Consider the following 288,358-nt stretch of genomic DNA (forward strand, 5'->3'; position numbering starts at 1 on the left):
TTTAGGAGGAAAGAAAAAGCCACTGTGACTTTTATGAAATCAATGTACCTGGGAAATGAAAAAAAATCTATGGTGGGGAAACAACTTCTTACTTGGTTGACTGTGAGAAAAATACAAAGCAACAAAGACAACAAAGTTCAGTTACTCAGCTTCAAGAGAATAAAAATTGTTTTTATATATTTGAAGGCAACTAAAATACAACAAAAATGAAAATTATTCTGAGGGATTCCAGTAATAGTTTAATAGTGGGAGATAGCATTATTTTCAAAGGTAAAGAATAAAAAAAAAATAGTCCTAAAGACCTACTTTTAAGAAGTTTATAATCACACTCATAAAAAATAATTAGGCAAACTATATTACTCTTATTTTGAAAAGAATTTTATTATTTCATTATGGACTACAAAAGGATAATGGAAACTTGGGTATTTTGAAGACTGGGCACTAAAAAATAATAACAAATTTCACAAAAGAGGAATTCAAATGGCTAGTGATTTATGAAAATGTCCTCAACAGCATCAGTAATTGGGGAAATTCAAGTTAAAACCATAATGAGATACTACTCCACACCCACCAGGCTGACAAAACTGAAAAGGCCTGACAATACCAAGTGTTATGAGGTGTGAAGCAATGGGACTCATACATGGCTAGTGTGAGTGTATCACTTTGGAAGACAATGTGCCATTATTCATTCAAGTTATGATACACACTCCCAATTATAGGCCAAACAGACACTGATACAGATTTGACAGAATACATATATATCTGAGTAAAGTTTAGTACAGCATTTCTAACAACCCTAAATTGAATAACTCAGATGTCCATCAATAATAGAATGGCTAAACAAACTGTCATATATTGCTATAACATAACACTGTGATATGTAGCAATTAAAATGACCAAATTACAGTTGTATGAACAGCATATGGATTAGAACAATGTTGAACAAATATGGTGAGCACAACAGATTACATATTATATTGTTCTATTTACATAGAGTTCAAGAGAAAGGACAAAAATAAACAATATATTGTTTAGAGATATATGCCTGTGATAAAACAATAAAGAAAAGCAAGGAAATGATTATCACAAAGTTAGAATAATGGCTACCTCTAGGAGGGAGGAAGACTTGTGTTCAAAGGGTCATGGGGTACTGGGGTGCTGGCAATACTCCATTTCTTGACCCAGTTGATTGCTTACCCTGTGACTTCTTTTATAATTACTCATTATATTATACAATTGCCTTATACATTTAAAGTATACTTCAAAATAAAATGCTCAAAGTATTTCATATATTACAAATGGCATTTCTAGAAAGAAAAAGAAATAGATGATTTAGCTTATGCAGTCTTTGACAGTAGAAATCAATGATGTGGGATAATAAAACACTGATTAGTTTTTCATAAGAGCTCACTTTCAAGAGTAGGAGGTGTGAACCCTACACAAATATCCTTTTGTTATACTTTAACATAGTATGCAGATCTTTATCATAAATTGATGAACCAGGGAAAGAACTCTGTTACCTGAAACTTTGTATTTTTTTTTTTTTTTTTAATTAGCTATCTGTTTTCTCCTCTGGCTTAACAGGCAATATAAGGAACTAAAGAGATGCAGAGCAAGTTGGAAATGGATGAACTTCCTCCTCTCCAGTGGCCAGTTCCAGCTGTTTCCTTCTCTTTTCAGGCTGGTGGTGGGGTGGGTGGTTCTTGTCCAGTAAGATTACTGCAGCTGCTACTTTATAAGTAGAAAGCTTAGGGTTCTCCTCAGTGCCAAATTCTCTACCTCAGTACTAAGGTTAGAAGGTAGAACCCCTGACAGTGCAAATAGACAAGGCCTTTGAAAAACCCACGTGGTGCACATTTTTCTGGAAGTGTCATCTATTGGGTTGCAAAGCTCTAATGTTTACACGCTTTCCATTCAAAGCCCACAAAACTTAAACTATGAGGTATTCAGCTTTACAAAATTCCCTTAAATCTGTGTTTTACTCCTTTAATTTCTACCATTCCACTGCTGCAAGAGAGGAAGAGGGGCAAAACCAAGAAATATTTATTTTGCAACCCTATGAGGCCATCATTTACTTATCTGATTCCCTGAGAGTCTTATTTGGAAAAGCATAGCATGGGGACTGGGTTGTGCAAAGACAGTCAAATGCAGGGTAATTAAGGTGACATATTTAACCTAACTCTTGAGCAGTAGGGTCAGGTGCAACTTTTTGAGTCTTTCTCTGTGTTTGTGGCAACTTCTTCCTCCCCCCCTTTCCACCTTTTCTGGCAGAATTTTAATAAAAAATTAGTCCTTGGGCCCTGAAAGGTGGTGCACCCCTGTAATCCCTGCTGCTAGGAAGGCTGAGGCAGGAGGATCACAAGTTCAAAGTCAGCCTCAGCAATTTAGTGAGGCTATAAGCAACTTAGCAAGACTCTGTCTCCTGGGGATGTGGCTCAGTGGTTAAGAGGCTCTTGGTTCAATCCCCAGTACCAAAAACAAAACAAAACAAAACAACAACAACAACAACACCACCACCACCACCACCAAAGATCTTGGATTTACCCATTTAGAAATTTCCTTGGTCTACTGTTCGTATATGATGATGGCAGTAGTGGCAGAAACTCTGGGCTTCCCAAATTTGTCTATAATACACTTGCTCCTAGCCAGATGGAAAGACTTGTAATATATATCACAGCTGCTTCTAGTGGAGGTGAGGTGTGCCAGGGTTCAGCCAGAGCTGTGGAATCTTTCCTTTCATCATTGCTGATGCTTTAACTCCTTCTTACTACTCAGCAGGACAAGTTCGAGATAGAGTTCTGAGGATTCTGGTTCTTTTATCTTAAATTTTCTTTTCCTTGGGAACTACACTTTAAATTTCCCAAGTTTTTAACCAAGTTTACTGATCAGCATAATATCTGCAGGATAAGATGCATTATAGTAGTAATATTTATTTCACAAAGGAAACATCGTTTGACTCTGATCTGAAACTCAGGGCAAAATTTTTTAATGACGGTAAGGACACTGATGAACAACCAAGACCAGCTCTCCAAAAGTTCCTAACCCGGAGCAAGAATGATTCTTAAAAGTGAGACACTATTAAATTCTCCCCTTGCAAAAGTACAAAATCCCTCAACAGTCTCCCGGACCTTTCAATCCTCCTCTCCCCAGCCCCAGCAATTTGCTTCCTTTTTCACTGAAGATTCAAGTGGCGACACTATACTCAAGCCGCGTCCCAGTTTCCTTTCCTGGCTGGAGCGGGAAGGGGAGGGGAAGGAAGGGATGGGGAAGAATGTGTTACAGTTCTCATCTCTACAAGGCACTGCAGTTTACAAAGCGCTTGCACTTCCATCATTTCCTCTGAGCTCCGCGAGTGCCACTCGAGAGAGGCATTCATTCATTCATCCCACTTTTGCTCGACCTGACCACACGTTATCCGGTACTAGGTCTCACTCCACGCTACGGGAAAGGGTGGGGCGCTCGCTCGCTGGAGCAGGTGCTAGGATCGGGCTGCAGGACAACTTCTCACGACCAGTTCGTTTTTTTCAGGGACCGTCTGGAAATGCCTCACCTTCGGATGCTGCGCGCGGGAGTCTGGCCGCGCGGCCTGGGCCTCCTCTTTGCTCCCAAAGGAGCAGTCCCCACCTGCCCTGCAGGAAACCGCTACAGAGCAGGCTCTCCCCGCCGCCCTCGGGTCAGGGGTAAGATCAGGCAGCAGCTTAGGCTCGACTGGGCTCCTCCCCTTCCTCTCCTCAGTTCTGACGCGGTCGTAGAGGCGGTGGCGGCCGCGGCGGAGGCAGCAGCGAGTCCCGCGGCCCGAGGCGCACCCACCCGCTCGCGGATCCTTGACTTCCTCTTCCCTCCAAGCGTCATCAGAGCGCGCCAGAGTCGCCCAGGGCGGGGTAGTAAGAGAAGGGGAAAAAAAAAGGCCCGCGGTGGAAGCCTCAGAGCGGAAAGAAAAGGGCGGGGGAAGGAGAGCTGTTGCTAGGTGACTTGCGTCATCAGTAGGCGCCGCTCTCCTCCCGCCCCTCTCTCTGGAGTGAGGCGAGAGCCCCGCACAGAGCGAGCGAGACAGCGAGCTGAGCTCCGGGCGCTACCGCCACCGCCGCCGAGAGAGTGAGAGCGAGGGAGCATCCAAGAGACCCAGCCCCCGTACACTGGCCGCCGTCAAGACCTCCGCCCCAACCTGGGCCAGCGGGAGCCGCGGCCACCCTTCTCTCCCCCCCTCACCTTCCCGGCCGGCAGCAGCGGCTGCACACGCCGGAGCGGGAGCCAGAGCCGGAGCCGGAGCCGGAGCCGGAGCCGGCGGCTAGGGGGCAGGGAGGCGGCTACCGCGGGCCGGGACTGACTGAGTAGCTGCTCCGCAGTGAGAGGACGCTGAGGAGGGGCTGGAATTTCTGCCTCGTCCCGGGGCGTGGGGAGAAGGACCCCCAAGGTGTAGGGAGGGGGGTCCCATCCGCAGCGACACATGCGGGAGCCGGGAGCGGGGGCGGCGCCGAGCGGAGCCGGCCGGGTCCCCTGCCTCGCCGCCGCCTCGGCCACCCTCCCGGGGCCGTAGCATCTCGCCCGGGTGTGTATGAGCCGGGGCCCCAAGCTCAGCAGCCACCCCCCGCCCGGGGGGGCGGGGACCCCAATGTGAAGCGGCGGCTGGGGTGGCGGGGAGAGCAGGACCGGCGCCGCCGTCCCTTCCTTACAGTCCCCCTCCCCTCAGCCCCCTCGGGGGTCTTCTCCCTTGGCCAGTCGCCGGCCCCCCGGCTCCTCGGCAGGACTCCGGGAGTTCTAAGAGCCCCCTCCCCCGCCCCAGCCCCGAGGGCGGCGGGGCCGGGGGGGACCCGGGGGGCCGGCCGCAGCCTCCGCCCAGAGGAAACTTTACAAAAACAAAATTGTGACTGTCCCGGGACAAGTGGCCCTGGACGGGCTGAAGCCACAGCCTGAAGAGACCCAGGAAGAGGAAAAGAGGAGGTGAGCGGGGCCGCCGCCTCCTGCTCTTCCCCGGTAGCGCGGAAGAGACCCGAGTGGCCGCCTGGTTGAGCGACACTAGCACCGCTTCTTCCTCAGTTGCGCGACGGAGCCTTCCGCAGCTGCTGCCTCAGTCAGAAGGAGGAAGGGAACCAACCCACTTTCTCAGCGCCACGGCTCCTCTCTAAAGCGTGAGTGGCTGGGGAGAGGGAAATGAGGGCTAGAAAGTGGGGGCCTCCCGGCGCTTGGTTCTGGAGTTTCGCTGATGTTTTGCAGGAGGGCTGGGAGTGTATAGATGACAAGGTTTATAGCCCTTCATTTCTCAGCAGAGAGAAGGTGTATGTAGTTCTGGGTTTTGTAACCTTTTAACTTGCAGGAGTTGTGCAAGTATACAGGTTGCGCTTAGAGAAGTTCTTATCTCCAGAGTGGATACTTGCACCTTTCTAGCCAGTAATTGGCAAAAGGAAATAGAGGAAGCCCGAGCCTATGTGCACACAAAGGACATCTCTGTAATATACCTTTTCCTGGTACGATGGCTGTGATACAGCAGCTAGGGCAGCGCCGCAGTTTTTGTTTCTGGGAAACTCTCATGGATTTCCCAGTGAGAACCACTTACTCAGTGGAACCCTGAAAGGAAAATTTCTTGCCTTTCTTTGAGTCTTCGCGAAAGGAAGACTGATTATCGTTTTAGTACCTGTTGGTACAGGAGGTTGTTTCCTTCTCATTTCCTGAGTTCAATTCCTGTGTGCAAAGAGGACACTAACAAATTTCTCTTGCTAAGAAAATTCGGAGTTCTTATGAATCACCTTACTTGGGAGGGACACCTATTGCATTAACTGTTTCATAAAAGTTGTAACATTTTCCCCTTTACTCAAATGCTTTAAAAAAAAAAAACTTGGGAGAATGGCTTTATCTTTAGTCTCCATCATTTTAGGAGAAACTATGGACACTTCATTCTATCAAGAATGACTTTTTCCTTGTATTATTTTAAGTTGAAGTTCTAGAACCAGTGACTTGTATTTCAGGTATATTTTCAGAATGTCAAAAGGTGCATAAAATAATTAACATTTCATATATTTATGTGGACCTTAAAAATTAAACTTGTAGTGGAATTTTATATGGCATAGACAGTACTAAACTAAGAATTCTGGTCCATCTGCTCAACAAACTGTGGGCTCCTCTCTGAAGAGATGCTTTCTGTGTAGGAATGAATGAATGTAAATAGATAAATAGATAGGGGTTACCTATCCTAATTTCTTCATTCAGGATTGTGATTAAAGATTTAAAACTTTCTCAAACTTAATATTTGATCCTATATTTTTCCTCTTTTGAAGTAATGAGTTCTGCGAGTTTATTAGCTTCTGAATTATGGAATTATTCATATACTTATCTCAAATCAGTCCTCTATAAAATTCCAAGACACATTCAGAGTTTGTGTTTTGAGAAATGCTAGAACAAGTCTATCTTTTCCTGGTATTATAGATTTTAATTATTTCTCTTTACTGTCATCTTGCCCAACTCTTTCTGTTCTAGGCTAATTTCTTCCATTTCTTTGACCACTTTGCCCTCCTCTGGAACTTTACCAGTTTTTCCTTAAGATGCCTTGTTCTTATGCTTTTTACAAGGAACTTTAAATTCTTTTATGTTAAATGGGAACTGACCTGAAAAAATTGAACAGTGGATGTAAGGTTAGATTTAGAATCAAACAAATATTTTTGGGTCTGTTACTTTATTTTGTGACCTTGAGAAAGTTATGTATCCATTTTCCATAATGATGATGAAGAGCCATCTAGTCTTGCATAGGCTGCTTTTTGGGAAGGAGTGGAAGATGAACCCCAAACTGCTTACTAACAGTAGGACCTACTTTTATAAATTGGTTACAAATTAAGGTGAGGTTTTATTGCATATTTGTGTAAAACTGATAAAGTATTACAGTGTTTGTCTTTGAGGTGCTTTTACTCATGAGTGACAGAGGCAATCAAATACAAATGCACAAAACTTAGAAATATGAGAATGGACAATATAATTAAGGCCACTATATGCCAGATACCATGTTTAGTATCTTATATCTGTGAATGTATTTGTACAGTTTTCATGAAGAAAATGTTAGTTTTGAACTACACAAAACTAATTGGAGTGTCTGAGTCAAATCTGGGAAGGTCTCTTTCAGGAAGAAATGTGCATGTGGAGACAAGATAAGGCTTTTGGACTTGGAAGGTATAAGGAGGGACAGATGTAGATATAAAGACCTTAGCTTGCTGGTAATACCTCCAGAGGGAGATTGTTGATTAGGGTTAAGGTGAATTCATGTTTGTGTAGGTGCATGGTTACAATGCAAAGAAGCAGTTGAGGGCAGTGTTCCTGAGAGGGTAGTTTCAGATGGTTGAGGAGAAATTACATTTTAGGCCAAAGGCAGCGTATCGTGCCTGGATTAGGATTTTGTTTTTCTAGGAAATGAACATTTTTATGCCATGGTTATGATGGCGCTATGCAGAAGGAGTGAAAAAGATGTATCCAGTGTCAGTATGGTGCTAGTGGTTTTTTATAAGAAAAGAATTTGGAAACAGGGCAGTTGACTTTGTTTTGGATGTTAAATTTTGGGTTAAGAGTTAGATACTGATATAATTTCAAGACAGCGAAATAGTTTAACAGGTCATAATGCTGATAGTGTGGAGATGGGAATAATTTTCAAAGCATTTAGGTTTCTGAGAGTGCTAATGGAAAGTAAAGAGCTGAAAAATGGGTGTTTTAATTTGTGGGGTGGTGGTGGGGATCTGTGTTCAGAGTAAGCAAAGACAATGAGAACTGAGAATGGAGGAGTCTATCTCTAAAAGAGATGTTTTAAAAGTAGATGAGTTGTAGTTGAAAAGAGGACCAGTCTTTAAATACACGACTATCAGTTTAGTCCCAAGGTATATGATTCTATATTTTTGAAGCAGCTACAAGTTTTTAGTAGATTATGTAGGTCCCTTGAGATTGAGTTCAGAAGAATATATAGGATTTCATAGTTAAGGAACTTAGAAAAAAAAGGACTGATTTGTTTCTTCAAATTTGTGTTTTGAAAGTTTCCCCTGCATTATTATTAATCTTAACTTTGCTCTGACTACCATGAAGTGGGGCTAAAAATAGCTGACAGGGAAGGCTGCTTCCCTTGCTTGGAGTTGGTGTGCGTCTTTGTGTCCCATACAATGGAGGGGATATCCCTGTGTTGGCACAGCAATGCTGAAATTTTTTTATAACCTTTTTATAAAAAAACAAACAACTTGGCACTTAAAAATATTCAGACTTCTTTGTGGTTAACATTTGGTGTTGACTTTACCAAAGATTAAGGATTGTGAGTAGAAATATATACTCAAAACTTTCTTGTATTTCTTAGTTTTGAATTCAGCACCTTCCTGGAGCCTCTTTGGCTTCTTTGGAGAGTATCGATTGGCAGGACCCTCTTGAGAAGAAATATTTATGCAGGGACCTATGGCTAAAATGATTCTAGGGTAAGGGTGTAGGGGTTGGAATATATGCTACCTGTTCCTCTCTCCATTCTCTACTTTTCATAGCATTACATATGCAGATGAAGCTGTGCTGAGGTGGATTTTAAAAGGCTGTCTCTTTTCCCCATCCTTTCCTTTCCTTCCAGTCCTTCCTTTCCTTCCCTCCCTTCCTTTTTGGTGTTCTGGGGAGAGAGAGAGAGAGAGAGAGAGAGAGAGAGAGAGTGTGTGTGTGTGTGTGTTTGTGTGTGTGTGTGTGTGTGTGTTAAACCCAGGACCTTGCCACATGCGAGGCGAATGCTGTGCCACTGAATTACCTCCCAGCCCTTTTAAAAAATTTTATTTGGAGACTGGGTCTTTTTTAGTTGCCCAGGCAATCAGTCTTCAAACCTGAGATCCTCCTGCTTTACCCTCCCCATATACTTGGGTTATAGGTGTGGGCCCTGAACGCTGCAAAAGATAGCCTTTCATGGTGAAGCTGATTTACTAATAAACACATTGGGAAAGGTAGGACTCTGATAGTAGAGTAACAGTTTCCATATACTTTGCCTTGGCAACTTTGGGATTAAAAGAGATGACTTAGAGAACCTCAAAGGCTTTGTCTTAGCACCAGATGACCCCAAAGTCTATGTGTAGGAGAGCATCAGCCTGTCTCATTGTACTTTTAGAGATGGTTCTTAGAGAAGTCTTGTGATTCTTCTGACATTGTGTAGAAGAAGGGTTGGCAGACTTTTTCTTTGCAAAGGACCAGTTAATATTTTAGGTTTTATGGGTCACTCTGTCATAATTCTCAGCTCTGTAGCAAGAAAGCAGCCATAGACAATATGGAAGTGAATGTGTGACTATGCTCCGATGAAATCTCATACATAAAAACAAGAAGTAGATTGGATTTGGCCTGTAGGTCTTACTTTACAGACCTTGGTATAGATGACTTCCAAATCTACCAACATAACATATGAGCTATGAGCTTTACACTACAGAGCTGGAACTGGCTATTTTAGGAGATCTCTATTTTCTAGATTAGATATCTTCCTGGTTGTCTTATTCTGCGTAAAGCATAGAGTCTACTGTTCAAAGTATGGTTGTCTTCCTAATGATGAAAACTACGAACTGAGGAACAGGGGTGATGCCATCTATAATAGGGATTCAGCTAAAAAAGTAGGGTCCTTCTGCATTGTATTCAAAGATGCTATAATTGGCCTATAATGATATACTGGTTTTGTATCATGGCCAAAGGTTATCTGTGAAGAAGCTTATGGGCATATCTTGAAAGGTTCTGAAAATAAATTGTAAAGCATTTACTTTGAATATAAAATTAAAAGCATTTATGGTTGGGTTGAATCAGACAAAAATATTAGTCAAATTATAAGAACATTAACGTTTAAAACTTCTATCTCTTAGAGTCTTAATCTCTTGGCATGACTAATTCACTGTGTGAAATTATTGGCTCCACGGTTATTTTTGCTTTGTTAATTTCAAGTATTATTATGTCTTAACAAGTCACTTAAATCATTTAAACGTGTACTTTAAACAGCTTTGCTTATATTCTTAAGGATGAAGGTATCTTAAATGTATTGTATAGAAAGGACAATTCACTTTGTTTAATTTTTACATTATAGCTAATGCAAAAACATCTGTTTCATTTATCAACAAATACCCATATTGGGTGATGGTATATTTACTCTGGTTTCATAACTCTAAGGATTCCTCTGTTTAATGCAAGGAAGGAGACTACTGTTGCAATAGAGATTTCTTTTTAGTTAGTTTAAAATCTTTTATTTTATAGTAGTGTAGTCATCCATCTGTATCTGTGGGGAATTAATTCCAAGACGCCTGTGGATACTAAAATCTGAGGATATTCAAGTTCCCTTATATAAAGAATTAGTATTTGTATATAACTGTAAACGTCCTTCTGCTTATTTTATTTTTTGGTACCAAGGATTGAACCCAGGGACACTTACCCACTGAGCCACATCCTCTGCCCTTTTTATTTTTTGAGACAGGGTCTCAAAAAAATTGCTTAGAGCCTCACTAATTTGCTAAGGTTGACTTTGAATTTGCAGTCCTCCTGCCTCAACCTCCTGAGCTGCATTCTTCTGTATACTTGAAATAATTTCTGGATTACTCATAATACTCATTACAGTACAAATGCTATGTAAATAATTGTTTTACTGTATTATGTAGGGAATAAGAAGAAAAAGAAGATCTGTATACCTTCAGTACACATGCCTTTTTTTCTTCAGATATTTTTCATCTGCATGTAGTCATATCAGCAGATGTGGAACTCACAGATAGGGAGGGCCAAGGTCTACTTGGTACTTCAATTTCCTTTCTTTCCTTTAAAAAGCAAAAGAGTCACTGTAAAGTTGGTTTCCTGTTCTTTTGGTGAAAATTATTATCTTGTTCTTTTAAAAATTTTTAAAGTTTTGTTTGTTTTTCAAGTGATTTTTATTATTTTCTCAAGCTATGGATGGCTGGCAACTTAAAAGACACAAAATGTTCATCTCTTATCTGCACATATTCCAAATTGAAATACTTTATTTTGGTGATACTTTTAGTAGACCAGGGGAAAATGGATGGTGTATTAATTTTTTTTCCTGGCAGCAGAATTGTTATTATATAATAGATGAGTAAAGTTGCTTTCAAATAATGAACTCTAGATATTAAATCCTATTGTGAGTCCTTTTTTTTCCATTAAGTAAAAACCAGTCTGTCTTATGCCTTAATGAACTTTTAGGTTTTTATTACTTTTTGATGATACTCATTGATACTTTGATATCTTTCACATCATGTTTAAATGGAGTGTTATTTCCTAAATATATATGACATTTCCTGAATACTGTTGGGTATATATATTACATTTTTACACACAAATATATTTAAAATTTCATCCTGTTACACCTTCAGAATTGTGAACTATTTGAAGGAACATCTATGGTTTTCACTGGCACTTAACCTGAATCTTGAAATGACAACCTAATGGTATAACAAATTTTTCTAAAATGTTTCCTTAAAAATTTTGAGTAACATATGATTTCTATAAAACAGTAAGTTAATACAAGAATATATGAAAACCCATGCAGGTAGTTGAAAAACAAAAATGTACAGGAGACTTTATTGCTTGAGTATATTATTTTTTGCTCTTTCCCTATCAGACCTGAAGGACAGCTAGTGGATCAGTCAGATATTGTTCAGTTTCTGTTATTATTCTGTGTTGCCTCTGCCCTTTCTTTCTAACTGAAATACAGCTACTGGAAATCTGGGAGGCTCTCTAAAGGTGGTAGCATTTTTTTCCTCTTTATTGTGTGTGTGTATGTATGTGTCTGTATCTAGTGTATGTGCTGGATGCTTCTCTCTGTATGACTGCTCTGGAATTTATGAATATTTTTTGGCTCTTTTATTACACAGTGTCTTGAATGAGTCCATTAATATATAATGACAGTTTCATATATGAAATCTCAAGGCAAATTATGGGCTTATTTTTGGAAGAATGCATGGAGTTTATCAGTCTTTTAAGATGGTATGTTTTTAGGGCAGTGTAAGGGATTATATACCTTTGCATGATGTATTCATCTCAGCTTTGTGTTGCTGTGACCAAAATACCTGAGAAGAACAAATTAGAGGAAGAAGAGTTTATTTTGTCTCATTGTTTGGGAGGTTTAGTCTGTGGTCCACTGACTTCATTACTTTGGGCCTGAGGGGAGGCAGGGGTCGAAGGACACTGTGGAGAAAAGCTGCTCACCTCAGGCCACCAGGAAGCAGAAAGAGAGGGAAGTGGCTGCAGGGAAGATGCATCCTTGTGACCCACCTCCTTCAGCCACGCCCTGCATGTCTACAGTTACCACTCAGCTCATTCAAACTAGGATGGACTCATTAGGTTACAACTCTCATAATCTGGTGATTTTACCTCTGCACATTCCTGTGTTAACACAGGAGCTTTTGGACAACACCTCATATCCAAACTTTAACACATGGCATACTCTAGGAGAGGCTTCATAAAAAATAATGCTTATAACTACCGAGTGGTTAAAAACATGCATACCTGGAGCCACCAACAGGTTGCTAGTTCATGTCTCAATTACCTTTATAAAATACATTCATATTTTCGAGGCAGAAGACAAGCTACTGACCTTTCTGATACTGGTTTCAGCACTTGTTGATGGGGAAAGCAAGTCCTTCACAAAATTGTTACTAGGATTAAATCAGATAGTATAGAAACAATATGCAAAGTCCAATTCTTGGCATAAAGTGTAAGAGTCATAAATGTTAATATATTAAAGTTTGATGTGAATTGAAGGATAAAGTCATACTTCATATTGCTCAACATTTAAATTTAACACTTGAATTTGACAGTGATATTGAAGTAATTCTGTAGTGTTTTCAAAAGTATCTAGAACAAGTATATAATTAATATTTTTGTTAAAAGTCTTAAAAACTAGAGAAATGACAGAATGGTTGTGTCTTCATAGAAAAGAAACACTGATTTGAACAAAACGGAACTTTGAGTTCATTTCCAAAGACCTCAGTTGTGCAGGGGCCAGGAAAGAGTAATTTTTAATAATTAGTGATTATTTTTGGTAGTGACTCTGATTTCAGTTGTCCATTTGGAAATATCCCTATATTTGTCTTTCAGCTCTTTTAATTGTCCATCTCTTTAACCTTTGAAAATAAAAAGCTTTAAAAAATTGTGAAATAGAATAGGATTTTTATCTGTATCATTTGTTTTTCAAATTAGGATTGACAGTTTTATTTAGGTGATCATTGTTTATTTAATTTTAGTTTTCGTTTTTCATAAAATGATTAGTAGTTTATGTTTTTAAACATTCCCTGTCTTTGCTTAGTTTTTTCCTTCAAACCTGGTACAATCAATATTTTATAGGCCTAGATATAGGAATAATTGCTTCTTGATGGTTTCTGTATTTGGAAGGTATTTCTGTTTTGAGAACAGTGTGGCTATGCCTTCATAGTCTGTTTTATTTAATAGAACTGTATATGTAAGATAAGTATTTAAAAATAAAGAAACAATTCAAATCTAGTTTTTAGCATTGATTATCTTTCTTCTTCTCCTTTTAAAGCAGGTTGGTGTAAATGTAGAAACTAGGTTGGTTTATCTGGTAGTGAATCTCTGGATAAGTGCTTAATTTAATGAATATTCTAGTTTTTCAAAAAATTTCATATTTTATGTATTTTTTTCATTTGTCACAATTAAAGTTAGGTGTCTAGGGATCTTTCCATTTCAGAGATTTTTTTTTTAAAAAAGTATTTTATAATCATGAACAGATTATTGACTAGATGGAAAAGCATATGCTTGATTTCTTGTTTATTTATTATGTATGTAATATCAGAAAGTTATATAACTAAATATATGGGTCATCAGTTTTCTTTTGCATGTTTGGTGGTCTCTTAACTGACTACACTTGTGAATTTGGTAATACAAACTTTAGAATGCTGAGATAATAAGTGGGGGGCCTTTTTTTTTATCATGTATTACCTGGGTAGAATTTTTTCATTAGAGAAATATAAAATTATACTATATATAGAAATTTTGAGTAGGAAATATAAAATTTCAAATTTTTTATAAAGGCCATCCAATAGAAGAGGATCGATGGAATGGTGCAAGGGAGGGGAGAGACTCTGAGGAAAAGAGGGAGGGATGAAGAGGCTGATAACCAGGGAGAATGGCTCTGGAAGTTTTGAGGTCACTCTTAGTCAGAGGTCACACCCTGTTATTTCTTTGGGTTGTGGACATGGGGTGTTACTACTTGTTATCTACTACCCTTTGAAATGTTGATTATATGATTGATTCTTGTTCTTAGCTTTTCAACATCTGGATTCTTTGAAACATTGAACTTTTAATCTGTATGGGATAATCGCTGTATTCTAGGGTGGGAAAATTTCCATTGTACTGATCTGAGAAGGGGTGAACAAAGGGTTTTTGATTTACAGTGGAGTTTCTGTTTTGTTTTGTTTTCTTTATTTCTTGTTGGCCATATTTCCCTTCTCTGCCTAAAAGGGATGCTTCTAATTCTATTATGGGACATGGCAAGCTTTGGAGTTGATGGATTCAGGTTCTACCTCCACTGCTTTGTGACCTTGGACAAGTTATTTATTCTATGTGTGTTTCCTATAAAACTGGGAGGATAATAATAGTACCTACCTCCCTCATAGGGTAATTAAGAGGATTGAGTGAGATAATGCAGTAAGTCTTAAATGAAAAGATTAAATGAAAAGCACAATGACTGGCTTAGCGCTTTTTAAATGGTAGCTGCAGTAATAATAAGGAAATATTGTAGTATTAAGTTACTGTTATTTCTGTAATATTGTTGGTATTGTTTTCTTTTCTTTTTTTGTTTTTGTGATCTTTGCTCCTGAATGTGTCCCTATTTTGAATGCTGCCTTAATTCAGCAGAACATATTTACTGAACACTTACTCTACCAGCATTGATCTGAGTGAACAGAACATAAAACTACCTGCTTGCTTGAAACTTACTTGCTGGTTAGAGGAAACAATACACAAAACAAGTCAAAATAGATGATCTGCTTTAGCTTATGAAATTTGGTTGTTGGATTTTGTATGTCAAAGTTGCCTTTAATCAACTCTACTAGTCTATATCTTTAACTCTTTTTCCTTTGTTTCTGTTGCTGTGCTTTAGTGTGGTTGGTGTGGGGAGTACCCTAAAAATGCATAGTGCTTACATAGGCCTCATTGTCTAAATTGCAGTTCCATCCTAATTTTAAGGCAGCCTTATGGTCCCCACCTCCTTGACTTACTACTTACATTGGCTGTCTCAAAACTTTCCTTTTAGTCCACAAAACTTGTGTTCATTGTTCCTAGAAAGGTTCCCCAGCTTCTCACCTTCGGCTCATCTTTTTTTATTTATTTTTTATTTTTTTAAGTGTGTATTTGATTTAAAGAGGGGAGATTCTAAAAACTCTTAAAAGGTGTATTCCCTGATGAATCTAGTTGTATACTTTTCCCATTTTGTGTTTCCTTCCCTCTGAGTATTATTAACAGATATTTACCCTTCTTAATCTCCTTAAAATGCATTTAATTTAAATTGGGAACCTGTTTAGATTGGGGATCATTTTGCTCTTTTGAGGCTGAGTTTTCTCACTTGAAGAAAATAAAAAGATAATACCTGTCTCCCAGGAATGTTGTGAGATTTCAAAGAGATAATGCATGAAAAAGGTTCTGCAGCCAGATCCTTAACAGATAGTAGTTTTCTTTTCTTTGAACCACTTTAGTGCTGTGCGGTCAGTGCTTTAGAGAATGCTTGATAATTTATCCTGAGTTGAGTTTTTTTAATTTCACTTCCACTCTGAATAGTTTTAGTTTTTACTTTCAGATAAGATTTGAATATTACTTTTGGAGTATTACATGAAAAGTGCTGAGATGTTAGTGAGAATTGGCAGAACAATGATTAGGACCAGGAACCCAAACCACCATTATGTGGATTAAAATACAGGTTACCACAGTTTACTTGTTGTATGATCTTTGGCAAGCTGTTTTCTCTGCCTCAGTTTATCTCTAAGATGGGCAAAATAAATAATATCTACCTCATGTATATTATATTAAGATTAAGTGAAATAAAAAATGAGAAGCACAGAATGGTGCCTGGCACATAATAATCTATACCTATCTTGGCAATGTTTAGAGATGTTTTTGATTGTTTCCATTAGGGGAAGGGGAGGGAGAAAGGGAAGGATACTACTGGTAGTGAGTAGAGGTCAGTTATGAACAATGTATATAGGACAATACCCCAAAGAATTATCTCATCCAAAATGTCAGTAGTGCCAAGGTTGGGAAACCCTGTTCTGCAGTTAACTCTGTTTCTCATTTGGATGCCTTCTTATTGTAAAAGGTTTACCAATTAGATTCTGTATGAATGCTGATTACTGGTAAAGATAAGTCACAGACTTAGATGGGCCATATTTAACATTCATTCTTAAAGACAGCTATATAGGAAAATGACTATATGTAGTTTTTAAAGCATATAATTCAGTTACTTTAAAAGTAATTTAAAAAGGTTAACCTTTTTTAGAAACTAGGAAAGAGTTCCACATGGATTTTACTAATTTAATTTGTGTGTGTGTGTTTGTGTGTGTGTGTGTGTGTGTGTGTGTGTGTTGGGGTGGTTCTGGGGATTGAACCCAGGGCTTATGTAAGTACCCTACCATTGAGCTATAGCCCTGTTCTTGATTTAATTTTTTAATGGCAAACTATTCTTATAAAAAGTATATCAAGAATAGAGGACTGTGAAATGTGAATGTCAGAATGTGTATTTATAAAATTAAAGGTATACGGAAGGGAAAAGCAGATAGGAAGGTTAATGGGATGATGTATCAGGGGAACTTTGGATGATGTCTGATCTCTTTCTCTTCCCATGTGTTTTATTACTCACCCATTGAAGACATTTTTACTTAGGAACTTGTTTTTTTTTTTTTTTTAATCTGCTATTTCCTTTTTTTCTCAATGTTAAATTGAACCTTGTTATTCCCTGTCCATTTCAGAAGTCTCTCAATTGATTTCCTTGTTTCTCTCCTTTCTCTGCATTTCCAAAAGTAATGACTCTTTGCTGGTGTCCTTTCTAGTCCTTAGGCAATCTGCTAGTCAAACCTCCTTCCACTAGTCCTTTGTTTCTGGGAGAAAGTTGAGCCCTAGTGCCCTAAGGCTATAATTGGACCTACTAAAGTTTCTACTATTCTGGTATTATGTGGAGAATTGGGGAAATAGTCATTCATAGGATTTTCTGATTTTGGTGATTCACATGACTTACTTCATTTGTATCTAAACTGTGTTTTCCATTTATATTAACACACATATACTTTATTTTATGTTAATTTGTATATATATATATATATCTATATATATTGTCATCCTTCAGTATCTGTGGGAGATTGCTTTCATTGGATACCAAAGTCTGTAGATGTTTAAGTCTTTCATGTAAAATGTTGCAATATTAGCATATAATCCATATATACCTTTCTGAATACTTTCAGATATCTCTGGATTACTTATAGCTAATACAATGTAAAAGTTAGGTAAATAATGGTTATACCATATTCAGGAGTAGGGACAAGAAGAAAAACTTTGTACATGTTCAGTAGAGAAGCAGCAGTTCTTTTATTTTGAACTTCTTGTTTTTTTGTTGGTAGTGGGAATTGAACCTAGGGGTGTGCTCTACCACTGAGCCACCACCAGCCATTTTTGTTTTATTTTGAGAGGGTCCTGCTAAGTTACCCAGGATGACTTTGCACTTGTGATCCTTCTGACTGAACCTTGTGTTGCTGGGATTGCAAGCACTTGCCAAAATGCCTGGTCTTATTTAGAATATTTTGGATCGTAGTTGGTTTACAACTGAGGATTAGAACCTGTAGATGTGGAATCCACTGATTTGGAGGGCCAAGTGTATTGTTCATGTATGTTTCTCTGTGTGCCTTACTGTTTCTTCTGCTTAGAATTTTCCTGTCCTCTGGGAAGCATTTAACTCTTAATACCCTACTTAAATATCATCTCCTCAAGGAAGTGTGTTCTGATGATTAAGTAGGGTGTTATTTTTCCCCTAGTTACTCAGTAGTGTCTCTGATGTTTATAATGCCTAACATTGTTATTTGTATTTTTCTCTTTTACTGGTCTAGTTCTTTGAGGGAAAGGTCATGTCTTATCTATCCTTTCAGCAAATACCTCTTCCCCAAGATGGCTAACATTCCCACCCATAGAAGGCACATGTTCCGTGAACAAATAAATGGAAGAGAACAAAGCAGAAGCTTTTATAATAAACTCTACAGAGGGGACATTATCTTGTCATCTTGGCTTCCAGGTGCTTACAGTAGTGTCCATAGGTGTTCCCAAATATTTATTGAATGAATTAGAAGCAGATTTCAGTAGTTGATCATTCTCATATGAATTCTTTTCCTCCTGCATTTCTAGAAAACATTCTAGGAGTATGACAGATATTTTGGTACATCTGCTGCTTTAAGTTGACCTTCTTTTTCTTGTTTTAGTAGTGAGATTTGTGATCCAATAAATATGTCCTGAAAGATGATTTTGGCTGATTTCTTTTTCATGGGCACATGCTGGTATTTTCTTGGAAAGAAGAATGTGTAGTATCAGTCTTACATCATTAGGAGCTGTGTTAGTCAGCTTTTCATTGCTGTGACCAAAATACCTTACAAGAACAACTTAGAAGAAAAGTTTATTTTAGTTTCACTGTTTCAGAGATTTAGTCCAAAATTGACTGGCTCCATTGCTGTGGGCCAGAGATGGGGAAGCACGTTATGGCAGTAGTGTGTGGTGGAGTAAAGCTGCTTAGTTCATGGGAAACCATATAATCTCCAAAGCATGCCCTCAGTGATCAGTGTATCCAGCAGGTCCCACATGCCTATAGTTACAACCCAGTAATCTTAAAATTGTTTCCAACAAGTGGATTAATTCACTAATTAGGTTACCACTCTCGTGATAAAATCATTTCACCTTTTGCATTAACACAGGAGCTTTTGGGGAACAGCTCATATCCAAACCATAACTGGAGCTATCATTAAGTAAAAGTGTTTGTTGACTTGGTGTTTGTTATGTTAAAAAAAAAAAAAGAAACAAAAAAGTTCTTTTTCTTCTTTCCCATGTTTTGTATAGAACTATTCTTGGTTTATTTGTAGATGTCTTACATTTAGTCAATGATTTGGACATCTGTGCACTATTATTTTTGAGGAGATTGATTGATTGGAACTAGGGAGTGAATCTAGGGATGCTCTACCACTAAGCAACATCCACGCCCTCGCCCCTAATTTTTTGAGAGAGGTTCTCACTAAGTTGTAGAAGTTGGCCTTGAATTTGTAATCCTCCTTCCTTAGCCTCCTGAGTAGCTGGGATTACAGGTGTGTGTCACGACCCCTGGCTTATTAAGAGATTTAAAATAATTTTCATCATTTTGTTACCTTAAAAAGATCTAAGCTTGGATATTAGCTTTGAAAAAATGTATCGTAAAAGTTTTTTCTTTTTTCTTGGTTGTATTTTAAATACTGTATTTGTAAACTATTGTATACTTTTGATCTTTGCCTGTAGGCTCTTTAGTGTCCTGTGACATTATCTACTACCGGTTACTTTTCTTACAAGTCATTGTTAATGATGCACCATTTTAGAAATAAATTGTATCAACATTTGAAAACTTAATATGTGGAAGACACTGTTCTGGGTCCTTTGTATGTATTAATTTATTCCCTCCTTACAATAGTTCTGTGAGGTAAGTGTTGAATATCGTATTTTGTAGATGAAGGTTTGGCAAAGGGAAGTTAAACATGCTCAAGGTTCCACCTTTAGTTTATAGTGGAACTGGGATTGTATCCTGGCAGTCTGGCTCTAGAGTCTGGACCTTAATCACTATTCCATACTATCTTTGTCAGTTTATTTTTTATGTTATTTATAGAACAGTGCAGGCACACAATAGGAGCTATAGAAGTGCTGGGTATTTTCAGCAACATTTAATTATATATAAGGTTGGCAGAGCATGTAATAGTATTTTTGATTTATTAATTTATTCTTACTATTAATTAAGCTCCACATTTTATTTGTATTTCTACTTTAAAAAATAGCTGAGTTCATTGGCTTTTTAGATTGTCCAATATTATATAGCCCTGCTAGCTTTCAAAATTAGCTTTTCTCACTATTTGTCCAACTTTATTTCCATTCCCTTAGAAATGTGGTTAAGAACTGAGGCAGGTAGTCTGTCTTTCTTTCCCTTCTTTGTCTCTGTCATTGGTTTAGAAAGGCAGAAACAACTTACCAAGTTTATAATATTATTTGTGTATCTGGTGTGTGGAAGAAATACATTCTTATAAAATTATAAAGTCTTTTTATAAAGTGTAAATTTTTTTTTGGTACTATGGATTGAACCTAGGGGCACTCGGCCCTGAGCCATATCCCCAGTCCTATTTTGTATTTTATTTAGAGACAGGGTCTCATTGAGTTGCTTAGCACCTTACTGTTGATGAGGCTCTGTTTGAATTTGTGATCCTCCTGTCTCAGCCTCCTGAGCCGCTGGGATTACAGATGTGCACCACTGTGCCTCGCATAAACTGTAATGTTTTGAGAGTAGTATTACTTTATTATACTGACTTGGGAAATTGAATTGATCATTTACAATAATGAGAAATATTGGAAATTGTTTTAATGATAAATATTAGTAGTGTTTAAAAGAAATAATGTAAGCCCTATTTGCTCAAATCTAAGAAGTCATCTGTATTAGTTTTCTATTGTTGCATAGAAAATGACAGCATCCACTAATCAGAGAAAACATTCGGCCTTTAGTTTTTCAATCCCAAAAAACTAGAGGCTGAATGTTTTCTCTGATTAGTGGATGCTGATCTATGATGGCGGGGACATGGAAGAATGGAGGATCTTTGGGAGGGTAGGGAGAACTTATGAGGGTAGGAATCGAATGAAATGGACATTATTACCCTAGGTACATGCATGATTGTACAAATGATGCTTCTTTACACCATGTACAACTAGAGAATTGGAATATTGTGCTCTGTGTATGATGAATTGAAATGCAGTCTGCTGTCATGAACAACTAAGTAGAACAAATTAAAAAAATAATAAAAAATGAAGAAAATGAACTTGGTTAAAAAAAAAGAAGTTCTGTGCAAAGGTAGCATATCCCAAGAGAACTGCTGTCAGCATTATTAAAGATCATTTTACTCTTAAAAAAAATGACAGCAAATTTAGCTAAAGCTTATCTCGTAGTTTCTGTTAGGATTCTGGGCATGGTTTAGCTGAGTCCTTCCTCAGGGTCTTACCAGATTGAACTCAAGGTATCAGCTGGGTTGTTGTCTCTTCTGACGCTCTGGGTTCTCTTCCAGGCTCACTGGTCTTTGGTAGAATCCAGTTCCTTCTGGTCCTAATGTTTGTGTCCCGGTTTTCTTGGTAGGTGTCAGACAGTGACCACTCTGAGCTTCTTATATTCTTGCCTTGTGGCCCTCAACGGTACAGAAATCAGTAAAAGTTAAGGTGATATAAACTATCATGGCCAAATTTGTATGTGCACAGGGAATTGCATCTGGTTTGTGATTGCCATAGGGCAGACGGCAGTTGACAAGCACCATTGCCTTTTTTGTTTGTTTGTTTGTTTATTCCCTGCTTATTTTCAGTCAACTTTTTTGAGATATAATTTATATACAATAAACTTCATCTGTTTAAAGTGTATGATTTGATGAGTTTTGGCAGTTGTTTGTGCCTGTGAAACCACTACCACATTTGAGACATTTTCATCATCCCCAAAGGACTCCCTTATGCCTCTTCCCAGTTCATTCCTCCTTTTAGGATTGAACTGTTGACAATCACTGATCTTCTTCTTCTTTTTTTATAATAATAAATTAGTTTTTATTTTTCTAGTATTTAAACTGTGAGAAAAAAAAAAGAAGATGGAGATAGGCTAGTCTTTATTTTTGTGTGTTCCTCTGATTTCTTTCGTTCCTAGAGAAAGTTTATTAGGGCTTTCTTTCAGTGTTTGGGTAAATGCTTCTCCTTGAGGTTTTCTGAACACAATTCTTGGGTATTCTTGACTTCGGTTGGCTCTCTTGACCCATGTATTGCTTGTATGCCTACCTCATTCATTTTTATACTTTATATCAAGGACTGTAAACAGGTAATTTTCAGCTAGAAATTCTAAAATCAGAAAAATTTCAAAGTGTTAACTATTTGAGACTTTTCACTTGTCACTGAAAATCACCACACCCCCTGAAAATCTCAAATGTACTCATCTCAGTTTTGCTTGTTATGAATTTATATAGCAGTATAAATTTTAGGAAACATGAAAGATGTTACTCAGTCACTGCTTATTGTTGTTAATGCTTGTTTCATGCAGCTTAGTGTGTATATTGTTTTCCAGGGCATGAAATACTCTGGGAAATTTTCCTGGAGGATGATAAGAAGGGAACAAAGGTCTCAAGTAAAGTTCTCAAAAGCTCTTTTAACTGACATCCCAAATAACATTGTCCAACAGGAATGGAATGCATGCGTGTAGCTCAATTTAAATTTCCTAGTAGCTCATTAAAATAAAAAAGAAACAGGTGACATTGCTCTTAATATATTTTATTTAATATGGTATATCCAAGTATCATTTCAATGTGAAATCAAATGTAAACTATTAAACTTATTTGAGATATTTAAAAATTTTAATACCAAATCTTTGAAATTGTGTATATTTTATACTTATAGAACATCTCAGTTTGAGTATAGTTGTATTTGAAGTACTCAACTACCAATAGCTATTATATTAGTGCAGATATAGATTATGAACTATCTTTTGTTCTCTTAAAGACCAAGACATGTTAATTCCACAAGAAAATTGACTTTAACAAATGTTTGACTCTGAGGTTAGGGCATGTCTCAGAATGTTTCTACGGTTGAGATACAATTTTTTTTTTTTTTTTTTTTTTTTTGGTACCAGGGATTGAACTCGGGAGCTTAACTACTGAACCACATCCCCAGACCTTTTAAGATTTTATTTAGAGACAGGGTCTTGCTAAGTTGCTTAAGGACTCAATAAATTGCTGAGTCTGGCTTTGAACTCACAATCCTCCTGCCTCAGCCTCCAGAGCTGCTGGGATTACAGGCTTTCACTACTGTGCCTGGCAAGGTTTTTAATTTTGTAAAGGTAAATTCATTTTTATATATTTTCATTATACAAGTAATGTCATTGTTGAAGAATTGGAAAAGTCTGCAAAAGAGACTACAAATTGTCTTTGCTTCCTCAATTCCAAGATAATTACTGGTAAACTTCGGTGAATTTTTTCTTTGTAAATGTTTCATCTAAATCAAAGAAAAAACATTACTTTTTAGTCTTAATTCCTTCTTCTTCATTTACATTCAGACATTTATTAAGTGTCATTGGCAATTTTGAACTCTTTGCTTATTGAATTTATGCATTCTTTTTTCACAGACTGTATCATCCAATAAGGCTTTTTGCAAGTGAAGCACAGTAATCTGACGGTGTTCCCTAGCAATAGGAAACATGATAATATTTATGTACTCATTATTAAACCAGTATAGTTGATTTCTGTTTTTTCTGTCTATAACTTTTTACATATGCCTCAACTATTTTTGTTACTGAGATCTACTTTGCATAACAGGAAATGTATCTTTCTGAAGTATATAATTTAATGGTTTTAACGTATGCACAAAGTTGTACAATTTCACCACTAGTTTTAGAACATTTTATCATCCCAAAAAGAAACCCATTGTCCATCAGTGGATCACTCCCTCCTTCTCCATCCTCACCAGCATCTGGAATCAATAAGTTACTTTATGTCTCTACAGACTTACTTATTCTGGACATTTCATATAAATGGAATAATATAATATATGGCTTTTTGTGTTTGGTTTCTTTCGTATACCATTTTTTTAAGGTTCTTTAGCATTAGTTTATTTCTTTTACTATAAAGAAATACCTACCTCAAGCTACTTTTTAAGGAAAAGAGGTTTATTTAGTTCATAGTTCTTGAGGCTCAAGAGTATGGCTCTGGCATCAGTGTGGCTGTGGTAAAGGCTTTAAGATGGATGGCATGATAGTGGAAGTAGCACATGTGAAGATTCCCAGTCCCTGCCTCTTAAAGGTTCTACACCACTTCCCAATCCTGCCATCTTGGTGCTAAGCTTCCTAACCTTTGAATCTTTGGATGACAAACTCAAACCATATCCAAACCGTAGCACAGTACCTCATTCTTTTTCAGGGCTGAATAGGATTCCATTGTATGGAGATATACCACATTTTCTTTCTACGTTCATCACTTGATGGATTTTTGTGTTGTTTCCTACACTTTTTGGCTATTCTGAATAATTCCCAGCTTTTGAAATCACCTTTATTCTCAAGAACATTACTTTATCATATCATCCTCTATTTTTGTCAAAACTTTCACTATTTCCCTATTGTCAATATAACATAATAATTAGTTTATATTTGAAGTTTGAAAATAGCCTCCAGCTACTTTCAAATCCACTCTTATTTTCTACTGCATTTTTCTTTATTATCTATAAACTATGTGCTATATATGAATTATAGATTATGTAGACAATATAGATAAATTTGTCAATTGATTTCATATGATCTAAATTTTTTAAAATGAAGTTTTACATTGACAAACCAAGGAATTTACATAGTCTGGAGAATTTGAGAAAGGCAGGTATGAGAACAGAGTAAAGAAAAAACATAGTAAAACAATTTTTTTTGCATTTGTTTATAATGTCAAATAGAGAAATAGTCATTTTCATATAATGTGAAAATTTACAAATAAATAAAAAATGAAATTATTTGAATCAGTTTTTAATATACAGAGGCATTTATTTAAATAGTTCATTTTCCTAGTAGTTTGTTTTTATTGAAGCTTCAGTTTTTTTCCCCTTTAACCAGATGGAATCAGTCTTTTTTTCCTTTTGACATGTCTGTATAGTAAAAGTGAAATATTTATAAATACTTCCAAAATATTTCCAGAATGCCTTATATATATATATATATACACACACACACACACACACACACACACACGTGCGCGCGCGCGCACACACACACACACAGATACAAATAGAGTATGTAGCACCACATAATGATTAGGACCCCCATCTCTTTTAAGTGACGTGCCATTATAGTGATATTTTCTTACATATTACAGAAAAGAGAGCATAGTATACTTTTTAGTTTCTTATTTCACTCTATGGCTTAGAGATCTTTTAATGTTAGTACATGTAAGACTTTCTCATTTTTTTAATATTATCTATTCCATGGTGATGGACATGCCATTGATTTTGAAACTAGTCTCCTAACTAGTGTTTATTGACACTGAGGATTGAACCCAGGTATCTTAATCACTGAACCACATCCTCAGCCCTTTTTTTATATTTCATTTAGAGACATGGTCTATCTAAATTGCTTAGGGTCTTGCTAAGTTGCTGAGGCTGGACTAACAATCCTCCTGCCTTGGCCTCCTAAAATGCTGGGATTTTAGGCGTGCGCCACTGCACCCAGTGGAACTAGTTTCCTATTGATGGACATTTTAGGTTGTTTACAGTCCTGCTCTAATTTAGTACTGCAGCAAATATGTTTGCATATACGTAATTTTTATGTATGCCAATATTTCTGCAGGATAATTTCCCAAAAGGGAAATTGACATGTCAAAAGATCTACTGGGGTTATAGGGTGCACACCTGTAGTCTTAGCTACTTCAGTGGCCAACGCAAGAGGATTGCCTGAACTTAAGAGTTTGAGACTAGCTTGGGCAACATAGTGAGAACCCCAAATCAAAAAAGGAAAAACAAAACAAAACGAAACAAAAAAAAACACATACTTTTGAAGCATAGAAAAAGAGATGAAGGAATGTGAGTGGGAAAGGGAAACCATGGGATCTTTTTTGACCTTGTTTATAGATGGAAGAAAATGAAGATAAATAATTGTCTGTTGGTTATGCAGCTAGCACCACCAGCAGAATATGGGGTGGGGTTTGGGATGCTAACCTAGTATTCCTGATTTTTAAATAAGTGCTTGTCCTTTCTGTTATATCCATATTGCATCTGATAAGCAAAGGGGGTGAGAGGTCCTATGACCTTTTTGGAGAGAAGTTTAGAATTCTACACTTCATTTTCCAGTTGAGTATTTTAAGAGGCTTTATATTCTGAAGCCTCTAAATGTGCTTTTCAGTTTTCAGAAGATCTGCTTCTGATACTAAAAAGTATCATGAAGTATCAGTAAATAAAATATTACAGGATGGATTTGAGTTAAGTACTTTGAGATCTCAGAATTTTTAATAAATTTATCAAAGGCAGTATTTCAAATTCGTGTGGAAAAATGAATGATATTATACATTGCAAAATTTTTTGACCATTTGGAAAAACTGCATGATTACTGTTTACATAAAAAATTGAAAAATTAAAATTTATGTTTAATATAGAAGGGCTTTGTGAGGTGAGCCTTTTTACTAAATAGACTGAATTCAGTGTGTACAATCATGAAGGTTTCATTTTTTTCTCCCTAGTCACTGTCTTTTGAATTTTTCTTCATTATCCCATAACATCATCTTGGGTTAATTACGTAGTATGTTTTTAATTAAAGAACAATCTAATTCTGCCCCTTGACCTATTTTAGGCTTCACTTGTGGCTGGAGGAACCTTTTTGCTTGTTATGAACACAGGTAAAAAAAAATATTTTTCATAACATGAAAAAAATTGGTAATACCTTCTGTTTTTGAATGTGCGGGAATTGTTCTCAAATTATTGTTGGGAGTTACTTTATGCAGCCATTTTAGAATGTAGTTTGATGGTATCTATTAAAATAAAACGTATATGCCTTTGAAATGGAAGTTAAATCCCCAGGAATTTAGTGCTACAGAAAGGCTCATGCATGGTTACTTGAATGGTGAATCCTTTGGTAATGAAAGTTCTGTTCTGAGTGGAATTCAGCAGTAAAACTTTGTCCTGTTTATTGACAAGTGTTCTTAAGCACATTTGTTATTCTAATTCTTCCACCAAAATGGTGACATATATTATAACTTACCTATACATGTTTAGATTGTTTCTAGTTTTTCTTTTGATAAATATAAAAAATGTTGTAGTGAACATCTTTGTATATATGTTAGCCATTCCTGAATGCTGAGGATCTCTCTCCGCCCCCTCCATTTCTGTGTTTCTCTATGTCTCTCTTTCCCCTCCCTCCCTTCCTTCTTTTCCTTCCTTATACCAGGGATTGAACCCAGGGGCACTTTACCACTGAGCCACATCCCAGCCCTTTTTATTTTTTGTTTAGAGACAGAGTCTCACTGAGTTTCTTAGGGCCTTGCTAAGTTCCTGAGGCTGGCTTTGAACTCATGATCCTCCTGCCTCAGCGCCTGGCTGAGGAGGATATTTCTTAATAACTGTATTTAGTAAAGTCATTTTTCTTCCATATATTAAGCGACCCAGGATAACTCAAGTTTATATCACAGCCCAGTTGCCTAAACTGGGGTGCAACTTATAAGTCCTTTGATCCACCTGAGGAGGAGGTTCTGCAGTTTGGGCCTCTGGGAGCTATTTTATAGCAGCAACCTCTATCACAATCTTCGCCATCCTCTAGGGTGGAATTGGTTTTTTTTTTTTTTTTTTTTTTTAAGTTGTAGATGGACAGATATCTTTATTTTGTTTATTTATTTTATATGGTGCTGAGGATTGAACCCAGGGCTCCGCATGTGCTAGGCAAGCGCTCTACCGCTGAGCTACAACCTCATCCTGGGATTCGTGTTTTAAATGGGACAACCTAGCCGCACACTGTGGCACATGCTTGTAATCCCATGAGCTCGAGAGGCTGAGGTAGGCGGATCGTGAGATCAAAACCAACCTCAGCAAAAGCAAGGTGCTAAGCAACTCAGTGAGACCTGTCTCTAAATTAAATACAAAATAGGGCTGGGGATGTGAGTTCAATCCCCATACCAAAAAAAAAAAAAGGACAACCCATTGAGTGATGGTCCTCTCATTCCTAATCTCCCTCTTCCATTGTGATGACATTGTGTCATAATTGTGTATATTTACTGATTTAAAAGGCAGCTTCAGTCATGTATATGTGGCATAATTTGGCATGAACATACTTTATATATAGAGTTATGAAAAATTGTGCTGTGAATGGATAATTATGAATGTAATGCATTCCACTATTGTCATCTATGAAAGAAATAAATAAAAAAATAAAACTCTTCACGGTTTAATGTAAAAAAAAAGGCAACTTCAACATTCATTAAGGGAGTAGTACTGCTTCCAGTTGTGAACTACTATTATAAAAATTTTGGCAGGAATTATATAAAAGATTATTTGTGATTTTTTTCTTGACTTTCCCTAACCTTCATCCTTTTAGCAGGAAACAATGATAGTTTAATTCCACGTAACCTTAATATCTACTCTAAAACATGTAATTTTGGTTTTTATCACCACAAAGTCTGGTTCAGCAGTAGTTTTTTCACAGATGCACTAATAATTTGATATCATATAAAAAGAATACTATTCTAATGAGCCAGCCTTGTTTTATTTGATTGGTAGTTTTACTTTTTTTTTATAGACTCATAAAAACGGTAAAAGTAGTACAAAGAGTAAACTCCCATAAACCTGTCACCAAGCTCCCCAAATGTTAACATCTTGCACAATGACAGTACAATTATCAAAATCAAGAAATTAATATTGATGCAATACTGTTAACTCCAGGCTTTTTTTTTTTTTTTTTTTAAGATTTCTCCATCTGTCTTGCTAATGTCCTGTTCTCTGGTGCAGGACTATATCACTTGCATCTTGCCTTTTAGGTATGACTCCTTAATTTTCCTTAATCTGAAACAATTCTACAGTCTTTCTTTGTTTTTCATGACTATTATACTTTTTAAAAAATATATATTTTTAGTTGTTGATAGGCCTTTATTTATTTACATGTGGTGCTAGAATCGAACCCAGTGCCTCTCACATGCCAGGCAAGTGCGCTACTGCTGAGCCCCAGCCCCATGACTATTACATTTTTGTAGAGCATTGGTCAGTAATTTTGTAGCATGCTCCCCATTAGGTTTGTATGGAGTTTCAAAGTTTGTGAATCTTGTTGGGAAGCACATGATTCTTATTTGTCCAACTCTCGGTGTTATTAACCTTATTCCTTTGGTTATTAGGTTTGTCCACTGTAGTTGCTCTTAGCTATGTTATTAATACACATCCTGTGAGAAGGCACTTTGACAAAGTTAATTATCTTCTTCTCATATTTTTTTTTAAATATTTTTTAGTTGTAGATGGACACAATATCTTATTTATTTTTATGTGATGCTGAGGATCGAACCTAGTACCTCATGCATGTGAGATGAGTCCTCTACCGCTTAGCTACAGCCCCATCCCTTCTTCTCATATTTTTACCTCTTAATTTTAAATTTCATTGATAATTCTTAAATGAATATTATTTTGTTTTTTTGCCTGGTGATTTTTTATTTGATTGTTTTTTTTTTTTGTACTTATTGGTTGGCATTCTCCTGTAAGGAAGAATTTTCTGTTAGTAGGTATGTATTTAATTTTTTATGAGTATCAAAATAGACTCACAATTTTTTTCTGCTTATATCGGATGCAGTTAGATTCATATTCTGTGGGTTTTATCTGTTAATATTTTTTTGGTGCCCTGTTTATCCCAAGTTTGGCCTTTAGAAGTCTCTTAAAGGAGGCTCCTGGTCATTTTGTCACAACTCCATTATTTCTTGAGGACTTACTTTCTAGCAACTCAAAGATGTTCCAAACTCCTTGCTCTAGCTTTGAAATCAGCCATTTCACTAAGAAATAGTGGTTCATTTTACTGGAGATTGGAGGCCCTCCTGTTGTGTTTGTATCTAACCTTCTCTTAAAAAATGTTCATCTTAGCTGGCAGTGGTGGCCTGTATCTGTCATCCCAGCAACTCTGGAGGCTGAAGTAGAAAGATATTCAAGGGCAACTTGGTGAGACCCTGTTTCAAAATAAAAAGGGATGGGGATGTAGCTCAGTCGTAGAGTACCTCTGGGTTTGAATCTCTAAAACGGAGGGGGAAAAAAAAAGAAAACAAAAAAGAAAAAAAGTTTGTCTTAAAACCACTTTAGATGATCTGGACACATAATCCTATGGAACAGAAATTAGTTTGTAGCCAATAATTCTTTTTGTAGTGGACTCTGTATTTCCCAGCATATTCTTTTTGTACCAGTTAATCCTGGAGGATTTTTTCACAAGTTACATTGTGTCATATATGTTGATATTTTTCAATTTAAAAAGTTTTCCAAGATCTTCCTTCTAATGTTACCTGTATAAAAAATGTTTATATGGTTCACTCACATGTGGGAGGTGGGTTGGCCATCTGTCCAGAATTTTTTGTTTAGACTTTACAATATTGACAATATTGATTTTAATCCTTTTCTGCTTATTTAATTTCTAAAACATGCAGTTGCTCTTAATATACCTTATATTCCAATATCATAGTATAGTATAGTATAATATAATATAATATCATATAATATAATATAATATAATAATATACCTTAGATCTCTGTCATAAACTGCAACTTCCAGTTTTCAGTTTCTAAGGGGTTGGAAAAGAGAAAAATCGCGGAGCACTGTTTCTGACCCATCAGTTCCTAGTTTGTCTTCACAAAGTTGATTCATACTGTCCATTAATTTATTTTGATTTTTACTGCAAAATACCCTTATTGGTGATTCTCAAAAATGATCCCCTACCATTAAGTAGCATTAACCTTCTCATCATCTTTCTTTTTTACAAAGCTCAGATAAAGCTAAAAGAAAGTACAAATTTTTCAAATTTTGGATCTAGTGATTTTTGATATTGTTAGAAAGGTTTTCCATATGAGAGGGAGTTGTTTGTTGGCTTAATTGAAGTTTCTTTCACTTTTTGCAAAGTATCTTTTGTAGTATTTCTTATAATTACTATCTCTTTGGAAATATGTTTTCCCACTTCCATTCTTCTCTCCTTCGTTCCCTTCTCTTCCTAGAATCCTAGCTGTTTTGCAGCTAATCAGAGTTATAAGCCCAGATCTGCTAAAAAATCATCTAAATATGTTTGTTGGATATTGAACATTTAATTCTAACATCAGATAACTAATTTTGTTGTTTTTCTCTTGACAAGAGTATAAACTTATAAAATTGTGTATTTTTGAATATACTGCTTAATGTTGCTCACTTTATTATTACAATTTTTTTTACACATAAGAAACAGCTTTTAATTTTGTTTTGCCACAGCTAATTGTAATTTTCATTCATTGTAAAATTTGTGACATCCCTCTTCTAGTCTCTCTGCTTTATTGTTCTAGCAGTGATATTAGTTTCTATGTCTTTGCATGGATATAATACTCTCTTTTTAATTTTAAAAATGTATCAATTCTTCTTTATTTTTTTGTCCATTCATTTTAAAAGTACAAAAAGCATTTCTAAATTATATACAAAAGATACTGAAATTAAAAGAAATTGAAAAATATTTCAATTTAGTTATCAACTATGATTTGAGTAGGTATCATTGCAACTTGTCATTTGTTAAAAAAAAAAAATCTTCTAGTAAATGCATTACACCATTACACTGAGTTGAAAAAAATTCATTCCAACTGAGTGGGTTAATGGCTACTGACAAGATCAGTATTATTTTTGTGTAATACTAGAAATTACAGTAGTCTGACATAAACAATATAATATGTAGTGCAGTGGTTACAATGAAAAATATAGTACCATCAAAACAATAAAACATTTTTTGGGCTGGGGTTGTGGTTCGGTGGTGGAGTGCTTGCCTCGCACATGTTCGATCCTCAGCACCACATAAAAATAAATAAATAAGGTTAATTAAAAAAAATTTTTAGTAGACATTTTATGTACTTATGTTTTTAAATTTAGATTGGTGATAATTAAAGAAAAAGTTCAGTTCCTGAAAACCCAGGAATAATCTCACTAAATGGCTCTTGGTTCTTTCATGAATAAAAAAATGTTTTACCTAGACTTATACAGCCTCATCAGGTTTATAACAAATCTTGTTTTTTGAAATGTGATGCTGGGGATTGAACCCAGTGCCTCACACATGTTAGGCAAGCGCTCTATCACTGAGCCACAACCCCAGCCCTGTAACAAATCTTTATAGATTAGCAAATTCATTTTCTTTCTTTCTTTTTTTTTTTAGCAAATTCATTTTCATTTGACATGGATTGTGGAAAGATTATCAATAGAACACAAATGTTTAAAATTCTGAGTTAGATAAGAATATAGTCTTTTGTTGTCTATCTCAACTTTTCTATGGTTTTAAAGCTAGACGTGTGTATATCTCAATTAGTTATAACACCAGCCCTTTTTTTCTTTACTGCTTCGCTGTTACTCTTTGAGTAAGCTAGGCAGTAAATGCTCCATGTTTCTAATTGCACAGAAATATGCAAATGTAATTGCTAGAGTTTATTACATTCTCATTCATGACCTGTGAATATAAAGAAATAGATGTCTAAAGACTTGTTTTAAAAATCAGAAGAATAAACTGGGTATGGTGGTGCATGCCTATAATCCTAGAGATTTGGGAGGTTGAGACAGGAGAATTGCAAGTTTGAGACCAACCTCAGCAACTTAGCCAGGCCCTAAGCAACTTAATGAGACTCTGTCTCAAAATCATAAATGAGTCTGGGGATGTGGCTCAATGTTAAGTTTCCCTGGTTTTAATTCCATACCCCCCACCCCTAAAATCAGAAGAATAAGTCCATTAATAAAGAAGAAGAGAAGTTTCTCTTGAGAGAATATGTCCACTAGTTTGTTTCCCAAGTACACTTTGTGAAGTAGTCACTAGAGAAAGTTCTTTGAAGAAAGGTTCTGTGATAAAGTTGAAGAAACACTTTATATTTTAATACTGGCCTATGAAGATTCATGATGCACAAATGCACATTAATATGTTAAAGTTTCTGAGACATTTTTTGAGAAAGAAATTTGGTAAAACTTGTTTGTCCTGCATTTCACACACTTCTTGCACAATGGAATTGTTTTCATTCAAACTTGTCTGTGGTAAGAAATGCTGCCCTCTAGAGGTATAAATTTAATTGTTCTTAAATTTGAGTACCAAAATGCTGTCTCATTGTAGTGTGTAAAAGTTGTGAAGATTAATATTAATACTAAGTACATGGTAACAAGATAACCAAATAGAAAATTTTTTTACATTTATTTTATTTTTTATGTATTTATTTTTATGTGGTTCTAAGGATCGAACCCAGTGCCTCACATGTGCTAGGTGAGTGCTCTATCATTGAGCCACTACCCCAGCCCCCAAATAGGAAAATATTAATTGCCTAATTTTAAGAAAATTTGGAAAAACAGAATAGCAGTGTGCAAATACCCACATTTTAAATTAGACTTGTTATATTTGTGGCTACTGATTATCTTTTGAATAAATTTTATGGAAATTATATGGAAAATTATGGACATGTAATACTGCATCTCTAAACTCCATTAGTGTCTCTTGTCAGCAGAGAAACAAACTAAAAAAGCCAATTTCAGTGGAAGTATTTTCTCCCACCTACAGACAGCAGCAGTCCTATTGCTTTTCATAAGTGCTGGCTCTGTCCTTAAAGTGTTTCCCACTATGTTGGCAACTGAAGTGTCTTCTGGACCCCTAGACAGAGAATACTGGAGAAGGAAAAGGGAAAGTGGGTAAATGGTCACAGGGATTAAGCACCCTTCTTTGAAGATTCATAACAATCTTGCTTAATACAGTTACTATTCAAGGAAAAAGTCAGTTTCATTATACCCCTTTCCTCAATCACTATTTCCAGACCTATTTGAGCTGGATTAAATCATGTTGTACCAACATATAGTCAAACTGGTAAGAAAAGGTTTATATTTAATTAAAAGATTTCTGCTGTCGTATCAGCAAAAACATCAGGAAAATGTGTAGAAGTTGTTTCTGACAATGAGTTGGGGGGAGGGAAGAGAGGGGAGGGAGGGAAGAGAGGGGGGGGAGGGAGGGAAGAGAGGGGAGGGAGGGAGGGAGGGAGGGAGGGAGAGAGAGAGAGAGAGAGAGAGAGAGAGAGAGAGAGAGAGAGAGAGAGAGAAAGTGATTTTCTTTTTGGGCTGCTGGAGGTGGAACCCAGGGCTGCACATGGTGCTAGGGAAGCACTCTACCGCTCAGCTACATCTCCAGCATGCTTTGTATTTGGGTGAATATACTGACATGGTATGATTGCAAAAGAGTGAATTTGTGTTCTAGCTCAAGTAGCCAGGAGTGGTTCCAGTTGTTTGCTTCTTTTATTTCAGATTTGGCTTATACTAAATGAAGTTGAATACATAAAACCTCCTGGTGTAATCTAAAAGAATAAGTCAAAAAATCAAGGGAAATGAGATTGATGGAGGGTATTTATCTCTGTGACCATTTACCCACCTTCCCTTTTCCTTCTCCAGTATTCTCTACAAATGGTCCAGAAGACACTTCATTTGCCAAGGTACTATGAAAAGCAGTAGGAATGCTGCTGTCTGTAGGTAGGAAGAGATACTTCCATTAAAATTGTCTTGTTTGTTTCAGGAAGGGATGGTGGAATTCTAGGGTGACGCTAAGTTCTCTAGGCAAAATGGGCATCATTTCCATAAGGTAATGTGATAGCCATGATGATCAGAGATGCGTTAACCTGAGTCTTCCATTTGACTGTGGTTAAATGATTGGGGGATCCCTAAATTTAAAATAGTTAAGGTCCTACCTGATCTGTATAAACAAAAAAGACTTTAGGTCTCCCAAGTGAAGGCTTGCACTCAACTACAGTAAGAATGAGTTGTAATATTTCACACTGCTCTTAGATCTGAGTTAGATCTGTAGAATCTATTAAACGCTATTTTATGTAGCCCCCAGCCCTCCATTTTTCATTCCTATTCCTCTTTGCAGTTCAGTATATAGGTTATAGAAAAAAACAGAAAGGGAACATCACTTGGAGATTTTGATAAGGAGCTGTGTGCAATAACTAATGAGACTGATTCTCATTTTCCTATGAGAAACACAGAAGGTTTTGTTTGTACAAGTCTTGGTTATTTGCCATGCCTGAAAATCTTACTTGGAGCTTGAAGTTTGGAATGAGTGTATATGTTCCTTGATAACAAAGACTTGGTCTGTATTTATGTCTTCTCATTTCAAATAACCTCTCAGTTTGGGGAAATATGTATGTTAGGGGTTCAGTAGAAGTCAGAACTCAGTTTCCTGGTATTACTTGGAGCTAGGACCTAGGCATGTGTTCTGGGTGTTATTGGTTAGATACATCTATGTAAGACATGTATTCTGAAGAGAGAAATGAAAAGTAACACCTCTTGTCTGGAATTGCTTCCTAGTGTGGATGTGGGGTGGTGAGGCATTGAACTTTATAGAGGTACCAGTGAGACTTAACTGCGCTTGGCTCAGCTCTCAATTGATTTCAAAAGTGTGATCAATTTAGTGGAGACACTGAGGTATTTTTCCTGACTGCACACCCCTAAGTTGATTCTTTAGGTTTTTGAGGAGAGTTTCGTTTCAATTATCTAATATATTTTAATAAAATATTAATTTTTTACTGAAACCACCTTAAATAGGTTCTGTTGTTTGCAACTTTGAACCCTGATGAGTCTACTAATTTTGCAGATTTTTTATAGTCAAAGTATTTTAATTTTCTAATATGATCAAAAAAATTTTTTTCCTTCCCAGAGGTCTACATTTCTTTGTTGCCATTTTTTCTTTAGATAGAACTCCTTTTTTTTTTTTTTTTTTTGTACCTTTTGAATTTCTTTCCTGGTCTTCACTGATCAGTTTGAGCACTCTGTTGTGAAATCTTTCTTGTACCATGTCCGCAGCCTGATGGGTTCTTTTCTTCCACTGGATTCCAGTAGCACTTGTTGAGGTGTTAAGTGCTAGTTTTTTTCTTTCTGTGTGTATCTTAGCTTTCATACTAGATGATAAGCTCTCTGTGAACTGGTAATTTCACTTTCTCTGTCCTTTACATTATCCTGCAGTATGTCTTGCACCTATTAGATTCAAGATTAAGCTGAGGCTCACAGTGATGCCAGGCTGAATCAGCTGAGATAATAAACTTGTTAGACTTGCTTTAGCTTGGTGTTACTGAAAAAATTAGTCTGTAAGACCCAATTTCCTCCTTCCTCAAGGAATCTGAAACTTGCCTCTTAGTTTACTATCAGTGGGTGGTAATATCTTCTGAATAACTGTTTTCATAATGTTTTTTTGTTTTTGTTTTTTCCCTTTGACCAAAGCCTATTTCTCCTATTTCCTAGTTCCTTCCATTGTACCCTCTGGAATTGCTGATCATCTTCAGCAAGATTATTGTTTTTAGTGTCTCTTAAATTTGTGTATAAATAATGAATAATAATTTTTAAAAAAGTACAAAAACTAATGTAACAGACACCTTGGTATCCAATCACAAAGTCAAATAGATGTTAATCTTTGGCCTTATTTGCTTTTCGCTTTTCTCTTCTTTTGAAGTTCTCCCTTCCCTATATTTTCCTTCCTCCTTCAGAGGTATCCAGTGGTCATTTGTCTGTTATTTTATATGTATAAAAACATTCATGTAAAACATGACTTGAACATTTTTTTTATTACACCTTGTTTTCTAGATTATTCATTTTGACACATGTAGGTTTAGTTCATCCTTTATAACTGCTGTTTACTTTTCCATGTTGAGTAAAGATCAATTTCATGCTGAGAGATAATTAGGTTTTATCTTTTGGCAAATAATATTGTAATGCTTGTCCATGAGTACTTAGTCAATGTGTAGTTTGAACTAGGATAGATCCCTGAAGATAGAATTGCTGGATCACAGGATCTATGTACTACTTTATGTATTTCAGGTATTGCTAAGTCTGGTCTATCATGGAGGATACTACTTGATTCCCACCAGCATGTTTACCTGCATCTTTATCAATATTTAATTTTATGTAGCTAATAATTTTTTTCCTGTCTGGAAGATGAGAAATGGGATTTCATTGGTTTTGTTTTTGTTACTTTGATTTCTAATAAAGTTGAACATCTTTACATGGTTTTTGTCAGTTTGGTTTTCTATTCTGAGCATGTTTCTTTGTGTTCTCTACTGTTTTTCTACTTTTTTTTTCTGTTGGATTTTGACTTTTGTATTGGTTTGTGACAGTTCTTTTTATAATCTGGATATTAATGATTTTGGAAATATGCATTGCTTTTTAAAATCTGTATTGTTATTTAAGAGTTTATATGTAGAGTATTTTGTACCATAGTTTTATTTAATTTGTCTGCTTTGATGTAATTACCAGTTATGCTGATTATAACAGTTTTAATATGTTTGCTATTTAATAAGGTGAATCCTCTCTTGTAATGAAACCCTTAGGTCAGCTTGTCAAATTTCACCTCTTTCCCCAAAGAAAATCCAGCACAAAACAAACCCAAGTCCTATTGGGGTTGTGATTGGAATGTTACTGAATTTAGGGGAGATAGATATCATCTTTATACTGGATAACTATCATCTGTCTTTCTTTTTTTTTTTTTTTTTTAAAGAGAGAGTGAGAGAGGGGAGAGAGAGAGAGAGAGAATTTTTAATATTTATTTTTTAGTTCTCTGCGGACACAACATCTTTGTTGGTATGTGGTGCTGAGGATCGAACCCAGGCCGCACGCATGCCAGGCAAGCGCGCTACCACCTGAGCCACATCCCCAGCCCTCATCTGTCTTTCTATTTAGGTATGTCTTTCAATATAATTGTTTAGTTTTCTTCGTGGAGCTCTTTTTTATATTTACTTTTATTTTTATTACAAATAGTGAATTTTTATAAAAATGCAATTTGTGACTGGTGATTATAAACCAATTAGTGTGAGGAGAAATTGCTATTTGTGTATTGATTTTATATCTAGCAACCTTGCTGAACTTGAATTCTAATGATAGATTCTTTTGGGTGTCCTATGTAGATACTAATCATGTAATCAGTAAATAATGTTTTTTTTTTGCTCCCCAAGCCTGTGCCTTTTTTTCTCATGTCATTGACTTGTCTAGGACTCCCTTAGTAAAATCAGTATCTTCTTGGATCTTGGCTATATGCACATGGTAATGTGAGAAGGAGGGAGAATGATCTGAATTTCTGGCTAAAATTCCCATATTCAATCCTTGCGTGAGCTAAAGGCTAAATATGAAGGTTCTTACTAGCCACTCATTATAGGGGAGAAACATTTCTTTTTTTTTTTTTTTTTCTGTGTTACTGGCACTTAAAAGATTTCTCTTTCATGGTAGCTGAAAGATTCATTTAAAAGAATGATTTTGACATCTTTTCTGAATGAAGTTTCTGTGGAAATTCTTTTTAGGTCATCTAATCTGTTATATTGTTGATATATTGGAAATGTGGTCATTTATATGTTTTTTAAAATTGAAATCTTTATTGTTTTTGGAGACCCTCCATATCCTGAACCCTTCTTGCCCTGGTTTTGATGTCTTAGAATTTTCTATAACTTACTGGTTTAGGAGAACAACCTTAGATGTCTTAAAACTTCAGTTTTTTTTTTTGGTAGTAGTATCATCATATCTTACCTTGTAGGTTATTATAAGAATTAAATAAGTCTTCACCTCCTGTTATCTGTTATCTACTGGCTTTCTGGTAGATTTTGCTTTATTCTGGGAAGACAACCAGTATATTGGTCATAATATCCTTGTACATTCCAGATCCTACAATAATTCTCAATAATATCAGCATTTATAGGGCTGACTCCCCAACATCCCTAGTCTTATTTCCCTGTTCTCTCCAATCAGTGATTTTTCTCCTTCAGTCTACCCTGTTAACTCTCATGGGAATTAGGGTGTTAATAACTGGTCTACATAGTAAATAATTAATAAATATAAATACCTTGGATCCTTCAAGGTTGCTTCATTAGCTATTCCCATTAGTCTTCTTCCAGTCATCAGCTTTCTCTATTTTTTCATTTCTTGTTTACTAAGAGTCTTGACTATTTCTTATCCATATACTCACCTCCCCTCACTTGTATTTGTCCCATTTGACTGGCAAAGATTCCTTTTCTGAATTAACACAATTATCTGATTCCTTCAGTCCTATACTACCTGAATGCTTCAATAGAAAATCCCCAAACAGGGAGATATATAAACCACAGTTGGTTACTAATATTACTTGTTGGCTGGTTCCCTCATCTTCGCTGTGACTGTTTCAATCATTCACTTTCTTCAGACCTCTTTTTGTGCAGAAGACTTTTCCTATTTCTTCCCAGTGAAAATGGTGATAACCAGTGGGACTCCTTAGTTGCCCACTACCTGTCCTACCTTTTCTTCTTTCTTATTAAAAATAGAGGTAGTATTGCTTTCTATTAAAGTCTTTTTCCCTCCCTCTTGGGTATGTTACATTGTTGATTGTCTCCTCCTTTTTTTTTTTTTTGTATATTCAGCATTTACTCTCATCAGTAATTAAGCATTCTCCATTCCCACTATTTTAAAAACAAAAACAAAACAAAACAATAAGGCTTTCGTGGTATTACTATTTGTTCTCTTTACTAGCCAGATGGTTGGAAACATTGTTTGTTTCCTCTTTTTCTTTGACTCACCTCTTCAATTATTTAATTCTACCAGAATATTATTTGCTAATGATACCAGTAACTTCTGTGTCAATAACATTAAATGGATATTTTTAGACTTGTTCTTATTTTGCCTCTCTACTAGTGTGCTAGGGCTACCATAAAATACCACAGACCAGGTGGCTAAGAAAACAAACATTTATTTTCTCATAATTCTGGAGTTTGGAAGTCTAAGATCAAGGTGTTTATATGGGTAGTTTCTTGTGAGGCCTCTCCTTGGTTTGCAGGAGGTGATATCTTCTCTTTGTCTCCTCACATGGTCTTTTCTGAGTGGGCCTTTTTTTGTGTCTGGATTTCCTTTTATAAGGACACATGTCAGATTGGATTATGGCCTAGGTGATGAATTTATTCACCTTTTTAAAGGCTCAGTTTTCAAATACAGTTATGTTCTAAGGTCCTGGGAATTAGGGCTTCATTGTGTGAATTTTGGGGGCAGGCAGTCAGACACCTAACAACCTCCTAGCAGATTTTAGCATTATTGAAAACCTTTACTTCACACCTTTTGGTTTTTATTCTGCCTCTCTGACCTGTTACTCCTAAGCCTCTCTCTCTTTTTTTTTTTTTTTAACCAGTTTCTCTTATGCTTAGTCATTAAAAATAGAAATTTCTTGAGTCATGGTCCTAGGCTGCTTGCGTTGATTTCCAGTTCTGAAGGAATTACATATTTGTTGTTCAGCACTGACTGATCCGAGATCTGGATCTATCTTATGACTCCACCAGCTATCCCAGAGGTAGCTCAAACAAAATTAATCCAAACCCCCATCCTGGCATTTGACCCTTAGTCTACATTCTCAGCCTTATCTCATGCTACACTCCTTTTTACTCTTTGCTATATAGTTAAGCTGGCCTCTTAAGCCAAACATAATGTGTTTTTTTTTTTGCTCCAGAACATTTGCTTTTGTTGTTTTCTGTGTCGTTGATAACTCCTTATCCGTCATGTAAAAAACTACCAATTTTTAATATGTACCAAAGATACGAATATTAGTCATTAGGGAAATACAAATTGAAACTATAAGAATAATCACTAAAATAGCCAGAACAGCTAAAAATTAGAACAGCAACAACAAATTTTCCATGCCAATACCTAACACTCTCATAAATTGCTGGTATGAGTATAAAATGGTAAAGCCTCTCTGGAAAAACCTCTGGCAGTTTCTTAAGTATACATCTACCTTGGATCCAGACTTTCTATTCCTAGGTGTTTTCCCAGGAGAAATGAAAACATGTTCTCAAAAAGCTTTTTAAAAGAATGTTTACAGTAGATTTCTTTATAATGGCTAACAACTGGAATCGACCCAGATGTCTAATAGTAAGCTAATGGATAAAAATTTTTGGTGTAGTCATACTGTGAAATGCTACTCAGTAATAAAAAGGAGCTACTGATGTACACAAAATGATGTAGCAAATGCAGGAGAACACAGTGCTGTATGGCTCCATTTATATTAAGCTGTAAAACAGGCAAAGATAGTCTATGATTAAAAAAATAAGAATAGTGAACAATTATTGCCTTTTTGTTGTGGAGAATGCTGATGTTTAGCTGGGAAGGGGCATTAAAGAGTTTCCTGAAGTGACGGGAGTGTTCAATATCTGACAGGTATGGATTACTTTAACTTTGTTAAAATTGTACAGTTAAGAGGTATGTATTGCAGAGTATACAGATTTTATCTTAAAATTATAAGAATAATTGAGTTGTAGCAGGAAGTGGGTGAAATAAATTAAACAAAAATTGCAGAATGGTTGATGGTTGCTGAAGTTGTGTGATGGGTACAGAAGCATTTATTCTGTTTATGTTTGAAATTTTCCACATGAAATGATTTTTTAAACCAGAAAGTTGTAAGGCACATAAATAGCACCTGTGTTCTCACCATCAGAATAATAAAAACCCTTCCCAGTGTAATTCTCTTTTCTTGTGGACCACACTCTGCCCTATTCACCACTGTCCCGAATCTCTCTTCACTTTAAATCTCTATTGTGAGTCCAGAGGTCACTTCCATTGGGGAAGGCCTTTCTTGTCTCCAAATACTCACTAGGTTTAGGTACCCTTGGTATGACCTTTCATAGTTTTCATCATAATCATTACTTATTTGTCGAGCCACTGAATATTAATTGCTTTGATTGAGTTTTCAGAGAGCAGAGTATGACTAGTGTTGCTGTCTTGGTGCCTAAAATAATGAACTTATTGAATGATTGTGTTGGTGTAGGTTTTCCAATTAAAGATATCAAAATTGAAGAGTAATTCTATTATTGTTGACTTTTATTTTTGTGTCTGTATGTTAAAAAGGTTTTGGATTTCTGATTTTATTGATAACATACAATAAAAGAGCATTAATACTGTTTGTTAGATCTGGGAACTATGTCTGAAAGGCCTGTCAAATTATTCCCAGTGCTCTTGAGCTTTCTTATATTATCTTCATTTTTAGAAGTCATTTGACGAAAAGACCCTTTTCTTATTTACAAAGATTACTTGAAACACTTCCTTTTCTCATGTATTTTCTTTTGTATTTCTCCTTTGCCTATTAGTTTTGGTGTTTATCAGGAAAATTATCTTTAAGGGCTTGTATTTTTAGTTTTTTGTACTAATGAACAAAAAAAATGTTAAAAATTTAAACCTAGTATTTGGAACCATTATTTTTATGTATTAATTGATTTTTCTTTTTGAATGGTACTAAGCTTAGAAAATGGTAAATTCAAGTTAGTAGTACAGAATGAATGTATAGTTATACTGAGATATGGAGTATGAATCATATTTGAAAATCTAGCACTCATGTACTTTATTTTTTTTATAGTATTGGGGCTTGAACCCAGGGTTCCTCTCATGCTAGGCAAATGCTTACTACTGAGTTACATCCCTTGCCCTCATTTACGTTTGAGGTACTTGAATTTCCAACAGCTGTAGATATTCTGAAGTTTTTGAAAATAGGAGTTTTTTTTATTTATTTACTTCACACATGGTCTTTCTAAGAAACAGATCTGAACACTATATATCTCTTCTTATGACCTTTTAATGACTGCCCATTGCCTAGAATGAAGCCCAAATTTAGAGCAACACAAACTTGGCCCTTCATGAACTGACAGACATTTCCTAATAATTCTTTATATGCATAATATATATTGTTAGTTCTTTATATGCATAATATATATTGTTAGATTAGTTAACAGTCTGAATATACCATGTGTGGTGTTTGATCCATCTGCCTTTGTATATATGCCATTCAGTTCACCTAACCTTTATTTAGCTTCAAAAGTCTCTTCATGGAAGGTTTTATAAAAATCCTGTGTAAACTCAACTAATTATATCCTTCAGACTATTATATTTAGTAGTTAACAATGCAATAAACTATGTTACAGCAATTTTTCTTTTTTTTATATCTTAATCTAATTTATTTATTTTTATGTGGTGCTGAGGATCGAACCCAGTGCTTCACACGTGCTAGGCGAGTACTCTACCACTGAGCCATGGCCTGAGCCCCATACATTACAGCAATTTTTCAAGCTGTCCATTTTACTTCCTAAATTGAGTTGCTTGGGGGCAGGAGTGGTATATTAAGGTTTGTAGTATCTTTATGCCTTGCTCACTGTAGTTGATCAATTAGTGCTAATGAGATAAATGAACATTCATGCTTTTCATTTTGAGAATATGAACTAAAGGGTTGTTTCTTTAGTTGCTTAATAGAAAATGGCACATTTCTACACAGATTGACTCAATAGAAAAATAGAAGAGAATAATTAAATAAAATAAAAATAGCTTTATCTATGAATATTTTTCTGTAGTTGGAATATGTTATTAAATTAGAAAGTTGAATTTTTGAATGATAATGTTGTAGTTGTTAAAGTAAATGGCATGCAGGAAAACTTCATATGGCAAAAAAAAAGTTCATATGGCAAAAACGGGAAAATTGCAAAGTTAGAGTCTATGAGGTTTCTGATGTTTCATAGGCTAACAAAAGGTTGCTTTATCAGCAGCATTAATGAACGAATTGCTTTATTGGCTGAGGCATACTGGCAGCTTTGTCGGTCCAAAGAGCTAAGAGTTCTTATTTCAATTCATGATTATGTTAGAGTAGTGAAGTGAAAGCAGTTGACCTTCTCTTAAACAGAAAATAGAAAGTTTTCACAAATAGATTAAAGCATTTTTCGAGATGTAATGAAGATCTAAATTAAATTACTACCAAATCACTTAAAAATTTATGAGTTTCATATCTTTTTGTGTATCAATCTATTAATTGGTATTTAAAGTAATAACTTTAATAGGACAGTTTTGTAAAGTTAGGTCAGTGTGATTGATAAAACTGAATTAGGATTGGCAAGCTTTCAGTTCTCCAAATGTGTTAAACATTAAGAGGAGTACAAGATACAGAAATTATTAAACTAGAGAAGGTGTAATTTTCCAAATTATTTTATTTAACAAATTTTTCTTTTTTAGTTGTAGATGGACATAATATTTTTTATTTTTATTTATTTGTTTTTTGTGTGATGTTCTACTACTGAGCTACAACACCAGCCCCCAACTTATTTTTTATTGAAGTAAATGAAATTCATTTTGCTTATTAAAATCATTTTGGAAATGCTGATTTGTGTCTGTTGATTTACACCAGAGATTAAAGTAGAGGGAGTCACTGGGGACCTTCATCTAAATTGATACTCTTCGAAATGATAGTTTTTAAACACCAGAACTTGTAGAGCTAGATACTTTATCCCTAAGAATTATATAGCAACAATATGTTTACAATTAAAAAAAATTTTAGTTGTAGATGGATCCAATGCCTTTATCTTATTCATTTATTTTTATGTGGTGCTGAGGATTAAATCCAGTGCCTCACTTGTAGTAGGCAAGTGCTTTACCACTGAGCTACAATTGTAGTCCCTATATTTATAATTTTAAAGTGATGAAAATACTAAATGTAGTAAAATACAAGGAAGATTATTTGATGTTTATGTATCCATACAGCCTAAATGAACAAATATTAACATTTTGCTGTCATTCTTTCAGAATACTTTTAATAAATATGAAAGAATGTGAGATTAATACTGATGTCTTCTTTTTTTTTTTTTTTTTTTGGGTATTAGGGATTGAACGGAGGGGCACTCACTGGACCACTGAGCCACATCCTGAGACCTGTTTTGAATTTTTTCTTTTTTAAACTGTCTCACTGAGTTGCTTAACACCTTGCTTTTGCTGAGGTTGGCTTTGAACTTGCGATCCTCCTATCTCAGCTTCCCATGCCGTGATGGTGGGATTACAGGTGTGTGCCACCGCTCCTGATCTAATCTCATTCTTTTACCTCTCTTCCCAAAGGTATGCAGAAGGTATCCTAAGTTTTTCATACTTTAATGCACATGTTTGTATAGAAATCAATAGTATTGATTTGGCTTTAAATCAGTAGTAAATTGTTTACATACTTCTGTAATTTGCTTTATTTATTCTATTCATTTCAAGATTTGATACTGATATTTGTATGTGCTTAAGGTTTGTTTATTTTAACTTCTATATTATTATTCTGTATGATTAATTTGTTCCATTGTTTATCATAAGTTTGATTACTTGGTTAAGGTGGTGCTACGTGATTTTTCTTTTGTAAAAGTGTCTTTTTTTTCTCATTGTAATTAATTATTAATCAGTGTAGAAGTGCCTTGAGAGTGAACAAATACTGTTTCTCAACAACCTTTCTTTTACCCAGTTATTTTAATATCTATTGTTGATTTTTGCCTGAATCGTTGATTAGGTTGATGCTTGCAAAATGTTGATTTTTCAGTTCTGTTATTCTTTCCACATTTATTAGCTAGCATTCTTCTATAAGGGAGAGTTTCTACTATGCTTTCTTTATAACCACTGTGGACTCTTGGATTTTTCTTTTATTCATTGGGTCAGGCTCCATTTTTTAAATTTAGTTTTTGGATGCTCACATTGCTAAAATTTACTCAGTGGGAGCTCATTCAGTCTGATTTCTATGTCTTTTTGAACATGTCCTATCAATTTTAGTACTTATTTGCTTTCTCGTACACAAAATGTTCTCTCCTGACTTTACGCTTTTCTTGCCACAGAGATGGTATTGGCTGTTTCATTCATCGAGGACCTCAGTTCCTCTTAGTGTGGAACGGTATTTGCAAGCATCATCATGGCATGGATGAGTTCTGTATTACTGTGTGTCCTGGCTTCTTAGTAGTTCTTTCCATTGGATAGAGCAAGGAAATATACTTGAAAAAGCTGATAATATTTATAATTCTAATCTAGCATCACAGGGATTCTTTTGTTGTTTTCCTGCTTATTATTTATGTCTTTTCCCATATTGAGGATTCTGGTTACCAATAACATTAATATACTATACTAAGTTTATTCATTTCCTCTGTCCTGTAATATAAGGGATATAAGTGAATAATTACACCAACCCTGCTGCCAACAATAAATGCAATAAGTAAAAAAAGTTTGTTTCTAGAACTGACTATATACCTTTGCTAAGCATGCTATGCTCATAAGTTGTTTCAATTGTAATTTTTATGTTACCGTTTTGATAAACATGTATTTTTATTTGTATTCAGTTTTATTCCTCCCATTAATGTATTTAAAATTTTTTGAGTGTAGTAAAACAGTGACACAGTTAAAAGTCAAAACTGTATAAAAAGGCAAACTCAAGTCTCCCTCCCATTCTATCTCTTTCTTTTATTTCCACCCATTCTATAGATAGAATGTTCATTAGTTTCTGGTTTAGCCTTCTTATGTGTGTGTTCATTTGTTCGTTTCTTCCTTTCACGGTGCTGGAGGTTGAACCCTTGGCTTTCTACATGCTGTATAGATAACCAGTTCATTAGTTTCTGGTTTAGCCTTCTTATGTGTGTATTCATTTGTTTGTTTCTTCCTTTCACGGTGCTGGAGGTTGAACCCTTGGCTTTCTACATGCTAGGCAAGTGTTTCTACCACTGAGCTTCATCCCCAGCCCTAAGTTTTCTTTTTGCAAAAATAATCATATTTTGTATGTACATGCATTTATATTTGTACATATTATTCAACTCCACTTTTATACAGCTGGAACATACTACATGTACATATTCTTTGACATCTTTTATAATACATCTTGGGTATATTTATACCAGAGCATAACGGTTTCAGCATTCTAGTTTATAGCTCTGTAAGGAAGTGTTACAGTTCATCAGACTAGTATTTAAAAAATTATTTTTGGGGCTGGGGATGTGGCTCAAGCGGTAGCACGCTCGCCTGGCATGCGTGTGGCCTGGGTTCGATCCTCAGCACCACATACAAATAAAGATATGTGTCCACCGAAAAAAAACTAAAAAAAAACTAAAAAAAAAAAAAAATTAAAATTCTCTCTCTCTCTCTCTCTCTCTCTCTCTCTCTCTCTCTCAAAAAAAAATATTTTTGGATAGGTGAGTAGTTTCTGATTATTTTTATGTTACTAAAAAATGCCAAATAAATTTCTGTACATCTGTTCTCACATTGTTAGAGCTGTAACTTCAGAGCAAAGTACTAGGAGTGGGATTGCTGTGTTCAAGGTTAAGTTAACATATAGTTTCGCAGATAAGTAAGTATTGCTGATTTCCCTTCCATAGGCATTGTTTTGTTTTGCATTCCTGTCTGGAATTAAGCGAATGCCTGCTTCTCCATAGACTTTCCAATGAGGTGTGTGGTCAGTCTTTTGTATCTTTTTCAATGCAAGGGATAAATTCTTAGTGAAATTTAAAATTTGCATTTCTGAATGTACCTGAGCATGTACTTATTGAGTTCTAGAAAAACATTCTTCCCCCAAATTCCAAAAAGCTCCAAAAGCTTCTGAGCTACACAGTTACAGAAATGACTCCACTTCTCAGTACCAATTTCTATTTTAGTCAGCTTTTTTTACTGTTGTGACTGAAAGACCTGATAAGACCAATTTTAAGGAGGAAACATTTATTTGAGGGCTCACAGTTTAGGGATCTCAGTCTATAGATTGCCGGCTCCATTCCCTAGGGCTCTAGGTCAGGCAGACCATCATGAAGGAGGAGTGTGGCAGAAGGAAGCAGCTCACCTGATGGTCAGGAAGCAGAGTGCTTTTGCTTCCAAGTCTCTAAGGAATGGCTCATCCAAATCATTCCACTGTTTATCAGAAGTATTGCTGTCTCAGGACTGCCATCTTTAATTCTGCCATACTTCAGGGCCTCCTTTTGTCTTCTTCAGTAGCCAGTGATGTTATCTGCTGTCTCAAACATCTGATCCCAGTATTTTCCTACTGAATGTCAGACTGTCACTTTCTGGATATTATTTTATTTGCATTTCTCATCAGGCTTCATTTTCCTTTTCTTTGCTGCTTAGTCTCTGTTTGATTCTTAAATACTTGATCTACGGAATTTTATTTCCTTCCCCACCTTATGATTAACTTGGATTTTGTAGTGACCTGTTAGTTACACTGTAGTTTATAGATGGTTTATTTGCTGTCTGTGTTGAAGCTGCCTGTTTTTGGCAAACGGGGTATGTATAGAAAGACTTGAATTTATATGGGCCTACTGTTGTCTAACAGAAACCCAGAATACAATCACTTGATTTTTAACTTTTTTAATCCCTTTTTTAAAAATCTTTTAAAATTTGTATTTGGACACAATACCTTTATTTTATTTACTTATTTATTTTATGTGATGCTGAATATTGAACCCAGCGTCTCTACCGCTGAGCCACAACTTCAGCCCTGTTTTATCCTTTTTAATAGAGAAGCTTAAGGTTTTGATGACAATTACAACGGCTTTTTCCTTATTTCTTTGTTGTTTAGAATAAAGCTTTCTTTATGTTTCATGAGGTTAACTATATTGTCTTTTTAAAAGTTTTAATTTTGATTTCCATGTTCAGAGTAAAAAAAATTATACTTAGAATATCTTATCTGGAATATAATGACACATAATAAATAGTTCCTTTTTCATATATGAAAAAAGATCATGAGTGTCATATTGTAAAATAGATCTTTTTCAGATCTATAGGAGTGGTTTAATAAATGGGTTAAACAGTAAACCTCTTCAGATGGTTCTCTGATAATGAGCGGTTCAAGGCATCTAAATTGAGGTTGTGTTTTTATGTATCTTTGCTTATAGAGAAAGGGTCTTCATTCTAACTTTGCTCTGAAATTGTATGTGATGGACTGGTGTGAGGCAGGGAATTACCACTGATAACATAATATATCCTAATCTAGATCCCATTCCACTCTAAGGAAAAGAAAAGAAGGATCAGAAAATGTTATACTTGAAGTGCATATACAAATGTCTCATTTACACCTGGGAACTTGGTTTAAATAATTTTAGTTGTTTGTTTTGATGTTATGCTTATTTTTAATATCTGTATTTTAGAAGGAGATTGGTAAAACTGAATGTTCATTGAATATTTTCCATATGAAAATAGTTGATAGAGGAATTGTAGGAGTAGAGACTTTAAAAGACTACAGAACTGTGCAGTCAAGATTTTTTCCCCTGGCTATATTCTCAAATATTTACATTTGTACAACTTTCTAGTTATATAATAGGGTTATCTAATGGAAAAGTTTGGAATCTGCTCTATATTTCTCTTAAAGACATAAACTTACCATGACATGGATATATATATTGACATGTGTTTTTTCTTCTTTAGGGCTAAAGTTTCAGTTCTGACACCTCAGGAAAATTTTCTCATGTATATGTAGATTTTCGTCATTTGTAAAGCTATTCTTAAAGGTAGTAAAAAGGATCTTAATAATCAAAAATTGTAAAATGAACACTAAAAAGAATGAAACAGTAATTTAAAAAGATTATTTCTTTTAATTATGAAGGAAGACACCAGAATTATTTAGCAATTATCATAAATGTCCACTGTTGTCATATTTAATATTTAAAAGATCACATACTATTTTCAGTTCCCAATGTAAAAGCTGATATTTTGACAAAAATATTAGAACTTTGGTCTTCATGTTGGCTATTTTAGTTGTGTGCTCTTTGTTGTTGCAGGTTAAGTGGAGGTGTAGGGGGACGGGTCCCATGTGGTGGGATAGAGTTATGTTTATAACTTTTACCCCCCTACCCCCCCTTTTTTTGGTAGTTGTGGTTTGTTTTGTTTTGCTATAAGTACTAAACTGGAATGTTGTGAGAAGTATCGTCTTAAGGTATGTTGGCTCTTCATATGCCTCTGTGAATACTTTCTCAGTTTCTCAGTGTCTAGGATACCTCCCAGAAGTTAGTCCGGAGTGTACTTATAAAGGGCAAGACTTATTTATACATCAGCTTGTAATGCCTAAAAAGCCTTCCTTATCCTAAGGTATATTAGTAGCACAACTTTGTCTTTCTTTTTCTAGATCTTTAGAATTTTGATTTTTTAAAATTGTTATTACTATGCTTAATTTAACCAGAATCCATGGTTTCTTTTTTCCATTTGTTTAGTTGGGCTTTATTTTTTTTTTTACATTAATCTGGTATCCAGAGGAATATCTCCATCTGAGCATTTTAATATTAAAAAAATTTGGGCTGGGGATGTGGCTCAAACGGTAGCGCACTTGCCTGGCATGCGTGCAGCCCGGGTTCTATCCTCAGCACCACATACAAACAAAGATGTTGTGTCTGCCGATAACTAAAAAATAAATATTTAAAAAATTCTCTCTCTCTCTCTCTCTTTCTCTCTCTCTCACTCACTCTATCTTTAAAAAAAAAATTTTACGTTTGCCAGTAGATTTATTTTATGTGTATCTTTATTTTTCATTTTGTGTAATCTATTTTTATTATAAGAAAGAATCCTCTATAGAGCAGTAGTGATGCAAAATAGAGTCCAGAAAGAGTGCAAATAATTAAATAGTGAAAAGGAAATTGTACACACACTCACACACACATGCACACACACATGTACACACACATACACACAGCAAGAGTCTATTTTGTTTTTTGACATAAAGAACCATATATCTAATAAGAGAAATAGATTCAAATACATTAAAATGGAACAAACTTCTGAGAGAAGAAACATGATAAAGAGCTTCCACAAATTAACAAAAATTAGAAAATGGGTTATGAATAAAGACAACTCAAAGAATACATATGAATCCTATTATAGTATACAGGGATGCACAAAGAAGTATGTATGTTAATTGTAGCATTAATTTGCATAAAGAGAAAGTTAAAAGAAGTATGACTGTCCAAGAGTAGGGATATAGTTAAGTGCATTGTACATCCATAATTTAGAGAATGAACACACTGATTAAAAAGAATAAGGTTTTTGTGTTGTGTTTGTTTTGTGTTGGCAAATCTTCAAATTATATTATTAATGAAAACATAGGGTGATCGGTAAAATGTGGTCTTATTTACTCAACATAGTAGCTCTATTGTTTATGGTATTTCTGAAACCATTTCATATATTGTATAAGATAAGGAATTTAATCTTTTAATATACTAGGAATCAAAGTTTTCTTTTAAGAGAATAAAGACAAATATAGGAAAAAAAGGCACCAAGAAAAATCTTCAACTATCAAATTAATTGAAAGTATGAATATTTGTATCCATCTATCCATCTTCCCTAATTCTGTCTACCAGAAAAGTTTAAAAGTGTGAACAGTCTCAGTAGTAACAGTTACACTCAGTATCCACATGTTGATCTTTAAGTACTATTCCCCAGTGAAAGGATCCAAGATTTACAGAAAAATAGATAATTGTAGTTCTTGTGGCCACACAGGAAGCAAGAAAACAATGAAGTGCTCAAAAATAGATGGATTACAGTGTAAGAACCAACCCAAAGGAATTCCCACTGGTCAAATCTGGAATAACCTGAGCTTCAGTAAGGAATGAGTACAATTGATAATGGAATTGAAAAAACAATCCTTGATTCCAGAATAACAAAAAAGAAAACCCTTCTCTGTAGATTTGAGAAGCAATGTAAAACTAAAAAAGTATTAACTCCAAAGAAATAATCTAGTCAGAAACATCAAAGGATGCCAAAACCTTAGGGTGAAAAACTATTGGGAACAGGATATTTACACATAATGCTTAATTATCATCCCACTAATCTTTTGTTATTACAAAAGGGAAAAAAATGCTTTTACAATAGAGTCTATAAGGTTCTTACTTGAAACAAGTCATCAGCTCTTCCAGTGGCACAACCTGAATACCACATTCTTATGATGTAATGTAGAATGAAGTAACCTTTACAGTATTCTTGCCCAACGTGTTTATTCTGAATCCATTTAGATTTCCAAACTTATCTGTTGTTTCTGGGAAATACAGGGAATTGTCAAATCATACTCTGAGAAACAATGAGTCAAGTCTAGGATGTGTGGGACATTCTGTTAAGAAAACTGTGTATCAATGTCTTAATAAAAACAAATCTTTGTATAGGACTATTTTAGGGTGGGAGAGACCAAAGAGATGTAAAATCCAAATGTAAGGCATACATTTTGATTTGCTCTTGGATTTACTTGGATTTAAAGAAAAAAAGATATGTTAGGGGATAGTTGAGAAAACTTGAATGCATTAAATATTCAAGTTTTCTCAACTATCCCCTAAGATATCTTAAAATACAACTTAAAAATTATCTTTCTTTTCCTTCCTTCCCTCCTTTCTTCCTTCTTTCCTTTCTTTTGGTTAGTTGTCTTATCCAGCAGTTTATTACATTTGTTAATAGGCTGTTTTAAAAGATACGTTTCACTCTTAAAGTAATCTGTGATAAAATTAGTATATATAAAACATATATTTGTTATTTACATTTCTAAGCAGCACATTTCAGTTCATGAAAGATTATGCATAACTGTCTTCTAAAGTAGCTTGCTTAAAAGGACACCCACCGTCACCAGTACCACATTCTAGTATATTTAATAGCTATATAACCAGATTTACTACTACTTTGTTTATTGTTTATTAGGTTACTGCTTTTAAGCCTTATTTTAGACCTTTAATTAGAGAATAGCAGTGACTAGGTTAACTACATTATTGTGAGGTTTTTATCTTGGAGAGCATTCTATTCCTTTAATTTTCTTTTTCCAACTTAAAGTACGTGTTCAACAGCAGCAACAACAAAAACAATCCAGTTGTTGTCTTCAGAAAATGGCTAACAAACACATAATGAGGCACAGCAACATTAGCCATTAGGGAAGTAGAAATCAAAACCACCATGAGAGATCACTTGGCTATTATAAAATACATGGAAAATAACAAGTGTTGGTGAGTATGCAGAGAAAATTGGAACGTTCATGCCTTGCTGATGGGAACATAGAAAAATTATATCTACTATGTAAAAAGGTTTGCCACTTTAATGACCAAATCATTTTGAAATTATACTTATAAATGTGTTCCTAAAATAATTGAAAGCAGAAATTCAGGCCAGTGTTCATAGCAGCATATTCACAATAATCAAAAGATGGAAATAACCCAAATATCTATGAACAAATGAAAAATAAATGTGGCATATAAAAACAGTGGAATATTATTCAGCCTTAAAAAGAAATGGAATTTTATTACATGCTGCAACACAGAGGAACTTTGAAAACATTATGCTAAGTGAAATAAACTAGATAGAAAAGAACAAATGATGATGGTATATAGTATTTATATCTAGAGTATAAGTACTCTAGGTACTTATGTGAGGTATCTAAAGTAAGCACATTTATAAAGCCAGAGAATAGAGTTTACCAGGGGCAGGAGAAGAATGGGAAGTAATTGCTTAATGGGATAGTTTCTTTTTGGAATGATGAAAAAATTTTGGAAACAAATAGTGGTGATAGTTGTACAACATTGTGCTTGTATTTATTTAATGCCACTGAGTTGTATACTTAAAATACTTTTTAAAAAAGTACTGTTGTTGTTTTTCTTTTTTTTAATGTTACTTGTGAAAAATCTTTCCAGTGCACTGGAAAAACTTTACTTTGCTGATTTCTTGCTCTTTCTTTGAATCTGTATTAAAAGTCTTATGTGCCTCATGATGCATGTCTGTAATCCTAGCATTTCAGGAGGCTGAGAAAGGAGGACTGCAAATTCAAAATCAGCCTTGGCAACTTAGGGAGGCCCTAAGGACTTCATGAGACCCTATCTCAAAATTAAAAGGGGAAAAAAAAAAAAAGGTCGGGGGATGTGGCTCAGTGGTTTAAGTACCGCTAGGTTCAATTATTTCTGGCATTCCTCCCATTCCCTGTCCAAAAGAAAAGTCTTAGGCGCTTGGAAATGTTATAGCTGTATAAATGAAAAATAATATTAGGAATGATTTTTAATCGAATACATTAGAGGGAAAAATCTTATGTAGTCATTCTTTCTATTTCATGTTATGTTACACAAAGTTAGATATTTGAATTTGTAGATTAAAAAGAAAAACTTTGTCCTTTTAGTCCTATAGAAACAAGTCAAATTTGAAAAGGTTGTTTGTTTCTTAAGTTGTAGACATAATACGAGATCAACAAGACAAGTAATATAACACAGTAGATTCTTACTGACCTGATCAACTTTAAGAATACCCTAAAGAAGTAAAAGTATAAGCAAAACTGGGCAATGCTGTGATGACATTTCAGAAATTCAAAATATAAATATATAGTGGTTGAGTGTTGGGGGCCTTATTTTATTTTCTTATTTTCATTTATTCTAGTTTAATATCTCTCCTTTCAAGTACTTTTATTGTATCTTTTTTTCGATCATTAACTGTAGTTGCATTGAGGCATTTTCATTTGGTTCTGTAAGGTTTACAGTGTACATGATATTTATTTATTTATTTTTATGTGGTGCTGAGGATCAAACCCAGGGCCTCACATGCGCTAGGCAAGGGCTACACCGCTCTACCTCAGCCCCCACCACCATATGATGTATTCAGAGAGGGTAAAGGGAAAAGGGAAACAGCGAGCATCACTGGTGACAGAGGTGATAATTCTGGTGACTGATAATATTCTTCCAAATAACCTTTTTTTGGAATCTTTTTTCAATATTGATTGTATGCATTTTATTTGGAATTTAGAGTTCCATTGGTAAGAACTGTGAAGAGTCTTGAGATTTTTGCACTTTTTTTGCAAGCTTAATAAATGTCTCAGCCATTGTTAATGGATGCTGGTAGAAGACATGGGCCTCCCGAGTTGAAACTGAAGGATAATTTGTTATTTACAGCAAGTGATAGCAGTGGCTAAGAGTACATATTAGCTGTTTTGGGGCCAGTTTCCTGTGCCCCAGTTCCCATATAGCAGTGTGAGTAGAGTCATAGGACTCATTGTACATTGCGTAACAGGAGAGGAATCCTTGGCTTGAGAACCTGAATGGTTTATAAAAGGAGGTAAGAATGCTGTTCTTTGCTGTAGAGAGAAATGCTGTCTCTTCTTTCAAGGTTGTTTACTAGGAAAATATCCTAAGAGTGCAGAGCACAAGTCAATGAGTTTCTTACTTCAAAGAGGTTCAGAAACTTTGGAGTATCACAGAGAATTATTTCCTAATGGTATTTTCTACTCATTTCTATATTGTCTTCTGGCAATATTCCCTATGAGTACACAGTTCTGATTTGTCTGTCTTAGGATAGTGAAGTACCAAATTGTTTGCTTTATTATTATTTAGAGTTCTTACTTGATTCTGGGTAAAGTATTTTGTCAGAAATGTGATTGCAAATATATTTTTTTCAGCCTGTGATCTGTCTTTTCACTTTAGGTCTCTTTAACAAAGCTAACATTTCTAATTTTAAAGAAGCTATTAATTTTTTTCTCTTATGAATTGTTTTACAAACTTTGCCTTACTGCATATTGTAGATTTTTCCTTTGTTTTCTTAGGCATTTTATTATTTTATGTTTCACATTTAGATTTGTGATCTGCCTTACATTTCTATTTGTGTAAGTCATGAGGTAGAGTTCAAATTCATTATATTTGTTTATGGATATCCAGTTGTTTTAACACTCTTTCTTGAAAATACTATCATCCCTCATTTAATTACCTTTGTACTTTGGTCAAAAATCTTTGACCAATACTTTGGTCAAAACTTTGTAAGTATCTATTTCTGGATTAATTCTGTTTATTGAACTACTGTCTGTTGTTTCGCTTAATATATCATTGTCTTGAATAATTTAGCTTTCTGGTTATTACTGAAATTAGTGTTAATTTCCCTAATTTTTCTTTTTGTAAATTGTTTTGAATATTCTATTCCCTTTGTTTTTCCATGTAAATTTAAAAATCAGCTTGTTGATAATTAAAAAATAATTAGTTCTTTGTATCCACAGGCCCCTCCCCCCATCTGTGGATATAACCAATTGCATATCAAAAATATTTAGAAGAAAAATTAGTCTGTACTGAACCATATACAAAATTTTCTCATGTCATTATTCCCTAAACAATACCGAATCACAACTTTTTATACTGTATTGGGCATTAAAAGTAATGGAAAGCTAATGGTGCTTCGAATACTGTACTATTTATGAGAGAGCCGAGCATCTGTGGATTTTGGTATCCATTGGGGTTGCACCTGGAACCAGACCCCTCTCTCTATTTCCCTTTTACAGAGGGTTGACTATGTTCCTCTTGCATTTTTCATTGGGTTTTATTCTACATATCAGTCTGAAGAGAACTGATATTGTAACAATAGATAGCCTTTCAATCTCTGAATCTATTTCTCCATTTTTTTGGTCTTTGATTATTATCATTAGTTTAATAGTTTTTAGCCTACAAATTCTAAACATATTTTATAGATATATACATAAGTATTTCTTTATTTTTGATCTACTGTAGCTTCTACTGCATTTAAATTTTTCCCCACATTTTTTATTATTGCAGTATAGTTGTATGTATCAATGGAATTTGTTGTTACATATTCATGCATGCATACATAAAAATTTTTGATGTACCAACTCATTGTTAGTATATAAAAATATAATGAATTTTATTGTATCTCATGACCTGTCAAAACTGTATATTAGTTTTACGACTTTTTTCTTTGGATTTTCTTTGTAGGTTATCATGACTTGGAATAAAGAAATTTTTAAATTTTATTCCTACTTTCCTGAGTATTTTAAATCAGGAATGGATGTTGGATTTTTGTCTAATGTCTCTTCTGCAGCTTGAAATGTAGTTTTCTTATTTAAGTTGTTAATGCAATCTATTACGTTGTTTGATTTTCAAATGTTGAACCAGCTGTGTATTCCTTTGTTAAACCGTACTTGGCTATGAGATATTTATTATTCATTTTCTATATTGTTGAATTAGATTTGCTTATATTTTGTTGAGGGTTTTTGTATATGTTCATAGGGATTATTGTCTGTTGTTTACTTATAATATCATGTCTCCCTTTGCTATTTTGAGTTGAGAACTATTCTCTTTTCTATTTTTGGAGAGTATGTTTAATTGATATTTTTTTCCTGAATGTTTTGTAGCATTTGCCGTGAAACCATTGGAGCATATTTCTTTTTTGAAATGTTTTTAACTACAAATTTGTTTTCATATATGTATATATGTGTCTAAAATAGGATAATTTATATATATACACATATATGACAATTCATATTATCTGACTTTTCTTAAGTGTTAGCAGTTTGTATCTTTCAGGATGAAATGATTTACTTCATATTTTGTAGTCATAAAGTATTCCTTGATTATTAATGTTTCTAAGGTCTTCAGTGATATTTCTGCTTTCAGTCCTCATGTTGACGATTTGTCTTATTTTACGCTCTTGTTTTATGAGTTGGTTAGTCTGCCTAGAAGGTTTTCTATCAAGTTTATTTAGATACAGTTTTAAGGTTTGTGGAAATGTCAAGAGAAAACATGAGAGCATAACTCGTATCAATGTAAAGAACTAGCTTTTGTATTTATTTTTTCTTTTCTTTCTTTCTTCCTTCCTTTATTTCTTTCTCCCTCCCTCCCCCCTCTCTTTCTTCTTGTAGTTCCGCCTTAATCCGTTGATTTCTACTCTTTATTATTGCCTTCCTACTGCTTGTTTTGAGTTTGCATTGGTCTCGTACACTTTCTTAAGGTGGGCACTTAACTGATTTGGTGCTATTTTTCTTTTCCTTTTTTAACATAGGCATTTAAGGCTATTAATTTCCCTCTAAGAACTGCTGAGACTGCATCTTATATATTACTGTAATTTGTAATTGTTTTCTTCAGTTAGTTCAAAATATTTTCTAATTTCCCTTGAGACTTTTTTGATTTACAGGTTGTTTAGATGTGTTGTTGAATTCCCATATTTCATATTTTTCAGTTAATTTTCTGTCACTCATTTTTAGCTTAATTCCATTGTAAGCAGATAATATATTTTGTATTATTTCAATTCTTTTAAATGAGTTAAGGCTTATTTTATTTAGGTGAATGTTTTATATGTACTTGGAGAGAATGTCTATTATATGGTTGGAATAATTTGTTTTTGAATGGAAAGAGAAAATTTTTTAATTTTCTTATAAGACTAGACCTTATATCCTAATTGCTTTGTTGCCAGTGGGGTAATTTTTAAGGGTACTTGGATTTAGAATGCAGTAATCTGTTGCTTAATGACGGATATGTTTTGAAATATCCAGCAGTAGCAGGTTTCATTGTTGTGCGAATGTGATAGTGTGTACTTCACAAACCTAGATGTTAGAGGTCAGTCATTGAATTTGGCCTCTTGGTACAAACATAAAATACACAAGGCTGCTACTAGCATGGCAGCACAGTAAGGTTTGTTTACACCAACATTACCACAAACCTAAGTAATGTGTTGTGCTACACCACTAAGACTGCTACAGTGTTATTAGGCATTAGGAATTTCTTAGCTCTCTGATGATCTTGTGAGACCACCTTTATACATATGATCTCTTCTTGACCAAAACATTTTAATGCAGGGCATAATATTATTTGGTTCTGTGGTTGCCTTTTACTAACTATTATTTCAAATAAATTTCTATAGGCTCTTCATCCCTCTGCTGTGTTTGTTAAATAGTAAAGATGGATTTGATTTTGTAGAACTCTTCTGTTCTTTAGAACAGTATGTGTTGAATTTTTTTTTTTTTAAGAGAGAGTGAGAGAGGGAAGAGAGAGAGAGAGAGAATTTTTAATATTTATTTTTTAGTTCTCGGCGGACACAACATCTTTGTTGGTATGTGGTGCTGAGGATCGAACCCGGGCCGCACGCATGCGAGGCGAGCGCGCTACCGCTTGAGCCACATCCCCAGCCCCAGTATGTGTTGAATTTTGTAGTACAGGATTTAAGAGTTAATATGTTTACTCAGTTTTGTTTTTTGTTAATTTAATTTGAATAGTGTAATCTTAAGAGATTATGTGAGATATTAGGACTCCATAAAGATTTAATTTATTACAGAACCTGTTAATATCAAGGTGGACAGCAGTTTATGTTTCTAGATAAAGGTCATTTTTGGGGGGGAAGGGGATTAGAACTCATCCAGTATTTTATTGTAGTAAATTAGTGATCAGCTGGGGCTTGAATTAATTTAAGGAATATGAATGTGGCAGAAGATGTAAATCACAGACTTTTGAAAATTTGCAATTGGTGAGAACTGTGAGGAATTTAGATATAGTTTTAAGGTTTGTGGAAGTGTCAGAGAAAACATGAGAGCAAAACTCTTATGAATGTAATTATATAGAAATGCAGATAACTTATGTTGATTTTGTTGTTGTTGTTACTGTTCGGACAATTGGAACAAATCAGATATTTTTTAAAAGTACCATGAGTTTACTTTTTAATTTGCTGGAGTGTCTATGAGAAAGTTGAGGAATTCCTTTCAAATTGAGGTACTGTGTAAGCATTCCTTTGCGGTTTTATAGCAATCAAGCCAGATGCTTGGGGATAAACACCAAATGCTGTGCCTTCTTTGTTAAAGAAATAGAAATGCTGCATGTGTTTTTTTTTTAAAGTGAAAATTTACATCTTTTACAAAAATTTGTTATGGCATGAGATTTTTAAAAGACATTTGAAGGATATAAGATAATGAAATTCAATTCTGTGTAAGATAGAAGTAAACCATTGGTTTGGTTGTACTGGATTGATTTATGAAATTTTGTAAGTAGACTAAATCAAATGGGTGATGGGTAATTTGAGAAGCAGTTTTTAATGTTTGTCCCAGGTAATTCAAGATCCGATCTCCATGAAACTGTAATATGTCCCTCTTATCCACAGGGAAAACATTCCAGGACCTCCAGTGGATATGTGAAAGCTCAGATAGTACTGAATTCTCTATATTGTTTTTTTTTTCCCCTAAAAGTTAAGAATTTTCACCTTTTTACATAAAGGAAGCACTTTATGGCTTTACTATGGTATACCTGAATTGCCAGTACCACTACTTTAGGGTTTGCTTCCATTATTAAGTAAAATAAGGTGTTATTTGGAAATAAGCATGGGGATACCAGTTCTTTGGTCCATCTGATAAATGAAATGGCTGCTTAGTGATTAATGGGCAGAAGTGTACACAGGATGGATACTCTGGAAAGAGGGATGATTCACATTTCAGGAAGAATGGGGTTTGAGATTTCATCACCCATCTCAATGACTTGCAATTTAAAAATTATAAATTTTTAGGGGCTGGGATTGTGGCTCAGCTGCATAGCGCTCGCCTAGCACTGGTGGGGCCTGGGTTCGATCCTCAGCACCACATAAAAATTAAAAAAAATTACAAATTATTAATTTCTGGAGTTTTCCATTTAATATTTTTAGTGGCCAGAACTCTTGATGAGTTGGACTCCCTTCTTTTATATTTTTTACCAGTGTAGCTTCAAAAAACTTAAAATTGAAAACAACAAAAAATAGTAGTCTCTTAAGAAAATAAATTATGAACACCAAAGATGCTAGATTTAAATTCTTTTTATTATTAATTTAAAAAAGTTTAACACATAAAAAGTGTAAATATTTATGGGATATCATGTAATATTTTGATACATGTATGTGTATATATTATATAATGTTCAAATCAGGTAAGCATATCTACCTTTTCAAACATTTACTGTTTCTTTGTGGTGGAAGCATTCAAAATATTTTTTAAACTTTTTTGAGAATAACAGTACATTCTGTTGTTAACTTTACCTGCCTGTGCAGTAGGACATCAGAATTTATTTCTGTAAACTGTAACATAATACCTGTTAAAGATGCTAGGTTTTAAAATAGTATTTATGTGATCATAATTCATAAACAGTCTTCATTAGATTTATTGCTTGATGAACAGGGTGTAATCATTGAATTCATTGTGGTTCTTTTGTTTTAGGGGAAGATTGCTTTGCTTACATCCTTTTAGTCTTCTCTGGTATTTTTATTATTATTAGAAATCATAAAATTAGGTAATTTCTCTTAATAAACCCATATCTGATTCTGTGGACTATTTAGATATGGGATGGGACCTGTTGTCTTGACTTCATTTAGTCACTCTTGACTTCAAAGTGGACTTTAAACCATGAACCATGATCCTAGTCCTTCTAGTCTTTTTTTTTTTAATTAAAAAAATTTTTTTATTTTAAAGAAATACATTCTCTGGGGAAGTTTCCTTTACATTCAGTAAGTTGGTTCTTCTCTTTTAGGAAGATAAGACAAACTTCTCATAAAGAAGGGATTTCCCCCTTTTTGTTCTTGAGTACCTTTAGTACTTGTTCAAAGATTGCCCATGTTGGTTACTTTATTTTATTTGTGGTAAAAACAAATCTTTTAGAAAGTTAAGAACCTTAAAGAAGCATGTTTCATGCTTGGATGGGATTTGGAGTTAGACTGATTAAAAAAAAAATTAGTTTGGCAGTGGTTTTCCTTTTGTTCACTGTGTCTCAGGACTAACTGGATTGCTGGCCTTTTTTTATTCAGGAACTTGACGATTTCTGGCTGTTGCATGTTAGGAAAGGAGCTCTCTATCAAGCTAGATTCATATAGATAACAAACCCCAAGACTCAGGAAAGTTCTTGCAAGGTTTTGATACCAAATGAGGTTTGACCCCATGAAGGGGTGCTAATCTGAAGGGAAACCTAAATTCCTAGCCTCTGGGAATTATTAAGAGAATTGACCTTTCCGGCCTTTAGGCCACCCTCCTCTCCTTCCTTTTGTTATAGACTCAACAAAAACAACAAAAAATATCTGTCAGCCAAAGACAAACAGGTTGTTGTAATAAGTCACAAATCCTTATTTAAATCTAATAAAAGATTAATCAAATTACTTAATTTAGACAAAAGAATAGAAGTTTGTTAGATTAAATAGAAATAGTGATTAGGTCAGTATAATTGAAAAGGTAGATAAGAAGAAATGGAACTTTTTATGTTTTTTATATAGGTACCATTGTAAATATCAACAAAAATTTTATGTTTATAAGAAGACTTATTTGCAAGGCTTTTTATTTTTCAATAGATGTAGAACACTTCTTGAAAAGGTATGGTTTAAAAGAAATCTAAGTCTTCATTTTTTTTTTTTTTTAAACTAGTCAAAGAACTCCATTAACCTTTGTTTCAAGCATTATTACCAGGCTTTTTCCAACTTAATTAGCTGCATAGAATAAACGGTATAAACGAAAGCTGAAAAGAAGTGCAGTGTTCAAGGGGCTTGGGCTTAAAAATGTTAGAGATCTAGATTTTATCAGATTCATAAACAATTTTAAAAAACAGTTGTAGTATAAAATAGCAGCTTCCAGTAACTTCTTCAAGTTTTATTGGTCTTCTGAAGTTGACTCTAATCAGTTTACCTCATTTTTAGAATCTCATTAAAATTCTATACAAGATCTGAAACTTCCTCCCCGCCCCCGCCCCTCCTCCTCTCCAGTAGCAAGTAGTGCTCTTCCATCCATAGATTGTTGGGGCAGTGCTTCAGTCAGTCTCTTTAATTCAGTCAGACTGTCTGCACCAAGCTGGTTTAAGATGTTGGGTAGCAATTCTGACAGCTACTTTTATCTTTGCATGGCCTGTGATATGAAGGTGTTTTCTGCCAGAGATGCCTGAACTTGAAGGTTATTAAAGTGGATCATTGTTCCTTGGTTTGTAAACATATTCACCTCTTTCATACCAGAGAGGATACTGTTTACCCTTAACTTCTTTAAAGACAACTGAAGCTTTTTTATTTTTATTATTTTTCTATTTAATCTTGGTTCAATGAACCACCTTCCTTCTGCAAGCAGTTCCTTTCCAACCAGTGTGTACTTGTGCCAGCAGTTTGGCAAATTTTTCCTGGCTCATGATAACTTCTTTAATCTTGTCAGAGTAAAAATGGGGGTCACCTGGAATACCAAGGTTGTTGCTCAGGGGTGTCATAGGTAGACCACCTAAGATTAGGCACACAAGTAGGGGCTCAAGGTGGCAAATGAAGGAGACTGGAAGCAATCAAAAAGTCTTAGATTGGGGCTGGGGATGTGGCTCAAGCGGTAGCGCGCTCGCCTGGCATGCGTGTGGCCCGGGTTCGATCCTCAGCACCACATACCAACAAAGATGTTGTGTTCGCCGAGAACTAAAAAATAAATATTAAAATTCTCTCTCTCTCTAAAAAAACAAAACAAAACAAAACAAAACAAAACAAAAAAACAAAAAACCAAAAAACAAAGAAACAACATAAAAAAAAGTCTTAGATTTTCTAAACAATAGTGTCTAGTAAGTTTGCTTTAATAAGTTTTTATGAATGCCTGGCTTGGCTATGTGGTTGCTTTTGAAATCAGTGTTCAAGCTAGCTATTAATGATTTAAAAATATTTGTGCAAAATCACGTATCTATAAATTTAACTTGAGTTTGTTTAGGACAAGCATTAGAAAAATAGTTTTCTGTATTATTACAGGTGAATATCTCCAGTTGGAAAATATGAAATCTGAAATGCTGGAGTATTTGGATTTTGGATTTTGGGGTTAGGAATGTTCATGTGGTAAAGTTAATGCAGATACTTCACAATCTGAAAAACTATGAAATCTGAAATGCTCCTGATCCCAAGCATTTCAGATAGGGGACAACTCAACCAGTGATAGAAAATCATAAGGAATCCTTTGCTGGCAAAATTTATATTTGCATTGAAACTGCTTTTAAACATTCTAGTATAAAATGACCAGCCGTATTTAAATTTCCTTTGTGTAATCAATAGAAATAAATTGGAATACATTGTTAAGAAATTTTGAGATTTTCGAATTAGTGAGTTACATATTATTAGTATGATGGCCTAGAATTATTGAGAAGTAATTTTTGGTCTTTTTTTAATTTTAAAGACATTGAAGCATTATATGCATACAGAAAAGTATAAGTGAACTTTTCTATGTTGACGTGCTTTTACAAAGTGAACACAATTTTTTAACCCCAACCCAGATCAAGGTATCAACTTCTCAGAAGTCTCCTTGTGTCCTGTCCCAGTCAATAATTCCTTCACAAGAAAGGTAATTAATTACTCTTCCTACTTTATAAACAGAGATATGTTTGGTTTATTGTTGAATTTTATAAGAATAGATCAGATAGTATGTGTTTTTTTTTTTTTCTTTGCACTGGCTTCTTTGACACTGAGTTTTTGACATGTGGCATTTTCACTGTAGTTTAGGATTCCATTGTATGAATATACTGTTTTTATTTCTCCATCCTAATGCTGTTAGATGTTTGGATTATATACAGTTTTGGGCTCTTAAAATAATGCTGATGTGATAATTCTTGAACATATCTTTTTGTGGGCATGTATAACTAGGCGTGGTATTGCTTGATCTTTAGGAATTATATTTTCAGTCTCAGTAGATACTTCCCAACATTCTCTGTTTGATCCATTTTACATTTCTGCTCTAGTTTATGAGAATGTGAGTTGCTGCATATTGTTGCTTACAGTTGTTATTGTCGGGGTTTTAGATAAAAAAAAATTGTGGGTGATAGTATATATCATTGTGAGGTTAATCTGTATTTTTCTAATGTATTTTTCTAATGATCAGTAATATTTAGCATTTTTTCTCATGATCTTGTTTTTGAAGTTTTGTTTGATCTTTTGGGTATCTTAATAATGTTTGTGTTTTTGTTCTTTTCTTTATTGTGGCATTTGGGATTGAATCCAGGGCCTTATGCTAAGCAAGCAACCTTTATGCTATATCCCCAGCCCTTGAGTGGTCTTTTTCTTGTTGATTTTAAACTGTCATAATATGTTTTGGATGAGTCCTTTGTTGGACCTATATATTGCTAATATTTCATCCTACTCTGTAGGTTGTATTTTTATTTTTTAAAAAGATACTTCCTAGTTGTAATGAAATCCAGTTTGTTTTTCTGTGTCCTGTTTAAGAAATCCTTGCCCAGCTCAAAGTTGTGACAGTGTTCTCTTGTCATCGTTTAGCAGCTTTACAATTTTATGTTTAGCTCTCTTTTTCTTTTCCCTTTGTCCATGGTCTGTGGATAGATGTTGATTTGATAGATTCTGGTTTTAGCAGAAGTAGTCATAGGAAATCTATCAGGCTTACTCAAGAAAACATTTTTATTTTTATATGTGGTACTGCAGTTTCTAGTAATGTAACATTTTCTATTAAGATCGATGATTGTTATTCTGGTGATTCTTTAAAAGGAAATTTTAAACAGATTTTTTTCCTGACTCTGAAAGAGGCAGTTTTATTTCATAACATTATGTTCTGCCTTACTTGCTGTGTTTTGTTTTTGAGGAGACATAATGGTGGTTTAAAAACATTGGGATGTGCAGTCAAATGCAGCTGCTATATTTAAGCAGATGACTTAGTCTATAAGGAATGAAGTGTTTAGAAAAAAGTCTGTACAAGTTTTTTTTCAGTTCAGAGTAAAGTGTTTGGCAAACACTTAGAGTTCCATAAATATTTTGTAGTACCTTTATTCTTAAATTTTGATTAATTTGACTTGAGACTTGATTGAAAAGATTCATATTCAAAGTTTATTATGAAATTATTTACAGCTAACTTTTATAATAGTAAATTCATTTGCCACTTTACATGTTTCTTTTTATTATGGACAAGGTATTTTGTTTACCTATTAACATAGAATGGATTTTAAAATGCTTCCTCATTTTGATCTTTTGATAAAATCACAATGAGTTTATAAAATATTTTATCATTTCATTGGCTCTGCTTTGTAGAACTTATTGTTACATTTAGGTGTTACTTAAAAGGTGTTGCTAGGTACCAGAATATGACAGTGTGTATTCAGTGTTAGAAAGAATTGAACATATGACTGATACTCTAAGAAGTTATTAGTATACTGTTCCCTTGATCTTTTAATTATTTGTCTTATTTGTGATAGAGCTCATTCTTTCTGTGTTCTGTTCTAGTAAATGCTGCCAGTGTCTTGATAATCAGCTTTTCCATATGTTGCATATGAAATTTAAATTATTTTTAAGATTATGAAAAGTTTGTATATAAAAATTTTATTATATGCTCAAGTTTCAGCATATGCTTTGGGTTTTATAGTGTTATACATAAAGAAATAACCCTAATATTAAATGGAATTCTTGGGTAGATTTTACAGAGTAGGTATAATTCTGAAGTTGAAAAAATATTTCTCACTTATTTATTTATTTTTTTATTTAGGGAATTTCTACCATCAGCAAGATTTTTAAAAGGCTATCTAAGTAGTTGGTAAGTATTGAACTCCATGTTATACACTTTGAATTTTAGTTAAATTTATGCACGCAATATAAGGACATTTACAATAACCAGTGTTAAATTACAATTATAAATTATATTGCTTTTAATTTTTAACTGGGTTCTAGAATTTTTTTCTCTATGCCTTTTCTGATCTGCTTCTGATTCTTTCTACATGTTGTATCCAGAACATTCTTTTGGTGTGCAGCCTAAATATTAGGAAGTCCTGAAAAGAAATAGTTCTAGTGGGTAAGGAGTGGTAACACTTTATGAATGAAACAGGATTTTCCCTTCTTGGGATTTTGTAGTAGTTCTCCTTTAGTTGCCAAAACTAGTATGGATTTTTTCTTTTGCCATCCATTGTTTTGTTTATTAGGTCCCATTTGCTGCAGTGTACCAACCATTAATGTTCTCAGGCCTTATGCTGTTTCCTGTCTAGATTATCCCAATTTCTTTGTTCCAGGATTGAAATATGAAAAATTTTATGGGCCTATAGTAAAGCATCTCATAAATTTAGGATTTTATTAGATAAAGCTTTTACTACTTAATTTTTTACTAAAGATTGGTTAATCTTAGCATGTTTTATTTAAACTAAAAGTGTTTTAGATTTATGTGCTATGATGATTATATAGACACAATAATGCGTTAGTTAATCTTGATAGATTTTAAAGTGATGAAATATATTTCAAAGATAGGAAGAAAGTGCTGAGACATTGGATAATATTGTGTCATAGTTTGAGGTTGTTTTTAATATAGTCAAAAGATTTTTAGAGATAAATAGGTTTATTTGATTAGCTAAAGGAGATTATAATTGTATGTATATAAAGAAATATTTAAGGATAAGTATTGGTTTCTTTTATTAATGTGTTTGCAGTAATGCATATTTGACCAAATATTGTTTCTAAAACCAATTATTCAACAATTACACTATTATGTTTACTATGTATTTATAAAATAAGTGTAACATTTTTAGGAGCAAATGATGTTGTAAATTGTTAAGCAGATTTCTACTACTTTAAAATGTAGTAACTGATTTCTGGGCACATATTAAGTATAAAAATGACTTATTGTCATTTTTCCCTATTGATGCTTATATTTCAGTTAGAGGAAATCAATTGTCTTTGTATTACATATACTTATGACTCACATTTCATTTTTGCAACTTTATTAATTTTGAGTGACTTTTTTTTTTGAGATTCAGTTCACATGCTAGAAAATTCTTCCCTGAGTATACAATTCAGTGATAGTTTAGTATATTCAGACTTGTAGGATCATTACTACTACATAAGCTTAGGATGTTGTCATCACTCTTGTCATGTCCTCACACCTTCACACCTCCACACCTCCCAGCCCTAGGTAGCACTTAGTAGACTTTCTGTTTTTATGAACATTTTATAAAGATAGCATCATAAAATATTTATCCTTTGGTGTCTGGCTCCTTTCACTTAGCAAAATATTTTCAGTTTGTAGTATGTATCAGTATTTCATTCATTTTTATGACTGAATAATATTCCATTATATATATATATATATATATATATATATATATATATATATATATATATCACATTTTGTTTATCTATTCATCAGTCGATGTATTGACTATTAGGAATACTTCTTCTGTGAATATACTTGTGTAAGTTTTTGTATGGATATGTTTTCATTTCTTTTGTGAACATATTACAAGGGAGGTTTTATTAAAAAAAAAAAAACAGCTACAATGTGAAAAAACTTAAGCAAAATCAGCTATTGCATACCATAAAGGAGACATTGTTTACAGTTTGAGTTCAGACAAACCTAATATAACAATACAAAACAGATACCAAATAGCCCTTTGATCTATGTAAATGGGGTGGATTTCTCCAAGTAATGGTATTATGATTTTTTGAGTGTTTGAGGAACTGTCAAAATGACTGTGCCATTTTATTCTCCCACCAAGTATGTGTGAAGAATGTTCTAGTTCCTCCACATCCTTATAGTCGTCTATTACATTTTAGTCATCCTAGTTGGTGAGAAGTAGTATCTCTGTGGTTTTAATTTTCTTTTCGATGACTTTCTTTTGTGTGGTAGGCATCATTTCATGTGCTTTTGACCATTTGTTTGCCTTCTTTGGAGAAATATCTGTTCAAATCTTCACCAGTTAAAACTGGGTTGTCTTTTTAAATGTTGAATTATAAATGTTCTTTATATGTTATAAATACTAGACCCTGACCAGATCTGTGATTTGCAGTATTCCCCCCTATTCTGTGGATTATCTCTTTACTTTCTTGATGGTGTCATGAAGTCCAGAAGTTTTAAATTTTGATTAAGTTCAGTTTATCTGTTTTTTTCTTTTGTTTCTTGTACTTTTGGTGTCATATTACAAATTTATTTTTAAATAAATATTCATTGACAGTCTAGATCTATGACAAGGGTTTAATTATCATAGGACTAAAAAAACACGGGCGTTTTCTGTGTTTGACAGCGAAAGCCCAAAGGAAGCAATTATTCTTGTATTTGTGCTTCAATTCCTCAGCTAATTGTATTCAGCAAAACCTTATGTTTGATCCCATGTGTTACAGTGAAAATATTATTTGTGTGTGATTTGTTTATTAATATTAGTATTGTGAATTTATGTTTAGTTTTTTGGTCTGGAGAAAGGAAGGGTCTTTTTAAATAATTTATCACAGTAATTCTAACATTTGATTTCATATCTTAATCATTACCTTTTAAGTTTAAGTTCTTTTTATCTTTTATGTGAAGAGGGAATAGATATTTAGAATTTTATTGATTTTAATTTTGTGCAGATTATGTGTAGGCAAAAGTATTTTGAATTTTTGTAATTCTAGCTATGGAGTAAATAAAAATTTCCTCTGAATTATTAAGTATGTATCTTTTTTTTTTTTTTTTTTTTTTTTTGGTACTGGGGATTGAACTCAGGGTCACATAATCATTGAGCCACATCCCCAACCCTTTTTATTTTTTTATTTTGAGATAGGGTCTCGCTAAGGTGCTCAGGGCCTTGTTAAGTAGCTGAGGCTGGCCTTGAAATATTGGATCCTCCTGCCTCAGCCTCTGAGATGCTTGGATTAGTGTGTAACACTGCAACCAGCTTAAGCACATATCTTTAACATTTTTATAAGACCAGTTTAATTTCTTATTCTGATTATTATGTGACTTCTGCTCTTGAATGAGAAATGAACCACATGAGATTTGTTTTTGCCTCTTTTTTTGACTGAGTACATTTTTCAACTTGCATGTGGATTGGGTGGCCAAAAATTGGTTTGAGATATCAGAAGACAGAACATGGGGCTGACAGAACAGTTAAACTTTAGTAGAGAGAAACCCTGAAAGCAAGATAATATCAGAGGAAATGAGCCATACATCTGAGTATCATTTCTACCCAGTTATGTGGCTGACCACCAAATTATGAAGGGGCTGAAATATCCTCTAGGGTTTTTGCTACCCAACCCCTTAAAATTTCACTCTTAATAGAGCTATTTTAGAATGGAATTCCCTGTGTGTCCAACTATATGATTCTCTGAAAGTAGAGATGGGACTGTGGTAGCAATCCAGCATAGTATGATTATGTTCTCATTTTTAGTTAAGTAAATGGTTGTGTATGACATGATTTGCCCAATACAATATTGTGTACTGAGAAATGTCTGTCTTGCCTGGAGTTCAGATGTGTTCACTTCTTAATAGTGTCTCTGTGCTATGATGGATCATGGACAGCTGATCCATTCTTTTTAGTCACCTAAGTGGATATATATCGTCTACCTCTGGAGTTCAGAATGTCAAAATTTGGCAAGTGAAAATTTTGATTAGATTGTCTCCCAGAGGGCGAAAATAGTTGTGCCAGTAAAGTTTATTTTTGAGCCCTTTGTCAGTCTACTTAGAAATATGAATATTTTAAATATCAAATTATTGATAATTTCCTGAACATTTGCTCTCTTTTCTTATAGGCATGGAGAGGGTAGGGGTAGAGGGGAAAAAATCCCACTGGAAACTGAGTACCATTCAATTTCATCTTGCATCTGGGAATCCTAAATTCTACAGTATAATTTTATCTTTTAAGTGTATTTTAGATTCTTTAATTAATTTGTCTCCAGATTGTTTATTAGGATTCTACTGTAAAAATAGGCTTCAGATTTTATTTTCTCTACCTCATATTCATCTTCTAAGTTTTTAATTTAAACACATTTAGGTTTATTGAGATATAATTAATGCATAATTTGATGACTTATTTATGTGCACATGAAACCATCATTAAATTTAAGGTAGTAAGTGTGTACATTAACCTTGAAAGCCTTTTTGTAACTTTGTAATGTCCCCCTTTCTCCCTTCCCAGGCAACCCTTAACTTGCTTTCTGTCACTATAAATTATTTTTCTACAATGTTATATAAGTAGAATCAGATAATGGGTCTCAAGTCTGGCTTATTTCCTCCTGCTTAATAAATCTGAGATTCATTCATATTTTTTTACATGGACTATTAATACTTTATTTTTGTTGGGTATTCCTTTTTTTTTTTAACCTTTTTTCATTTACCTTTTGCTAAATTGGGTTGTTTACCGTTTTTGGCTGTTACGGATAAAGAGGCCCCAAACATTTATGTGCAGTTGTTATGTAGACATATGTTTTTATTTCTCCTGAGAGGAATGGCAGAGTAATACAGTAGGTGTATGTTTTCCTTTATAGGAAATCTCCAAACTTTTCAAAGTGGTTGTATCTTACTGCTAACAGTGTATTACTGCTAGCATCTAGTCATTCAGCATCCTCAGAACATTTGTTGTGGTCAGTTATTTTAATTTTACTTGTTTTAGTGGTTAGGTAATGACATCCCATTGGGGCATTATTCTCATTTTCCTAATGAATAATGATGTTGCACATTGCTGCTTATGTGTATTTGCTATTCCTGTATCTTCTTTTGTTGAAACATTTTCTCAGATGTTAAAAAATTTTTTGGGGGGTTGTCACTGAGGTGCGAGAGTACTTAATATAGTCTAGATATAAGCCCTTTGAACATCTATTTGCAAGTTTTTCTGAGTTTATGGCTAGCTTTTTTATTTTTTAAACAATGTCTTAAGTTCAAAAGTCTTTTATTGTTTTCCTGAAGAACAGTCTATACTTTTACTTTTGTCTTTTGTGCTTTTAGTATTGTATTTTGGTAAACTGAAAGATGTCCACCTTCTAATTTCCAAAAACTGTGTATTTTATCTTACATGGCTGAAGGAACTCTGCATACATGATTAAATTAAGGACTTGAGGCGGGGAGGTTATCCTGGATTATTCAAGCAAGCCAGTGTAATCAGAGAGTCCTCATAAGTGAGTGAAAAGGTCAAGGCAGACAAGAGATGGGAGACTAATGCACAGGCTGGAATGATGTGCTTTTGAAGGGGGAAGAAGGGACCAAGAGAACTAAGGAATTCAGATAGCTTTCTAAGCAGTAACCAGAGCAAGGAAAGAGATGAACTTTGAGCTTCTGGAAAGAATACTGGCTGCTAATACCTTGATTTTGGTTCAGTCAAACTGATTTTGAATATTTGGTCTTAAGAACAGTGTAAGATAATAAATTTGCTATTCCATGCTACCAAATTTGTGGTAATTTGTTACAGCAGCCATAGAAAGCTAATTTTAGATTTTGGTACCTATATGTGGAGCACTGCTGTAACAAATGCCTAAAAATGTGGAGTGGCTTTGAAATTGGGGAATGGGTTTTGAGGAACATGAAAGAGAAAGCCTAGATTGCTTTGCATTTACTATTGGTAGAAAAACAGATGTTAAAGGTTTTGCTTGTGAGCCCTCAGAAGAGAGAGAGAAGCATGTAGAGAAAAACCATACCATTCTAGAGGATGGTGAAATCATCAAAGAACACTGTTGGAGGAAACATGGATGTTAAAGACCCTGATGATGAGGACCCAGAAGAAAGTCAGAAGCATGGTCAAGAAATTTCATATATTTTTTTTTAGAGAACACCCAAATCCTCATAAACAGAATGATTGTGGAAGTGTGAATGTTAAAAGCCACTGTTGAGAGCTCCCAAGGAAATGAGGAATATGTTAGTGGAAACTGGAGTTAAGGAGTTCCTTGTTAGATACAAAAAGCTTACCTAAATTCTATAGTTTATACTAGCTTTATTCTGTCTTATGTTGGTATGGTAACAATCGCTTGTGTATAAATTTGTTGTTCTATCTGTACTTGCATAAAGTAGTTTTAATTAGTGTGATGGTTATATTTTTACATAAATTACACTAATGTTTCAATAACATTTTTTGAGCAAACATCTTAGGTAGACTGCATATATTTATTCTTGAAATACCTTTATCACTAAAGAAAGACATTTTGTAGCTTTCTTTTGTGTGAACAGATATGTAAAAAAGTAATTTGCTTTAAAATTCTGGATTTCCCTTTTCATTTAAGTATTTTGATTTTATAATTAAAATGATTATTTTGCAAAAATACATACATTAGTTTCATTTAGCTTATTATTGAAGAAAATTATTTGGAATTTTGAGGTGTATTTTTAGAATAAGTTTAAATGGTTATGTTTGTTAATGTGTACTATTTATTAGTGGATGTTAATTTTTTCTTCTGGATTCTAGATTTTGTTTTCTTGGTTTTTGGAAGGAGATATGTAAAAGTAATAATTACTATATTTTGAATCATTATTAAGTTGAAATTCAGTGCTGAAATTTAATGTAAAATTTAATGCTATTTAGTGTGGACTTCCTAAATATTATAGTTCCCTCTTCTGTCTTTTCTGAGCTACTGCACCATGTTAATTTTTTCAGATTTTTTTTTCAACAAGTGTTTCAAAATTACTGGTAGACTTAAATTTTTATTTCTCTGGAGTTAGAATTCCTGTGTTTGTTAATTATATTTCTGATGAGGTTAGAATTTGGAGTTTAATTATCAAAAGTTATTTGTAGGAAATATGGGAGATTGGGCTACAAGATAATGACACAAAACCACATGGACAGTTACATAATTTGAGCAACTAAAATGATTTTTGAAAGTCAGTGACATGGGGGAAAAGAGGACCAATTGAGTTGCTTTTAAGATTTAAGATATATAGTAGCCTTATGCAAAGAGGGATTCTCCTTTGAATTCTGTTTAGATTAAGTTAGGTAGAAAAGACATTTTTGAGACATTCTGGAAAAGTTAAAAAATATTGACTTATTAGTTAAGATCGTGGAAGTACAGTTAATTTGTTGTGTGTGTAGGGTGATTTTGTGAGTATGAAAGGCTCTGGCCAAATTAAAGATCCGTAAGGATGTATGAGGGCGAGAATGGTATTGACATGATGCCTGGGATTTGGTTTAAAATACCTTAAAAAAGAATCAAAGATAAAGCAGTACTGGCACTATTTTGAATAAGTGTTGATCATAGGTGATAAGTGTGTAAATAGGGGTTCATTATACTCTCTTCTTGCAGATATTTGAAATTTTTCCTTTAAAAAATTCAAATTTTTATTTACTGACAACACATGTTTTTGCTGGCATTACTCTCAATATTTAAAAAATGTTCTTAAAATAAAAAAAATATTTACATTTCGATTAAGGAAATGAGACTTCCCAGTCATTTCTTTCTTCCTCCTGTATTTTTTTCTTCTTGGCAGTTGGCACCATCTGCTGTAGTAAATATTTGTTTTGTTTGTTATGTATCTTCTCCCCTGGAAATAAGTTCAGTGAAGCCAAAAGGGTTTTTTGTCTCTCTTGCATGTTGCTACATCTTCATTAGTCATACCTGCTTAGCACATGGGAGATACTTAAATATTTGAAGAATGAATGAATGAATGAATGAATGGGACTCATAAGTCTAGAGAAGACTTGGGGTTTGGCCAAGGAGAGGACCAAAGAGAGTCTGTTTGTGAATTAACAGATTCTCTTAATTTTGGTTATCTACTACTTTAAAAAAAATAGATGGTAGCACTTTTGTTAAATACATCTGATAATAATTGGGCTCATGTATTGAAAATGACAGCGAAAATTAAAAAACATTTTATATTTGATATCCTAAAATGAGTATTACTTTTTTAATAACAAATGTAAGCCTTGATTTAAGAAAAAATGTGTGCAAACGTTTCTAATGAATCTCAATTTGTTTTGGTCTCAGGACACCTTTAAACTCTTAAAAACTACTGAAAACCCTAAGGAGCTCTTTAAAATTGTGGGTTATATCTTTTAATATTTACCTTATTGTAAAATAAAAATAAAAAGTTTAAAATGTATTGATTTATTAAATTCATTGAAAAATAACATCCAATTACATGTTCATACAATTAACATGTCTTTTGGGGAAAATTACTATATTTTCCTGAAAGAAACAGAAAAAAAAATTAATGAAAAGAATGGCATTCTTTTTCATTTCTGCAAATGAAAAAGTCTAGCTTAGTGGAAGACATTTGTATTCTCATTTGCCTCTGTGTTCAAACAGGTTGGATATTACATGCCATGTAGTCCGAGTAAAACTTTACTTTATATATACTCGTAAAATAGATGGAGACTAAAAACATAAGTGATATCTCAGTATTGTAAAAATATTTTTGATCTCATAGAGTCCATATAAGAGTCATAGGAACCCACAAGTCCACATTTTGAGAATTGTTGGAGTCTTCTCTCAAAGGGTACTATATATAACAACATATGGTTATTTTTAAATGAAAGAATAATTGTTTTTTTAAATACAATAATATCAGATAAGTTTTTGACATTTAGAATTACTTGCAGTTAAGGGAGAAAGTATCTTTGAAATGCCATTAAGCTTATTGAAGAAGTAGCATGATACTTAATTAATTGTCATTAATGAACAAATATTAATGTCTCCTCTACTTTTTAAACATATCTATGGCTAAATTTAAATACTGCTTTTTTGGTAAGCAATATTATGCTGCTTTTTGGGTAATTTTTAATGGTTAATCCTTGTTGGTTTGCTTACTATCTAAATAGAGAATCAGTAGTACATTAGATTAGCTGACATGGAAGGAAAATTATAAATGAAGAAAATAGCTGTTATTGCTTATAAGCTAATTTGGTTAAAAATAATCTGAGAGACAAGGAATATTGGTGGGGGTGACAAGGAAGATAAAGCATTGCAAGTCGAGATATTTCAGAAGCATTCTCTTCTTTTGGATATTTTATTTCATGGTTTCGTTCAGAAACAGTAGTGATGCTGAGGAGGTAGTAAAATAACTTATTTTCATTAAGAGGAGTATGCGTTTGGTAGAGTTGTTTAATTGGTACTTGTCTGTTAATATTAGACAATGATTTATTTATAGGCTTCTGCTGATTATAAAATTCATAAAAATCTCAAGCTATTAAGGGCATGTTGTGCATTCATTGGCAATATAAATTGTGTCAGATTTTAATACTTGGTACTTATTTTTACATTAGTATGATGTATTAATTTTTTCATTACCTCTTTCAGCTTCCCCATGTCACACATTTGCTAAAGTAATGCATCAGCAGCAATAGGACCTTTTTCTCTAACATGTCTAACATGCACCTGAGATTATCTAGAGCAGAGTGATAGCTAGATTTTAGAAGTTCTTTTGTTAAATCATATAAGAAACTTAAACTGATAGTACTTCATGTTTTCCATATAAAGTGCTCTTTCGATGAATAGTTTGTATAGCAGCAGCACAGCAAAGGCAGACTTCTTGGCAATACCAGCACAATTGCATCTGCAGATGAGGCTTTAAAATTCTGTGCAGCAGACAGTACCTCCAGCAGGCGAGTAAAAGGTTACTGCATTATTTTGCTTGTTTGTTTCCATAGACCTTATCTACAAAAGTTTTTTTTTTTTTTAAATCAGTGTGAAGTGCATGCCTATTTTTTTAGATATTCTGGAAGAATTGATTTAAGTATAACATGAATATCAAAAGGGCAGTACAAGGTGAAGGCAGAGGCAATATTGGCTCTTTTAGCTTTAAACCAGGGAAGAAATTGAATACAATACATACACAAATGAGGAAGCTTTCAATGCCACAGAAAATATGAAGTTTTAAAAATATATATTTTAAATGGAGATGTTTTATTACACTCAGTTTCTTGACCATCTTTTCCCAAAAAGGTGTTGTTAACAAGGATTGGCAAGTCACAGGTCTGTGACTGTTTATTAAGTTATAATTATTTGAAGTATGATTATTTGAGATGGTGAAGTATTTATAGTAATGTGATATTCCTTGTTGTGGGTTATAATTACATGATGTAAATAATTATATTATTGGGAAAGGTAGAATGCTTAAATATAAAAGATACTAGAAAATGGCTAACATTCTTAATACTATTTCTTATGTTTTTGAGTGGTTTGTGGTATTAAAAAAATCTAATGAAATGCAAATAACCAAATGAGAAGATTCAATAATCAAAACAGATTCTTGATGCCTTTTTACTTATTATTAATAACCTATCTAGATAGCCACATGTCTTTTTCTTCTTATTAAAACTCTTTTAACATTTATGATAGCAGGGGCTTCCTTGGACTATCTTGCTGTTTATTTTTATCATTATCTGCACTGTTATTTTTCTATAGGATTGTATTTCTCATTACTTCTCAAGTCTAAGCACAGTATTCAGAAGGATTTTTTTACTCTGCATCTTATTCAACCACCCTCCTGCCCTTTCCCACCAACCCTTAAAGATGAGCTACTTTGTGTAGCTACTACCTAAAATTTGTTTGCTAAGAAAATACTTAGGTTTATGTTTCTGTTTCTTACTCAATTTTATATTAAATAATAAGATTGAAAAAAATTCTGTAAATTAATCTATAGTATAGAAATAAAATCAGTTGATTTTTCTTACTGTGAGTATTTGGCAGGCTTCTTGAATTGTAGAGTCATAAAAGGTCAGCAGTTCTGATTGGTAAGTTAAAGAATCCGTTCAGTAATTTGCTCCCTGTTGTTTCTCAAAGCAATGCTGCAGCAGTTCTTTTCCAGATATTGAGCGGTTCTTGAACGGTGTGTGTGGGGACAGCAAGGGGTGGGGCTCATTCTTGTTGGTTGTTGAAATAGTGTGCATTTACAAAGGGAACAGGTTGGATAGGCTGAGCTGAAGGAGTAGGCAAACAGATCTAAACTGATGGAAGACAGAAATAGTGGTTAGTATAATTTTTAGGATGTCTTACCTTGAGTTTGTTCCTTTGTTAAGTACTTGGGCTTTAATATAAAACAGTTTGAAATATTAAAGCACCTTACCTTATGTCTGAAGAGTAGCCAGGAGTGTTCTGTTTCTAATATCCAGTTTTTCTTGGCGATGAGTTTGTGGCTGGTATCATCTGTGGGGAAGCTGTTGTTTTATTCTTTTTTAGCAGTGTTTCTTTTAGCCGGAGAGCTGCAGAATGAGGCAGTTAGCCAATTTTGAGTATATACGGGACATTACCAGTTCTGATTTTTTAAGTCAAATTCTCATCTAATGAGCAAGCCAATGTGTGGCTGTGGCTGCAGCATTATTTCTTCTTTAATGAAGAGGTTGAGCCGTTCGACCTGCTGCTCCGATCTTTTCTCTTGTAGCCATACATCAGACCAGTTGCAGAGATTATCCATCGAATGTCCCAGACAACCAAAGGTAACTACATAGATTTATTTCAAATAAAAATATACAATTAAAATGGCTGCATTATAACTAGGGCCAAATTATTAAAAAGAAAAGACCAATTAAAGATGTTCTTAGCAGTTTTCTTGACCTTGCAGTAGCTATCCAATATCATTTTGTCATCATCAGATTGTGTAGCAATGGAAATGCACTGCAGTAATTGATTTTGTAATAGGATCAGGTGATTTACTAGCTGCACTGACAACCACTTGCTTGCTTGCTCTGAGCTGTGGAGCACTCTAATGGATGTTGTGATTGCAGCCTGGAGTTGATCTGAGACTGCTGGTCACTTAAAGCAGCAGCAGCATTTATTTTTGAAATGAGAAAAATTAAATATTTTTCTCTTATTTTCTTTTTTGCTTTAAGTTTTGGATAACCACAATAATTTCATAATTAATTTGAGTATCCTCATGAAATTTTAGAAATTGCATGTTATTTCACTCATCAATTCATAAAAAGTTAATTGGTATGATTAACCTTGAATAGAATAAAACATCGTCTCTCTGTTTCCTATTTCTAGCTTAGCATCAACATGTGTATCAACATACTCTGGTCTTGACATCAGAGCACTGTCTTAAGATTTAAGAATTTATGTTTAAATATCCTGTGTTATCTAAGTGACGTAGAATATCCTTAACATTTATAGATTTCATCAGTTTCAAACTCTTAACTATAATTATAATGTTGGAATTATGATAAATTCTTGATCTAGCAAATTGTGCTAGAAAATTGTTTCGTATCCTTTTTTGGTCTTTTGCTCTCAGTGATTTCATGGATACAAGAATATTAAGAAATCTGAGGTGTATCATTTCTTTTTTTTTTTTAAAGAGAGAGAGAGAGCGAGCGAGAGAGAGAGAATTTTTTTTAACTATTTTTGTTTTAGTTATCGGCGGACATAACATCTTTGTTTTTTTTGTATGTGGTGCTGAGGATCGAACCCGGGCCGCACGCATTCCAGGCGAGCGCGCTACCGCTTGAGCCACATCCCCAGCCCAAGGTGTATCATTTCTAAAGGATACTGACGAAAACATTAGTAGCCATTTTAAAGTAATGTTTAAGGATATAGCAAATTCAAAGCAATATGTAGGGTAATGTAATATCAAAATTATAAAATTTAAAGTGATTAATTTTGGGGGGGACATTTCTTATTTTCCATAGAATTGAAGATTTCATAAGAAGAATGGTATTAATCATGGTCTTTGGCAATTTTATTAACATGAACAACCTTTTAGGGAGCAAAACCTTCGGGCTGCCAAACATTTTAAGACTAGTTCCTCAACATTTTAGGTTAAAATATACACAATGTCTTTGTTGGTTTAGATCATAACATTTTATTTCTGTATTTAGGAACAGAGAGGTAGATACAAAATCTTGCAAGAAGTTGTAGGGATGGGAAACTCCAAGAAATCATGCAGCTCTGGTCTGGAAACCTGTTTTTGGTACCTACGGCTAAGCCACCTGGGAAAATCATAAAGTTATTATATTTTATTAATGTTTTTGTTTTTATCTTTCATGCTTTTTGAACAACTTATTAATTACAAATGTAGAAGTATAGGATTAACTGTGTCTGTAGAATAGAATTACTGTTGTAGAAAGAAGTAAGATTCAGGTGCTAAGACCTTACCTACAATAAACTGCATTAGGAAAGCAAATGTCATCTCTTCCCTTTCCTCCTTCCCACACAACACCTCTACCTCTCTGACTAATATATATTAAAAATGTTTTGTACAGACCAGACACATACAAATATGGGCTTCTCTGTCATTCCCTATTTATGTTCTTACCATAGGATACTCTTTCCTAACCATGTGCAAAAACAAAATAACTAAAATTAGTAATTTGCCATGATAGAATCAAGCATAACATTGTCATTATATTAGAATCAAGCCACCACGTGAAGAGGGTGTCTTTCCTTTTCTGATGTAATCAAATCCTTGGCCTTAATATTTCTTGAAAGATGAAAATATTACTGCTATTGTTCTACACATTTTCCTGAATTTATATACTTTAAAAATTAATTGAAGAAGATGGTAAAGTAATTTAAACTGGAATTTGTAATTGTTTATTATTTAATAGGCAACTTTTTATCCCCCTCCACAATCCTCCATAAAACTTCTGTGACCATTGATAATAGGAACATAAAAATGTTAATATCATTTTGAGATTTGATCAAGGGTACATTTCCTTTATGTAAAAGTAATGGGATATTCACAAATTAATTATTGATATGTTTCACTGGAGTGGTTGGAGTGATCTACCTTGGCGTATTGTTTATTTTTTTGCCATGAATTGAGCAAATAGGAAGAAAGAAAATACCAGTATATGTTGATTACTTTTTTTTTTTAAAAGAATGATTATAAAAGACGATGTTATGATTGCTCTCTAATTAGACAGTATTTCATGTAAACTGAGTAGTAAACTTTTTGAAGTTCCTGCCCCAGTGGAGCTACCTTTTCTAAAGAGCCCCGAATCAAGCATTTAAAGGCTTAGATTGAATTAGGCTCTGCCACTAATCTGCTTGATGATCTTGATCAAATTATGAATGAACATTTTAAAGTATCCTAAACAGACTTTTAAAATGACCATTAGGGAGAAATTAGTTTACCCTTACCAGTGTGAGGTAGTTACAATAGTTGACCTGGAAGATATAGAAGTTGGAATTAAGTGAAAGGCTGAGATTTCTTAAAGAATCAGGTTGTAGATGATGTTTATGTCTCCTTTTAATCTTTCATATCTTTTGGGGGATGCAAGGATGCATAGTTTGCAAAAAGTGTTGGGGTGTGTGTGTGTGTGTGTGTGTGTGTTTTCTCTGCTGGGGAATGATCTCAGGGCCTAGCACATTTAGACAAGCGTTGTACCCTTGAGATATACACCCAGCTCTTGTTTTACCTTTTATGATATTTGGTAGTCAAAAATAGAATAGTTATCCTAGAAATTGTCTTAGTGGTTAAAAGAACAGACCTGGGATTAAATTCTGACATTGGTACTTGTTCATGTGACAGTGTTCTAAGACAATTTTATTAAAGTGTTTATTCAGTACCTAGCATGTTTTTAAGTAATCATTTTTCTAAAAAACGGTAGGCTATTGTTATCAAAACTCTGTGTATGTTTATTAGATAAGCTATGTATAGTCCCCTTTGTTGCTGAGCCAAAGAGTCTTGTGGGTTGGTTGAATTAGGTGCTTTAGCAGTGCTGGTCTTGTAATAATAATAACTTCTTTATTGAACTCTTACTTTGGACCAGGTGCTCTACTAAGCATTTCTGTGTTAATTATCGTGTTCATGAGAAAGATACTCTTAATTATTATTTTTAAAGGTGAGGACATTGAGACTTGAGAAGATTTTGCTAGGGAATAGCAGAACCAGTAATAAAACTTATATTTTAAAATGCTTTTTACTCCCCAAATTGTGGGTAGACTGCTGTACTTGGTGTACTTTTCCAAGTATTTGCACTTTTAGTTAAGCTGTGACTGTAGAAATGAAGCAAAATGCTGGTCTGAAGACATACAGTTACCTAATTTTGTATTTTGAATAAGAAGTAAGTTCACTTCTTACTCAGCAGTAATTTATCTGTAATAGTTACTCATGTAAATGAAGCATGCATTTACTCTAGAGTAGTTTTTCTCAAAGTGTGGTTCATAGGTCACTTACATCTGTATCACTCAGGGTGATGGTTAAAAGTACAAATTTACATCATGATCCATTGACAGAATCACTTGAATGGGATCCCGGGTTCTTCATTTTTAAATAAACTCCCTTCATGGTTCTTATGTATTCCAGTTTGAGAACCATTGGTATTGATAATGTGTTCCTGGTTCACCTATATGCACATTGTCCATCAGCTTTTCTTTCCTTAAGAATTCAAGGATAATTTTTAACAATCCTTCAGATTGTTAAAAACATGTAGTCATGTGAACGAATAAGCAGTCTCATATACTAATGATTAAATGTGAACTAGTTATTCTGTGCTAGTGATTTTAGGAACATGTTTATGTAGTATTAAAAGTATTCATAAACCTCGACTCAGTAACCCTACCTTTAGGGATTTATCCTAAGGAAATAACCAGAGATCCACAGGAAAATTGAGGCACAGGCATGTTCATACCAGTATCAATTATAATAGTGAAAACTGGAAACAATTCAGTTTCAAACATCAGAGAAACAGTAACATTATTTATTATATTCATTTGTTTGGACTACCACCCAGCCTTAAAACATCATATTGGGAAGATTATTACATACATAATAAAATGCTTATGACGGATATAAAAATCTCAAAGGAAGAAAGTAAAATTGTGATAATACTATATGCACTCAGTACATATAGAGTTAGGTTAAAACTAAAATTAAATGAAATTGTCATTTTTGTAGGCCAGAAATGGTTGAATGCCAGCATTTTCATTATAATACAGCACTAGCTTTTTTTTTTTTTTTTTTTTTAAGTTGTAGGTGGACACAGTGCCTTTATTTTATTTTTATGTGGTGCTGAGGATTGAACTCAGTGCCTCAGGCATGCTAGGTGAGCGCTTTATCCCTGAGCCACAACTCTGCGCGCCCTGGCACCAGCTTTAAAAGTTTGTATTCGTATTGTTGAGGAAAAGACCGGAAGGAAATACAACAAATTTATAAGGTAATTATCTCTGCATGGTGAGATTGTAGATAATTTAAAAATAATTCTTTACATGTTTTTATTTTCAAATTTTCTAAGTCTTAGATTTGACCCTTGTAATGAGGCAAAATAAATTTCTAACAAAAACAGTTATTGAAAACAGTTGGAAAGCTTCTGTGACAGCCCCAAGTAAAATTTTGGTAATCCTTTTAAGGAAGCATAAAAACCTCTCTGTTACTGATTTTTCTTAACTTTTTTTTTTATTTGATAATGAGTATATTTATGTATATTGAACATATACACCTGTGTTAGACAGTTTTCTGTTGCTGTAACAATTACCTGAGGTAAACAATCTAAAAACAGGAAAGTTTATTTTGATTTTTGGTTTCAGTTCATTGTTGACCCTGTAGCAAAATAGTATATCATGGCAGGGGAGTACACAGATGGCAGGCAAAGGGAGGAGGGGCCAAGGTTCCAGTATTCCCTTGAGTGCACTTTCCAATGACTTAATTTCCTTTCTCTAGGCCCCACCTACTGAAGGTTCCACCACTTCCCAACAGCACCACAGGCTAGCAATCAAGCTCAGTTACTTGGGAGGCTAATGCAGAAGGATCATAAATTGAAGGCCAGTCTGGAAAACTTAGCAAGAACTCACAGAAGTCTTTTATTGCTGAGTAATATTCCATTGTGTGTGTGCGTGTGTGTGTGTGTGTGTGTGTGTGTGTGTATATATGCATGCCACAGTTTATCTTTATTCATTCATCTATTGAAGGGCATCTGGGATGGTTCCAAAGTTTAGCTATTGTGAATTGAGCTGCTTTAAACATTGATGTGGCTGTACAACTGTAGTATGCTGGTTTTAAGTCCTTTGGGTATAGACTGAGGAGTGGGATAGCTGGGTCAAATGGTGGTTCCACTGAAAGTTTTCTAAGGAATCTCCATACTGCAGATTGGTGCAGCCAATCTGGATTTACCTTGATGATAAAGTATTTACCTTGGGTTCAAACCCCAGTCTCACCAAAAAAGAAAGGGATGGGGAGTGAGGGGGGCGGTGGGCCTCGAAGTAAGATATTAGTGAGGTAAAAACCTAAACCCAATACTTAATATGACCTGAGGAAAATCTGTAATCGTTTCAGTGTCTCCTCAATTCTAAAGTGAAGTTAATCACTAATCAGCGTTTTGGGTGAAGATTAAAACAGATAACAGGGCTGGGCTTGTGTGGTAGAGCGCTTGCCTAGCATGTGTGAGGCCCTGGTTTCGATCCTCAGCACCACATAAAAATAAACAAATAAGACAAAGGTATTGTGTCCAACTACAACTAAAAAATAAATATTAAAAAATATAGCAATATAAAATACCAAATACCTGGTATATGGTAGATTTGTCAGGACATAGTATATATTACTCTTAAACCATAATTTTAAAATTAAAATATAAAGCATACTAAGGTGGAAGGGAGATGTATACCTTCCTTTCAGATTTTCAGCATGGTAATTTTCAAACTAAATATGACATAGATTATTAATTTAAGTCTATTTAATGTTATAAATTAAATTACAACTGAGATTTAAAATAACATAATCTAAAAGGAAGATTTAAAAAATATTTATTTGTTTTAGTCAGTTATACATGACAGCAGAATGCTCTTCGATTCATTGTACACAAATGGAGCACAATTTTTCACTTCTCTAGTTGTACACGAAGTAGGGTCACACCATTCACACACTCATACGTGTACTAGGGTAATGATGTTCTTCTCATTCCACCATCTTTCCTATCCCCATACCTACCCCCCTTGCCCAATCCAAAGTTCCTCCACTCATCCCATGCCACCCCCCCACCCCCACCCCACATTATGGATTAACATTAATTTATCAGAAAACATTTGGCCTTTGACTTATTTCTCTTAGCATGATATTCTCTAACTCCATCCATCTACCTGCAAATGTATGATTTTATTCCCTTTTATTTCTAAGTAATTTTCCACTGTGTATATATGCCACAGTTTCTTTGCCCATTCATCTATTGAAGGGCATCTAGGTTGGTTCCACAGTTTAACTACTGTGAATTGAGCTGCTATAAATGTTGATGTGGCTGTGTAGCTGTAGTATGCTGATTTTAAGTCCTTTATGTATAGACTGAGGAGTGGTATAGCTGGGTCAAATGTTGGTTCCATTGAAAGTTTTCTAAGGAATCTCCATGCTTTCCAGATTGGTTATACTATTTTGCAGTCCCACTAGCAATGTATGAGTGTGCCTTTTTCCCCACATCCTCGCCAACACTTATTATTGTTGTTTGTATTCTTATTAAGCTAATAGCTGCCATTCTGACTGGAGTGAGATGAAATCTTAGAGTAGTTTTGATTTTCATTTCTATAATTGCTAGAGATATTGAGCATTTTTTCATATACTTGTTGATCGATTGTATATCTTCTGTGAATGATCTGCTCAGTTCCTTAAGTCCATTTATTGACTGGGTTATTTGGTTTTTTGGTATTAAGTTTTTTGAGTTCTTTATATATCTTGGATTAGTGCTGTATCTGATGTGTGTGTGTGGTAAAGATTTTCTCCCATCTGTTCACTCTCTCTTCATGTTATTGATTGTTTCCTTTGCTGAGAAGAAGCTTTTTAGTTTGAATCCATCCCATTTATTGATTCTCGATTTCATTTCTTGTGCTTTAGGAGTCGTGTTAAAGAAGTCAGGTCTTAAGCTGACATGATGAAGATTGGGCCTGCTTTTTCTTCTATTAGGTGCAGAGTCTCTGGTCTAATTCCTGGAATTCTTGATCCACTTTGAGTTGAGTTTTGTGCCTGGTGAGAGAGGGAGTTAATTTCATTTTGCTGCATATGGATTTCCAGTTTTCCCAGCACCACTTGTTGAAGAGGCTATCTTTTCTTCATTGTATGTTTTTGGTACCTTTGTCTAATATGAGATAACTGTATGTGAGTTTTTCTCTGTGTCCTCTATTCTGTACCACTGGTCTACATGTCTGTTTTGGTGCCAATATCATGCTGTTTTTGTTACTATAGATTTGTAGTATAGTTTGAGGTCTGGTATTTTGATGTCTCCTGCTTCACTCCTCTTGCTAGGGATTGTTTGGCTGTTCTGGGTCTCCTATTTTTTTCAAATGAATTTCATGATTGCTTTTCTGTTTCTATGAGGCAGACCATCCAGTTATAAAGCAATATATATGTCTCTGAAAAACACCCAGATTCTGAAAATTTTAGTCTCTAAAAATAGGGACAAACCACTCAGAAGCCTGTGCAGCATTGTACTGTGTGTTCTAACAAACTCAGTAACCATTCTAATAAAAATATTAATACACTTAAACATTTGCAACCAACACCAGTTAGTTCTAAGTCCTGGGATTTATGTTTTCTCTTTTGACATTCATTTCTACTTATGATCAATTTGTCAGAATTCATCAGTTGATCCAGGATGTGGTCCTTCATTCCTCCACCCTTTAAAACATAAATACAAAGAAAATATTTTCACAGCTTCTTTATCTCTACCTGCAGCCTCATGAGGTGGTTTAAATTTGAAGCCATTAATGAGTCCCCAGTTGTCCCTTCTATAGAATTTAGTTTATTCTTTAAAATCATGATATATTGATAAGGCTGTCTTAGTGAGAAAGCTTGTCTCTTATGGCTTTAAAACATCCCTGCGCTATGAAAAATTATGGGTCAAAGTGACTTTCACACTATACTGACCACATCTCTAATGATGAACGAATGAACTAATTCACTCTAAAGAAACATGTCTTGCAGGGAAATGGACTGTAGTCTCTCCCAGTCCCATTGTTTTGTTGTTGATGCTTCGTGTATTGAACTGTATTTGTGTATTTTCTTGTTTATTCTTTCTGTGTTATTATTTTCAAGCATCTCTCCCGTGTGAGGAGGGAAGTAATTGTTGGTCGAATGGGCTTATCAGTACTAGTCATTCCTTACACTTACATGTATAGCTTTATGTTTTATAGGCTGTATGGGTTATCTCATTTTGTTGTTGTTGTTGATAATTATTGTGTATTACTTATTTTGTTTTTGCAGTGCTGGAGATCATACCCAGGTCTTCTACATGCTAGGCAAGCACTTTCCCTTTGAACTCCATCACCAGTCCAGCTTGCTGTGTATGTCAAATAGTATGGTATTCATTTAGGTGTTATCATTCCCACATAGTAAAAGAAAGGGCTTTACAGTTAGGCAAACTTGTGACTAAATCAAATTTATATTAAAGAGTTATAGCTTTGTGAGGGTTATGCTGATTATTTGGTACAATTCTTTTTTTTTCTTAAGCTTTTCCCCCTTATTTTTATTGGTACATTGTAATCACAATATAATAATGTAATTTGGACAGTATCATTCCTCAGTTTTTTCTCCCCTTCTCCCTCCCCTAGTTCCTTTCCTCTACTGTACTGATCTCTCTCCCTGATAGGATTCTTTTGAAAATATTAAGATATAATTAATACTCTCTTTACCTTTTTTTTTTTTTTTTTTTGGCCATTATGGTATATGTACTTGATTCACTTCCTCACCTGTCTTTTCATAAGACTTTTAGGATTAATTGATTTCTGGACGAGAAACGAAGTAAAATGATCCCATTCCCCAGTGGATTAGAATGGAAACTGGTAATAAAATCAAGTATAACTCCAAGAGGGGACATTGAAGGAAAACCAAGCTGGGTCTATAAGGATTACACATGAAATGTTACACATATTTATGCTGTATCAAGGTTATGACCATCTTGTCACATCAAGCTGAAAATGTCACCACTATTCTGGATAGTTGAGAATATTTAATTGGGAATGTGAGCTTTCTTTTACAGAGATGATGTTGTACTGGTTTTGGTTGATTTGGTAATTAATCTATGAAACATTTGAAAAAGAAAAAAGACAGAATTTATATAAAACACCTAGTACAATGATTTGAACACAATACATGTTTATTCATTCTTTTTTAATGATGAAAGTAAATTGTTCAAATGGTGAGTCAAAAGTCAGATTCACTGACTACCATATTCCTGTCTTCAGTTGTATACGAAAAAAAAAAGAAAGAAACCAAACTGTACTATAGGTTCAGAAATGCAGCAATAAAGATATATACATGTACTCATGAATGCACGTATACATGCAGATGCTCTTATTGATTTAAGGTTTGTACTTAGTTGATAAGTTACATTCATTCATATTCTTTTCTACTCAGATATTTATGGTGATGATGGTAAAAGATTGGTAGGGAAGCTCTCCACTTGATGGAAATTCTTGCTCTCTCATTAGACTACTGCCTCTTTAGGGTGAAGGATGCTGTACTTAAGGTTATATCATCAGTCTAATTCATACCTGTTTGCAGTTTTCCAATAGACTATTAAAAAAAAAAAGTTTTTCGGGCTGGGGATGTGGCTCAAACGGTAGCGCGCTCGCCTGGCATGCGTGCGGCCCGAGTTCGATCCTCAGCACCACATACAAACAAAGATGTAGTGTCCGCCGAGAACTAAGAAAAAATAAATAAAATAAAATAAAAAAAGTTTTCCTAGCTCAGTTATAGCACTCAGGCATTGGCAAATTCATTGTTTACTTTTTAAAAAGCGTGGTGTAGTATTATATACACTTACATAGTTATCTTAAATAAAAAACTTTTTTAACTGTAGATGGATAGAATGCCTTTATTTTACTTATTTTTATGTGGTGCTGAGGATCGAATCCAGTGCCTCATGCATTCTAGGCAAGTGCTCAGCCACTGAGCTACAGCCCCAGCCCCAGCCCAGTTATCTTATTTTTTAATGAAATAAAAAATCTTGTATTTATATAGTAAAAGTGAGAGTCTGGTATTGTATATTTTGAATTTGATTAGCCTCTTTGACATCAGAAGAAATTCATTAAAGCCCAGTGGTTGGTCAGCTGTGGCTAGTAGCCTAGTACACAAGTAAATTACTATGTTGCATACTAGTGGAATAGTGTAATGAAGAATTGTATAAAAGCATATGAACTACAGTTTCAAGGTATGTGTTGAATTCTCAGATTTGTTGAGTTTGTCAGACTGGGCGATTGTTATATGGCTAGCTACAGGACCCATGAGTCTGAATATTCTACTAGTTTCTTGAATTATTAAGGCAGGCATCATAAACTTTGTCAGATTCTTTCTTTCTGCTTTATTTTGATAAATTGAAACTTATTTTGATGACTCATAATGAAAGTCATCATCGAAAAAGTCCAGACGACTCTGATATGCGGATACTAATCCACAATGGGGGGGGGATAAAGATGCTTTGGAATAGAACTGGGGGAGTGAAGGAAGAGGGGAGGGGCCATGGGGGTAGGAATGATAGTAGAATAGATCGGACATTATTACCCTATGTGCATATATAATTGCATGACCTGTGTAAGTCTGCATCATGTACAACCAGAAGAGTGATATATCAAGATGCATTCTACTGTCATGTGTAACTAATTAGGACAAATAAAAAAAATTTGAACTTGTTAAAAAAAAACAACTAAAAAACGTCCAGGACACTGGCCCTCTTGCTCATGTTGCTGAAGGAGTTCTTATTTGATTGGCAGATCTTATCTATAATGTTTTGCTTTTATATCTATTTCCATTTTTTTTAGTAAACTGAAGATTTTTTTAAATTTTAATTTTTTAAAAATTGTTGATGGACCTTTATTTTATTTATTTATATGTGGTGCTGAGGATTGAACCAGTGCCTCACACATGCTAGGCCAAGTGCTCTACCACTGAACTAGAACCCCAGCCCCAAATGCAGATATTTTTACAAAAAATTTATACCTTGTGTATTAAAATAATACATTCTTGTAACTACCGCATCCCTCAAACAGAAATTTTCTAGCTATCTCAGATACTCCTCCACATGCTTTGCTTCAATCATAACCCTTTCCTCCAAGTAACTTCAGGTTATTCTTAAGGTAATTACTTTCTGTGTTTATGATTTTTATAAGCTAAGTAAGTTCTACTAGAGTCTAGATATCATTGTTCAATCTTGATTGAACAATGGTATCTAGAATAACCTGAAGTTACTTGGAAAATTTAGCTGAAATTTCCAATTTTTTTTTTTTTTTTTTTTGGTACTGGGGATGGAACCCAAGGGTGCTTATCTGCTAGAAAACATCTCTAGCCCTTAATATTTTGTATTTTGAGACAGGGTCTTGCAAGTTGCTGAGGCTGGCTTTGAACTTGCGATATATTCTTGCCTTAGCCTCCTGACTCACTGGGATTACAGGCAAGCGCCCACAACACCTGGGAATCTTTAGCATTTTTAAAGAGAGTTTTTACTTTTTTTAAGTCTCTTAATCTGTGGGTGATTTACTTTCCTTCCTTTTGTTTTTCTTAAAATTTATATTTGACATAGCTTTTAATAGTCTAGATTTGGCTGCACACTCATAATGCAGTTCAATATATGCAGTTTATCAGGCTTCTTTCTTTCTGGCAAATTGGCAGCTGATTCCAGAGGATTTATTAGACTTGGTTTGATCTCTTTGCCTAATGGGTGATGGCTTGCTCTGTAGGAGTCACCTAGTGTCGGGTTTCTCTCCTTTTGTGATTTTAGCAGCTGTTGATACTTAGTACCTCCATCTATTAATTTATTGGAGGTTGTAAAATGATGGTGTTCTAATTTTTTTGTCTACTAATAGGAATAATTTTATAAAGAAATGCTTCCCCTTGTTTGCCATTTGATCCTTAGTGGTATAGTTCATTCAAAAAAGGTAGTGATGCTACATTATTACTCTATCATGCACTAGTTGAGATTAGACTATAATTGATAGCCAAAACCCAATAAATTTTTGATGTTGATTAAACAACTATAATTTTATAAATTTTAGATTGGAGAAATAAAAACTTGCTAAATATACCTTGTATAGATTTTCCCAAATAATATCCAACAGTGGTTATCAAACTTAATTTTGGTACTCAAATGCTCATAAGAGATAGAGCTTATAAATGATTCTTTACTCTTGGAACTTTTACATAATAGTAAACTATGCAGCAGTGAGAATGAAAATCAACCAATTAAAAAGAACAACATAGGTCAATTTTATAGACACAATGAAACCAACAAAAAACCCCCCACCCCCATAGACCAGACACTAGCGTATAAACTGTATTAGTCTATTTTTATATAGTTCAGAAATAGGCAAAACTAATCTATGGTGTTGAAACTCATTGTGGTGGTCATTGTGTGTGTATATGTTGCAGGGGGGGCAGACAGATGACAAGGACTAGTCTCTAGGAGTTGCTAAAGGAGGTTCTAGAATAGCAATTCATGTTCTATTCTTTGATCTAGGTGCAGTTATTTTTTCATATATATGCTATATTTCAATAAAAAAGTCAAAAGTGAACACTTACGGTTTCCAGATTTTTGTGTGTGGGGGCGCATCTTGGCTGTTCACTGAATTACTTAAGAGCATCTTATTAAAAATGTACTTTGAGATTCAGTGGTAGGGCCCAGGTTATTGCTTTTTAATGTTTTCCACCTACAATGATTTGAACATGGTCCAGGGAACATTACTTTGTGAACAAGAATTTCGGAAAAAAAGTATTTCTTTGAAATTATGACTAACATGACAGTCAGCATTTATTAATTTTAATAAAATGATATATGTTAAGTACAGAATAGCTCAATAGCCTAGAGCTCTATTTTTTTTTTTTTACAAGACAGTCTGTTTTTTATTGGTTGTTCACAATAGAGCTCTATTTTGTAACTTTTTTTTTTTCAAAAGCATCAGATTCTTAGGTCCTTTTTATTTTTGTCACTAAACAGGAAGTACCCTGCTTCCCATCTACTTTTTTTTTTTTTTAAAAAGCTCAATGGAGAATTAAAATCTTATTCAGTTTCTCAACACTCTGCTGGGGTTGCTAAGTGTTTTACTTTGAGAAGATTGCTTAAAGAATTTCAGATTTGTGTTACAACTAAATTGCAGATTATATTGCATATATAATATTGCATATTATAGGTCTGTAGAGTCAAACCTCAAATATTAAAGCTAACAATATTAAGGATCCTAGAGTATTAAAATTAGTTATTAGGCAAATAATGCAACATTGTGAACATTAAATGAATGTCAGGCACTCAAAATTGTTTTTTTTTTTTTCTGAAATTTAAAATAAAGCTAATGTTCATTGACTTTGAAGATCATTGACCCTGATATCAATTGACTATGAATAAGAAACACCTAAGAATCTCATTAAAAAGCAGATTCTGGGGCTGGGGATGTGGCTCAAGCGGTAGCGCGCCCTCCTGGAATGCGTGCGGCCCGGGTTTGATCCTCCAGCACCACATACAAACAAAGATGTTGTGTCCGCCAATAACTAATAAATAAATAAATATTTTAAAAAAAGCAGATTCTGATTAGGTAGATCAGAAGTGGGACCCAAGGTCCTGCATTTCTAACAAACTCCCGAATGATGCCAGTAATAACTGGTTGAAGACTAAATTTTGAATAACGTGTTTCTACTTTTGTGTTTGTAAACACCTTCCCCCGATTGCCATTACTGCTGAAATAAGTCTGGTACATAGATGTGACAGTATTAGTTCCCTGATTGTATAACCCCTTTGATAAGTTTTAGTCTCAAGTTCTTCTTTAGCACAACACATAAAGGATTTTCGGGAGTTGGATTCTACCTGTCTTGAAGCTTATCTCAGTCTAATTTCCAGCAAATCTGTATCCACCCAAACTGGACATCCCACTTATTCTAAGTCTTAATTATTCATGTTTGCAATATATTTTTTCTAATCTATCCCTACTTGCCACAAGCTGTCCCTCGTGCAGGGCTCTATGTAGTGCTAAAATCCTCAGTGACTTTAATTTTTTCCTTCCATTTTTTTAAAAAATTGATGCATTATAGTTGTACATGTTGGTAGGATTTATTGTTACAGTGACATTAGTGACACTGTGGCAGTGTGGTGATACTGTACAACTAGCTGAAGCAAACTTGATTTTCTCTGAAGCAATGTAAATTCAACCTAAGGCTCAAAGATTTTCTATAGATAAAGCTGTAAGTAACAATGTAGCTTGAGAGAGACAGATGAATAAAAAAGAAAAAGAGGTTAAGAGGTATAGAAAATAGAGTAAAAGATCTAGTATGCATCTAATTTGAGTTCCAAAAAGGCAGGAAAGACTGGGGAAGAATCAGTATTTCAAAAGATAATTACTATATGCATTTCCTAAACTGTTAAAATACACCTGTTATAACTGTTAGAAATAAATATGTAGTCAAACACAACATATTGTAGCTATAGAATAGTTAGGTTAAAGAAAATATTTAAAAAGAACTAGAGAGTAAAGAAAGTTAACCTAAAAGGGAACAGCAACTAGGTATTTTCTGAATTTTGTGTAGCAATAGTGGGAGCTAGGTGACAGTGGACTATTAACTTCAGTTTGCTGTCAGCCAAATTTTAATACCCAGTGCTGCTATCTTTCAAGAAAGGGGGCAAAATAGAAACCTATTTGGGGGAAATAAAGTTGTGATATTTATATATTATTTCTAGGATGATTGATGCTTGCATTTATCATGACAGTTTGGACAGCTGCAGACCGACCCCTTAAGTAACTGCTGCCTCCCATACCAGAGATGTCAAAGAAGGATCTAACCTTCATGCTGTATTACCAAAGCCAAAGAATGATAGCATCTGTGTAAATAACAGGAATTATCTTCTTCAGAAAGCACTTCTTTTTGTATTGTGTAAATCTACTCTTAATGTTTTAGCATTATGCATTCAAAAAATTAAGTCTCAGCCACAAACATACAAGCTATAGTTTTTGGTTAAAAACTTTTCTGTATAATAATAACAAAATGTTGCATCATTCAAAAATTTTAAGTATTACCCTCTATTGTAAAAAACAGCTACTTATTTTGAAAAGTCAGTTTAAAAATTTAACTTTGTTAACTTTAAAATTAACTTACAACAGAAGTCTGGAAAGACGTAGAAACATAGTTTTTGGATCTTCCCTCACCACTACCTACAAGTGAGCAACAAGACACCAAAACAAAAAACCCACTGGCAATATTTACACATGAGAGTATTTGTTCCCAGAACCCCAAAATACAACTGGGTAAGACTTGCTTGGTGTCAGTGAGGAAAAAGCAAAAGGAAGCAGTAGGGATCAGACCTGACAACAGGAGAGCTGCCCAAATACCTGGATGCTTGGCAGTTGAAACTGGTAGGTCTTCTGCCTACTTCAATGGGCCCTCAGCAGGAATTGTGAGGACAAGAATATTGTAGCCTTTGTGAACTGTCAAAACTGACCTGCCAGGGCCTTCTTTCATAATAGGGCCTCACAGTAACGAGACCTTGAGAGTGGAATAAAAATTGCACAGAGTAGGGATAGAGGAAAGAGAAGGGCCAGATGAAAGTTGGGAAGAACAGAGCCAAGAAATCGCAGAAAGCAAGCTGCCCTGTTTATTTTTAATACTGTATATAGAAGAACAAGGATTTTTGTAAAATTAGAATAACACTTTACATTATTTAGATTGACCACATCCAGAGCAAGGAAAACTCAACTCAATTTATGCTGAGACCACCCCTGGAACGCTTTTAGTTTTTGAGTACTTCATTTTCACAGGAACAGTCTACTTAAGTTCTTTCAAAAAGGAATGGTGAGGCGTTCAAAGTCATGCCACGGGAGAAATGATTTAATTAATCTGGGGGGCTATGCTTGGAAAATAAACTACATGAGATTAGGATTAAATTTTATTTGTGTAGCAGCCAGAGAAATAGAAACTCAAGGAGGAAGATTTTGCCTTAGTAAAAGGAAGAACTTTGTAAATATAAAATTGATCAAAAAATACAATATGTTGCTCAGGTAGTGGAGGCTGCTGATTACTAAAGGTATTTATGTAGAGATTCCATTCTCTCTCATCAGAAGAACTGCCATTTATGGACTGCCTGCTATATGTCTCAAGTGCTAGTAAAAGCATTTGACATATATTAAATTAGCTAAATTTGAAGTAAATTATTCATATGGTATGTTCATGACCTAGTTAAGAGAACATGGGAACCTATGACCTGGCTTCCAATTCATTCCTGCCATTTTTATTTATTTAGTTTTTAAGTTTTTGTTTTTGCTTTTTTGCTGTGTTGGGGATGGCATGGCATTCAGGGGCTTGCACATGGTGTGCAAATGCTCTACTACAGAGCTAGATTCCCCAGCCCTCATTTTTGCCATTTATTAGCTGTTGTGACCTTGGGTGGGGCACTTAAATCTCTAGAATCTATACTAAAGCTGTAAAATAGGACTAAATGAAAATAACCTCTGAAGGCTTCCAGTTGAAAGAGTGTATTGTATGTGTCTTCATATGATTCCTAATTCTCCTGACTACCTAGAATGGCAGTTTTCAGACTAGTAGATTGCAAGCCCCTTTACACTCTTGCAAATGATTGAGAACCCCAAAGTGTTTTGTTATGTGAATTCTATCTACTGATAATTGTTGTACTAGAAATTAAAATTAAGTAAATTTTAAAATGCGTGTATGATACTATCATTTACCAGAGCAGTAGCATCTTCACAAGTTGTATAGCTGTATACACTTGGAGGAGAGTGAGAATGGATAAGCCAGAACCTTTTTGGTGTTCTGAAAGTAGGTCTGACCTCTCAGACCTTCTAGAAAATCCCAGCAACTCCTAGGAATCCCCACCCACACTTTAAGAACCACTAACCCTGTTCCTAATCTTTGAAAGGTTAAAGAATGGTTTTCTTGTCACCTAAAAAGAGTTGAAGCTGTATTCTTTTTTATGTTTTTGGTTTGGGAGATAATTATTGTAGGTAAGACTCAGTGGAGTTAAGATTTGAATTAGGAAAATCTCTAATGACTGCTGGTCTTATATCTTCTGATAGCACACATAATTCATGATAAAGCAGCATATTTTAAAGCTTTTTAAAAATTGATACAGAAGATTGTATAATAGCTAATAAGAAAATAGGACCACAAGTTTCTGATTTGGGATTTTTTTTTCCAGGTTTATGTTTGCATAGACCTTACCAGTTGAACATTCCTAAAATCTGAAACCTGAAGTGCTTTGAAATTCAAACTGTTTGACTGTTGTATTGATGTACAAAATCTTTCTGATTTCAGAGCATTTGGATTTTTGATTTTGGGATACTCAACCTATGTGCCATACATGGCTTTTTGACATTTTAATTACATTATCTCTTGTTTAATTCTCACAGTGATTCTGTGAGATAAAGGTACCATTTTAAAATCCTCTTTTACAGATGAAACAACTGAGATTTAAAGATGTTGAGTAATATGCCCAAGTTACATAGTTAGGTACTAATAGAAATAGTGTATGTACCTTAACTACTAAACCTGGCTCTTAACCACTAGGTTTTTTTTTTTTTTGTATTTTTTTTTTAATTCACAAGGTATTGATATGTTACAGTACTGTGTAAATTTGCAGAAGTCATAAACTGCATTTATTACCTTGGTATATCATATTGGTCTTGTCATTGTTCCTTCACATCTATGTGGTTTTTCTGGCTGCCGTTCCTCCTCCCAGTCTGGCTACACAGTGCATCCTTGAACTGTTAGCCCACAGCAGCAACACGCTTATTCCACTCCCTAATAACATTTGTCCACAGGGTCAAGGTTCTGATCCACAAACCTTTCCCTATAGCAATTTCAATGCTTGTGAAAGAATTTGTAATAAACCAGGCCTCCCAGGATAGCTAGCTCCAATAAGATGATAATGGAAAGCAGCAGCTTGTTGGTCGTCACTTTTCTGGACATCGAACGGAGAATCTTTCGACTTTTGCTCAAGTTTTCACTTGTATTTACCAGTCTGTTCTTGGTACGTTCCAGCTGGTCTTGTTGCTCCCCCAGCTCTTCTATGATTTCTGAGCCAATCTGGTCAGTTTCTGTAGCAATCCGATGAGAACGCTCAATGCTTTGAGTGGCCCTGTTTAGGCTTTCAGTGCCTTGCAGAAGCAATGCCCTTTGTGAATGTAGCTGATTCATATGCTCATTTTCTAAAGCATTTGTGCCATACTTCATGTCTCCTCGGCCCCCAGGTGTGGCTGTCAAAGGTGTGCTTCTCACCTCCCGATGGAGTTTGCCAAGGTCCTTCCTGTAGTTTCGCAGCTTAGACATCATGGGGTTACGGAAGGACAGGGGTGCATACCGTAGTTCTTCCTCCATCTCTGCCAGCGTTTCATTTGCTTCCTGGCGCTTTTCATCAAAATCTCTGATCAACTTCTTCTTCTCTTCGGTCCCAGTCGTCCCCAGCAGCCGCTGGGGTGCCCCGCGTAGATCTTCATGGAGGCCGCGGAAGATTTCGTGCAGCTTCTCGAAATGTTCAGAGGAGGTGGCCGAGGTGGCCATGGTGAAGCCGTGCTTAAGAAGCGGCCACTGAGATTCTAGGCCCTGGGCCTGCTCCTAGCCTAGCGGTCAGCCGCCCAGTCCCAAAGCCATCACGGCTACCGCCGCACCACCAATGCCCGGAACCAGGCGCTTCCTAACCACTAGGTTTTACAGCCTGAATTTTAGGCAGCTGTTTCACCATCAGTTTAACTTTGACGTCATGCAGAAATCATCTGTTCCTTAGTGTTGTTTGTTAATATTAATACTACTTATTCTAACCTATATGTAAAACTATTCGATCTGCTGGAGCCAGGAATGGTTTCTCTTTGACCACAGCACTGTGTGACTTCTACTGCTCTTAAGAGTGTTTTCAAGAGATAAGAGAGAAGTTCAGAGGATGACTACTTCAGATGTATAGTGCTTGAGAGGCAGGGTAGACACATTCCCAGCCTCCTTTCTTCATCTGTAATATGGAATGCATATCAGAGGTTTGCCTTATAATGAGATCATTATTCATATGTACAGCTTTTAACAAGGTATGGCACAAAGTAAGTTCAGTTAGGAAATATCTTCTGTAATATTTTGCAGTTGTGTTGAGAATTGACAGGGAAGTAAGATGATAGAGCTGGATAGATTCTTTGGGTTAAATCTAGTTTTAATTTCATTGTTTTGCCTAAAATCTTATCATTTCAGACTGCCAAAATATTTGTAATAAAATGTAAGTATAGAGCTATATTTAAATTCATATACAGTGTTAAGAACACTTTGTAACTAGTAAGCAAGAGTGATTAGAGTATGCATCTGAGTTTTCTGGTGGGATGCTGATACAAATTACCAAGACCCTTTAACCTAAAGTGAGTGAATTTAGACAAATCTTTTTGGATTTTTTTTTTTTTTTTTTTTTTTTTTTTTACTTTCCTGAAGGAAGCCTAACGTTTTTCACTTATTTATTTGTTTACTTATTTGGCCAGGACCCACAGCCACTGTCCATGGACCTAAGAGAAGGAAAGACAATGTTTAAAGGCCTGAGAAAGAGTGGTCCCTATTTTAAATGGAGGGGCTTTTCTGTGAAAGGGGTAGTCACAGTGGTGTCCTGTTACTGTCACTTGTGCCTTTAGTTTTCTCTTGCTCTATTTCAAAATATTCATTTACTCCATGCTGGAATGGGAGGTAGCTTAGCTTAGTGGATGGGTTCAGAAATATTTGAATTTCAGCCATGGGACTGAATCTTACTAACTATAAGTCTTTAGGCAAGTGACCTTAACCTGACCTTGTTTACTGTTTTGTGAACTGTGAGTAATGATTTCAGAGTTCTGGATTAAATGAATATGCAGTAGGTAGCATAGTGCTGGGTGGGCGCTGTGTAAATGGTTGCTGATTAAATGAATGCGGTGGAAGCATCTTTGTTAATTTGAATATAAAAACAGCTTCATACATATAAGGTTTTCTGCTCATATTTTGGTTTCTATAACTTGAATAGCTGAGTTGGTATTGTAGAAAAATGAAAACATATTTTATGGCTTTCTTCTTCTTAAAATTATTTCGAGTTAGTAGTCAGATTTTGTCTAGGCAAGAGGAATAACCTCAGAATGAAGGAAACCTATCCAGAAACTTGAATATCTAAGAAATAGCTCTTTCAACAAATCTGAAAAATCAGTGGTTTTGGAGAGTAGTGACCACCATTATTGTCTTCCTATTTATTCGAATGCTGAGTTTAGTGGTTAAAACCCATCAGCAGCCCTCATTGTGATAAGGAATTCGAGTTGTGACCAACCCACAATGCTTCCTCTTAGTTTTAGGATGAGTGTACAACACAGCATTGTTTGTACTGAGAGTGAGGGTATTTTGAAGTTTGAGAGTGTTTTACAACTACTGCCTTGTTAGGTTTGTCTAGAAATACTGTTCTGTAACCTGAAAAATCTAAAAAATTTCTTGTGTTAAAAATTACAGGTCATTACATAAGGGATCTAGTTTACAGATTTTAATCATTATGACAGTGTTGCTTTATTTCTGCACAAATAGAGAAGATCTTTATATAAGAAAATCCTGATGTTTCTTGCCATTTGAAGATAATAGTGCTCAGACTATACTAAAAATGAATGAAAAAAAGAACAGTCTTAAGTAGACTATTAATATTTCTGGATTTTAGATCTAATGTTTCAGAAGTTTTGATTGTTTGGATTTTCCTGGCAGAGTCAGTACCATAGTATTGGCATGTGAGGACATCATTGGGTAGACATGGAACCAAACTACAATGCCGTTCATTTTGCTTGGTTTCTACTGTATTCTGTAACTTTAAGAAATTTTCTCATCCATATACCCTATAAGGGTCTCAAAAGAGTGGATGTTTTTCTTATAATTTAAGAAGTTAGTATCTTTAAGGTCACTTCTTTCTGTTTATTTTGGATGTGGACTTATACCATTGGTCAATATTGTATCCCTAGTGCTTGGTACTGAATCAAGTTTAAATATATCTCTTTTTCAATTCAAATACATGTTTTCTGAAACCACACTGTGTGCATTGCAGTTGAACAGTGTCTTCTTCAATATGTCTGCTCTGCCTTCTTGCCAAGATTTGAATAGGAAGATGGAATGATTGTTTCAGAGGGTCTAACTGTGAATAATGACTTTCTGGCATATTCATCTAAATGAGATAATTGTTTTGCTTCATAGAGCTAGAAAAGAAATCCAAGCAGGAGCTTTTGAAATGAGTAAGAGATAAAGTAAAAATAGCATTTATTTATCTGAGTTCTAATTGTATGCTTAACCAAATGAAATTGCCCACAAACCTGTAGTCATTGGCTCTTTAGGTAATGGCTTCAAATGTCTTTCTAGTGTAGTTGCTTTTGTGGTCCTCTCATATTCTTTAGTCAAAATTTTCTCTACCTGGTATAGAACATTTCACAGTGAATTGTGTGGTTCTTCAATACCAGAACTGTGGATTTTGGGAAAACTATCACCTCACCTGGTGAAATGGAAAAATCAGTATTCTGGATTTTTGTCCTGTTTATCTGATATGAGCATGTCTGCTATTACAGTAGGGAAGTTCTTATTAATGAGGCCAGAGCAAAGAAGACAACACCTTTTCAACATGTAACAGGTTCATAGTGGAAGAATCAAAGAAGGCAGAGAAATTTTTTTTATTAATTTCAATTAACGTGTAATTTTAGGTTTTTTTTTTTTTTTTGTACTGGGGATTGAACTCAGGGGCACTCAACCACTGAGCCACATCCCCAGCCCTATTTTGTATTAGAGACAGGATCTCACTGAGTTGCTTAGCACCTTGCTAAATTGCTTAGGCTGGCTTTGAACTTGTGATCCTCCTACCTCAGCCACCCAAGCCACTGGGATTATAGGCATGCAACTCTGACATACATTTTTAAATTGCATAGAATGCACAGGTGAATTTTGAAAAACATGTGTATATATGTACCCAGCACCTCAATCAAAATATAGATTTTATCTCTAACTTTAAAATCACTGTCATGCCTAGTTTCAATCAATCCCCACTACACTTAGACAGCTACTGTTCTGATTTCTATAATTGAAATCATAGAAATTGTAGATTGGTTTTGTGGGTTTTTAAATATATAAATGGAATCATGCAGTGCTATTGTTTTTGACATCCATGTTGTTACATGTATCAGGAATTAATTTCTAAATTTCTATTATGAATATATCTAAATTTTTTGTCCATTTTTCTCTTCATGAGTATTTGAGTTGCTTTAAGTTTGGCCATCCTGAATAAAGCTTCTTCTTTTTTTTTTTTTTTTTTTTTTTTTTTTTTAAAGAGAGAATGAGGGAGGAGAGAGAGAGAGAGAGAATTTTTAATATTTATTTTTTAGTTCTCGGCGGACACAACATCTTTGTTGGTATGTGGTGCTGAGGATCGAACCCGGGCCGCACGCACGCCAGGCGAGCGCCCTACCGCTTGAGCCACACCCCCAGCCCCTGAATAAAGCTTCTTGTACCAGCCTATTTGTGGACATTTCTCCTTGGTAAATACATAGAAATGTATGTACTAATTCATAGGGTAATAGTGTTTTTATGAGATAATGCCAAATCATTTCCTATGGTGTTGGTACCATTCACCCTGCTTCCCCAAATGATAGATTTTTTTTTTTAACCAACATTAGGTAGTATTTGGTTTTAATTTTAGTAGTTTTTTATGGATGGAAAGTAGTACTGCATTATGGTTTTAATTGGCATCTCCCTGATTGGCAATGCTATTGAACACTTTTTCATGTGTTTATAAAGCCTTCTTAAATCTTTTTTTAATCAACTGTTAGTCTTCTACCTACTTTTTCACATAAATAAAATTTGAATGACTTATTACTGAATAAGCACATGAATAAATTCGGAGATTTCCCTTTCTCAGACAGATATCAGGTTTCCTATGGAAACCCTGAAGTCAAGGTGACAGCAACATTCTACATGAGACCTGTAGGAGAGATCTATTTGTTCAGTCACAGGATTTTTTTCTAGTGGACTTCAGTTGTGAACTACCTCAAAGAAATAAATATCCTTAACAACTTAAGACAGACAATTATATTTTCATGTTATAAAAATCTATGTTCATTTTGTTTCTTAGTTTATAGTCTGAGAAATGGTAGTGAGTTTTTTTTTAGGAAGTGGAAGAGTTGTTACCTTATGGATTTCATGTGTTATTTGTTGGTTAATGCATTTAGAAATTGTAAGAAGTTCTAGAGTATATGGACAGTAATAATGTGATATGGACAGTTGAGTATCACTTCCTGGTTGTGGAAAAGAACCTAATATTAATTATCTTTGTATATGCCTGGGTATATCCCTGAATTTTAAAGTTCAACATTATATTTTTGAGATGTGGTGTCAGATAACATCAGAAAGAAGGGGAAAAGCAAACAGAGTTTTAGTGTTCTCTGTGGAGTTTTAAGAAAAGACATTTGCAATAGCAAATATTCCCTTTTCTAGCTTTCTACTTCTTATATTGTATATTAAAAAGATTATTCATAATATTTTAATTAAGTCTCTCCTGTGTATGCGTTAGCTTACCCCCCTTTGTCAACATGATAGTTACTGCATTACTTTCTTTTACTATGTTCCTTGACTTTCTCCTGAATAAACATGATTTTCTGCCTTTTTAATAAGGGGAATGAGGAGATCCTTATATTTAATACTTGTGTTGGCCAAGTTTAGTAGTTCTGTGACACAGAAGAATAGAAGGCTGAAGAAGGTGGCTTACTTTGCCAGTAGGGTTAGTAAATGGTGGGCAAAGGAATATGTCAAGGAGATCAAGATATGGAAACATCATTTAAAGATACAGATATATGAGAGCATATACCATATTGGGAGAATATGATACACAAGGATAGTCGAGTAATGTACAGTTGTGGACAAACTGGTGTGTTCAAATAGAGGTTGAGAACGGATTGGGAATCACTTGTGTATTATGTTTTGGAGTTTAGGTTTTGTGCTATAGGACTGTGATTCTTCAGAAGTTCCTTAAACACTCATTTGCTAATTCTTCCTACTCCTCCTTCTCTTTCCTTCCCCCTTTAACTGCTTAATATTTTGCTTTCATTTCAGCAAAGAGTTCAGCATGTGAAAAGTATGGGAACCACACTTTGAAGTGTTGGCATTTCATGTTCTGACTAATGTATAGAGGATGGGTTAGAGTGACAGGAGACAAAAGATGGAGGTGACTAGGGATGCTATTTAAATAGTTCAGGCAAGAGACAGATGGTATCTGCTTCATTAGACATTATTAGAGAAGTGGGATTGATTTTAGACATCTTCTAAGTAGACTTAGCAGGAGTTAGTGATGATATGAGTAGTGACAAAGGTGTGGGGACAAGGCAAAAGTAGCTTGTAACAAATGATGGAAACCAAAATGATGTCCAGATCATCCCTCCTTTTTTTTTTTAAACTTTCAGAGAAGTTCTAAATATAATACTGAGAACTTTCTTTGCCCTAGATTATCTGATAGTAAATTGCCAACATGATGCACCATCATCTCCAGTACTTAGTCGTGCATTTCTTATAAATAAGAGCATTTAATTACAAGAAAAGTAAAACATTGGCATTTATATATTAATATAAGATATAATATTGACATTAATATATTAATATGATGTAATAATATATTAATATATATCAGGCCCCCTTTGTGTTTAACCAGTTGCCCAAATAATGTCTCATATAACAAAAGGATTCCATTCAGAATTACGTGTAGGATTTAGTTGTCATGTATCTGAAATAGTTCCTTAATCTGATGTTTACTTTACTTTCTTTAACAGATTTCAAGATTATAAGCTAATTATTATGTATAGTGACTCAATTTAGGCTTGTTAATGTTTTGTCATTCACAAATTCAGGTTATACCAAGGAATATCATGGAAGTCATATTATGTTCCATTCATTGCTTTGTTATTAGGTAGGCAAACAGTTTGTTTCATTGTTCATACTTGCTTTCAGCCTTTTTTAATCCTTACATCAGAGGAACACTTAAAATAAATTTCAGATCTTATCCTTATTCCTTATCCTTCTCACAGTCAGACTTCCAGACACTTACTTTCTGTCCCCCACATAAGCTGTCTTCACTATTTTTGTACACTGATTCCCCAGTTTTGAACTCTTGCATAAAATTTTTATGTTTGTAGTTCATTGTATATTACCTTGGTCAGTAACTTGCAGATAGAATAATTCATTGATAATTGTCATTGCCCCTTTGAGCAGAGATGGCTCTTTTTCTATGGACCTGTTAGCAGTGATGAACCCAACAGATTCCTTCTTTTTTACATTGCTCCCTCATCACAAAGGTTACTGGTTTGACTGCTCATTAGAGCAGGTAGAGGGAACTCCATTTTTCTTTTTTTTAGCCTTACTTATGCAAGTAGGCCTTACCACAAATTTCTTGATATAATATCCAAATGCAATATGGTATATGTAAGAGAATTCTTTATCCCATACCTAAAACTAAAAATGACGTTTAAGCCAACTCTTTTTTTTTTTTTGAGGGAAAATACAATTCTCTTATAATTTAAGTTTAACTTACTGTCTCTAAAATTAATCTCATATTTTTATAAAACTTGGCAAGTCATAAGAAATGTAACAAGTTTAAGTAACTAGCTTAAACCAAAATGGGACTTAATTTTTCTTAATGTGGGCTTAGTACACATTATAAATTGGATTTTACTTAATGTTATTTACAACATTACAATTTATTGACAGTGTTAAATAGTAAAACTGAAGCCAACCACTATAAATAAAAATATAGCCTAGACACAGTTTTATATATGACTTTGGTATTTCCTTACTCAGTAATGTATAAGTTGAAATGTAGGCCTAGAAGTTATAGATTGCTTATTTTATATGCCCATTTCTTACTTTTTAATCTTAAAAATAAGAAGTGATAATTACTTCTTTAATGTGAATTCCCCCTTCTCTTTCAGTACTGGGGATTAAACCCAGAGCTTTGCACATGCGAGGGAAACACTGTACCACTGAGCTAATAGCCCAGCCCTCAGTTTATAGATATGCTTGTTGTTTGTCGTTTCTTTTTTTTTAATATTCATTTTTTAGTTGTAGTTGGGCACAATACCTTTATTTTACTTATTTATTTATTTATTTTATGTGATGCTGAGGATCGGACCCAGGGTTCCGCACGTGGGAGGCGAGCCCTCTACCGCTGGGCCACAACCCTAGCTCTGTTGTTATTTCTTGCTGCACCAGTAATTCTGGGTTAAACACAAGATAGCAAATCATGCATATTTTATTTCCGACTCAAGTGAGATTTTTTTGTATGTGCTTATTCTTGATGTTGGTTGAATAAAAGAAAGATTGTTCTTATGTATGAGTAGTTGAGAACTGCAGCATAATGTTCATGTTTTCCTATGAATTGCAGGATATTCTTCACAGAAATCCCAAACTCATCTTGAATGTATAAGACTGTAGCTCTTCTTACTATTTTTTTATGTCAAATGTTCATAATTGGAATATTCAGAAAGAGGATTATCCCTTGCCCCATTATACGTATAACATATATATGTGTGTGTGTGTGTGTGTGTGTGTGTGTGTGTGTGTGTGTGTGTGTACATACATATATACACTGTTCAGCTTTGTTCTACAGTTTCTCTAGGTCGTTTTCATCTAGTAAGTATCTTCACTCTGATGCCCAAGCAGCATTAGAAACCTTCAGGATTTCCTTTTGTGATATAATATTTTTAAAAGCTCATTTTTCCTTTTAAATATAAGAATCTTATCCCCTGAAGTAAGAACAACCATCATTTTTTTTATACCTTATAGACACTGAAAAATAAGTGCTGAGTAGGTTAGTTTCTTTTTCCATTGTTTACCTTCTAAGTGTTCAACAAAATCTTGCCTGTTATTTTCTTAAATAGGATCCCTTTCAGCTTTATTACCCTGTTCAAAACTTTTCCTCAGCCTAACCACTGGATTTCTTTGTGTGGTAGATGTTCTTGAGTGAAATGAAATTTGTTTAATGAAGTTCACTTTTTTTATTTGTTTCTAAAAGTATCTTTTAGAAATTCTTAAAATTTTACCCTAAGAGAGTTTATCAGTCCCTCTACACAGATGTCTTCTGTGTCATTGTGGATACTCCAAGAAAGGGATGTCAAGACAAAATTTTAATGTGCAGGGAACCCTCTGCCCCGACTCCTTTCCAGGGTTGGAGCAATCCCATTCTGATACTTTGACCATGCTCATTAGTTTGCTGGAAGAAGCCCAGAGGCAGCATGGGCAGCTTTGTTCCTTATAGCAAGTGAGGTTGAAGGGATATATGAACTGAGTACATACTGTGGCCACCACACCCATTTTATCCTACTCAGACCTCAACACTATTTTTTCCATGTGGACATCTTTCTTTTTTTTTTAATGTTTATTTTTTAGCTTTAGGTGGACACAATATCTTTATTTTACATTTATGAGGTGCTGAGGATTGAACCCAGTGCCTCGTGCATGCTAGGCGAGCGCTCTACCACTGAGCCACAGCCACAGCCCCAGCCCCTGGACATCTTTCTTATCCTGCCCATGTTTAATATTCTACCCCATCCAGATGAATGTTCTTACTCTGTTTTGTCTGCGCCTTCCTGGGCTTCTCCACTGTATGCATCATTCCTTAACCTTCTCACAGTCAGACTTCCAAATACTTACTTTCTGTCCCCCACATAAGCTGTCTTCACTATTTTTGTAGACTGACTCCCCAGTTTTGGACCACCATCCTTTCTCACACACATTTTTCTAACTTGCTTTAGGACTAAAATATTGCAGGAGGAAAAGACATTCAAGTTTCTTACATCTGCAACTGGCTAGAATATGGTTCCATTCATTGACACAGAGAAAATAGGAGTAGCTGAGAACAAATTTTGGACCTCAGGGGTATGTATGTGGGATGTCGGGGTAGAAGTTTGGGGTTCCAACCAGAGTAACTACATTAAACTGAATGACTCAGCAGAGGAGTCTAACTGGAGATTGTCAAATGAGTGATTATTTTCTATGTGACTGTTGAAATCCTGGGTTTCAAAGAAACTGCAGGGAAGGAAGAAGCTAGCAGTGAAGAGCAACCACTGGGCTACCTGAGGGCGATAGTATAGATAATGTCAAGGGAAATTGAGGGACTGGAGACTTGTAAAGACGAAGGGAGTGAGTGTCTCACAGTGTAAAAATTACAAAAACAAAACAAAACAGTAAAAGAGCCACTGGATTTAACCATCAATTTAAAATTGAGGTATAATGAAATAAGTCCAGATTATATGGCTAAAACAAAATATGAATATAGGTTAAGTAACATATAATGTAGATGTTGTCACTGAGAAATAATCTTTTTCAGTAAAGATATATTTGATTGACTAGGTGAGTGGATTTAAATTATTCAGTTCAGATCCCTAAAACTCTGAATTGATTGCTACTTTTATGATGATGTTCCCAGTAATGCCCATTTTATTTTGATTTTGTTAATATATATCACTGAGAATGAGTCTATTTTGCAGTCCCTGATTTTTACCTTAATGTTGTATGTTTGATTTTCTTGTTAAGTACAATATAAAAATAAGAAACCAGAATCATTCAAAAAATGATAATTATATTTGGAGTATTAATTTTCTTTCTTTCTTTCTTTCTTTTTTTTTTTTTGGTACTAGGGATCAAACCCAGGGGCACATAACCTCATCCTCAGCCCTTTTCATTTTTTATTTGGAGACAGGGTCTCACTAAGTTGCTGAAGCTGGCTTTGAACTTGTGATCCTCCTGCCTCAGCCTCTTGAGCTGCTGGGCTTACAGGCATGAATCACTGCGCCTGGCTGGAGTATTGATCTTTTTGGTTACCTAATTGTTCCTAGGCCTTTTAATTTTTATTTTGAGATAGTGTCTTACTCAGTTGCTTAGTGCCTCTCTAGGTTGCTGAGGTTGACTTTGAACTTGCCATCCTTCTGCCTCAGCCTCCTGAGCCCTGAGATTATAGGCATGCATCATCGTGCCTGGCACCTAATTGTTTTCTGTTTTTGGTACTGGGGATTGAATTCTGGAGCATTCAACTACTGAGCCATATCCTCAGCCCTTTTTATTTGGAGATAGGCTCTCACTGAGTTGCTTAGAGGCTTGCTTTTGCTGAAGCTGGCTTTGAACTTGCTTTCCTCTTGCCTCAGCTTCCCAAGCCACTAAGATTACAGGCCCATGCCCGGCTGGCACCTAATTGTTTTTAATTGCCTGTGCTAAAAAACAAGAAACTTGATAAAGTAGAAAAATGATTTTTATGACTTAGAAGATTATTTATAAATTAATGGTAAGGTATTAGGATTTATACCCTAATTAGTTTCAAAGGTACCATAAGTGACTTGTTGAACACAGAGTACAACTTTTTCCCTCACTGCAGTGCTGGCGATGGAACCCAGGGTCTGGCATGTAATTGGTAAGCAAGTACTCTACTGCTGATGCCGTCATCAGCCTCCGGATTACAACTTTTAAAAATGTGTTTTAATTAATTGATATTGTGTTTGTGATGAGGCTTGAATTTCTTTGGTGAAGAAGACATTCTCAGTGCAATGCTGGCTTAATGAGTTTTAAATAATTATTTACTCATGAAACTAATGTTTTGAGTATAGATTGAGTTGGATATTTTTTGTGAGTGTTAATGATAACAGTGTCAAAAAATGAGTCTCTTTCCTGAGGAAGCTTAAATTCTAGTAGTGGAAGGCAGATAATACATAAATAAATGGGTGGATAGATAGTATGTACTCTTTAAACCACAGGTACTGTTTTAGTGCTTTTATATACTTAGAACTAGAGGGAAGAATAAAGCAGCGCAAGGGGAAAAGGAAACATGGTGGTGGAGATGTATATTTTTTTAAAAAATAGTTTTTAGATGATTAGACCTTTATTTTATTCATTTACTTATATGTGGTGCTGAGAATCAAACTCAGTGCCTCACACATGTTAGGCAAGCACTCTACCACTGAGCCACAGCCTCAGCTGCAAGATGTAGTTTTAAATGGGATAGTTAGGGAACATGGCATTGACAGGGGACCTCAGCAGGGTTAGGAAATGGAAAGAACCATGCAGATACATGGGGGAGAGCATTCAGACAGAAATAACCAGAGCATGTGCTGTCAGGTTGCAACATACTTTACTCTTTGGAAGAGAACAAGGACAGAAAGGGTGGAGCAAAGTGAGAAGGAGAAAGTAGGACAATAGGCATTGAGAGTGTTAGGACACATGTAGGTTATTTATAGGATCCACAGGTGACTGTAAAACATTGCTTTTTCTTGGTGGATTTTGAGCAGTGGAGTGATAAGATATTACTTACTTTAAATCTGTTTCAGGTACTTAACTGCTAATTAGCTTGACCATAATAATCAATCCACAAATTATTAATTTGGGGTATAGAAAGTTCAAAATGAAGAGGGAGTGTGGGATGACAGGAAGTGGCACTTCCAGTCAGTAGGAAGTGTCTTTTAGGATTCAGTGAAATTCCCAAATTGTTTGAGTTATATAACTCCAAACTTTTGAGTTTTTCTTCCTGATGATTGTACAGTTTGGCTTATTTTCTTGTCATCTGTGTTCTAAAGATTCTTAACTGCCTTTGTAGTTCAAATCTAATGTATCATACTTGCTCTGTGACTTCTGAAAGTGCTAATGTTGCACTGTTATTTGGATGCCTTAATAATTTACTTAAATCATTCCCTGTTTTATTAGTATACACAGTATTCCTAATGTCTGCTGTGATTTCAGAGTTAGCCTTTGTCTTGGAATTTTTCTTGAGGTTCATGACTCTAGTTTGGTTGAAGACAGGCTTTCAGAGCTTCATGTTTGCTCATGTACTATGCTCACATTTATTCCATAAACATCCTAAAATAAGCAGTTCAAATATTGTGAGAGAAAGATCTTCTGAAAAACAAGGCTCATGAGAAATTAGTTGCAGAGTTCATCATACACACACACACACACACACACACACACACACACACACGGTCTGAAGTGTCACTAAATCAACAAGGAATAGTGGCTGTAAGTTACCCTGCATTTTTAGGACTTTTGGACAGTCATAAAGTAGGTCTTGTTTCTCTGTATAACCTTATTTTTAAATTTTATTGAAGAATAAAATTTTAATAATACTTCTCTTTTGTCTGGAAGGAAGCTGACCATAAGCATCTTTTCTTTTAGGCATTTTGAGGTCAGAACCTCTTTCGATCTCCCAGTACTGTGAGAGACACTGCCAAAAGATGCTTTTTTCTTCACTTACACAAGGAGAAATAATGTACCTTCTCCTTTTCTTTCTCTACTTATTGTTCTATGTAAAGTCCAACTTTATTTTATTTGAGCTATCTGAACTTTTATTTTAAAAGTTTAGTGATGAATATCTGTGTTGAAGCTTTTAATTCTCTGATCATTTGTCTTTTGTTAGATTAGCAGGCTGTAACAATAGGTGACATTGGTGTCAGAGTGCTGTGTGACTCTTACATTGCAAGCAGTGCTCCATCTAGAGGATTTAGATGAAGTATTACAGTCCACCTTAATTATCCACAAATTTGCAAATATTATAAATTTATAAAATTATAAATAAATTTATAACATTCAAATAAATAGTTGTAGCACCTTCACAGTCATTTATGGACATGTACATGTCAGAACATTTGATCGAACTGACTTGCATATTTCCAACAAGGAAAGAGGTCAGGAGGATGCTGCTCTGCCTCCTTGTTTCAGCTCTCATACTATGAACAGTGTCCTTTCCATGGTCTGTAGTAGTACATTTTCTCTGCTATTTGTGTTTTTTGTTGGTGATTGTGTTGCTTAAAATGACCCCCCGGGGCTGGGGCTCAGCAATACTGAACCTGCCTGGCATGTGTGAGGCACTGGGTTCAATTCTCAGCATTGCATATAAATAAATAAAATAAAGGTCTATCAATAATAAAAATATTTTGGAAAAAAAATGATCCCCAGGCATACTGCTGAATTACTGCTTAATGAGCTAAGGCTCAAGAAGTCTGTGATGTGTACCTTATGGAGAAAATAATGTGTGTTAGGTAAACTTCATTTAGGCATGAGTTATAATGCCATTGACTGTGAGTTCAATGCTAATGAGTCTGTAATGTATATTAAATAAGATATCTTTAATCACAAACACACATACAAGAGGTTATGCATTGATTGGTTGATGAAAATGTGACCAGAGGCTTGTAGGATCTGTATTTTTCTCTAGGAGGAATGGCTCAGTATTTGCTGATTTCGTGATTGCAGTAACTTCATGGAACAAAATCACTGTAAATAATGAGAATTAACTATTTATTTAAGCATGGTATTTTATAGAGTCTTAAGGTATTGGAAACATCTTGTAATTCCCTCCCTGTGAAATTATTGTTGCTGGTATGTTTAAATATTTGTATGCAACTTTACAATGTAAAATCTAATGTTACTGGGGGTTCTGGTCAAAAAAGGCTAAATTACATTGGTTAATATTTAAAGAAAGGCTGTGAATGTAGCTCAGTGGTGGAGCACCTATCTAGCATACACGAAGCTTAATCCCCAATATCACCCCCCACCCAAGTAAAGAAACATTTCTTACGTTAAATTTTTTTGGTAGTACTGGGGTTGAGTCTAAAGAGACACTAAAGAAGGCAATATCAATGTTAAAGAATGATGTTCTTCCAGTGTCTCGGAAGGCTGAGACAGGAGAATCTTGAGTTTGAAGCCATCCTCAGCAATGGTGAGGTGCTAAGCAACTAAGTGAGACATTGTCTCTACAAAATAGGGATGGGGATGTGGCTCAGTGGTCAAGTGCCTCTGAGTCCAATCACCGGTACCCAAAGGGAAAAAAGCATAATATTCTTTTAGGATTTTATCATGTTGTTTTTGTACAGTGAGGTACAAGAAAGAAGACTTGGGTGTCAGATTCTTGTGTGTGTTTTACATGAAGCTAGTTGTAGCTAACTAGCTTGAGAAATTCACGTGAGTTCTTCCAGCCTTAGTTGCCTTGAGTGTGAAGTGAGGAACATTTTCAGTTTAAAAATTCTGTGGTTTTCTTTTATCAGTATTATTCCTGACCTTGAGTCAGTTCCATTCTCATCAGATTGCCAAGGAAATAGTACAATTTAATGTCAAAATAGGTTAGCCATCAGATTTTATTTTACTGAACTCAAGTTGTCTCATTAGTTATTGATAAAAACATAAGTTATGTATCTGATATGCTCGATATTAGGTACTTCTGCTGGTAAGAAGAAGTAAAAGAACATCCTTGAATTTTTGATGGATTTTAGGGTATAGGAGTGTGTTTATTGACATTTGTGTTTTATATGTTCTAAATCACACAAAAAGTTTTCTCTAAAAACAAGATCATAATTAGAGTTTTAAAAGAAAAAAGCACTTGCACTTTGGACAGAACTATTTATTAGCTTTATTAAAGTTTCAAGTTTTAGATCGTGAGTGCTTAATTACTTTTTAATGTGCCTAGTGTGTTGGCATTATTTGGGTAACCTTGAACATGTCCATAGAGATACAAAGGATGAAGTTTAGGAATGAAGCATCCATACTACCAATGCCTAAAAAGCAATTTATTTTGAAGTATTGTTATCTAGTCTTCATGCAGTTTTAAAAAATCATACTGTGGTTATGTAATTACCTGAATTTTTCCCCTTAGCATAATATTATATAAACATCCATGTTTTCACAAAGTTTCATGAACATCATGTTTAAGGATTATACTGTATGTCCCGTCTCACAGAATTCTTTTATCTTGAACATCTGGGTTTTTATTTTTATTTGTATTCTTTATTGTTTCTCTTTTTTTTTTTTCTTTGCTTTTGTGGATAGAGCTGCAGTGAGCATCCTCTGTATAATTTTTTTTTTCTTTCTGTTTTAGGATTACTTCGTTAGGATAGATTGCCAGAAGTGGAGTTACTGGGTCAGAGGGTATGAACTTAAGAAAATTTTTCCTTTTTTTAAAAAATAAAAGTGTTTTGTTTATTTGCTTCCCAGTTGATTTATATTGTCAAAAATGCAAATCATAATGATTATATTTGTTACCTGTCAAAACACTGTGTCTGAGACAGGATTCTATAATCAGAGAAGTTTGGGAAATTCACAGGATACCGAGCTTTTCAACTTGATTTACCTTTGCATTTTCTGAACTTGACTGAGCACTGAATAGTTTTTTTGTGATACACTTCATGACGTTTTGTGGACGTTTTACACAGGATACAGTTTATGAACTACTGATCTAAAATTTAAAATCATTTTATTGGTTAAGTTTTATTTTATTAGCCAAAACAAATTAAATTATAAAGTTTTAAGCTAAGAATTATTAAAAGAAAGATGTTGCAATAAAGCTGGTTGCTGTATAATTTGGGGAAATTCTCATATAACTTTTATAATTTAAACTTTCTGTATTGATTACTAAAGAGCATCTTAATGACTTGATGGCATTAGATACTTTTTACAATCTTTAATGATATTTGATATGTGTGTGTGTGTGTGTGTGTGTGTGTATTTGTGTGTGTGAAATTAGAAGATAATATGGATATAAAAACCTAATTTTTCCTCCCATTTTCCCCTGCAGAATGTGAAAACCTTTTCATCTTCTGATAGTCTAGCCAAGGTCCAAGAAGTAGCAAGCTGGCTTTTGGAAATGAATCAGGAACTGCTCTCTGTGGGCAGCAAAAGACGACGAACTGGAGGTTCTCTGAGAGGTAACCCTTCCTCAAGCCAGGCAGATGAGGAACAGATGAATCGTGTAGTAGAGGAGGAACAGCAGCAGCAGCAGCAGCAGCAGCAGCAGCTGAGACAACAAGAGGAGGAGCACACTGCAAGGAATGGTGAAGTTGTTGGAGTAGAACCTAGACCTGGAGACCAAAGTGACTCCCAGCAAGGACAAGTGGAAGAAAACAATAATCGATTTATTTCAGTAGATGAGGACTCCTCAGGAAATCAAGAGGAACAAGAGGAAGATGAAGAACATGCTGGTGAACAAGATGAGGAGGATGAAGAGGAGGAGGAAATGGACCAGGAGAGTGATGATTTTGATCAGTCTGATGACAGTAGCAGAGAAGATGAACATACTCATGGTAACAGTGTCACAAACTCCAGTAGTATTGTGGACCTACCCATTCACCAACTCTCCTCCCCATTCTATACAAAGACAACAAAAGTGAGTATAATCGATCTGTTAACCTGAAACACTTTACAACTCTATTTTAATTGCAGTGAAATTTTCCTCATGTCTTTTTATTACTGCAAATTAATTTTCACAAATATAATAAAATGATTTAATTTTTGTTTTACAGAAGTTATTAGAAAGTATTACAAATAGAAATACTAATAATGGGACAATCTTATCACAAATGGGGAGATGGTAATTGGTTCTGTCACTATGAAAAATTATTAACATCAAATTGTCTTCTAAAATTTTCCCTAGCACAGGGATTAGCAAATCATGTTTGCGGTGTAGAAGGTTGGGGGAGAATATAATTTTTCTAAATCAAGTAGTGAAGAGTTTGTTTTTTGTTTTGTTTTAAAAAATAAAAGCTGGATGCTATGGGCTGTGTATCTACAAGTGGTATGCTAAGGCATGTTACTGGAAGTTGCCTCAAATTAGTTATTATTATTTTTTTAATCATTGGAAAATTAGATAACTTTTGCACTGCTATGACAAAATACCCGACAAGAGCTAATTAGAGGAGAAAAAATTTATTTGGGGCTCACAGTTTCAGAGGTCTCTTTTACATAGATGGCCAACTCCATTGTTCTGGGCCCAAGTTGAGGCAGCACATCATGAGGGGAGGAGACCAGAGCTGGAAAGCTGCTCAGCTCATGGGGGAGTCAGGAAGCCCAGAGAGAGGAGGGAGGGAGAAGTGCCTTCCCCTTCTGAGGCGCATGGCTCCTCTATTAATACCCCACCTGCCTACAGTTACCACCCAGTTAGTTCATTCAAACTGAGATGGTCTGATTAGGTTACAGCTCCTATAAATCCAATCATGTCGCCTCTGAATATTCCTGCATTAACAAGAGCTTTTGATGGTGGTGGGGGGATACCTCGTATCCAACCATAACAAATAGAACTCAAAATACCTGTGTATAATAGACATCTGAGTTTTAGTTTGAAATGGAACATTTTACTTTGAATAGTAGCTTATTCATTTCACAAAACAATAATGTCTGTAGTAGTTCATCTTCTAATCCTGTTTGCTTATTTGTAAATTTCACAGTGAATTGTTGTAGATGATAAGCAATATACAAACAGATGTAACATCATCTCCTTTGACCTGGAATGAGGTATCTGACGCACTTGGATTAAAACTGGAATTGCTAAATCATTTTTGTTTCAGCTTGTAAAACTTAAATTCTTTCTAAAACACATTTATCCCTAATTTCCATGGCTTGTCCACAAGTTGGATTTTATTTAGCTGGTGATCTTCTAAGAAGGAAGTGGTGTCAAGTAGCGGTGTCATCCACTTTGTCATCCATATCTCAAAAAGTTGAATAGTCGCTTTGAATTTCAGCCAGGTGGATCCATGACTGACAACTTTAGCCTTGCTTTGTTAGTAAGGCTCAGGTCTTATATACTACAATTCCCCCAGCTTTTGCCATCTGGTATTCCTCCTCCTCTTCTTCCTCTTCCTCTTCTATCTCCTTATCTATTTTATTTCCATTAGAAAAACATTATCTGCATAAAATTTTGGTCCACTCTCTTCTCGTTTACCTCTGCCATTCAAGTTGGAATATTTTGCCCAAGTAAAAGCAGAATCACATATTTGATTTGAGGGCTGAATATTTCATATCATTAAATTAATAGGACTTAATAAGTTTGGTCTTTATTATTTTTTAGAAACTACAACTCATCTTTCCTACGTGTTATTTTCCTTGTACTTCTATTTACTTAAGTGACTATGTAACGAGTATCTCTTCTCCTATATTCAGCAATATGAGTGTACTGAAGTATAATTGTATTATCAGTAGTTGGATTCATTATCTAATATTCAATGTTGTCAAATCCCTCAATGATAATGGTCTTTCCGTGATAACTTGAGATATTTTAGTCACACATTACACTTTCTAGCATTCCTTGTAAAAATCATGATGTTAACTTAAAGATGCGATGAGAACAACACTGTGCCCATTTACACACACACTATATACTGCTGTGAGAAGTCTTTGGACACCTACTGCTTGAGTCTCAACTCAGCCTTTTTTGGATAAATCAGCAACCTAGTAAGCAGAACAATTACTCTTGAAATTCTGTTTGTAGATTTCATTGCTAGTATTGAAATCATTTATGTTAGCCAGCCAAATAGTTGCTTTGAGTGCATTAGTGAAATCACAGCCTGCAGCTTTTACAATTTCACCCTTAAAGAGCTTGTTTAGCTTCTGCTGCTACCCATCCTGGTACAAGTTGTCTGCTCGAAGGGTCCGTGCTTATATGTCCAGGGATATAAATGGTCCTGTTGACCAACACTGCTTGACTGTGGTATCTGGGGAAGTGCCTTTTTGATCAGGGCTGACATGACTAGTCCTTCTTTCTCATGCCCCTCTTGGAGAAGAGACCCTTACACTACCCCTGCCCAGTTCTTATCCAGTGACTGACCAGCCTCAGGCAGGCTGCTGGAAGATCAAGCCCAGGGAAAGCTCACTGGACTGGTCACTAGTCTTCTGCCACTCCCTTAAGGTTACATATATCAAAAGAGGAAGCTTATATCTCCCTTTTTCTAAAAATTCAGGTAGAGGAATGGGTGTTTAGTACTGAAAATGCAATGCATTTTCTTATTTAAGAAAGAAGTTTAATCAAAATTAAGCCCTGATGAACAGTACAAAGCTGTTGCAGATTTCTGTTATACTTTAGATAAAAAAGGTATCTAAGCAAAACATATTTTTTTGCAAAAGGAGAAACTGGCATAACATTCTGTGGGAAAGCTACCACTACACAGGTTTGACAGGTGCTTTGACCTTCCTTTACTTTAAAGATGAAGCCATAAACAGAACTTTAGGTATATCTAATATAGTCATACTATTATCTCTTAAGTACACCCAGTTAATGGAGTGTTTTCGTCCTTGTGATTCTCAGTCACACACACACACACACATAAAATTACTGGGTTATACCTACAAGACAACAGCAGAGATGGACATGTGTGTACATATGTGTTTTTATATATATCTTGGATATATTGTTCATCATGAAGTCATTTGTCTTCATAAATATGACATGAAGACTGTAAAGCTGTTGGATTCCCAACACAGCAATACCTTTCTACAGAGTAGAATTTCAGAGTAAAATTGATTTGAATGTTTTTCTTTTTGTCCATTCATGAAAGTCATTTTTAAGTTCATTTCCAGAGTGCTTTTTCAACATTTTTAAAAGTCATCTATTACTGCATTGCTTTAGAAGAAAATGTCAGTCATCCATGTACCTAGTTTTTAAAATATGGTGAATAGGGTGAAACTCTCACTAGTTCAACTACTTTATTTGGGGAGATCTTTAAACTATTGATCATTATAAGCATAAGACAGTTTTATAAACATTACCCTAGATCACAATTTCATCCAATTCTTATTAAACATTTACTTTTGAGAAGAATAGAGGCTATAAGATCATTTTTTAAAAACCCATTTTAAATTTTTAATACAGGATTAGCCTTCTACAGTTTTATCTGGTGTGCTTTTTGTATTTTTTCAGTCTCCTAAACAAACCTCATGTATGGCTAGACTTATTTATACATCATTCCTGAATGTGTAACATTTGCATATGATATTAGTAAGAAAAAAAACTTTTAGATTCTTCCTTGCCTTGATTTATTCTTTGGATATTGAAACCTGTCAGAACTCTGAGGGCAATCTCTCTTCCCTTCATTACCTAACATTGTTTTTATGGGAACCTTTGGCAAACAATAATTTTTTGAAATATTAGAATGTTAGAAATTCTAGACTGTCCTGATGTTAAAAGTCAAGAGTGGTAGTCGGGAATTGCTGTTTGTTAAGCTCATAGTGTGTGCAAGATCCCACAAAAGATTAGTGAACTAAGGCTACAGAGAGGCCAAACGCTTCACCCCAAATCATACCATAATTGGCAGCTTTTAATCCTGAACTGTCCATTTCAAAAACACCCCTTTTCCTTCCCATGTATTATGCTGCCCCCTATGGTAGAATTTGGCAAATAGTACTAAACAAGGTTTTCAACAGAACAAAATCAAAGGTTCTAGACTCTGGAATAGCATGGCTTTCTAATATTATGTCACATTTGCAATATTCAGAGTTACCCTTTAGAAAGTAGAGAGGACTCAGTCAAGGATTTTTCTTTGTGGTATTTAACAGAGTATTATGGAAAATATGGGGCCCCAGGGCTAAAGTTGTAACAGGAAGAAATGACAATGTAAAAAAGAAATTTGAGACAAGATTATACAGATCACTAGGTGCCCTCAAATGTGCTTCTTAACCATAGGTTGATTATGTACTGACTGTTTCTCTTAATTTGACTAGTTTTCCTGTAAATTCTAGAGTCAGCTTGCTTCTGCAGGTATGAATAATATCTTTACAGTTTTAACTCTGTTATAAGAGTGTTATTGTATTTTTAAAAATTGAACCTTTGACATGCTTTTTGAAAAGTATCGACTTATTTTCTTTCTTTCTTATTGTTTTAATTTTGCCAACTCATTTTTTACTAATATGAAAAGCACATGAGATTACCATTAGGACAGGTTTAGAATCTGCCTGGTTTTTTCATGAAAAGCAGCATATTTGAGAATTAATTTCTGATGCTTCTATATCTGTCTTGGTGTCTTGCATCTGTGACTTCATTGCTCACCTAAATTTTATTTATTTGTTTTTCTGTATCCTGATTGTTACATTCTTCTTGGTAACTAAGCAGTTTTTTTTTCCTGTTTTAATATGTATGTTAAAAGAAATAGTATGTTGAGTGTATTGGAATCTCAGGGCTAGAGATACTTTCTTGTCCCTGGGTTCTAAGTAATAGAGGAATTAAGCATAGGTATCAGGGGATCAACATAACAGTTTTGTTTTGTGTCACCATCCTTCAACCACCCCCTAGAATCAGAAATGCTGGGAAACTTCATTGGATGATGTGGCTAACATCTGAAACCTAATAGAGCTTTAAGTTGCTCTAGAGAATGATGACTTCCTCTGAAATTCTCTGGTATAGTCTACTTGGAAGACAATGATGTAGTTCAAATTCTGTTTAGAGATGCTCAGGAGAATAAAGAATACTGTTTAAAGCAGTCATCTTGAATAACATCCACTAGTAAGCATGGCCCATGAATACTCATGTCTCTTGCCTTTGTGAAGGAGGGAAAACTAGAAACATCAGCTCTGTCTAGTTTAATTGAATTTTAAACCTTTGTGAGAACCGTGGAAATGGGGAAAGGGCTTAATGGATGAGTTTCCCCCAACATAGAAGAGTGATAACTTTTAAGATCTGAGCTTGAATTTTCTATATGCCACTTATTATATGACCATATGTATATAATCTCATTGAGCCTGTTTTCCTATTTGTAAATAAAAAAGACTCAAGTGCCTATTTCTCAGGGTTTTTTTAAGAATTAGATGAAATAAAATATGCAAAACAAGCAGTGTTGTGCCTGGGAATCATAGTAGTTTATAAATATAGGCCTGTGACCTCATTTTGTTTACTTGTCTCTGGTCCCTCATACATCACCCCTCAAAATATACACCATTCTCAATGGCTGATAAAAATCTATATTTTTCCATGACCTCAGAGTTTAGTCATATCACCCTCTAGTGGAAAAATGATAGAAATGAAAAAAATAGATAAATACTTTAAGAAAGATATATGGGAGGTGGGAGCATACCCTAATTAAATTGTCCCTGGGTTCTAAATAATAGAGGAATTAAGCATAGGTATCAGGAGATCAACATAACAGTTTTGTTTTGTGTCTCATCCTCAGTAAAAATAAAAGTATGACCTAAGTTTCCAAGGAGATGCCACAGATCTTCCCAATTGATAGATATGTACCATTTCCTTTCATTAAAATGTGTCAGTTTCTCCAAACTTTTTCTGATTTTTAAACTTAAACTTTTGTACATTTAAATGCTTTCTAAATCTTACATTTGGATACCAAAATGAATTTTAATTTACAACAAATTTATTAAATTTCTATTAGTGCAGTTTTAAAATTTTAAAATAATGCTATTTAAGTATTTTGATTATAAGTTTTCATTTTGAACTGAAGAATATTTTTCCCACGGAATGGAGAATTTTAAAACTTTATGTACATTTTACAGATGATAAACTTCTCTGAAATATCCCGAAAGTGTTTCTGAAGCAGATTGATTCCTATATGTGTAGTTATAATGACCTGATATTTTTTAATGCTATTGTTAGGTGGTAGGGAAGATGGGATGAAGGAAAATGATAAAGGCATATATCATGATGGGTTCTGTTTTTACTTTGGTGGGTAACTCCAAAATTATGTCTTGAGCTCCCATCATTCATTATGGCCTTATTTCTTCACTTCTAGCTGTCTGTCTGTTGGATATCATGTGCTGAATGGTCCACTAAGAACTGAAACTATTATTTCTTTCCCCAAACCAATTTTTTATTTTTCTCCCCAGGTTTTCTTATCTTTCTTAATGTACCAGTCTTCTGGTTACTTGGTGGAAAAATGGTTTGACTCTTTCTTATCATCTTAAATACTCCCTCCCTTTTACTCCAGGCACTTGAAAGATAAAAATTGAAGGGTCAGTGTTTTAAAATGTTCGAGCATCTTTGCTTAGATTTCTACTTGTACTATGTTATAATGCCATGTTTATGACAATGAGCTGGCAATATGAATGTGTGGATTAATTTTTTTAAACATGATTCTTTAGCTCTATATAAATTGGTAAGTTCCGTATAAATATGTAACCAAATCCACATGCAGACCTTTTTTTTTTTAAATGTTTCAAATTTTTACCATTTTTTTTTTTACCCAGTTTTATCTTGGTGCCTCTTCATTTGCTTTGAGTGGCATCCTCCACATCCTATCAGCTAGCCAGAAACTTCAAAACCAACCTAAAATTTCATCTACATTGACCTGTAATTATCACCCAGAATTTATAGTTTTGATTTCATTCCTGATGTTACATTTGGTTTGGACAGATGCCCTAAAAATCCTGAGTTTTGTGTTTTCATCCATCTTTCCCCCAGCTCCTATTAACTACTGATCTTTTTAATCTTTTTTTTTTTTTTTTTTAACTTTATGGTGTTTCTTTTCCTAAAATGTCATGTGGTTGCTGTCATACGGACTGATTTCTTCTTCTTCTTTTTTTAAAAGATATATATTTTTTAAAAAATATTTCTTTAGTTGTTGATAGACCTTTATTTTATTTATTTATATATGATGCTGAAAATTGAACCCAGTGTCTCACACATGCCAGGCAAGTGCACTACTTCTCAACCCTAGCGCTAGCCCCATACCAGCCCCAGCCCCAGCCTGACTTCTTTGACTTAGTCAAATTCATTGAAGTCTCTTCCATGTCTTTTCATGATTTAATGGCTCATTTCCTTTTAGTCCTTAGTCAGTATTCCTTTTTTTTTCTTTCTTTCTTTCTTTTCTTTTCTTTTTTTTTTTTTTTTTGGATGTACCATGGTTTATCCACTATATGCTAAAGGGCATCTTGGTTGCTTTAAATTTAGTCGGTCTTGAACAAAATTGCTGTGAATATCCATGTACAGACTTTTTTTGGAACTATCCATTGATATTGATGGGAATATCCACATACAGACTTTTCTTAAGTTTTCAATTCCTTTGGGTAAATCACAAGGAGTGCAGTTGCTGGGTTGTATGGTAACAGTATGTTTTGTAAGAAACTGCCAACTGTCTACCAGTGATTATATCATTTTATGTTCCCCAGAGTTCCTGTTGTTCCACATCCTCACTAGTTTGGTGGCATCAGTGTTTTGAATTTTGGCCATTCTACTACATCTGTGGTATCACGTTGTTTTAATTTGCAGTTTTCCTAATGGCGTGTGATGGTGAACATTTTTTCGTATACTTAACATGAATTTATCTTCTTTGGCAAAGGGTTTGTTCAGCTCTTTTGCCTATTTTTTAATCAGGGTTTTTTTTATGGTTGAGTTTTATTAATTTTTTGTATATTTTGAATGAGTTGTTTATCAGATAGAAGTACTTTTGCAAATATTTTGCTCCAGTTCATAACTTGTTTTCTCATTCTCTTGACAGTGTCTTTCACAGAGCATATATCCAGGGTCAGCTAGATTTTTGTCTATGTTATCTTTTAGGAGATTTGTAGTTTTTCTCTTTACACTTAGATTTGTGGTCCATTTTGAGTCAGTTTTGTAAGGCTATAAGGTCTGTGGGTTCTGTTTTGTTGGTGGTGTTATTATTGTTTTGTTTTTTTATTGTGGATGTCCAGTTGTTCCAGCACAATGGTGTAGAAAACTGTCTTTTCTTCATTGTATTGCCTTTGCTCTTTTGCCAAAGATCAGTTGACTACATTTATGTTGATCTCTTTCTGGGCTTTTGATTCTGTTCCTTTTTTTCCTACTGCTATGTTGTCATGATTACTGTAGCTTTTATAGTAAGTCTAGAATTTGAATGGTGCCAGTCTTCCAAATTAGTTCTTTACTTTTGTATTGGCTATTCTAGGTCTTTTGCCTTTCCATATAAACTTTTGGAACATTGTGTCAATATCCACAAAATAACTACTGGGATTTTGTTTGGGATTGTATTGATTTATAGGCCAAGTTGGGAAAAACTGACATCTTGCCAATATTGATATTGTCAAGAATATTATTCTTGTTCCTTCCTCTATAGGAACATGAAATATATCTCAATTTATGTAATTCTTTGAAATCCTTTACCAGAATTTTATAGTTTCTTTAATAAATATCTTGTACATATTTTGTTCATACTTGAGTATTTCATTGTATTAGTGTACATGATATTGTATTTATCATTTCACGTTCTACTTGTTCATTGCTGGTATATAGGAAAGGACATTCACTTTTGTATATTAACTTTGTATCCTACAACCTTTCTATAATTGCTTATTTTTGTCTTTTTTTTTAACATAGAGGATTATGTTATCTATAAACAGAATATTATTTATCGATTATCTTTTCTTCCTGTTCTTATTATATTAGCTCAGACTTCTAATATGATGTTGAAAAGCAGTGGTGATAGAGGACATCTTTTGTCTTCTTCCCGATCTTAATGGAACAGTTTCAAGTTTCTCATGAAATATGATTTTAATCATAATTAATTTACATATAGCCTTTAGCAAGTTGAGGAAGCTTTACTTTATTCCTAGTTTAGAGAGTTGTCTTTTGTTCTTTTAAATATAATGTCATATATGTGACAGATACAAACAGACATAAAAATTTAACCTCAGCAACATGACTTTACTGAGTGTTAGAGGAATTCAGGGCATCTTTATACCTTTGTTTAAGCCTTTTCCATCTTTTAAATGTCTTCCTGCCCTATAGCCTCTGACTTATTTTCTGTCCTTAAGATCCACTTCCTATCTCATTTGCTTTAACTATATTTCACAGAATTCTGAACAAATTTCTGTACCTTTATTTGCTCTTTGTAACATATTGTAGCCATTAGTTACAGTCTGCCTTGTTTTACTTGTTTAAGTGAACAACCTTGTGTTGTTTAACAGCAGAAATATGTTCTGAGACATGCAGAATCTTCTCCAGTGATTTCTAAAGTTTTAACTTTAATTGAAGTTACAGCAGATGAAAAACAAAGCCCTCAGTAAAATTTACAATTTGCTTTTGTATCAGTTCCCCTTTCTCCCTAAACCCCCCAAGTACAAATAATAAATAAAATATATAATAATATACTTCTAAAACCTATAAAAAGTGCATTCTGAACTTAGTATTTCACTGGCTTTAAACAGTAATATTTCAGCAGTGATTGCAGTCTTAGAATCTTATTAGTGAGACTCTTCTGTTCATGGGTTTACCTTTTATTTTCACTTTTGTCCAAAATCTCATTTTTATCTTTGACATCTCTTCTGCAAGCACATTTTCATATACTCACTCTTTTTGGTTGTTATAATTATAATCTCTATTATGTATAACTTTTATATAATAAGGAAATAATCAAGCTGGATGAATTACAGATGTAGACTACAGAGAAAAAATGATTTTTAGGGAATTTAGTATTTTAAGTACTTTTTGGTTGATGTGACACTGTTCTTTTAGTTTTATTTCTTCTTTGAAACTTGCACTCAGTACTGTTTAATTCTTCATTGTATTGCTATATTTTTTATTTAGTATTTGGTTTTTTATGAGAAAAAATTTTAGAATTCTCCTTTACTGAATATTATAAATATGAATGGTAATTCAAAAGGAGGCACAATTTAGTTTTGTTTAGAAGTCGTACTGGTGCATTTAATATACTTAGGAAATTATTTTTATTATGAAATATATATAGGCATATAATTACCTAAGAATTTTTTTCTTTGCTGAACACTAGAGGGCCATATAGTACCTTATTGCTATTGATAGAGCTGCTTTTCATGTATTTTAAATCTATTTAGTATGTGCTTGTTTATCTTTTACTTTGTGTTCTTGTGTACCCTTCGGAATTAATATTTAGAATAGTTATGTGCTTTTTCATATAATAGGTAAGATACACTTGGGTTTTTGTTTTTGCTTTTTTAGTAAGTAACTAGCATATTTTCATTTTACTATTTAATAACAGAAAGTGATGAAAGAGCGAATCTTGGGATAAATGTACATATGTGTGCAAACTTAGTACTGTTTTGAAATTTTCTCAAGGACTGAGCGATGCCCACCTGAAATTCCAACTTAGGAGGCTGAGGCAGGAGGATTCCAAGTTTGAGGCCAACCTCAGCAACTTAGTGAGACTCTGTCTCAAAATCAAAAATAATCAAAAGGAAAGGGACTCCAAGGTAGTGCAATGGTAAAGTGCCCCTGGGTTCAATTCCAATATCAAAAAGAAAGATGGGGGTTGGGGGAGGGAGAGAAGTGAAAGAAAGAAGGAAAGAAGAATTTCCTCAAGGATCTGTGTATAAATGATGCATAAAAGCAAATAATCTCCCATTGTTAGGGAGCTGCTCTGCGCTTCCTAAGCATTAATGTGAGAAAATAATGATCTCTCTACTGAGTCTTTCGCGTCTAAATTTCCTCTTGTGTTGGCATAAAAGGCAACATATTATAGGGTATAACTACCCAGTTATTCTAGGTAAGGAATATATGAATAGTTGATATAATCTTCCACAATTTGCTTTGGGTTTTGGGGCTAAAAAATGAGAAATATAAACTATAGAATGGGTAGTGAATATGTGGAAAGGGTCATGAACAGCCAATGAGACTGCTCAGGCTCTTGTAAACTGCCCAAGACATGCCCTCCCTGAAAGATATTAAATATACAGTTAAAAGAATACCAAGAAAAACATGGTGCTGACTCCACCAAACTGGCAGAGGTACTCTGAACCCCTGGATTTCTATTTTGACAGCTTTTAGAGTGAAAGTTCAAAATCTAAAATAGAACCCTGGCTAAAGTTTTATTTTTTCCTTAAGTTTATTTGAGAGTGCAAGCTTATGATCAGTGGTAGTTAATATGATCTCTGAAGTCAGACTGGGGCTTTCAAGTACCAGCTCTCTCACTCAATGGCAGTTTGACCTTGAGCAAGCTGTTAACTTATAGAGTTAACTTAGAGATGGTAGTAGCGCCTACCTTATAGTGTTACTGAGAGAATTGAGTGAGATAATTTTGCAAAGTACTTGGGACAGTGACTGGCAGATAGTAAAACCTTAATAAAAATTAGCTATTTCATAAAATTAATTATTGTAATGTTACAAGGCTATACTAAAACTAGCTTGACTATCTAGTTCAGTCTGGATGGTATACTGTGGAAAATATTTTTAGTTTTGAGGATATGCCCCTAGTTATGGTGTTAAATTATTCCACTGACTTTTGTCTAAATTATTATGACTTTTAGCATTTTGTAAAAGACTAAGAGAAATTTTCAGTAATCTTGGGGCTCTCTGAGTCACTTCATGAAAATGTTCAGAAGAGATGAAAGTACAAGTTCTGTTCTATGATGATAATTGGTGTCCTTGAGCTGAATGGCTGGAACAGAAATAAATGGAGAGAATGGATCATCTTGGCACAGCTTAGAAATCCTAGAATTGTTGCTTAGTACTACAGAAAATACCTAAATTTTTTCACAGTGAAGAAAGAGATGATTATAAACAAATGAAACAATAGTTTCAAGAAGGTTGAAATGATCTCCATTTAGGATGTATTTTAGAGAGCACTCTTTGTAAACTGTTGGTATAATTACTCAGTGTATCTGACATAGAATATTAACTTGATTCCTCCTAATACTAAGTATTGTTATCAGGGTTGCATCTTGCATGTAAACTGAAACCGCTCATTATAGGAAGAGTAAGTAGAGGAGTGATGTTTGTTTTTTTGGGTCACTAGGAAAAAAGTATAAAACAATTTATACATTTTTATAATGTATAAATGCATAAATTTACACATTTATAAATATATATATATATGCTATATAAATATATATATGGAGTAAAGCAGGGGGGAAAATGTAATAAAGATGAAATTAAAAAATGTATATATATGTATGTATATATAAATTTATAATGTATAAATTTTTTATATATTTTTTTCCCCTAGGAAAAAAGCCTGCTTTATTCAACTTTGTCTTGTCCTTCTGTTAGGTGGTCTGTGCTGATGTAGATTTTCAAGGTGGCTTTTCTGCTTTAGAAATAGCCTTTGCAGGCTAGACATGATGGTGCATGCCTGTAATCCCAGGGGCTCGGGACTGAGGCAGGAGAATTGTGAATTTAAAGCCAGCCTCAGCAACTGAGCGAGACCCCAACCAACTTAGTGAGACTCTGTCTCAAAATAAAAAATAAAATGGACTGAGCATGTGGCTCAGTGGTTAAGCACCCCAGGTTCAGTCCCTGATACCAGAAAAGAAATAGCAGTTGCTTTTAGGAGATGCTCTACTTTCAAAGTGAGAATGCTTTAATTTTCAGTGTTCTGGTTTGTCTTAAATGATGGTTTCTGGCTATTGAAATCAGATGCAAATGGGGACTAGAAGTATGATGAAGTTACTGGTGAATTCAGGAAATGCCAAGAGTTTCTCATTTGCTACAGATGTTGGTTCTATTTGTCTACATTAAAAACTTAATTGTCTAGAATGGATTGTTTGTACTAACCAATATGATTTCATCTGTCTTAAGAGTTCAATGAGTGAAAATTTTAAATATGCTCAAGTACATCTGTACTGCTTATTAAAGTTTTAGTTTGGAGTTTATTTCTCATTATGTCACTCTGTTGACTTGGTATAGAAAAGAAGATTAACTTTAAGACAGTTATTCTGTATCAGTTAGATACTACTAATTTGTGTGTGTGTGTGGTACTGGAGATTAAACCCAGAGGCCTTCTCCCTCTTAATCACACCCCTAGCCCTTTTTATTTTATTTTGAGACAGGGGTCTTGCTAAGTTGCCCACACTGGACTTCCTCAGCCTCCTGCATCACTAGGATGGATATTAATAATTTTTTATTTCATCATTATTACCTTTTCCCCCTCTGCTTTACTCCAGAAGGGAATAGAACAGTGGTTACCAACTGGTGTTTCATACACTATTTGTTTTAACACATTAAAATTTGTTGCCAACATTTAGAAAAGCGGAAAGTTCATATATAAAAATACTGCTTTTTCATCTGCCTTTGAAACTATGAAATATCTGGCCTTGCCGGGCCCAGTGATTACATGACCTATCTAGTGCTCCTTTTGAGTAGGCTTTCCAGGTCTTTAACCTGACTCATTTCTCTCTGTTATTTTACTGCCTGGTCATCTATAGTCATTTGAGTCTGTGAAATAAAGACAAAAAAGCACATGATTGCATGTCTGGGTCATAGCTCAGTGATAGAGTGCTTGCCTAGCACATGTGAGGCATTGGGTTCCATCCTCAGCACTACATAAAAATAAATAAATAAAATAAAGGTATTGTGTTCACCTACAACTAAACTTATATGCATATATATACATATATGTATGTATGTGTGTGTGTGTGTGTGTATATATATATATATATATATATATATATATATATATATATGAAAGGATAAATCTAAAAAGAAAAGTGCATGATTGAAAGCAATTTTCAAATGAGTTAATTTTCTTTGTCTTGTATCAGGCTGGTTTGGATATAAATTCAAGCCGAAGTACTCTATAATAGATGTTAAAGTTTTGTCTTGAAATTAGCTAGAGACTTGCTAAATGCATCGTTTCCAGCGGATGTTATCAGTATTGGAAATTGTCACCCCAAATTTTGCCATCCTCAAAATGGCCACTTACCTTTTGAAGAGGATCATCTTTTGTCCTTTCCATTCTTGTTAAATTTTCAAAGTAACACTCCACTAGAATCATAGGTATTATATTACAACAAACCAATGTTCTTGACAAACTACTCCACAGCTTTGTGACTCATAACAAATAAAAATGATTTTATTTATTAATGTTCATTGTTCCTGTAGGTTAGTAATTTAAGTGCTCACCTGGCCATTACTAATTCAGGTTTACAATCAGATTGTTTCTGGAGGTGTAACAGCAGGAGTCTACAACAGCTGAGGGATGACCAAGAATCTTTTTCTCTTCTAGTCTCGGGACTGTTCCATATGTCTTCTTTTTACTGGGGCTAGTTTGTGCTCTTTCACTGCATAGTGGCCTCTAGGCAGGGAGACTACTTCAACAGCACATCAGGGCTACCACCTGTTCCAGCAAGGTAGAGGCTGAATCCCTCCCAGCCACACACACACCCTTACTCGGGATTGAACCCAGGGTTGCTCTGCAGTCCTCTACCCCCTCCCCCACTTTTTGAGGCAGGATCTTGCTGAGATGCCTAGGCTGGCCTTCTCTTTTCTCAGCCCTCAGAGTTACTGAATCTCTTTTTTAAGGACTTAGCATGGGGATTCACATGTCACTTTTACCATCACTAGTGGTTGAAACAGTCACAAAAGTCTGACCATTTCTTAAAGGAGGAGGGCATGGCCTCTACCTCTCAATGGAAGGAGTGTCAGAGTCACATTGCAAGAAGAGCATACAAGATGGAAGAAAATATTGTGACCATCTTTGAGAATATAGTTTGCTCTCAGCTGTTATAATATTTTTGTTTTTAATCCTGTTTTCTTCCCTATTTGGACTTTATAAAAATTAGGTATATTAAACAGAGTCTATATATAATATACACATGTCTTCTGCAATGCTTTATTTCAATTATCTACAGCTTAGGTATCTGGCAAATTTGCATATCCAAAACAGAAATAAGTATCCAAACAACTAGGTTAGGAAATTTCACAGCTTTCTTATGACTAGATTAGGACCAACCATTTTCTAGAACAGATATTCTGTTGCAAAGAATGAGTTTAGGAATTAGACCTACTGGACTTAAACTCTCAGTACAATTCATTGTTCCAATCTGAAATGAGACAAGTAATTCTTAAACCTTTTACAGCTGCACACTTCCTTTATATCTCCTGTTAAACCCAGTAGTCTCTTGGTATCCCTAGACGACTTGTTCTTCATCCCCAAATCTTTCTATTTCAGACATTCTCCAGAATTGCAGGGGTAGGGTTTTTGATTATTCATTTTTAATTTTTCTTGATAGCCAGTTAGTGTTTTACTTACTGGAAAGAATGGAGACTTAAACTTCAGCTGTAAAATTAATGGTGATGTTTATCAGTGTACTTTGTTCAATATGTAATTTCAGTGATGTTAGAGGCCAGTGGTATCACCTGTCAGCCCATCCAGGAATGAGGCCCTAGATGTGTTTTCTATACCTTTGTTCTATAAGTATTTTCTGTGTTTAAAGTAATCCTATACTTAAATTCTATGAGGTACTTTTAGTGAATACTAATAAATCTTGTGCTTTCATGATATGTTGGTGAAAATTATATAAATTATACTATGTCTTGCCCAAAGTAATTGATTTGTATTCATAATTGCATCAGAAACTCAACAGTGTAGAAAACAGTTATCTCCTCCCTTTTTACTATGTTACTTTCTCAAATTGTTAATGCTGTCAGATATTTTACATTTCAATAAATTTAGCTTTTTAGTTTTTATAGGAAAAAAATCCTTATGATGTGTTGACTGTCAGTTTGTTGAGCTTCCTGAATTGTAGCTTAGTTTTGGTTTAATTTTGTTAAAGCTGTACCACAAAATCACCTGTATTACTTACTTTTAACTAACTGATAAACCTTAAAAGAGGTACTATTCTTATTTATGACTTACTGACCTGTAACAGTCTTTAGAATTTTTACAGGGGATTATATATTTATAAGTAATATTTATTTGTATCAGGGATCGAACCCAAGGGCACTTAACCACAAGCCACATTCCCAGCACACTCCCTTCCCTGAGCCTTTAAAATATTTTTAGTTGAAGATGGACACAATACCTTTGTTTTATTAATTTTTTATTTATTTTTGTGTGTGGTACTGAGGTTTGAACCCAGTGTCTCATACATGTGAGGCAGGCACTCTACCACTGAGCTACAACTCCAGCCTTCCCAGCCCTTTTTAATTTTTTTTTTTTTTAACTTTCAGACAGTGTGTCACCAAATTGCTTACGGCCTCACAAATTTGCTTTGAACTTGTGATCCCCGCTGCCTCATCTTCCAGAGCCAGTGGGATTTGAGGCATGGGCTACCATGCGAGGCAATAAGTAGTATTTATTTTAACTGTAAGATTGATGAACTAATTTTTGTTTTAACTCATTCATAAAAGTAACTTAAATGAGGAACCTTAAAAAACTGATAGTTTTTATCTTACACTTAAATTTTGAGAATTGTAGAAAATAAAGTTGCTCAGACCACTTATTCTATCATCACAAGAGGTTTTTGCATGTCTAAAATACCTTTAATTACTATGTCATTTTTGTCATAGTTGACTTAAAGATATAACTATAATAATCATTAGCTAAATTCTTGGTGAGCAGCTGTGTAAGGCCAATTTAACAGCTGGGGTAACCCAAGGCAGACTGTAAGAGTTAAAGTTAATCATGAGGTGAATTATGTTATAGTCATTGAGGACTTCATACAAGGCATGTCTGAAATACTTATAAAATTTAATCTGATAGTTGAATTTTTGTTTTATCTGAAATATTTCTTTAAATGTCTAATGAAAGAATGGGGGAAAGTATCATTTTAGAGTTAACAACTAGAACTAGGGACATAGCTCAGTTGGTAGAGTGCTTGCCTTGCATGCACAAGGCCCTGGGTTTAATCCCCAGTACCACAGAACACACACACACACACACACACACACACACACACACAACTAAAGTTCTTATACACAAATATAGGAATAAAATCTGACGCTTGCTTACTTAAAAGATCAAATATACTTTTGTCACTGTTTAGATTACTGTGGTAAGTGGGAGAGAAAATAAAAATATGCAAATTACTATAATAACGTGGAATCAGAAAAAGTCTGCTGTTTTTCTTGATTTTAATAATGGTTTTAAATTATGTTTATAAATTTCTTCCATTCATTTTTTAAAAAATATACAACACAAACACATATTGATTGATAATACATGCATGATGCCTCTTTTTTAGAAGGTATACACAAATGAATCAAAGCAGAGGATTTCATTTGGATGAATTTTGTAAGACCACTTTACTGTTCACTAAACTATAATAAAGTAATGGTCGTCAAGTTGACAATCCAATACATTATAAGTAGGCTGTATATATACCTGATACTATTAGAGCTCAATATACTCTTAAAACCATAAGGAACTTCATTCTAAGTTGTCTGGCCAAGGTTCCTCATTGTAGAAAATCTCAAGTCTGAAAAGAGGGACTTACCTAAGGTTATAGTTAGTGGTGGAACAGAAATTTGAATTTAAAATTCACCCACTATTCTTTATACGAAGGTGAGTTTACCTGGAGTATAAACTCCAGGTAATTGGGCTAGAAGTTGGTTGTTGGCTAAATCAATAGTTTAGTCAAAGGATAATTTGGTTGTAAATAAATTAATAAATAGTTATTTATTTTTAAAAAAATCTTAGAGGTTTTGGTGTGCTGTAGATTGGTTTTTTCAGCTTTAAACTGGTCATTTTTAGAATTTGTTTTAAGTTTGATTTTCTGTATTTTAATTTATAACTGATTTGCATCCAGTCACTTTGAAATAATTGGGCATTTCCAGAAATTGTAAATGTCTAGTAATCAGATCTTGCATATACATCAGATAGTTGAAATACTTTATGTATCCTGGTAGTCTAACATTTTTATTTTGAAAATGTTGCATATACATGTATGTACATATACACAACGCTTTTATTTTGCAAAGGTCCAGTGATGAGGTCACATTTTTATAACACCTGTATATATATGTACATGCTTTTCCAGAACCAAGTTTGATTCTCTTAAGTAGTTAGGGTCTCCCTTTGGTTTCCAGATAAAATTAATAGGGAAGCATGATAATATATTGTGATTCTTTAAATGTTTATATAAGTGTGATATTTCAATAACATCATAACTAAAAATCATAATGTTTATTATTGAGTACTTTGAACATGTAAAGTTCTTTAGAAGTTTTTTGAGCATCATTTTTAAATGATCTTCATAAAACATTTTTATTCATTTGACTTGTGCTTTTTATGAATATTAAAAATTTAAAGGTATACCATATACTTATTATTTTCACATAAATCTAATTAATTATATTTATTTTTCTGCAGTTGAAGTAATGATATACTGTTTGTTGGATTTCTTCTACAGATATTACTAGCATAGCTTGATGGGTCATTTATTTTTAAGCAGAGAACTAAGGTTTTTAATAATTGCAAGGTTCTAGGAAAGATTAAAAACTGATTCAGCACAAAAAATAATCTTAGTCTGTATCTCTAAATAATTGAGTATACTTGTTCTCTATTAAAAGAATATTGATTCTGGCTTATTTTCATTTAGTAGTGATGTAATTTTTAGCATCTGACATATTCTCTTTCTATGAAAGTAGGTCTTGTTGCTTCAATTCACAGAATCAATGAGGAACATCGAGTATTATGGGACTTATGCTAATACTCTCCCTGTCAAAGGTTTTGAGGTGAGACTCTGAAAACTCTTGATATAAAATCATTTGTTCCTAGAACTGGAGTGATAGCGCCTGGCTGTGTTTCTAGCTACTCTCTGGCTGAGTGGGGAGAATGGCTTGTGGCCCAGGAGTTTGAGCCATGTCTGGGCTACGTAGCAAAACCCTGGCTCAAACAAAAATAAAACAAATATCATTTGTGCTTGTAGGTAAACATATGTCTTCCAAGTGATTTGTTTTAGCTGATTCAAGAAGAATTTCTGGAAAATGGAAAAATGTTTTTGCATCCCTCATGCTGTGGCCTTTGGTCAAGAGTAGTTGAATCCTAATCTTCTGTGTAATACTACTGAATGAAAGAAAAATAAAATGTGGAAGTCCAGAGTACATTGCCATAATGGCATTTTTTGTTGTTGTTAATAGAAGATTGGAAGCTGGGTGTGGTGATGCATGCCTGTAATCCCAGCAGCTCAGGAGGCTGAGGCAAAAGTATTGTGGGTTCCTTAGCACTATGAGGTACTAAGCAACACAGTGAGACCCTATCTCCAAATAAAATACACAAAAAGGGCTGAGGATGTGACTCAGTGGCAGAGTGAGTTTAATCCCCGGGACTCCCCCCCCCCCAAAAAAAAAAAAGAAAATTGGAGTACATGAATCTTTGATCTGAATACCATACTAGTGATACTTTGTTATATGTAACATTTATATATAATGGTTTCTGCCAATGCAAACTTAGAAGAAAGAAAATCAGAATGTGATGAGTAGGCAAAATAAATCACCTTATTCAGAAACCTTTTCTGAACCACAAGCTTTCTAGTTTTAAACTCTTCTTGGATGGTATTGTTAAGCTGGCATCTTAAAATGCCAAGACATCACAGTTAAGATATTATAGCTTCATTTTTAAGGTGAAATTATTGAAGGAATTAATGGAAGATTTCTGAAAGTGATAGATATTGTTTTAAAATATTATACTCCAGAGTTATTTTGGGTGGATTTTAGAATTCCTGCTTTCTTTCCTAGTTACTTTAGAAATTGATTTGTAATTTACAAAGCTCCATGTGATCCCTGCCACCACCACATCAGGAATTGAATGTAGGTGCACTTAACCACTGAACCACATCCCCAGCCCTTCTATTTTTATTTTTTATTTTAAGACAGGGTCTTGTTAAGTTTCTTGGGGCCTCACTAAATTGCTGAGGATGGCTTTGAACTTGCAATCCTCCTACCTCAGCCTCCCAAGTTGCTGGGATTATGTATGTACCACCATGCCCAGCTCTATGTGACTTTTGATCCCAATAATAGTAGTAGTGATCATGATGAAGCATTTACTAGAAGTGAGCCATTATTCTGTGTGTCTGCCCAAACTCATTTAATACTTGCATCTGGTCATGAGGTAGATACTGTGTAGGTGAAATGGAGGCACAAAGGGATTAATTTAAAGTCATCCCTGATAGAGCCAGGGTATACACTAATGCAGTTTGGCTTCAGAGTTCATGCTCCCACCTGCTATTGTAGCTTTAATTCTTGTAGTATCATCTGGAGGTAAAGCAGAAGTTAGTAGTGGTTGTTATAATTAAGAGTATCTTAAATATTTTTAAAAATAGAATTGAGACCAAGACTGTCTTGTCTTAGACCCACAGGACTAGCTCCAATGTAAAGTATTAGGGGGCTCTCATCTATATTATCTATGATTTCCTTTATTGATAGAGTCTTCTTTTATATTCAAATCCTCAAAGATTTGTTGTTTTGCACATGTTCATGCAAATAGAAGTACTATTACTTGAAGTCCTCCCCCAAATATGAAACTTGTATATACATTTGAAAGTTAGCACTCACTTTGCTCAATTACTTAAAAATGACTTTAAAAAATGATGTATTCCATGTTTGTATAAATTTTTCAAAATACACTCTACCATCATATATAACTAAAAAGAACAAATAAAAGATAAAATAAAAAAAGACACTGTTAACAGACATGTAATTCCATTTGATAATTTGCTGCAGTTGCAGTACCCTCTACTATCCAGTTGAGGGCAGCTATTTACCAATTAAAAAAAAAGTTGAATTAGAATGTCTTTACTTTGTGCTTACCAGAACTTGATATCTAGTATAAGTCTTTGTTTTCACTCCTGCTTTGTTTCCATCATCACCGTAATAGTTTCTTGAAAAGGGGAAGTCAAGTTTTACTTCATAGTAATTTTTACCCCTGAAGACACTGGGGAGTGAAAACCATTGAGGTTAGTTTTAATTTTCCCTAAGTTCTTTTCAATCCCCAAACTTTTTTTCTTCATTAGGATTAGGCTCCAAAGATATTAGAGATCTGGCTTATCTTCAAAGTATCTGCATGTAAATACATATGACTTTGAAGTTCTTTGAGACATTTAAAAAACAATAGTAAAAATTTATGATTTTCAGTTTGCTATCTTCAACCCATTAAGTGAAAGATAAGTCAGAGCTGATCTGTTTTTATTAGTTTTTCTATGCAAATAAATATTAAAGTTATGGAATGTAGTGACATTTTTTTCTGGTTCACTTTTCACATAGTTTATATCTGTGATTCAGAAAAAGGAATTTTGGGAAGAGGTTAATGAACTGATTTAAAAGATTATAATTGATAGATTTTTTTAGAATAAATCTCAGTTTACATAAAACTCTATTGTAATACTAACAAAGCAGATGGTGATGGTAACTGGAAGGAGGATTATTCCTTGGGAGCTACTTTTTTTTTTTAACAAAGAGGATTTTTAAATGAGAGACAAGATATGACTGAAGGTTATATTATATAAGTGAAAAAAAATTATAGGTCTTAGGAAATAAAGTGAACTTCAGAGGAGATGCTGAAACTAGAATGAGCCTATTCTGAGAGGTAGTAATACCCTGGTCGGGCTATAGAACTTATGTATCTTGAATATCAGTCTTATTTTCCCCCCTACTTTATCAAGTTATAGATTTCCAGTACCCTAATACTATCTCTTCTCTCTCCCAACCCTGGACCTCTATTGAAATTTTTATTGTGTGATGATTATATTATTAGTCATTTACTTTTTAAATTTTAAGATATTTTTTAGTTGTGGTTAAATACTTATAATATATAATTTAATATCTTAGCCATGTTAAAATATATAGTTCAGTGTCATTAAGTTCATTCATAGTGTTGTATGACTGTTACCACTTTTCATCTCCAGAAATTTCTTATTTCCTCCACTGAAATTCTGTACCACTTACACTGTCCCATGTTCCACTTCCCCCTGGCCCCAGCAACCACCCTCTACTTTCTATGTGTGATTGCACTATTCTAAGAACTCGTGCAAGTGAAATCATGCAATATGCATCTTTTTTTTTACTTACTTTACTTATTATAATGTCTTCAAGGTTTATCTATACTATAACATGTTTAGAATTTTCTTCTATTTAAAAACTAAATATGTATTTCATTTTATATATATATATACATATATATGTATATATATATACATACTGTACTTTGTTTATCCATTCATCAGTTGATGTTTGGAGAGGTTGCTTCCTTCGGTTTTTGTGAATAATGCTGCTATAAGTAAGGATGTACAGATATCTGTTCAAGTCCATGTTTTAAATTCTTTGGTGTATATGTCCAGAAATGGAGATGTATCAACTCTGCCAGTGACTTTGCATTTTCAACTACATTTTGAATTGTGATGTAAGAGAAAGATCTTCTATAAAAGCATGGCATCAGGTTAGGACTGGGACTATTTCTTGTGTATGAATATCTCCCCAGAAGCCCACTTTATATTCACTAAGATGGATCTCTCCAAAGGAAAGAAAGGAATCACCCTTTTCTTCTAATCTCCTTTGTAATTCTTTCCCTATCACATTCTAACTTCCCATAATAAAGTTCTATTAAAAGAGAAGGAGAGATAAGTGAGATGACTGGCTATTGGAAGAAGAAAATAGAAGGAGAGAACAAACTAGTTCACTGAAAATTGTGAATAGATAGTTCACAAATTGTCTACTACCTATTAGGACTATCTATTCTTACATTGAGCTTTTTTCCATATCTTTATAACAGTGTAGTTCATAGGCTTGAATATAGAAGGAAGTATAAAATTAATTACCATGTAAGTGGTTAATTTAGGAAAATTATTTGAGGTAATATGGGAACAATTAATTTGGGGTCATTTGAGGAGTCGTCTTCTGGAAACTTTTTCCCCCCCTAGTCCCAATGACTAGGGGAGCTATTGAAAGTTCTTGAGGAATAGATTTTTTTTTAATACCACATTTCTGTATTTTAGGAAGATTTATCTGTCTATGTTGCATTGCAGAAATTAGGCACTATGGATTTTCAATGAATTAGCTACTTACTATCCATTTTACTGTAGAGTCATGTACTGTACGGTATTTCGCCTCCTATATGAAGGTATTCCCGTAACATCTTATCACTTAGTGACATCACAGCTGTCTTAGTTTGTGTTAGTACACTCTGTGATGTTCACCCAATGACAGGATCTCCTAACAGCACATTTCACATCACATATATATCCCTATTGTCAATGGCATATGATTGTGATTACTGGCCATCATAAGTTACTTTATAAATAAATAATCTTTTAATATATCTTTAATAAACCACAAGACTATTTTTCTTTCAAGTAAAATCAATGAGTTTTCCAAAATCATAGAAATTGAACTAAGACTGACCAAATTCTGTAGGAAGATCAATCTGAAGCATTATTAATAGTTAGAGCTAGAGTGCATTTACAGTCTATGTGAGTATAAGATGAAGAGTGGTATGTAGAAAAAGAACATGCTCAAGATGAACACTTGGAAATAGTGCTCATTGCAGTATATCAAAAGTAGAACACGCTTATGTGTTATATATATTTTTTTAGCATGCATAAACCCCTCCTTAAATTTGAAACAATTCAAAGCATTCCTGAAGTATTAATGCTGATATTTGGATAAGGAAGACTTGATAAGATATCTAAGAGAGGATACAGTGTGGGGTTTGTTTTGTTTCATTGTTTTTATAAAGAAAATAAGTACTTAAATTCTCTAGGAACCACCTAGTTAGTTGGAGAAACATTAAAAGGGGTTCCACAGCACAGCTCTGCTTTTGGTCGTATTCAAGTTACTGACTTTGTATGGGAGGTTCACCAGCTGTTTGACTGGCAGGAGCAGGAGCTTTCACTTCAGTAGTTTATAATTCCTGGCTATTCTAGGATAGTTTGCTCTTCACCAAGCCTCAGACAGGTCAGGACATTTGGTAGGAGAAGGTTGAAAGACAAAAGCAGCAGGCCTTGGGTTCTCAGCCTTTTAAAACTACTATTAAATATATATATCTATATATATATTTTTTAATTTGGTGGTTAGAGTTTTTAGTAATGTGCCTGTATTACATGTAGAGAGTATTCATCAACCAAGAAGAGTTTTAAAATGTCAAAACCGGGAAAAGCTACTCTAAACCATGGCTTGGTTCCTGTTGATCTTAAAAGTGCAAAAGAGCCTCTGCCACATCAAACTGTGATGAAGATCTTTAGCATTAGCATCATTGCCCAAGGCCTCCCTTTCTGTCGAAGACGGGTAAGTCTTACATGTTTGAAAAATATGAATGTGTATTTAAATGATATACTTCTGCTTCCTTTTTGAAGAAATGCTTCAAATTGCAATTGATATTTATAACTAAAACTAACAGTGTATTGTATATCCAGTGAAAACATATAAATGATAGTTTTACAGATCTGATATAGAACCTAAAAGACATGATTACCTAATCCACCTTTTTGTTTTTTCCACCATTTATTTTTTATTTCAGTATTATCCTGTAAACTTACTTGAAATTGGTAAATGTGAAAAGTTTTGAAAGATGTTAGCAAATATTAAAACCCTCAAATTTATGGCTTTTATTTTGTATGAAAAGCAAAAATCTGGTGCTACTCTTTTTATACCTGGGAAAAATTTAGTATTTAAATAGCTCAATTAAAGAGCATTCCAGATCCTTAAGTTTATTTGGCCCTTTAAGCTGGATTATTTTTAAATTGCTGTTTTTTAAGTTAAAAGTAACATTTTAGAGACATTACTTTTTGCTGTTATGTGAAAAAAATAGCATGCCATTGGGTAGCAGTTATGATTCAGTATACATACAGACCACACTGAACCAACAAACATGTATACTCAAGTTACAATCTAGTGGATGTTTTTCAGGACAAATTTCTCTCCCCAACCAAGCTTTGAAATATTAGAATTTGTTTGTATTTTCCAAGTTAGTTGGTATTCAGTTATTTATTAGACATATGCTAGCTTTCAGTTAGATTTCAGTTATTTACTAGGTCTAAATATTTTAGATCTAAAATAGGTCTGTGGTCCTTAAAAATATTAAACCAACATACACAAAAAACATGTCTGGAATTAAATGAATGTGTGTGTGAGATCAATGCTGTTAGTATCCTGGCCCCCCACCCCCACCCCCAATACCTGTTTTTAAATACTAAAGGGGAAACAGACTTAAACAAGTAGAATAATCCATAATAATAATAAATAAGGAAAAAAATGTTTTTCCTCCTTATAAAGAGGCACTTCTACGTAGTTTGACTTAAATAACCTTTGTAAAAATACATTTTCTAATTAGCTTAGTTCCTTTTGAGTGGCTTCTATTTCTATTCCAAAGAAGTGGCAGCCATGTTGGAAAACATTTTGAGTCAGGTTATAATATAATATAATTTAAACATTGAAAATGGAATATGAATATCCTTTCACCTTTCGTTTCTTATTTACTGTGTCTTCAGAAAGTACTGCTTTTAAAATTTTGTGGTCTTTTACCTTGTCAGTTTTATAGCTTTTGCTGAATGAGGTCACTGCTCTGATTTAAGCATTTTATACATAGGCCTCTGATAATTTTAATGTCATTAATAAACTAATTATTTTTTAATACTTCTGTAAAAGAAAATACCATACAAATAAATTTAAAATTTGAGGAATTGTTAAGATATTAAGTCAATTTTATTCTGTTTTGTTGAATATTTCTAATACAGTTAAGTACAATATATGGGAAAATTATTATTCTACCTTTGTCTTCTACCTGTTTTCTCCCTCTATCTTCTACCTCTTTTTTCTTTACATGTAGTAGATACTACGTGTAAAGGGCAAAGGAGGAGATTCTATAAGACAAATTAATAGAGGCCCACAAGGCTTTCTCTGAAGGTTTCATAGATTCATTATTCAATTTGGCTTTTCTAGGTTACTGTGTTACATTAAATTATACCTTGCTGTTGTAATAACAGCATAGAACTAAAATGAAAATGAAATTCCTACTAGAAAATTTCTTAAAGGTTTTAAAAGTTATTTAAAAAGCTAAGTTAACATGTTAAGTATTTGCCTGCCTGCCAATAGTTTACTATTGCATAACTCATTGACACTACTAGAAGTATTAGAGGGAGTATGAAACTATATCCTCACTCCTTTTTACAACTGGTTAGTTTAGTTAGCTTTAAGTTGATTTACATCCTATTTGTTACATAATTCACCAACTTTCCCCTGTTAAAGTTTATGATATGCATTTTTAAAGTATTTTTCTAGATCAAAGATTTAAAAAAGACTTTTTATGTGATACGTAATTAATCTTATTTGTGTTTAATATGTTATCTAGCTTTTGCTTTAGATATATTTAGCTTCTTTGAAGCAGATGGCTATTTATGATAGCCTATATTTCGCAACCTACTTTTTTTCTTAGAAGTAGTGAGCTGAATGAAATGTATAGTTACTACCTATAAAGCTGTATGTAGGGGCTGGGACGATAACTCAGTGGTAGAGTGCTGTGTGAGTGCTTGCCTAGCACGTGTGAGGCCCTGGGTTTGATCCTCAGCACCACATACAAATGAATAAATAGAATAAAGATATTAAAAAAAATCCTTCCTTAAAAAAAATGCTGTATGTAGTCTTGATCTAAATTGAAAAGCATAATATTATCCCTCTATCCATCATAGAAGATAGAGGGATAATATTAAGATGGTAATACTATATTTCTTAAATATTAACTGCTGAGTCAGTTAATATTTGCATGGCCCATTAATATTTTATGTGCACATGCAAATAATAGTTGGGAAATTTGGAAAATTTTTAAAATTAATAGTCATAACTACAATTCAACCTCTTCAATGTTTTTAGGAATTTTGTTTACTTTGACTATTAAGTATAATATTAATACTGCTAGTTTAATTTATCACTATATATTTTTTGGCTCTCTTCTGAAATATATAAGCATTGGTTTAAATGCTACCAATAGAAAATAAACAGCAATCTAGCTATTAATCAGTTAATCTTAAAATGTTTTTAGTGTTGAGGTCCTCATAATTTATATTTGCTAAGATTTAATATAATACCAGATAGAGTACTTGTTTAAAAGTTAAGTCTTGCTGCTGTTTTTACTATCAGAAAAAGATGGGATTGAAATTCCCAACTTAAAAAAACCTGATTGTCCTTTAGGGGGAAGAAAAGCTTTATGATAATGAGTTATTTAATCTAAAAAAATTAATTGAAAAGTTATTTTATTTTTCCTTTGAAATTGTTACACCTTTAAAGATGGTAATACTATATTTCTTAAATCCTAAGGTGCATTATTTTTCACATTTGAAACTTGCTGAAATAAGGATGCATCTTGTTGGAACTTTGTAGTTTCTTTTCTAAAATTTTTTTTTAGTTGTAGACAGACACAATTATTTAATTATATGTGGTGCTGAGGATCGAACCCAGTGCCTCATGCATGCAAGGCAAATGCTGTATCACTGAACCACAACCCCCAGCCCATAGCTTTTTTGTGTGTCTGGGTGTGGTTCTGGGGATTGAACCCAGGGCCTTGTGCATGCAAGGCAAGCATTGTACCAACTGCATTATCTCCCCAACCCCTCCTTGGAACTTTGTAGTTTCTAGCTTTTTTTTCTTTGTAGTATAGAGAATTAATGATACATTTTATAATTAATATTATGTTGGTAGAAAATCACTTAATGCTTAAATCTTGTTTTTTTTTCACTCATTTTGTTTTATTTTGAAGCACTTTTAAAGCTTTTAGAATATTCTTTTAGATATTCTTCAGCGTTAGTGTTTTGGTGGAGAGTTCCACATGGCATTCAATTATTGATTTATGTAGGACTTTTTAACACACTTTATTGACAATATTTGGTTGTAGGCAGATACTCTTTCTAGAGTGCCTCATATATTATGGGGGTTTAGGTAGCATGGGCATCAGCAACATGGAAAACTAAGTAAATTGGGGTAGACCTCTGGTGGGAAAGATATAGTATGGGTGTGGAACAAGGACTTGTGTATTTGAAATCCAGGAACTCAGGTAGCAGTGAAGTATATAACTGGAATTTCTGGTAGTTTAAAACAGTTTTGTAGTGATTATTTTCTATATCAAGCTCTATTCTCAAATACTATATTTAAAATACTTTTCCTTTAAAATAAAATTTAGAGTATTTGTGATTTCAGAAAGTGTTAATAGCATTCCTGTGTATTGCCATCATTCGAGGATAGCTTAAACTTGTCCACAGACTTTTTTGCAGAGGGCCAGTAAACATTTTAGGCTTTGTGGACTATGTAGACTCTTGCAACCACATAGCTCAAATAGCTGTAGATTGTGGGCATGACTGTGTTTGAATGAAACTTTACTTTCAGAAATAGTGAAAATAGGTTTTTTACTGTTATATCAGTACTCCAGTAAATCTTGGGCCTTTTGTTTATGTATAAGTTTCTGCTTCTAGCAAATTTTTAGAATAGGATAGGTGGAGGTTTTAAGCCATTCGTTCCTTTAAAATTCTTAATCCCCTCCTCAGATTCTTTGGTAGTGATGTGGTAAAGAATTTTATGTGTGTGTGTTTAATCACTGGAATCGTAACATGGGACTTTTTATTATTTCTCTTTTAAATGTTTAGTATTAGTTTAATAATTCTATAAATGGTTGCCGTCATTTCAAAAGAACCTACTATGTATTCTAGGCATTCCTTCCTTATAAAATGTACTCATTTGATTTTTTTCTTTTTGGTACTGGGTATTAAACCCAGGGGCACTTAACCACTAAGCCATATCCCCAGTCCTTTTTACATTTTTATTTTGAGACATGCTAAGTTGCTTAGGGCCTCAGCAAGTTGCTGAGGCTGGCTTTGAACTTGACAATCCTCCTGTCTCAGCCTCTTGAGCCACTGGGATTATAGGGGTGCCCTGCTGCACTTGGCCTCATTTGATTCTTAAATGCTTTCAATGTTAGTTAAGTACTGTTACCTAAAGTATTCTCTCAGTAGATGAGAAAACTGAAGTTTAAACAAGCTAACTCTCCCAATTTTCCTGGTAAATAGTAAAAGTGGTATTTAACCTCAGGACTGACTAATACTGCAGGTACTAGCCATTCTTTCTGTTTTGTGGCCTGTTTACATTTTTTTCTTATTAATTCAACACTTTTCTACTACTAATATATTATTTTGGAGAGGAAATCTATGAACCAAGCACTGTTATATTATTTCTTTGAGAAAATACATTCTAAGTTTCAAACAGTGGACCTACAAATAATTTTTGATCACACAATCCATTTATAAATTTAGAATTTTCATGTAACTTTTTGAAGATATTTCTTTTAAAAAGTTGTCCTAGCTATTATGTAACAGTTTTAGCAAATTAGATACATTCAGACCTTATGATTGCTTATTCTCTTTTTGTAAGCTGAGGGATGATATCTTAGGGCTTGTGTTTGGCAGAAAACAATTTGAGAACAGGGTGTCTGACATATTATCCTCAAACTGCATCACAGTACCTACCATTCTCTTCATTTTTTTCAGTTACTACTTTTGACAGTAATGACAAAAACAACATAGCACCTGTTTTAGTGATACTATGTTGGGTTAGATAGAGGTTTTTCTTCATTATTGAGTATCGATAATAGATAAGTCCATGTACAAAATTTTAATTTTCTCATTGAGACATAATTAATTTATTATTTTATATGAATAGTCGTCTGTATGTAATTTTAATCCTTTGTGATTCTTTAGTAGACTACTGACCAATCCTTTAGAACTTTTCAGCAAAGGTCTGCTAGAATTGTTAAACAACTGTATTGATTTGTTTCAGAAAGTAATGTTTCTAATTCTTTATCTTATAATAAAATTTTTATGTATATGAAGATTCTCTGTCTTCCCCAAAAAATGAACCTTCATAAGCTCTATTGGTCAAAGAAAATTTAGAAGTTATTATCCTCCCAAATGGATATATAGTGAATTTTTCCCTTCAATATTTAATTTTTTTTACTTCTCTATAAAAATAGGACATGATCAACATATAAAACTAAAAAATATTTTTCTTTACAGTTTTCTAAATGACTAGTAATTTCACTTCTAGGAAATAACCACAATGGTAGTTTTAAATATTTTAATTATTTTTAAATAAAATTGGCACTTAGATCTATCTTTAATATACTGCTAGTGTTTCCCCATGGCTGTAGGTAAAAGTGTAAAATATGTCATATGAATGTACCTTAAATTTCCTGGTGTTGTTAATTTGGATAGTGAGCTGCTTTGAACATTTTTGCACTAAATCTTTAATAATATCACAGATTTCTAGAAGTGGAATTATTTGGTCAAGTGATGGGAATTTCTTTAGATTCCTGATAAATATTGCTAAATTATTTTCCAGAAAAATTATGCCAATTAAAAAAAAGAACATGAGGGCCTTCTAATGTTATTAAAACACAAATCATATTTTAAGCAAATTGATTCCTACCATGGCAAAGTTTTGTGGACTTCACTTGGTGAATTCTGTATTGTTGAATTTCCCTATTTATTGTAGGTTTTCCATCAAATTAATTGTTTTCATTTTGAGAAAATAACTGTTACCGTTTACTTAAGTCTTTATGAGGAAGATATGTAAGTAGATCAAAAAATTATCTGTTTGTTGTGATTTTGGTTTTTATTCTTATGGAAAATAATATTTGCCTTAGACTTGTCACTTGTATTATTTTCAACTATAATTTTCTCCTGTTACGGTTTTAAAGCAGAGATTTATATATGTTTATCTAAATAAAATGACCCTCATGTATGATTTTATAATTGATTATTGATTCTACATATTAGTCTCCTTACACCTTGTCTCAGTTTTTGTCACATTATTGATTATACTTTTACATTTCTGAATTTTAGTGAGATAAGTTTACAGTGTAAACAACAGCCTCTCCCAGAGTATATTGCTATTAATAATCTCAACTATAAGAGTACTTCTCATGCTAGCAGGAGCAGCTGCCAGAAATATTTGCCTCTTTCGTATTTAGCACTATTACTTAGTCTGACATTTCTGTCATAGCTTTGTCAATTAGCTGCAGTCCAGGTTAACCTTTTTAATTTTTAAAAATTCTAGTCTAGCCATTATCAATTCTCATTTAAAATAGTTGAAGCAAGTTTGCTCTTCTAAAATATCTTGTGCCTAAAAGGGATTGCATGAAACTCAACATCTATTTCATGGAACTTTTAGCCAAGTAGAAATATATGACTTTTAGAAGCTACTGTTGTGCCCCTCTTCCCTGCACTAGTGTATTTAGAGTTGACGATTTAGAGTCACATTCGAGCCTCTGGCTCTTCCCATCCTTCTCATGTCTTTACCGTCAGTCCACCCTCCTCTCTGCTGAACTTCCTCCTGGCACTGACTTCAGACAGGGTCGTCCTCGACTGTTGCGGTGAAATGTACTGTACTCCTTGACAGTACCTGTGGAGCTTAGGCCTATTTGGACTCCTCAGTGTTGACACATGATAACTTTGTATAGATATTTTTGTCTTCCCGAGTTATAAACCCTTAGAATTCAGAAGTTATCTTTAGTATCTTTTTGTGCTCTCAAGTGATATGGAGGAGAACATACAAATATTTGTATAGCTAATTCGTTGAAATATATGTTAAAGCTTGGAAAATTCTTTAAGGAGTTTTTGTACTTTTAAGAATATGGCATGTTTTTGTTTACTAAATGTTTTTAAATGACTGCAGCTGTGATTTTGAATATTTCATTTTCTAAATTTAACTAAACTCAGATACAGTTTGACACTTAATTTTAAAAGTAATTACAACTTACCAATTTTAGAAGTAAGGGAGAAACATACTATGGTGTAGTCATTTAGGACATACTTTTGAGAATCTACAGTGGCTAGAAAATGTCATCAAATAATAAAAAATAAAGAGAGAGAGAGAGAGAGAGAGAGAGAGAAAAGAGAAGAAAGAATAGACTGGTGGTATGAGCAGATCCAGAGAGGGATACAAGTAGGATATCTGATCTTTTTATATTTTTAAATTTAATTTTATTATTGTTTTGGTACCATGGATTGAACCCAGAGATACTTGAACCCAACCACTGAGCCACATTCCCAGCCCTTTTTATTTTTTTATTTTGAGATAGACTCTTGCTAAGTTGCTGAAGCTGGCTTTGAACTGGCGATCCTTTGACGTCAGCCTCCTGAGCTACTGGGATTACAGGTGCACACTACTACACCCAGCCTTTTTATAACTTTTGAAGAAACAAAAGTGTTTCTTCCTAAGCTCCTCTTTCACACACATATGTTTTATTGGAACATCAGATCTTCTGATGTCATCTCTTATGGTCATGACTTATTTTATCAATAAAGGAATTAGTTATTGTTAATCACCACATATCAGACATTCTATTTTAAATCCTATGTCTTTTTTGGCTTAAGATTGTATCATGCATCATGCATAAATGTGTAAACAAAATATAAATTGTGAGTTTTCTTGAGATCTTATTCTCTGTCCTCTGCAAGGTACTGGCTACAAATAAAAAGTTGCTGACCCCCTGTGCCCTTGGGTGTATAAAAATGGAAAGGAAAAAAAAACACAGTCCTTTAAGCATCTTACTGTCTAGTGGTAAAATCACAAATTGTCCACTGTAATACATAAGTAAAATTCCTTATATGGAGCTATTTACAAACTATTATGGGAGGAGAGGAGGCACCCAGGTCTCATTGTAAATGATTAAGGAAAGGCTTCTCTGTATCTTTTGATTCAAAGCATGAAGATTTTGGTAAACACATAGTAAAAGGAGTGATAGAGGGAATATATCATTGCGTATATCTTGTTTTTCACATTTATTACATTGTTGCAAAGGATTCACTTACATCTTGCCATTAATTTATTGTATTAATATCAGCCAAAAAATATTGAGCATCTAGAATGGAATTGATGAATTTTTCTAGAACCTGTATATTTAACAGAATTACAGAGACAAAGGTCATGTCTGCATGGAGCTTATTGTCTCATTGCAGGAGACAGAAAATACTCTCGTTAATGCTGATGTTTTGATGACGGTAATAAAATAGAGTCTAATTTGCTATGTAGGGAAGGTGCTACTCTAAGAACTTTCCATATAAAAACTCTTTTAATCCTTGGGGCTGCGATTGTGGCTCAGTGGCAGAGCACTTGCCTAGCACGCGTGAGGCATGGGTTTGAACCTCATCACTATAAATGAATGAATGAATGAATGAATGAACCTCATCACTATAAATGAATGAATGAATGGATGGATGGATGGATGGATGGATTTTAAAAACTCATTTAATCCTTAAAATAGCCTTATAAATCGGGTTATATTATATTATCCCTATTTTACAGATAAGGAATCTGAAACATAAGAAGGATTAATACTGGTCCCACAGCCAGTAAGTGATGTAGCTTATCTGGAATAAGCAACATACTTATCTGGAATAAAGACTTACTAAGAGTAAACAGGTGGTTTCAAGGTATTTTAAGGGTTAACTTTTGCCATATAGTTCTGGGATTTCAAGTATATAATTCTCATTTCCTTCCACAGTTTATGATAATCTCAGTATCTACTGATAACTGTGCTTTCTAGGCATTTTTTTTGTTTTAGTATCAGGTGTGCCTCAGTTATCCAATATGAACACAAAACAAATTAGCACATAATCTACAGATCTACAACCATGTTGGGAAACAACTTCCATGACTTACAATTCCTTTTGATAATAGGGAGTAGTTTGTACAAATGGTTCAGTAATTGTTTTGTTTTCTTTTTGAGGTACTGAAGATTGAACATAGGGCCCCACACGTGGTAAGCAAGCACTCTACCACTGAGCTACATTCCTAGCCCACAAATGGCTTAGTATTTTTAATATCACAGGAATTCATTTTAAATTTGTAGCTTATGTTTTACAGAAAGTAACTGCATATTAAGACTTATAGTAGGTAAGACACTTCAAAATTATGCTAAAAATAAACATGGAACTAAGCTCCTGGCAAGGTAAATAAATGTAATAAATCTATAGTACCTTGTCCATACACCAGAAATCTAACAAGCTTTGAAAACTAAAAGTTTTAAAATAAAGATAGCAAAACCTAGCTAACACTAAGGCAGTCTCCTTTATTTATCTGAATATTTTTACATTTTGCTGCAGAAGTATTAGTTTATAATGTATACATTATCTTATAAAATTTAAATATAATGTGATATATTATCTTACAAATTTTTTTCTGAATTTAACAATAGTTGCTACAGAATTGTAAAACTCATTTCATAGACCTTTGAGCTTTACAACTGTCTCCCACATATAAAAAATGGAATTCATTTTGAAATGTCAAAATACTCTCAAGTTTTATTTTAAATCTCTGTGTACTTGCATATTTAAATGCTGTAAGACATATAAAGGAGTATCTAAATTTTATTAACTTAAATATGGGCAGCTCCATGTAACATAATGATATTTTAGAGCTTAAATATGTTATTTTTCATTGATGAGGATGCTGCAGATTTATACTTTAAGTGAGGGATGAAAACCCTAACCACATTTTAAAATTCTCCCAATATTTTCATGAGACATAAATGCCACTAAATCAATTTTCTGCTAACACATATTCTGCATGCTGCCTATATGGGCTGCTGCTGTTACAAAGATGAATAAGGCAGGTCACTTTCCCTTAAGGAGGTCACCAGTGCCTTTTTGTCTTGGAGAGACCTGTCTCACTGCCCTCATTCCATGGTCCTGTATCAAAACCAGAGGAACATGGGTTTATTCATTCATGCATCCAACAAATAAGCCAGGCACAGTCTAGGCACTTATATACATCAGTGTATAAAAAAGGAAAAAAATAATCCTACCTTATATGTAACAACGTATTAGTGACCCTGAGAAGTCTGTCTAAGCCTGAGGCAGCATGTTCAGTTTGTGCCAGTATATAGTATGTCACCAGGCCTCTTTATTAAACTATACACCTTTATTTCTAAATTAGTTGGGATAATTTGCGTTTCGGTTTCTTCATAAGTATATATAGATAACTACTTATATATACATAAATATACACTTTACCTGATTTGGTATGATTATGTTGGTAACCTTATTGAAATGTATAATCTGGGGGCTGGGGCTGAGTGGCAGAGTGCTCACCTCACATGTGTGAGGCCCTGGGTTCGATCTTTAGCACCACATAAAAATAAGTAAATAAAATAAAAGTATTGTGTCCAACTACAACTAAAAAAATATATTAAAAAAGAAATGTATAATCTGTTAGTTTTCAAATATTGCTAGGTGTAGTATTCAGCACAGAATATTATTTTGATGTTCTCAAAGAATATATATGATTCCATCTTACTCTTTCTTTTCATGTCTTGTAAGAAAAACTTTCTTCCAGAGTCTTTAATACCCTGTCAGGCACACCTTAGTGATTTTTTTTGTAATTATTCCTGGGTCAGAATTGGAGTTCTTGCCAGGTACAGAGGGGCATATCTGTAATTCTAGTGACTCAGGAGGCTGAGGTAGGATTCCAAGTTTGAGGTCAGCCTCAGCAACTTAGAGACCCTATCTCAAAAAATAAAAAGACCTAGGGAGGTAGCTCAAAGAACTACTATTTGTAGTAAAGCCTATGGTATTATATATAAGTGTCAGTTACCTCTTTTCACGTGTACCTGTTGATGCAATATATCTCTTTATTTATGTAGTGTTTTATTCCTTAAGTGTAAAAGATAAAATAATTCACATGGGTTTTTAAAGTAAATTTGATGCTAGATTAATAAAATTGTCTCATGACTTCAGTAATGTCTCTCTTAATAAGCATCTATGTATGTATAAACTATGAAAACTTAACTATAGATGGAAAACATTCAGCAGTGTTTCTCGAACACTAATATTATTGTCATAATTATGTTTTCTTTATACTGGATACTTTTTGGAGCTAATTAATAACAAAATGGCAGACTTTCTCATCGGGACAGTGGTCATTTCTCAAGCATGCACATCCTATTACATTACATTATTTGCATATTTGTTTTTCTTTAAAGGATAGACTAGTTCAAAGTAGCCATTTGTAGTAGCCAACTTGGAAATACAGGTAATGCCCGAGAGCATTGTATTGATCCACCATCAGATATTGAGGTAAATAGTTGAAACATGATTTTGTAGTGAAATTCCATAGTATTTCATTCTTTAGAAATTTACTTACAACTAAATCGAGACTTTGAAATTGAACCTCCTTCCCCAAATAAATCTAGGCATAAAGAAACCAAGATAGATAAGGACAAATATTGATTCCAGAAGCACATGGCTATCTAACTTTTTCTTCATTATTTTATGATACCCTATTTGGATTATAATGAAATATGTTTTAAGAGGGGAAAACTATGGTAATTTTAGATGAAATTATCTTAAATTTTTTTCTCCTTTACTAATCTTGCACATGAAAATTAAAAATTATTAATTATTCCTATATTTAATTGCATTTTTCATGCTGTGGGTGATTCAAAATAGTTCATGTGGGAACAATTTAAGCTTAAACAGATTTTCAATAATCCACAGAAATCTCTGCATTATTACTTTAGATTTTAAAATATCATTGTTACTTCTAGTATGAACATGTAGGGGCAGTAGAGTACTGTTTCTGTAAAACTTGTCTGAATTTGTGGCTTTTTAAAATATCTGTTACTGTTAAAGTTTGCTCTTCTCTGAGAAAATATCTTTTTAAAGGATAGTTGGTACTACTTCATTAAGTTCAATTCAGGTACTCTTGTGATGAAAACTCATGGCCTTGGTTTCTATTTGAAATCAAAGAATATGTTAAGTTAATTACAAGAAAAAATGCACTTTTGTAGTCAGATGATAAAAATGAGAATAAATGAATTCATGAAAATATTCAAAATATTAAGATTCAAGCAGTTTTGTTCTTATTCTATACCAACCTTTCAAAATGAATGCTTAGAGACATTTTTTAGTGAGTTGTAGTTCTTCAACATGACAAGCAAATGAAACAGATTACTAAATAGTCTTATTTCAAGATTCTTTAATTGACAAATACTATTTTTTGCATCAAAACAGTTGAAGTTATTACAGATATTAATACAAAATTTGGTAGAATTTTTTCCCTTGACTCACACTTAAAAGAAAACTGAACAGTTGTGTCTTCATCTCTTCATTTGCTGTGTCAACAACTCCTGTAATCCAAGAGCTACTTTAGGTATTTGCAGTACAAAAATGAACAAAATAGACCCACATTCTCACCCTTGTGAAGTTTATATTAGAATAGTAAAGTACTTAAGAGCATGGATGATAGAGCTATTTAGACCTGGGTATAGGTTCTTTGCTCTACAACTTACTAAGCCTCGTCTATAAAATGAAGCTGATAATAGTAGCACTTACTTCACAGGGTTGTAAAGGCAAAATGAAATAACCTTTAGGAAGTATGATTATGTAATAATTCACTATCAGGAAGCCCACAAGACTTTTAGGTGTGTTGGTAGAAATTGTAATTAATTCTCCCGCTATAGTAGTACTTCTTATTTTTATGCAGGGTTATTTGAAAATTTTTTCACTTTTAGTTTCTTCAACTTGTGAGAGAAAATGCAAAACACCAAATTCGAATAGTCAGTTTTCTTAAACAACTTCCTTAGTGACTGTTAATCTTCTCTAAATGGAAAGATTCTAAACATGAAAAGTTAATGTGATTTAGTTCTACTTACATTATGCAGATTCATTCAGTGTGGCTATCATATATGTAAAAGATTAACCCCATTATGCTAACCTAAATGAAGAAAATGATATGTGATATGTTGATATTTTGTTTAGGACTCTCATATGTTCAGAATATAAATGTGTTGGCTTCAAAGGCCATTAAACTAGTATTTTAAAAGTGCTATATAATAATTGAAAACAATTTATTGATTTACATTTTATATTTTCTGCTGTCTAGTAAATTCCATTATGACTTTTAAGTTCTGACACCTTTTCTTTCCCTAAAGCCCCCAAAATTTGGTAATTAAGAAACAGAACATACTTGTTAACATCTTTGAAAGTTGTCTCGCCAAAATGGCATTCATTACTATATAAGAATTGAGACTTAAGACATTTAAAGAACAGATCCACAGATTTTAACAAAAATACTTAGAAATTTAGACCTTTCTTTGGTACCTTGTGCTCTCTTGGTTCTGTTTTCCAGTTGTGTGGAAACCCTGTGCTTAACATGCTTGTGTGTATGAACCCCTTTTCCCCACAGATGCCCCCCAAAACAGTTCTACCTCCATCTCCTGTTTAATAGCTTATCAGCGATGTTCATGTTGCACTGCTTCCTTGAGGGGGAGAGCTGCTCTGCTGTTTTCATATAGCTTTGTTATCATGCAGTATTTTTCAGCTGCTCATGCTCATTACCATACAGCTGGTATGTAGAGAGTAGAAGGAAGCAGGCAGAAGTTGTACTGGCTACAAGAATAAGCAGCTCTCCTGCAGATGGGGTGCTGGCAGATGGGGCATGTGTTTGAACAGGTTTTACTAATAACAGAGTGCATTAAAAATCATTCTGAGAAAGTCGAAGGTCAGTGCCATGCATTCAGAGTATGAGAGGTTGCTCAGCTTTTTGTAGACTCTTTTAGAATATTAATTAACTCTGATACAAAAAAAAAATTATAAACCACAAGCCACAACCTCCTCAAAATATGTGATGAATTTTTTCTTTTTAGTGTATTTTAAATGTAACTTAAAGAAAAACATTATTCTGTTAGCTAGTGTCATCAATTTGCACTGTCATAATCTTTTAATATGTTTACTTTAAATTCCCAGACCCTGTTTCAATATAAAGGCATATATACTTTGAGAAATATATTAACATTCTTCAGTTTAAATATATAATATTAGATTATTTATTAGAAGATGAAGCCAAAGATTTGAAAAATCTATATGTATAGTGTTGACCATGTTGAAGATTAAGTTGAGGTATGTTCTCTCCGTATTCAAAGTTAAGAGTGAATGGTATGCCCAGAAATGCATCTGTTACTGTTATTCCTTATGGTTTTTCATCCTCACAAAACCAAAGTGAGACATAATTGAAATAACTTTGAATAATTTTTTTTAAAGTGTTGCGCTGGGATCTTAGTCCTTTTGATCCTTTTTTATTAGCTTTAATGTTCAGTATATCCTGTCTTTGGAGGCAGAAGATGATAAAAAGCAGCTAAAGAAAAACAAAGCCAGGTAATTATGTAGAGTTATACAATATTCAATTTAATGTAAATAGAACTATTATTCTGTTCTCAGAGATTAGAATATATAAATGTGTACTATATATATGAAATATAAATAGTGAAAGATTTTAAAGCTAACATTAGTTATAATACTTTTGGAAATTGTCAGAACATTCATGTTTCAGATTGTTAGTAAAGTGAAGTACAAAATACTGTTAGAATAATACCTATGAATATCTGGAATGATTTAAATAAGATCTGTAGGAGGTGGTATACATTAAGAAGCTTCATTAAAACTGTATTTTCCTTTAAGGAGTTCAAGTTTTTATTCTGTTGTTCCTTTTTAAAGGATAAGAGGTGCCAAGCCACACAATTGTATTTTCATTACACATCCAACTGCATATTTTCTTCTAATTTAACTTATTAAGTTAGATAAATACCTAGAAATAATGTTTTCTTTTCTCTAAGGAGAAAATGTATAAACACAAAAGACTATAAATATATAACCTAATAAATTCATATAAAAGGTCACCTATATCAATCACCTTTTTAAGAACTTTCCAAATTATTTTAGATTAACATTTTAACATTTTTTTTCCTGTAGTTGTCATTGTTGCTTAGTCTGTATCTTACATTATTCATTCTCTCTTATAAATTACTTATTGATACTCAACTTGTGTATGTGCAGGAGCCATATGAGGAACTAAGATACTACAAGAATCAAAATGGAAGTGGTCACTGCACTAATGGAACATACAGTCTAATGAGGACAAATCATGTACTAACATTGTGATAAGATTTTGGCTCAAGCACTGTGATTGACAGCTTTAGAATAGGGAGAAGGGAAAGAAGTTAGAGATGACCTATATACAGATGACTCACCTACTTTCATCTTCAACTCTGACCTTCCTTCTGACTACAGAACCCATTGGAGCATAATATTCTCACCTGGATGTGTTAAAGTCTGCTTAATATCCTCCTTACCCCTGCACCCTAGAAAAACAAAACACAGCTGATCCTTGTTCATGTCCTGTGTCTTTTCCCATCCAGTTACACAAATGAGAAACCTGGTGTCATCTTTGAAACTTCCTCTCCTTTATTTCACATGACTATTCTGTTCCAAATCCTATCAGGTTTTTGTCCTGAATGTCTCTTAACTATTCACTCCTATACATCTCTGTTGCCACCCATCTAGTCTAAGCCACCATTATCTCTTGCCTGGTCTAGTAGAATAGCTACCTTATGTATGGTTTCTCCATATCCACTTTCACTTACTTCCTTTCCCTTTTCAACGTTAAATTCAGAATAATTTTTCAAGATATATCTGATTTCTTCTTTTCCTTGACTAACATTCAGCATTAGCTTTTCATTGCTCATATATAAAAATCAAAATATTTTATGAGACCTTGCATAATGTAGCCCTTGCCTACTGTAGGCTTCATCTTGTACCCACTGTAGGACCCTCCAGCTCAATTCTCCTTTGGGAGAGATGTCTCTGACCTGTGACCAGGTCAAAACCTTTATATTATAGTCTTTAAATATTTGAAAGCATTTACACAGCTGCAGTTTCGCTTTATTGTCTTCATACTTCCTGCAGTATAAACTCTAGCCATGAAGCTGAGAACATACTTAATTTAGCTGATATGTAATAATCAACTAAATAAACATTATATTGAATGGATTAGTATATCTATGGGAGATTAAAATGATCATGTAAATCTACATTGGTTGTAACTAGGAATAAAGGTAGAGATAGCTGGGATAGTAAAATATAGGATAGAATCAGAGATATGCATATAGTAGCACTGATGTGTTCTGCTAGGAAGTGATAACCCCAAATGGATCAAATTGACATTTATTAAAAATAGATTGACTCTTAGGAAAAGGACTTAAGAAACAAGGCCAAAGTGATAACCACCTTACATACTCTGTATGTGCCTGTATTTTGCATGTACTTATGTGGAAAATCTTGTGAGTATGTGTGTGCGAATTAGTTGATTAGTGAAGCAGGTTTAGTCTGTGTATGAAACTAAATGTTTGAAGTCACGGGGAAGTTACAGACCCTTTCAAGTGTACTTAAGTTGGAGTAATCAACAAAGAACATTTAAAAGCAGTTTCTTCAGTAAGTGTTATGATATATAATTTCTGTCAGTTTCCTGTAAGGTTCAGATCATTTTGGTAAAGATAAAAAAAAAAAAAACTTTGTAGTTTCTTTGAAAAAAACATTTCAGCAGAGATCTTTTTGGCGTATTCTGTCCTTAGCTTTCATTATTTCGTGTTTTAGAAAAATAAAACAGGGAACCATGAAGGAGTGAGGGTAGAACATGAAAGTTCTCAGAACTGGAATGAAGAAGCAAACCCCATGAGTTCTTGTAAGCACATTTCATTGGACTTTCTTCCACTCTGCCCACTGATACTGACTACCATTAATGTGTCAAAGATAACAGGAACAATTCTTAGCCAAGGAGGCATCAGCAGTAGTGTAACAACTCTTTATGAGGTTACTTTTGGTAAATTATCAGAAACGGAGATGTCAGAGTACACATTTAGTTGCCTAGTTTGTCTCCTCTCTGTGACTGCAGTGGCAGTAGTACAGATCTCATCTGCACATCACACATTTGCATACTGAAATAGCTCAGAAAATATCATAGAATCTTTAAACTGCCAATATCTCTTGCCTTGTATCTGGAGAATCCTATTTTGTTTTCTATAAACTGGAGACCACAGTCTGACCGTGTTCAGCTTCTTTACTTAATAGTTGTATGAGCTTGAGGAAGTTAAATTCTCTGTACTTCTTTCCTCATCTATAAAATAAGTATAATCAATACAGTTTCTGTGAGTCAAAGGAAGTAAAGCACTGCAGAGTACCTGACTTACGTTACAGAAAGTGCTCTTCCCTGAAGAGTTCATTTTCCTAAGAAAACATCTTTTTTAAAGGGAGTTGCTTACTCAAAGTTGAATTAAATTTATGGCATCTTTGACAGTGGGTGCTGAAGGAGCACTTGACAGTTTAAAATTCAATGTTTATTTTTCCTTTATTCTTTTGGTTTCAAACATTACCATGTGCATTTCCTGAAAGATTTCTCACTTATTCTTTCTAGCATGATGTATTGTCAAATAAGTTCAGTAATTCCATTTATTAATTACAAAGTTTGTCTTTTTTTATTCTTTTTTTCCCACCTCAGTGCTCAGTTTTGCATCCTTTTTGCTTAATGCCTGATTTTTAGTAACCCTGGCTGAATTTTTCTAAAATGTGATAGATCTAAATAAAAAATAACAATAATGTTTGAATCACTGCTTAGTCCCTCCCTCTTGCTTTATTGTTTACAAAGTAGAGAACCATTATATCACTCAAGATTCATTTTAATGAGACTGATAATCCTGATCGAATTTGGGATTAGAAGATCACTATAAATTGTTCTCATAGTAATTACATTTTCCTGTGCTACCTGTGTATAAACAAATATAGTACATTTCAAAAAATTAAAGTATTTGAAATAAATGGGGGTAGATTACATATTGGTTTAACAAAATTTGTTTCTTAAAATTGTTAATAAAAGTCAGATGAATAAAAATATCAGGAAATATCATTTAATTTTAATCTTTGCTGCTCATATTGTGATCTAGGTGATTAACATGTCTTCATTTATCATCTCTTGAAAAATATTCAAAGTTTTTCTTAAAGTGCATTTTGTCTCTTGACAGAAAAGAATGGCTTAAAGTGAAGAAGGAAGTAATCTTTATCTTAAGGGCTAAAAAAACAACAACATGATTTTAAAATATACTAAAGTTTGACATCTTTTTGCTAGTTTTGAATTTGTATTCCTGGAGTAGATTTTAACTATCTCATAAGATTATTTTTTCCTGTCAAATTCGGAACATTTGGGGCTGGGATTGTGGCTCAGTGGTAGAGTGCTTGCCTAGCATGTGTGAGGCACTGGGTTCAATCTTCAGCACCACATTAAAAAAATAAATAAATAAAATAAAGTTATTAAAAAAATTCTAAACATAGACTTATTAACTTACATTTCAAAAATTTAAGATTTAGTTTGTAAAAGTAAATTACCATATAGCAGCTCTCAACAGTCTAGCTGTATGCCCTTGTTCAGATCCAGCGCCCCTCTTAGAGTTGTAATGTATGTTTATTAGTAGTGATTATTGTCATTACATACCATGCCTTCACATGGCTTTTTGGAGACTCATGAAACCCATCCTGCATTAAGAAATTTTGAGAGTCCTGTATCAAATGAGATAGACTTTTCAAAGTTAGTTTTTAGGGCTGGGGATGTGGCTCGGGCGGTAGTGCGCTTGCCTGGCATGTGTGCGGCCTGGGTTCGATCACATACAAATAAAGATGTTGTGTCCGCCAAAAAAACTAGAAAATAAATATTTAAAAATTCTCTCTCTCTCTCTCTCTCTCTCTCTCTCTCTCTCTCTCTTAAAAAAGTTAGTTTTTAGACATTTGGAGGCCTCAAATATTTGTTGATAATATTTTTAGAATTATATGCTAAAATATCTTCTAAGTTTTTTAAAGAAAATGAATTAGTAAATAAAACAATTCTAAAAATTTTGTGAGGATACCAAAGTGCTTCTAACTATCAGTCTTACATAGCTCACTACAAATAAAATACTATTATATGTCAAATACCTTTTTAATAGTTATTTTGAGACTATTTCCAAGATAGGCAAAACTACATCAAACCTGCTTATAACCCACTTATTGCTTCTTTGTATTCAAATTTTATTTACCAAATCTTCATTCTTTTGGAATCTGGAAAGATAGGGGATCATGTAAGCATTATGCTAGTCTTAATTATTGAGTTTTGCATAGCAAAGAATGCAGTTTGTCAAATTATATATATAGTAATTGCTTTAAAATGTAAATTCATGTTTCTAAAATGAATATTTAGAATCTTCACTTTTAAACATATTGGGGGCATGATTATTGGGTTCTTTCCTACTTACTTGAAAGCTATATCAAACACTTGAATAAATAGCAAACGAGAATTTGATTAAAGATAAGTATGTGTATTTTTTGAAGAACCCAGTGTTACTTCTGTTTCTTACCCTCTAGCACTAGTACAGAGTAAATGTTCAATGAATGATTTTGGGTAAGTTAAATAAATTTGAATTTACAAAATCTGATTCATAAATCAAGTTCTAAAAGATTGGTTAAAGTTCCTTATTATTTTGAATTCTTCTGGAAAATTAATAAGATGCTTGAGATGAAAAGAGCTGCCTTTATTTTTAAAGGTTTAAGAAGTTTGAGTCTGGAGTTGATGTATTTTCAACCAAATGTTGGTAATTGAACATAGGTATCAAAATCTGTGAGCCCACTAATAGAAGATTACGATATTTTAGATTAAGCAAATCTGGGTGACTGCGTGGTTGTACCTAAGGATAGGATTAAACTTTGATTGAAAACTTTTCCCCATCTTTTAGATTCTCTGATTACTTTCTGGGTTCTTTTATGGTCACAGAAACATTTTATAAAGTGTCTTTTCAGCTCCAATAAATAATAGTAACCACATCTTTCACTGTAGTGTAGATATTTGATTAAATAAAGTAGGCAGATACATTGATAGCCTGTAGAGATCCAAGCCTAGTCTTTCTTTCTCAAAAAGAGTAAATTATCAAATGGAAAAACAGAACATAGAAAGTGGAAGAGCAAAGAGATAGAGAAATGATATGGTAGATACCTCTTCATTTTCATAGAATTGAGTCCCTAGATCTAAAGCATGGCACATGGTACATGGGAATTAAGGGTTACCTGCTATTCCAGTTCTCTTCCTCTTCTAAGTTTTGGGGACTTTTGGGGGATAGATTTGAGAGAGAGTTTTGAGATGGGAAATAATGAAGGAAATGGAAGGGTCATTGCTATTTGGAAGATTGGAAGGAGTTCAAATACTTTTGCATATTCTTTTCTCTGTATGTAATTTCAGCGAGTAAGAGTTGTTTTGGAGTATTCTTCAATTTTGTATACATTTTTGAGAATATTAGAAATAATATGGGCAAAGATTATGCAGAAATTGAGTTATGTTAAATTATTCCCATTTAGAAAACTTCTAATTACTTCACATTGCACTCCCAAACTCTTGACCATGATCTGCAAGAGCCTGTGTGATCTGGCCTGTGTTTACCTAAAAGACTTCATCTTTTAACTCTCACTTCACCCCAGCTAAACTGCCCTTATTCTTGCTGCTCCATTTTGGCTTAAAAGTTGTTACCTGGATGATGCCATTCAAAACTAGCCATTCTTTTCTATTACCCTAACTATTCACTACTTTTATAGCACCCTGTTTTATCTTTCTCCTAGAACTTACATTATGTGAGATTATTTTGTTTATTAGTTTCCTTACTATATATCTCTCCCCTTCCAGAATGTAAACTATATGAGGGTATAGAACTCATCTCCATTGTTCTCAAACCTATGCCTAGTACCTGGGAAAGTTGCTAGTACCTACTAGCTCAAAATGTTAAGTTTGCTTATGGATAAGGTATTAAGGAAACTCTAATTAATCCAGTTAGATGACCACTGTTAAATTTTTATATATTTATCTACGCTTTTCTCTCCTACCCAAGGACTATTATTGAATCTCATGTATTTTCTAGTTTACAGTAGCTTTTCTAGTTCTGGATGTGATGAAGGTGTTTTCTGCAACTTAAAAAAAAAAAAAAGTTCCATAGGGAAGTCTGTTTCTTAGAATGAGGCTTTGAGTCTTGGTGCTGTAGGGCAGAATTATGGGGAGAGAGGGCTAAAAGTGGAACAAGAGGAAAATTTTCCAAGCAAGTCACACATTTTTCAATAACAGAGGTCACATATTGGTGAGAATCAATGAATCATGTCCCCACCTACTTTCCTGAGTTACATTTTTTACTCTTTTTTTAAAAATTTTTCTGAGGGTATAAGGTTTTAATGAATGTTTAAGAATTTCTCTGCTCTATTCCCCCATTCCACTGTATTCTAGAATGCAACTTGCTTGTATGTGTGATTTGGGGTTTGAGCATCTATTGAAACAGAAAGGCCTTTTATTAATGAGTATTTGTAACCAAAATAAAATGTCAACAGTCTTTATACTGACACAGTAAAGTTCTCCTTGTACAGAAAGATACAGAGCTCTAAAATGGAAAGATGAGTCATGACAAAGAGTCATTTTTGAAAAAAACACCACCATTACTAATAAGTTAAAGAATAATGATGTTTGACACAAATGTTTAAAATGTAAATGTAAAATGTTTAAATTGAGAGATAGAGCACCACATTATGTTATTCTGCAAGGACCCTTATAAGACCAGTGACTATTAGAAGTCTTATAGACATTATTACTCCTAGAAGTTGATAATGGTGGTATTTCCACATATATCTCAGGTCCACAGATAGTAATTTCTTTCTTCCTCCTTAACGCCTGCTAAACTTCCGTCTTTTAAATTCAGAATATATCTTTTATGAAATCTTTAGATTGTTTAAGTAACTTCTTCATTTTCTGACCTACCCCATCCCAATTTGATGGTTGCTGTTTAGTCCAATATTGTTCTCTATTAATTTCTAGTGCTAGCAGCTGAATTTTAAGTATCTTGGGAGAAAGCTATCACAGTGTTTTTGTTTGTCTTCATTGCATTTTATACAGGTTGGGATATAGCATGTGATTTTCTTTCTCTTTTTTTTTTTTTTTTAAAGCAATCTGATTTATTAGCTCAACTAATAGAAATCAGTTGATCTTGGGGACCAGAGACCAAGGTTCTAAAGACAGCTGGCTGTTTAACCCTGAGAAGGCACTTCATTTTCTACCTCTCCTTTCTCACCTATTAATAACAGCTACTGTCTATTTGTAGCATACAGGGCATTCATTATGCCCCCAGTGACTCTAGGGCAGGTGGGTAATGTTGTAGTATTACCATTACCAATTTCAAATAAGAGAAAACTGGAACTCATAAGAGTCCAGTAGCTGACTGAGGTTACGCTCTTAATAATAGAAAAGCTAGTGTTTAAGCCTAGGTTTCTCTGATTACAAAGTTAGGTACATCCCATACACAAAGAAGAATAAGATTAGATAACTTTTAGGATTACTCTATGGCTTATGACTTCCTGTTATGTTTTTTGTTGGTTCAGTAGATAGCGCTTTTTCCCCTTAGCCTTTTTAAAAATTTTTTTGTTGTCAATGGACTTTTATTTTATTTATTTATATGCAGTGCTGAGAATCAAACCCAGAGCCTAACACATGCTAGGCAAGCTCTCTACCACTGAGCCACAACCCCAGCCCTAACCTTTTGTTCTTTTTTCATGGCTATCAGCTACTAAATTAATTCCAGAATTTAAAAAAGCCCTTGAAATTAATACAGTCTAAATTTACCAGCCCTTGAAAATTTTTTCTCAAGTCAGAAAGATATATTTGAACATTACAGACAACCTCAGTAAATATGGAATTGAGTAAAGTAGAAGAATGAGTGAGGCTCTAGACCTTACATTGAAGGAAAGTTGATTTCTTGCTCTATCCATGTTAATTCTTTCCTGGGTGATATTTGTTATTTTCTGTTTTTTAAAAGCTTTTAAAAATGTTTTTCCATGATATTTTCCTTAGTTTACTAAAAGTATTACCATAAAAAATTTACAAAAAAATTTTAGAGGAAACTTTTGCAGACAAATTCAAGACTTACAGTTTATTTTGGATGTGAAGCATGGGATATAAAGATTAAATGCTTTCTAGATAAATCAGGGTAACTTGGGTAACTTGCACACTTTTTTGTCAAATTATTGTACTGCTGATGGTTCCCTGTAAAAAAGTAATGTGAAGAATGTTAACAGCTCTATAGAAATATAAATTTTAATAGAACAAATAAAAAAACTCACATTTTTATTATTTTCTTCTATGGCTATAGTAAATAGAACTCTTAACTTGCATTATTGTGTGCAAATTCTGTGTGTATGTTTATATATTTGTAAATACATTGGTGCATATGTTTTACTCTTTGAATAACATTGTTATTGAATTTGTGTCAAATCATCAGGGGGCCACATCTTTGTAAAGAGAGTTTTAGGTTAAAATTCAAGAAAAAAATAGTTATTCCTACAATTATACTTAGCTTAAAATTTAAAAAAAAAACCCTGAACTATGATATTTTGATTCATACTTTGATTCACTGAGGTTAGGATTTTTTATATTATTATAAATATCCACCCCCCCAAGTAAATTTATTTTAAGCAAAGCTAAATCATATATTGTACTATTCGTGTTTGGGATTTGTTTTCTTATGTATTAGTATTATAACACTTGTTTACCTAGGTCATAATATCAAACTAGATATGGCTCATTATTTTCATTTTATATTTTTAATATTTTTTAGAACAAATTTCATTTGGAGTTTGGAGAGTCAGATATGTGTATTCATTACCCTATTCTGTGTCTTAAATTGACTATAAATTTAATAGAGGAATAAAAAGTGTCTCAAATTATATACTATCCTGTGCCTGACACATAGTAGGGGCTCACTAAATCTTAATGAATGAATAAATGTAGGAATACTGATCAATGTTGTCGCCTACTTACATTGTTGAAAATGTAGATGTTGGGCATGTGAACTATTTTAATTAATAATGCCTGTATAGAACAGATTTATTAACGTGCCAATTTTAGTTATGAGCCTTTTAATAAGAACTTAAATCCCACAAAGTTAATGACAATGAGTTAGTGGAGTTTCACAAAGTTTGTTTCAGCCTCAACATGCTTGACATTCCTTTCTTTGATGTTGAAATTTTGAACTGTCTCTGATCTAAATTCTGTGCTCAGGGCAAGACAGCTAACTGTGGTAGGTGGTTTCCTATTCCTTTCTAGAGTAAAGAGTGTTGTCATGATGATGATTATAAAATCATTGACATAGGAGTATAAACACATTTTCTTACTATTATAAAATGGAAATGTATTTGAAATGTTATCAAGGTAATGAAAACCAATAGTATTCATAATATCAGCAACTAATTATAATAACAATTGGTAAACATTTTAATACTAATGATTTTAATATTTTGTACCTTAAAATATGTATTTGTTAATTTATATTATACTTACTAAATAATGCTGTGGTTGCTCTTATTTGCTTATATAGCCAGTTATTAAAAACTCTTTGTTATACATCATTTTTCTGAATGCCATACAAGTAATGTTGAGTAAGCTGTGAACCTTCAAGGAGTATTTTAGGAGAGAAAGATATCTAAAAATAATGACTGAGCTATGACAAGTGCAATAATAAAGCTATGTATGTAATAAGATGAAAATAATAAACTCTGAGAGTCAAAGAAAAAGAAAGTACTCTTAATTACTTCCTTTATATCAACACTGTGTATGCATACTTCTAAAGTCGCATGATTCGCTGAGGACTATTTTTCTATTTATGTGTAGATTGTTTTTTGTTTCTGTTCTTCATCACAACTTGCCTTCTCACAAACTTAGTTATCCCAATAATTTGCTCAGAAAGAGCCATTTCTCTTGTACTAACTCATGGGTTCATTGTTCACTCTACTGTCTTTTCAATACCCCATAGGCTTATATTCTGGGGCAGTACCTTATTATATCTTAGCACTATTTTTTCTCTCAGGTTACTGCTACCATCCATTCTTATTCACCTACCTTAATGGAATTGTGATTAGATGAACATTGGGTCTGAGTTGGCAGATGGACTGTATTCTAGGACCTAGTCATTGGTCATTCCCCTTGCTAATGGATTTTCAATAATGTTTACAGGCTGTCAGTCAACACAAGAAATAATTTTTTATAGACTGGAAAAAATTATTACCTAGCTGAAATTATGTGAAAATTTAATTTATTGTAATGAAATATATTTAATACTTTGACTCGCTTAAGTATTTTCTTAGTGAACTTACATAATGTTTTAGCATAAGGTATAAAATACTTTTAAAAAAATATTTATATAATATATAGGCTGATGTAAGGGTAAAATGTTCCTGTTTACCACAGGGTAATATAGACATAGATAGCAACACACAAAGGGTTTTTTAAAATATCATATTACTGAAAATTTTGAATAAGTTTTAAACATCTATATGTTAGCCAAGGCTACCAGAAATAGGAAGTTGAGAATGATTTTATTTGCATTTTCATGTAAGATTTTGATGGCAGTAATATTTTTCATTGACAGTACTATAGAAAATGTTAAAAATAATTATTTAATTCTACTACTTTTAAGTCCAGTTAGAAGCTTAGTTGACCAGCTTTGTTTGGCAAATTCTTTGTTCACATTTAAATTAAAATTGTAAGCAAGATACAAGGGGGAATTGTTTCTTAGTAGTTAAAAGCATATACATTTCTCACTTAAACGGTAAACATATTAATAAAAATCATTTTCAAGTCGGAACCTACCTAATGTGTAGGTTTTTTTGTATGTATCATTTTAAATTTTGACCCATGTAAATATTTTACCTATTCAAAAACAAAATATGTATATGCATACCTACATATAAGCAAACTTTTGTGGAGGTTTTCCTGTGTCTTCATAGACATAAGTAGAAGCCATGTAACCATGAGAACATTCCTTTGAAGATACAAAATCAAGAGAGATTTTCTTTTTAAACATCATCCAAGGTTTTGAGAGGATCTTCCTTACTTTCTTAAAGTTGGTCTCAGTTTTTAACTTGGTAGACTTTGAAATGATTAGTTCAACTAGAGATAGAACATGATTTCATTTGAGTCAAAGTATTTACTTTGTAGTCTTATGACAAGTTACCATGGACAAATTCTAGAGGAAATTTCACCGTATTCATTGTATACTTTTCTTCACATAGCCCTGGACAGGGAAGAAAATCATTATTGTTCTTTTTTTCCTTTCCCAAATCATGAATGTTCTAAAGTCTCTAATAAAAAGGGTTTATGAGTCTCTTCCTAATAATTAGATTTTTTTTTTTTTGCTTAGAGAAAGAGATTTCAATTAAAAAATAATTTCCCTGTGAAGTGGGCTAATTGATTATTTAGAAAACTAACTTCTGAGTATGTGTACATATTGTTTCTGAGGGGAAGAATCAATTTAAGAGCCAGGTGGAGTTTTTTTTTTTTTTTTTTTTAAATAATAGACAGTAGGATATAATTTCCAGGAGAAGATCTAAAATGTGCATCTTCATAAGTTTTATATTCTTTAATGTTTTAGTAATAGAGGCATAAACATTTTGTTTTTAAATCATGATTCTATTTTATGCAGTATTTGGAATCATTTTAATAAGGAAAGTAATTTCCTATCATAGCAGAGTATTAAAATTTATTAAAGTCCATATAGTTTATTCCTTTTTTTCTGAAGAAACTTTCTAAGTACTTTAAATAACTATAGGCACATAGGTTACTTGTAATGACGAACACTAATGGGAAGGGTAACAGTTAATTAACTAGACCCTTAATAATGGGCCTTTCTAGTCCAAAAAAAATCTTGTAATTGCCTCTGAAGCTAGTTGTGTAGCAAGTTGCAAGATGAAATATCTAGATTGTAGTAGTCATTTTAAGAAAAATGTTGCCTTCAGGCAAACTTTGGTACATTTATTATTATGTAAAATGCCTTTTTAATGATAAGCAACTCACAGAGTCCAAATAATTTTAGAAGTAGAAGTCCAGCATCTTCTCTTTGCTCAAGATTAAATTAGTGTGAGCCTCTCCAATGAGCACAGCTTTTGCTCCCTTTGAAGAAAGTAGCCTTTCAGACAAACTTTACATTTGATTTGTTTGTCTTAAAAAGATATTCTCATGATTACTGCCAAGAGCTGGTAATATGTGTGGTAGTTTTCTTGAAAATTCTATTTAACAGAATGAAGTGGAAAAACCTAGGGAATATTTTCAGGAAATCTTAATAGAAGAGACATGCAACTTGAAGTAGAACTTATATTACATAATTCTGCAAATGCTATATGCACCAAACTGATTTACCTTATTGTCAGTTTTCCCAAAGGATATTTAATTTTTCCCTTTGGAATTGCCCATTTTGTACCCATCCAAGCTCCTCGAAAAATCTCATCAGTCTATGCCAGAACTACAGTAAAATGACAGTTAATGAAAATAGCCTGCCTTGCCACTGCTGGGGCAGGGGTGGTGGGGGGAGCTGTATGAAAATATATTTAATTTTCAAAATGTTTCTGGAAGGACTTATTTATGGAAATGTTGCTTGTTATTTAAAACTCTTCAAAAATGCAGTTTTCACAAAATACAAAAAAATAATCTCCTGAAAGTTTGAAAGGGGTGAGGGGGCTGTCATGTGGGGGCGGTCTCTGTGCTGCCCACATCCTCCCTCTGTTCGGTGCGTTGTGTGCTTACGGGTTCCCTGGAGCGGATCACCATATAATTGATGTGCAGTCTGCATTGCTGAATCCTGGACTGCACCATTCTGTGTTCAAGGGAAGATGTAATCTGATCCCTCTGCTGCTGAGGGAGGAATCTGTTCAGTCAAGGCTTTGACAGGGCATAGTCTCCTCCAATAATCTTCTCCGTTCTCTCTCATTATTCCCTCGAGTTCTTCTCAGTCAAGCTGCATGTATGTATGTGTGTCCCGAGAAGCGGTTTGATACTGAGCTGCATTTGCCTTTACTGTGGAGTTTTGTTGCCGGTTCTGCTCCCTAATCTTCCTTTTCTGACGTGCCTGAGCATGTCCACATTAGAATCTGTGACATACCTACCTGAAAAAGGTTTATATTGTCAGAGACTGCCAAGCAGCCGGACACACGGGGGCACAGAATCACTGAAGGGAAAAAATACAGAAAATATGGGTTTCTACGGCACATTAAAAATGATTTTTTACAAAGTAAGTAATCTGTTTTCTTCCTGTGCTGTGTGATTGTGTGTGTGTGTGCCTGCCTGAGAAGGAAAATCTGTATCATCAGAGATGGCTGCAGTATCCTCTAATTTTGGTGGGTGGCTGGATGTCTGGTATTCTGTTTTATTTCATGAATGTAAGCGAATAATGGAAAGACAGCGTGAGCTGGGAGAAGCTTTATATTTAAAATAAAATGTATATTTGAGTCTGAAAATTTTTCACTAAAAATACATTCAGACTTTAGAAATGTGGCACCGTTTAATGCTGACCTGGAAATACTCTATCCTTAGTTGGTTTTTAGTGAACCTTTTGCCTTCAATTTTTTTCTATACATTATATACATATTTTAATCTTTTTATTAGGTGATTCTTAGTGTGTAGAATCATTAGAATATTTGGTATTTATATTTAGAGAGGTCATATTTACTTTCTGTTCCCCTCAAAAAAATTGCAGAATTAATTTTTGATTCTAAAGTCAGTATTTTTTTTTTTTTTTGTAAACAGTACAGTATTTAAAAGACTTTTATGGTCATTGAGAAGGTGCTTTATTTTATAAAATAAAAATAAAATTCTTTTTCAGAGGTTTCCTTCATACATATTTTTTGTACATTTTTATTCTTTGAAGGATTTCTAAGATGGAAATAAAGTTTGCTTTTAGTGGCAAATGGCATTTGCACGAATGTATTTACAAGATATCCTGGGAAGTTCTGAAACCAGTATTACAAAGTTAATTAGAATGAATATCAGAGTTTCTCATAGTATTTATGAAGATAATCTGTGAAAGTTATCAAAAAACTTGATTTTAAGGTAATCTGTACTGACTAACCTTCCGGATAGATTCATTTGTGAATGTGTATGTATATTTCTATAAATTATATACATGGAAGCACGTGGCTACTTATATATTATAGCTTTTTATATTATATTTATATAGTCATTTGCTTTTTAATGCAATTATTTAGGAAAAGAAAATAATGGATTTTGAGAGAAATCCCTTTTATTTATTTATTTTTTTTTGAGAGAAATCCCTTTAAAACAATGTTATGAGTAAGAAACTTCTGAAGGGAAGAAACCAGACTATTTTTTTTTCCAATATGTATTTCATGAACTAAGGTATAAATTGTGGATAAGCTGGTTGTACCCCTATCTCTTACTCCTAGTATCATAAAATCATCCTGTATTGATTAGAAGACGTCTTCATAATGATAAAAACGAAGTCTTTATTATCCAGTGTGGTTCAAAAGATTTTTAGAGTCTCCTTGGTTCTCTTTAGTATTTACACTGTATCACGCTGAGTTATGGTGTTCCTATGAGGCAATAGGTAGGAAACTAAGACTACTGCAAAATAAGGGTTTTCACCCTACTATCAAAATTAGGATAGCTACACGTCACTCTAGGTGTTCCCCCCAACTTGTAGTAATACAGTTAATAAATGAGTGGATGCAAATCTGAAAGAAGTTGTCAAATTAGAGAAAAGTTGACTCTTATTAGATGTTATTTTCTAGTTTAAAAATAAACATATGTTCATATGACCCCAGTTGACTGATAGTGAAATATAAAAATATTTCAATATTGATATGACAAAATACAATCCTGAGTATATTTATAGTGTTTCATGGCATAATGAAACACCTTAAAAATATAAATGTTGGATGTATCTTATAAAAAGCGTGATTCATTTTCCTCAAATCTTTTTGTTGTTGTTTCAAGTTAACATATTTGTCCGGATTATCAGTAGAGCTATACTTTGTATATATAGCAATTGATGACTTTTTTCTTCAGCTGCATTGTACCATCTCCAGATTTCTCTGATTATGGATTTACCATTTTTACTGATCTTATTGCCCATATAAATTACTTTATGCTTTAGTATGATTTGTATTTAAGATTATTTTATTTTCAGTGCTTTCTTTACCCTTTTGTAATGATATGGGTGTTTAAAATTCAGTTTCCATTCTCATTTCTGGTTTTGAAATTTTGAATTTTGTTATTTCTTAATGTTTTTAAGGAAAAATGAAGATCAATGAGGAAGGCATGTTAAATGTGGTTCTTTTCTGTATGGATTATCATGAGATTTTTCTCCTTATATCGGTTGTTAAACTGAAAAACATGAAAGGTATTACTCCTGAAGAATATGTATGATGAATGTCAATTTTTAAATCACCATACGCTGTTATCTAGAACATAAGAGCATGGGGGGGGTATATCTTTGCAGTTTGTAAGCATAAAACAAAGTAGAACAAATAGAGGAAACCAAGAAATACTTATTTTCTGTATTAATTGACTACCTAATTTCCATTGTAGACATATGAAATTTTAAAGAATTTTTTTATATTAACAGTGCTAACTCAAGATTTGAGAGTTCGACTGGTGATTTTTTAAAAAATATATCTTGTTTTACCTTATAGATGAAAAGAAAGTTGGACCATGGTTCCGAGGTCCGCTCCTTTTCTTTGGGAAAGAAACCATGCAAAGTCTCAGAATATACAAGGTAATATTAAATATAATAATTTATTCTCTTGTGGTTCTCATATCTTTTAAAGCTGATAATTCTGAAAGTATCTCTTTCAGTTTATTTCCATAGAATAGTAATGTTAACAGTACTACTGACTCTTTAACATACTTCAAAATTACTGAAAATTGGGAAGTATATCATTTTAAATAGGGGGAGGAACAACTACCACCGTAATTTATATTCTGTTATTAATACATTAAAGTAAGATGAGCAGAGGTTCTCTTGTGAACAAAATTTTAAAATCACAATTTTGAAGGAATTCTAAAATGTAAATCATAAAATATGAACATGAGCAAATGTATCTTGTTACTATAGCAACAACTGTTCTAAGATGGATATTTATATTCACAAAATTGGAGATAAATTTATTAGCAGTGAAATAAACACCCCAGTTACTAACTAAATCTTATTTCATGAAATTAATGTGTTAGAAATTCCCTTTTATTAGCTTGGTAGGTCTTATGTCTTAACACATACATTTCTACACCAGTAGAATAGTTTCCATAACAACTAAATACAATTGTAGTCTTGTTTCCTGCTTCAGTCCATCATTTTTGGATTTTGCATCAGTATAAAACTTTTCCCACTCTCACGCTAATTAGGCCAACTTAAGTACAATATCTATTACCCAGCCAATTAAAAATGGCTTTGGGCGTCACTTGGAATGCTGTATTTTCAAATTTAAATGACAAAAGTATCTTAAGAACTCTTTTTTTTTTTTTTTTTTGTATAATTGTCATTTCAAATAACTGATCCTGAGATAGCAATAAGAACCCTAAGAACTCCTTGGTTAAAATACAGTTCCTTCTTTTTCTCGAAGTATTTTGACTTAGAATTATTTTTGTTCTGTAAGGTAAAAAAAAAAAACAAAAAAAAACAACATTGCCCAGATATAAGGCTTTTTAAAAATTGAACATTATTACAGATTTTCTCTTTTTCTCCCCCCTCCCACCATCTCTGAATCTTTACAGAAACAATTCATTCTTATTTCATTCAGTTATAAAAAATATTTCTTTCAAATGCTTTTTTTATGAAATTTCAAAATCATAATAATTAGAATAATTGTACATATAAAATACAGGAGAGATGATGCAAAGGCTAAAAATAAAACTGTCTCTTAGTTATTTAGGAGCTGCATTTCTGTGTGATTTTTCTCATGTTGACTGTCCCCCTCTTTACTCCTTGCCTTCTGACAATTTTACTGTTTTGGCACTTCCACCAGAGGGTGTGGAGGGATAGAGAGACAAGCAAAACTATTCACTTCATTTTGCTTTTAACCTTAATAAAGTATTTCTTAGATGAGAAAGTTGAGTTGAATGTTGAGCTAATTGTAAATGGTCTTTTATAAATGTATAGAGTCCAGTAAGCCATATTATTTTGGTCTTCTATTACTATGGCTGAAACTAGGACAAAGGTATTAAATTGTTCACTTGTTTCCAAGGCAGCTTATCAAAAATAAGTGTTGAATTTTTATCATAGAACACGTAAAGTTTGTCTTTAATTGTTCACTTTTTTATTGAGAAAACAACTGACTCTTAAATAAAATTTACTAACGCAGAATTAGCCCCAATGGGATATTTCGTGTTTATTTCCATGTCTTTTTTTGGAGATTTTGTCAGTTACTGATGTATGTATTTGGTGTTTTATTTTTCACAGGTAATAAAATGAAACTCATTTTTCTTTTTTTCTTTTTTTGTCTTAGAAAATTTAAGTTATAAGCACATTCTGTTATTGTGGAGAATGAGAAAACTGAATTTACCTTTGAATTTAAAAGAAAAGAGGATAGACAATTATTGAATATTAGAGATTAACTTAAATGTGTGTTAAAAGATTCAAAGATTACAGGAATGAAGATTTTTATGTAAAATACATTCAAATACATTTCATATAAAAAAATTGAAGAAAACATTGGGGAAGTTGTGTCACAAGTAATTTAACAGAGCTTAACACTCGACTATTATGATACAATACGTATGTGATTTTTGGATTTAGAACACTATTATAACTCAAGAAATTAAGGATTATTCTAGAAATGTAATTTTGTTAACCAAGCTAAACCATCTTCTCCTTTTTTTTTTTTTTTTGGGTAATATCTCTAAAATAGAAATGCTCAATATTTGCCTTGAGAGTAAATAATTTAATTGGATACAGAAATTTAAAAATAATATATCAATAACATATCTATGTTCTTCCTGCTATTAGTTGTTTTTAGGAGAGTTAGACAGTTTTCAAGCCAGGTCATTTGGTCTTAACCTCTTTCATTTTATACTAGATGCAGATAAGTTCTTCACACTTAATTTGAATAACTATACATCTAATCAAGGCTGATTCTTATCAACTATCAGACCAAGCTTTATAAATAACAATTAAGAATTAGATAGCAACAGCTTAAGAGTATAATTATGAAGGCATTTGGGCAAACTTAAGGAATTGTTTGACTAGTGATATCCAAAACATTTGAATATTCTGTTTATATACTGGAGTTTTTAAAACAGAGTCTCAAACTCCTTTTTATAAAGAAAATTTAAAATTTAAACTTTATGTCTTAGAAGAGGGCCTATATATTCTAATGAAATATTTGATTGATTTATTGATTGGTTGGTTGGTTGGTTGATTGGTTGTGGCTGGATATTAAACCCAGGGCCCCATGCATGCTAAGCACATATTCTAAATTGGAGCTACATCCACAGCCCTAAGGAAATATTTTACCATTATTTGTATGTATGTATCTGTGACTTGCAGTTTTGCCATAGAGATTCTGTTATTTGGTTGCAGTTACCATTGCTGGGATAATAACAGGTGGTTATGTAGGAGGGAGGAAACTTACTCCAAGAATAGCAAAATGGGTTTTGTGTACTCATGTTCTCTGGGAATAAGCAAATAAAAGGAATAATTGGATTGATGTTTGAAATATGCCCAGGTCATCATCCTTTTTATTAAATAAGCATTCCTTATTTTTAAGAAATATATGTCTTTGCTTCTACTGTGTGTGTGTGTGTGTGTGTGTGTGTGTGTATATATATATATTTTTTTTTTGTAGTACCACTGGGCTTGTGCCATGTTCAGCAACACCAACAACTTTTGGGGACCTGAGAGCAGCCAATGGCCAAGGGCAACAACGACGTCGGATTACATCTGTCCAACCACCCACAGGCCTCCAGGAATGGCTAAAAATGTTTCAGGTAACATTTGTACACACATTACTTGAAATGTTTTACTTAACTGCTACAAAAAATAAGGGACATTCACCCATAAAAAAAGAATGAAGTTACATGTAGCCCTGAAAATGAGCCTAGGGAACATTATACTGAGTGAAAGAAACCAGACACAAAAGGCCACATGTTGATTCTGTTTATATGAAATATCCAGAATAGGCAAACCCATAGAGACAGAAAATAGATAAGTGGTGGCCAGGCAATGAGGGAGGAGATGATTGAGACTACCTGGTACTAGGTGTAGAGTTTCTTTGGATGGCAGAAGTGTTGTGGAGCTAGATAATAGAGGTGATGGCTACACATCAAGGTGGGTGTGCTGGGAACCACCTAAGTGTGTACTTTGAATGGCGAATGTATGTGACCTGTATCTCAATAAAATGCTATAAAAATAAGGGAGCTCGTTTTAATTTCTAAATGTACTAATTAAGAAAGTCTAATGCTTGTTTTCTGACGTATATTTGCATTTTTATAGATTATTAAGCAATAAGACCATTTTTCTTTTTCTTATTCATCTTTGGGTCTTGGGTTGTTGAATGTACTCTTATTTTTTAAATTGCATTGCTTGTAAATTAGGGACTTTCAATTAATTTAAGAACTCCAGTAATCTCTGGAGGTGACTTATTTATCACTACAACCCCACTGGAGTTGATGAATGCATCTTCTTCTTATCAATGACATGCGTATATATGACTCAGCATGCTCCATTTCCACTAACTATCTTTTACTAGTATTTAAATTCTTTGAACATTTACTGGGTAGATTGGTTGCTACCAAACCTTGAATATTATGAATTTTATAACTTAAGATAGTGATATTAAATTGATTTATCTCTTCTTCCTGTGAGATAATGCATATGAATCAAGTGTTTAGCAAAATAGTTGGCATGGATTAAGCACTTGCTTAATTATTCTTTGCAAACAGTAAATAGAAATGATGTGAAGATCTGATATTATCTACCATACTAATGTAAAAATGAATATATTTTACTACTTCTAGCTGCTTGAATTGTTGGGTACATAATGAATGCACAAGGAAATAATAGTTGAAAAACATACTTCATTTGACTTCATTTGCTATTTCAGATTTTTAAGATGTCATCTTTTGTAAATCCTACTATTTCACATACCTAGGCAAAACCAGAATAAATATTTCATTTTTTTTCTGGGGGTGGAAAACTTACTTAAAGCAATGTTGCTTTTAAGTGGATTTTAAAATTTGTTTTCTACCCTCCAGGTGATTTCAGAAGCACTAGGATATAGCCAATTTGAGGAAGGATGGTAACTGAAAGCTTAGAACTCTGATATTCAACAGGGTTCACCTTCTCCCCTAGTTGAGAGAGCAGTGTCTGAAGACACTTGTGGTTGTTAGAACCGTGGGGGTGGATGGCCACTGCTGTTATCTAGAAGGTGGAGGCAGTATAAAAGACAGCCTCCCACAACAAAGAATTATCCAGTCCAAAGATTAAGAATCTCTGGGTTAGGGAATTAAAGTTATATTTAATTCTTATTAAAATGTTATGAAGCCAGATGCAGTGGTGCACGCCTCTAATCCAGGAGACTTGGGAGGCTGAGGCAGGAGGATCACAAGTTTGAGGAAAGTCTCAGCAACTTAGTGAGGCCCTAACTAACATAGCAAGACCCTATCTCAAAAAATAAATAAATAAAATATTTTTTTTTTAAATTTAAAAAGGGCTGGGATGTTGCTCAGAGGTAAAGTACCCCTAGGTTCAATCTCCAGTACTAAAGAAAAAACAAAACAAGTTATGAACCCACTGCAATTACAAAGTAGCTTTTTTTAAAGTAAGTTTTCATAGTTATTTGTTCATGAAACATACCTTTTCTGCAAGAATTATTCCTACCCATGCCCTCCCCCTACATTGTTTTACCTCAGGTTCAGGTTTTTTTGAATTTTTATTTTTTCCCGTGTCCCCAGAATTCTGAGTGTTTTATTTTGTCCCATTCTTGTAAAGGAAATTTATACATCAATAAGATTTGAAAATAAAGCACAAGACATTTATATATTCTTTTTAAAAAATATATATTTTTTTTAGTTTTTTTAGGTGGACACAATATTTTATTTTTATGTGGTGCTGAGGATCAAACCCAGTGCCTCATGCATGCTAGGCAAGCACTCTACTACTGAGCCACAACCCCAGCGCCTTCCCCCCTTTAAATATCTATTTTTTTAGTTTTTTAGGTGAACAAGACATTTATATATTCTTAAAGGAATATTTAAAGATTTCTATTGTCTCTGATTAAGCCAGGAGATAGGTGTGTAGGTGTGTGTTGCCATGCTTGTAGGCGAATGTCAGTTTACAACACAGCACTGAAGAGGATTGCAGAGCTGATTTCTTATTTTTTTGTACCGGAGATTGAACCGAGGGGTACTTTACTATTGAGCTACATCCCCAGTCCTTTTGATTTTTATATTTTGAGGCAGCGTCTTGCTTAGTTGCAGAGGGTCTTATTAAGTTGCCAAGGCTGGCCTTAAACTTGCAATCCTCTTGCCTCAGCCTCCTTAGTCACTAGGATTACAGGTGTAATTCTGCCGGATTCATATCATTTTTGCAAGAATATACTAACATGATTGAAAATTACCCGATTAGCAATGGTTTTATCATCATTGTGGACAGCTTTTGATTGTATGTGAAAAGATTTATTTCTTAGAAGGTTATTTAGAGTTAAGATTTATTTTCATGTGATAAGGCCCATTTTTTTTTCCAGTGTTTTAAAGTACCAAAATATTTTTTGCAAACCAGTTAGGATATTTGCCGATTTTAAGGGAACTCTTTAATATTGATCTATAGTTTAGGGCATTTATGTTTTATTTTGCAGTAAGGATATTTGAGAGAGTTCTTTGATACAATGTTTGTTTGTTCAGTTAGCTTATGCTTTCCTTTATCAATTGTCCAAATGTTACCACTTGCTATATTTCATCAAATCTGAGACTCTATAGATCCCAATTTCAGAAACATTAATTGTAAAAGCCAAAATGAGAAACTGTTTTGTAGAATCAATGAGACTCAATAAACTAAAGAGTGTTAGCCAGCTTTTGGCCCAATAAAAGTATTTGTTCATTTGAGAAGTAGGTACAGTGAAGAAAACCTGTTCTTAATTAACAGGAATAACATGGAATTATCCTCAAAGATAAAGAACCATAATTTTTTTAGATAAATATTATTTAGCAATCAAATCTATAGCAATAAAGAACAATTTGACAGGTAGATCAGGACCTTAATCTTCTCAGTACCATGTGTGTCTTGTGACACAACCAGAACTTCATTGTCATAGATTGTCCCCCTTTTTTAGGGCTGATTCCAAAGTAACTAGAAATGAATCATTTACCTAAAGGCTTACAATGCTTTAGTGCCTAACTTATAGGCAGATATAATTTCATAGTAAAGTGGGGGAGTCATGAATTGACCTATGTGGTACAGTTGAGGGATAATTAAACTGGCACGATTTCTACAGATATGCTGTGGCGGCATTTAATGATGACTTTTCTGTTTCATAACAAACAAAATGGGAGATCTTGTACTCTTACTGTCCTCCTATTGCTCCTAAGGCAGTGATACAGCGTTGTTTGGGTCCAGCTCCATCTATTCTAACAAAAGTATTGTGTACTCAATTTCTATATCAAATGAGAACAAATGATACACCATCATGGATAAGAGGAAATTAAAACACAGTGCTACTACAAAATAGAAGTGCAAATTAAAGACAAAAATTTAAAAAAAACACAAGTTTTACTGTTTGAATTTTCAGTAGTCATGGATTTACTTTCTACTTTTATTTTGCAGCCAAATTGAAGCTTCGGATTGTTAATTTTGAGGGAGATAGTTGGTCTTTTTTGGTTTGTTTATGTCCTTTGAGTATTAATATATGGTTTCTCACTTGAAGTGTTTAGACTAGGTAAAGACTAATGGCATGAACATTCTTTTTTTTTTTTTTTTTTTTTTTTTTTGGTAAAATTTATGTTCCCAGGCATCTTGAAAGAATAAGCATATATGACCTAGATGGAAAAGCTCTTAGTTCCAATTTTGGTTTTGCCTCTTAATAACTGGGTAATTTTATTGGTGTTATATAACCACTCTTCCCTTTATATTTTTACTCCATAAAACAAATATAACACTATGAATTTATCAAAAGGAAGAAAACATATAGGTGTGTTTAAAGCTGTCCTTGGAATTACAGTGGAGACCACTAAGTTTAGCTTTCTCCACTGGTCAAGATACAGCTTTTGTGGACCTCAGTTTTCTTGGTCTTAAAAGGGGCTGTCAAAAATAGTAGTTTCACATCCTACCATGAGGATCAAAGAAATATGTGGAGGAACTCTAACATTGTATAAATGTCATTAGTTTCAAAAGTATTTTAATCAAAGCATATTTGCATTGAAGCTATAAATGTCTTTTGAAAAGATGTTACACTCAAAGTAATAAAAATGATAAAATATAAAGTACTTCTGTTTTGATATCTAAATGGGAGTCAACCCCATTTAGATTTAGAAATTGAAGGATTTAATCAAGTTTCATGCTAACATAGAAGCTGTACATATCTTCTGATGTATTTTATTCAAATCTTGTTTGCTAATCAACAAAAGATTAAAACCTACAGGATAGTGCCCAAAGAGGCTAAGTTCATTATTACTTTGAAATTTTATTAGTTATAATATGAGAAACCTTGTTAAACCTTATGTGGGAGAGTTGAAGAAAATCATGTATTTGACCAGAGAAGACTAAAGGAGAATTTCATATGTCTTGAATATTTGAAAGACTTTTGCATTAAAAGTAGAAAGAGGCTGATTCTTGGTTTCTTCAAAAAATAAAACCTGTGTTGTGTTCTCTGGGTCAGATTTTGATGTTAAGTAGAACTTGAAAATTAGAACTGGCCCACAGTGGAATGGTGGAAGTACTATAGAAGTCAGTTATTTCCCACATGCAATTCAGGCCTGGACCTGACTAGGGCATTAAGGATCACCTGTACCAACACTGGATGAGTTGCTTTTTTTAGAAAAATAAATATCCTCAGCTGCATCTTGACCACTGAAGCAGACTCTCAGGTGGTAGATTGTGGGACTATGTGATTCCTGTACTCATTGGTCAGCTTTGGGGGACCACTGGTCCAGACTAAGCCCTTATAATGTAGGTGGAGTTTCTGAAACTTCATCCACTTGCACAGTGAGTTTACTGGTAAAGTTTGAGCTCCTGGTTACATTTCCCTGCCCCTACTACTCTTCTGTACTACCTGTGTGCTCCAGTTCCTAAAATAAAATGATATTTCCATGGGGAAATTTTCAAATTTGTATTTGCAGTTTTGCCCACAAATTAAAATTTGTTTCTCTTGAAGGAGGATGGGAAGAAGACAGGCAGGCCACCTTATAGGTATCTAGAGTAGAATGTGATAGGGAACAGCAAGTGAAAGGCTCCCAGGCAGAGCATGCCTGGAGTGTTTGAGGCCTAGAAAGAATGTGTGTGGCAGAAAAAGTAAATAAGAGGAAAAGGAGTAGGAAATTAGAACCTTGTGGGCCAAGCAAAGACTTTTTATTTAACTGAAGTGGAAAGCCAGTAGAAGGTTTGAAGCAGAGGATTACTGAGTACTGAGTGGAGAATAGAAGGAGCAGGGCAGAGGTAGGACGCTGGGAGTGCAGCCAGGGGGTTATGCCAACAGTCCAGGTGAGGGATACTTATGGCTTACACCATGTAATAACGGTCAGATTCTGGGTGTGTTTTGATGTTTGAGGCCACAGAATTTATTTGGGTCAGAGCCATCTGTTGGTGAGAGAGAAAGAGGAATCAGGGATGACTCTAGTTTTTGGCCTGAGCAAGTTGTAGAACAGAATTGTGTTTTACTGAACCTAGCAAGACTATGGAAGTGGAGATTTAGAAGGAAAGATGGAGGAGTAAATTTCATTTACTATAGTTATAGCTTATGTTCCCAATCCTTGTTAGTGATATACTTTTCAATAAATTAGCTCAAAGTAACATTTACTGAATGTGTATGTAATTTGAATTGAGACATAATTTAAATTTCATTTGACTCTTGTTAAGTCAAATATTCTTTCAAATCAAAATATTATCCAAAATACTGTTTACTCTTAGAGACATTTTGCTATCCAGGCATAAATTTTTTCATAAACTTTCTCTTAAATATATAGAAATTTCTGACACAATTTCGAACATTTACTTAAGAACTGAATTATTTATCTTCTATTCTGGTTTATTATTCATTCTACACCTGTCTATTAAAAGATTTGATAAAAGATATTTCTCTTCTATTAGCATCATATACTTTGTATTGATATTATTATTTTTCTATTCTTTTAAAAAAATCAATAATTCATTAACTGGAAAAAAAACATTGAACATGTATGGCTTATTACCTTAAATTAGGTATAGTATTTATTAATCAAATGCATACCTGTTTAACATTTAAAGTAGTAAATACATTGAAAGATTTTTCACTGTCTTTTTACTATAGAAATTTCCATGGAATGTCTTGGTTGTTAAATCAAAAATTTTTTTAGATATTTATTTTTTAGTTGTAGTTGGAAACAATACCTTTATTTTATTTATCTTAATGTGGTGCTGAGGATCAAACCCAGGGCCTCGCATATGCTAGGCGAGTGTTCTACCGCTGAGCTATATACAGCCCCAGCCCCTTAAATCAAAATTTAATCATGAACAGATCCAAAAATATTTTTAAAGCAGGCGAATATTCATATAGGTGAAGATTAAGAGGTTTATTCTAAAATTATTCTATCAAATGCCTTTCTTTAAAGCTACATTTTAATTAAGTCAGCAGACTTTTCCATCACCCGAAATGGGCATGTCCTTATGGTAGCAGTGTCCACAAACCCCTATGATGTAATAACATTATAAAAAGCCACTGAAAATCCTGCAAGGGATGTACATCAGTAAGTCAGTGAGTCTACACTGTGGGTGCTGAGTGGTCAGAGATGAGTAGAGATTGATCAGATTGTCAGATAGGCAAGTTTTGGGTCAGTGTTTAAAGTTATATGAGGGAAACCAGCAAAATTCTTAGATGGTTGTAATTGACCATGTGTGTGAACACATGTATGTAGTGTTTTTCATTTTTATGTGTAAATCCTCACTCTGACCAAAAAGTGTATAAGGTACATATTTGATGAATGTTCCGAACATAAGTAAAAGGAAAAAACCCCATAATTTATTGGAGCCTGTGGGTCCTTATATTAGGTGGTGAAATGGAGTATATTATAGAAATAGCTAAATACTATTGAAATATTTCATAGTATTACCATAATCTGTACTTAATGATAGGAAAGAAGACAGGTTCATTATAAATTCTAAAAGTGTAAATACTTTAAAAATGCTTTAGGAAATATTCTGAGTAAGGCTTTTTGGATGCTTAATATATCTCAGTATTTCAAATATAACAAAATCCAAGAAATGGAGTATCAAAATGCAGATCTTTCTAGCTCCAAACCTCACTTATTATTCTCTATTCACTCTGCTTCTGAAATGGACATTATAATTCACAAAGGTACTCAAGTAGGCATAGATTTACAGAAGCAAAGGCTCACCCAAGGGTGTTTTTTCACTTAAGTATCCTTAGTTATTTAAATATTTTGCATGATTATTGTTAAATTTTAACATTTTAAATTATTTGCATGGGTTTTAAGTTTTTCTATAAGAATCTTGGCTTTTCTATGCAGGTGCTCCTCACTCGGGGTGGGGGGGTAATTAAAAAAAAATCCTTAATGTCCTTTTTAAAGTATAATAATGTTTTTGTTTTTCTATGGTAATAACATTTTGTTTCTTATTCTCATTTGGCCTTTGCTTATATTTTGAATAATACTGTTAGCTATTATTTTCTATTATTTGCTGTTTTGTCTGAAATTATTTTCATAAGACAAATCAAATCCCCTTTATTTGTGAGAAGTACTTCTCAGATATGCAGAATATCCAGTTATTAGTTCTTCTGTAAATGATGCTGTCAGTCTCCTCTTAGGTGAGTGTCTTATGGAAACCATCAAATTTAATGGTGCCTACTGGAAAGAATATAGAGAAAGAAAAATTAGTCAAAATTCCTTATGTACTCAGTTAACCCAAATTGATGTTTCTGGAATAAAATTTTGGTATCTCAGTGGTATCATAGTTGTAGATGAACAAATAACTATCATCATAATGTAATACAAAAATATTTTCTCATGACTTTTAAAGCTTTGACAATTTAAAAAACAGTAAACTTCAGACTAAATCATATCACTTCAGTGGATTCTGGAGAAAATGTGATATAAGCAGCCACTTTGTAACATACAGAGTGCTTGCTTGCTTTGTTCAAGTGTGGTTGTGTGTTTTCCTTTATGAGTTTCTAACTTGGAACATCTGTTAAAATAATAAAAAATTCTAATTCCTCTTTGATAGAGCTGGAGTGGACCAGAGAAATTGCTTGCTTTAGATGAACTCATTGATAGTTGTGAACCAACGCAAGTGAAACATATGATGCAAGTGATAGAACCCCAGTTTCAAAGAGACTTTATTTCTTTGCTCCCTAAAGAGGTAAGGATGATCAGTTACAGTGTTCAGTGGGTGTTTTTTGAATATGTAACTCAATTGCTACAACCTTTAAACATTGTAATACTAATTGTGGTATTCAGCATTTTCAGTTTAACACTCTCAATTTGTGGTCAAGAGGGCTTTAAGTTGGTAAACTGCCATGACTTAATAATGTAATTATCAAATTAAAATATGCTTATGAACTAAGTTACTTCTTTCTACAACTTGATTAAGTCAGATATATGAGACTAATCATTGAGTTTCATTCATTTTATTGTTTCTTTACCAAGATTTTTCCCTATGTTATCTGAAGTCCAACGTTCAGTTTTCTTGGTATGTTCATTATTTATAATGTGGATTTTTAAAAAGTTCTGATTTTATCAAAACAACAATTTTTTTTCCTTATTTTGTCATTTATGTATTCTAAGTCCCTTTAAGACCAGTAGTTTTTTTTTTTTTTTGATGCTATTGAATTGTGGCTCTCTGGTACTTAGATTATATAATTATTTTTAAATGTATAGAATTCTACATGTATATCTTTTTCTACTACTCATTCTCCTCTTTGACTCCATTACACACAGACACAGACACACACACACACACACATACAAACATACACTCATACCAGTTACATTTTTTAAAATATTTTTATTAGTTGTTGATGGACCTTTATTTTATTTGTTTATATGTGGTGCTGAGAATCCAACCCAGTGCCTCACACATGCTAGGCAAGCGCTCTACCACTGAGCCACCAGCCAGCCCCCCAGTTGCATTCTTTATAGCACTTTTTGGAATTATTTGTGCCCATTTCTTTCTTTCTTTTCTTTTGTACCAGGGATTGAACACAGAGGCGCTTAACCACTGAACCACATCCCCAGCCCTTTTTTATATTTTATTTAGAGACAGGGTCTCACTGAATTGCTTATGACCTTGCTAAGTTGCTGAGGCTGGCTTTGAACTTGGGATCCTCCTGCTTCAGCCTCCTGAGTTGCTGGGATTACAAGCATGTACCACTGCACCTGGCATCTTTTTTGGTTTTTGTGTAAACTGATATTATTCTTTTGTCATGGACTGATTATGATCATATGGGCACTCTTGACTGAACAAGGTATAGTAGATATAGTGTTGTTATTGATGTTATAGATTTCATAATTTCATTTTTGTCAGCAGACAAATAATATAACATTAAATAATTGATGTCCCCATGATTTATATTTGTACCAATTATCATGCCACTAATTATATGTCCACCCAGAAGACAATATAAAATTATCCTGAAGCTTCAAGTTTGAACAGAAAAGGAGTTGATTTTTTTCAGATAATCATTCTAAATACCCTAACAATATTAAATAGTGCCAATTATAATTTTACATTGGTTATGAATAAAATAGTGTTATATTTAAGCATAACTTCAGGGAGAAGCAAAATTGATACAATATCAATTTCTTGAAATGTTTTTTCTTTGGAGTGTTTTTTAAAATGACATTGATCCAGAAAAAAATTTTTATTCTTGGTAGTTCTTTCTAAAACTGAATCTTCTCAATAGATTTGGCTTATAAAGGTGACATAAGCTCTTTTTGCTTCCAGAAGGGCATTAATAAAAGGAAACACTTTCATAAGTATTTGACTGAAAGTAAATGTATCCACCTCTGATATATTTTTTATGGTTTCTTTTGATATCCTCCTTACTTTGGAAGGTAGCATTTTTGTTAAAATGCAGTTTTCAGAGTCTAGTTTATTCCCTTATCTCTGAGAATGGAGAGGGTTTTTGTTTGTTTGTTTGTTTGTATGTTTTGCTTTGCTTTATTTTCATTTCTGTAGTAACTTCTTAATACACAAAAATGTGATTTATACTCAATAGAATTTTGAAAGTATTTTTAAAGAGTCCAAGAACTTAGCACAAATTATCAATATCAAGGGTAAATCCAGTAAAGATTCTGTTGGCTTAAATGTTCTTTTAAAAGTTGCTTGAGGATAAAGAAGTGAAGCTAGAGAGGAGAATAAGAGAGATCCCTAGCTTAGCATATTATCTGTGTTTTTCCTTTTGTTTTCAACTACAGAATGCTTCCTAATTTGAAAAATGCTTTATTTTATACATGAAGAAATAATGGCATAGATCTGCCCTTAAATTAATTAGCTTTATCTTGCCCAGAGACTCAGTATTATCATTATTTAAAACATTATTACCTCTGTGACAGGAGATGGAATTATAGTGTTTTTCTTATTATTTGGGAAGATCTCAAAGCTATTTACCAACATTTACTTACTAATCTGAAAAACCTTGACAAAAATGGCACTAGTGTCATAAGAGAAGCTTGTGTTAAATAGCACTCTCCTTATTTTGTGAGTAAATACCAAGGGAATCATAGTGGTATAATAGATAATCTAGAACAAAACCTGATATTCTTGATGTAGGATTAGCCAACATTCTCTTTGCTCATTTAAATTTTTTTCCTTGTCAGTACACTGAAATATAGCAAGCCTGGGAAAGTATTAGCCACCTCTAAAGTATAAAAGTGTGGTCTGTGTCCCCTAATAAGGATCCTGTCTTAGTTCAAGCTACTGTAAAAAGTATCACAGACTGGTCATCTTATAAGCAGAAATTTATTTCTGACAGTACTGAAAGCTAAGAAGTCCAATATCAGGGCACCTGCATGGTTGGGTTTTGGCGAGGGTCCTCTTCCAGGTTGTAGACTTCTGTCTTCTCATTGTATCCTCATAAGGTGTGGCTGAAAGAGGGTAAGAGGGTTCTCTGGGTTCATTTTCTAGGGTACTCATTCCATTCCTAAGGGTTTCATTCTGATGACCTACAAAAAAGCCCCACTTCCTAAAAACATTACATTGGGAATTAGAATTTCAACATGAATTTGAGGGGACACAAACATTCAGACCCATTTCAGAGCCCCGTATGACAGAACCTTGATTCTTTTGAGGAATTGGTACACTTCTCCATAATACACAGTTAGGATCATATAACTTATAGCTGTTCCCTCTTTACTTGACAGTTTAACTCAAAACCCATGTAAGACACTGTTGCTAGTATATGCATGATCTACTTTCCCCTGGTTTAAACCTTCTTTGCTGATTTATGTTTTTCCTGGCTTTTTTATTCATAGTTTTCTGTTTTGCCTTGAATAGTTTCTCTATTAGCTATATGTTTCAATTGAACTAGCTGTATGTAAATTGACAAACATTTAATAATTGCAAGTTCAAGGTTAAATTGGAGCCTCTGCTCCTTTAAAAGACAGCTTGTCAGTTACCTATTACACTAGCACTTCAGCTTTCCTTAGCACCTGAGTGTTGCTTTGCATTTTTCTAATGCATCCAAACACTGGACTTGGATGAAAAGAAGGAAATTTTTCCTTTTGGTTTGAAGAGGTACTTTTGAATTCTCAACTATTCTCAATTTCTTGCTTCCTTGTCCCTAGCCTTTAAGATGAATTGAATGTTTCTGTAAATTACTTGGTTTGTACTTCAGTCTGATAACTCAAGAAAAAGAATAGACTTTTTCATGTGAACTATTATAATACCTTGGACATTAATCAGCATCTCTTTTGCACAAGTATCTTTGTGCTGGACAATATCTATATTGAATTATAATTTCACATAGATTAATAATATGGTAACTCACATTACTGTTACAATGAAACTAAACAAACTTGCCTAGGCTTTGATTGATGGGTAATTTTAAAATTACGTGGCTTGTAGAGTACCCGTTAATCAAATAAAATGTTGAGAGATGTATGTACACATATGTTTATATACACATGTATATATAGGTTATTGAATATAATCATGACCTTTTATTTTAAATGAACTCGGTATGTGTAGGTAAGAATGATCTTCTGATAGAATCAATTAATTCAAGAAAAGTGATTCAAGAAAAGTGTTTCACTTTTATTCATCGATAGTAGTATTAAGGTTAGTACTGTCTAGGTGGAGTGTTTTGTATGCAGAATGTGCTCAGAAAGTATGTGATTAGAAGTGAACTCCATATATATATATATATATATATATATATATATATATATATATATATATATAAAATCATTAGGAAACCTTAATTTAAATCATGTAATTCTCATTTAGCTTTGAAAAATAATTCAAGTCATACTTTCACTTCCTATGTAATCTTTGGCACTTTAAATGGTAGTTTGACTTAATCCTTGCCATTTAGTTTATAAAAACTAGACTTTGGATAAATTTTCATTCTAATATTGTAATTTAAATTTGTATGTGATGTGTGAGGCTACTTGAATAAGCATGGTCAAAGGCCATCACTTCACTTCTTTTCCTTCCTTTTTCTTTACTTGACTTGGTTTCATACAATGGAAAAAAAATGATGGTTTGCAAGTATTATAAATAAATATTTTAAATTAATAGTATTCCAAAGAGCTAGCTGAAATATACAACTCTCTGTGACCCATCGAGAAAATCCCCATAAGCAATGTAAAGTAATTAGAACCCAATTACTTTTATGTGTCTGTGGAATGACTTAATAATTGTCTCATTTTGTCATTTATAGTCAAGTGTGTAAATGTTTTAGAAGTTTATCATTGTGATAAATAGTTTGATGTGATGAAGAATCACTAATTGTGATATCTGCCTATCTGAAATGATAAAAAATTATGTAGAACTCTCATTTCTTACCAGTCAGGCTATCAGGAAGGCCTCAGGTTCTGTCTTCAGTGAACTTGCATTGTAGAGGGGAGAGAACACAAGTATATATAATTACATAAAAATTAAACTTATTGTGGTGAGGTTCACAGAGCAAAGGCAAGAACAGAGACAGAGGTTTAATCATTATTGTATAAAGAGATAAAGAGTTAGTGCAGTGAAATTCATAAAAGCCAAGAGGGTGCTTTTGTTTCTAATCTAGTTTATATTTGTTAAAATTGGAGTTACTATCATAATTTTACAAATTATAATGTAATTACACTTATATCTAAGTGTTTTATCCTGTGGAGAATAATTAACCTTTAGTTCTATAATTAAAAAAAATATATATGGGTATCCTATGTTTTTCTTCTGTTCAATAGCTGGCACTTTATGTGCTTTCATTCCTGGAACCCAAAGACCTGCTACAAGCAGCTCAGACGTGTCGCTACTGGAGAATTTTGGCTGAAGACAACCTTCTCTGGAGAGAGAAATGCAGAGAAGAGGGTAAGGTTCAAAATTACACAGAGAATATGCCTATGCTTTGAAAAGGCAAAGTAATTCTGAGAACAAGTAGACAAAATAAAAACAAGTTTTATGTGCAGCTAGAATAAAGTGGTGGATAAATGAGTAAAGAGAACTTTGGTAGCCTATCAAAGAATGGATCTTCATTTAAGGGAAAGAGTCAAGATGAGGATGATTTAAAGGCAACCTAAAAATTGTATTATCAATTAAATACCCAGCATTGAGTATTCTATTTTTTTATCATAAATATTTATTGAATACCTCCTGTGAGCTAGACATTCTTAAATGCTGAAGATATAGAAGCATCTTGCCTTTTTGATTTTTTTGTTTGTTTGTTTTTCCTTACCTGGAGCTTATATTCTTAGAACCTGTTTAAAATCAGAAAATCTGTTTTAGTAGAAGAGTAGGCATCATCCATATTAAAGGGAGTATTTTTCCCCAGCAGCCTTCTAGAAAATGAATCATTTGGACAAAAAAAAATATGTAAAAATATCATTTGCCTCTGAGAAGCAACATTTTTGTGAAAGAATCCTAGAGGTACGGGTAGCCATGTGGGGGGGACTCCCTAACTGTATAGTCAAGGAGAGCATTGATGGTTGGTCTGGGTTAATAATGCCTTGAGGTGAAGCTCCACACTTGATTTCTAATCCTGATTCTATCAGACCCCTGTCTGAATCTTGGATTAATCAATGAAATTATTATTCTCATGTATGCATATATATAATGTAGGATTAATCAACTCTGCCTCATCTCTCAAAGAATCATATTTTAAACTCTTCAAAAAATTGCATAACATACATAATAAAATTTATCATTTGAACCATTTTTAGGTGTACAATTTAGTGCTGTTAAGTACACTGGCATTGTTGTGCCACCATCACTGTCCATCTCCATAGCTGCTTCATCTTATCTAGCTGAAACTTGGTACCCATTGAACCTTAACTCCTATTCCTCCTTCCCCCTAGCACCTAACAAACACTTTGTCTTTATAAATTTGATTAGTTTAGATACCTTTGGTAAAAACACACAATATCTGTCCTTTTGTAATTGCTTTATTTCATATAATATAATGTCTTCAAGGTTCACCCATGTGGCAATATCTCCTTTTTTAAGATCAAATAATATTCCATATATGTGTATGCCACATTGTTTATCCATTTATCTGTCAGTGGACACTTGCATTGCTCCCAGCTTTTAACTATTTTGTATAGACATCTATTCGAGTCTCTGCTTTTAATTATTTTGGGTTTATACTCAGTACTAGAATTGCTAGATCATGCGTTACTTGTATATTTAATTTTTTTAAGCAACTGTCAAATTATTTCCCACAGCAGCTAAGCCGTTTTATATTCACACAAGCAGGGTACAAACATTCCAATTTTTATACATCCTCATCAACATTTCCTAGAATCATTCTGAGAAAGAAATGAAATAGTGAATACAAAAATATGCCATATAGAATGTGAAGTCTACATTATTATTGCATAGTTTATAACAGTTAGAAACTGGACAGTGTCCTGCATTTTTTTGTTTTGAGCATAGAGAAAATGAGATATATTGTAAAATATGAAATTTGTATTGTTGATGAAGAGAATTATTCTTTTGGAATTCTTTTGATACTTTAGGGATTGATGAACCATTGCATATCAAGAGAAGAAAAGTAATAAAACCAGGTTTCATACACAGTCCGTGGAAAAGTGCATACATCAGACAGCACAGAATTGATACAAACTGGAGGCGAGGAGAACTCAAATCTCCTAAGGTAACTGGACTCTTCCACAGAAATCATTACTCTATGGTGTAATACCTAATGTATTGTTTTACTTCTTGATGAGCAGTATAACTTCATGCATATCTTCTGTGGAAAGAAAAGTGTGTTTTAAAATAACTGGAGATATTTACGTAAAAGATGAGTTCAGGTGAATTGATTGTCTTTCTCTCTTATGTAAATGAAAATCTCTGAATATCCTTTTGAATTTTATTGTGTTATATACATTCTCCCTCAGAATTTGCCAGTCCCCTAAGACTACACTCCAAATGTGATTTTTTTTTTTAAGGACCTAGATTTTGATTTTTGGTGGCTTTTCTATGTTATATTTTTATAAATTGAAGCATAATTCTGATATTCTGTATATTTCTACATTGTGTTTTAAGTATGTAAGAGTGGTAAAAATGTTAAAATTCTTAGATATATTTTTATAATAAAAAAAACAATTTGGGGAGACTCTGTATTAACATATATACACCATGGTAAGTTTCTTTGTTTTAATTTGAAAAAGCTGATGACTATTACTATTTTCTTTCTAGTTAGTAGGTGCTTTCTTTTGTTCTTGTGTATTAAAGTTGCAAAAATAAGATGCATTTGGGGGGGTTAAATAGGTAAAATAGATGATCATAAAATGTATTTGTGTTTAAACCATCTTTATGAGGTCTTGACTCAGTATTTTAATAGCAGATGTTTCAGTTACACAAATAATAGAATATGGAAATAATAAAATGTTTAATGCTTGATTCATTATTTAGGAAGGATAATGCTGCATATTATATGTAGTTTTTTTAATATAGATATATATTTTTTAGTTGTAGTTGGGCACAATACCCTTATTTTATTTATTTCTATGTGGTGCTGAGGATTGAACCCAGTGCCTAGCATGTGCTAGGTGAGCGCTGTACCTCTGAACCATAACCTAGCCCTGTAGATTTTAATTGTAGAACTAGATGATGATGTTGTTCCCATTTTTGGCTTCATTTGTCTTTTCACTGGTATTTTAAAAACATAATATAATGGCTTATTTCTGATTTATACATCTGTTTGATAGGTGCTGAAAGGACACGATGATCATGTGATCACATGCTTACAGTTTTGTGGTAACCGAATAGTTAGTGGTTCTGATGACAACACTTTAAAAGTTTGGTCAGCAGTCACAGGCAAAGTAAGTTTACTTCTTTCTACACCTCATAAATTTGCCATTGTGTTTATATCACCACTAGGATCAACCAGTAAAGCAAGGATCCTGTTTTGATCCTAACTTAGCTCCCCCATAATAATGAAAGTCTCCCCAGCATGATGATAGTGATGTTTTCCTTGATAGGGATGTCATATTTTTCTTCATTTAAATAGTTTGTCTGTTTTTCTGACTGGTATTTTAAAATTTTTCAGATGTGTTTTCTTTTTCATAGCTCAGTTTTTCCCACCTTTCCCATCAAATTATACTTAATTTATTTTAAATATCTTTCAAGAACATGATTGAGTGATATTTATTTTTCCTTGTAACCTGTTTTGTTGATAAGTTGCCTATAATTTAGAACTTAAGTATATCTTGCTCATCTGGAGTTATCTCAAGCTCTCATGATATGGAAGTTAAGCAGAATGGATATTTAAATATGGGTTTGAAGAAAAAAGACCAAGCAATATCTTAACTTCATATAATATTATATCCTTAAGTATTATCTAGTGAATATTTATTGTTATCATCTACAGGAGAATATTTTTATGAATTAAGTAACTGGCCAACTAAAAAGTAACAGAAGAGTGTGAAAAAAAATCCATGTTTTACAAAATGTCTTTACCATATTGCTTCTTGGACAAGAATCTTATAAATATTCCAAGTCAGATGTTAAAATTTTTTAAAGCAGCTTCATATTTCCATGGGGTAATATTAGTTTTGGATTTATTTCAAGGTTTTAATGTCTGTCTTTACTTGTCTTGAAGTAGCTTGGCTAGCTCTTAGCTACTGCTTGGGGCATATTCAGATAAACTGTGGTATGTAGCCACACCCAACTCTGTTGGCTTTCTTTCATTGAATCTATTCCCATGGAAGAAACCAAGTTGCAATTTTAGTATTATTTCATCAAAAAGGCCAGGCTTGAGCTATCATGCTTTGCTTTCATCTCATATGTTTACTTTCTGTTGTATCACATGTTTTATATTGTATGATTCTTATCATATGTTTTATATCAATGGTTGCTTTCTACATATTGGTTTCTCAGTCGTGTGTGCGTATTTAAGTATGTTATTCTACTGAATAAACAAAGCAGTATAGACTAGTGAGGTCTTATTGTAGTCATGAGTAAAATTTTTTTTCTGATGCTTTATCAAATTGATAAATAACTTATTACAGATTTTAATGAGCTATTATAATAGCATTTAAATTACTTTCCTTTCCCCCACAAATTAACCACCCTAAGTGTTTTTCCAGTGTCTGAGAACATTAGTGGGACATACAGGTGGAGTATGGTCATCACAGATGAGAGACAATATCATCATTAGTGGATCCACAGATCGAACTCTCAAAGTGTGGAATGCGGAGACGGGGGAATGCATACACACCCTGTATGGGCATACTTCCACTGTGCGCTGCATGCATCTCCATGAGAAAAGGTAAAGGGAAAATCCAACATGGTCGGGACTTTTTCCTCTGTCACTTGTGAATTTGGTTCCTTTCTGTGTAACGTTGTTGAGATTGTGATAATGAACTTCTAAATTAGACTTTGATTATTAGACTGTAGCTGTTTCTAAACTGAGAAAGCCATAACATATTGGCTTAAAATTGGGGGTTCGTCTTTCAAATTCCTCCTTCATTTGATTCCTGGGCTTCCCTCAGAGACTCTACTCCCTAATCGTTTTCTTATTCTTTGATGATTCACCATCTTTAAACAAAAATTGTTTTCTCTCTGGATATTCATGTTTTTGCAGATGGAACAAATTCAGTCACTTAGGCTTCAGTTTAAAACTCTGCATCTTTTTAATTATCCACTCACCTTCACCTCACTGTATCACATCCCCTAAATCAAGAAAAAATCTAAGGCCTGTGGGTTATTTTCTCATTTCCTGTCCTCAGAACAGTAGTCATAGTTTTCAGACGTGGCCATCTCATCTTTTCTACAGCTGACAGGGAGCCTTTCTATAATTATGGTAGCATCACTGTGCTCTTCTTACATCTCTGGGAGGCTACAGTTGCTACTGTTAAAGGAAAAAATCCTCAGTGTAGTTTTCACAATGCTTTCAGCTAAACTGGACTGCTTGCCTTCTCCTCCTTGGCTCTTTTCTCCTCCTGGAACACATCCTGTTAAATCCGTGTTTTTGTTGATGTCTTCATTATTAAGTAAATGTATTTTTAAATTTATTTTTAATTGGTGCATTATAGTTATTCATAAAACTGGAATTCATTGTGATATATTTATACACGCACATAACATAGTTTAGTCAATTTCATTTCTCAGTTTCTCCTCTTTGCCATCTGCCCTCTATCCCTCTATCCCCTTCCTCTAGTATACCATTCTCTCTTCTATTTTCATGAGATCCCCTTTCTTTTCTTTTTGATTTCTTATTTCTCTCTAGCTTTAGCATGTGAGAGAGAACTTTTGACCCTTGACTTATCAATATCTTTTCCAGTTCCATCTACTTACCGGTAAATGACATAAATCCATTCTTTATGGCTGAGTAAATTCCTTTGTGTATGAATACCAAATTTTCTTTGACCAGTCATCTATTGAGGGACACTTAGGTTTATTCCATAACTTGGCTATTGTGAATTGCTCTGCTGTAAATATTTGTATGCACATATCATTATAACTTTAGTTCTTTTGGATAAATATCAAGAAGTGGTCTAGCTGGGTCATGTGGTAGGTCCATTCTTAGTCTTTTGAGGAATGTCAATAATGCTTTCACAGGGGAAGTTGCAAGCAAATGTGTTTTCTATTTCATTTGTCAAAAAAAAAAAAAAAATCTCCTGAAGTGAATTCATTGCAGTCTTCACTAGCAATTCCCCCTCCCCCACCCAATGCTGGGCAAGTACTAAATACCATTGAGCTACATCCCTAGGCCCTATCCACTGCAGTCTTCACCTTAAATTCTGTTCATAGCATCTTCTTTACTAAGTAGACTTGGCCCTAGTTTTGAATATATTCTGGGCTTTCCCACGTCCCATCCCAATCAGAATAACTCAATACCGTGTTTATGAATCAAGGTTTTGCATAGGATTTCTTGTGAAAACGTGTTCCTGCTTAAGAAAAGAAAAAAGAGTTTAAAAAACATTGACTTCATCTCTCACGTTTTCTGATGTTATTAAAATTTAAAAAATTTTTTTTTTCTTTTTATCCCTTTACAGAGTCGTTAGCGGTTCTCGAGATGCCACCCTTAGGGTTTGGGATATTGAGACAGGCCAATGTTTACATGTCTTGATGGGTCATGTAGCAGCAGTCCGCTGTGTTCAGTATGATGGCAGGAGGGTTGTTAGTGGAGCGTATGATTTTATGGTGAAGGTATGGGATCCAGAGACTGAGACCTGTCTACACACGTTGCAGGGGCATACCAATAGAGTCTATTCATTACAGGTAAGAGATCTTATCTCCCCATCCCTTAGATGCTCTGCTGATGAGTCATAAGATTATTTTCCTTGGATAATCACTGTCAAATTACTGATCCAATACTGTCCAAAAAAGGTGAATCCAATTAATCTGCCATTTACATGTACTTCAAAATTAGCATGAAGTACATTTCTGTGCTACATTCTCCCTCTAAAATACACATGCTTGTCTTGGAACTTGAGACTTTGCTGCCCTAAGTTTGCTGTATTAATTAATAAGTAGTCTCATAGAAGAGTAACCTGGATTTTAATAAACTCCTTAGCAGATGATTAATTTGGCCAAAAGCTGTCCCTTTGCCTTGATAGTTAAAAGTTGATGGACCATGTAATTGTGATTACATCCCCATTCAGAGTAGAAGTGGAGCCTTTCTGTATAAAGCTATTCCACTGTCCCAGGGTCACTGATTTGCAGTCATAAGAAGTAACTTTGACTCACCTGATTTTTTGTTTATTTAACATTTGAACCTGACATCCATGAATAGTTGTTAAATTTCAAGATAACTGACTAATAGTTTTAGTTCCTAAAAGGCAGTATTTTCAATTTAAAAGTAGCTTCTATTGCTTAAATAGTTTATTTACTAGTTACCACCCATTAATGATCAGCAAATTAGTACATAATCCCAGTACTGACATTGCTGTTCTGTTCTTAAGGTATTTGTTTCTTAACTGATAGGATACTGTTCCTACCATGTAATATTGATACACGGTAAACATGTTTGTCAAAATAGGAAAGGTGATGAATTTGAAGCAGAGGGTATTAGCTGCATTTTTTTGTTTTGTTTTGTGATATGCTCAGAACCTGGTATAGCTAGGAAGCTGGAGAAGAAATGCTGTATATCTTGCTTTTGTTATCAAAATGCCACCCCTTCTAATTCCAGATACAATTATATTTTGGCATATTTCCTATTTAGTTTTATGTTCTTGTAAATGAAACTTTTATTTTACATGCAGTTTTTAATAAAACTTTCTTGTGACCATCAAGCAAGTTACCTCTAGCCCTTTTCATGATTCAGGTACTAATCAGCACCCTCTTTATTGTAAGCCATGTCATTAGGTGCAACTTCCTGTGGGGAAGTAAAATACAGAAGGAATCCTCATTGAATCATCCATGGTACATAGCTACTAAGTAGGACTAGGTGATCCAAAAATAATGTTCATATTAGGCATTTTGTGTTCTTTGTAAGTTATTTTTGCATCTACTTTGAAGCTACTGGGCATAAAATGCAAGCTTTCTGATAGATGTGCCTGAGAACCTGCAGTGTATCCTTTCTTGATGACATTCATTTCACCGTGGTTGCCCCTTAGTCCTAGTGCCCTGTTTTGTTCTTGGCCTTGCATGTTGCCCACACTGTCCCTCCTCCCCTATTAGAATTAAGATCAATAATTGATAGGAAGCATATCCATACTGCTGCTGCTCTAATAATCTGTGTCTGTTGTAGTTTGATGGCATCCATGTGGTGAGTGGATCTCTTGATACATCAATCCGAGTTTGGGATGTGGAGACAGGGAACTGCATTCACACATTAACAGGGCACCAGTCGTTAACAAGTGGAATGGAACTCAAAGACAATATTCTTGTCTCTGGGAATGCAGATTCTACAGTTAAAATCTGGGATATCAAAACAGGACAGTGTTTACAAACATTGCAAGGTAAGTGTTGGCTATCCACCTTTAATTGTGTTCATTAAAAAGGTGATTGCTGCTCAGGCAGAAATGCTTGCTCCAGATATGTTTATGATAATGTTCACTCTCACACCACTAGGCACCCTTGAAAAAGTGTTTAAAGTTGTTTTAATATAAAATGGTTGAAGTACTTTGTACCTGTTTACTTGACTCAACCTAACCTTAAAGAACAGTGAGAAGAAAGAACGTTCTTGGCTGTCTCACAGAAGCAACATACTCATTTTAGTTGTGGAGTGATTATTTTATTTTGAATTTAAACATCTTTGATAGAAAATTGCTTTGACTTCCACTTAGCCACCTGCTAAACTGGAATGTAATAGAATAATAGTTCCCATTGAAATAGACAGGGTACATGTGAGAATTGTTAATAGCAGATGAGATATACCAACAGTAACTTCTTCATGATGATCTCCCCCCCCCCCCCCTTTGGTGCTAACCCTTAGAGTCTTTTCATTGAGGCCATGTGGCGGGGAACTTTGCAGCTTGTTGTTGGTTGATTTTACCTCTTCCTCAGAGATTGATAATAGTATCCATTCAGCTTTCATCTTTGGTCAGTTCCAAGTGGTGATAAATCTGTTAGGCTCATTTGTCCCTCAGCAGAACATATGAAGCTGCAGTGCCTACATCGTTGCCAGCAAATGCTCTTATTCACACAGCCAGAAAATAAAATGTGTGCCTGGTAGCTAACCAGGCTTCCTGGAAGACAGAACTCTTGAAAGTTAATGTTATAGTTACAGATAGCTGCCAGATTTTCTTACATCCATGCTGATCCTAAAATACTCATAACAAAGTTTCTAAATATGTAACATTTTAAATGTTGCATTTATTGTATATTCTAATGTAGAAGTCTGCAAATTATAATGTAACTAACCCATAGTCTTGATTTCTAACCAGCAATCAAATTCCTTTGGTTTTGTCTAGGTCCCAACAAGCATCAGAGTGCTGTGACCTGTTTACAGTTCAACAAGAACTTTGTAATTACCAGCTCAGATGATGGAACTGTAAAACTATGGGACTTGAAAACGGGTGAATTTATTCGAAACCTAGTCACATTGGAGAGTGGGGGTAGTGGGGGAGTTGTGTGGCGGATCAGAGCCTCCAACACAAAGCTGGTGTGTGCAGTCGGGAGTCGGAATGGAACTGAAGAAACCAAGCTGCTGGTGCTGGACTTTGATGTGGACATGAAGTGAAGAGCAGAGAAGACAAATTTTGTGTAGACGATATACTCCCTTCCCTTCCCCTGCGCAAAAAAAATTAAAAATAAAAAATAAATAAAAATAAAAAATAAATAAAAATTTAAAAAAGAAAGAAAGAAAAAACAGAAAAAAAGAAAAAAGAAGAGAAAATGAAAAAAAAAATCCCTTGTACTCAGTGGTGCAGGATGTTGGCTTGGGGCAACAGATTGAAAAGACCTACAGACTAGGATGGAAAAGAGGAAGAGAAGACAAACCGTAACTGACAAGAGAGGCGTCTGCTGTCTCATCACATAAAAGGCTTCACTTCTGATTGAGGGCAGCTTTGCAAAAGAGACTTTCTAAAAACCAGGTGCAATTATTTCTTTATTTTCTTCTCCAGTGGTTGTTAGGCAGTGTTATGCTGAAACATCGTTACCAATTCTGCTCGCCTGTTCTTTTGCCACTGTCACCTAGAAAGGAGCTGCAATAATATCAACAAGTACTGGTTGACTTTCTAATCAGAGAGCATCTACAACAACCACAACAAAAGATTCTCCAGTGGAAAAGCTAGGAAAAAAAAATTACTGTGAATTGTTTTTGTACAGATATCATGAAAAGTTTTTTTTTTAATTTTATTTTTATTTTTTATTTTTTTGCCAACCATTGCCAATGTCAATCAATCACAGTATTAGCCTCTGTTAATCTATTTACTGTTGCTTCCATATTCACTCTTCAACGCATATTGTTGCTCAAAGGTGGCAAGTTGTCCTGGGTTCTGTGAGTCCTGAGATGGATTTAATTCTTGATGCTGGTGCTAGAAGTAGGTCTTCAAATATGGGATTGTTGTCCCACCCCTGTACTGTACTCCCAGTGGCCAAACTTATTTATGCTGCTAAATGAAAGAAAGAAAAAAAGCAAATTATTTTTTTTTATTTTTTTTCTGCTGTGACGTTTTAGTCCCAGACTGAATTCCAAATTTGCTCTAGTTTGGTTACAGAAAAAAGACTTTTTGCCACTGAAACTTGAACCATCTGTGCCTCTAAGAGGCTGAGAATGGGAGAGTTTCAGATAATAAAGAGTGAAGTTTGCCTGCAAGTAAAGAATCGAGAGTGTGTGCAAAGCTTATTTTCTTTTATCTGGGCAAAATTAAAACACATTCCTTGGAACAGAGCTGTTACCGCCTGTTCTGCGGAGAAACTTTTCTTTTTGAGGGCTGTGGTGAATGGATGAACGGACATGAGAAAACTGACAGAATATTTTAAAAATTGAAATAAAGTTGCTGGTCAGTCTTAGTGTTTTACAGTATTTGGGAAAACAACTGTTACAGTTTTACTGCTCTGAGTAACTGACAGAAAAGGAACGATTCAGTCTCTAGTGACGGCGTCACGCGCAAACCAGCGCGCCGAGTCCAATGGTTCGCCTCCTTCTCCAGGAGCCACGACTCAAGCTGAACTGTGAAAGTGGTTTAACACTGTATCCTAGGCGGTCTTTTTTCCTCCTCCTGTTTATTTTTTTTTGTTGTTGTTGTTGTTTTATTTATAGTCTGATTTAAAACAATCAGATTCAAGTTGGTTAATTTTAGTTATGTAACAACCTGACATGATGGAGGAAAACAACCTTTAAAGGGATTGTGTCTTTGATTTGATTCACTTAGAAATTTTATTTTCTTATAACTTAAGTGCAATAAAATGTGTTTTTTCATGTTAGTATGCCTGTTTCTTCCACCAAAGTAATACTATTTCATAAATATTTAGGCTCTAATATTTAAAACAGCACAGTCTTGTTGGTTTCTTCACATTCCCTATATGGTGACACAGAGATGGTTACTTCAAGCCTGTTTGAAGCAGCTTAAGTAAGGGTGAGATACTAAAATGAGGTTTGATATATCCCCCTACACTATAAAGGAGGACACTCCACTGTGCTTCTCTGTGATATAAGAATATGGTCCCCTCAAAGAGTCACAAAACTTTTCTGATAGTTACAACTGGACGTTGTATAAATAATAAGTACATTTGAAAATTATCCTCGCATTTGGTGCTTGCCAGGTACTTGCTATGTATTCTCTCTCAAGCTCCCAGCAGCCCTGATAAGTAGGTACTAGGACCTGCATCTTAAAGAGGAGCCAAGAGCTGCAGCTTGGACTGGTCAGGTGATTTGTTAGTCATATATAACTAGCAGAACACTAGGAGTCACACTGTTGTAAGGACTAGATGTCTGATGTCCTGTAAGAAATTCTGGCAAACTAAAGTAAGGTTTGAGGAGTTTGTCATTTTTATGATACGTTCAGACTCTTCTGGTTGCCATTTTGTTCAATAAATCTAGTAAAGGTGGGGGGAGTTTAGATATTGAAACTATGTAGCTCTAAATATATTCAGTACCTCAAATTACCTGGGGATGCTCAACACACACGGTAATCTCAACTATGCCTGCCATAGACTAAAATCTCAGCGTTGATAAAAATGGACTCTCATTAGAATGAGTTTCTTACAGTCATAAAGCCTGTTTTCATTACTCTTTGGAGCCTTATTTCCCCAAGGCTACTGAGTAGCACATCTGGGTCTGTGATCTTGGAGTAGCCAACATCTCTGGTCCTCAGTCTTCAGCTTTCTCCTACACAAAAGCAGAGATGTAGTGGCCAGGGAGGCAACCATTACTGCTCACATCCTGAGCCCTAAAGAATCTACATTTGAACAAGCTCACCAGGAGAGTTATAGATGCTGTACTTGTAGAACCAGTGCCTTAGGTACCTGTGTTCTGGTATGTTTGGTTTATTTGGCCTCAGCAGATTGCAAACATAAGAACAGATGGGAAAAGTGATGATAAGGGAGAAGAATGGAAAACATCATGATCAAAAAGCAAGGCAGAAGTCATGATGGTCAGGCCAGGCGAGCTGGGAGAGCAGCCTTGCCCCCCCGCCCGCCCCCAATGTAGGGAAAACCAGGCACAGCCCAGAGCCACAATTGCTGTTTCCCTTGATGACTCGAATTGGCAGAAGCTGTAATTCTATTTGATGGTCCTTGAAACTGCTTGATTTTTCATAATACCATACAAACGAGGCTTAACTATAATATAATTGAAAAAAAAATCTATTTTTTGAACATCATAGAAAACAGAATGAGTTGACGGGCTTTATAGACAACCAGGACTAAGTTCAAGTAGGCCCAGTTCTAATACTGTTCTGTTACTGGAATCCTTATCAGGTTTCTTCACCTCATGTGTCCTCGTCTTGTAAGATGTAGAAGAGTCCCATCTCTTGAGGTTCACGTAAGGATTAAATGGGATCTTATAAAGCACAATAGCACTTAAAACCCTGAAAATGGTAGCAACTATTAAATAGTTCCAGATGGAGAACAGTGGAATGCTTGTGACTCATTCATGAATATAAAAAGATACATAGATACATATACACATATATAGGTATATATGTGGCATTTATATGTATTATGTATATAAAACTAACATACCATTTATCTATAGCAGTTTGCATTCTTTTGAGTCACACAGTCTCATGGAGTCTTTTAGAAACTTTGTGAGAGAAACTGGTACTAAGCACCCAATAGTGACATTGTATATACCCTGGTATTCAATAATATTGTTTTAGGAATTCATGAATAATGTTTATTACAGCGAATTTGTTCCTAAACCTTATTCTAAACCTTATTCTAAGGTTCCTAAACCTTATTCTTAAAAAATTTATTATAATTTTAGTAAACAACAAAAAGTCATTAAGGCAACCTCATATTGTGGCTTCCATGAAGAAATTTACTTCCTTATATAGCTGTACAATTTTAAATCTTCATAATAGAATACACACAGTCCTCACACAGAGGTGTTAAAATTTCCCAAAGACCAAGCATTGCCTGAAACTAAAGCTAAAATTGGGACACAAAAGTAACCCATGAGCATCCATAGCAAGTGCTTAGTAAGTACTGTTGAATACAGTAAAGAGAGTGCACTATCTTATTTCTTACTGGAATTGTTCATAATTTTGACATTTGGAAACCCCCTTACTGAGATTCAGGTGCCACAGCTAGTGTCCTCCAAACTTTCAACCTATTTAATTTCAAAAAAGTAATTGACTTTGTTTATTTGTTTGTTTATAGTACTAGGGGTTGATCCCAGGAGTGCTGTACCTCTGGGCTATATCTACAACCCCTTTTACATTTTATTTTGATACAAAGTCTTGCTAACTTGCTGAGGCTGGCCTCAAACTTGTGATCCTTCTGCCTCAGCCTACCAAGTGGCTGGGATTACAAGCACACTCCACCTCACCTGGCAGTAATTGACATTTATTTAATTACTCATATTTAATATTTTTAAGTCATTTTCTCTGTCCCTTCCAAGCTAGTCAGTTATAAAGTCTTGTATTTCTCTGAAGTGATTTGATGCTACAGCCAAACCACATAAAAGACCTGTATATTCTCTTCTGCCTGAAGTGAATGGGGTCACGGGTGGCTCCCCAGATCCAGCTTTCCTATTTCTCTAGACCTTTCCTGGAAGCAAATTATTAGACACATTATGAGACCCTGTCTCTGCTCCTGTAACTCCTGTGTGAAAACCAAAAGCACGCAGCCCTGCCCCTTCACAGAGGGGGAGTAGATGTACATGCCGTTAGTTTTTCCCCCTGATTGAGTCCCTCGGGATGGTGGAAAATTTCTGAAAACTTTCTTCTCCGTCAACAGCTCCCCCCAGACACAGATTTCTTCCTTTTCTTTCTCTTAATCATCTCTTATCATCCCCAATAAAAATCAGGGATGTAACCCATACTCCCTTGGGTTCATCAGTCAATGAAGGATCCAACCCCGTCATCCTGCGCAGTCCTATGCAGGAGAGCGTCCTGTGTTGAGCCCATTCCATGATCCTCCTAACAAGAGAGGGCTCTGTGCTGCTGACGGATGAGTGAAGTTAAATGAGTGTTTCTGACACAGTTATTTCAATGTTCCTGCCTGACTGTATTTTGAAGATTGTGTTGTGCATGTGTGTGTAGATACACTTCTGGATATAAGAATATATTGGAAACTAGGAATAAGTCTCTTGTTCTCAGTGAATCATAATCACAACATCATCCCTTTATGCCTTTCTTTTCTTCACCCATCAAAAAAAAAAAAAAAAAGGAATGGGTTATATAAAGGGAGGGGCTGGCAGGAGGGGACCTCCCAATGCTTTTCCATGGTAGTCTAGTGGCCCCTGTGTCTGCAGAAGGCTTTGTGTGCATGTGTTCACACAATGTTCCTGGAATCCCATATGAAGCAACCTTATGGTGATTTGAAAAGCTGGTGTACAATTTTTGATTTTGGCATTTTCTTCTGCCCAGGAGACAAATACTAAGTTAGATCTAAAGTGGCTGCAGCCGGTCCCTTTCTTGGGAGCGCCTAGTTGTTGCTTTGAATTGCAAACAAACAGCATAGTCTGGCACTGTAGCCTGGCCAACGTATCTCATTATCCATTCCATTAATACTGGTGATGCCCAAATGAGTGAGGCTCTTGCCAACCTGGTCCCTCTGCGACCTTCTCTCTTTAGGTGGATGAAGCAAAAAATATCAAGGTAATTTCAAAGGTTCTTCAGGGAAAGGAAAAGCACCAAGAGCTGAAAGAACTCACCATGTACCTTTCCCCAAAGTGTAAAGTATAAATAAATTCTAGATCTGGTTCCTAGGAAGACTCTTATTGCTGAGACGAAAGCTTGGCGACTTCCCAATTTGCAATTGAGTATAAAAATAGCAGAGTTTCTATTTCAGATGATCTGATTCTCCCCAGGATTCCTGAGGACAAGGAACCACTGAGTGGACATTTTGATGTTTCAATATCTGGTGGCAAAACCTTTGCAGGCTGCTTATCGTTGGGTTTGGTTTTGCTTCAGCGGTCATGCTCTGCAAAGAAAAGTTACTTTGAAATTGCTCTTGCAAATCAAAGGTTCAAATATAATAGACTGCAGGAAAAAATGTATTGCCAATTTCCCCTTTTTCCAAGATGTTCATAGATTATAAAAGAGACATCATTAAGCCACACCTCAAGATAAGAAGGTTATGCACCAGACTTTTAAATTTATATTGCTGCAGCCCATTAAGACTTTCTCAAACCCCTTCCACTTCAGAAAAGCAGGGAGCCTTTCAACTTGGATGCTCTCCACTCCTGTAAAGGAAGTTTGAATAGCTTAAATACATCCAGCAAGGATGTAATAAGATGTAAAGATGAAAAGTGAAACTGTATACGTCTCTGGTAAAGCTTGGGTCCAGTTTTGTGGGGACCTGAAGCTTACAAACTTAAAAACACATACACACACAAAATTAGATCCAAAGTGAACACTTAAAATAACAAATCACTGAAGCCTTGGAAATGCAGATTCTTTTGAGATTTCATTAGGCAAAATTACCAGATTTGCTTACTAGAAATACTTCAGATTGTAGCCTGGCTTCTACCCACCCGAACACAACAGTTTCCAGCACTTCCCTGCTCTACAGGGATCTGTTAAATGAGGGATCCTAAAGCTTGGCTTCCTCAATTTCAAGGTGAATCACATCTGCCTCTCAGATATAAATGGAGTGGTGTGTTACAAGGACCACATGAGACAATGTATGGCAAGTTCTTGTCATAGCACCCAATACACTACTCATTAAAGGAGTGTAATTATTACCATAATCGCTGTAATTGTGCACTTAGTACTTGTTATTATTCTAAGTATTTTAAAATATTACTCATTTAATCTCAACTGTCCAATGGAACACTACTATTACCTATGATCCCATTTTACGAATAAGGAAAACAAGACACAGAGATGTCAAGAGCCGGCTTAAGAACACAGAGTAGACAAGCAGCGGGGGGACTTGGCAAAATTGGGATTCAAGCTGAGACATTGGGTCTCCAGGGTCCAAGCTCTAAACCGCTGTTAAATACTGATTCACAACTGCCTGCAAATAGGGGAACATTTAGTGTCTCGGGTCATACCAGACAATGATGTCATCTTTAGCCTCAGCCTTTCAACCAGCAAGTCACAGAAGAAAGGAAGGGCCTGGTTTTCAACTGGGAGGCCTAAAGAACCCGTATGCAGTAGGTTCCTGGAATGGTTTGGGTGTGAATTTCCTCTTCGCAATTGTAGGAACCACAGTGAGCAGCCTAAGAGGGAAATATTTAAGAGATCCCCGTAATAGTAAGACTATAGGATAAGTAGGTAAAATAGTGTATTATTAAAAGAAAGTCTGGGGGGATCCAACATGGCCGCCGGCGAGGAAGCAGCGATTCCAATGTCTCCACATTAACGGGATCAGAAAGACCCATTGGAACAGCGGCAGTCTACCTACTGAGGAACTTCTAGCAAAATTCCGTTAAGAGGGGACCTGCCAGGAATTGGTAGGTTTATTAGAAGTGTCAGTTTGTCCCAGACAAGTGGATCTTGGCCGGCCACGCGGGCGCGGAGGTCCAGTCCCGTAGCCACCAGCCGCTTCTGCAAGCGGCCAACGGCCCAGAGCTGCGCGGCCCGCCCGAACCCGCAGACAGCACCCGCCATACCGCCGTCTCGGGGAGGCCCTGCTCTCGCTCTGCGAATGGCCACCACGCCTGCCAGGCTCGTAGCCACGCGGCCGCAGCTGCCTGGCTCTACAGGCAGCCCCCCGGCGGGTGCAGAGGTACAATCCCGCGGCCACCAGCTGCTTCAGAAAGCGGCCGGCGGCCCCGAGCGCCCAAACCCGCAGACGGCACCCGCCATCTCGCCGTCCCGGGGAGGCCCTGCTCTCGCTCAGTGAACGGCCACCCCGCCTGCCCGGATCTTAGCCACGCGGCCGCAGCTGCCCAGCTCTACGGGCAGCCCCCGGCGGCCCGGCCCAGCGAGAAGTGTCCCCGCCGGCCCAGCAGACAGCCCGTGCCCTCCCGGCTCTACTAACGGCCCCGCCCACCCGGCGAACGGCTCCCCCCCCCCCCCAGACAGCGTGAAGGGAATCTAACCAACCCTTTACGAAATAGTGAACTGGGAACTAAAACCAGAGATTGTGTCAGACCAGAGACAAGCCAGTTCCACCCCTCCCTTCGGACACTCCGGCAAGGAGCCAGGGGCACGCCATAGCAGAGAGGGGAAGTCACCAAAGTTCGGCCAAAGAGATTTTTTCCCAGCGGAATCTACTTTAGCAGGTGTGTGACTCCCACCCACACCAGATACAAACAACCGGTAAACTTCAAAATCTCTCTGTGGGCGTGACCGTAAGGGCCAAAGGACTCTCGACCCCCAACTCCCCCTACTGCCAGTGATGAGGGCGTGACTGTAGGGGCAGAGGGAAGCAGAGAAGACTCCCCACCCCCAAATCCCCCAACCGCGAACTGAGAGGGTGTGACGGTAGGGGCGGAGGGAAACAGAGGACACTCCAGACCCCCAACTCCTCCTACCGCCAGCAGTGTGGTTGTGACTGTAGGGGCTGAGGGAAGTAGAGGGGATCCTCGACCCCCAACTCCTATTACCACCAGCAGCGACACCAATGGTCTTAGCTGCCAGATTCCGAAGGTGTGCCCACCAAAGGGGTCCGGAAAAATTAAACAATTGACTCCCAGACCACAGCTCCACAGCACTGGGGCTTAGATGAATGACAGAGAGAGTGCTCAGTAGTTAGGGAAATAGAGCACTTGGTGGGGCTGAAAGTGTAACCAAATCCTTGGGGAACTGCCTCCGGTGAGCAGGACCTGGCTGGCTGGCAGGAGGAAGGGGAGGAGGGGCCGTAGAAGTGAAATGGCTCTGGACCAACAGGATTGAGAGACTCCCAGGAACCGCCTTACAGGGATTGCTGTTGACACATTGAGGGCAAAACTCAGCCCGGAGGGCACAGCTTTGCCTATGGGAAGAGAAGAAAATGGATCTCTAAGACCTAATTTTATTTCCTATTTCATTTTAATTTTTTCTCTCCCTTTTCCCTCTCTCTCTCCCCTTCCAAGGTTTACTGCTCTTTCCATTCTCCTCTATGCTATCTGTCTCCCTCTCCTTCTTTCTTTTCAAGAGCACCTACCTTTCCCTTCCCCCCAACTTTCATCCCAAGCATTACGTCCTCCATTTCGAGTAACTGTCTAAATACAAATAGGTATGCGCCCTCCCCCCGCGCCTGCAAGGTAGCCGGACCTGCAACCCACCAGCAGGTCAGGCCCAGCAACCTGGGAGTGGCAGAGCCGCCCCACGCGCCTGCAAGGTAGGCGCACCTGCTACCAACCAGCAGAACAGGCCCAGCGGCCTGCCGATGTGGTAGGCACAGTGCCCCAATTGGAGGAGGAGCAGAGCCCCTGCCCGCGCCTGCGTGGGAGACTTTGCAACTATACAAGAGTAATACAAATATATAGGGGGAAAATTCAATAACACAACAGTCTCAGTAAGCAGAAAGAAACGCGAACAGTATGAAGAGACAAGGAAAGAAAGGACCACAAGCAATGCAGTTCAACTCAACGTTAGAAGAGGTAATATCTGCAGCAGATGGAATGTCAGATAAAGAATTCAGGAGATACATGCTTCAGATGATCTGGAGTCTCAAGGAAGACATTAGACAGCAAAATCAGACAATGAAAGATCTCTTCAACAATGAAATACATAAACAAATCCAGGAAGCAAAAGATAAACTATACAGGGAGATAGAGGTTATAAAAAACAAACAAACAGAAATCCTAGAAAGGCAGGAAGCAATAAACCAACTTAAAAACTCAATTGAGAATACTACCAGCAGAGTAGAACACTTAGAAGATAGAACATCAGACAATGAAGACAAAGTATTTCAACTTGAAAAGAACATAGACAGCTCAGCAAGACTGTTAAGAAACCATGAGCAGAACATCCAAGAAATATGGGATAACATTAAAAGACCAAACTTAAGAGTCATTGGGATACAGGAAGGCACAGAGCTCCAAACCAAAGGAATAAACAATCGATTCAGTGAAATAATTCGAGAAAACTTCCCAGACTTGAAGAACGAGACAGAATCCCAAATCCTAGAAGCCTACAGGACGCCGAATGTGCATAATCATAAGAGATCCACACCTAGACACATTATAATGAAGATGCCCAACATACAGAATAAGGAGAGAATCTTAAAAGCTACAAGAGAAAGGAAGCAGATCACATTTAGGGGTAAACCAATCAGGATAACAGCTGATCTCTCAACACAGACTTTGAAAGCTAGAAGATCCTGGAATAACATATTTCAAACACTGAAAGAAAATGGGTTCCAACCAAGAATTGTGTATCCAGCAAAATTAAGCTTCAAGATGGAAGATGAAATTAAAACCTTCCACGATAAACAAAAGTTAAAAGAATTTGCAGCTAGAAAACCATCTTTCCAAAGAATCCTCAGCAAAACATTACAGGAAGAGGAAATGGAAAATAACAATGAAAACCAACAGTGGGAGGTAGGACAGTAAAGGGGGGAAAATAATCAAAGAGGGAAACAAACCATATTCAGTAACATAAATAAACAAATATGGCTGGAAGGATAACCCATATCTCAATAATAACACTAAATGTTAATGGCTTAAACTCACCAATTAAGAGACACAGGCTAGTAGAATGGATCACAAAACATGACCCAACAATATGCTGCCTACAGGAGACGCATTTGATAGGAAAAGACATACATAGACTGAAGGTGAAAGGTTGGGAAAAATCATATCACTCATATGGACTTCGGAAACAAGCAGGAGTGTCCATACTCATATCAAATAAAATAGATTTCAAGCCAAAGTTAATCAAAAGGGATAAAGAGGGATACTACATACTGCTCAAGGGAACCATACACCAACAAGACATAACAATCATAAATATATATGCCCCAAACAATGGTGCAGCTATATTCATAAAACAAACTCTTCTCAAGTTCAAGAGTCTAATAGACCACCATACAATAATCATGGGACTTCAACACACCTCTCTCACCACTGGACAGATCTTCCAAACAAAAGTTGAATAAGGAAACTATAGAACTCAATAACACAATTAACAACCTAGACTTAATTGACATATATAGAATATACCACCCAACATCAAGCAGTTACACTTTTTTTCTCAGCAGCACATGGATCCTTCTCAAAAATAGATCATATATTATGTCACAGGACAACTCTTAGACAATATAAAGGAGTAGAGATAATACCATGCATCTTATCTGATCATAATGGAATGAAACTGAAAATCAATGATAAAAGAAGGAAGGAAAAATCATGCATCACTTGGAGAATGAACAGTAGGTTACTGAATGATCAATGGGTTATAGAAGACATTAAGGAGGAAATTAAAAAATTCTTAGAGTTAAATGAAAACACAGACACAACATATTGGAATCTATGGGACACATTGAAAGCAGTTCTAAGAGGAAAATTCATTGCATGGAGTTCATTCCTTAAAAAAAGAAAAAACCAACAAATAAATGATCTCATACTTCATCTCAAAATCCTAGAAAAAGAAGAGCAAAATAACAGCAAAAGTAGTAGAAGGCAAGAAATGATTAAAATCAGAGCTGAAATTAATGAAATAGAAACAAAAGAAACAATTGAAAAAATTGATAAAACTAAAAGTTGGTTCTTTGAAAAAATAAATAAGATCGACAGACCCTTAGCCATGCTAACGAAGAGAAGAAGAGAGAGAACTCAAATTACTAGCATACAGGATGAAAAAGGCAATATCACAACAGACACTTCAGAAATACAGAAGATAATCAGAAATTATTTTGAATCCTTATACTCCAATAAAATAGAAGATAGTGAAGGCATCGATAAATTTCTTAAATCATATGATATGCCCAGATTGAGACAGGAGGATATAGACAACCTAAACAGACCAATATCAATTGAGGAACTAGAAGAAACCATCAATAGACTACCAACTAAGAAAAGCCCAGGACCGGATGGGTATACAGCAGAGTTTTACAAAACCTTTAAAGAGGAACTAATACCAATACTTTTCAAGCTATTTCAGGAAATAGAAAAAGAGGGAGAACTTCCAAATTCATTCTACGAGGCCAACATCACACTGATTCCTAAACCAGACAAAGATACTTCAAAGAAAGAAAACTACAGACCTATATCTCTAATGAACCTCAATAAAATTCTGGCAAATCGGATACAAAATCATATCAAAAAAATTGTACACCATGATCAAGTAGGATTCATCCCTGGGATGCAAGGCTGGTTCAATATACGGAAATCAATAAATGTTATTCACCACATCAATAGACTTAAAAATAAGAACCATATGATCGTCTCGATAGATGCAGAAAAAGCATTCGACAAAGTACAGCATCCCTTTTTGTTCAAAACTCTTGAAAAAATAGGGATAACAGGAACAAACCTCAACATTGTAAAAGCAATCTACGCTAAACCCCAGGCTAGCATCATTCTGAATGGAGAAAAATTGAAGGCATTCCCTCTAAAATCTGGAACAAGACAGGGATGCCCTCTCTCACCACTTCTGTTCAACATAGTTCTCGAAACACTGGCCAGAGCAATTAGACAGACGAAAGAAATTAAAGGCATAAAAATAGGAAAAGAAGAACTTAAATTATCACTATTTGCAGATGACATGATTCTATACCTAGCAGACCCAAAAGGGTCTACAAAGAAACTATTAGAGCTAATAAATGAATTCGGCAAAGTGGCAGATATAAAATCAACATGCATAAATCAAAGGCATTCCTGTATATCAGCGACAAACCCTCTGAAATGGAAATGAGGACAACCACTCCATTCACAATATCCTCAAAAATAATAAAATACTTGGGAATCAACCTAACAAAAGAGGTAAAAGACTTATACAATGAAAACTACAGAACCCTAAAGAGAGAAATTGAAGAAGATCTTAGAATATGGAAAAATATACCCTGTTCATGGATAGGCAGAACTAACATCATCAAATGGCGATATTACCAAAAGTTCTCTATAGGTTTAATGCAATGCCAATCAAAATCCCAATGGCATTTCTTGTAGAAATAGAGAAAGCAGTCATGAAATTCATATGGAAAAATAAAAGACCCAGAATAGCAAAAACAATGCTAAGCAGGAAGTGTGAATCAGGTGGTATAGCGATACCAGACTTCAAACTATACTACAGAGCAATAGTAACAAAAACAGCATGGTATTGGTATCAAAACAGGAGGGTGGACCAATGGTACAGAATAGAGGACACAGAAACCAACCCACAAAACTACAACTTTCTTATATTTGATAAAGGGGCTAAAAGCATGCAATGGAGGAAGGATAGCATCTTCAACAAATGGTGCTGGGAAAACTGGAAATCCATATGCAACAAAATGAAACTGAATCCCTTTCTCTCGCCATGCACAAAAGTTAACTCAAAATGGATCAAGGAGCTTGATATCAAACCAGAGACAAGGCATCTGATAGAAGAAAAAGTTGGCTACGACCTACACACTGTGGGGTCGGGCTCCAAATTCCTCAATAGGACACCCATAGCACAAGAATTAATATCTAGAATCAACAAATGGGACTTGCTCAAACTAAAAAGTGTTTTCTCAGCAAAAGAAACAATAAGAGAGGTAAATAGGGAGCCTACATCATGGGAACAAATCTTTACTCCTCACACTTCAGATAGAGCCCTAATATCCAGAGTATATAAAGAACTCAAAAAATTAGACAATAAGATAACAAATAACCCAATCAACAAATGGGCCAAGGACCTAAACAGACACTTCTCAGAGGAGGACATACAATCAATCAACAAGTACATGAAAAAATGCTCACCATCGCTAGCAGTCAGAGAAATGCAAATCAAAACCACCCTAAGATATCATCTCACTCCAGTAAGATTGGCAGCCATTAGGAAGTCAAACAACAACAAGTGCTGGCGAGGATGTGGGGAAAAGGGTACACTTGTACATTGTTGGTGGGACTGCAAATTGGTGCAACCAATTTGGAAAGCAGTATGGAGATTTCTTGGAAAGCTGGGAATGGAACCACCATTTGATCCAGCTATTCCCCTTATGGGTCTATTCCCTAAAGACCTAAAAAGAGCATGCTACAGGGACACTGCTACATCGATGTTCATAGCAGTACAATTCACAATAGCAAGACTGTGGAAGCAACCTAGATGCCCTTCAGTAGACGAATGGATAAAAAAAATGTGGCATTTATACACAATGGAGTATTACTCTGCATTAAAAAATGACAAAAGTATAGAATTTGGAGGGAAATGGATGGCATTAGAGCAGAGTAAGCTAAGTGAAGCTAGCCAATCCCTAAAAAACAAATGCCAAATGTCTTCTTTGATATAAGGAAAGTAACTAAGAACAGAGTAGGGAAGAAGAGCATGAGAAGATGACTAACATTAAACAGGGATGAGAAGTGGGAGGGACAGGGAGAGAGAAGGGAAATTGCTTGGAAATGGAAGGAGACCCTTAGGGTTATACAAAATTACATACAAGAGGAAGTGAGGGGAAAGGGAAAAATAATACAAGGGGGAGAAATGAATTACAGTAGAGGGGGTAGACAGAGAAGAGGGGAGGGGAGGGGAGGGGAGGGGGGATAGTAGAGGATAGGAAAGGCAGCAAAATACAACAGACATGAGTATGTCAATATGTAAATCAGTGGAAGTGTAACTGATGTGACTCTGCAATCTGTATACGGGGTAAAAATGGGAGTTCATAACCCACTTGAATCAAAGTGTGAAATATGATATATCAAGAACTATGTAATGTTTTGAACAACCAATAAAAAAAAAAAAGAAAGAAAGTCTGTTTTCAGATCATTTGGCAGGGGTGGGGGTGGGGGGTTGCTATTTTTATAGAAGGCAAATACTTCAGATGGACAGATATGTAGTAAATCCTCAATAAAGGGTAGCAGCCGTTATTATTGGAATGAGGAAGACTTGAGTTCAAATTCCATTCAACAACTTGTGTGACTCCGAAAGCTTTTGAAAAATGTTTCTGAACCTCTTTTCTCATCTGTAAAAGGGAAAGTAACATTTGTGACTCTTATGTGAGATCATATACAGCATCCTGTGCAGCGAATGGCAAACCACATGGCCAATGCATCATAACCATGTTTATCATCATCGGTACCACGTAAGTATGTTGATGACTGTTTCATGCCACCATTTCACACTTAATCTGGAAGAAGTGATCTGAAAGATTTCCCAGACACTGTGCCCAGACTACCTCCAAAGTGTGCCAGGAACCGAAGGGAACAATCTCAGGTCCTATAAGAAAGGAATAGACAATTGAATCTCAAATGAAACCTCATCTTCTCAAAGAACTTACTTAAATAAAATAGAGGGATTAAAAAAGGCATAACCCCAGAACATTAGGAAGGAGAATTAAATAGACGAAATAATTCATCAACCTAGGATACAGAAAAGCAGATGAGGAGTGGATTGTTTCAGATGAGTAGCTTGCAGAAACTAAAATCCAAAGTGCCTGGAAGAGGAGGGTTCCAAGGAGAAGTGAGCTCAGGGTTAAGCCATGGGCTGAAAGCTGTGGGACACAAAGAGTGTGGCAACAGAGCAATGCCGTAGCTGGAGCCCCACTTCCCCTTCTCATCTTGCAGCTGGGGGACCACCTGCCCCCAACACCCCCCCCAAAACTGAGTACACAGCCACAGCTCAGAAACAAGAGCAGAGGTTAAGTTGCAGCCTATACTTCTCCCTAACCTCCTCCTAGAATGCCAACAATCAGGCATGTGCCAGAATATTCTGCCCTAGAGAAGTGAATGGCTCAAGAGAAAATCTCTGCATGCTGGCATTGGACAGAGAGGCACTGGTATTGGGATTGGCATGTCCCAGAATTCCTCCAATGAAACTGGTTCCCCCAACCACCATCACCCAAAGAAGAAGCTCTTCATTCAGTGAGCCCCCAAAATGAAATAAATTGTGAAAAAGAACGAGAACTAACACCCTCAGAAAAGGTAAGATACTTTATTTTGCAGTGTGGGGCAGGATGCAGCTGCCTCCTTTTGGGCAGCACTGGGGAGAGAACCCGGGCCTCACACGTGCTAGGCAAATGTTCCACAACTGAGTTCCATCCCCAGGCCCAGATGCAAACTTTAAAGAGAGCTTGTGGAGACCAAAATATGATAGAAATTTTTACAGAGAAAGAAACCCCTTTAATTGAAAATGAAAATTGAAGAAGACAAGCAAAAATGAAAGAAAAATGGAAATTAGAGAAAATATAAAAGAAGATCAGTCTGGGGTATCTAATACTCAAGCAACAGGTATTTCAGAAAATGAAATAGAGGATAGAGAGAATAAATTATTCAAAAAATAATCCAATAAAAATGAACAGAATCAGGGAACAGAAAAGCCCTAGATTGGAAAGTCCACTCAGATACCTTTGAATGAGTGAATGGAAAAAACCACCCATGTCATAGTTCATCATTAATGAACTCTTGGAACACATGAGCTAACGAGAAGCTCCTAAGCTCTTAAGAGAAAAATCAATGCTGGGAAAAATAAGAATTTTGCACTTCTCAATGGCAACACCAGATGCTAGAAGACAAGGTCTTCTACAGGCAAATTATTTTCCATTTAGGATTCAACATCCAGCCAAACTGTCAATCAAGTGAGAGGGAGAATAGATACTTTCATATCTGCCAGGACTCAAGGCACTACACCTCTCCAAAACTCCTTCTTACAGAAGGGGTGGGGAAAGTTCTGGGGTGCTGACATATAGCTATCTGGACTTGAGAACCATGGGTTGAGGTCTGAGCAGTGAGAGTCATGGGAGAAAGGTCTCAAGCGTTCAAAAGGACAGGCTGAACCATATCACCATCGTGACAGGGCATTTAGAGAAAAGACACTTCTCAGTGTTCAGAAGTTCTGGTGATACATTTAGAAACTAGTAAGAGCTTCCATGGAAAAAAGGTATGCGGTGGATAAAGATGAGGCAATTATTAATTCAAAACAGTACGGGGAAAGGCATAATCACAGTGCACTATTTAGCCCTCCAGAACACGATATTTAAGTAGCTATGAAAATGTAAATATTGACCAATGATGTTGATAAAATGTATGGGGGGAGGGGAAGGGAGCAGCGTGGAAGGAAGGAGGTTTAATTTCTCATCTACCATAATTAAAAATTATCAAATAAAAAATGAGGAATGAGATATAATATAAAGATAGAAAATATATCCCAGAAGAGCTGGCTAGAGAGTTTTAAAAATATTTTTAAATATAAAATATAAAATCCAATCAATGTGGGGGCACCACATTTTGATATACTTTGATTTTGGGGTATTATTTTGTTCAAAAATATATTAATTAAAGCAAAGCCAAGGAAGTTAATAAGGCGGATTTCAGAAATGGTGATGTTTCTTCACCCATACCCGTCAGCCTCCAACAACTAGGCACCCATCCCGCTAGTCACATGTTACCTAGTCCCGTGTCACAAAGAGGGGCTTAGGCTTGTTACCAGAGGAGTCTGCAGCAAAGCAGGGGTTGGGGTGGAAACCGTGTGGGGACAAATTACCTCAGCTCCCTAGTCTCTGGCAATATAATAACCCTAACCTGCTATAGTTCAGATCTGGAAGGTCACCTAAAGGCCCGTGAATGGTTGGGCTTTAGCTTGTCCCTATTGAGAGGTGGTGGGCCTTTTAAGAGTTGGGCCTACTAGAAGAAAGCTGGGTCAGGGTCACTGGGGGCATGCTATTAAAGAGGATTAGTGGAACCCCAACCTCTTCCTGTCTCTCTTTTTTCCTCTCTCATGAGATGAGGGCTACCTCCACCACATACTTCTGCCATGATGTTCTGCCTCACCACAGACTTAAAAGCAAGGGGCCAATTGCCCATGGAATAAAACCAGGAGTCCAAATACACCTTTCCTTCTTATAAGTTGCTTACCTCAGGTATTTTGTCAAAGCCACAGTTGAGCAACACAAATCCTCAACAGACCACTGGAGAACAAAACAAATGATGTGTTCTGTAATGTGCTTAGCAGGGTCTCTGGACTATAAATTCTTGACATAGGGTACTCGGTAACATTATTCCAGCATTTCTCCTCAATCTCAAGAAGATCTGGAACTTGCAGGATCCAGAGTTTGTAGTTTCAGTTCTGTTTGGAGCAAATGTGAGTGGCTCAGCCAAGTTGTAGCACGGCACATCTTTTAAGAGTAATTGCCACTTAGAGTAGTTGTGGTTCTGGTTGTTGTTTTGGTGATACTGGAAACTGAGCCCAGGGGTGCTCTACCACTGAGCTACATCCCCAGCCCTTTTTATTTTGTATTTTGAGACAGGACATTCCCTAAGTTGTCCAGGCTGGCCTTGAACTTTTTGATCTTTCCATCTCAACCTCCCAGGTCACTGGGATGACTCATGATGGCAGACTTGCTACTATGGAGCCTCAAGGTTATAGTCTCCTTCTCCCTTCCCCAGCCTGTTTTGCCAACATCTCATTCTTACACTGGAGTTTATTTCCAAATTCTCCCACCTGGTATTTTAAGGTGTTTTCTCTACTTGGAAATACTTCTTAGCAAAAGGAAAGTGACTGAATTTTTTGGAAAGTAAAGTTGAGGGTAGGTCTTTGGAGCTTTATTTTTCTCTTCAAATTCTAGATCAAAAATTCAAAACAGTCAGAGCAGGGCTTCTAGAAGAGTAGCATCCGTGAGCTGGAAGAACTTGTGTGGGCCTATCTTGGGTCCTGCTACCTGAACTCCTTGGGCAAGAGTGCAATTCACCCACGTCCAAAGGCCTCTTTGTTCCTGGGAAGTGCACAGTATGAGTTAGTCTAGGTGGACAGGGTTTGCTGTCACCGAGGGCTCCTGACCCCACCTAAAACAATCATAAGTATGAAATCTTCATCTGCCCTGGTTGTTCTCCTTAAAGATTCTAGAACCAGTGTCAGCCACAGGCCTCGAGACCTGGCGTGGAATGCTCCCTGCTCTCAGCTCAGCTCTCTGTCAGGCTTAATCCTAAGGTCTAAATGACAGACAGATGGCTGCCACCTGATCCTTTTGGACACATTTAGGTTGCCAAAAAGCCCTGAAACCACAGGCATTCCAAATCTCTGTGGTTTGTTGGTTTGGGTCCCATTACCCTAGGCTTTCCCTTTGTGGACGTTTCTCTGTGGCTTCTGGTTGGTGACCTAGACTCTTGTCCAGCAAGATTCCTTCAGGTTTCAAAATAACTACAGAGACTCTTTTTTCAGTGCTGTGGATGGAGCCCAGAGCCTCACACATGTAGGGAAGAGCTCCACCCCCAAAATACAAAGTGGAGCTTCCTAATTTTCTTTTTACCTTTTCCCCCTTTATAATTGGTCCACCATAATGGCACATAATGGTGGGATTTGCCGTTATGGTACATGCACATGAGAGAGCAATCTAATTTGCCAATATAGCTTCCAGTATTTCTCCTTTGCAACTTCTTAATTTTCATCAGTGACAATTCATAAATGTATCCTCCAAGATATTTTAAGTATGTATGAATAGATCAGGCCTCCAGTCAATTGCTACCTTCAATAAAAAAATAAAAAAAAATTAAAGCAGACTTCAGAAGCCCAGGATCTGATTTAACTAAATAACTAGGTTTCATAATCAGGACTCCAAGAAAGAATCCTTTAGGTGTTGACTTGCGGCTTCTGGATGTTGGCCCAAGTTCCCACACACATGTGCCGTGTTGGAAAAGAAATCCCAAGGAAAGAACACTATGATATTTCCTCTTGTCTTAGAATTCGTGTCTCCTACTTTGCTGAATATAATTCTTTAAAAGTCATAGATTGATTGATCCTGGTACTGATTCCTACAGTTACCCACCCCCACTCCGAACACGCACGTCCACTTACACCCTCCATCTGCAGGGCCCCAGCCTACACACATACCAGGTTTTTCTATTTCCACTCAGCTAAGGAGTCGTTGCAATGGGGAAAATAAATTAGAACTAAATTAGACTGAGTTTCAGAGTCCTGGAAGCGTGACTACCGATGAACACTTCTGGTTGTTTTATGTCTCCACTGCCTGGGGGGTGGCCTCCCACATCAGGAACCGGCCACACGATTAATCAGTGCACAGAAGGGAAATCAGGAGAGAGATCCAAATCTGCTCAGAGAGATAGAATCTTTCCCCAAATTGTGTCCACCTCAAGGGGGGAAAAATCACTTACTACAGAATATTTTCAAACTGTTAGAAATATCTTCATTCTTTTCCCTTGCTTGTACTGGAGAAATCCAAATTAGAAAACTTCCTATTTAAGATAATCAACAGAGGAGAACAACAGATCAACTTGGGCTAATATCAGTAGTGGGGAAGACCAATTAACAAATTCATGAATTGTGCTGTTTACACTTGTATTCCTAAGGTTAATTATGCGATCAAGTAATAGCTTTCGCCTTGATTAGAGGGCCCTCAGGAAATAAAAGTGTGTTTCCACTTTACAAGTATGTTTGCAGTTCAGTCCTGTGGTGGAGCACAGGAAGTCGGTCCAGCACACACCTCCCTGTGCACGTAGCCACCACGAGGAAGGTCTTAATTCAATAGCCTCCAGCCTCAGTGCACACACAGAAGCATAAATCATGCGTGATAACACCCATCAGTACAGTCATCTCAGGACCATTTGTAGTGTCCATTCTTTCAAGATGTCACAGACTTTCCCCCTCATTCCCTTTTGGGAACCAACCACCAGTAAAATTATTAGTTCCTTGGCCCTAAAATATATGTACAGGTAAAAAAAAAAAATCACCCATGCCTCAGAGGATACACTTTGCAAGTTGTTTGTCTCAGTACCTATTAATGATGGATGGATGCTCACATTTTATGAAGGATTATTCCCTGCCAAGGCACCTCATGTGTTGTTTCTACAATAAGCCTATGTAGTGGATGTTATAATCATACTCTCTCCTTTACAGATGAGGAAACTGGCACAGAGAGTTTATGTACATTGCCCAGGTTCACAGCAGCCACCTAAGCTGAGGTTTGAACCCATGTGGCTCCAGCAACTACACATTTAACCACAGTGTGCTGTTGCTTCTCCCTTCAGGAACCAGGCTTTGGTGTGCGGTGTTAGAGGAGAGTGGATTATATCAACAAAATGGACGAGTAACACCGAGAAGGCACATTGTGCCATTTGTAATCTTCAGGTGAATTGCGAAAGTTACTTCTTTTGCCCGCAGTCACTTCTGAGTTCTTAAGCCCAAAGTAATCCAACAGGAAAGTGGTTTCTCTGGGGTTTGCTGAATGCATTATGGCGATACAACCAGAGCCTTCCCTGTACAAGCTCACCGGGAGATCTGGGCCATCTGGGCTGGCCCTTGTCTGGCACTCAGTGAGCGCTGGCTGAGGCTGGTTCTCCTTGTGGCCACAGTGGTACCTGGCTGGACAAAAACCTTGACTGCTGACGTGGATAAATTAAGAGATGGTTTGTTGGCTTTAACGAAGACTCGCCGCAGAATATTCTGGATGGAGATCAATGCACCAAATTCATTTTATCTCCTTGTTTTTATAAGAGTGTCAACTGGAAATGACATGTGGTCATTGTGTGCTCAAGGCTTCAGAGTCAGACAAAGTTAAATACAATTCAGACTCTGCCCTTGACAGCTAGGTGGCTTCCCGTAAATCACTGCTCCTCAGTGGCCTTCGTGTAAGGAATATCTACCTCGGTTTATGATGAAGATAAAAATCACATAATCCAGGTTATGGGTCTCATTCTCGACCACTCAAAGTGTGGTCGTGGGCCAGCTGCCTGTGCTGGTCCTCACCTGAAGCTTCCTCAGAAATGCAGAACCTCAGGTCTCATCCCAGATCTGCTGAGATAGAAACTATAGTTAGTCCTCAGGGTTGTTCCTCCAAATGGTCCTTCATCTCAAATACGGGAGTTTGAGAAGTCATGGGAACTGAAACACATTGTGACCATTAGCTGTAACTATATACACAGATTTCTGCCACCAGTAACCTTAGCATCCCCTTTAGGAGTAAAGTAAAGAGACCTTGGAAATGAGCTACAATGTCTAGGTTGAACATCCCCCCCCCACCCGCCTTCATTGACCCTCAGTTTCTAAATTCTCAGAGATGAAAGAGAAAATATGCGAAGAAAGTAACTGAGACTTTTGGGGGGAAGCCAAAGACCCGGGCCGGGGGCGGGTGGTGGTGGGAAACAACCATGAACTTCACAGTTTTGGCTTTGGACAATGATAGAAGCTGTACCTACACTAGGAACAACTTTTTGGTTTTCTTGGAGCACAATTCAAGTTTCCCACCAGCTTGAGGCTTTTGAGTGTACAGTTATTGCTCCAAAGTGATTCACAGGCTTGAAAGAGCCACTCTCTTCTAGAAGTCTGTTTAGAATGCAGAGGGCTTGAAGATTAGCGCAGGGAGTGAGAGCATTTGACTGCCTAAGTGTTCAATCTCCCAGGTACTCAGATACTTCGCAGTGAGAACCCATGTTCATTAAACTGTAAGCAAATTAAAGTTCAAGCCCAAGATATAAAGGAAGCCCTAATTAGTGCACGGCCGCCATCCACCCGCCACCGTCAGACTTCTCGCAGGTGAGGAGTCCTATGCCTCAGCATTAGTTTCTTGCACAAAAGAAAACCACACAGCTGCTTTCTGCAGGCTGCCGACGCGGTGCTCCATCGCACTCGATTTACAATGAAATGAAGCAGAAGTCTGCAAGACTGCATTAAAGCTTTAATTTTCCTTTTGGGTTTTACCTCCATTTTATCTATCTAGAAGAATCCAGAATGGTTTGATAAATAGAGCATGTTGCCAGCCAATAAATAAAAAAGCTATTTTTTAACCAAGTGGATGTTCAATTACTGTTGCACATGACAGAAACTTCCTGGGTGTTCCGAGTGAAGGAAGGCAAGCCATCCTTCATTGCTCGCTATCCCCCAAATCCAGCATCCGTGAAGTCATGCTTCTCCGTGATTTTTTTTTTTTATACTGGGGATTGTACTCAGGTACACTTAACCACTGAGCCACATTACCAGCCCTTTTTTAAAAAAACATTTTATTTAGAGATAGGGTCTCCCTGAGTTGCTCAAGGTCTCTTTCACTAAGTTGCTGAGACTGGTCTTGAACTCAAAATCCTCCTGCCTCAGCCTCCGAGTTGCTGGTTTTACAGGTATGTACAGAGATGTTTGACCTACTGGTGGCTGCCGTGTTCCTGGCCTGGGTTCCAGGCAAAACCTTTTGGACTCAAAGGAATTGAGATCCCAGAGGAGGCTATAGCCCATCAGACATATTGTAGACTAATCATCCAGCCGCCTGAGGGGATTTGTAAGGAATGGTACTCCCTTTCTCCCCACCCCTGTAACCAGAAATCCCAAGGGAGCCATGTTTGAGTTTCTAAAACTGCCACAAACCTGGTTCCACACTCCCCCACTCCATTCCAGGCTTCTTGAGTTAAAAGTTGTGGTGAACTTAGATCTTGGGGAAGGAAGGCAGGATTCCAATTTGTTTGCTCTGCAGGTAGAGTGAGGGTTCCCTGCATCTGGATTGGAAAAGAATCTGCTGAAGCAGCAGCCAGAGACCTGAAAGAGGAGCCCTGGCATGGAGATTGGTGGAAGGGCTCAGCCCAGAACCTGCGAGAGGGCTGGGAGCCAGGGCTCAGTGGACTCGCCCCCTGCAGCCACTGGGCCTGACTTTGAAGGAGAGGGGGGGCTGCAGCTCAGCTGGTTTTGTTTTTTTGTTTTGCAAAACTGGAAATAGCACGATCAGTACCCATAGGCACCTCTTGGCAAGCCAATTTTCGATGCTCCAGTGGGCCTGAGAAATGGGTGCATTTTATTTCCGTGTCACCAGTGAGCAAGCAGAGGCTGAAGGGCATGTCTGCCATTTACCAATAAAGTCACTCACAGATGGTGGTGGAGATTGGAGCCTGGCCCCCACCCAGAAAACCAAAGCTGGCCCTCCTCTGTCCCCAGTTCCAGAAAGATGTGAAAGCTGGGAAGTGTGGGAGATGCAAGAAGGAACATGGGAATGGTCTCTGCGGGAGGAAATAATGTCCAGGAAAATGGAGCAAGTGGGAATTCGGGAAGGCAGGGAGGAGTTAAGAGAGGGAAAGAAGCTTCCCAAGATGGAGAGGTGAGCTGCTAGGAATGGGAGGGAGCTCGTGCTCCTCCCAAGCTCTGGGCAGTGAGGGGTGAGGCTCTCCACACCCACTCCCCACCCTGAGTCAAGAACCTTCAAAACCTTCCTGGAACCTGGACGGGAATCTCAGCCTCAGAGCCCGGAGAGACACAGCAAAATCTAAACTGGGAGTTCTGCCACCATAGAACCTGGGGCTGGAGTGGCCGCTGGCCTGGGGAAAATGCCTCAGCTTGGGCCTGAGACCCTTCCCCTGCATTTCCCCTCCCCAGAGGACCGCCAAGGACAATGCCCAGGGGTGTCCTCTTAAAGAAGTAGGAGCAGTCCTGATGCCAGGCTCTGTCTGCAAGACTCCATGTTCCCAAAGGGTGCTGGTGGCACCCCACTGGTCCTGGGAATAAAAGGTGGTGGGGTCACCCTAAAGGGAAAGCCTAATGTCAGAGCCTGATTACACAACTGCCTCCCATCGGTGCCTCTCTGCTGAAATGCATCATAAAGTATACTTTTCTTGTCGTATAAAATATACACATAAATTTAAATTTAATCTTCTGACTGACATCCACACCTGGCACCAAAACTTTGAAATCATTAGTTGGAAAAGTGATTGGGAGGGAGGGTGTGGTATAAACTAAAGAAATAGAGCAAACTAAAAGAAAAGTCCTTTCTCCTGACTCCATACAATGTTTATTTGCGTATGTATTTACTTTTACTGGGGATTGAACTCAGGGGACTCTACCGCCGAGCTCCCTCCCCAGTTCTTTTTTATTTTGTATTTTGACATAGGGTCTCACTAAGTTGCGGAGACTGCCTTGAACTTGTGATTCTCCTGCCTTAGCCTCCAGAGTCACTGGGATTATGGGGGTGCACCACCTGCACGCCTAAAGAAATAGTTTAGGAAATCCACACAGCAATGCATGGCTTTTCTGCCTGGGAACAGAACCACCTGGAACACAGGAGCCTTCCCTGGGCTCGGTCTCTCCTGCCTCCCCTCATCATCATTAACATCTCTGAAAGGCCCTTTGTGTGACAGATGAGGGTGTCAATTTGTTTCCCTAAGGACAGGCATGCAGCTCATGCATAATATTTTGTCTAAGAAACCAGTTCTTACAGGTCGAGGACTAGGGATGCAGATTAAATGAAACAGAACCAGAAGAATAGAGACGGGTACAGAGGCAAGTCCCTGCCAAGCAGGAGAATTAAGGGAACCACGCTATGTCTGGAGCCTAGAGCCCTGGGCTGGGACCAGTGGGGATGCCAGGAAGGAGCCAAGACCCAGGAGCCCAGGGGTCACCACGTGCTGCAGAGGTGCAGACAGGATAGCAGGGCCTTGGACAAAGATACCAAATGTTGTTATAGTCAGGACTGCCCCATTCCTTACTCTTCTGGCATTTCTGCCCTAATGCCATATATACATTGCTTTAAAAAAAATGGCTAAAAAATAATAGGGCTTTGGGGAAAAGAGAATCAGAGCAGTCCGTAAACATTTGTGGAACTTGGTAACCAAAGCACTAGCAGAAAACATTGCAGCCCTACTAAAATACGAGCCTGGTTCTGCCCCTCCTGGTGTGCCCGGGCATCACCGGCAGTGGATTCTTGGCAGCCGTTGAGCCCATCCCCAGGGCCCTCACCTCCTCCTTCTAAACTTGGGTCCCAAGGCGCATCCTCTGCCTCCAGAGAGAAGTTCCAGAGAAATTAAAAGTCTGACTCAGGGTGCAGGCTTCTCTGTTAATGTCATTAGCTTGGGGGGGACATGTAATCAAGCTTCCAGATCTAATTCTAGTTTGTAAGAAACATTGAAGATAGATGAACGACTTAAATGGCACCATGAAGAGACAATTAGTCAAATCCACGGTAAACCTGCTTGAACAACCCAACTGTAAAAAATGCTTTTTTAAAAATAAACCACCAGGGAAAATTAAGCCCTGGCTCATAATAGGTGATATTCAGGAACTAGTGCTCATTTTGTGAGGTGTGATAGTGTTGTTATAGTTATGTTTTAAAAATCTTTATCTGTTGGGGAAGAAAATAAGAAGATGAGATAGATATGCCTCAAAATGCTAGCAGCTGTTAGACTTAAGGGATAGGTACCTGAGGTTTCTTTATTTTTTTTCTGTATGATTGAAATTTTTTTGTAATAAAAAAATAGGATCTTGCATTCCCAAAAAGTAAGGAAGGACCAAACCAACAATATCAAACAAACAAATAAACAAAAATCCCTGTATTTGTCAACTGAATGAGCTCCCCATGGACCCAGCTATACAATTTGAGCCCCAAACAATAAACCAGCTGGTATTAGCTCATAACTAAAAGTATAAAGTAAACATCCATAAATCTATTCTGATATAAATAAGTGATCAAATGCAGAGAAGAACAAATCTTCCATGTGGAGTAGTTTATGTAGATATTCTTCCTTCAAGAAGGTTGTTTGTCAGCTTTCCATCACTGTAATGAAACACCTGAGACCACTTATTATCAAGAGAAAAGGTTAGTTAGCTGGATGTACTGATGCTCCTATAATCCCAACAACTAGGGAGGCTGAGGCAGTAGGATTGTGAGTTTGAGGTCAGCCTGAGCAACTTAGTGAGACTGTCTCAAAAGAAAAAATAAAAAGGGCTGGGAATGTGGCTCAGTGGTAAAGCACCTGTGGGTTCAATCCCCAGTACCAAAAGAGAGCAAGAGTGGGACTGGGAGAGGAGAGAGAGAGAGAGAGAGGAGGTTTCTTTTGGCTTATGATTTTAGAGGCTCCAGTCCATAATCCCTTGGCTCTGTTGCTTTGGGCCTGTGATGAGGCAGCACATCATGGCAATTCCAAGTGGTAGAGTAAAACCATTCACCTCGTGAGCCAGGGAGCAAAGAGAGAGAGGAAACGCCTGGGGTCCCAATACCCCTTCAATGCCCACGTCCTCCCACTGGGCCCCGCCTCCTAGAGGGTCCTCCGCCTCTCAGTAGAACCACCCTGGGCACCGAGCCTTTCACACGGGCCTTTGGACGGCATGAACCGTCTACACTGTAGCAGGGGTGGAGGGGATCTCCCCACTCCTCAACCACTGAACGCACACAGGGTCTTCCTTCCGGAGTCAGACGTGGAGAAGGAGGGCAAGTCAGCGACCTCACAAGTGGAGAAACCTGGGTGAGCCATGCTACCCAGGGCCGGTGACCAAGGTCGACCTCCACAGGTGTAAGTGATGTTGATAAGATGTGCCCTGGACAGGTGACCAAAATGGCATTTTACCTCTGTTATCTTCCTCCAAAAATCCCATAGCCACAGCCTAATCATGAGAAGAACACCAGACAGATCCCAGTCGAGGAATTCTCCAAAACCCCTGGCCAGTTCTTGGAAAAGCTGTCAAGGTCATCAAACACAAGGGAAGTCTAAGACATTGTCACATCCAAGAGGAGCCCAAGGAGACATGACGACTGAATGTAGCATGCTGTCCTGGAAGGGATTCTGGGACAGAAAAAGACATTCAAATATAAAAAACCTAAAGAAATCTGAATCAAGCCTGGGCCGAGTGAATCGTCATGTGTCATTTTGGGGTCCTTAATTGTGATAAATGCACTATATACTAATGTAGGCTGATACTAATAGCAGAAGTTGAATGTAGGAACCCTGTTATTCTCACATCTAAAGTCATGGAAAATTTTTCTTTAAAATGGTTCTGAAAAATATAAAAAAAAAAAAAAACCCCACAAGAACAGATGCATTAGCAAGAAATCACACCCTGCCCCCCACCCCCCATTATCTTTTGAATTAAAGAAACGTCTCTGAAAACTAGGACAGTGAAGGAGTTCAGTCTGCGGGCGGTGGAGCAGATGTGGCCAGATGGGGTGGGACTGGGCTGAACTGAGGGCTCCTGCTCATCCACTCCCCCTCCAGCCTCAGCGCTGCTGGAAACACCGTTCACTCCCACATTCTTTTGCCACTGACTTCCTTGTTCATTGCTTTGTTTTTTAATAACAGCTTTATTTTTCATTTTTATTTTTTTGGTACCGGGGATTGAACTCAGGGGCACTCGACCACTGAGCCACACCCCCAGCCCTATTTTGTATTTTATTTAGAGACAGGGTCTCCCTGGGTTGCTTAGCACCTCACTTTTGCTGAGGCTGGCTTTGAACTCACAATCCCCCTGTCTCAGGCCCCCAAGCCACTGGGATTATGGGCATGTGCCCACTGTGGCCAGCCAGCTAATAACAGCTTTACTGAGATACAATTCACCTACCAAAAGTGTTCTCCCTTTATACAGGTCAGTTGTTTTTAGTATATACACAGAGTTGCACAACCATCACTATGGTTTAATTTGAGAACATTTTTATCACCCCAAAAAGGAATACTATCCCTATGAGCTGTCACTCCATCTGACCTACATCCCTTGGCAACTCCTACTCTGTTTTCTATCCCTATGGATTGACTATTGCTATGGTTTCAATGCCTCCACCAAAACTCATGTTGGATTTAATCCTCATTGTGAAATATTAAGAGGTGGGGAAGGCAGGACCTTTAAGAAGCCATGGGTTGGGTCCTGAGGGTGCTACACCTATGAATGGATTAATTCATTCATGAATTAATGGATTAGTGGATTAATCGCATTAGTGACTTTGTTATTCAAGCAAAGTGTCCTGGCTTGCTTTCATGGGAGGTGTCCGCCATGTCATGACCCAACAGGAAGGCCCTCACTGGATGTCAAGTTGAGGCCAGCACCATGCTCTTGGATCTCCTGAAGGAGGAACTAAATAAACTTCTTTTTATTATAAATTATCCATTCTATGGTATTTAATTGTAGAAACAAAGACAAATTAATACTACTATTCTCTATATTTCATATCCATGGACTCAAAGTATGGGATCTTTGTGACTTCTTTCACTTAGCCATATTTTTTTCAAGTTCCATTCATGGTATGACATATATCAGACTCTGTTCCTTTTAATATGACTGAATAGTATTCCATTGTATGGACATACCACATTTTATTTATTCATTCATTAGTTGATGAACAGGTAATTATTTCCATTTGGGGGCTATTATAAATAATGTTGTTATGAATACTCATGTACGAGTTTTGTGTATTTTTATTTCTCTTGGATGTACATCTATGAGTGAAATTGTGGGTTATTATTATTTTTGTTGTTTTTTAATTGATGCCTTATAATTATTTATAATAGTGGAATTCATTATGCTACATTTGTGCATGCATAGAATATACAAGTTAACATTCAATTTTTTGAGAAATTGCTGAACTGTTTTCCAAAGTGCTTGCACCATTTTCTAATCTTACCAGAATTTCTAATTTCTAATTCTCCACATCTTCACCAGAATCTGTTATTGTTTGTCATTTTTGTTTTAGCCATCCTAGTTGTGTGAAGTCAGGTATCTCATTATGATTTGATTTGCATTTCTTTAAGGATTACTGATACTGATCACCTTTTCCTGTGCTTATTGGATTTTTTTGTGTGTGTGTGTGTGTATGTGTGTGTTTGTATGTGTACTGGGGATTGAACCAAGGGATGCTTTACCACTGAGCTACATCCCAGGTCCTTTTTTATTTTGGGACAGGATCTTACTAAGCTGCTTAGGGCTTCACTAAGTTGCTGAGGCTGGTCTCAAACTTGCCATCCTCCTGCTTCAGCCTCCCAAGTCACTGGGATTACAGGCCTCTGCTACCATACTTGGCTTATCTGTCTTCTTTATAGAAATGCCTGTTCAAATTCTTTGTCCATTTTAAAATCAGATTGTTTTTATTGTTGAGCTACAGGAGTTGTTTATATATTCCAAAACAAGTCCTTTGTCAGGTATATAATTTGCACAAATATTTTCCCCCATTTTGTGGGTGGTCTTTTCACTTTTTTAGTGTTGTCCTTTGAAGCAGAAAAGTTTTACAGGTTTTAATTTAGACAAGGTCCAATTTACCTTTTCCTTCTCTCTCCCCGCCTTCTTTTTTTTTCCCCCACTTTCTCTTTTCCTCCTTTCTTCCTTTTTATTTTTATCTTTTGTACTTTTGCTTTCACATCTAAGAAACCATTGTTTAACCCAAGGTCATGAAGATTTGCGCTCAAGTTTTCATTTAAGATTCCTGCAGTTTAGCTCTTTCTTGGCCTAGGATCCATTCTGAGATAATTGTTGTGTGTGGTGTGAGGTAGGGACTCCACTTCATTCTTTGCTTGTGGATAGGCAGCTCTTCCCGCATCATTTGTTGAAAGGATCATTCTTGCCCACACTGAACTACCTTTTCACTCTTATTGACAATCAACTGATCATAAATGTAAGAGTTTATTTCTACTTCTTTATTTTTTAATAGCTAATTTGTTTTTACAAAATATTTGTTCATTGTAGAAGTTTTGGAACATATGACAAAGAACAAAGGAGAATATATTTTTAAATGGTATTGTTTCAGCATCCAGAGAAAAACCAGGTTTCTGAAGCTATCAATTGAATTATTTTTTTCTTGAAAAATAAAAAATCTGGGATGGGGTTAGAGGTGCTTTGACAGTTTATACATTTTAAAAGCTCCAAGGGTGATTGTCATGTGGCCTCAGGACCACACTGAGAAGGCTGTCTTGGGCTGTGCTGCTCTGGAGACGAGGGCTGTGCAGGTGTGCTAGGGTGTAAGTTAATGCAGTCACCCATCCCAGCAGCCGACTTAGCCGAAGGTTGGTTGGGCCCAAGGAATGCTGGGTGATCTCCCTCCTACTCCCCCTGACCTTACCAGAGAAGCTTGCCCACATCCATCCCATCCCGATTCAGCCTCCCTCTGTTTGTGCCCCTACTCCTTCTGCTTCTCTGTTTTGTCCCCCCCCCATGGTTCTCCCTTTTCTAAGTCTCAAATTCACAGTCCTCCAACAGAAGGTCTAACTGGGTCAGTAATTCATGATTCATTGTGGAGCCATGTGGAGCCTCTCCATCTAGATCACTGGGAATAACCACGTAACTGATCATTTAAATTGGGTCCTTGGGGATGGGGTTGTGGTTGAGCGCTTGCCTAGCATGCGTGAGGCACTGGGTTCCATCCCCAGCACCTCCTAAAAATAAACATATAAATCAAGGTATTGTGTCCATCTACGACTAAAATAAATAATTTTTAAAAAATTGGGAGAGTGAATGTAAAGACTAATAATGATCTGGTTGGAGTAACAGAAATAAACTGCTACAGTGTCTTTTCCTTATGTCTTTAGCAGATTCCTTCTGAAGATCTCCAGTTCTGGTCAATTAGGGCATCCCCTCCCCTTGGATGAAATGATTAGTTCAGGGATAGTCACGTGATAGAATTTGGGAAAATGAGACCATGAATCTGAGAATTTGCAAAAATGCTACTGACCCTTTTCTCTTTCCTTCTCTTGGAGAAGAAAGGTAAAAATGCAATCACTGTAGCCATAAAGTAAAATGAGCCTACATAGGCCATCAGCCTCCTGATGCGAAGTCAAGAAGTCCTCTGCATCTTGCTCCATCCAAAGGGACAATGAAGGAGAAACAGCTCCAGTAGCTTTTATTCTAGCTTCGATTATCAACGGCCATTGTCCTTGTCAATAGCCAACTCAGCGATCATTCATAAGAAAACACCAGAGGGAGAGATAAGTAACTTCCCAGAAAGGAACCAGGTCCCGGGTGACATCCTTGAACTATGGGATGGTGGCTCAACTGAACCCAGCCCTGCCTTTGGGTGATTAGCACATTAAATACCTTTTGTTCCTAAACCTGGTTGATTTGTATTCTCTTTCACTTGCAGAAAAAACAAAAAATCAGTTTCCAGAAAAGCTGAATCTATCTTAGTTTTCTAGAACACAGACCAGGGCACTGGGGGCCGAGGTAGGTGTCACATGTCCCGAATGCAAGTGAAGGAGAGGGCTGTGGTCACAGCTCGCTGTGTGTACTTGCCAGTATTTTACTTGACAATAAAGCCCAGTTTCCTGCGTCCTCAAATATCCTTCTGTAATGTGATTTATAATTGCTGCGTGGTATTCTCTCTTATATTTATTACCCACTTTTACTTTTTTTTCCTAAAGTAATATTAGTAAAGCTTGGATGAACACGTTGTCCATAAATAATCATGGACATCTCTGACTCCTGCCTTGTGACTAGTCTGTAGAAGTGGAATGGCAAGGTCAAGTGGTAGGACGTGGTCTGAAAGCTTTGCCTAGCCTTGGCCAAGTGGCCCTCCAGGCACGTTGCATCAAGTCACACTCGGAGACGCTCTGGGACACTTTGACATCTTTGCCAGTGGATAGAAAACGAGAACCCCATTGTTTTATGTGCCCTCCTTCCTTATTAATCGGCAGTCATGGACTTTCACAGGTTATTTCCAGACAGTCTACGAATCTCAGGAAAGTCTACAAAGAAGGCTGATGAACAAATGGAGGTAACCCCAGCCCCGAAGCCCCTAAACCCCAAAGCCCACAGTGCAGGAGGAGCCTGTGCAGCCGGCCCAGGCTGAGGCAGGCAGGAGGCAGGGAGAGCCACTTCCTGAGCCTGGAACACAGAAGGCAGTAAGGGAGGGCAGAAAGGGGGGTGTGCAGGGCCCACCGAAGCAGGGGTGACCTCCATAGGTAACCGTGTTGTGTCCACTTTATGCTTTGAATACAGCGCTTGCTGCTCCGCCACTGCAACTTAGTTTTAAAATGGACATGTTTCTTTCTCCTCCTCTCTCCCTGCTCCTCCCTCATCATCTCTCCCCATCCCTAATCTCAGGGGAAACAGGGTTACCTTTCTTCCCCGTCCTAGGCAGAGTTATCTGTCCCCAGTGCACACCCTCCATAGGAACAAAGTCATCCAGACTTTGGGGATGGCACCAGAAGATCTCAGAAGTGACTGTCTCCCAAGTTCACAGGTGAATTACGACTCCAGACAGAGAACACCTGGGATGCAGCCTGGAGTCACCCCTTTCAAAGCCCCTGCTCCTGCTGAGGGGCAGAATCACAGCCTCCGGGACAGGAGTCCCCTGTGTTTCTCCTTTGCTAGCAATGAACCTTCTTTTTCCTTTTTCTCAAAACTGTGTCCTCACTCTTGGATTGGCATCGGGGACAAGGACTGAGCTTCCGGCAACACTTACACTCTGGGACAAGGGCAGGAAGGGAGAATAAGAGAGGAAGAGGGGACTCGGGTCCTTTACAGAGGAGGGAACGCCATTCAGGGTTTGTTCAGTAAAGTCCTTAAAACCCAGTCCCTCACCCAGGGTCTCCACTCCACATTGAAGGCGTCCAGGGAAGAAGAGGCTGGAGAGGTGAGGGCCTTGTGGATGGGGGGTAAGGGGCCGTGGGCACTGGAAGACATCTGCTTCCTGGGAGGCCACGGAGGGGAGGCCACGGAGAGGAGGACCTCTATCCTCAGCCCTGCCTCCCCTCAACTTGAACTTGGTGCCTTCCTTTTTTTATCCTTCTTGGATTAAAGACCAGTTCTCATTTCCAAAATAAACCTACTAACTCCTTGTCATCTCTGGTCTGAGGAATGGTTCACGGGGGACCCGCCAACACGTGTTTTCTCCAGACTGTGCCCTTGTCCACAGAGTTAAGGCTGCATGTGTGGCTTTGGGCTCTCCCCCCCACACATACCCTAAAGCCATGGGATTTATGTTGATGTTAAGAAGACATTTTCTGACTACAAAATACAAGGGTAAAGAATCAATAAAAATTGCACAAAATTCTACCTCCAGAGATAAATGCTATTAACACGACACTCTCCATATTTGGTAGTTTTCCTTGGCATAGATAAATATGTAATCTTTGCACAATGTGATTTCTAAAGAAACCTTCTTCCCGACTCCTCCCCCTCCCTATCCTGGACTCATTTGCTCCAAATAAAATGTGTGCCGCAGACTAATGAGCTTATTGGAAAAAGGGAGAGAAACAGGATCGCTTTAGAAATTCTCCGTGCTGAACACGAAGGAAATTACTACCTTAACATGCATTTCAAAGGGTTTCTTTTGTACAAATATGACCTGTCAGAAGGCCCCTGCTTCCTAAGCTTTCAGGAGGTTATTGTAAAAGAGATTCTTTCTTTCTTTCTTTAACAATCATAAATGGAAAATAAGATTGGGGCTGGGTAGTCCCAGGGGCTGAGCAATTGATGGGATAATGAGACACAAACAGAGGCAGGCACAGTGGGCGCCAAGGCGAGGTCTCTCCTTGCTGGAAGCAGGCTGGGGGGTTTCCAGACAGGCTCAGGGGGCCACCACCCCACACAACTCCAGATCACCCTTGGGGTGGAGATGTCATACTTGTTCTGGAAATTTCTTTGACACCGCCTGCTGCCACCCCCCATGGGAGTCCCAGGGGTAAAGGCTGCTGAACAACTGCTGTAGACCAGGGCACCCACTTCCTGACCCCATCTGGGACAATGGGTCCTGCCACTAGGTATTTTCTTGGTAGGATGAGCTGTGCCCTCTAAAGCCCAGGAATTGCAGCCTGGCTCATCTAACTTGATTAGATTTCTTTACAAGGAATGATAAGGTTGTTATCCTCACAGAAACACCAGTGGTTTGTACTCAGATACTTAACCCACCCTCTAGCTCCCCTGGGGAACACTTTGGAGTTCTCTGAGTGTGGTATCCACCGAGCAGAGCAGCGCAGGTTTGTCCAGAAATGCAGATTATGGCTTCCCCGCAGACCTGCTGAATCAGGAAGTCTGGAAATGCTGGGTAGGCCCTGCGGCCTGCGATTCTAGGGGAACGCACACTGGGGGTGGCGGAGGAGGCCAGAGGCGCCCTAAGGAGGCTCATTTGGGGAAGACTCACAGAAGGACTGCTGACTAACCTCTGTGCCAACCATCCACGCGCACATGCTGAGTCCAGGGGCAAGAGCAAGTGCAGTTTTAATAGACTGGTCTTTAGAAAGCCCACTCTGCTCCCCAAGTCCTTGCTCTCTCTCCTTCTTCTCCCCATTCCCAACCCCACATGCTTCTCCTTTTAAAAAAGTCTATTTCTCCAGGTTGGTAGTGCACACCTGTCATCCCAGCAGCTTGGGAGGCTGAGGCAGGAGGATCGCAAGTTCAAAGCCAGCCTCAGCAACAGGGAGGCACCTAGCAGCTCAGTGAGACCCTGTCTCTAAATAAAATACAAAACAAGGCTGGGATGTGGCTCAGTGGCCAAGTGCCCCTAAATTCAATCTCTGGTACCAAAAAAAGTCTCTTTTTTGCCCCTGGGTATTCCCTTAACGACTGGAACAACCCTCCTTTAGGGATCTGCCCTCCCTCCCACGAAGTCCACCCTGGCCCCTCCATAGGGACACTGGCTTCCTCTTCTGAGCCACCACAGCAGTCTATCCAACTCACATTCAAAGCCCTCGGGGTCCAGGAGAATAAGGTCCAGAGTCAGAAGGTGTTACAGGTCTGTCAATGCCTCCCGGCCCTCAGTGTGCCAACCACCAGAACGTCACGTTTTACAAAAGAGAAAAAGGTTGGTGGCACATAACAGTCATCCAGTGACTGGGAGAAACGAGGCAGGAGAAGGTCAAGGCCACCTCAGCCACTGAGCAAGACCCTGTCTCAAAATTTTAAAAAGGCCTGGGATGGTGGCTCAGTGGTGGAGCAGCCCTGGGTTCAATTCTTGGCACCAAAAAAAGAAAGCAGGAGACAGGGGAGAGAAAATTTCTTCATGAGCCCTCCACTGTGCAGACAGGAGAACGAGTCTCAGATCCTCACAGAGGATTGTTATCTTCACAAAAACACCGGTGGTTTTTTCACAGAGGCAGGTTTGGGGGTAATTATGGGCTGAGGCTGCAGAAGGGTGGCTGGAGGGTAGGGGATAATTGGATAATCTTTGTAGGAGTAATCAAACCTGCTCCATAGTTACCCTCATGACCTGCACCTCAGAAATATTATCTGCCCTGCTAAAATTGGTGGCCTTTTTTTTTTTTTTTTTTGATGCTGGGGATTGAACTCAGGGGCACTGGACCACTGAGCCACACCCCCAGCCCAATTTTGTATTTTATTTAGAAACAGGGTCTCACTGAGTTGCTGAGCACTCACTTTTGCTGAGGCTGGCTTTGAATTTGAGATCCTCCTGCCTCAGCCTCCTGAGTTGCTGGGATTATAGGCCTGCACCATTGCACCAGGCAAATTGGTGGCTTTTAAAGTCAACTAAAGCAATGTACTCAGAGCAGGTGAAGCGGTGGGTCCAGAGGGTTTCCCCTTGGTATCGAGAGTGACTTTGCCACCCCCATCAGGCCCGCCACAGGAGAACCCCATGAGCACCCCAATATAGGTGCAGAAGGGAGGACTTCTAGGGAGGGGCGGGAGGTGGCTCCTGGGGGAGAGTGTCCTTGCCTGTTAGGCACAAGGGCCTGGCTTCAAGATGGCTGCTGTAGGAAAAGCCAGGGGAATAAATCAGCAGATAAATGGTGACATGATCGACAAGACAAATCGGCCCCTGGTTTCCAGTTTCGAGATGGATGATCACATCAATGTTAAATTTTATTAAAATGAACCCATCTCTTCCCAGGGGGCCTTCAGGACCCCGGTGGAACAACCCTTGGGCGAGCACGGGCTCCCTGGGGGATGGCAGAGGCAGGGCCGGCGGCCCCCACAGAACCTCTCTGCACCTCCCGCCCGAGACCCTCGTGCTCTTGTGCTTCCTGCTTCCAGGAGCAGTTGCTCCTTGGTGTGGCCAACAAGGAGCTGTTCTTCACTCCCCACCCTTGACCGTGCTGCATGCAGCCAGTGGCATTTCTCAGCCTCTGCTGACAAGGAGGATTCCGCCCTTCCTGTCAGTCTGTTGTGGTTGCCTCTGAATCCCGAGAATCTGGAAAGATCCCTCTGATCCCAGCCTCTGCCTCGCCCTCCTGGTTTGTGTCAACCTAGTCCCATGACAGAACATCCACAGCGTCCTACGCAGACGGGCGGTGGGAGGTGACACCTCCAGATGCCTCAGCTGTCCGTCCTTCCCCTCGCCCCCTAGTCCACCTGCAGGGGCCCTTGATCCAGGGCCCGTGAAAGCAGCACAAAGTTTGGCTGTCGCCTCAGCAGACCAAGGAAGAGGCAGAGCCAGCCGCGGTTGCAGACGCCCCTGTACCTAGAGGGGAGCAGAGCCCTGGGGGTCCTGGGGAGCAGCAGGATTGCCCAGGGTCAGACCCCTACCCCAGCCTTTGCTATCTGTACGACTTGTCACTTGCCCCCCCCCCCCACCCAGGGCTCAGTGCCGCTGACTTGTACAATCCTTCCCTTCTGAGGTTGCTGTGAGAGTGGAGGCAGAACAATCAAAGGGGGTACTTGGCAGAGTGTCTGGCACATAGTAAATGCTCAATGAAAGAGGCGTTAGCTAATGGTTATGATGATAGTAATCACGCTAATCAGCCAGCCACACTGACACTCCACCTGGGGGCCGGCTACTCCCGCTGTCATTGTTATTGTCATTTGCTGCCAGTCCTGCTCCCTAACCTGCTTGGGTCACATTGAGGTGCAGCCCAGAACACAGCTAAGCATCCAAGATCCACGCACCGCGCTCCTCCCAATCCATTTGATGAGGCTGGCCTCCTCCCCAAGGCACCTGTTGCCCTGATGGTCAACCCTCTAGCCGGCCACAGCTTAAGAGCAGGACTTGTACCTTTTAGTCCCACGTCCTCACTCTCAATAAATCTTTGCCTAATGAATGAATGACTAAAAATAACCTTTGCCCTGGCTCTCTCGCCCCTTGCTTGGTTGACCCTTGGTCTAGTTGTCACACGATCCTTTGGGCTGCTGGTGCCCCCCCCCCCCCCAGGAGAGGCTTTCTACCTGGACCCCCAGGCCCTTCCCTGGATTCTCAGGAACAGCAGGGCCCAGGCTGAGGCTCATCGAAAAAACTCCAATAATAGGATAAGCCTAAGCCATTTAGGCCTGTAACCTAGAGCCTATCTTTCCCAAATCTAACTTCACACAGAAGCGAAAACTTTTATATAAGCATCCTTTGATCTCAAACATTATCAATCAATATGCATTTAAGAGCAGGAGGGATGTGGTTAGCATTTTACTTTTTGCTGAGGGTGAGAAAGGACCGTATTATTCTGAATGGAAAGTGGTTTTCCTTAAAAAAGTATAAAATCCAGCATCTATTGCCGCTGTTTGTTGCTGGTGATGCTGGTTCCCTGGGGCTTGCAGACTTCATCTCCAGGAAGGGAGGCCGGTGGGGTGTCAGAGGGTGTTGGGGTGGGAGGTGTAATAATAGCAAACATGATTTTACTCATTGTTAGTGACATTTTCCTAGCAACTCAAGTCAATAAACGTGAGACAGCATTTTGGTAAGAAATAGGCACATAGATACAAATTAATGCAACAAGAATCTAAATTTAGACTGTCATCAACTCATGTTTAACTCTGGTTTTCTTTAGCACTTGAAGAAAAGTATTTTCCCCCTTCCATGTTGGTTGGGCCAAGTTCCAGGCCTTTCGACTTCCCACAGTGTCACTGATGCACGGAACAGAGGTGCTGCCAAGCTACCTCACAGGGTGGTTGGGGAGTCGCAGATGGAATCAGAACACAGGGCCTCTTGGGAGTCGTGAAGGGAGGCCTTGCAGAGGGGAATGGAGTCCAGAAAATGGAAGGAGGTAGTTCAAGTCCTGGGACTGGGTTCTCATTGCCTTTCTTAGAGGAGCTTATTGGTCCCCACCGTTACTGGGACTCTGCCCGGATGTGCTTTGCTTCTATTGCTCCTGTCATTCCTGTTCCTGTACCTCATAGATTTTGTGTCTTCCATTTATACATAAATTGGCTACTCTTATGGCCTCTCTTAGCCCCTGTACATGATGTGCAGTTGAATTCTTCTGTTTCTAATTCCATTAATCAATCCATGAATTCTCTCACTTTCCCCTCAGTTTGATCATAAGAAAGAGAGAATCAGATTTCATTGGGTGATTGCCATTATCTCTGTGTAGGACATGTTTGCTCCTTGTCAACTCAGAGGTCACTGGCTGGCATATAGATTAGCTGTCCTCAGGCCAGTGCCCATTGGACAGCTAGGATAAGGGCAGAAGTCACACCAGGGAGAAGACAATATGGCCACCATTGTCATCCCCCTGTATTAGTTGGCTTTTCATTACTATAACAAACACCCGAGGCACTCAGCTTATAGACAGAAAAGATTTAGAGAGTTTTAGAGAGTTCAGTCCATTGTTGGTTGACCCCACTGATTTTGGGCCTGAGGTGAAGCAATGCAACATGGCAGGAGCATGTGGGGGAGGAAACTACTTATCTCATAGCAACTGGGAGGCAAAGAGTAAAAGGAAGAGGCTGGGGTCCAATATCCCCTTCAAGGACACGCCCCCAATGATCTAACTTCCTCCCACTAGGCCCCACCTCTTAAAGGTGCCACTACCTCCCAAGAGCACCACAAGTTGGTGACGAAGCCCTTAACACATATTCTTTTGGGACTCATTTGAACAAACCTTAGTATCCCCTAAGCACAGCATCATGATTCTCATGTCAACTACACTTGTCCTTCTAGAAAAACATGCACAGCTTTTCTCCTGTCACCTGGACTGCAAGCTCCATCAGAACAACAAATGGGTCTTATTGTTCCCAACCGTGTCATCAGAATATAGCATAAACCCTGTTGGTTCTCAAAACTATTCAAATTTTTTTTTTAACATTGAATGTCATGGAATGTTTTCTCTGCGCTTTGCCCAGCTCAATCCTCCTCCGTCGAGGCCAGTGGAAGGGATGAATTACCACCATGGCTCCCTCATGCTGGTTAACATTCTCTGTAATCCCAGAGCTTCAGGGTATACATCAGTCACGTCATTCCTAGTTCATATTCTTTCTCTTGCTGTTTCTTTAATCACTGTGGTGGGCAGTGGTCATTTCTAGCAGCCGAACTCTTTTCAACAGCTACTCCATATTCGAATGTCCCCCCGTGGTACACATCTCGAAATTCCCATCAAAGAATGTCTGCATTTTGCAGCCTCCTATGCAAGGGTGCAGATGGTGATTTACAGTCTGCCAGTCAGACACACTCAGGCGGGACTTGGATTCAGATCTGAGCTTCATGGGAAAAGAAGCAGGACACGGGCCATTCATTTTGCTGGCTTGGGGGATGGCAGATGTGATGTGGTTAGGGAACCGGCCGTGATGGTGAGGGCTTCCTGATTCAGAGGCTCCTGTCGGGCAGAGATAGCTTGTCTTTGGCAGGTTATTTTAGGGGAGAACTGGAAGCTCAGGCTACGGCGTATTTCTTCCCAGTGATTTTGTGAGACATTAATAAACCTTCACCAATCCCCTTCCATTTAGCGACAATAGATTTTATTTGTCTACAACCAAGAACCTGCGTCTCTCAGACTGGAGCTTCTCAAAGGTGGAATCGTGCCCTGTCTTTGTGTGTCTACTGCTTAGATCAGGGTGTGGCATGTGATAGGTTCTCCATAAATGTTGATGGGAGATGTGGATTCACACGTTGGACATCTGTTGGTTTAGGTGCATATGACTCTTCCAACTGATTCATATTTTTGAATACAAAATTGTTCTTTTGAGAAATCTAAGATAAATCTGCTTACACAGATCATTGCCCCCACCAGCAACTGTGTTAGCACTGTGTATGTCAAGTGTAATTAGACCTCCTTCCTCCCTCTGAGCGACAGGGGGTGCGTCATCATCTTACAATTGAACTACAATTTGTAGTCCGTGCTTGGAGTGAGACAGAAAGCAAGTGAATCACGTTTCCCTACGTGTGTCTGTCTTATGGTGTGAACAGGCGTGTGTGTGTGGGGGGGGGGGGGAATTTCCACCACGTGGCTTCCAGAGCACACCTTTAGCTGTCTGCAGTGAGCGCTGTCTTATGAGTCTAAGGTGTTTTGCACAAAGGTATCAAGAATCTGTTCCCTGTACTTAATCCTCCCCAGCAAGCTGTGAAGCAGGTATTAATATTATTTTACACATAAAAATATCAAGGCTCCAAAACTGTGGCCAGGTGCTGTGGCGACGCTACTCCAAGCGGCAGAGTTGCCCTGGAAGCTACTAAGAGTTCACTGTCACCTTGGCTCCCCGGGCTTAGGTAGGGAATAGACCCTCCAAGGCAACAGATCATCAGAAACAGGACCTGGAACGCTGTACTGGATTTCCCACAAAAGCAGAAGTCTTCAAAGCAGGCCACAATGAAGTTTCTAGAGGCAGCAACGTTCCTTACGGTGGTTTCAAAGACACCAAAGCAACCAAATGGCAGCTCTGTTGAGCAAGCAGAAGAACAAAGTGGAATCTCACCCTTTAGACTTCGCTTTTTGCATTTTTCGAGGAGCTTCCTGGGCAGACCTGTGTTTTGGGGGCCAGCTGGTCCTAACACACTCTGGAGTTTAGTCTCCCCACGCTCTGGGGAGAAGAGAGGTCTTCACTCACAGGTAGGTCATTCTCCCCTTCCTTGGCTAATTGCTGCAGATCTTCCCACTCTCTGCAAATGGCAGATGACAAAACTCCCAAAGAATCTTCTATGGCTGCATTTGTCTGTATCAAGGGAAATTAAAATACCCACATTTGCATGCTCTGAAGTTTGAGACTTCATTTGCATATCGTATTGATTTCCCCCCACCTCCCTAGTACACACACACAGTTTTCTGCTCCAAGAGGAAAAGCATCAATCTGTCAGCACTCACCTGCATAACCAAGTGAACACTTAGGCTGGTTTGGAAACCCCTGGGAGGAAAAACAGCACTGCAAAATCCCGAGGCTGCCGTTCATTTGATAGCTTTCTCTAAAGCCTTTCTATTTACTAGATTCCAAATTTGCCCAGTAAAATCAGTCTTACCATCATAAGCACCAGGCTACAGAAAGTCCCTCTGCATGATTTCAGGAGGAGAAAGTTTATTTCATTGCCTGACATTTTAGGAAGACAGCTTCTGAACAGAGCTCGGGTAGATGGGAGAAATATTTACAACCTATATAGACCCTCACATATGTGCATGTAAGTGCCTTCATTTGTATGTTGGGAAAAGAAGAACTACCAGTCTTCTTTGATTACTCTGTCTAGTGTTCAGAATTCCTTCTTGGGTAATTTAGGACTTGACTCTTAGGAACAAGCAACAGAATTTAAAATAGTTTCAAAAGAACGAAATGAAAAAGTTGGTAAGATTTAGTTCATTTAGCTGAAAAGTCTGAAAGTAGTGAAGCATCATCAGGCATGGCTGGATCCAAGGGAATCAGGCAATGTCATCAAGACTTGGATTCCGTTCTTTATCTTTTCATGTTGATGACATTCTCATCCAACCTTGCTTTATCTGATTGTTTCAGGTTGGTGAGTTAGAACCTGGGGGAGATCCCAGGTTCTAACTTACCAACTTCACGGCTCCAGGGAAAGGAGAGTGTCTTTCAGTAGTTTTAGTAAACAATCCTGGTTTGGTTCTGATGGGATCAGCTTGGTTCTTCCCTGCACCAGTCACTGTGGCCAGGGAGATGGAGCCTGTAACAAGGTCAGGTCTGGGCCCACTCTTAAAGCTCAGAATGGAGTCGGCCCTACTTGTGCTGTGGCCTGAGCCTAGAGGAGGCATGTGCTCCCCAAACAAAATACAAACTGCCACGAGAGCAGGAAAGATGCTGGCTAGGCCACGCCTACAAATGTTCAGCACACTTGCAGATCCTCAGGACAGGCTTCAAGACGGTTTCCGTCGTCTCTGATTTAGTCCCACTGTTTTCTATAAAGTGATTTTTCAAAGACAGGGACCCTACTGGGAGGGAAGGCCTCACCTCCCTAGTGAAGATGTCCTTCTCCTTTACCTGATCTGGTTAGTCTTTTGCCTGACATAATAGACTAGAAAGTTATCAAAAATATCTGCTATGTGATAATGTTTCATAGGACCTAGCACACCCACCCAGACGAGTGAGTAACTGCAAAACTAAAACTGGTGACATCTGAAGTAGATGGTGTCAGTATCGATTTCTTGGCTGAAATAGTTTTCTGTACTTATGCAGATGTTATTCTGGGGGAAGCTGGGTGAGGGTTCATAGAATCTCTTTGTATTCTTCTTACATTGCATGTGAACCTATAATCATTCCAAAATAAGAAGTTTTTTTTTTTTTTTTTAAAGAAATGTATTCCCCTTTCCAGGGGAAAATTCATATTTCCCAATGGCACTTATGGCTGATTTGGTCACATGCCTTTTTTGGTCTATGAAATGTGAACAACACTGCTGACCTGAAGCGTCTGAGCGAGGTCATGGTTCACCAAGTTCTGATTTCCTCTGCTGTGTTGACAGGCAATGAATGGTCCAGATACCGGTGGCTGGGTGGGTCAGCCTGTGTCTTGGAGAAAAGTACAACTGGCTGACAACGGGCTTATGGTGTGAGCATGAACACAGCTTTTGTTACTGGAGCCACTGATATTTGAGTGTTATTTGTTATTGCAGCATAACCTTGCAGATTCTGTAGTTTGCTTCAAAAGCATCTGGAGAGTTAGTTAAAGCCATGGATTCCTGAGTCTTACCCCAGAGATATTGACTCAGAACCTTTGGGGCGGGGCCTAAGAATCTGCATTTTGAACAAGCTTCCATGTTAGGCTGCTGTTGCTCATGTGAGGACCTCACTTTGAGTAGCACTGACCCAGCCTACCACTGACCTTCTCACCCAACAGATCTGTGATCCCTCGAACCTTCCCAGGTGTTCCTGTCCCTCCCATCCCAGAGTCTAGAGTTGGGCCGAGGTCAGTGCCTGACCTGTGACAGGGACTCAGTAAGTTAGTTGAGTTAATATGTTTTCTGGTGTAGCCTGTAATCCCAGTGGCTAGGGAAGCTGAGGCAGGAAGATCACAAGTTCAAAGCCAGCCTCAGCAAAGCCGAGGCACTAAGCGACTCAGTGAGACCCTGTCTCTAAATAAATACAAAGAGGGAATGGGGATGTGGCCCAGTATCGAAGTGCCCCTGGGTTCCATCCCTGGTACCAAATAAATAAATAATACATAAATCAACAATCTGGTGTTGTTGATAGAACTTAATCTACCAGCTCAAGTGGAAAGATTACCTCTCTAGCCTTAAAATTCTAGTAACGTGGTTCTGATCATTATTTTTCCTGATTACAAAATGAGCAAATGTTCTTTATAGAAAAAATTATTTTCAAATACAAAAGGAAAAACCAACTCATGCTCCAGCCACTCAGAGAGAGAGACACTATTCACCTTTGTACGTATCTGCTAGAGCGCGGGTCTGGAAGGCTTCCCAATGGCCCACGCGTTAGAGGTTTCACCCCAGCTGGGTGCTCTGGAGAGGGGACAGAAACTTCCAGAGCCAGAGCCTATGGAGGGGCCCAGTCACTGGGAGCATGCCTTGGAAGGGGGGCAGTGGGACCCCACTCTCCAGACACCACCTGTGCCCCCACCAGGAGGCTCTGCCTCGCCACAGGATCAAGAGCAACGGGGCCCACTCACCCTGGATGGAAGCCCCCCAAACTGTCAGTCAAATAAGACCTTCCTCCTTGGAAGCTGACTCTCTCGAGTCTTTATTACAGTGACAGAAAACGGGCTGACACGACAGCCTTCATATTTTTGTTTCCTCTCCCCTACTCCTATCCTCCTGGGATCCCTGGGCACACACTTTTCTTGAGTTGCGATATTAACAATATCTGTGTGTATTTCTCCTCCTTCAGTAACATTCTGCATTATCTTTTCTCGCTGCGGCACAGGGTCAGGCTGAGGAGCACAGAGCGTTTCTGATGCAGCTTTGGGCATCCGTAGCCCGTGCTCAGCCTGGTTCATTCAGACCTCTTGCTTCCCCTTGCTCACAACGGGTGTCCTCCAGGCACTTCCCAGCTGCATTCAAAATCCAGCCCAAGGATTTTGCCAGGTGCCCAGCACTTGTGTACCTTGTTTCATTCATTTTGATGCCGAAAGAGCCAGCACCCAAGCCTCACAGGCCCCTGGATTACCTAGAGCTGGTTTCAACAGCACCTGAAGGACTCCTCATGCTAGTGCATACCCCACATGCTCTCTTGGGCCCGTGCTCCCTTCTCTCCAGCTCGCACTGTCAGACAACACGGTTCATTAGCGCGTAGTCAAGGCCCAAACCACCATGAATCTGGGCCTCCGCTGGAGCCCTCAGAAGAGGAGCATCCGATTTGCTTCTGCTGTCAGGAGGAGCACGCAGACCCCGAGGTGATCATCCGGGAGCTCTGCAGTGCAGACAGGTTGCCCTTGGATGTCCAACAAGACACATGGGAGCAAGTAAGCCTTACTGAGCACCTACTGGGTGCCGGGTCCCAGGACAAAGCCTTCTACACAGTTCCCTTCCTACAATCTTCACGCTCCTCACACGAGCTAGTTTTTAGTTTTTCTATGTTATAGATGAAGGAACTAAAGGTTGATAAGGTACTATTTGTACAACCAAAAGAAAGGAGAGGGACATCTTGTTTCATTTTCAGCGTTCATTAAATTAGGCAAATGAAAGAAGGGACATGCGGATAGACTGAAGTGCTAACACTTTCTGGCCCAGAAGATCTGAGAAATGTATGCTCAGGGACTAAGCCACGAGAGAAGAGTTGTGCTCAACAGTGGAGAGGCCATCAAGAGCCATATGCATCTCGCAACGGATGCGGTCACTGATATACCCAAGATGGCCAGGGTGGGTAGGGGGGTTAGGTCCTCAGCCTCCAGATCTCTAACTCTCATCTTCTGAACTCGGCATCTTTCAGAAACTCTCCTAAACTCCACCTAGGTTTCCTCGTCTGTTCAAGAAAGGATGATACAAACAGTGCCCGCATCCTGGGGTTGTTAAGCATTCAAAGACAATGGAATATATAGAGGAATATAGAGTAGCTTGGAAAGTGCCGAATGCCAAAGGAAGGATCTGATGACTGTTAGCTATTAAAATAATTAGGAGTCTTATTTTACAGTCAAAAAGAGGTAAGTGTAGATCAAAAGAAATCTTACATTTGCAGAGTGCTAAACTTCTTAGCTCCAAAGGTAGTACCCACTGAAAATACAAATAGACTAAAAAAGGATTGGATCATGAGTGGGTAACCTTTTCTCTACCATAAGCCCATGACACATAGAAGGGAAAAAAATCCATTTCTGGCCCCATGTAAGTCAAAGCAGCCATCAGAGGCTGTGAAAGGAATTCAATTAGTCACCGGTTGCCATGCCGATGCAAACATCACCCTTCCACCTACTCCACTATCAACACATTGGAATAAGTAACAATGATAATAGCATGCACTAAAAATGCTATTTTTAAAAAAGTTAAATGTACTTCTGTCAAAAGTCTAGTTTTTAGAAATAATTGCTGTAGGCCAGATAAAGATTTGCATAGGATCCCTAAAATGGGTTGAGTATCACCGCAGAAGCGAGATCTTCTGCAGAATATCAAGGGACTCATAGGATTTTGAGGTTTTTGTTGGGGGAAGGGAGGAGTTGGGAAGGGAAAGTCCCCCCTAATATTCTAAGATTAACCAAAATATCTATTTGGGATATTAGAAATTGAGCTCAACACTGTAGTCCTCCTACCCTGAAGCTTGAACTGGATCCCTGGTCTTCATAATGTGGTCTTCGTTATTACTTGATGTCTACAATTTCGTGGTATGTATTAGAAAAAAATAAAACAAAACAAAACACTTTAGCCTAACAATTAGGCTTCTCAAGCCCAGCATGGTACTACACACCTTTAATCCCAGCAGCTCCAGAGGTCTAGGCAGGAGTTCAAAGCCAGCCTCAGTAACTTAGCAAGGCCCTGAGCAACTCAGTGAGACCCTGTCTCTAAATAAAAAATAAAAAGGACTGGGCATGTGGCTCAGTGTATAAGCTCCCCTGAGTTCGATCGGCAGTATCCCCCCCCCCACAAAAAAAATTTAGCTTCTTAAAATCAATTCGGAGAGAACCAATATAGAAAAACAAGAAGAAGATTTATAATAGCAAAAATAAAAACAAAATAAAAACAAAAAATAGAAATAGGCTAAATATTCAAATTAAATCACTGTGCAGCCACATGCTGGAATATGATGAGCTATTAAAAATTGGGTTGTCAAAGAGCATTTGATGATGCAGGAACATGGTACGTCTTGTTGAGTGAAGCAAGCAGGTAACAGAGCAGGGCATTTGGTAAAATCCAAATTTGATGTATGCAATTTTATGCAAATATATGCATAGGAAAAACTAGTAGTGTGTTACTCCAAAATGTTAATAATGGTTATTTCTGGATGGTAGGTTTACAGGTGGCTTTTGTTTTTCCTTTGTGTCTTTCTATATCTTCAAAAACCACTTAGGATGACTGTATATTTTTTCTGTAATCAGAAAAAAAAATATCCAATTGCTGTTATTCACAGAGAACCGAGGGCCCCTTCTGTGTCCAGTGGATAAGAGGGAAAAATGTCGAAGGGCTGCACTGGGTCATCTGTGGCCAGGCCCCTGCCTTCCTCTGAGAGCCAGTGGTCACATCTGAGGGGGTGAAGCAGGATGACTGAAGTCAAGCCTGAGATGACCTGGGCTCCCAAAGTGTTTGTCTAGTTCCCAGAAGAAGCATTCTGCACACCCAGGTCTTGACCACACCGGCCCCATTATTAGTAGTGCTTTGGTTCCTCTGATCAGTCTGCACATTTGGGTTCTTGAGATGAACTCAGATGCGGGCCAAATGGCCAGTTGGCTGTCTAATGGAAGTTTGAGAGGTAAGGTCATCACTGGGCTTGTGGATTCTCCACATATGTTTTTATGACCAAATAAACCCCACATGATGTCACCCTCTCTCCCACACCCCCTGCCACATCCTCCAGCCCCCGGGAGCATCACAGGAAAATCCATCAGAGAAGACGTATTCCTAGGAGCAAATGTCAATCACGGCATTAAGAAATACCTGCATCCAGGTGTGGTGATGCACACCTATAATCACAAACTCTGGAGGCTGAGGCAGGAGGATCACAAGTTCAAGACCAGCCTGGGCAACTTAGAGAGATCCTGTCTCAAAATGAAAAATAAAAAGAACTGGGGGTGTAGTTCAGTTGTAGAGCCTCCTGGGGTTCAATACCCAGCACCAACCAACCAACCAACCAACCAACCAACTAACCAACCAACCAACACCCAATAACAACAACTAAACACCCATATTGAAGAGAAAAGTGAACCTAAGTGATGAATATTTATGTTTCTGCAGTATTTCTAAGTTCAGCCCTTCAGACACCTTCCCCAAATTTCCTGGAATGGAAATGCGGATCCCACTATAAGCTGAATGAAATCAGCATCTCTGGGAATGGGAGATAATTCTCTGCAACCCAGAATTGGAGAATCTCTTTCCAGAAATCAGAAAAGGCAAACAAAGAATGTCCAGGTGTTTGGACTCTGCAGTGTGCGGAAGGGTCCCCCATCTGAACTGGCCATTCAAGTTTTGTGCACTCGTATCTAGAAAGTGGACTCCACCACTTTAGCTCAGCTAATCCTCTCGACTACCTTCAGGGAGTTATTAATTTTCCTGATGAAACTGAGAACAAGAGGTTTTCCTGGGCTTCACAGAAGAGCCCTTGTAGACATACTTGACCACGATGGCTGGTTCCATACTCCCTGCATGTGCATAGTGCACGGCCAAATGAGGATTCAGCCCAGGGAGGCTTGTGCTACACTTGCTCTGAACCCTCTTCATTGGACTCCGGTGAAGGGCAGTGGCTAGGCAGCCATATCTCCACCATGAGGCCCCTCTTTGGACTCCTGCCCTCCCATCACTTCAGCCAAGGGCTCTGCATGTGTCGAGAGAGCTGGTTGCTCCCTCCATTAGCTGCCTAGCAAAGAACATTTTCTGGGCTCTTAGAAACTAGGCTGAGTCCTGTGGATAAATTCTGGCCATGGGAATAGAGGAGATGCCTTCCCTCTACCAAGGGAAAAAAAATCAAAATGGAGAAGAATTGGTTTGAGGTGTTTAAAATGGAGTCGGGAGTCCATTGTTAATCACATCTCAGATATGTCTGCAGCTGAAACTTTGAACAGGGCCAGTCCTTTGGACTGGGTCAAACCAGTTTCCTGGAACATTGTTTGTTAACCTCTGCTGACCTTCGTACAATGGACATCCCCCGCAAATACCCAGGCACTGAGACTGCATCCGAGCCCTTTCTTACAAGACAGGTTAGCTTTGGCCAGCACCAGTCATAATTCCTGACTTAGAAACGATGTACTTTCCAACCCCCCTTACCGTTAAAAGGTATAAATGCAGCCACCATTTTGTAAAACCTCCTAGAACATTTTCAAGATGGCTTGAATCGGTGTTTCCTGGAATCTGATCCTCACCAGTCCCCAAATAATGTCATTTTCTTTGTTCAGATTGATTTTATCCTCAATGAATATCTTCATCCTGCTCCCGCTGTGAAGATGTGGTGTTGAGCCACGTGGACCAGACGGGCAAAGTCTTCACTCTAAGAAGGACAGAGGAAGACAATGGACGGCGCCTAGGTCGCTAACGCCTTTGCCCAAGAGGGTGATGTGGCAGCACAGCCCTCCATCAAGTGTGGTTCCTGTGTGAGCCACTGTTCACTGGGGGTCTCCTTGTCACAGTAAGTCAAACTGATATCCCAACAAAGGCATGGAGCCAGCCCAAGTTTCCTCCTAGGAAACTGGAATTCAACACCCTGGAAATTAGCGGGAGTGACAAGTTCATGGTCAAGGTCAGAGTCTGTGCCAGTCCTAACAACAAGCTTGAGTGTACCGAGGAGCCTGGCTAGTGGAGAGGAGCTTGAAGCAAGTGTGCATCAAGGGAGGAGGAGAGGAGAGGGCTCTAGGTGGAGGTTGGCTGCCTCCATTGTCAGTGACACTTCTGTCCCCAGAGTAGGTCCTGTGGCAACCAGCCTGCTGAATGTCATAGACTGCCCTAGGTTATTTTTATTTGAGGCACGGTGACCTAGTTTCTCTTTCTTATAAGTGAGTTACAATTAAAATAAGACGCCCTTTGTTATTATACGACTCTATTATTTATTACATTACTGTTATTATGCTACCGTAAACGGTATTATTATAGCTCTTCAGGTCTCAGGTGCATCTTTTTTTTTTTTTCTTCTTGCCACATTTTAATACTGCGGAAAATGGGATGTTCTCTTTATCTCACTTTTATCTCACGTTAATGTTTAATGTGGTAAGTGCTTTATTGTCTTCTCTTGTGGCTATTAGTGAATCCATCTTAGGAGCACCCTCTCTCATTGGTACGAAGTCTCCCCCGGAAGGGCTTTGTTCTTATGCTCAGGACAGTGTTGGGGACACAGCAGAGGCTCCCAAGATCTTCCGTGGAGGGAACAAGGCCCCAGCTGTGGTGTCTGGGAATCCCAGAGTCATGACAAGGGAGCACACGAGGAGCCACCCCCACGCTCTGCCCCGCTCCTCTGGATCTGAACCCACACTTTCCACAGCTACGTCCCTGGGGTAGCCCAAGCTGCCCCCAACCTGGGCACATTTTTTTTCTTCTTTTCTTTTATTTTAAATCCTGCCCCAACTTTAAATCTTTGCTCCAGCTCCACCTCCTTGGAGTGACTTCTTAGAAACCCCCCTCAATGTATGAACACCATGACAGTCCCCGCCACTCTGCCATTCCATGTCACCCATCGGAGAGAACAATGGAGCACCAGTTCCTTTTCGGGTAACATCAGAGCTTTTCTTGGAAGTCTGGCAGGGGCCATTCTCTCTCCATGAGCCCTCCCCACCCGCTTCTGGGCATGGTGATGAAAGGAGGTGGCCAGGTGGCCTTGTCTCCTGACCCTTGTGCTAGGAATCCAGTGGGAGATGAGGCACCCGACCCTTTGGAAGCTGGACACTTGGCTGATTTCAACGTCATCAAGGGCCGTCGGGGCTGGTGAGGGGCTGGACTGGCCGGCCTGTGTGGACTCTGTGGGCTCTGCTAGCACACGCACACCCACCTGCTGGATGCCGCCGAGGCAGAATAAACAGGAACTTGAGGCTTTCTGAGTGAGGGCCACAGCCCAAGATGAAAACAAGCACGTGCGCTGGAGGTTCTCACCGCAGGCTCGGGCTGGGCCTCCTCTCTTGTCCTTGCCCAGCATGGCTGCACTTTGAGGAGGTGCCCAGTCAGACCCAGGGGCAGTGGGGCATGCAGGCCTGGGGGCTGCTTCCTGATGGGGAGTTCCCAGCTGGGAAGAGAAGGGTCAAGCTCCCGACCTGGTGTCCGTCTTCAGTCCAGGTGCTGTCCTGGAAGGCCGAGCCGCTTGACCCTGCAGGGGAAGCCCAACCCCCCAGCTCCTTCAGATTTGGGGCTGGCCCTGAGTGACCTGGGAGGGAAGACTAAACTCTTGTCCTGCCTCATGGGGGACAACTGGAAGCCAGGCAAGGGCCGCCCACATTCTCCAGAGTCACCCATGATCCAGCCCAGTGTGGGTCAGGAGGGGCTCCTCCTGACTCTGGGCCAGAGGAGGGCAGCCAGAGGGAAGATCGTGGACCTTGGTGGCCGGCACCACAGATGGAGCAGCTTCAGGTGTTGGTCGTGCTGGCTGTGGCTGGACATGGAGGGTGGGGCTGAGGCATGTGCCTTGGTCCCCAGGAGTCCATGGGTGCCCTTCAGGAGAGCAGCCAGGGAACCAGGGTGTGGGACTAAGAGTTCTCCTTGGCATGAGAAGCAGGACTGCAAGGACTGGAACGGACTTTGACCTGAGGATTCTGGGGCCAGTGGTTGTCACCTGGACCCTGTCCTGTCCTGTCCTGGTGAGATGTGCAGCCGGGAGCAGGATAGGGGTGTGAGGGATTCTCAAGCTGCCCTTAGAGTTGACGGGCAGGTTTACAGACTAATTACAGGGGCCCTGGTGTGGAGAGTGTTTGCATATGATTTGCATATGATTTGCACATGAATGGCCTGCACTATCTGTTCCCAGGAAATTTTCAAGTTAAATATTAATTGTTGCTGCCCTCAGGGTTTTTCTGTCTTGATTTTGCTTTCTCTGTTTCTTCTCACCCACACACTGTTAGTGACTCAGATCCCTGCGTGGCAGGGAGGAGGAGGGAGATGCCAGGGCCAGATGGGGGGAGGACCAGGAGGAGGAGGAGGGGGCCAGGTGAGAGGCGGGCTGAGGGGGTGGGGAGTACAGGGAAGAGAACACCGCGGCAGTCAGAGGCAGGTATTGGGGAGCTCAGACACCCATGACCTACAGAAGGCAACAGGCACCCACAGCACGGAGCCAACCTTCTGCAGGAGAAACTTCCCAGAATCCTCCTGGCTCCTGTCAGCATCAGATCTCTCAGCCACGTGAGGAGCTCTGGTTCCTTGGCCCCACCCAGACACTTCCTGCCACCCTGCCTGTCCTGGCCCCCACCAGGCTCCCTTCCTCCCACCAGAGGCCCTGGCCAGAAGCAGCATGAAGACAGGACTATGGCTAGAGCAGGGCAAAGCAGCGGTTAGCTCCCAGGATCTGAGGCCCATGGTGCCTGGATACGGTTCTGGTCTGTGTTCTGTTCACTGAGCACCTCTGGGCAAGCGACTGCTATAATTTGGATATGGTTGGAATATGTCCCTCCGAGGCTCATGTGCTGGAAGCTTAGTCCCCAGGGTAATGGTATTGAAAGGTGGTGGGGCCTGGAAGAGGGGGCACCTGGTGGGAGGTCATGGGTCACGACCATCCTCAGGAATGGATTGCCGTGGGTCTCCCAGAGTGGGCTGGATCTCTGCAGGAATGGATGTGTTTCTTGGAGAGTGAGTCGTCCTAAAAGAGCAGGGGTGGTCCCTCCCTTCTCTCTCTCTCACATGTGCTCTCACTATGGGATGCCACCTGCCATGTTGAGACATAGCCAGAAGGCCCTCACCAGAGGCCAGCCACTTGGGGCCACCTCATCTTGGATTTTTCAGTGTACCTAGCACTGGGCATTTTGTGATAGCAATGCAAAAAAATGACAGAGGCAGTGCTTTCTCTCCCCCCATGGGTCTCAGTTTCCTCTCCTGTAAATTGGAGTTGCCTGCCTGGTGTTGGTGCTGAGCAGCTGAACTCAGCTGCTCTGTGCTAACCCTCAGCCTTGAGCTTGCCTGGCTGAGCTGCAGACGTCCAACCCCAGGTGTGGGACTCCTGGATGCAGCCGTGAGCAGTGCAGGGCGCCTCTCCCAGCGCTTGGTCCTGGGGCTTCAGCCTGAAGACTTCCCGGAGGCAAAGCTGCACTAGTTCTGTGTCCTGAGGGCAGTTCCTGCCATACACGTGAAACCCTATGAAAGGATCTCCGGGAAGGGAGCTCAGAGCTGGCACCTCTGTTCTTGTCCACATCTTTTCAGGAGAAGGGACTTCCTTGGGCCACCTCAACTTTGTTTTCTGGGTAGCATGACCTGTAACTCTAAGACTCGTCAAAGATTTTAGCAGGTGCTTCCTTCTTCCTTCCTTCCTTCTTCCTCCCCAGCTTTTTAGGCCAAATATTTCGCTCTTGCCCCAGAATGGGGGGGGGGAGCATGTTATGGTGTGGATGGGAGGTGTCCCCCAAAAGCTCAGTGTGAGAAGAAATGATCTGGGTTATCAGAGCCTTAACTCAACCAATAAATTAATCCCCTGATGTAATTAAGAGTGGTAACTGGAGGCAGGTGGGGTGTGGCTGGAGGAGGTGGGCATTGGGGGCGTGGTTTGGGGCTATATATTTGAATCTGGTGAATTCAGTCTCTCTCTCTGCTTTCTGATGGCCATGTGAGCTGCTTCCCTCTGCCACACTCTTCCACCATGATGTTCTGCCTCACCTCGAGCCCCGAGGAATGGAGCCTGCTGTCTGTGGACTGAGACCTTGGAAACTGTGAGTCCTCCAATAAGCTTTTCCTCCTTAAATTTATTCTGGTCGGCCCTCTAGTCACAGCAGCAGGAAAGCCAACTAAAACAGGCCCCCAGAGTGGGGTCCCCTGAGCCACTGTTGCGGTGAAAGGATTTCCCTCTGCAGGTTTCTATCCCAGCTCCTGGTGTAGTCCAGAGTCCTTCCAAGGGACGCGAAGACCACAGCTATCGTTAGTTACATGTGCCAGGCACTCTGTGAAGTGCTAACAGGTCACAGCTGTGGGAATCAAGGCTTAGAGAAGCTGAGGAGTTTTGCCCCAGATAACTCAGCTTTTATGTGGAGGAGCCAGGATGTGGCCCTGGCTACTTGTTACCAACTGCTACTGGGCCATCTCTCTACAAATATTTTCCTCACAATTGGATTTCTTTTCTTTTTCTTCTAAGTGATCATTCAACACATGAAGACTTCTAGAAAAATATCTGATTTCTCTGTATCTGCATTGCAAGCACTATTTTGGGATGTGTCCTTACTAATTTTGTTAATCAGCTTCCTGTTACTGTAACAAAATACCAGAGACAATCAACTTATACAAAGAAAAGATTTATTTTGGCTCCCAGTTTTGGAGCTTTTGGTCTATGACAGATTGGCCCTGTTGTTTGGACCTGTGGTGAGACAGCACATCATGGCAGGAAGTATATTGTGGAGAAAAATGTTCACTTTATATCTGGAATGTGAATGAGAGAGGAAGAGTCTAGGGTTCTACAATCCCTTCAAGGACACACCTTCAGTGACTAGAACACACCAATGTGTCTACCACCTCTTTAACAACACCAAGCTGAGATTTACATCTTTAATACATTGGTTGGTGGGGTACATTCAAGATTCAAATTCTAGCACAAATATAGCAAAATCTCATTTCTTTAGGCTTCCTTTGGGAATCTAATGGCTTCAATTTTCTCAGGGCTGGGAATGTTATTTCTGACCTGTTTTCTGTAGAGGTTAGCTCACCTCCACCAGCACCCACAGGAGACAAGAACACCAATTTCCCCCCATCCACAAGCTGCAAGCCACATTCCTCTTCCTTCCACATCTTATTATGAGACCTGCTCACACCGCTCTGCCTCAGGCCTGCCCTGGGCTGAGCACCTTCAACGTCCCGGAAGCTGGAGTCCTGGCATCCCAGGAAACACAAATTCTGGATGGGCTCTGGTGGTCCCGGAGTTTCTCCCAGGACAAGAAGCAAGGCCCTGTCTAAACTGCTGAAATGGCCTTTAATGACCATAACCTTATTGAGGCTGCATCCAAACATTGTATTCAGAAAAAAAAAAATCTAGAACTTTCTTTGCAAAACTCAACAATGCACTGATATGCTTAGGGAGGGCGTGTCTTATTAGGAAAATGGTTGATTTAGTTTTCATTTTCTTCACATCTCCAAGGAAGCATCTCTAGCGTGGGGTTCTTATATAAAACTCCAGGAGCTTATGGTATATGAGGAGGCTCAGTCAATTCTGCTTTATTGGAAACATCCAGCAAATGATTGCCTCTTTACTTTGTAGGTTTAAAAGAAATTTTCATCAGAAAAGACGAGGTTACTTCTGGGTTTTCATGTTCGCCTGGACAAGGGTAGCTACGGACTTGCGTGGCTGCTGGTGAGGTTAGAAGGTTCCATCCCATCAGGAGGAACCCAGGAGCAGCCTGAGTGTGGCAGAGGCCTGGTTTAGGCTCCAGCCATCTCTGATCGCCTCCTGACTTTTACTTGCCTTCTCTGGCCCTCAGCTTTGGCAAAATGAAGATGTTGGCTTAGATCCTCAGTTTCTAAACTAATATTATGGAACTCCTCTCTCTGAGGATGTTGCTCAGTGGTAGAGTGCATGCTTAGCATGTGCAAAGCCCTGGGTTCAATTCCAAGTGCATGTGCACATACACACACACACACACACACACACACACACACACACACACATACACACAAATAAAAAAATATTAAATTATGAAACCTTTTTTTTCAAAAGAAATCTTTTGTATAAAACAGATCAAAGGGGAACTGCTTTGGCTAAATATATGTTCTCTGCGGATGAGTCTCTCAGAACCCTAGGGAACCTAATGGGTAATATTGAGAATCACTGCCCTCCAGGTCTCTAGGTGCCCATCAGCTCCAGAGTACCCAAAGGAAACCCTGGTTCTTGCAATTTGAATTTGGTCTTAGTCCAGACAGAGGCAGCCAGAGGCCCTGAAGGGATGGGCCTCTAGGGAACTCGTGGGCACCATATGCAGGGGTCTCTTTCCTGACTTTTTCTTACCCTTTGTCCCACTTTCTCATTCTCTTTCTTTTCCTTCTTCCTTTGGCACTTGGAGGCAGGACTCCACACCAGTGGTGATTTTCTAAACCTGCTGTCGAGTTCTAGTCTAGAAAGATCGCCTGCACATGATGAGATAACTACCCAGCATGCTGGGCGACATCCCGCCAACAGCCAGGGCCATGGGAACACCCATCCCCAACAGGGCCCTCTGTTGGGGATGGGTGGAGAGAGAGGGTGACAAGCAGGCATTATTTCTTGAATTTATTGCCTCTTCTACCTGAGGCACAATGTCCAAGTTGCTGGGAGAAACGTCTTTCAATGTCCTAGATCATTAAAACCCAATGATCGCTCTGAAACGGCTTAACTGCTTCCTGCAAGGAGATAAAGTAAATAAAACTGTCTGTCTCTGTGTCCGCTGTCACTGTATTGATGCAGCATTTCTTTTTCTTTCTTTCTTTATTTTTTTAATAACTGCATTCATTTTCTTTCAGGCCAGTGCATGGACGCCATGCTGGTGGTGTATAAACTTGGTGATTAAATCCTGTTATCTTGACACTATAGGCAGAATGGGAAGTGGTTGTGATGCTCTGGAGAGGAAAAAATACCATGAGGAGAGTGGAGATTTGTTTTGTATTTTTTTAAAAATCATTTTCCCGGAGTCTTTTTTTAGTATTAGATAGTTGACAGATGCCTGACAAACAGAGAGATCCTTCTGTGAAGAAGGCTTCTAATGAGTCCTGGGAAATATTCTGTGCTTTGTAATGCTTCCCAGCAGAGCAGAAGTGTATGATATTTGTAATCCCACAGAACCAGGATTTTATCTAAACTCAACAACTTACTAGCTGTGTGGCCTCAGGCAGGTGACCTCTCTTCTATTCAGGGTATTTGTGGCTACAATAGGAAAATAATCTCAGCCCAGGGTGACCATATAATTAAAGAAAGTGTTTTATATTGTATATTAAGAAGTTCTGATTTAGATGTCACATTCAGCAGCTTATCCATGGACACGAAGAGCCTACATTCTTTCCAGCACTTTCCTTCGTCTTCCTCAGTGATTGGCTTGGATTCAGCCTAGGCCCCTATGATTGCAAGATGGCTGCCTAGATTTGCAGGAATCCCAAGTAGACCTAACAATATCCAGTAGAGAAGAGAGTCATCTCCTTTATCAGCAAGGAAGCATTTTCTGCAAACTCTCTAGAGGGATCAACATCACCTTGGATTGGCTAGAAGTGTGTCCATGCCTACCTCTCAACCAATCATGGCAAAGAGGCTGGCGATTATCCAGATAAACTATAGGGTCCTCCTCTTCCCTCCTTGGCTGGCCATGGGCCCCCTGAAGCTCATAGCCAAGCAGAGAAGTCTGGATACTAAGTACAAAAAAGGTTTTATTAGAAAGGTGGATGAGAAATGAGTGGTTATTGAGCCAGCAACTGATAGCACCTACTTTAATCTCTTAGAATCTTGGCCTTTTCCTTGATAAGATTATGATTTTAAATACCCTTGTAAAACCTTTAATAATCCTATTGTGAGGACTGAAAGAGATGGGGGATAAGTGTTAGTTCCAATCCTTTCTTATGTAGAAACAATGTAAGTAGCTACAGAGCTGATTTGAGGATGGCCAGCCTCTTCAGAAGAGGTCGATGGATGGGCATGGATATGTTTTCCATCCAGTATTAAGAGGACCAAAGAGTCACGCTTCCATTACAAATGGCAGATGGCTGCCCTTGGCCAGCTCTCTAGGTGGCCTGCAGTTTTACCTCTTGTATCTACCTTTACCTTTTATAGTATGTCTGTGAGTCTGCTTTGTAATCCATAGGAAGAGTGACACGGGCAAAGGCTGCGCCATCTTGGAGCCACCCTGCAGGAGCTCAGGAGAGGGAAAAGAAGTGCTTTCCTGAAGTCACCGGACATTCTCAGATTAGTCAATGGGGTGGGATGCTGGAGGCTGGAGCCTTCCTTAACTTGGTCAGCTCCCTTGTTTAACACAGGGAAAGCCCTTCTAAACCTGAAACTGGGTAAAAAGGATCCATTATGGATACTTCTTCTTATCCAACCTCTCTCTTTGATGTACTCTTGCCCATGAAATCCCCTCTCCAAGTCCCTTGTCCTTCATCTTCAACCTCCTTCTTTGGGAGACCCCACACCTCCTCAGAGGAGCACAAGGGGCCACTTTCATCCCTTCCTCTGTCTTACTGACCACCCAAGAAGAGAACAGGTTCCAGAAGCCTAAGTGGGAGTCGCAGGGGCCAAGTGATGCTAATTCCTTGCTAGCACTCCTCACAGGTGAGGTGCATCTCACATGGGCTGGCTTAACTTGTCTGGGAGACTATACAATTTTAACTTGGGCAAAGGAAATAGCATTGCTCCTATCAGAAAATCTTTGTTCCTGCCCTTTTCATAACATTATTTCTGGCCATTATTGTGCTAAGAAGCATTTGGCTTCTTTCTTGAATCTGCTATTGTACAACATTCCAAGAGCCACACGTTGACAATTAAATGGCTCATTCTGTGGTACTCATAAGGATGGCCCCTGTTTAATTATATGTTCTCGAAAAAAGAAGGAGGAGAGAGTCAGTTTATTTCACTGTATGCATTTTTGCATTGGGCCTGTGAATGAATTGTTTATTTCATGAAAACTTAAAGTATGGTGCAAGAGGCCTGTTTGCCACATGATGGAATACCAGAACGACTGGGAAACACAGTAGGTTTGACCAAGTCCATTTAGGACATGGAAACTAATACCAGGTTATAAAGCAGAAAGTAGAATTTTCAAATTCTTGTCCTAAGGAGTAGAAAAATATTAAAATTATAAACAGCTCTAAAAAGATTAGATTTGCATATGGTGTGATTAATTGCCTGGAAACCAAAGACACTCACTAACAAGCTATCAGAATTAAATATTTCCTATAAAGGCCAGGTAAAAGGAAGTGATACAAAGATCAGTAATAATCCTGTATGCTTGGATTATTCAGTCAGAAAAATATGAGGGATGAACAAATGAACAAAGGCTTTGGTGGGGCCTACCTTCCTTTGACCTAGTAACCAGATGTAACTGAGCACATTTTCCCTCAGGAAGAGCTTCCCAGACCACTTAAACAGCTGAAGTACCCCTCATGTGTTTCTAGAACACCCCATCATTACCTTGCTTATTATAATTTCCACTTAATACTTAGTGGTAAGTCTAGTTTCTTCACTGGACCTTACATCTTGCTCATTACTAAATTCCTAATGCCTTATATAATATTGTTGAGTGGAATTAACAAAGTAGAACACTACTTAGAAAAACCTCTCTTTAGAGAAGAATGTATGTCCTCTGTGAAGAAAAAAATTATAAACTTTATGAAAGATAAAATATATTTGAAGTGGCCAGGCACCTTGCCCTTCAGTGGGACACCTGGATATGGTAGGGTTGTTCTTTCTGCCAAGAACTGTCTAGTATTCATGTGTTGAAGTCATGTGCTGAAGACTAAAATCTTCACAGAAATATGGGGGGAAATATTATGAAAGAATTTTGGAAGGGAAAGATTATAAAAGAAAATTCTTGAAAACTAAACGATGAGTGCCCTGTGGGTGGGACATCTTTTTCTTTGACCCAGTCTCTCTCACCGGGCACAGCAGGGTGACCCCCTCTCCCCTCCTGCAGGGTTCTGTCTGGAGGCAGGCTCTCCAGGGTAGAAGAAAGACCCAAGTAGAAAGTCCCAGGGCAAATGGATCTCTCAATATCTGTTCTCATTGCAGAAAGCAGTGAGAGCTCCGTGTAGATGAGGATGGTAGGTTCATGAATGCTCTTTGGGAGATTGGCACTCACATGGCTGCCAGGATAGGGAATTCACAGTCCAGGACCTGGATGGGATATCCCCGGAGCTCATGGTTCTATGCAAGCAATGATGAGCTCACCTGTGGCCCTCTCCAATGGCTTCTCTGGAGGTATCTAATTCTTCCATTGTCCTTCCTCTGTTCCTTATTTCCCTGATCATTGTCTTGCTACAGAATCTTCAATCCCCAAGACTTGGGCAGTATCTTCTGGGAATGGGGGTGATCCTGTGACTTCATTCTGTAGGATCTCTCTAGGAGGGTCTTGCTGACTCCTGCAGCTCTTCTAGGCTTCTTGCCCAGGATTATCTGATCCTCAAGACCATTGCATTCTGAATAGGGTCCCCCCATCTCTCTTGGATACATCTGGCTCCCGTGACATAGGTGTAGTTCTCAGTACAAAGACTCAGGAAGAACAAAACCAAATGAAGCACTGAAATATCTCATTCTTGAACTCAAGCAGGGTTTAACACCATGCTCCCTCACCTCAAATTTCATTGACTCAAACTCTGTTTAACTCCATAAAAAAAAGATATACATCATGTCACTCTACTATGTCCTTCAAGTTGGGACATACATTATATTGTTGAATGCTATTCTGTCAAGCATTTAAGCCATTGGAAGAGCTCCTTTAGTTATTATTAAGTCCTATCAGGTAATTCCAGTGACATTTTTACTGGACATGGAAACACAGATATCCCACTGACTACAGTTCCAGTGATATTTTTGGACCAGAACAGGAAGATAATTTCCCCTTCTCCCATTTTGCTTCCAAATGGCTCCAGCTTCAAATGGTTGGTAACAATAGGGATGAAGGTTAGAATTTGCAGAAAAATAAGTACAGGTGGGGATCTAAGGTCCAGGAAAGAGAAAAGAGGAGTCCAGTGGTTCTAAGGCAGCCCCTGAAGCCAGGAGTGTGGACTCAGGAGGCAAGTGCGGGGGTAGTGGGTGACATGTACCTGGGGAAAGGTTGGGAGCAGTTACCTGGAGCAGGTACTATTTGTTGCTCCTTCAGGTCACAGGTGGGTTTGGTTGGAGCAGAGAAGGAATAAACAAGACTATAGGGCTTAATTCCATGGAGACTTATTCCCTCTGTTTCTCATTGGGAAGTGGAAGCCCATCCTCTTACTTCCAAGCTCTGGGGGACTGCTGATATGTTTTGTGTTTAATATGAACGAACCCCTCCCTGAAGACACTTTCTGATCCCATTTTTCATGGAGAACCAGCACCATCTGGAATTCTTCATAGTGAGTTCTGTCTGACTACCTTGGACATGGTGGGGACCTGAACTGTGTTCAGTATAGGGAACTGCTGATTCCTTCTTATGGAAGAGCAATTGACCAGATACCCTGGCTGGTTTGTTTCTTCCTGTTTTAGTAAGATTTTTTTTACTGCTGTGACTAAAGGATCTGACCAGAACAATTTTAGGGGAGGAAAAGTTTATTTCAGTGGCACACAGTTTCAGAGGTCTAAGTCCATGGTCAGCCAACTCCATTTCTTAGAGCTCAAGGTGAGGTGGGACATCATGGCGGAAGAGTGTGGCAGAGGGAAACAGCTCACATGATGATCAAGAAGCAGAGAGAGACTCCACTTGCCAGATACAAATATATACCCAAAGCTATTCCCCAATTCCCACCTCCTTCAGCTACACTCTTCCATTTCAGTTACTACTAGTTAATCCCTATGAGGAGATTAAATTACTGATTGGGTTAAGACTCTTATAACCCAATCATTTCTCCTCTGAACCTTCTTGCATTGTCTCACACGTGAGCTTTTGGAGGGGCACCTCACATCCAAATCATAACATTGCTGCATCCCATTCTCATTCTGACCTTGGCTTGCTTCCTTCTCACCCGTGGAAGCTCCCAGAACACTGTATGGCTGGAGCTGTGCATCAGTCAATGACCAGTAATAGTAAGAACTGGATTTGAAATCCTAGATTTAAATCCCAGATAAACATCCACTCTTCAGGGCACCTTGAGCCAACATGCAGCCCCTCTCAGCTTGAGTTCTCCCTTCCACAAAGATGGCGCTCGTAATACTTACCACCTGGGCTTGCTGTATAAAGAATAAATGAGACACTGTCCAGGAATATACCAGCCCTTGATCAATAAATCTTTAATCACATTCACAAGTCTTGTAGAACAGAGTTCAATTTATCATTCTCCCCCAGAAATGTCAGCTGGTTTAACCCTGGGGGTAGGGATTGCGCCTCCTCTCTGCCTCATTCTGCATGAGTAGATGAGCTACTTGCAGGCAGGAACTGATTGAAACTCACCAGTGAATCTCAAAGTCCATAGTCGGGGGCTGCATATTCCATGAGAGCCCAGCAATGGAAACCCACGTGAGAGCTCCCCCAAATGCCCACGTGGAACTGACCAAGGAATATCCATCAGATTCCGCCTTCACGCTTCTGCTCGCCGGGAGTCACACTGTTAGCAGGTTCATCCTCGAGTGAGAAAGTGACTGCATAACTATGATCTCCACACACCCCCACATGGGTTAAAAATATGGCTAATATCTACTTGCCAAGGACAGGCCTAAGCTGTTTTCTTAAAAAGATATATTTAGACCTGACAGCAGATCCCAGTATTCGCTGAGCTAAAGGAACCCGAGTCTGAAATCATAGCTTTTCCACCTGTGAAGGACTCTGTGCTCGGTGGAGTTACGATTTTGACAGGTGAGGGGAGGCAGCTTCCAGAAAGCCTTGTTAATTCCGGAGGTGAAATAGTAGGATTGACACTTACGGTGATTCCCTACAATAAGGCCATTGAAGTAATGTTTGTGAAGGGGGCGAATGGAAATGGGTTCTGATGTCTTCTGTACGTATTGACAATGCATCCCGTTTAATAACCATTCTGCGCCCGACTCTCTGCCTCATTTGGTGGCCTATTCTTCTCTTGATATCAGGACATGACTCCTGTTCATCTTAGGGAAGAGAAGAGGGAGACCTTCACCCTGGCTTCAGATTTCATGACCCAGTAGGTTTTTGTTTATAGGAACAAAAATTACCAGGTCAGTGTTTGGTACAGATTTGATACTATATCCTCTTGTTCCGTAGTCCTACTATGTGCAGCTGAGAATATTTGGAGGTGGATTTCAAAAAAGAGGGTGGAGAAGCAAAAGAAGTCAAGTTAAGATCCCACACCAAGCCTTTTTACAAGAAGGCAGACTTAACTGGACAGCTCTTGCTTTTTTTTTTTTTTTTTTTTTTGGCAGAGAGAATTTTGTACTTGACTTTATCCTTCTTGGCACTTGGCTGGGTTGGATTGAGAACCACATTCAGAATCGAGTTTATCCTTAGTTACTTGGCTTGTTTTCTCATGAGTTATGACTTGCCAGGAAGCTCAAAGATTCTGGACCAAGCACATAGACTTTGAAGTCTATCTTTACTTTCCCATATCTTTATTTACCTGTTTGGAGGGCAGGGAGTAGCTTCATCCTCACCCACAGCACCATCTCCCTGCAGGGCCCTTTGAGAAAAACTCCACATGGCACTTAGGTGGTGGAGAAATACAGAGAGTCCTTGGTTTACAAAGTCAGCATTCTGCAGCTCTCCTTGCAAGAACCCCAGGACCCAGCTCCTAGAAGAATCTCAGAGTGGTTCTAGTTCTTCTGCAGGAATGGAGGCCACGTGGCCGGAGGAACATATCCCAATTCACATCCAGGGTTTGAATTTGGTCATAAATGTATGACTCAAAGCCATCGGTGATTTTCTAGATTTGAATGTGACTCAAATCTGTGCGTGTCTTCATTTCCCTTCGTTGAAAGCATGCACATACCCTCCTCCTTTCTTTTTTCTCTCTGGCTGCAAGCAGTAAAAGGGGAGACTCCTTGCTTTCTCCAAACCTTCAAAGCCCTGCTACTGTCTACTAGAAAGTGCTAATTTCTGAGTCTCCGGAGGATTCTCACTTCTTTGTGGATCAGTCTGAGCTTTGGTGCTTTGGGCTATAATCAGTCTTATTTTTCATCTTTCATCTCTTTCCTGCCAGTGACACATGCTGTTCCCTGCCAGTTCCCACTTCCTCTATCATCCATCTATCTCTATCTACCAGACTATCTATATATATCTCCCTGTCTGTCTCTATCTCTCTCCAGCTCTACGCTCAGAGTTGACAAATGCTAGTGAGACCCATAAGAAGGACGATCCCCACTGACTTTCCTGTGGTTGATGTGTTTCAGACTCTACCTGAAATGGTGCCCAGCATAGCCTCCACCAGACCTCCTAGGGAGAGTTTTATTAGATTTTCGAGTCTTCTGGGAAGAGATCAGAGAGGGAAGAGGATGCCAATTTCTGCAGAACTTCAGAGATGATAGGCCTCTTCTTTGGATAGGCTAAAATCTTCTTTTAGTTCATTATTTATTGAGCACTTTTTAGGTGTTGGGCACCATGCCAGGCATTCAAAGTTCAAAAACAGAAAGGTCATTGCCTCTGACTTCCAGGGCTGCTCAGCAAGTCTAGTGGATGAGAAATCAAGTTGAAGATATTGCAGATTAATAAATGTTGGCTGGCTAATGCAAACTGGCCTAGAGAAAGAAATGAGTGTGCCTTAGGCAACTTTCCATCAAGGTGACAAAATAACTGAGATAACCAACTTATAAGAAAAAAAAGTTGTATTTTGCCACTCTGACAGTTTCTGAGATTTCAGTCCATGGCTAGTAGGCCCAGTTGCTTTTGGGTTTGTTGTGAGGTAGAACATCATGGCAGGAGCTCAGTAGAAAGTAACTCACTGTATGGTGACAATTAAAAAAAAAGAGAGAAAGGGGCCAGGGTCCCCATATTCCCTTCAAGGGCATGCCTCCAGGGAGCTCATTTCTTTCCACTGTAACTCACCTCCTAAGGGCTCTACCATCTTCCCACAGCCCCACAGGCTAGTGACCAGGCCTTCTACACGTGTGCCTTTGTGGGGACACTTAGCCAAACCATCGCACAGTGGAGGGCAGGCCAGTCTCTCTGGGAGTTACAACTGGGCGGTCAGAGAAAAGCCAGATGAGGAAAAGTAGTGCTGCCAAAATAGGGTTTGAATAGTAGCCCCTCAGTAGACCATGGGCTCAGGGAACCTGCTCCTGGTCTTCCTAAGTTTCAGAACAGTGCTTAGAATACATGAGATGTCTCAAGAATTCATTGTTAAATAAAAGGATGAATTTCAGTGACTCTTTTTTCTTCTTGGCTGGGCCATTTGCTAGAAGGAATCTCCACTCCCACCCCAGGACAATGCCATTAGGCAGGTATATGTTGGGAATTTGCGCCATCTGTTTGGGGCTCCATGGAGAGGGTGCACCAGATGGACCCCAGGTCTATTTTGGTCTTTACTTTAGATGTTTCCTATTTTTCTGCATCCCATGCAGATGGATACTGTCAGGTTATTTATAGCAGGAGTTTGCACACAATAATAGAACAGTTGCTCTAATTCCAATGCCAATTGAATAACTTTGGTTTTGCATTCTTCAGAGGACCTGTACCAAGCACACTATTAAAGAACCATGATACCAAGATGGTTCCCGTGTAGAATTAGCTGCCTTCAGTTTGTTGGTTTTCCCCAAGACAGTTCTCTCTTTAACATGGAACACAGTGATTTTGTTTGCATGTATTTCTTATAGGTTTTAGAAACAGCCCATTAACAGATGCAAAAATTCTAATTTTTTTTTTGCTGGAAAATTTAATTCTGTATTATATCAGATAATTAATACACAGAAGCTAGAATGCAAAGATGGTTCTTCTGTAAAAAAAAAAGTGATGATGATGTTAGGATTTATAATTGTGAATAATCAAAATCAACCTTTATGTTCAACAATAGGGGCCTGGTCTTGAAAAATATGGTATATTCATATGATATAACACTACATAGCTATCAAAAGGTGCATTTCAGGAAAATATTTAGTAATGTGAGAAAATGATATATTAAAAGAAAACATGCAGGTCATATTGTATGCACACATATATACCCATGATCTAATCTTATAAGAGCACAAGGAATTATTTCTCAGTAGGAGATGGTGGGAGACTTTTATATTCTCTTCCCACTTTTTTTGTTTTTAACCATCTGTCTACAATGAACATCTATTACTTTTGTAATCTAGAAAAAAATATCATCAATGCTATTTTGAAGAATAGTCCCTTTGGTTCCTTCTAGAGTTGGAGTTTTCTATCTGAATTTAGTATTAAAGATTAGCTCAAGGCATCCTCTATTGGAAACGACCAAAGGGAAGATATAAAGTGTGGAGTCCTGTTGTTTAAAGCAGACATTTAAAAGGTTGCTTTTAATTTAATCTCAAAAGGAAGAGATAGGTGGTATCTTCTCTGCAGAGATTTATTAACACTTGCTTGGACACTCCCCATGCATCCTGAACGTGCCCTAAAGCCCCTCCATAAAGAACCGACATGTGTAGACAGTGCGTGGGTTTTCTATAACCATAAATTGCATGCTTTGTTCAAGGTCAGACATCTATCAAGTTCTCTGAGAGACAAAGACCAAGCAGTGGAACCTCAGCTTAAAAAAAAAAAATGCAGATCAGCTTGGGAGAGAGGAGGTTCTAGAGAAATGGACCTGTGGACCCTACTTTAGATTTTTGTCTTCCTTCCTTCCAATGCCTTGTCTTGGAAATTCGCCCTCAGGGTGCATTTGGAGCAACCTTGCACCTTGCACAGTCTCACATGTAAATCCATCTTGGTAAATACATGAGTTTTCTAAAGCCTGAGGGGGGAACAGTCTGACTCATCCACGCTGTTTTAACTTGAACAGTGGAACTGTAATAGCTACCCAGCGGGTTCCAATGATTAGCAGCAGTATTTATCTCTCCTGGTTTGCATGTACCTTGACACTCTGTTATCTGCCCAGATACAGCATCTATGAAGTCAGCTGCATCTCAAATACTATTTTTAACCATAAGAAGAAGAACCATAGCTAATGCAGCCTATGATAGCACTGTAATTAAAATGTCTTACATAATGAAGAAATCTAATAAATAAAGTACAGCAAGTACTATATTTCAGAACAAACAAATGCCAGGATTGAGGTTTGCTCTAAAATTCAGCTATGGCTCTATACCCTCAAAATTTGTCCCTGCAATTTGAGAAATGAGTAATAGTCTTTGATATCAAGAAAACAAGATTAAAGGGTTCTTTTCCAACCTGAGAGTTAGACAACTGGTAGTAAGAGATACAGACTACAACTTCTTTGACAAAACCTGCTAACCTGGGACAACCCCAAAAGGCAAAAAGAAATGGATTTCTGGGAACAGTGGTACACACCTGCAAGCCAAGTAACTTAGGAGGCTGAGGGAGGAGGATCACAAGTTTGAGGCCAGCCTTAGCAACTTAGTGAGATCTTGTCTCCAAAAAAAAAAAAAAAAAAAAAGGACTGGGGATGTAGCTAAGTGGCAAAGCACTCCTGGATCGGTTGCAGAACAGCAATTGGAAAACAGACCAGATTAGCTCAGGATTTCCATTTTGGAACTGTTAACAACTGCAGCTGTTGACAGGATCCGAGGGCTGTGCAGCCTCATCCATATGACTTCTACGAGGCCAGATTAACGTTCACTGTATAACATGTGGTTCAACGAACCGTGCAAGAGAGCGATGAAGGGAAGCTTCAGTGAACCCGAGGCTACGAAATTCCCTCTATGTAGTGCTATCCACATTCTGCCAGTTCTGACATGTAGCATTACCATTAACATGCATATGATTTTATTACAGCTTATTATTTTATTTTGCCACCTGAATAATCTGTAGATATGCTTTTAGTTTTAAAATCAATATTTTAAAAAGCTTATCTTTTATCATTTATTTTTAGGCTGATTGCATCACTTAGTTATAGAGCATGGTCTGTAAATATACAGATTGATATGTTGAGATTTGTTTGTGAACTCTGTTATGAGATCATTCTTCCATGTACATCACTATACATGTATTCCATAATAAGTTTCATATACATGGTTTTTTTTTGACTCTTAATCCAGGACACACACACACACATATATATATCTCCACTAAAACAAGATTTTGTTTCTGTCTTAAAGTCTTCTATGCCTTTGTTAAATTTTCAGCTGTTAATGTGTCAGTATCACAGAGAAATATGTATGTTAAAATCTCATGCTATGTGAATTTATCATTCTATCAAATTTGATTTTTTATATTTGATGATATGCTACTAGTTATTTTTTTCTGGTGAACTTGCTCATTATTTAGTGGCTTCCAAGTTTAAAAAACTCAATGGTGATTTTATTTATATTAGTGTAACTATGTAGGACTTCTTTTTTTTATTAGAGCATTATGGTAATACACAGTAGTTGGGTTCATTTTGACAAATTCATACACGTATGGAATTCAATTTCAGTTCATGTTCGTTTCCTTGTTCCCCCATAATTTCTGTTGATTGGTGTTTGCATATTGCCTTTTTATAAGGTTACTTTCTTTTTTTTAAATATTTTTTTAAGAGAGAGAGAGATAGAGAATTTTTTAATATTTATTTTTCAGTTTTCAGCGGACACAACATCTTTCTTTGTATGTGGTGTTGAGGATCGAACCCGGGCCGCACACATGCCAGGAGCGCGCGCTACCGCTTGAGCCACATCCCCAGCCCTATAAGGTTACTTTCAATCTCTCCATTTGTTACATGTTAGATATGTCTGTAATAAATAGAATATAACTGGATATTAAAAATATTTTACTTTTTAACTGACTTTAGTCCATTTATATTTATTTTTAACTGACTTTAGTCCATTTATATTTATTGATTTCTAATATATTTGAATTGATTTATACCATATTGTGCTATTTATTTTATTTTCTTAATAACTTTTTTCCTTGTTTTATGGCTTTTGGGGGGGGGCAGAATTGACTGAGGACTTTTTATAAAACATTTCCTTATTTTGGAAAAGATAAAATCCATTTTCATTCTTTAAGTGTTTACCCTTTAAAGTTTCATTGCCCTTAATAAAGTCCAAAGTTACTTAGTGTATCTATTCTTTTTTTAGACTTTAAGCATATTTAAATCTATTGCTACTTATATGCTATTGATTGCTTTTTAAAAAAGTTCTCTAAAATTATGCATTGTTATTGGAGTTCTATATGATAAGTATTTACTTAGATTTATTTGCAGTTTCCCTATTCTTAGGTCACAAAACTTCTCCTTTCCCCAGCTTAAATAAGGTATAAATGACCTATAAAATTGTTTATATATTTAAGGTATAAAATGTGAAGTTTAGATATGCATATGTATTGTGAAATGCTTGGTTATCATAATCAAATTAATTAATAGATCTATCACCTCACATAGTGACCTTTGCACATATGTGTGATGAGAATATTTAACATGTATCTTAGCATGTTTCAAATACACAACACGTTCTTATTAGCTATGGTCATCATGCTGTCTCCAGAACTTATTCATTTTATAAGTTAAAGTTTGGACCTTTGAACAACATCTTCCCACTTCCCCCACTTGTTGACCCTGGTATCCACCCTTCTACTCTCTATTCTTTGAGTTTGACTTTCTTAGAAACCATGCGTATGTGCAATCATGCAATATTTGTCTTTCTGTTTCTGTCTTACAAGACTTAGCATAATGTCTGCCAGGCTCACTGGTGGTTTCACAAAGGACAGAATTTTTTTAAGGCTGAGTAATGTTCCATTGTATGTGAGCAAGAAGAACAAAGTTGGACACATTCCACTTCCTGACTTGAAATTATATTACAAAGCTACCATGATCAGGATGGTGTGGTACTGAAATAAAAATGGATGCATAGATCAATTAGATCTTCCCCCCCATCCCAAAGTCCTGGGGTGGGTGAAAATGAGCAGGAGGAAGGGAGGGTGTAGGGAGGGAGGGGTATGGAGAAAGAGGAAGGGAAATCCATTCATCTTTTGACAGATGACTTATGTTGTTTGCTAACTTAACTATTGGGAATCATCCGGCAATAAACATGGGAGTGCAGAAAACCCTCTGAGGGATTTTACTTCCTTTGGATAGGTACTCCAAAGTGGGGTTCCTGGATCATATGTTGGTTCTATTTAAAGTTTTTTGAGGAACCTCCATAATGGCTGTTATTCATATACATCACCAGGTTTTGTTTTTCATTTTTTTTCCTTTCCTTTTTTGGTATTGAGTCGAATTTTCCATATTAGCCTCTTACTGGGCATATGGTTTACAAAAATTTTACCCCACTCCCCAGGTTGTCTTCCACATTGCTGATCGTTTCCTTTGCTGTGCAGAAACTTCTTAGTTTGATGTCACCCTCTTGTTTATTTTCTCTTTCGTTGCCTAGGCTTTTTTTTTTTTTTTTTTTTTTTTGGCTTGTATGCAAAAAGTCATTGCTAAGAACAATGTCAGTAACCTTATCTGCCATGTTTTCATTTGTGTTTCAGGTCTGACATTTAAATCTGTTAATTCATTTTTAGTTTGTTTGTGTGTAAGGTTTATATAAGGATCTAATTTTATTTATTTATTTTTTTTGCACATGGAGAGCCAGGTTTCCCAGCATCCTTTATTGGAGACATTCTGCTTTCCCCCTTGTGTGTTCTGGTGACTTTGTGGAAACTCATTTGACTCTGTATGTATGGTTGGGTTTGTTTCTGGTCTTCCTATTCTGTTCTATTGGTCTATGCTTTTATGCCAGTACTGTTCCATTTTGATTATTATAACTTTATAATATAATTCAAAGTCAGGAAATAACTTCTAGTTTTGTTCTTCTTGCTTGAGATTGCTTTAACAGTTCTGGGTCTTTTTTGGTTCCCTGTGAAGTTTAAGAATCATTTTTTCTATTTCTGTGAATAATCACATTGTCATTTTGATGGGCATGTCCTTTAACCGTAGATCACTTTGAACAACATAGACGTTTTGACTGTTAATTTTCCAATCCCTGAGCAGGAGATCACTTTATTTGTATCTTTGGTTTCCTTCATCAATGTTTTATGGTCTTCAGTGTACGGGTCTTTGATCTCCTTGGTTAAATTTGTTCCCAAGTACTTTATTCTCTTTGATGCTGTGGCTTATGTTTCTCCTGCATCTTAATTTCCCTCTTTGAGATAATTTTCTTTTTCCTCAAAGTATATTTTATAGTTCCCTTTGTGATGGTTTGTTGACGATAAACTCTCAACTTTTATAATATTTCGGATGGAATTTGATATGCCTTGGAAGGGAGTTGGCAGGATTTGCTGATGGCTGAAAATGTAAGGGAATAATGAGGGAAAGAGGGGAGCAAAGAGAGTTCTAGCAGAGTTCTCATCCATGATGGGCACATCACAGACACGCCTGGATGATGAGTGGGAACCCACCAGCAGTGGTATTGCTAAGCTCTGCTCATCTACAGGGACTGCTCTCTAATGGACATGTAGGCCCAAGGATTGAATTCTGGGTCCCCATGACATTTATAATCAATTCCAGGAGTATTCATTCATTCAACAGTTTATTTCTTGAACTAACCAAATCTATCATTTATTCATTTGTTATTTAAACATTTTTCTTTAAAATGCATCTACTGTGTGCTAGGCATAATATTAGGTGACGAGTGTATAAAAGTGAGCAGATAGGTACGTGGACTCTGGCCCTCTGGATTCTACAGCTGAGGTGGTGGTGGGGGGACCCAGAGTAAAAAGATAATCAATCACACAAATAAATGTAAATTTGTGACCATAAGTGTGATGAGCCATCAGGTGCTCTGAGAACTTATAACGGAAGGTTTGAGATTCAGGAGGACAGAGACCTTGAGCTGAGAGGATGCCCAGGAGTAAGCGTGGCCAACAGTGGATGAGAAATGGCAGGTGCCAAAGGCCTGTAGCAGGGGAGGAAAGCAAAGAGTGTGCTGGAGCGGATGGAGGAGAGGCATGCAGGTGAGTCTAAATGAGAAGGTGGTACAGGCCCAGTCTCTAACTGTCTATGCAGGGAATTGTCCTTATCCTAGGAGTAATGGGAGCTACTGGCAGGCTTAAGGCAGTAGGAGTGACCAGATCAGATCTGTGTTTTGCAGAGGAAAAAAATGCAAGCTTCCTAGCTTTCTCTGCTGCACTTGGCTGACTCAGGGGACTGCAGAGTGACTCTGTTTTTTTCCAAACAGCAGCTCTCTGCATTTACAGGAGGGAAGTCCGGGCATGTCCACTCAGGGGTGGGGGTGGGGACCCTGCTGGAGGCTTTCAGGGACAGGCACTGGGGCTGTTGGTTTCCTCCTCTCTGCTTTCAGCCAAACTCTCAGAAATATTTTCTCAGTGTCTCCAGGAAGCAAAGGTATCATTAATTAAGGGCAGCCATAAAAGCCCTCATAAACCTTTTGATCTGAAGCTGCTGGGCCTCATCCTCCCAGGCAGCAGTGAGGCAATGTAGCAGGAGTGGGTCAGGCCAGGGCAGCTCAGCGGCTCTGCTGTCTGGGATCTGTTCTCCTGGTGGGGTCTTCCCTCTCTCTCCTCTGCCTCTGAGCCCTTGGAAACCCGAGAGGATCAGGAGGCAACTAAGGAAGCTCAGGCGGTGAAATCAGGGAACAAGACAGAGAGTCAGGAAGCAAGAGGAGACTCATTCACTGTAGCAAATGTGGGCCCCGTGGGCAGGGAGAGTGCGGGAGAGCTCCAGTCCTGGTTCTAGGCTTCATCCTGCACCTCCCCAGCTCTGCGACCTCAGGAAGAGGGCGGGACAGCTGCACTGGCCTCTGTGGTCCTCATGTGCACAGAAGGGTCACACACCTGTGGGTGTGGCCTGGGTGGGGTGGCTGTGAAGATGGTGCAGCTTTCTGTGGAGGATGAATATTACCAGAAGATTTCTGAGGAAAAACTGTTATTTTGGTATTGAAACAAATGCTGACGTTTTGATTTAGAATGCAAATTTATACTTTTTTTTTTTAAAAAAAGAAAGAGGATATAAAAAGCAATGTCAAAAAAATTAATTCATGCTTCTTCTCCTACTGTTCAGGGTGTTTGAGTGGGAAAGTTGAGAGGCTCTGGATTTGGTGCACTTGAGGATGCCCTCCAGCACTTCAGTGTTATGATTCTTTGGTTCTATAATAAAGATCAAGGAAAAGGAGGATTATGTAATATGTGGACAATAAAAGGATTTGGGTAACCCTTTTAGGCTTCAGAAGAGGGTATTAATGTGGGTGGTGAGAAAATGGAGTTGGTGAGGATTCAGCTGTGCCCTACATTCTCTGACGTCCGGGCTTTGGAACCTCCTGTTCCTCTCCCAGTCCTTCCTGTTTGCCTGGCTGACTCCTTTGTGTCCCCTTCTGTGGGATGCTTTGTCACTTCATTCTTTCTTCCTGCCTGAGTCCTCCCATCTGTTGACTTGGGTACTACCCTAACCCTCTGTGTGCTCATAAAACCCCATTCATAGTTCAAATTTTGCATTGACTGATACAAGGTATTACGGTTTCCTTGTCTTACTGTGTTAATCTGCTTAATCCTTCCTGTTGTTTGGAGAATGTGGACCGTGTGTCCCCATGAACAAGCCCTTCAGGGCCTACCTTGCTTGCTTCTCTTGCTTTATGTACCATCAATTTGGCCTGGACTTTGGGAAGGCCTAATGCCTGGTAGTTCCTCACAAGGGCTCGGTTGTTGTCTTGTGTCTGGTCTGTTCCTGTTTCCCAAAACACTGTTTTCTGGAATGTTCTTTTATTTTTGTCCACATGAAGAATTTTGCTTTCTCCTTCTCAGTTGACATTCTTTTTTGGCCTCTCTTGACTCCTCCAAACAGATCCTATCCTCCCCCAAAGCACCTCTACATCAGCATCTGTCTCATTTCCAACGTGGTTAGTTGGCCCATCTTCTGGGTAGATAGTTGCTCATGAAGACCAAGAGAATATGCCCTGGACATAGCACAGGGTAAGCCCACAGCAGCGAATGGCAGTTGAATGAATAAATGCTTCGATGAGAGAAAAGAATAGAGGAAATGAAAATCATACCATAGATGTCCCCTCCTCCATATCAATCCATGAAAAGAGGTTAATTCTGGATTCTCAAGGTTGTAAGGAAAATTCATTGCAAGGGTGCATTAATTAATTTCATCATTCACTCATCTTTTGACTTACCTTATGAAACACCTACTACTCATTCATTAATTTATTCAAAGTGATTTGCACTAGCTGCTAAGAATTCTGCCTGAATGAACTGGCAAAGTTCCTTTCTTCAGGATATGTATGTTCCAAGGAAGGAAAAAGACAATGAAGAAAATATTTACCATGTCAAATCTGATAGACATTTTGTAAAGGACAAAACAGAAGAGCAGAGGTCAGGTCACATAGGGCGTTCTAGGTCACAGTAAGGTGTTTTCTCTGAGTGTGCAGAGGAGTGGCTTGATTTCATTCATGCCTTCACAGGCTCCCTCTGGCCTCTGGGTTGAGCACATCTTGTGAGGGGTAGAGGTGGGAGCAGGAGGCCATCTGGGAGTCTACTTACCTCCAGGAGAGAGAAGGAGGCAGCTTGCCCCAGGATGGAAGCAATGGATGTAGTTGAAGATGATGAGCTCTTGGAACATGTGGGGGGACAGCCCAGAGTCCCTGCTACTGGACAGAATATAGGTTCTGTGAGGGAGACAAGGAGACAAGGATTTTGGCCTGAACAACAGGCAGAATGAAGTTATACTTCTCAGAGAGGGACACAGTTCTGGGAGGGTCAGATCAGTAAGGAAGACCAGGTGTTTGGTTTGGACAGCTCAGTTTGAGGTACTCACGAGGCACATGAGGGACAGATCATTGGAGATACAAGTGGAGCACTCAGGCGAGAGGTCCCAGCTGGGATGAGAATTTGGTGCCACTTACCTACAGGTGTATGGTAAGGCCTGGAGAGGTCACCTAGGGAGTGGGTGCAGAGGAGAAGCAGCCAAGTCCCGAGCCTCGAAGCACTGCAGGCAGGGTGCTGGGGAAGGAGACTGAAAAGGAGCGTCCAGAGAGCTGAGAGGGGAATGGAGAGGCAAAGAAACAGGGCTGGAAGGAAGGGAGTGGAGAAGTGCCACCGTGAATAGGGTAGGGACTGAGAAGTGTAAAGAAAAAGAAAAAAATGGAAAAAAAATCATGGGGCTTAGGAAGTTTATAACAATTTTCTAGGAAGCAAATCTACTTGTAGGCATACTTGGTATAATTAGCAGATATACAGAAGAAATTATTTAAAAAAAATATTTTTATCTTGGAAAAGAGGAAAATAAGATTTATTTTCACTTTGGCGAGTCCAAAAAAAGAGTACCCTAACTCAAATATGTTCACCAATTTATATCTTCACAAGAATAAAACACTTCAAACATCATTCCAGGAGTGTCAGCTGCCCAGAAAACCATCAGTTTGAGTCTGCTGGCCAGAGGACATCTAGCAAAAGCCACAGGAATGGCAAACGACAATCTTGAAAAAGACTTTTAAAGTGGCTAAACACCACCCAAATACGTGATAGAAAGTGTTTGTGGTTGTGCCATGGCTCAGCTCTCCAGAGTTTACCCTCTCTGTGAAGTGCCTCCTTCTCCGGGTGGGTGGGACTTCCTGCTGGAAGTTGGCTGGACTTGATCCAGGTCTGATTCAAGTGGCACTTCCTGACAACTCTGCATTAATCTATCTAAAAATTGCACAGAATGTCAATACGGGATTAGAGGTCATTTAGGTCAGCACTGTATGAATACGCAATGAGCAACAAGTGCAAGCCACATAGATTACTTAAAATTAGTAGTAGTCATGTTTTAAAAAGTAAAAGATGGTACATGAAACACGAAGGAGGAAAGAGGAGTATTTTGTTATAATATAGTATTGCATTACCTATGAAATGATACAGTGTTATTTGAAAATTAGAATAGTATATTTGGAATTTGATAGTTTGAAATATATATTGTAAATTCTAGGGCGACTACTAAAAAAAGCAAAAAAAAGATGTTATGACTTATATGTTAAGAAAGGAGAGAAGATGGAATCATATAAAATGCTTGATTAAATGACAATAAACAGAAAGAAGTAGAGGACAAACATAGACACAAAGAATAAAGGTAACAATTAGAAAACAGTAGCAAATACGATACATGTTAATCCAGCTACAGTTGTCCCTCAGTATCCATGAGGAATTGGTTCCAGAACCATCAATCAACTGTATGTAATGGGTATGTCAACTACATCATCCAATTACACCCTCTTTTTAAGCTCACATGGAACATTTCCCAAGCTAGACCATATTCAGGGTCAGAAAATATGCATCGACAAACTTAAAGAAATATAAATCATACAGTTTTTCTCTGAGGCCACAATGAAATTAAATTAGAAGTCACTATCATAAAAGTAACTGGAAAATTCCTAAATGTATGAAGATCAAACAATATACTTTTTAATAACACATAGGCCAAAGAAAAAATATCAATAAATTTTAAAATATGTTGATTGAAGTGAAAATGAAAACAAGATTTATCTGAATTTGTGGGATGCAGCTACAGCAGTGTTCAGAGGGACATTTTTAGCACTGAATGTGTGCAACAGAAATAGGACATGTGATCTAAGCTTGGGAAACTAGAAAAATAAGAACAAATTAAACGAAAAGCAAAGAGAAGAAAGGAATTAGAGCATAAATCAATGAAATTGAAAATAAGAAATCAATAGAGAAAAATCAATGAAACCAAAAGTTGGTTTTTTTTTTTTTTGAAAAGATGAATAATGAAATCAACAAGCTTCTAGCCAGGCTAAGAAAAATTACCAATATCAGAAGTTAAAGAGGTGACATCACTACAGACCTTATGGATATAGAAACGATAACAAAGAAATAGCATAGACAACTCTATGCACACAAATTTCATAGTCTAGACAAAAGGAACCAATTACTTGAAAAAAACTGCCAAAATGCACACAAGAAGAAATAGATAATCTGAATAGGATTCTATTAAAGAAATTGTATAAGTAACTACTAACCTTCCCTAAATGGAAATCTCCAGGCCCAAATGGGTTCACCGGTTAATTCTACCAGACATTTAAAGAGGACCTTGTACCAATTCTCTACAATCTCAGAGCATAGAAGCAGAGAGTATACTTTCTAGCTCATTCTATGAGGCCAGTAAGTACCCATTGCTGAAAAAGACATTATATGAAAAGAAAACTACAGACTATTATTGTTCATGATCATAGAGGTGAAAATCCTTAACTCAATTTAGCAAATCAAATCCAACCATGTGTAAAAATATTTGCATACCACAACCAAGTGAGATTTGTCTCAGGAATGCAAAGCTATCTCAACATTCATAAATTAATTAATATAATGCCCCTCATCAAGCTAAAAATAAATCACATGATCCTATAAATCAATAATTGTGAAAAAAGCATTTGAGAAAAATCTATTACCCATTCATCATAAAAGTGCTCAGTAAACACAGAAGCTTTCCCACTAAGACCAGGTTCAAGGCAAAGCTGTCCCCTCGCACCATTTCTTTTCAACATTGTACTGAAAGGTCTAGCTAATACAATCTGACAGAAAAAAGGAAATAAAAGGTAAACAGCTTGGGAAGGAGGAAATAAAACTGTCTTTCTTTGCAGATGACCTGATGTAGAAAATTGAATAGAATTGACAAAAACCTCTTGGAACTAATGAGTGATTATATCAAGGTTGAGGATGTAAAGATTTTATGCAGAAGTCAACTTTCTATACACCAGCAAAGAACAAGTGAAATTTGAAATTATAAACACAATATTATTTATGTCAGCTATCAGCACTTCTCAAAATAAATGACTTATGTGTAAATCTCATAAAACATGCACAAAATCTATATGAGAAAAACTGAAACTCTGATGAATGAAATCAAGGAAGAACTAAATAGAAAAAGATTCATGGATAAGAAAACTCGACATTGTCAACGTGTCACTTCTTTCTAAATTTATCTATAGGCTCAATACAATCCCAATCAAAATCCCAGTGAGTTATTTTGTAGGTACTGACAAACGGATTCTAAATTTTATGTGGAGAGTCAAAAGACCAGAATAGCCAACATGATTATGAAAGAGAAGTAGGAGGAGTGATATTATTTGATGTCAAGACTTACCATAAATCTACAATAATAAAGACAGCATGACATTGGGTAAAGAATAGGCAAATACATCAGTGAAACACAATTAGGAGCCCAGCAGTAAATCCACATAAGATAGCCAACTGATCTTTGCTAAAGGAGCAAAGTAAACACAATGGAGGAGACTTTTCCACAAATGGTTCTGAAACAATTGGTCATTCAATTGCAGATACATGACCTCAAACACAGATCTTGCACCCTCCAAAAAAATAACACCAAATGTATCATAGGTCTAAAGGTAAAGAGAAAAACTATAAGACTCACAGAAGATAACATAGATGAAAACTTAGATGGCCTTCAACATGTGTTGACATTTTAGGTACAACACCAAAAGCATCACCCACAAAAGAGAGAGTGGGTAAACTGGACTTCATTAAAATTAAAAATTTAAGTTCCGGGAAAGATAATGTCAAAAGAATGAGAAGACAAGCCACAGACTGGGAGAAAATCTTCACAGAAGAAAGATCTGATTAAGACGGTTGTCCAAAATACAAAAAGAACTCATAAAATTCAATAATAACAAATAACCCCATTAAGCAGTGGTCCAAAAGCCTTAATGAATACTTCATAAAAGAAGATATACACATGGCAAATAAATACATGAAAAGATGCTCCATATCATATTTCTTCAGGAAATTGAAAATTAAAAGATATTTTGATAACCTATTAGAATGATTAAAATATAGAACATGGACAACAGCAAAAGCTAAGATGTAGAACAACAGAAATGCTCATTCATGACTAGTAGGAATTCAAAATGGTACCACCACTGGGAGACGGTTTGGGTTTTCTTATAAAACAAAACCCACTTTTGAGATACCACCCAACAATTATGGTATTTACCCAAAGAGCTTGAACACTTATGTTCACATGAAAATCTGCACACAAATATTTATAGCAGCTTTACTTATAATTGCCAAATCTTGGAAGCAATCAAGATGTATTTGAGTGGCTGAATGGACAGATAAACCATGGTGCATCCATAGATGGAATATCCATCATTAAAAAGAGGCAGATATCAAGTCACACACAAAAAAAAAAAAACAAGGAGAAAACTTGAATGCATATTAATAAGTGAAAGAGGTCGATCTTAAGAGGCTACATATTATGAGATTCCCACTCCATGACATTCCAGGAAAGGCAGAACTACAGAGACAATAAGAAGATGGGTAGTTGGGCTGGGGTTGTAGCTCAGTGGTAGAGCATATGCCTCTCATGCATGAGGCACTGGGTTTGATGCTCAGTACCACAAAAAAATAAATATATTATGTCTATCTACAACTAAAAACATTTTAAAAGAAAGGTCATTGCCAGAGGCTGTGGGGAGAGGGGATGAATAGACCACCCTTCAGTTTAGAGCTGAAGCCTCCCCCTTGGAGGGAACAAGGACATTGGCTGAGCTATTTAGCTTGTCAGAAGTGGAACAGGCCCCTTCCCTCCCAGTCCAAAGAATTTCTCAAACATTCTGCTGTTCCCAAGCAATCTTCTTTTAGCTGCTCTTAGGCATTTTAATTTTCAAACCTCCGTTATAAAAATTCCATTTCACAACAATTTTTCAATCCCTACATTTTGCTTAGTGACTGTGTGCATCAGAATCACTGGGGGAGGGGGGCATGTTCATAAAACATGTTCCCTGATCCCAGCCCCTAGAAACTCCCGAGTTGTGGGCCTGTGGTGGGGTCTAGAACATGAATATTTACCAAGTGCTTGGTGCTCATGTTATCAGTCCATGGGCCAACTTGGAGAAATATCTTTTCCGTTTCTTCATTGTTCTAGAATCCTGAGGTCTTTGTAAGAAGATCTGCCACAGGGAATTCAGCAAGTCTTATTTCAAAAACTGCTTCATCTATCATTTTCCATATTCCTTGCATATGTGGAGTGCAGTCTGCTCTTTCAAAGTGGAATATTCTCTTTATACTATCCCTAGAGTCTAAAGTTCTTGAGGGAAGAACCCTGAGTCCGAGCAGAGTTCTGGGAGTAAAAGAGGAGAGGGTGAATCGTCGACTGATAGAATGAAAGAATGTTCTGAACAGAGCAGGGAGGAAGAGCAGGAGGAAAAGATTAACATTAAACAGAGACATGAGGTGGGAGGGAAAGGGAGAGAACAGGGAAATTGCATGGAAATGGAAGGAGACCCTCATTGTTATACAAAATTACACATAAGAGGTTGTGAGGGGAATGGGATAATAAACAAGGAGAGAAATGAATTACAGTAGATGGGGTAGAGAGAGAAGATGGGAGGGGAGGGGAGGGGGGATAGTAGAGGATTGGAAAGGTAGCAGAATACAACAGTTACTAATATGGCATTATGTAAAAATGTGGATGTGTAACCGATGTGATTCTGCAATCTGTATACGGGGTAAAAATGGGAGTTCATAACCCACTTAAATCTAATGTATGAAATATGATATGACAAGAGCTTTGTAATGTTTTGAACAACCAATAAAAAATAAATTAATTAATTTAAAAAAAAGAAAGAATGTTCTGGAAACTCTCAAAGATGTAAAGCAACAAAAGCATAATTCTTAGGCTCTTCCTCTGCTTTGTTTATCCCTTTCCCTTTTGCATTTCGTTGGTTTGCTTTGGGCCTTAGTTGCTTAGCATCCCTGGGTCCAGAAGAAAGAGAAGCATAAGGTCATTAGAAGAGTGTCTTTCCCAAGGATGTAACAGGCTTATCAAGAGGGGGGGGAACGCCTTGAAGAAGGAGGGGCCAATCTCCTTCACCTGGAGCTGAGTGAGACTTCATTTAAATTTTGAATGATGGCCATCTGGGGAGAGAAAATAGTTCACTTCTATGCCTTGACTTTTTGTGGGATTGGTTATTCTCCAGGTGTAACAGAAAAACATGGGAGGGCTGAGCCAGCTGGTAGAATTTAAATGTTTTTTGAATGTTTAAAACTGTAGGATGTTATTTATTTATTATTATTAATTATTGGTGCTGAGGATTGAACCCAGGGCCTTCATGTGCTAAGCACATGCTCTACTACTGAGCTACACCCCTGTTTTAAAATATTAAAACATCCAATTGTAACTGATTGACCTTACTAACTTCCATCCTTCACAGTCCCCACCATCCCAAGTGCCGGTGCGATTGTCATCAGCACCACCAGGTCTCCTCCATCACCCCTTTCCACTACCATCACCGTCTCCGCCACCATCCTCCTCCCCCTCCCTGTCCTTGATCTTTGCTAAGTGTCTCTTTGTGACGCCTGCCACCCTCAGGGAGGCCCTCTGAGATCTGTCTGTACATTCTGGGAAGCTGAGCGGGCTGGTGGAGAGTTGGGAGAGACAGGTACGGGAAGGAAAACTGGATATGAAATGCCGTGCACACTTCAGACCTTGTTTTATTTTTGTTGATAAAAGAAGATGAAAGTTAATGGTTGTTTTACACCTATTCTTCAAATATCTATAAAACCAGTTAATATTCCTTATGGTTAGCGGCACACACCACCCTATAAAAACACCTCAATATATCAGGCTAATATTAAATTATGAAATCCTCTCATTTGCATTTATGTAGGAGCTTCTGAACCAGCACTCTCCTCACAGTAGTGTTGTAAGTTACCCTTTTTGTATACGCTCTAGCTGGGGAAACACTTTGTCTCTGGCCATACTGGGTCCAGGAAGATGCCAGGAACAACATGGGGGAGACAGAACTGAGCCTGTTACCTGCAGCTGGTAGAAGGGCTAAGGAAGCTTCCAGAACTCTTCCCGGGCCTCCTGCCTGGTGCAGATCACTCTGCCTTCTAGTTCAGACCATCATAGCCTTTGTGGGAGGCCATCTCTATTTGTAGGAGACCTTGGACATCCATGCAGGGATTCCAGCTGGGTTCCTCCTCTGGAGGATGGAGACAGGCGGTTGCTAGGGAAGCCACAATCACCAAGCAGCCCCAAGTTGCCCACGATGATGAGGGTCATGCCACAGAGCCCCGGCTTCTGCAGTGCGGCGTGGAGGGATAATCAGAACAGGGCTAGCCACATAATAAGGCTCAATAAATATTGTTGAATAAATGAACGGTTCTGCCAAACAGACCCCGTGTTGTTTAGCTTTCCCATGTTCTGTTTATTTTTAGATGTAAATTTATACAAATATTTATATGGAGTTCCATCGTTAAATTTAAGTGTTTTCTTTTTTCCTCTTTTGCTTTCCTACTGCTTCTGTTTTGCCATTCTCCTTCCCCTGCAAGCTCTGGCCCTCATGCTCAATCATACTCTCTGGCCTGTGCACACTGAGAGCCCAGACACTGCAGAGGACAGAAGAAAGCCCTGGCTTAGGAACACTCTGGAGCAGGCTCAGGGGAGCCAGAGTGGGCGCTTCTCCACACTGCTAGCTCGGGAGCACCCTGGGCACATGGGAGGGGCCACTGCCAATGGGAAACCTGCTTTTGCATGGTGACAGAGGCCCATCCACTCACTCTTCTTCATTCATGGTGGGAGAAGAGCTGCTACCGTGGGTTGTGCTGGGGCAAAGGGCTACTCTGCAGAGGCAGGAGCACAGAAGTCACCCCTGTGACTGCCTCCCTGGCTCTGATGTTCAGGGGAGGAGGGCTTGGTGTTCCCCTGCCCTCGAACCCTGCTGGAGGTTGGTCTGACCTCACTGGTCACCTTGCCTGGAGACCTCAGGAGCACCAGGCACACTTAGGACCTGGTGGCCGTACTACCTTGCCTGAGCCCTAGCCTGCATGGATACAGAACCCCCTGGAGAAAGGCTGAGTGTCCTGTGACACACCCACTAGTCACATGAGGGGGACTGCAACAGATGTTGGAGGAAAGATGTGGAGAGAGAACGCAGAGGACCAGCTCACAGCCACACTTCTCCTTTCCTTCCACACACCCTAACCCTCATCTGATTTACAGGACCACAGGAGCTCAGTACTGTCACCAGCGAGGATTCCTGGGAAAACAGACAGGGAAATGGCAGTTACACCTGCCATATTCTGGACCCAGCAGTCCCCAACAGCCAGGAAGTACCTTCTACTACTCAGCAGGGCACCTTCTGGGAAATCACAGGGATCTTGTCAAAGCTTCAGGCGGATGTGAGCAGACCAGCTTTGCCTCCAGCAAGAATGAGGGGCACTTCCTGTAGGGGCCACTTCTGGGGCCCTCATTCCTTCCCTAGGCGTCTTTAATTCTCCCCAGAAGAGAATGACCTACCATCCTCCAAAGAAGGTTCCATCTTCCAGAGAAATGGAGGGATGTGTCTGCTCCATCTCCCCCTCCTGGTTTGGTCTTTCTCTGTCACTGCTCATGCAATGAAGTTCCTTTTCGACTTTTCTGGATGGCATGAGGTAGATTTCAACCATGGAACTCTCAAATCTACGAGATTATTTTACAGCAGAGTCTTGGTATCTGGAGATACCAAGTGATACCAAGTGAACATTTTCACTTTCAGGGTTTGTGTTTTCCATCACAACATCCATTGCATGTAAAGTTTGCCATTTTGCTCTAAACTGATGTCACTCAGACACTGATGCCACCCACCCACCTCTCCAGCCTACTGATTGCTGGGTTTCTGAGGAGAGAGCATGACTCTGGGGATTCTGAAGAGTGTCCCAACGTACAAGCCGACTGCATTGTCTCTCAGCTTCTGCAGAAAGCAGGAAAGACAGAACAGACAAGCAACCACACAAACGCCTCCCTTTATCCCCCAACCTATCAAAAGAACCCTGACATCTCAAACACGAAATCTTGGGAGTCTTGGGGCGCTTTTCATGGGCCTGGATCATAAGTGTGAACGTCCTAGAGAGATTTTTCTGGTCCTTCTGGTTATGATTTTGGATGGAGTCCCAGATCCAAATTCCATTAAATATACATGATAGTGAATCGGGCTGTGGGGAGGAGCGGGAGGGTGGGTTTACAAGTCTGTGCAAAGTGATAGGCATGTTAGGCAGGAGGCAAAGGGAGGGGCGAAATCCCAAGAGTGAACATCAAGCTGATTCTAAGTTATTAGCTCAGACATTTGCTCTAGAAAGTATCTCTTTCGTTCTCTCCCCCGAATCTGTTTCCAACATATAAACAAGATCCTGGAAAGTTTTAACAGATGAAATACCTTTGGGCAGAGTTTACTTTGTTGATATGATTTGGATGTGTTCTGTTCACAGTGAGCAGCTAAGTATTGATCTGATTAGCTGGGAGTTGGAAATGCTGAGATTCACCCTTCTTTTATTTCCTGAGTAATGGGAACCATTTGTGATGTCTACAAACTAAATTAACCTTGCCTGGATGAGAGAGCTTCTGGTTTCGAGTCGTGCCTTTGAACAAGTTCAGACTTAGTCCGAGGAACAATTTAAGCCATTCGTTCATTTAAAAATAATGTATTAAGTAGGTTAGGTACAATGGGAATAAAAAGATCTAAAGGTGTGATACCATTATTAAAGTCCACTATGGTTCTCTTAAAAAATATCACACATGTCCACGGATCCATAATGGAAAACAAAACTATTTGGACAATTTAATGAAAAGTTACTCAAAAAGGACATTTGGACCAGGGTAGAAAAATTAGTTCTCAGAATTTTCTCCTTCCCCGTCGGCTCCTTGGTCTCACCCACTGGCGCTTGAGATGAGGCAAAGGAAGATGGAATTGAATTCCGGTTCCTCTACAGGGGATGGTCTTAAGGATCTTTCTGTTTTGTTTTGCTCCTGGAATCGATTTGCTATATTGATTTGTCTCTATCTTCTTCATCTTTTTCACCAAGAAGGAGAGGGAGACATAAAAGTAGGAGAGGAGAGAACAGGAGGAGAGAGAGGGAAAACTTTCAGATGTGGTTGAGACTGGAGATCAGAGAGTCAGATCTGCAACCAGGATGGAGCTGGGCAGTCAGGTCTGGGGATAAAGCACAGACTGGCCCTGGGCGATCGGAACTGCTGGGCAGGAGTGGACAGGGTGAGATGGCAGAGGAGGGCGGGGTTGCATAGGTTCTGAAGGGCACCGAGGCCCAGGTTTGGAAGGAGCGAGAGGAGAGAGGGGAAAGAGAAAGAAAAGGCAGGAGACTGTGGGAACCTCTGCTCTGGGGGTGCTTGTGGCCCCTGCTTTCCCCAGCTGGGCCATTTCCCGTTTGCTTGGCTATAACCTATTTCCTCTTCTTCCAGGGGACCCTTTGGACCTCCTAAGTGCCGTGGGCATCCTGGCTCAGCCTGTTGGTGGTTCTCAGGACACCTGTGCAGCTGCCTCTCTCCTATGGTGCCTTCAGGGGCCTGCAAGCTTTCTGAAAGAAGGGGGCTCATCCATTGTGTGCTCCCTGCTATTCCAAGTACAATGCTCAACTCAGACTATGTGCTCATGAATAGCTGATGAGAGAATGTCAAATAAATGTCAGGCCCTGATGTATGTTGCTGGAAAAGGAAATGCATCAGCCCTTTCTCCGAGAAAATAAATTCCTATCATAAGACTTCTGCCCTGTAATGCTTCATATATCACCCACCGGGCCAGGCGCGCCGGCTCCTGTCCATCCATTTGTATTTCCTCACTGACCCGGAGGGACTGGAACCGCTCAGGGCCACCTGCACACGGCCTTTCTCAATGCACTTAGTTGGATTGCTCCTTCCCAGCTTGCCATCTGGAGCCTTCGCATTGTTAACAGAACATTCTTTAGAGATTCGTCAAACTCCCCTTGCATGGAGTAGCCCTGCGCAGCCACATGACTTCCTGTCACCAGGTCCTGCGGCCTTCTCACTAGCATATTAAAAATGAAAAGCACACCCAGAGTGGCTCAGACTTCCCCTCTCCAGTGACCTCAACCCCGTGACTGGGAAACTGTGACTCAGCCTCAGCAAAAACAGTGCTGGTGTCCCCCACAGAAATGAAGGAACCTCCTGGGCTGGCCCTGGGGATATTAATAAATGCGTTTGGTTGGATCATCTGAACCACCGCTTTTCTTTAGGGATTGTGAATGTTCGGGTGCTTTAGAGTGGAGATAAAACGACCCACGATTCATGTGTCTGTCTTTCTGAAGAGTTTCCTTGTATAAGCTCCAACAACCTCTGCAGTGACTTGAAGGTTAAAACTATTCTTTCCCCAAAAGGAGAAAACCATTTCACTTTTCTCTTCGTTGCCTTTCTCCCTCAACACCCGAAGAGAGAGGTGAGATTCTCCCCTCCCCTTTACCTCCTTAACAAGAGAACCTCTTTCCTCTCTCACTTGTCTGGCCACTTGAGTATTGAAAAAAAGGAGAAAAATCAGAGGATCATTCTTCAGCTTATCCTTCAAGAGGGTGTCGGGATTGTTCTTTTCCCTTTCTCTTTTTAGGGGGGGGGTACTGGGGATTGAACTCAGGGGCGCTCAACCACTGAGCCACATCCCCAGCCCTATTTTTGGTATTTTTTTATTTAGAGACAGGGTCTCACCAAGCTGCATAGCACCTCTCTTTTGCTGAGGCTGGCTTTGAACTCGCCATTCTCCTGTCTCAGCCTCCCAAGCTGCTGGGATTACAGGCCTGCACTGCAACCGGCCCCTTTCCTTTCTCTTCTTTCTGTGTTTATTGGCTATTAGGCTGGCAAATTTTGGATTTGACAGTTTAGATCCTCAGCTAGCAGCATGCTGGGCTCATTGGGCAAAGCTCATTTACAAGAAAAAATGCTTCGGACAGCCTGGTCTCAGCACAGAGAGCTTTTTAAAAGAGCTTTGGTTCTGTTTCCTTAACTAGCTTCCTGCAGCTCTGAAATGGCTAGTGCTAGTTGGCATTGGGTCCCCCTGGAATTGGGGTGAAATCATTTAAAAACTTGAGTACATCTAGGAGGCCGGAGAGAGACTCAAGTTCTGGTACCAAAGAAGCAGGTGAAACCCAGGAAGTGGGCGTTTGGATTCAGAGTGGACTCCCACAGCACCGAAGGGTTTGGGGGCACAGAATGTTTTAGCTGTGACTTCTTCCCCCCTGGGACTGGGGGCAGAGAACCCTGCCCTCTAAACCGCGGGCCCTGCTCTGTGGGTGGAGAGGTGGCCACCAAGACACAAAGGTCTTCCAAGGTCCCAGGCAACTAGGAGAGGAATTCCAGTTTGAGGATCCACCTTTATGAAAAGGTCTTGAGGCTCCAAAGAAGCAATTTTCTTTGAAGATGTTCATCTTGCATTCGTTCCCTGGAGGAATTCCCTCACTTTCAGAAAGCAATTTCCCTCTAAAGGATGTTCTGCTTTCTGAGGGGGAATTTGAGGACCAGTGTCGGTCATCTATCTCCCACATCTCTTCTGAGAAGATGTACCGAGGAAAAACCACTAGGAAGCACTGGTGTGAAGCTTCCTTCGCCCTTAAAGGTAAGGGGCACAGGGACAGTGTTAATCTTCTGTAACTATATCACAAATACCCAAGGTAATCAATTTATAAAGAGAAAAGGTTCATTTTGGACATAGTTGTAGAGGTTTCAGTCGATGGTTGGTAGGTTCCATTGCTTTGAGCCTGTTTGGCATGTCATGGTAGAAACACACAGACAAGCAAAACCGTTCACCTTATGGCCAGGATGTGAAAGAGGGAAAGAAAGGGGTCAGGGTCCTGCTATTGCCCTCAAGAGGATGCGCCTGACCATGCCCACTCGACCCCACCTTTTAAAGGCTCCATACCTCCCAACTGCACCCTGCTCAGGACCAAGCTTTAACACATGGGCTTTGCAAGACATGTAAGGTCCAGCCCATGCCATGTGCTGAGAGCAATCCTCCCTTCCACACTTGCCCCTTTTAGGAGAAAAGAAATGGAAACTCCTGATGCATGTTGACTGGGGGTGTCCAGCTTGAGGCTGCCACCTCCATTTGTCATTGGTCTTTTTTTTTCTCAAGTTGAGGACCCTCTCCCAAGACCCCCAAGAACACAACTTGTAATTTTCCTTGGTTTAATTCTCACAGATTCCATTTCTGTTTATATCCAAGGAATTCCCCCCATAATTCTGTTTTTTAATTAAAAAAATGTAATATAGGAACTTATGTGGTTTTTTTTTATAAAAAGCAATACTATAAATGAATTTACAGTAAAAAATTACTCATTCCAAGCCCCTAAGCCTCCCCTTCCCCAGAGGCAACCATGCTTTCTGTGTCGTTCTTCCACAAATATTCTATTTTTAAGCATACGATGCACACATATCCGATTAAAATTTTAAAGATTGCTTTTCCAATAGAGAAAAAGGACAAGCCTTCAGAATCATATTGAATAAATTCTATAATTTCTAATGCTGGTTTGGCATGAGCAATGATAACAAACTGTTACCAATTTTCAATAGTAAAAACATTATCTCCATTTTCATATTCTGTCTATGAATATGTTTCATATATGTGTACCTATACATATGTATTGCTTTGCTTTTATATAAATGTTGGCATATTTTATGTCTTTGTTTTTAAAGATTTTGTGATTGTTCTGGGAGATCTTTCTTTCTTAATATATAAAAATGAACCCATCTCATTCTCTTTTAACTGTTATAGTCTCTTAACTACTGGAATTGTTTAGTTCTTAATTGTTGAACATTTTGGAAGTTTTCCAGCTTTTTGCTATTATAATGCTACAATGGATATTCCTGAACAAATTAACACACACACACACACACACACACACACAAGAAATAAATTTATAAAGGTAGAATTTCTGGGTCAGAGTGTATGTGTATTTTAAAATTAGATAATACACTAGCACATCTCACAATTCAAAGAAGTTCACATTATACTCCACCAAGAGTGTTGCCTTAACAGCATGAATATTATCTAACATTTGATCTTTCTCAACTGGATGGAGTAAAAGTTGTATCTCATTATTGTTTTCATTTGCTGTTATCTAATTTTAAACAATGTATCTCCCCTGTATCGGAAAGCCATTTGTATATCTCTGCGTGTTATCTTTTCATGATCTTTGTTCATTTTTCTATGAATTATTGGTCTTTTTTTCCTTATTGATTAATAAGAGCTCTTTATATAATGAGGAAATAGGTCAAATGATTCATGCTATCTAAAGCTCCATTTTTCTTCTAACAATCAGTAATTACTCTTTTTTAAAAAATATTTATTTTTTTAGTTGTAATTGGACACAATACCTTTATTCCATTCATTTAGTTTTATGTGGTGCTGAGGATAGAACCCAGGGCCCTGCACGTGCTAGGCGAGTGCTCTACCTCGGAGCCACAATCCCAGCTCCAATAATTACTCATTTATATAACACCTTCCTTACTTTCTTTCACTTTTGCCTCTCTTATTACTTCCCCAAACTCTATCTTACTTATATGAAAAAGAAACAAGGATGAGACTCAGTCTTACAAGGAAATATACTTGCAAATGGGCAATAAGTATGCATTTCTGTTATCTGTGAATACAATTTGAAGTCAGAAAGGTGCTTTACCTGGAAATTATGTGACTATCAAAAGATCATTCTTCCTCTTGGTTGTGTGATAGATACTTGGTTGCCAAGTTTCTTGCTTAGTAAGTATAAATAAATGTCCAAATTCAACAACTCCTTACATTTTTGTTTACTATAAATAGTAAAACCATTCTTCACTGTTTGTCTCTTAACTCTCTCTTTCTTCCAATGTTCTTTCAAATAGTGATCATCCCTTGTCTGATGCAAGTAATTTCTAGGCTCTTAACTCTTCACTTGGTACCTGGAGCAGGGTGTCCCCGTAGTGGGATCCTGCTGGGGGGAGAGAAAACCTCAGGGTTGGCTTTGGGACAGATCCCAACCTTTGTCTCAGAGTCCTGCGTTCATTTTTCCTCTGATTATTCAAGGAGATGAGGCCCCCCGACTATGAGATATAGCTCCTCTCTTCATTGGTTCTGTTTCAAACCCACCTTTCCAAATCATGAAAAAAGCCAATTCAACTTTAACTAACATGGTAATGATTTGTGGGGAGCAGCAGAAATTCCTCTGTAATTATGTGTGAATTGATGTGTGATTTCCTAATGAGCTTAAGTGAAGAAATCATCGTTTTGTGATAAATGCTTTATATCTTAAAATGCCAGCAACACATATCTAATAAATTCAATCAAACCACTCTCATTTATATAACATTTGCAATTATTATTTAACATGCTGGCTTTCTTTGCTGCTTTGGGTAATTGCAGAGTCAAAAAGTTCCTTTTCATAAACAAGGCCACAGAAATTCATTATGTTGGAATTTTTCTTAATGTGATCACAAATGAGTTCATTTTGAAATGCATCTGCATGCTGTGTGGCCAGGACCCCCTTATCAGAAAATGTAGTATCTATCCATTGAATGAGTTTGCTAAATCAGGGACGTTTGTCCCTGGAATGAGTGAGGTCATTCCGAGACAGCAGCTTGGGCACCTAACCCTGTCCAAACAAGTTGAGAAAAATATTTCGATGATCAAAATATGGTTCCTCTTCACTGAAGATATGATGAGATCCAGTGAAGCTAAGTGACTTGACCAGTGGCCACAGGGCAGCAATGACAGGATCCAGCCAAGGAGATAACATTGGTGAAGGAATTGTTCAGGATTCAAGTTCTGGATTGCCAACTGGGTGGCTGCGTGACCTCAGACACACCGCTCAGCCACTTTAAGTCCCAGTTTACTGTCTGTCAAGTAGAGATGGTACCTGTTCTTGTTGGAAATACCAAGTGCAACGGCATATGTAAGAGCTCCAGGCACGCTGCCTAGAATATGACAGATGTTCAGCAAACTCTGGCTAGTCAGATAATTATGGGTAGGTCGAAACATTGGTAAATATCAGCAGGAACAAAACTCACCCCAGCCCCCACCAAGCCTTTTGCCCAGTGGGAAAAATGGTAGTGTGTTCTGCATCTTCTAAGAAGCTGGGAGGTAGCAGGCATTGACTGGTTTTGTTCCTAGGACCCAAGGTCATTTCCTAGTGGATTGTGTGGAGTAGGTTGTTGAGCCCTCGATAAATCCCCTTTCACTTGAGATATGTTAGAATTTGGGCTTTGGAAAATGGAAACCCAAATTGGGTTTTAAGACTCATATCAAAATTAGTAGCAGTAGACCAAGAGCTGGTGGAATATATTAGAAATCTGTACAGTACTAGCCTCGCCATGGCCCCTTCTAAGAAAGTCCTCTTCACTTGGGGACCCTGCTTAAGGAACAACAGGTAGCCTTGCTTTATGCCCCGTGACTTTGCCTGGCTCCTCCCGGGGCCACAGCTGCTGGCACAAGCACGGGCATTGAATGGGCCAGTCCTCAGACTGCCCAGCAACCTGGGACGCTCCACTGAGCCTGTTGTATTACTTACCTTGTAACTGAAACCAAAACACATTGGTGTTTTCATGACCGCAAAGTCATGATATAGGGTTGGACTCCAGGAGGCCCCCGTGGACCCAGGAGCAGCACATTCAGATGGGACAGGAGTTAAGAGAAAGGAGAGGAAACTGGAATGAGTGGGGAGGGGAGTTCCTGTGCAGAGAAAGCAGGGTCAGTCTAAGAGAAGCAGAGCGTCTGGTGAATTCCAGGTGCTCTTCTGGTCTCCGTCTTCCATCCCAGTGTTTCAATAGGCACCTGCTCCTTGAGGCACCTTGACCTGAAGGTGGTCTCTTTCTATATCCTCAAGCTCACAGTGAGCTGCCGTCAGACAGCAGAAATTGAATAAATAGGTAAAGGTCAAGACTGCCATGGTAGGATGCCACACTATGGAACTCTTTGTTAATCTTTCTGTAGAGAAGCTTGCTACCTGTTTATTTTATAGATAAAAGCACAGACCTTGTAAATTGCCAGAGAATGTTTGGTTTCTAAACATAAATGAATAAAAAGATGTAAATTCTCCAGGTATGTAATTCTAATAGAATTCAGAGAACTGAAACTTCCATCCAAATAGAGAAATCTATTGTCTTTGTAGACAATTGGCTTGCTCATTGGTTCTTCCAAGGACATTAAATACAGCACATTTGAATATTCCTCTGTGGGCGTCTGCATAGATTTCACAGTGGCTGACATTTTTTTCCTAATAAATGTCCTTACTTCTCCATATTTCCGCTGTCATCACAATAATTCTATATTATCTTTCACCTGAGCTATTTCTTAAAAATTGTATTGTGTATATTTAAAGTATACAGCATGATGTTATGGGATACATATTGATAGTAAGATGTTTACCATCGTGAAACAAATGATCATATCCCTTGTCTCACATTATGTTAGCCATTTTTATGTGTATGTGGTAAGAATAAGAAAAATTTACATATTTAACAAAAATACGGCATATAATGCAATATTATTAACCACAGTAGTGATGCCATACATTATTCCTCTAGATTTGTTCATCCTGCAGATCTGCTGCTTTGTATCCTTTGGCTCATGAAGTATCCCTTTTAAGTGGTCTCAATAAGCTCTGCACATAGTAGGTGCTCATTAGTGCTTGTTGCCTGCTTCGTCTGTACTGAGACTACTCAGAACTCCTTGGAAGTTCCATTTCTTCACGAAGCTTTCTTTAAAAAGCTGCTTTAGTGTGGCAAAATTCAAATGTATATGGAAGTAGACAAAATACTCAGTAAACTCCCATATACATCACACAGGTTCTAGAATGATCAACTCGGGACAATTAAGTTTTACATACTTCCCTGTTTCCTCTTTTCTCATGCTGGTTTTGGAACAAATCCAAGAGACCACGTTATTTCACTTATGTGTATTACCATGTATATTTCTAAAACAAAGGAATTATTTAAAAATGTAACCAAAATACCATTATTACAATAAAAATAAATCAATAACAATTAGTTAATATTACCAGATATCTAGTCAGTGTTCAGATTTTCCCGATTGTCTTATTAATGTCTTTTTAATAATTTCTCTTTTTGAATCATATTTTAAACAAGCTGAACCCCTTTATGGTGATTTATATGTTAATTCTATTTTAATTTTCAATATTTTCTCCTCCTTTTCTTTTTCCTTTCTTTTTCATCCTCTCATTCTCTTTTCCTTGCAATTTATTTTTTGGAAGAAAGAGTCTCACTGTCCTGTAGTTTTCCACAGCCTGGATTCTGCTGACCACATCCCTGTGATGTTATTTAAAATGTTCCTGTAGCCACTATATTTTCCTCAAATTGGTTTTTAGATCTAGACTGGAGGCTCAATCAGATTGAGGTTCAACTTCTTGGTAGTACTGTTGAGACAATATTGTGTACCTCTAGCAAGAGTCACGTATTATCTTTTGTGTGTGTGTGTGATGTCAGCAGTCGCTGATGATCATTTCCCAAATCTATTGGATTATGAGTTGTTGTCAAAGGGTGATGTCCTAATTCTATCATCCTTCTCCACTTATTTGCAAGAGTATTTCTGACTTCTCATTTGGTAATCCTAAAGTGTGGTTTATAGAGGAAAGCCAGGATAAGGGTTTGATTCAAAATTTGCTCTGAACTCAAGGATTTGTTTCAATCCCCTGCAGTTACTCTCATTGATGACCATCTTGTTCTTCCCTTGGCTCCAGGGAGCTTCTGCAAGTTGGTCCTGACTTCCTTTGACCTGACTCCCAATTTCTTAGCCATCACTTGCTGGTTGCAGTAGCGGGTGCTCCAGGTTCATCTGGTCATTTCCTAACCCAGACCTGGAATTGGTGTTTTCTCCAAGAAATCAGTTTCTTCCCCTGGTTCTCTCTGTGGGATTGCCATTTAAAGGCCACAGCATGGCCACTAGGAATGTCATTAGTTCAGGGTAGATTTTCAGTTCTGGGTCTTTATAGGGTAATTAGAAATTTTTTGAAAAAATTTTTTAAAAGAATTGGGTTTTGTTCAGCAATTTTATGTTCACAGAAAAATTGAAAAGGTACAGAGATTGCTAAGAGTATATTTAGTTTTGTTAGAAATTACCAAAGTGGCTGAGCCATTTTGTATTTCCATCAGCAATGAATGAGAGCTCCTGTTACTCCATATTCTCATCAGTATTTGCTCTTGTGAATGTTCTAGATTTTGGCCATTCTGAGAAA

The 288,358-nt window shown here is 37.1% G+C and overlaps 2 protein-coding genes across 5 annotated transcripts; one reads left to right on the forward strand and one right to left on the reverse strand.

The window, feature by feature from the left end:
- The first annotated feature begins 3,890 nt into the window (after window positions 1-3,890).
- Window positions 3,891-196,585, forward strand: FBXW7 (F-box and WD repeat domain containing 7). Of its 4 annotated transcripts, XM_081303672.1 has the most exons (14): window positions 3,891-5,129; window positions 65,853-65,900; window positions 111,745-111,794; window positions 112,441-113,028; window positions 168,615-168,697; window positions 171,762-171,903; window positions 180,341-180,475; window positions 185,512-185,635; window positions 187,279-187,415; window positions 188,473-188,586; window positions 189,853-190,034; window positions 191,764-191,989; window positions 193,461-193,671; window positions 194,626-196,585. In XM_081303672.1, the coding sequence occupies exons 4-14, from the start codon at window positions 112,510-112,512 to the stop codon at window positions 194,892-194,894; spliced, it is 2,142 nt and encodes a 713-aa protein (XP_081159798.1). In that variant the 5' UTR covers window positions 3,891-5,129; window positions 65,853-65,900; window positions 111,745-111,794; window positions 112,441-112,509; the 3' UTR covers window positions 194,895-196,585. The 4 variants fall into 4 exon arrangements, with proteins under 4 accessions (XP_081159798.1, XP_081159799.1, XP_081159800.1 ...); XM_081303673.1 differs by lacking the exon at window positions 111,745-111,794; XM_081303674.1 differs by lacking the exons at window positions 65,853-65,900; window positions 111,745-111,794.
- On the reverse strand, window positions 95,435-96,534 carry LOC308654830 (vesicle transport through interaction with t-SNAREs homolog 1B-like). Its single transcript, XM_081304521.1, has one exon. It carries the CDS (start codon window positions 96,411-96,413, stop codon window positions 95,715-95,717), a length of 699 nt encoding a protein of 232 aa, XP_081160647.1. The 5' UTR covers window positions 96,414-96,534; the 3' UTR covers window positions 95,435-95,714.
- Window positions 196,586-288,358: the final 91,773 nt, after the last annotated feature.

Source organism: Spermophilus citellus, assembly GCF_964194105.1.
Source record: "Spermophilus citellus genome assembly, chromosome: 8".
Lineage (NCBI taxonomy): Eukaryota > Metazoa > Chordata > Mammalia > Rodentia > Sciuridae > Spermophilus > Spermophilus citellus.

Coding starts and splice junctions, on each gene's coding strand:
- LOC308654830 (XM_081304521.1), bottom strand. CDS start 96,413: ATGGCCACCTCGGCCACCTCCTCTGAACATTTCGAGAAGCTGCACGAA.
- FBXW7 (XM_081303672.1), top strand. CDS start 112,510: ATGAATCAGGAACTGCTCTCTGTGGGCAGCAAAAGACGACGAACTGGA. Junction 180,476..185,511: donor TTTCTTTGCTCCCTAAAGAG/GTAAGGATGATC, acceptor TCTGTTCAATAG/CTGGCACTTTATGTGCTTTC. Junction 188,587..189,852: donor GGTCAGCAGTCACAGGCAAA/GTAAGTTTACTT, acceptor GTGTTTTTCCAG/TGTCTGAGAACATTAGTGGG.